The sequence below is a fragment of the Castanea sativa genome, chromosome 6 (genome assembly GCF_040712315.1).
Source record: "Castanea sativa cultivar Marrone di Chiusa Pesio chromosome 6, ASM4071231v1".
NCBI lineage: Eukaryota > Viridiplantae > Streptophyta > Magnoliopsida > Fagales > Fagaceae > Castanea > Castanea sativa.
Genome location: NC_134018.1, coordinates 3468011 through 3756368, shown reverse-complemented (window position 1 = coordinate 3756368; position 288358 = coordinate 3468011). Strand labels below are relative to the sequence as shown.

The 288358-nt window shown below is 34.0% G+C and overlaps 20 protein-coding genes, 3 non-coding genes and 2 pseudogenes across 34 annotated transcripts; 13 read left to right on the top strand and 12 right to left on the bottom strand.

The window, feature by feature from the left end:
• Positions 1-4358: 4358 nt before the first annotated feature.
• Positions 4359-23769, bottom strand: LOC142641214 (cellulose synthase-like protein E6). The gene is made up of 8 exons (XM_075815617.1): positions 23470-23769; positions 22398-22716; positions 7190-7330; positions 6860-6991; positions 6028-6240; positions 5706-5930; positions 5267-5614; positions 4359-4975 (listed from the first exon to the last, which is right to left on the bottom strand). Exons 1-8 carry the CDS (start codon positions 23754-23756, stop codon positions 4430-4432), a joined length of 2211 nt encoding a protein of 736 aa, XP_075671732.1. The 5' UTR covers positions 23757-23769; the 3' UTR covers positions 4359-4429.
• Positions 23770-29272: 5503 nt separating this feature from the next.
• LOC142639110 (cellulose synthase-like protein E6) lies at positions 29273-39025 on the bottom strand. The gene is made up of 8 exons (XM_075813208.1): positions 38642-39025; positions 34874-35192; positions 32332-32472; positions 31932-32063; positions 31044-31256; positions 30721-30945; positions 30277-30624; positions 29273-29970 (listed from the first exon to the last, which is right to left on the bottom strand). Exons 1-8 carry the CDS (start codon positions 38908-38910, stop codon positions 29860-29862), a joined length of 1758 nt encoding a protein of 585 aa, XP_075669323.1. The 5' UTR covers positions 38911-39025; the 3' UTR covers positions 29273-29859.
• Positions 39026-44976: 5951 nt separating this feature from the next.
• On the bottom strand, positions 44977-50407 carry LOC142638426 (cellulose synthase-like protein E6). Its single transcript, XM_075812466.1, has 8 exons — positions 50005-50407; positions 48866-49184; positions 47524-47664; positions 47069-47200; positions 46626-46838; positions 46304-46528; positions 45872-46219; positions 44977-45564 (listed from the first exon to the last, which is right to left on the bottom strand). The coding sequence occupies exons 1-8, from the start codon at positions 50286-50288 to the stop codon at positions 45019-45021; spliced, it is 2208 nt and encodes a 735-aa protein (XP_075668581.1). The 5' UTR covers positions 50289-50407; the 3' UTR covers positions 44977-45018.
• A 14176-nt stretch (positions 50408-64583) lies between these two features.
• On the top strand, positions 64584-70550 carry LOC142641059 (WEB family protein At5g55860). 4 transcript variants are annotated; one of them, XM_075815428.1, is made up of 4 exons: positions 64584-65078; positions 65290-65354; positions 67215-67440; positions 68471-70550. In XM_075815428.1, exons 3-4 carry the CDS (start codon positions 67264-67266, stop codon positions 70268-70270), a joined length of 1977 nt encoding a protein of 658 aa, XP_075671543.1. In that variant the 5' UTR covers positions 64584-65078; positions 65290-65354; positions 67215-67263; the 3' UTR covers positions 70271-70550. The 4 variants fall into 4 exon arrangements, with proteins under 4 accessions (XP_075671543.1, XP_075671542.1, XP_075671545.1 ...); XM_075815427.1 differs by having other exon boundaries at positions 64664-65078; positions 67212-67440; XM_075815430.1 differs by having other exon boundaries at positions 64685-65078; positions 65286-65354.
• Positions 70551-72160: 1610 nt separating this feature from the next.
• LOC142641061 (altered inheritance of mitochondria protein 32-like) lies at positions 72161-75254 on the top strand. Its single transcript, XM_075815432.1, has 5 exons — positions 72161-72622; positions 73568-73653; positions 73757-74062; positions 74223-74306; positions 74676-75254. Exons 1-5 carry the CDS (start codon positions 72338-72340, stop codon positions 74986-74988), a joined length of 1074 nt encoding a protein of 357 aa, XP_075671547.1. The 5' UTR covers positions 72161-72337; the 3' UTR covers positions 74989-75254.
• A 3156-nt stretch (positions 75255-78410) lies between these two features.
• LOC142641057 (receptor-like protein 46) lies at positions 78411-81115 on the bottom strand. Its single transcript, XM_075815426.1, has one exon. It carries the CDS (start codon positions 81066-81068, stop codon positions 78699-78701), a length of 2370 nt encoding a protein of 789 aa, XP_075671541.1. The 5' UTR covers positions 81069-81115; the 3' UTR covers positions 78411-78698.
• Positions 81116-91691: 10576 nt separating this feature from the next.
• LOC142638792 (uncharacterized) lies at positions 91692-93887 on the top strand (annotated as a pseudogene).
• A 3684-nt stretch (positions 93888-97571) lies between these two features.
• On the bottom strand, positions 97572-100239 carry LOC142641397 (uncharacterized). The gene has a single exon (XM_075815825.1). It carries the CDS (start codon positions 100237-100239, stop codon positions 97972-97974), a length of 2268 nt encoding a protein of 755 aa, XP_075671940.1. The 3' UTR covers positions 97572-97971.
• Positions 100240-121641: 21402 nt separating this feature from the next.
• On the top strand, positions 121642-124617 carry LOC142641060 (altered inheritance of mitochondria protein 32-like; annotated as a pseudogene).
• A 3034-nt stretch (positions 124618-127651) lies between these two features.
• Positions 127652-132425, top strand: LOC142638350 (uncharacterized). Of its 2 annotated transcripts, none has more exons than XM_075812375.1 (5): positions 127652-128132; positions 130504-130589; positions 130683-130988; positions 131146-131229; positions 131764-132425. In XM_075812375.1, the coding sequence occupies exons 1-5, from the start codon at positions 127746-127748 to the stop codon at positions 132212-132214; spliced, it is 1314 nt and encodes a 437-aa protein (XP_075668490.1). In that variant the 5' UTR covers positions 127652-127745; the 3' UTR covers positions 132215-132425. The 2 variants fall into 2 exon arrangements, with proteins under 2 accessions (XP_075668490.1, XP_075668489.1); XM_075812374.1 differs by lacking the exon at positions 127652-128132 and adding an exon at positions 128312-128324.
• An 865-nt stretch (positions 132426-133290) lies between these two features.
• On the bottom strand, positions 133291-140054 carry LOC142640762 (phosphatidylinositol/phosphatidylcholine transfer protein SFH9-like). Of its 2 annotated transcripts, none has more exons than XM_075815008.1 (11): positions 139737-140054; positions 139588-139616; positions 138449-138532; positions 138268-138321; positions 137082-137159; positions 136704-136757; positions 136020-136079; positions 135850-135945; positions 134953-135054; positions 134797-134877; positions 133291-133905 (listed from the first exon to the last, which is right to left on the bottom strand). In XM_075815008.1, exons 1-11 carry the CDS (start codon positions 139789-139791, stop codon positions 133585-133587), a joined length of 1014 nt encoding a protein of 337 aa, XP_075671123.1. In that variant the 5' UTR covers positions 139792-140054; the 3' UTR covers positions 133291-133584. The 2 variants fall into 2 exon arrangements, with proteins under 2 accessions (XP_075671123.1, XP_075671124.1); XM_075815009.1 differs by having other exon boundaries at positions 138449-138520; positions 139737-140043.
• A 10882-nt stretch (positions 140055-150936) lies between these two features.
• TRNAF-GAA (transfer RNA phenylalanine (anticodon GAA)) lies at positions 150937-151009 on the top strand. Its single transcript has one exon. It is a non-coding gene; the product is annotated as a tRNA-Phe (tRNA).
• Positions 151010-156296: 5287 nt separating this feature from the next.
• TRNAF-GAA (transfer RNA phenylalanine (anticodon GAA)) lies at positions 156297-156369 on the top strand. Its single transcript has one exon. It is a non-coding gene; the product is annotated as a tRNA-Phe (tRNA).
• A 3071-nt stretch (positions 156370-159440) lies between these two features.
• Positions 159441-159513, top strand: TRNAF-GAA (transfer RNA phenylalanine (anticodon GAA)). Its single transcript has one exon. It is a non-coding gene; the product is annotated as a tRNA-Phe (tRNA).
• Positions 159514-160677: 1164 nt separating this feature from the next.
• LOC142639268 (serine/threonine-protein kinase D6PK-like) lies at positions 160678-166224 on the bottom strand. 6 transcript variants are annotated; one of them, XM_075813435.1, is made up of 4 exons: positions 165874-166224; positions 164003-165094; positions 163653-163727; positions 160678-161715 (listed from the first exon to the last, which is right to left on the bottom strand). In XM_075813435.1, the coding sequence occupies exons 2-4, from the start codon at positions 164965-164967 to the stop codon at positions 160854-160856; spliced, it is 1902 nt and encodes a 633-aa protein (XP_075669550.1). In that variant the 5' UTR covers positions 164968-165094; positions 165874-166224; the 3' UTR covers positions 160678-160853. The 6 variants fall into 6 exon arrangements, with proteins under 6 accessions (XP_075669550.1, XP_075669551.1, XP_075669553.1 ...); XM_075813436.1 differs by having other exon boundaries at positions 164003-165108; positions 165874-166117; XM_075813438.1 differs by lacking the exon at positions 165874-166224 and adding an exon at positions 165714-165758.
• Positions 166225-172667: 6443 nt separating this feature from the next.
• On the bottom strand, positions 172668-181317 carry LOC142639267 (uncharacterized). The gene is made up of 9 exons (XM_075813434.1): positions 180913-181317; positions 179824-180015; positions 177245-177371; positions 176998-177129; positions 176671-176876; positions 174304-174399; positions 174126-174219; positions 173836-173955; positions 172668-172904 (listed from the first exon to the last, which is right to left on the bottom strand). Exons 1-9 carry the CDS (start codon positions 181135-181137, stop codon positions 172801-172803), a joined length of 1296 nt encoding a protein of 431 aa, XP_075669549.1. The 5' UTR covers positions 181138-181317; the 3' UTR covers positions 172668-172800.
• A 4057-nt stretch (positions 181318-185374) lies between these two features.
• Positions 185375-193154, bottom strand: LOC142639266 (26S rRNA (cytosine-C(5))-methyltransferase NOP2B). Of its 2 annotated transcripts, XM_075813433.1 has the most exons (18): positions 193039-193154; positions 191552-192121; positions 191266-191456; positions 191090-191153; positions 190859-190992; positions 190641-190724; positions 190473-190547; positions 190311-190382; positions 190143-190216; positions 189415-189467; positions 188503-188612; positions 188110-188175; positions 187935-188009; positions 187412-187504; positions 187233-187312; positions 187047-187146; positions 186152-186399; positions 185375-185806 (listed from the first exon to the last, which is right to left on the bottom strand). In XM_075813433.1, exons 2-18 carry the CDS (start codon positions 192114-192116, stop codon positions 185752-185754), a joined length of 2139 nt encoding a protein of 712 aa, XP_075669548.1. In that variant the 5' UTR covers positions 192117-192121; positions 193039-193154; the 3' UTR covers positions 185375-185751. The 2 variants fall into 2 exon arrangements, with proteins under 2 accessions (XP_075669548.1, XP_075669547.1); XM_075813432.1 differs by having other exon boundaries at positions 187233-187504.
• A 4459-nt stretch (positions 193155-197613) lies between these two features.
• On the bottom strand, positions 197614-198498 carry LOC142638788 (protein FAR1-RELATED SEQUENCE 3-like). The gene is made up of 3 exons (XM_075812854.1): positions 198061-198498; positions 197884-197943; positions 197614-197664 (listed from the first exon to the last, which is right to left on the bottom strand). The coding sequence occupies exons 1-3, from the start codon at positions 198496-198498 to the stop codon at positions 197614-197616; spliced, it is 549 nt and encodes a 182-aa protein (XP_075668969.1).
• Positions 198499-203722: 5224 nt separating this feature from the next.
• Positions 203723-207885, top strand: LOC142641288 (oligopeptide transporter 1-like). The gene is made up of 7 exons (XM_075815693.1): positions 203723-204138; positions 204889-205331; positions 205654-205751; positions 205839-206411; positions 206514-206781; positions 206939-207121; positions 207202-207885. The coding sequence occupies exons 1-7, from the start codon at positions 204099-204101 to the stop codon at positions 207820-207822; spliced, it is 2226 nt and encodes a 741-aa protein (XP_075671808.1). The 5' UTR covers positions 203723-204098; the 3' UTR covers positions 207823-207885.
• A 15675-nt stretch (positions 207886-223560) lies between these two features.
• LOC142641004 (oligopeptide transporter 1-like) lies at positions 223561-229199 on the top strand. Its single transcript, XM_075815354.1, has 7 exons — positions 223561-223988; positions 224682-225124; positions 226803-226900; positions 227020-227592; positions 227694-227961; positions 228110-228292; positions 228380-229199. The coding sequence occupies exons 1-7, from the start codon at positions 223913-223915 to the stop codon at positions 228998-229000; spliced, it is 2262 nt and encodes a 753-aa protein (XP_075671469.1). The 5' UTR covers positions 223561-223912; the 3' UTR covers positions 229001-229199.
• Positions 229200-230253: 1054 nt separating this feature from the next.
• LOC142637867 (oligopeptide transporter 1-like) lies at positions 230254-234012 on the top strand. The gene is made up of 7 exons (XM_075811817.1): positions 230254-230329; positions 231048-231493; positions 231821-231918; positions 232038-232610; positions 232711-232978; positions 233125-233307; positions 233395-234012. The coding sequence occupies exons 1-7, from the start codon at positions 230254-230256 to the stop codon at positions 234010-234012; spliced, it is 2262 nt and encodes a 753-aa protein (XP_075667932.1).
• Positions 234013-245221: 11209 nt separating this feature from the next.
• On the top strand, positions 245222-248686 carry LOC142638787 (oligopeptide transporter 1-like). Its single transcript, XM_075812853.1, has 7 exons — positions 245222-245297; positions 245732-246177; positions 246418-246515; positions 246691-247263; positions 247384-247651; positions 247794-247976; positions 248066-248686. The coding sequence occupies exons 1-7, from the start codon at positions 245222-245224 to the stop codon at positions 248684-248686; spliced, it is 2265 nt and encodes a 754-aa protein (XP_075668968.1).
• A 238-nt stretch (positions 248687-248924) lies between these two features.
• Positions 248925-250885, bottom strand: LOC142639025 (pentatricopeptide repeat-containing protein At5g66520-like). Its single transcript, XM_075813112.1, has one exon. The coding sequence runs from the start codon at positions 250863-250865 to the stop codon at positions 248988-248990; it is 1878 nt and encodes a 625-aa protein (XP_075669227.1). The 5' UTR covers positions 250866-250885; the 3' UTR covers positions 248925-248987.
• Positions 250886-261197: 10312 nt separating this feature from the next.
• LOC142638784 (oligopeptide transporter 1-like) lies at positions 261198-267600 on the top strand. Its single transcript, XM_075812846.1, has 7 exons — positions 261198-261270; positions 261769-262214; positions 265314-265411; positions 265593-266165; positions 266287-266554; positions 266701-266883; positions 266972-267600. Exons 1-7 carry the CDS (start codon positions 261198-261200, stop codon positions 267590-267592), a joined length of 2262 nt encoding a protein of 753 aa, XP_075668961.1. The 3' UTR covers positions 267593-267600.
• A 2695-nt stretch (positions 267601-270295) lies between these two features.
• Positions 270296-273353, bottom strand: LOC142641272 (ER membrane protein complex subunit 8/9 homolog). The gene is made up of 5 exons (XM_075815678.1): positions 273077-273353; positions 271832-271978; positions 271670-271729; positions 270777-270943; positions 270296-270673 (listed from the first exon to the last, which is right to left on the bottom strand). The coding sequence occupies exons 1-5, from the start codon at positions 273281-273283 to the stop codon at positions 270643-270645; spliced, it is 612 nt and encodes a 203-aa protein (XP_075671793.1). The 5' UTR covers positions 273284-273353; the 3' UTR covers positions 270296-270642.
• Between the last annotated feature and the right edge of the window lie 15005 nt (positions 273354-288358).

Sequence of the window (288358 nt, the reverse complement as noted above, 5' to 3'; positions counted from 1 at the left end):
GCTCATGTTTGTCACTATTGTGGTGTTTTTGGACACATTCGTCCTAATTGCTTTAAATTGTATCCTCAAAAGCAAATGTCCAAACGGTTATAGGTTTCCTCTCAAAGAACTACACCTTTGTTTGGAGAATTATTAAAAATCTTGAGCTTTTTAATTTAATTTCAGGAGAATTCTAATTCTTCTATGTCCTTTAGTAAACATACTAAGACATGTGTCTTTTCATCTTTACGACCAAAGATTTATGCTGTGTGGGTGAGAAAGGAGCCTAAGACTTAATTGTCTTTTCTGTTGTCCTCTACTTTAATTCTTTCTATCTAAAGTAGGACTCTCTTTGCTTATTTTGTATGTGCTTTTGGAATCATACTTTCATGCATCTGCATTTTTCTTTCATGCTTTCATGTTTTTGTTTGTTTTTGTTTGATTATTTAGTTTTTATTTTATTTTTTGTTTTTCAAAATAAAAAGAGAAAAATTCACACAAAAAAAATACAAAAATAGTGTGTGTTTTGTGTACATTGGTACTTGTGTACTTTTGATGGCTATTGAAACAAAGTTTTCTAAAATTTGTATCTCTTGTAGCTTAGATGAGCATCTCTATGCTCAACTAAGTAAGTGAGCTTTGTGGCTCGTGTTTGTGATGAATAAGATTAAGTAATCTCTTGTACTTCACACTCGTATCACTCTTTTTGACGAGTAGGACTAGAAAATTTTAAGAGAAAGGTATAAATAATCATCTCACCATTGTTGCCTGCCAATCATGAAATGACATCTCTATACTTCGGCATAGCAAAAGTGCAATGTTAAAAACTAAACATAATTGGATATTTCTTTTCTCTCTCTTATATGCCCATGCATGATGCTTAAAAGAAAATATACAAATAAAATTAAAAGAAAAAAGAATCAAAATGCTTTATATATAATTGCAAGCATGTCTTCTAGAAGATGTGGGAGTTATAGGATGTATCTCGAAGGTGATAGTTCCCATCAAGCTGTTATGATCGTGTGTGAGTTAAATTGAAATGCTCATATCTCAAATTGTCATGACATGTAAACACTTATGCAATCTTGGATATTTTTCACATACAACACATAATATTCTTTGCTATTTTTGATACATGTGCAGATACAATGTGATTTGGCCATCATAAGGAATACTTGTATTAATGTATGCTCACTAAACTGTCTTAACTTGTTTTGAAATATAAAATTGGTTAGACTTGTTTTGTATGTGTGTGTGTGTGTGTTTTGGATCTTTATGCTTGATATTTTTCTTGTTGGGAGATGTTTTTAAGAGATTAAAATGTTGTTTGGATCTTTAGTTGAGTAGCATGCTTGATTGCATTCATGTCTGTGTTTTTCTTTTCTTTAAATAACAGTTTAAGTAATTTCAATAGCTTCTCGACACCTCTCGACAGCTAGCTATCTATCAAGACCCTATTTCTCCTTGTCTCGATAGAAGTTAATGCAATCTCGATCTATCGAGCTTTCTAGACTTTGTCTTGATAGTTTCTCGACAGCTTCTCGACAGCTTCTCGATCCATTGAGATAGTTTTTGTCTGCTCAATAGCTGTTCGATCCATTGATGTCGGCTTCTGCTCAATAGCTTCTTGACAGAGTCTCGATTTGTCGAGATCCTCTTGCATGCATTTTTTTTTTCACATGTTTTGCATCCTTATACTATCTTGTCATCCATAGCATCTTGTTTCATTACATTCATGCATTTATATGGATTTCTTGTGTCCCCTTGATCATCTTTATGTTTCTCGGGTGAAGCATTCTAGCTTCTTGTACCCTTTGTCAATCATGACAAAAAGGGAGAGAAATTGTGGAGAAAATGTGGTTTCTTTTTAAGATTCTACATGTTAGGAGGAGAAATACACACCTTTGTAAGAGGGAGTTGTGTTTCATCTTGTTAGGGGGAGTGTTTACCTCTTTGTTGTTGTAGGAGCTTCTTTTAGCTTCTTCTAGCTTCTTTTTCTTGTACACCGGTCTTGTGACCATGTTTACATACATTGTGCTTATTTTTTATATATATACATGATTATGTATGTCTTCTTCACCTATCTCTACATATGTTGTTTCTTTTCTCTATTTATACACATATTTCTTTATGTATGCAATCTTTCATTTTTGTTTCACACTAAGATGCCTTAATGAGTTTTGTTTAAATTGTTTCAGAAATATAGGTTGTCAAAGTCTATCATGCCATGAACTCTCTTCTTGCAAAGTTTTTCAAGAGTTTGTGTTTGGATAAATTTTATTGTATTCAACAAGTGAGTATGAGTTGAGTGATTTATGACTTTTCTCTTATGTTCATTTGTTTGTTATGGTTTTGTCACGGATTGTCAAAGAGGGAGATTGTTAAAGACATATTTTATATAATTGGCTAATCCTTTGACAAAACACACTTTAGTTATAATTGGGTAGATCTAGGATATGTTTAATATTTTAAAGAACAAGAGTTCAAGTCTAGTATTGAAGCTATGCAAATCTGTCCAAGAAACAAGTGAAGAAGTGTTAATTCATTAAAGCTCAACAACTGCTCGACAGATACTATCTATTGAGGCTCAGTAAATAGCTCGACGATACTATCTATCGAAAATTACGAAATCAGAATTTTCAAATCTGATTTTCAGCCCATGTTGACATGTATGTGTAGGGTTTTTTTTCTCACAACCCTAGACATATATAAGGCTTATTTTAAAAGCTGTCACATAAGAGAATACAAGGAGAACATATACAAAAGGTGACATATGTTTTATTCTCTCTAAAAGAAGCTACTACTTCTTTGCGCCTTAGAGTTTTGTAACCAAGTGCTTTTTGATCTTCATTGTTGATGAAGTGAAGAACTTTGCAGCCAACATCTTCTTCAAGTTGGTGAGTTAGTCACGTACTGGGAGCCGTGCATCATTGGTTAGTCACGTACTGGAATTCGTGCAAAATGGTGGCGTTCATATATTAAAGAGTTCAGAGATTCTGAAGCGGTAGAAGATTTCTGCTGTGAGTTCATTTACGAGGATTGTAGAGTTTACGGACGAAGGTTTTGTATTAGATCCGAAACTTCTCTTTACTATAGTGAATTGCTTTTCGGAAAGGTTTTCCCCTAGGTTTTTTTTTACTGTGAAATTAGTTTTTTTCATTGGTTTTCCTGGGTCATCATATCTTGTCTTATTTAATTTTCCGTTTTGCATGATATTGACATGATAATGATATTTGTTTCTTTTAATAAGGTTTATTTCATAATAAATCTAATTAATAACTTGGATTTAAAATTTATTAATTCTATCAACTGGGGTCTAAATTTCCCAACACATATAGCATTTTCTATTCCAAATCATTCTTGCTATTATTTTTCTTCTTCTTCCTTTTTTTTGGTGTTGATAAATTAATTGCTTCTTTAATTGATATATATATTTTTTAAAATACTTTTACTAATATTATTTGGAAAAAGTTTGGCTACAAATTTGGTTTTAGTCAATGGTTACAGCTTCCACTAAACAAATTAACATGATTATATATTTTAAAAATCTTAACCATTGTATTGCATGCTCCTTATGTTCTTAACATGCATGTCCAATTTCGTGCTAATTGGATGATATTTACTATTTAATTCATAAAATTATTTAATATGCATAATTTTAGACTATAAAAACTTGAAATTTAAACACTTGATTGATAACTTAGTTATTGATCTTTGATTTTCTGAAATTTTGCAAGCATGGAGGATATAAGAAAAAAATATTATCCAATTGTGAATTTTTTGAAATCCACATCCAATATAAAGAAGTATGGTGTTCATCCACTTGTTTCAATAAAGCTTTCAAGATAGATTTCCTTTCAAGTAAGAATTTATTGTTTTATAACTATATTGTCATAACTATTACTATTTACTATATTGTTTTATATTGTCATATATTCCTCCTGACTTCTATTATACTTGTTTGACTATATCTATTGTTATATTGTCCTTTATATATTCTTATATTCTTTTTTATATTAAATTATATGGTTTTATCCTTACATGTAAGATCTACATTCACGTCCTCTGTACTCTGAGAACATATGATGTATTTTGAAAATTCCAACTAGACATTCCATAAATGATTAATTTGTGATTGAATGGAAAACAAGAAAGACCACCATGAGTTTATTAGTGATCCATGACCATATATCACTTAGAAAATTTATATATATATATATATATATATATATATATATATATATATCCAATTGGGTAATTGTCCTTAAAAACAAGGAAAGAATGACAGTGTACCTGAAGATCCAGACAAACGTGACACATGGTCTGCAACATCTATTAATTACAGTCGAGTCTCAAATGTAAACAACCCTAACAAAGTCTTATATTAAAGGAAAAGCTAACATACCACAAGGCTACTTAGATTGTATTATCTACATAATGGTAAACTGTGTCAAATTATAGGCATCAAACAAGCCAATGAAGCTAAAACAAGAGACTTGAACAAAATCGAGGATGGTATGCAGCCCTTATCATTGCGGATGAAGAGTGCTTGGTACACTGGTATGTTGATTATCACAAGTAGTAAGTCAAGAATAAGTTGTATGATCAACTGGTCTAAGGCATTGAACTCCAAATTTTGAACAATCTTTTTGATTCCCCCGATTAAGCTGAAGAGGTTTAGTAATGCCAATGTTGCTATAATGGTGAACATGATAGTTGAACTTCCAAACTCCATGACTTCTTGCTCGTATCTCTTCAATACATCCTCTGTAACCACCTTAGCTGTGATGGCAAATTTTGTTTTCGATAGGCCTAATTGCCTTCTAATATTCTCAATGAGCCCGAAAAAGTGTGAAGTAGTTCTTCGTATCACTGACATTCGTTGCCAATTCCACCAAGCTTTGAGTGTATCACCACAGCTCAGAGCCTCTACTATACCACAAGCTTTATCGGCTACAAAAACATAAGCAAAGGGAAGGAACCATAGGCTTTTAACCTGGAAAGATTAGGTTATGAAATTAGTATATATAAGGTCTTTGAAAAACACTATTCACTCTGCTTGACCTATTGCTATGTTCTTGCTCACTTGTTTTAGTCCTAGACTAAACATAAACTTGCATTTACACAAAATTTTGTGTGTTTAATAATCAGTGAGCCATTGAAGGTGCATAACACATATATGTTTCAAATTTTGAGTGTGATACTGTGATAAGCATGAATTCTTACTTTTATGAGGTCTACTATGCATTAATCTATTGTATAAGAAAAGAAAGGTAAAAAGATAAACCTGAGGGAATAAGGAAATGCCGTGGAGCAAGCAAAGAGGAGGAATAATCACATAATAGAGTGCTGGGAATGACATTGGAGCCCAAAAAAGTAAAATACAGTATCCCATTTGGGCACCCAACTTTATCTTGCCGTGTCCATATATGAAAGGGCAATACTTGGAGAAGAGTATCTGAAACAGGCCTTCAGACCACCTCTTGTGTTGAATAAGAGCTACATCTAAGGTAGTTGGAGCAACACCCAAAAATGCCTTTCTCTCTGGATTATAATAAAGTGATTTCCAATCCCTACATTGGATAGCCAAGCCAGTTAACAGGTCTTCAACTGGGCATCCATAAATTAGTCCCATCTGCAAATTCACAATCACCATTTTCAAGATTAAAAGTTCCACAAACATGAGAGAGAGAGAGAGAGAGAGAGAGAGAGAGAGAAAGAGAGACCTTCTTCCCCCATTGAGTGTCCCTTTCATAGCTACAATTAGCAGTAACTTTTGATGCTTCTTCCAATTCATTGACAGTTTTATTTGTATTATTTTTGGCTTCTATAATCCATTCTCCACTATGATCCTTGGGGTGCACCTTTCCAGTAAGACTCTCTCTTCTATGAAAACATCCAGTGCCACAATATGGAGCTGCACCATATCCACCTAGACCAGCAAGATCAATCTTCATATTTAACCAAGATTTATAGCATGTTAGTCCACCAAATGATCTATATACTTTTCTCTTCATGGAAACAAAGGAATGATCATAGATTACCCACGTTGTTTACAACTGAAAAAGAACATGCATAAATATCATTCTTGGTGATATTGTCATAATTTTGTGGAAACTGCAAAAAAGAGATCTCATGACCTCTCTTTTCATCCATGAAAAAACACAGTGCCTCTTGTATTGTGTCTGCATCATTTACATACATGTCACAATCCAAGTTGAGGATGAATGGAGCATTGCTTATATATGCCGATACTCTTATCTGCACATTAGAAATGACCTTCTTCAAAATACTAGGAAATAATACATCAATAACATTATCAAGTGGACATGGTCACAAATACTTACATTGATCATTGCATCACTTGCTTGCAAATTAAACAAACTTTTTCGTTCTATATGCTTATTTTTATTTCACATTAGCAGCATCTACGTTAAAAGAGAAATTAAGGAACATGTTTTAAAAGTAATTGGTGTAACTCTTCTTTAATGTTACAATACTTAATTTTTTATTAGATTAATATTTTGAAAATATAATTGATGAATTTCATGTTCTCTATGTTTTTAATACGTGTATCAAATTTTGTGTTACTTAGATATTATTTACTTTTTCATATATAAACTCATATTTTACATATACTTTTAATGTTCAAAAAACTTAGAATTTAAAAACTTTGTAAAAAAAAAAAAAAAGTTATTGATATTTGATCATCTTGATATTTTGCAAGAATGTAAGGTATATAAGGGAAAAAAAATTAATCTAACTATGAAATTGTAGGAAATAAATTCAATAAAAAGTTAGTGGGTGATGTATCATTAACAAAAGTTATTCCAAGCATAACTTCTACCCAAAAACCCATGTATAGAATTTGATAGATTACTAATGCATTCATAGCTCCAGCTTTGAAGTTGTGAGGCCACTGGGGTCTTTTTTCGCGTGCCATATACACCAATGTCGGCAATCGTTGTCCACCAATATCCACCTCCTTTTTGTCCCTTCCATCAATTATTATCTAAAAAATGGAAAATATTGTATGAATATAAAAAATATATATAATTTAATAAATAAAACTTTTGTAAAAAAGTGAATTTTGAAATTTTAGTGAAGAATGTTCATTTGATTGGAATAATTTTGACTTAGATTGAATTTAAGTGTCATGCATTACTAAACATAAATTGAATTTTATTATAAACAAGAATACCAAAATTACCTGCACAATCGACTGATGATCTTGTTTTGTCACGTTAGAATTCCATTCTGAAAATCCTTTGTGTTGGTCCTTTAATTCTTTTGGAATCTTGCCCATTTCAATAGCTGACTCAATCCGGTCTTCCATTTCTTTGTATAGTTTCTTTAAGAAACAAAAAAACAAAAAAAAACAAAACAAAACAAAACAAAACAAAACAAAACAAAACAAAAACAAAAACAAAAACAAAAAGTTATCATCAGTCAATTTTTTTCATCAAAGGAAGTCAATGACCATTCATCAAATAGCCGATTAAATGATCTAAGCAAATGCCAACTATTATATGGTCATTTAAATTTTCATGCAGTGTGTTTAAGCAAAATTTCCCAGAATTTATTTAATTACAGGAATTTTTTGTCAAACATGGACCAACAAAAATATGTAAAGGTTTAAGGGTATTATTGGATAAAAAATTAGGCTAAAATACATTTTAATCTGTCTAACATTGATGTTGCTTTTAAATTTGGTCCTAGAATTCCAAAACCAACTATGGGAAAAGTTAATGGGGCATTTGTTACTGTGGGAAAAGTTAACGGGGCATTTGTTAGTGAACCATTTTAGGAAATTTTTTATGGGAAATGAAAAAAAAAATTAAATTTTGGGAAATTATTGTGTACTCCCGGAATACTATAAATGCATACTCTCTCCTCTCACATGAATGGTGGATCCCACTAATTAAATTCATGGTGGGACTCACTATTCATGTGAGAGGAGGGAATATGCATTTATGATACTCTAGGAGTACCTAATAATTTTCCTTAAATTTTGGGTTTGACTTATTTCCAACTTTTTTTTTTTTTTGGCCAAAACTACACCATTGGTCCCTGAAGTTTTCCCTGTGTGTGCAATTGATCCCTCAAGTTTGAAGCGAGCACAATTAGTCCCTTAAGTTTTAAAACTGAGTTGTATTGATCCTTTTACTAACTGTTGTTAACAGTGTTACTTATATCGCTAACAGAACAATGACTTAGCATTTTTTTTAATGATGTGACATGTTTTTAATTAAAAAAATTACAAACTAAATTTACATGTGGGAAAAAATATTCACGGGTAAATTAAAAAAAATACTTTCTATCTATTGTAAGAACTAAGAACCCACAACGAGAGAGAAGGTGAGAGAGGGAAGAAGCTAAACCTAGCCGCCGCCTGAAATCCTATGCCCTTGCCACTACCGGCAATAGCCCAAGCCGTAGCTGCCGCTGGCGACAGCACAGCTGTACCCATGTTTTTTTTTAAAAGTACAGCAAAAATGAAGCCAAACTAAAAATTTAAAAAAAAAAACTGGTAATATTAGAAATACCCAGAAAGCTAAATCCAAAGAATTTGAAAGAATGATAAGGCAAACACAGATTAAGAACAAAGCCAAGATCAGAAAAAAGAAAAGAAAAAAAAAATAGTACCAACATCGTAGACCACGATATCTCTGAGAAACTTTTTGTCAACAAGTTCACCGAACACGACCACCTTCGATTTGCCGATGTTGACCGTGGTGTGACCACTGAGAATATCCTAAAAAAGTCAAAAACAGAGAGAGAGAGAGAGAGAGAGAGAGAGAGAGTTTGTGTGAGTGCCTGCGAGGTTGGGGAGGAGTGCCACCGAAATCAACAGAAGAAGCTCGAACCCAGTAATGCATTTTTTGTCTTCTCTCTCTCCCTCTGAGTGAGTGTGTGTTTCGATGGCTTTTTTGTGTGTCTTCACTGATTGGTCCAAAGGTTCATGGGTACGGCTGTGCTGTCACCAGCGGCGGCTACGACTTGAGCTATTGTCAGCGGCTGCAAGGGCATGGGATTTCAGGCGGCGGCTGGGTTTAGCTTCTTCCCTCTCTCACCTTCTCTCTCGTTGTGGGTTCTTAGTTCTTACAACAGATAGAAAGCAATATTTTTAAATTTATCCGTGAATATTTTTTCCCACATGTAAATTTAGTTTGTAATTTTTTTAATTAAAAACATACCACATCATTAAAAAATGTCAAGTCATTGTTCCGTTAACCACATAAGAAACACCGTTAACAGCAGTTAGTAAAAGGACCAATACAACTCAGTTTTAAAACTTAAGGGACTAATTATGCTCGCTTCAAACTTGAGAAACCAATTGCGCACACTGGGTAAATTTCAGGGACCAATAGTATAGTTTCGCCTTTTTTTTTAGAATTTTAACTTATGGTATCTGCTTTTGATAATAGTTTTTTATCATCAGATCAAGACTCCAATTGATTTTGGTGTAGGGGAATTGAACCCTAGATCTCTTATTCAACCATCAAAGACTTTACTAGTTGAGCTAATTTGGAATCCAGACCTCTAGTACTTTTTTGACTGGACATCTCTTTTTGTTTTTGTAAGGACACAATTTGAGCCCGAACCTACGGACGGAAGAGGATGGGCCTAAAAGGCTTTTTACAATAGAATTTGTAGAGAGTGGGCTTGAAATTTAGGTTCTAATGATATTAGATAACAAAAATGATTAGCTTTGATCACAATGATATACACAAGGAACTATTTACAAGAAAGAATCCTCTCCTCGGAAACCAGTCGAGGATGATTTTATTATTTCTACTCAAGATAGGATACAACTATGGATAGTGAGGTATACAGTGTTTTTTCTTTGTTTTTTTCCGATCCTCTCTGCTGAAGGTCACTTCTTCCTTTTATATCCCCTCCTTCTTTTCCTCTTCATCCTCCACGTTAGAGTTAGATTGCTGGTTTAGATACTAGTCCTATCCACCTTCCCTGAAGTATTTGGAGATAAGAGCTAGGCTAAAACTTTGATGCTTATGTCTCACTTCTCTACTAATGCGACCAAAATAGCAGTTGCAGAGCATTCAATGCGGAGCGGTGGTAACAGCTTTATAATAGATATTCCACCGCCCTTCTTCTTATCTTCCACGTATACTATGTTTACCCTTACCTATAGGATTTTCTAGAATATTGTTTGTGGATGTTAATCAGCCTTTTACCAACCTCGGTTTTAAATAGCCAAGGACATAATCCTCCTCGGACAATCTTTTTGGACATACTTGTTCAAGAATTACCTCTTTACTATTTAGTATTACTTTGTGAATTGATGTTTATACATCCTCGGATCATTCAGTGTCCTTGGATTGGGCCTTTAGCCCAAAGAATACTCTTGGGCCACCCCACACATATTCCTGAGTCCAATGACCCTACAATAGCCCCTTGGGATTCTCCTTTTGCTACCTCAGGAGGAAAGAAGGATCTCGACATCTGTTACTGTTAACTTGCATACACCACGCATTTTTGCTGAGAGAGATGATGACTTTTGAACTGCCCAATGCACATCCCTGATGTTTCAGTACGCGAAGCATTCCCAAATTAAATTCTGACGTCTTTCTGTCCCCCACACTCAGCGACATGACGCGCATCTAGCGGTTAAGGGTTGTTTTTGGGACACAGGCGGGAATTTTCCCGCTTCATAATTCCCATTGATATAAATACTAACAATTCAAAACCCTTTGCACATACTACAACACTCGTTCAATGTATCTGCTACCCTCTGCGATCTACACGCACTCTCATATTTACCAAGTATTGGGCCGAGGTGATTTTGTTATTTAAAGTAAGTTCTCCCAAACTCTCTTTTTCATCATCCCTTTTTTTTCTTCTTCCTTCTTTCTTTTGTGTTTCTTTATCCTCGGCTCATCTATTTTCTTAGTTCTTCTACCATACCCATACCCTGCTCTCACAAATGGGTAGATTTGCTTCCCTAGTAGACTCAAACGAAAAAATAGAACAATTTAAGGCTAAGTACAGAATTCCACCAGGGGTATCTGTTAAATACTGTTCGGAAGAGGAGTGGTATGAAAAAGGGAAATGGGAGAGGTAGTAATCTTGATGATAGTATTCATAGAAGGAGGGATGAAAATCCCAATGGGGACCGTTACTAGGGATTATCTTAGGGCGTTTAGATTAGCTCCTACCCAATGCGCCCCAAACATGTTTAGGATTCTAGGTTCCATAGATGCCCTAAATGAAAAGAGGAACCTAGGACTCACCCATCATGATGTGAACTGGGTTTATAACCTTCACTTCCTCAAGAAGCAAGGTGGATATTACCTAAAATCTAGGTATCCAGAAGTTAGATTAATCAAATGGCTCCCTAAATTCAACAAGGGTCTGAAAAATGACTTCCTAATTATATTAGGGGATTGGCACGACAGCATGCCCTGTCCGACTAGGGAGGGGAAACCAGATGAAGTTTTGGATCCGGTTGAACTATTGATAACCATCTTTTTTTTTTTTTAAACCTGGGCTTATATAAAACATTTACTTATTCTAATCTTGTTTTTCTTCTTAACGATTTTGCAGACCCACACGCAGCGGATCGCCATCCTCATCTTGTTGATTTCGCGAGATTAGACAGAATACTACAGGCCGAAGTGTTAGTTCACTCAGACGGCCAACTCCGAGCAGCTCATTTAATCTTCAGCTACGACCCCATATCCAAAGCATTCCAAGCGCCGAAGTGCGTGATCAGAGCCAAGGATCCACTCTTACACTGGATAAGCGTAGCTGTCAAGGGTTTCCTATTACCTGAGGGAGCTTCTATTCCTCAGGGCACTTTTATCACACAACCCATACAACCCGTACCAGATGGTATTCCCTTCGTCCCTCTTCCAACTCAACACGCATCTGGCGAAGCAACCTCTTCTCAAACCATTATAAAGGAAGAAGAAGAAGAGAATGTTGAAGTATCTGATTCCGAAGATGAGTTCGAAGTTTTCAATCAAACTCATTCCCCTGAAGACCAAGTTGCTATCCTCGGCACATCCTCCTCAATCCTACAAGACACCACCCAACAATTTGATATCATGGGCATCCAACGCAAGCCAAAGCAGAGTCTTAAGGACGTACTGGAAGCTCAAGTGGCGGCCCAAGAGCTTCCTAAGGTACTTCAAACCAAGGCCAAAGATAAAGGTACCGAGAAAGTCCCTGAATCTAAGCTCCCCCCTCCTCCTTCTCCTACACAATCTCAATGCACTAACCAAGTTGACCACAAAATAAAAAGAGGGATCAGTAGAAAGGGAAAGAAGTGATTGAGGGAGGGAAAGACTCCCTTTCCAAGGAGCTTGAGCTCGTAAAAGAAGGAAAACAGGCCCGCATAGTGCAGACAAAGTCAGATAGACGGACCGAGTCTCACACGGCTGTACATGCCCCAATCTAGGCTCCCGAGATGGCCATGGATGACCATGCGGTCACTATTGACACATCCATCAAGAATTCTAATGAGGGAACAGCCGCCTACGTAGCAGACGCACTGAAGCATGCCTTACTATTACCCGAGGACAAGGGTGAATTCAGAAGAATGAGAGATCAGAATGTCTTCATGAGTTTAAAGAAGGAACTTGTTATGGTAAGGATTTCATCCAAGCTGTGTTTGCCTCCATTTCTGTTACACTTGAAAATTTTAACTTTGCTTTATTACTTTGCTATCTTCTACGCACAGGCTATTCAGTCTGCTCACAGGGCAGAGGAGATCGTCATTAGTACGTACAAGTCCTTCAAGGCTGAAGAATCAAGGAGCAGCAACACCTAGAGGATCCTTGACCTACAGGAGAAGAAACTGCAAGAGGTCACGGCTAATCTGAGCAAAGCAAAGAGTGAGAAATCTGGCTTAGATGTTGCTCTGAAAACAGCCAAGAAGCAGGCCGAGACCCAAAGATTGCAGCTCAGACAAGCTGATGAGGATTATACTGTAGCAAAGAAGCTGATTGAGGACCTCAAGAAAGATTTAAAGGAATCTGAGAGGGCGAAGTAGGAGGCCATCAAGGCTAAAGAAGAGGCAATCAAAGCAAAAGAGGTGGCTGAAAAGGCAAAAGACCAAGCTGAGCAAGAAGGCTATGAGGTCGGCGTGGCAGAGACCATTGAAAACTTCAAAGCTGAAGTCTCTGAGGTATGTAGGCATTATTGCCTTCAAGTATGGAATGAGACACTTTCCTAAGCTGGGATTGATGCCTCTTCCACCCTTTGGAAGGCAGAAAATGTCTACTTTCCCCCAACCATCCGAGCTCCTGCCCCTCCCCAAACTAAGGATGGTTCTGCCATTCACGGAGCAGAGGATAAGTAAGGTGACGTGACTGAAGACCCCGTCTCCACTGAAAGTCAGCTTCCCAAACATATTGAATCAACAGTAGGGGTGGCACATGAGGATATACAACCTCCCAATGATCCCAAGGATTCTTCCAAGGACAAAAAGACCAACGAAACATTGGAGCTTGTCTTAGCGACAATTCCCATAACCATAGAGGAGGATCCGAAAGGCAAAGGGATAGTTGCTGACTCCTCGGCGCAACCTCAACTTCCAAAAGATCCTAAGGCCCCTCTAAAGATAAAGCTGAAGCCATGATTGCTCCTCTTCTCTCCAGCCTTTCTTTTTATCTTTATCTTAATATAATTTTGACAACTTGCAAGTAAATGTACTTCCAAAGAATTTCAAATCAATGAAAAATAGCAAGTTATTTCTATCTGTTATCTTTTTCGCCTTACTTGATGCTTGTTTGTCACAATAGAACAATAGTCTATTTCGTTTCATAAATTAATTAACAATTCTAAGGAAGCAATCTGGCCTGAATTAGTCAATAAATACGTTCATTATACTTGCAAATGCTTTAAGTGATGCTCATGGACTTCTATCCATTTATCACTATCTTGGGAGTCCTCAAGATTTTCAAGTAGAATGGCAAATTTAGGCTTAGATCTATGTCAAACATAAACTGATCAAGGATTAAACATAATTAAATTTTAACCAATGCTCAATAGAATATCAACATACATAAGATATATGTATGGCATGAAGTGTTAGTTTTCCAAAGTGAATGATCCGAGGACCAGACATAATTAAGATTTTGTTCAACACTTAATAAAAATATCGATTTATACAAGGCATGTGGTCCGAGGAGCCAGGCATAACCAAGCTTCAGTTTGATACTTAGGAAAGTGAACTGATGTGTTAATTTTTCCAAAGTAGATAATCCGAGGACCAAACATAACTAAGGTTCTGTTCAACACTTAATTAAATATCAATTTATAAAAAGCATGTGATCCGAGGAGCTAGGCATGACTAAGCTTCAGTTTGATACTTAGAAAAGTGAACTGAAGTGTTAATTTCCCCAAAGTAGATGATCCGAGAACCAGACATAACTAAAGTTTTGTTCAACACTTAATTAAATATCAATTTATACAAGGCATGTGGTCCGAGGAGCTAGGCATAACCAAGCTTCAGTTTGATACTTAGAAAAGTGAACTGAAGTGTTAATTTCTCCAAAGTAGATGATCCGAGGACCAGACATAACTAAGGTTCTGTTCAACACTTAATTAAATATCAATTTATACAAGGCATGTGGTCCGAGGAGCCAAGCATGACCAAGCTTCTTTTTGATACTTAGAAAAGTGAACTGAAGTGTTAATTTTCCCAAAGTAGATGATCCGAGGACCAAACATAACTAAGGTTCTGTTCAACACTTAATTAAATATCAATTTATACAAGGCATGTGGTCCGAGGAGCCAAGCATGACCAAGCTTCAGTTTGATACTTATAAAAGTGAATTGAAGTCTTAATTTTCCCAAAGTAGATGATTCGAGGACCAGACATAACTAAGGTTCTATTCAATACTTAATTAAATACAAGGCATGTGGTCCGAGGAACCAAACATGACCAAGCTTCAGTTTGATACTTAGAAACATGATAACCAGGTCAACACAATGTTAACGAAAATGATAGAAATGTCCTTCATTAATAATAATACCATCGTAGGTTGTTTACATTCCAGGGACGTTGTACAACATGTTCATTAAGATCTTTAAGATAATAAGCCCCTATGCCCGCAACCGAGGTAATATGATAAGGTCCTTCCTAGTTAGGTCCCAATTTTCCTCATGCTAGATTCTTTGCAGTACCCAAAACTTTCCTCAATACCAAATTTTCAGGTGCAAATGGTCGTAGCTTCACATGAGAATCATACCTTTGCTTGAGTTTGTGTTGATAGTAAGCTAGTTGAACCATGGCATTCTCCCGCCTTTCCTCAACTAAGTCTAGGCTCTTCTCCAGTGAATTGTCATTGCTGTTTGGGGTGAAAGAACTCGTTCTTAGTGTTAGAAACCCAATTTTTAGAGGTATTACAGCCTCGGCTCCATAAGTCATAGAGAAGGTTGTCTCTCCAGTGGACCTTCGAGGTGTAGTTCGACACGTCCACAAGACATGTGGCAATTCTTCCACCCGTCTTCCTTTAGCATCATCTGACATTTTCTTGAGCCCACTGACTATCACTTTATTGACCGCCCCGGCCTGCCCATTCCCTAAGGATAAGTTGGAGTGGAATATCTATTCGTGATGCCTAGATCACAACAATATCTTCTAAAGGCCTTACTATCAAATCGTAGGCCATTATCTGAAATGAGAGTATGAGGGATTCCAAACCTGGTGACAATGTTTTTCCAAACAATGTTTTTCCAAACAAACTTCTTCGCCTCCATATCTCTAATATTTGACAATGATTCAACTTCAACCCATTTAGTGAAATAATCCGTTCCAACAAGCAGCCACCTCCTATTTCCTGTTGCTTTTGGAAAAGGCCAAACAATGTCCAAGCCCCATTGAGCAAAAGGTCAAGAACTAGACAGAGGATTAAGGACACCCCCTGGTTGATGGATGTTGGGAGCAAATCTTTGACATTGGTCACATTTCTTTACATAATCTTGTGCCTCTTTCTGCATATTGGGCCACCAAGACCTTTGTGTAACAGCTCTATGAGATAAAGACCTTCTTGTGTGACTTCCGCAAATTCCTTCATGTAATTCTTCCAAAAGCAATTTCGTTGCTTCTGGGTGTATACACAGCAAATATGGTCCTGAAAAATAGCGTTTATACAATTTTTGATCCTCGGACAGCCAGAACCGAGGTGCTTTCCTGCTTACTTTTTCTGCTTTGGACTTTTCTTTAGGCAAGACATCATCCTTAAGGAAGGACACTATAGGATCCATCCAACTAGGCCCTACCCTAATTTGATGAATTCAGATGGCATTACCATTCGCCGCAGTGGGTTTAAACAGATCTTTAACAAGAATGACTCGAGGTAGACCTTGCGCTAAGGACGTTGCAAGTGTAGCCAAAGAATTAGCATGGATATGCCCACTTCTAGATACATGTAATAAGGAAAAAGACTCAAATTTGGATTGTATATACCTGACTCGGGCAAGGTAACTTTGCATTCTTGGATCTCTTGCTTCTAACTTCCCTTCCACTTGGCCTACCACCAATTGTGAATCCGAGAACATTTGTACCGTTTTTCCACCCATTTTTTGAACCGTGTCCATCCCCACCAATAAAGCTTCATATTTTGCTTCATTGTTGGTGGCCGAGAATCCCAACCTCAAGGATTTCTCAAAGGTAATTCCCTCAGGGGACACCAGAACTAGCCCCACGCCAGATCCTCTCTGATTTACTGCTCCGTCAACATACACTTTCCACAACAAAGGTTCTTTGCACGAGATCATGCCAACTGATTTTTCATCCATGTCCAATCCCTTTATATTTTCTTCTAATGAGGGCTTGGCAAATTCTGTTACCAGATCAGCAAGGACTTGCCCCTTCACAGAGGTGCGAGGCATATACTTGATATCAAAAGCCCTTGGGATGGATTTGGCAATCCTTCCCGTGTAGTCAGCGCTCCAAAGTATAGACTTAAGAGGGAGTTGAGTCAAAACAACAATTGTATGAGATTGGAAGTAATGGGGAAGCCTACGGATAGCGTGCACTACTGCTAGGATTACCTTTTCCAAAGGTAAATAATGCACCTCGGCCTCATGCAGAGACTTGCTCACGTAATAAACTGGCCTCTGTACATAATTATCATCTCGTATAAGAACCAAACTAACGGCATGATTAGCCACCGCAATATATGCGAACAGAACTTTATCAATTTCTGGCCGAGACATAATGGGTTGTTGTGAAAGATATTCCTTAAGTTGTTGAAAAGTCGAAGCACACTCCTCGGTCCACTCAAATCCCTTCCATTTATTCAACAACTGGAAGAAAGGTCTGCATCTATCCACGGACCGAGAAATAAACCGGTTGATGGCAGCAGTTATCCCTGTCAGCCTCTGAACCTCTTTGGGATTCCGAGGTGGGTGCAAGTTGTAATTTCCTTGACCTGAGCCGGATTAACTTCAATCCCCCAGTGAGTTACCATGAAACCTAGAAATTTACCTAATCCTACACCAAAAGAACATTTAAAGGCATTAAGTCGCAACTTGTACCTCCTCAGCGTTTGAAAAGTATCACTTATATCTTCCACATGCGTGGATACCGCTTTACTTTTCGCCACCATGTCGTCCACATATACTTCAATAGTCTTCCCCAACTATGGCTCAAACATCCTAGTCATCATTCTCTGATAGGTAGCCCCTGCGTTCTTCAAACCAAAAGGCATTACCTTATAATGGTAATTTCCCGTAGGTGTCACAAATGCAGTCTTCTCTTGGTCCTCCAAAGCTAATGATATTTGATGATAACCTTGGAAAGGATCCAAAAAACTCATCTGAGGATGCCCAACAGTAGCATCCACCAACTAATCTATCCGAGGCATTGGGAAAGAATCTTTAGGATAAGCCTTGTTCAAATCTATGAAGTCCACGCATACTCTCCACTTCCCATTTTTCTTTTTTACTACCACTGTATGAGCCAACCATTCAAGATAAAACACCTCTTTGATAGCTCTAGCCTTTCTGAGTTTGAGCACCTCTTCTTTGACAACCTCTGAATGCTCTTTAGAGGAGCGCCGAGGTGGTTGTCTCCTCAGTACCACAACTACATTGACATTCAAATGATGACAAATGAAACCCGAATCAAACCTGAAGGCCTCGTAATCATTCCAGGCGAATACATCCACATTCTTCTTCAAAAACATAATCAGCTCTGCTTTCTCTTCAAGTTGCAGCTGAACTCCCACCTGAAATAATTTCTCAGGATTGTCATCTATAAGAACCTTCTCCAATTCCTCACACAAAGGTTCTTCTACTGACGGTACCTTGAGCGTGGCCAGTTACATTGATTGTTATGGCCTCCCCCCAGCCGAGGCCGAGGACTCCGGCCTAGGCTGATGCAGAATTGCAGCCGCCATGCACTGCCTAGCCACAAATTGACTTCCAAGCAGTTCCTCAATCTGATCCCCAGATGGAAATTTGACTTTGACATGTAGAGTTAAGGACATGGCACCCAAAGTATGCAACCAAGGTCTTGCCACAATGGCCGTGTAGGGAGAATAGGCGTCTACCATAATGAAATCTACGTTTACCACTTATGGGTCTAATTGCATAGGCAACCTAATTTGTCCCTTTGGTATAACAGTCTTCTTCTCAAAGCTTATTAAGGGCAAATCATAAGTAGTAAGCTCTTCAAGCCTTAGTTTTAGCCCTTTGAACAAGTCAGGGTACATGATATCTACACCACTGCCCTGATCAACCATTACCCTCCTTACATCGTAGCCACCTATCCTCAGTGTAGCCACCAAAGCATCATCATTTGGTTGGATAGTCTCGATCTTGTCCTCTTCTGATAAACCTAAAAATGGTAGGATATTCCCTTTAATCCTCTTCGGCTCAGAACTAGAATCCTCGGCCAATGTCCGAGCCACGGACATCACCCTAGAAGGATAAAAGCCAGTTCTTCTAAGTGTGGCAAAAATAACATTGATCGTACCCAGAGGAGGCCTAGATGAAGTGCTACTCTGATTCACCGCCCTTAAGTGGTTTCCTTACCCATTAGGCTGATACAAGAATTGTTCTAACCTTCCCTCTTTAACTAACTACTCCAAATGGTTCTACAGAGTTCGACAATCCTCAGTGATATGACCTCTCTCCTGGTGATATTGGCACTGAAGGTTCTGATTGGGCCTCATGGGGTCCTCCGCCATCTTATTGGGTCACTTGAAGTATAGTTCATTCCTTATTTTCTCCAGCAGCTGATGCACTGGTTCCTTAAAGACGGTATTGACCACCTGAGGAGTGGTAGGACCAGTTTGCCCCGCAAAATCTCTTCGGGGCCTGTTATTGTTGTATTTGTCCGACCTGAAATCCCTCATCTCCTGAGGGATAACCTTCGCCTTTCCCTTCCTTTGTTGTTGATCTTCCTCAACCCTTTTATATTCATCAATGCGATCCATGAGTCGACATACACTCCTTACAGGTTTTTTGGTCAAGGATTTCCTCAAGTCGTACTCTACAGGGAGGCTGACCTTGAAGGTTCTTATCACCACGTCATCAAAGTCCCCATTAATCTCATTGAACTTCTCCTAGTATCTATCTGAGTACATTTTCAGGGTTTCTCCTTCTCTCATGGCCATGGATAATAAGGAATCCAAGGGCCGAGGAACTCTACTGCATGTGATGAAACGAGAACCAAATGCTCTAGTAAGTTCCCCGAAAGAATTGATAGAATGAAACCACCTCATCGCCACAGGTCCTAAGCTGAAGGGGAAGACTTTGCACACCAAAGTTTCATTCTTAGAATGCACTGCCATCCTCTGATTGAAATGACTCACATGCTCCACAAGATTTGTTCAACCATTGTAAATGGTGAAAGCTGGCTGTGTGAAGTGTCGAGGAAGCTTCCCTTCCTCCACCCTGCATGTGAAGGGTGACTTGGAGATTTGATGTAATGCCCTACCTATAGCATCATTTCCCAAGCCCCTATTTAAGGAATTTTTACCCTTACGTTCATGAATATTGTCTTCCTCGTAGGAGAAAGATTCATCCGAAGGAGTTCTTGACCTTGTCCTGTAACTACCATCCCTAGAGCCTTCAGAGGAAGGATCTGAAAAGGAGGGAGTTCGCCTTCGTCTCTCGCGGCGTAACTTCTTCTTCAAGTGTTCAATTTCTTTCTGCATGGCTTTAGCATTTTCCTCGTGGGGAAGTCTACTTTCACTTCGTGAACGACTCCTACTAGTGTGCGTTGTATGCACACTACCCTCTTGGTCCCTATCCTCCTCAGGATCTAAAGAGTGATCCTCCCACTGAGGCCTCACCGACTCTGCACGATGTGGACCTAACCCTACCATCATGTTAAACCTCTTTAGAACACAAGACTTCTCACAGACGGCCCCAATTGTAAGGACACAATTTGAGCCCGAACCCACGGACGGAAGGGGATGGGCCTGAAAGGCCTTTTACAATAAAATTTATAGAGAATGTGCTTGAAATTTAGGTTCTAGTGATGTTAGATAACAAAAATGATGCGCTTTGATCACAATGATATACACAAAGAACTGTTTACAAGAAAGAATCTTCTCCTTGGAAACCAGCCGAGGATGATTTTATTATTTCTACTCAAGATAGGATACAACTATGGACAGTGAGGTATACAGTGTTTTTTCTTTTTCTTTTTTTTCCGATCCTCTTTGCTGAAGGTCCCTTCTTCCTTTTATATCCCCTCCTTTTTCTCCTCTTCATCCTCCACGTCAGAGTTAGATTGCTGGTTTAAATACTTGTCCCATCCACATTCCTTGAAGTATTTGGAGATAAGAGCCAGGCTAATGCGGCCAGAATAGCAGTTTCAGAGCATTCAATGTGAGGCGGTGGTAACAGCCTTATAATAGATATTCCACCGCCATTCTTCTTATCTTCCACATGTGCTATGTTTACCCTTACCTATAGGATTTTCTAGAATATTGCCTGTGGATGTTAACTAGCCTTTTATCAACCTCGGTTTTAAATAGCCGAGAACATAATCCTCCTCAGACCATCTTCTTGGACATACTTGTTCAGGCATTACCTCTTTACTATTTAGTATTGCTTTGTGAGTTGACATTCATACATCCTCGGATCATTCAGTGTCCTCGGATTGGGCCTTTAGCCCAAAAAATACTCTTGGGCCACCCCACACATATTCCTGAGCTCAATGACCCTACAGTTTTGATTAACAATGGCAAGGGTAGTAAGTTTTAATCTCCACCTTTATTAAGTTAGTGGATGATGTGACAGTTTTTTATTAAAATTTTAAAAAAAAAATCTAGTTAAAAAAGTTATGGAGGTAAGTCAAACCATTTTTACAACTTTTTTTTATTTATTTCCAATTAAAGTTCTATTAAAACTTTTCTAAAATTGTTTATTAATAAATGCTCTAAGGGCATCCGTTAACTAGACCCATCAACAATTAATCCCCTATTTTATTTTATTTTTCATTTGAATCCCTCAAATTATTAATATATAAGTTTTATGAGAAAAGTTAGCTCTAAAGACATTGGTTTAGTAACTATTTTTAGAAACTTTTATGAGAAAAGAAAAAATAACTGACTCTTTTAACAATTTTTTATATTTTTCATGAAAGTGGTATTAAAATTTTCATAAAATGATCTATTAACAAATTTCCTAATGGTACCCATTAACAAGGAGTAATTCTTAGGAACTCCTAAAGCACGGTAAATAGTATTTCCTCTTTTCATATTCATGGTAAAGTCCATTCATTAAAGTCATAGTAAGGTCTACCATGAATGTGAGAAAATGAAATACCATTTTATTATATTTCGAAAATACCCAAGTATTTTCCATTAACAGAACCCAAGTCTTAAAACAATACTACGACATTAAGTGGACTTAGGGCCCGTTTGGTAGTGGTATTTAAGTATTGTTATTCAGTTTTCAGTGTTGTGAAAATACATATTTGAGTGTTATAGAAATACGTGTTAAAAGTGTTATTGTTGTTTAAACACTGAAAACTATTGTTTAAATATCAATGCCCAATAGCCCCTAAGCACTAATCAGTTGACAAAATGGTCAAATTAATAGCAATTTGAAAGTTCAAACTTTAATGTGGTTGATTGCAAATTTCGAAACTTGAGAACCTAAAATGACAAAAAAGGGAGTAAAATATATTTTGGCCATAAAATTTGGTACACTTTAACTTGATCAAACTAGCCTAACTATTCTCTCAAAAAGAAAAAAAAAAATTAGCCTAATTAAACGAAAAATTCTACGACCAAATAAAATGGTATAACTTGTGCCATAATTGTCCATCTGGTAGACTGTAAATGATAGAGAAAAAGTGGTGAGTTCACGTGGAAGTGACAAGAAGCCAATAATAGTCTGACACGTAAGATAATTGTGAAAAAAGTTGTAGTAATTTATGTGATGCTAGAATTACTCCTAAGTAAACATTATGAACTTACCTTCAAAGCCAACCATTCTTGGGCATATGTAATGTCTTGAACATCAATTTGTTGGGCAAAGAAGGCACCGGGGGACCTTGGCACAACATTAAATTTTTTGCAAAAAGGAATCCAATGCTTAGAGAAACTAGAGGCCTCAAGGAGAGCATAATACGTCAATTCCGATCCACAATCATCAGAAAGATAAATACTCAACATCTCAGGTGGATAATTGTAAGACATAGTTGATAAGATGGTGTTGATCACCAATGTTGGTGGCTCTATCTTGGGGTCTGCCGTGCACACAAAAATGTCAACACCCGGTAATTTGTCTTTGTATCTGTGACATGCCACAAAAGTGCATTTTGAGGAACAAAATGACCCAAAAAAAAAAAAAAAAACTTTTGAGTGTATCCGAGAAAATTAAAATTTGTTCTAAGAAACAGAGTAAGGACTTATTTGATCTATCAAAATAAGAATTGAGATTGTTAACCCCCAATAGGGCCAACACAACATCTGTTCCTTTCTTTCTTTTTTCTTGTCCTTATTCGACAATAAGAATAAAACTTTGGTTTTTCCTGGAAAAAAAAAAGAAAAGAAAAGAAAAAGAATACAGCTACGGTTATGCTCTTTTGAAATATTGTTCTCAGCTCTTATAATCCAAAAACGTAATTTCTTCAAGATTTAAATTCATGTTTCCAAGAAGTGTTGAGACCTCATTAATTTATATAATTATTTAAAAAAAAAATGATAAATTGATAGTTACAATAGAAAATAAGAGGTTTGAATCATAGATGTCTATTTTCGAAATACCAAAATACTAACTGATTGAGGTACAAAATTCTTACCTTACATGATCAATTGATCACCTTGATGAGTTGCCAACTTAATAAGGAATGGGTTTTTTTTGGGAAAAAAAAAAAAAAAAAAAACCAACTAAAAACAAGAAACAAAGCTAAACAAAACAGTGAAAGAAAGTAGCTACGAAATTGCAATAGTTTCTTGCACTAACTAGATAAACTAATACCATATACAGCCAAACTCTGCAACTATATATATTCACGTTAGTGTAAGAGAGTGAGAAAGCTCTAACCTGTTTGAGAGTCTTTCTTTGAAAGGGTAATTGTAAACAACCTTAAAACGACAAGACTGAGTGAATATCCAGTACAAACTGAACAATATCTCCGCCATGAACATACCAATCCAAGCCCATCTTCCTTGCTCTCCAGCTCTTGGGATGTGTGTCAATCTGTAAACCCATATCAAACATATACCAACAAACACTGTGGAAGCAAACACCTTATATGCACCTCTAAATCTTGCTTCCTTTGTCTCAAACAATGGAAGTAGTGCTTCTTCTCCACCACCTTCCTTTCCCATCTCTCTCGTGTATGAGACTATGACTGCGTGTGTGTTTAGCCTGTGTATATAAGAAAAACTCGAGTTTGCAAGATTATATTTATTGTTGATGCAAGTACAACAATATTACTATATGGACAAGACCAAAAAACCAAATATTTTTGTCTACTAGTATAATTATTGTGTGTGGATTCAAATTAACTCAATTTGTCTTCTTTTTTTTTGTAAATAAAAAATTAGCTTAATTCTCACAATAAAAATTATCTATATTCTAACTAAGTGTTTTATTTTATACTCCACAAATCTAATTTGTCATATACTCTTATATATATATATATATATGCACACATGACATATTGTAATTATTAGTCTGTAGAATATAAAATAGATCACACTAAGAGTGATTTTTTTTTTATCAAATCTCATCTATAACAAATAAAAAAATTATTGGGTAGAGAGTAATTTTCAGGTCATATTCAAATCCTGTTAATTTTTCTTTTAAAGTGAAATTTTATTAATGTTATTCTTGAAAACAGTCCCTTATATGAATAAAGTTTTGTTACAAACTTGATTGGATCCTTAATAGTTGATTGTATACAATCACTTAATTGTGATTTAGTAAGTCATATGTTGGACATGACCAAGACATATTGTTGAGTTTTGTGGAGCCTAGTTGTGTTTGATTCGGTTGACAACCAGACCCGACCCGAATAATGTTGCGTGGTTTTTAATGAGAGATTTTCTAAGGCTTAGTCCATGAGCGCTCTGGCGAAAAAAAATTTGGCTTGTTTTGTAGCCCATTGTGAATCTTATGCACAGGATGTAGAAAACACGTTTTGTGATTAGGATTTGTTGTTGTCGTTTTTAGAGAGTGGGAAAGACTGTATCCTCACTTTGTACTTTTCCCTGATAATAGTGAAATCCCTACAACTCCGTGAACGTAGGCAAATTGCCGAACCACGTAAATACTGTCTTATGCGTGTAATTATTTTTCTTTGGTGTGTGTTTTTTTTTTCTCTATATTTTGTTCTCACAGGTTAGGAATTTCGTGGTAATTTCCCTTCTCATATGTCATTTTTCTATTGTTGGTTCTAGAATAAGGTTCCAACTAAGTTTATTGTTAAACTTTGTTCTTTTTATATTAAATTGACTGCCAATTTTGCTCCTTACACCATAAATATAACAATCAACAAGAACATTAAGGGTGATTTGGAACTCTAGAAGAGGTATAATATAAAGGACCATTTTGATTGTAGAGTAGCTTTATTTATAACTGGTAAAAGTAAAATGATTTTTACAACAAAGAGCCTTTTAGCTCAAGACACTTGTTAGTATCTCCAACGGAAATGTTTAGAGTTTAAATCTCTCTTCGCCAAAGAGAATTATTGGGTGCTCCTTGAATATAATGGCATGACAATCTTTCTTCTCACATATATGATAGATTATATCATAAATTTAATTAGTGAAGGGTCATGCCAAAGGAAAAGACTCCACAAAAGGATGGAAAAAGTTTACCTCCAAATCAAGTTGGAGGAAAATTCCTCCAACCTATTATGTGATAATTGATAAAAGATATCAATGCATATTTTTAGTTATCTCACATATTTAATGAGTAATGAGTACAACATTTATGATGCATAAAATCATCCATTTGTATTTTTAGTTTGACATAAAATCTCATGTGATTAATGTCATAAAACCAATATGTCAAAGATAGTAATGGACTCTCTCTTTACATTTATACTAAATTCCATTAGTTAAATTTAAGGGCAAAACTTAGATACAGTTCCTTAGATTCTCCTCCTAAAAATCTGCCACTTGTCTAGATGAATAATTAAACAAACACTGTTAAGTACCGTAACTTTCTTCTGTTGTATTTTTCTTTCCCTTGTCTGTGAGAAAAGAAAACTCATTGGCTTCAGATCTGATTTCTCAAAGACAATCACTTGGGTCTAACTAGGGGAGAACGATGACACGAAGGAGATTATAGAGGTGGTTGCAGCATGTAGAGGATTGGGTTTGGGTAGAGTTGTAGTAGAGTAGGTTTTGATGGGAAGGGTAGTTCCCCCCCCCCCTTCTTTTTTTCTCTAATTTGTGTTTATTGGGAATGAATGGATGGATCTGCTTTTATCGTATAAATGGCTATTTGTTCCAAACTTATGAGAATTAGATTTATCCAAGCAGTACGTTGCTATGGCAGTCTTCATCTTCTTTTTTTTCTTTCTTTTCTTTTTCATTATTTAAAAAGCCATCTGTCTAGCATAAAAAGTATGAACAAATCAATAATCTTCTAATGAAAATAATGGGATTAATGGAGAATATCATTCCAGGCTTGTCCTTTTGAAGCTAGATTTTATTTTTCTGATATTGTTTGGGAGAAGTTTGAGAAATTTGCAGTCGGGTTCTCTCACACGCACAAGTGAAAAAAAAAAAAAAAGGAAAAGAAAAGAAAGAAAAGAGAGAGAGAGACCGGCATTAAAACTGTGTTAGTTTAGTTATTCAATTAGACAGGTGGCAGATTTTTAAAAGGTGAATCTAAGAAACAGTATATAAGAAACTGTATCTAAATTTTGCCCTAAATTTAATTCATGATGGAATCTCAACATAAATATAAAGATTTTGCTAATGTGTGCTCTTAGGAAACATAATAATTTATCATTTTTGAAAAAAATTTCTCGAGAATTGAAAAAAAGTTTCAGTTTTTGAAAAAAATTTTCAATTTTTGAAAAACTTTTTCTAAAAAAAGGATGTGGACCCTAAATATAAAAGGAATGATCACAGCATTACCTTTTCCCAGGACATCCAATAATTATATACCCCAAGAGCATTCAATTAGAGTAGTTAGCGGTAGACAATGTAAGTTTTTTCAATTTTTGAAAACTTTTTCTAAAAAATGGATGTGGACCCTAAATATAAAAGGAAAGATCACAGCATTACCTTTTCCTAGGACATCTAATAATTGTATACTCCAGAAGCATCCAATTAGAGTAGTTAGCGGTAGCAATGTAAGCTTTTTCAATTTTCAAAAAAAAAAATTCTAAAAAAAGGATATGGACCCTAAATATAAAAGGAAAGATCACAGCATGACCTTTCCCCAGGACATCCAATAATTGTATACTCCAAGAGCATCCAATTAGAGTAGTTAGCGGTAGCAATGTAGCATTAATGTAGCATTGAATAGGATTCATAATTTCAGAAGGTTATGAGTCAATGACCGTGTCAGGTTGTGCTCTCTTCATTAACCATCTCTTTGTCGTGCCAACCAACCAGAAAAGTACAACCCTTTTTCTTTTTTCTTTTTTTTCACATTTCCCTCCACAACCCTACGTCCCTACCTCTTCCATGAATATTTCGGGTAGAGTCGGTAGACCCTCGTATTTATTAATCCTAATGTGTCACTTGCTCCGGGAATTTTCTTTATATATATATATATATATATAGTCTTTATTTTCTATCTTTCTTTTATGAATGATTTACTTGGATGCTACTTATTTTACTAAAAATTAAAAATTAAAAACATTGTAGTAAAATAATTTTTATTTATGTAAATAGTACCATAAAATCCAGTCTAAACAGTGCATAATTTCACTTGTAGCGCTTTTCTAAAAAAAAAAAATTTGAAGAATTTCTAGTTTTCATCATTATCTAAATGGGTACGAAGTATTTTTATTCTCTTTACCGGACAAATTTGAGGAATTTCTAGCCAATAAAACTGATTCTTACAACCTTAATTGAAAAGAACATATAGACATTAAGATAGAGAGAGCAAAGGAAATAAGGACTATCAGTTTATACCAACTTATTAATGTATAAAAGTTTGCCTTCAACAAAAAAAAAAAAGTATAAAAGTTAAAGCCCAAGTTTAATTAAGCCCACACGCCTTTCTTTTTCTTTTTCTTTTTCTTTTTTAAAGGAAAAACACTTATTTATTTTAATACTTAAAAATTTTACAAAGTTTTTTTATTTTTTTATTTTGTCTTTAAAATTATAAAGTTACGATCAAGTTCCTGATTAATTCAAAAACTCATAGTTGTGAATATGATCAAATACACAAGGGAGTGGAAATAGGAAGAAATAATTATATATAAAGGAATAATAATTGTACAAAATATGAAGTTAAAGAAAAGAGAATTTCTAGAAACACAACAAAATCTCACAAAATTTTCACAACAATCTTGTTTTGAGTTGTAATGGATGTAGACGTGAAGCCCTGTAGGTGAAATATTTTTTTTTTTTATTTTGATTTATGTTGACCTAAGCTTGCAAAGAAAATACTGTTGAATTTTGTTGTAGTAATAAAAAAACTGTACAATAAAATCTGTAAAAATAATGCTTCCATCAAAAAATTAATCAAACACATTCCTTTCCTATCTTCATGACCAACCATGTGTAATAGCAAAGTGTGTAATTAAATCAAAGGACCACAACAATAAAACAAAACAAAACTCCAATTGGTATAGTCAAATCAAGCCAAATTTTATATTCGAGATGCGTTGGGGTCACCAACATGAATGGTCAGGAACGCGAGTGATACACATGACAATTATCAAGAGGTTGATAGAAACCTCCGATCTTTAGAGAATATCCATTAATGAGCTAGAAGATGACAGATCAGGGAAACAAATGGTGTTGCAAACCAAGGTAGAGGATGAACTTAATGGTATACTCGAGAAAAAGTTTCATTTTCTTCCACCTTCCCCAACTGTCGAACTATTATAAATAGATAAAAATGTGTAGAATTCTCATGCCACTAAAAGTAAAGAAGTGTTATCTAAATTTATAATAAACTTGGCTTGGGTCTAGTGTCTAGTTGCATTGGACCCTTCATCATAATGGGCTTAGTGCAACTAGACACTGAACCCATTAGTAGTACCAATTTCTATGGAAACACTAGCAATAATTTCACTAGCAGCCACCCCCACCCATAGCATGTGCCCATGTGGTACAAGATTCTAAGAACAGATGATTATATGCCTTCAAGGAAAGCGTGACATAAAGCAGCAAAGAATCCTATGGACAACTTAACACCATGTCTAAATGATAGAAGGCTGCATGATAGAACCAACATAATGCAAAGCATAAATTAGAACAAAGAAGGGAGTCTCAGGCCATGCTTGATCTTGCATAGGCATGGAGTATATGTCCTTTGCGGGACTTCATGTGATGTTAGCCTCATGAAATACATACCAAATCATTCTGAATAGTTCACCCTGGGCAGCTGGGCTCGTTCTTGCCACTAGCAAATCTTGTTTGTATGCATAGGCTATAATTGCTGCTGAAATGGAGGACTAGTATTGCTTATTAAGCATTTGGTATGCACCCTTTTTGCTTATCAGAGTTAGACTGAAGTCATTTATGCTACGAAAACAAATCATTAAAGTACTTTGAAAATGCCAATTAGTCATTACCTAAATTGTGAGGGAAAACACCTTTGCCTTGTTGAGGACAAGAAGAAAGGTAAATAATTAATTATTGATCCTCGATCGCATATAACTTGGAAAGAAAAATAGATATATCACAAAGATCATAGCTCCACATAGTCCATATGAACTTGGGTCTGATATATCACAAACAATGGAAATGACCATAACTCAACAGTACAAGTAATGTCCAGGGCCTTATTTTAAAGGAAAAGCTACATACCACATGGCTACTAAAATTGGTACAATCTACATTATGGTATACTATGTCAAATTATAGGTATCAAACAAGCCATTGAAGCTAAAACAATAGACTTGAACAGAACTGAGGATGGTATACAACCCTTATCATTGCGGATGAAGAGTCCTTGGTACACTGGTATGTTGATCAAGACAAGTAGCAATTCAAGAATAACCTGCATGATTAACTGGTCTAACACCTTGAACTCAAAATCCAGAACAATCTTTCTGATTTGCCCAATTAAGCTGAAGAGGTTTAGTAATGCCAATGTTGCTATAATGGTAAGCATGATAGTTGGGCTTCCAAAGTCTATGACTTCTTGCCTGTACCTCTTCAACACATCCTCTGTACATACCTTAGTTGTTAGCGCAAATGTTGTTTCAGAGAGGCCTAATTGTCTGCTAATGGTGTCAATGAACCCAAAAAAGAATGAGGTAGTTCTTTGGATCACCCACATTCGTTGCTAATTCCACCAAGCTTTGAGAGTAACCCCACAACTCAAGGCCTCTGCTATGCTGCCAACGTTCCTTGCTACAAAAACATAAGCAAAGGGCAAGAACCATATGCTTTTAACCTGGAAAATGAGGCCATGAAATCAGTATATATAAGCTCTACAATAGGAACGTCATAAGAAAGCACTTTTTACTTGACTTGTTGCTACGTAGTTGCTCACAAATTTCATTTCTCGACTAAACATAAAGTTGTGAATATGGAATTTTTTGTGTTTAATATATAATCCAAGGGCCATTGAAGTATTGAAGGACCACAAAACATATATGATTAAAATTATGTGCGTGATAAGCATGAATTCTTTCTTTAATGACATCTATTATATGCATTAAATTATATAAAATAAGAAAATAAAGATAAAAAGATAAACCTGAGAGAATAAGGAAATGCCATGGAGCAAGCAAAGAGATGGAACAATCACATAATAGAGTGTTGGGAAGGAAATTGGAGCCCATAAAAGATAAATACAATATCCCATCTGAGCACCAAATTTTATCTTTCCCTGCCCATATATGAAAGGGCAATACTTGGAGAAAAATATTTGAAACATGCCCTCAGACCACCTCTTGTGTTGAATAAGAACTGTATCTAAAGTAGTTGGACCAACACCCAAAAATGCCTTTTTATCTGGATTATAATAAAGTGATTTCCAACCCCTACATTGGATAGTCAAGCCAGTTACAATGTCTTCAACTGGGCACCCATAAATCAGCCCCATCTGCAAATATAATTACCATTTTCATTAAAATTTCTACACACAAATGTGATTGTGTGTGTGTGTGTGTGTGTGTGTGAGTGAGAGAGAGAGAGAGACGTTTTTCCCCCATTGAGTGTCCTTCTCAGCACTACAATTAGCAAGAACTTTTGATAATTCTTCCAACTCATTAACAGTTTTATCATTATTCTTCTTGGCTTCTAGATTCAATTCTCCTCTATAATCCTTGGAATACACCTTTCCGCATAGACTCTCTCTTCGATGGAAACATCCAGTGCCACAATACAAGGCTGCACCATATCCACCTATACCAGCAAGCTCAACCTTCATATTTAACCATGAATAATAGTATATCAGTTCACCAAAAGGATCAACATTGGTTTCTCTTCTTGAAAACAAAGGCATAGTCATTGATTACTCACATTGTTAGTAACTGAATAAGAACCTGCATAAATATCATTCTTGGTGATGTTGTTATATTGTTGTGGAAATTGCACGAAAGAGATCTCATGACCTCTCTTTTCGTCCATGAAAAAACACAATATCTCTCGTATTGTGTCTACATCATTTGCATACATGTCACAGTCTAAGTTCAGGATAATTGGGGCATTGCTTATCTTTGAAGACACTCTTATCTGCACATGTGAAATAACCTTAGTCAAAATACTTTGAAAAATAAAATTAGTAACATTATAAAGTGGCCATGGTCATAAAATATACATAATTATTGCATATACTTATAAACTAAACAAACTTTTTTTTTTGTTTGTATGCTTATTTACATTTCACTTTAGCAACATTTATGTAGAAGAGACATTAAAGAACATGTATTAAAAGTAATTGGTGTAATACTCACTTAATGTTATACCACTTAATCAATTTTCATTAGAATATTATTATGAAAGCCTCATGGGTGGATTATATATTCTCTCTAATCTGTATACACTGCACACACATCAAATTTCATGTACATGAAATATTATCATACAATTTAATTCATAAACTCATGTTTGGTATATAATTTTAGAGTTCAAAACCCTAAAATTTAATCACTTTAAAGATAAAATAGTTATTTTGTATAAAAAAAAAAAAAGATGGGAAAAAAGAAAGAAGAAAAAATAGATAAGATAGTTATTGATATTTAATAATCTTAACATCTTGCATGCTTGTAAGGTATAAGAATACAATTTAATCCAACCATGAAATTATAGAAAAACGCCCAATGGAGAGTCATGAAGTGGTGTAACATAAACAAAAGTTATACTATGTTTATCTTCAACTTTACCCATGTATGGAAGTCTAAAGCTTACTAGTGCATTCATAGCTCCAGCTTTGAAGTTGTGAGGGCACTGCGGTCTTTTTTCTCGTGCCATGTATACCAATGTTGGCAATTGTTGTCCATCAATATCCATTGCATTTTTGTCCATTCCATTAATTATAATCTAAAAAAAGGCAAACATTGAACCAATTTTTTTATTTAAAAATTACATGTAATAAATAAATAAATAAAATTGTAAAAGAGTATTCTAAAATATTGGTGGAGATGGTTCATTTGACGAAATAGGATTCGATTATTGCATTAAATAAGAGCATTTAATTGAAGGCATGATAATTGATAAAGCTTTTTTTTTTTTTTTTTTGAGAAGGTGTAATAATACTAACTCAACAAGAAATTAAGTTTTATTATTAAAAAAAAATTGTAAGAATTACCTGCACAATCGATTGGTGATCTTGCTTCGTTACTTTGGAGTTCCATTCTGAAAATCCTTTGTGTTGATCCCTTGTTTCTTTTGGAATTGTGCCCATTTTAACAGCTGAGTTAATTCGGTTTTCCATTTCTTCATATAGATTCTTTAAAAAACATAAAAATAAGATCAATCAAATTTGTCATCAAGAGAAGTTTTGTTATTCTAACTTTGGGGTCATGCAATATGTTAGTTCAATATGCCTCATGCCATGGTTTGATGCCTCATGCCTCATGCTCATGCCATTAAACATCAATGAATTAGGAATTTCCTGACTTTTTTTTTTTTAATGAGTTCTTAAAAATAAATATGAAAATGCACTTTTGGTCCTACATTTTAGGTGAATTCTCATTTTGGTCCCTAATTTTTAGGCACACCTACCTTAGTATAATAAATCAAAAGTTGTTGCTATTTTAATCCTTACTATCATTTGAGTAACGGAAAAAACATACGCGACAAATGAAATACACTATTAATATGTTAAATGGTAATGTGACTAATAAAATAAAATAAAAAATATCACGTCAGCATCAGATTTAAAAATAATAATTTAATAACTTAAAAAAAATTAAAAACACAAAAATACTGAATCTTAGCCAAAAAGGCTGAGAAAGGTATAAAAAATAAAATAAATAAAAACTCTTCATAAAAACAAAATACATAAATTCAGATCATTTCATTTCTCTTAATATTAACACAAACCGTATTCACTACAAAGCACATTAATTCTCATTCGCACCTTACAATTGTCACCCACAACCCCCAAAGATTCCAACTTTGAACACGCAAGTTCATGGTAAAAAACAAAAAAAAAAACTTCACCAAATTATGAACCTCAACATTGCAGCTCCAAGTCCCAACTCACAATTCATCAAAAAAAAAACAAAAAAGTCCCAACTCACAAAAAAGCTTTTGGCTTTCTGCTCTGCTTGCAGCTCCACAGTTGACTAGTTCCAAGACCTGAATTTTTAGCCTCCAAAAACACTTAAATATGCCACCAAGAGACCAGATTTCAGCTTCAATGCACCAAAGGCTTCACTACAAGTACAGATCCTAATTCAAAACCAACCCAGAAGAGAGCTAAACACAATGGGTTCTTTTTCTCTTAATCTCTAACTTCTTCTCACCCCAAACCCGATTCTCTCTCTCTCTTGATGGTTTGATCGGGTGGTGGTGGTGGTGGGTTTTATTGTTTGATTGGTAGTGGCGGTGGTGGCTGGGTATTTTTGGGTTTGGGTTTGAGTGTTTGAGATTGTTTGTTCGGGTTGGATGTATGTTTGGATTGATTTGGTGCTTTGTGGCTTTGGGATTTGATGATTTTGCTAGGGTTTGAAAAAATGGAGGCTTTGAGATTTTTGATTTTTGATTTTTAGCTAAATTTTCTTGGTTTTTTTATCTTGTGTTTGTTTCCCAAGAAAATTTCTGAGTTTATGGGTTGCTGGAATTTGGTTTGTATGCTGGGGAAGAACATGAAGTTCATGTTCTAGGGAAAGAAGAACGTGACGTTCTTACGAAAAAGAACGTGATGTTATTTAATTAATTTGATTAGATTTAAGGTTCAATTTTTAATTTTTGATCTAGGTTTTTTTAAAAATATTATGGATATACATTTTTCAATTTTTAATGTTCATATCAGTATAAAAAATAATAAAAAAATAAAAAACTAACAAAGTACATCGTCTATCATATAAGATATTTCCATTATTAAGATGATGGTAAAGATCAAAATGGAAATAGTTTTCAATTTCTAAAGACTAAGGTAGGTGCTCCTAAAAGTTAGGGATTAAAACAAGAATGGGCCAAAATGTAAAAATGAATATATATTTTTCGATAAAAATAAAACTACATCATTAAAGTAATTAATAGTCAATCATTAACAAAACTTGATAAGAGGGTCAAATTAACAACAATTTAAAGTTGAGCGATTAATTGCAAGTTTTGATAATTAAGGGACTGTTTGGTAGTGTATTTTAAACAACAGTTTTCAATGTTTAAATAATATTATACGTTTTTCACACACACTTTTTACTTACATGTATTTTTAAAAAATACAAATAACATTATTAGAACAATTATACAAAACTGGCCCTAAATAACTAAAATGTCAACAAGACAACAACATTAAAGTTAGAGGAAATAAAAGGTAGTTTAGTCATAAATTTTTAAGGGTTCTATTAATGTATGCCCTTAGGACAATTGTTAATAAACTATTTTAAGAAAGTTTTGACACAAGTATAAATGTTTATAGGGTATGGAGGGCAAGAGCCGGGATTCAAGTCTTCAAGAAGGAATTTCATACACATATACACTTAGATTAGGCTAGAGGAGAATTTCTATTTTGTATATAAAAAAAAAAAATTGATAACAATTTTATGGAAAATATAAAAAAAAAACTGTCAAAAAATTAAACCATAAACCAATATCCTTAAAACATCTATTAACTTTTCTCAAATTTTAAACCCTTTAATTTGATCAAGCTAACCTAACTAAACATACAATTAACTAACCTTCATAGCCAACCATTCTTGGGCATATGTGATATTTTGAACTTCAATTTGTTGGGCAAAGTAAGCACCCGGAGACCTTGGTTTAATATTAAATTTCTTGCAAAAGGGTATCCAGTGCTTAGAGAAATTAGAAGCCTCTATAAGAGAATAGAATGTCAACTCTGACCCACCATCATCAGAAAGATAAACACTCAGCTTCTTAGGTGGATAATTGTATGATATTACTGATAAAATGGTATTGATCACCAAAGTTGGTGGCTCCATCTTAGGGTCTGCCGTGCACACAAAAATGTCGACATTGGGTAACTTCTTTTCGTATCTGTAACATGCAAAGAAAGTGTATATTGACCAACAAAATAACAAAAATTAAAATAGGATTTTACGTAAGAAAATAATTTTTTGAAGATAAATCATTGATTATTTCAAAAGTTTAAACGGTTAAAAAATGAGAAACTTAACCACTAAACCATTATTCTTACATTTTTGGAATTAGAGTAATAATAAATTTCATCTAACAATAATTGAGAATAATGACATACGGACGCAAATTTTTATTTCTTTTTTCCTTTCTCCATTTAAGGATAGAAATTCAGTTACCTACTCTTTTCCATTTAATATTAAATGGAAAAGAGTAGGTAATAACCGAATTGGTATTACATGATTCTTGTTGTATTATGATGAAAAGATTATTTTAAAATTAATGTAAAGTTCATAATATTTTTATAACAAATTTTAGGTGACAAACTGTTATTTATGAATAAAAAAAGTGGTGATCCCATATTATAATAATCAACAACAGGTTACCAACTAAGAATTATTGTGAAAATATAATGGATGAATAATTACTTTTATTAAATATATATTTTTTAATTGAAATTAAATCCTATAGAGATTCTTTATAAACCTTATATTTATAGAGAAATGTTACATTTACAATATTTTCACAACTCTTTCAAAGTAAAGAAGTAGTTAATTGTTAGTGGTTCTAATTCACAATAATAGTTAGTAACAACATATCACTTAGGTCCCATTAAAAATAAAAATAAAAAGCATATCACTTAAGATTTATTGTGAAAATTTTATGTACATAACATTTATTATATTTATATCTTCCAATTTTTTTAAATATTTCCACATCATTTCTTGTAAGTGGTAGAATAAATGATTCAAATTAAGAACACAATTATGATATATTTCTATTAATAACTACTATAATTATCAAATTTGATATTTATAAAAAAAAATAAAATTGAGGGAAAAGATTATATTTTGTGGAACTTTCCCATGCATTATACAAAACCAAAGACATTTGACTTTTTAGTTTACCTCATAATATTTTGCCACAAAAATTTTTAAGACTACATAATTTTACATGTCATTATTCTATTACATTTTTTTTAATTGATCTTAATTTTTTTTTTTCTATATATCAACCATCCATTAAAATCTTACCAAATTATATTTTCTTTAAGAGATGTGTCATGCCATAACATTTTCACAACAAATTATAGATAATAAGTTTGTTATTATTTTTAATTTGAATTTCACAACTGAAATTATTTTTTTGTCCACCCATAACAACCTACCACTCAAGGCCGGCTCAACAACTTTGTAGGCCTTAGGCAAAAATTTTAAGTAGGGCCTATTTATATCTAAATATTAATCAAATAATATATATTGATTTTTTTTATTTAAAGTCTATTTTTCTTGCTTTTTGAGATGCAAAATTACAAATTAAGTTTTCGTATTTAAGTTCCTCTAATATTTTTTTTTAATGGATAATATAGCTAATTCACTTAATCTTTCTTGTGACATAATAGACCTTAAAAAAGATTATATTAATTTTAATTTTAAAAAACTAAGGGCCTGTTTGGTAGGCCAACTTAAACTCATATTTTCACATTTTAAACAATATTACACACTTTTTCACATACTTTTTCATCCACACGTATTTTAAAAAACTACAAAAAATCTCATCTCAAACTATTCTACCAAAAGGGTCCATGATAGCAGAAAAGGGTCCAAGGCAGAATTTTGTATCAATATTTTGTATTAATATTTTCCCAGCCTGTCCTATGACTTAATACCAAGGCCGGCTTGTGCAATGAAGTAAGAAAGGGGCAGAAAAAGGTCCTATCATAGTGAAAACGTGTCCCATCAATCAATTGTGTAGTGAAATAATTTAGGATATGATGAAGCCTTTTTAATGCATTTTATTGACCAATAAAAGTGTTTAAATTTTTTTTAATTAAAATATATAAATAAATATATTATATATAATTTTTTTTTTTTACAAGTCAAGGCCTTCTTTTATTTGGAGGCCTTAGGCGATTGCATCAATTGCATCACCTATTGAGCCGGCCCTACTACCACTTAAGATTTGTTGTAAAAATATTTCAAACATATCATTTCCCTTTTTTTAGATGGTGTGATAAATAACTGATGGTACACTACTTCCTTCAGCTCACGCTTATAAGGCAGAAAGTGGGGAAGTAAGTCTTCGATGTCGGATTCATGAAAAAAAAGCCAAAACCAAGTACAAGTGCAACACTTGCTTGGACAGAAGCTAAAAAGTGTCCCCACAATAAAAGGAAACTTCTTTTTGTGTGGCTTTGTACTCCTAGGGAAACTATTTTTTTGTACTCCCTGGGGAACTTGTCCCACATCGAGAAAATCCTCCCCTCCACTTTCTCACTTATAAGCTTGTGCCAAAGAGAGGAGTGTACCATCAATTATTAAGTGAGAAAGTGGAGGGAGATTTTCTCGATGTGGGACAAGTTCCCCAGGGAGTACAAAAAAATAGTTTCCTTGGGAGTACAAAGCCACACAAAAAGAAGTTTCCTTTTATTGTAGGTACTCAGGATTTTCATCTTGGGTCAAGGGCTTTTTTGCCTTGTAACCTTGTTTGGCTTGACACCTTTGTCCCACATCGAAGAGAACTCCTCCCACTTTCTCACTTGTAAGCTTGCGCCGAAGAGAGGAGGCAAAAAAGCCCTTGACCCGAGAGGTGAAAATCCTGAGTACCTACAAATATATATATATATATATATATATATATATATATATATATATATATATATATAAACACAATTACAATAAATGATTATTAAAAATTATTTGATACTTAGACAACAAAATAAAAATAAAAAAGATAGAAATCACATGTACTTTTTTTTTTTGTTGAGAAATACACACACATATAGAAATCACATATACTTCGTTAAACTTCCAATACACGGATTTCAATTTAAATTTAAATCTTTCTCATCAAATACTTCCACCGAACAGGCAACAGAACCTTTTATATTATATCCAAAAGAATTCTCGTTAAATACTTTCATATAATTTCATCATCTACCATGATGATCGAGAAGTGAACCCAAAAACTTTATATATCTCAACCTTTAGAAATATTGAGCGACTTTGAGAAGCCTAAAAGAGAAAGAGTAGTCCTTTGATTTGGGTTATATTTTAGCAAATAATGAACCAACCACATGAGTAAATCAGTAACACGTTTATCAAAGCGCACTCATATATTTAATGTAGTACCAGCAAATAATCAGAGAAACAATAGGCTGTGTTTCTTTTACTCTGTTTAAACTCACTTTTTCAATTATAAAAACACGGTGTGAGTTGTGTGACCGTGTGAATTGAAAGAGTTTTTCTCTGAGAATAGAAAGTTGTAAACCAGTCAATTTATATAGCTGTGTGCCCTTAACTAGATCAACTACTACGTGAGAGACAGAGACACAGAGAGAGAGCTGTAACCTGTATGAGAGTCTTTCCTTGAAAGGGTGATTGTAAACAACTTTGAAACGACAAGACTGAGTTAGCATCCAGTACAAACCGAAGCATAACTCAGCCATGAACATACCAATCCAAGCCCATCTTCCTTGCTCTCCAACTCTTGGAATGTGTGTCAATCTGTAAACCCATATCAAACATATACCAACAAACACTGTGGAAGCAAACACCTTATATGCACCTCTAAATCTTGCTTCTTTTGTCTCAAACAATGGAAGTGCATCCTTTCCCATATTATCTCTCTGTCAGTGTGTATGTGTGCCTATGTGTGCAAATGAAAAATTCGAGTTAAAATAAGCACGAATATTTTATAGTTGATGACTTGATGCAACAATATTTCTAAGGAAGTAGTAGTTTTAGAATAGAACGTAGAGAGAGTCAGAGACACCCACACAACTTTTATACCACAATTTTGTAATCTGTGGAAACGCTTTTGTACCACATTTTTGTTATCTGTGAAATTGGTGTAGAAGAAATCTTTTAGAATAGATCCAAATCTTTTACTCCGTTTGGCTGCCTAATACCAACGTGAACGTCAATAACGACGCTTCTTCTTTTTTTTTTCTTTTTCTTTTTTTCTTTTTCTTTTAGCAAAGCCGAATAATTCTCTCATCTTAATTTAATAAAAAAATCTGTAAATGCACTTTTAGTCCTTACATTTTAACTTTTACCCATTTTTGTTTTTACATTTTCATTTTACCACTTTTAGTCCTTAAACCAATTAACGCGTGACATTTAAGTTCTTACCGTCACCTACCTAACTAAAAAAGCTAACATGGCTGACAACATATTAAAATAATAATTAAAAAAATCTATTTTGGTATTAAAAAATGCCACATCAGCATCTAAATTTAAAAAAATTAATTTATTAATTTTAACTAAATAAAAAAAATTACAAATAGAATTAAAAACAAAAAAAAAAAACATATGAATGGAGATCTCAGATCCTTAAACAAGAACAATAAAATTAGAAACCCATGAACCCATAAACTCATAAATTTCACATTCAAATTATCAAATTCCTATTCCAAATTCATCTTGATCATGAACACACAAGAACAACAAATCCAGAATATTCAATTCCAAGAACAAAAGAATAAAAACTCAAAATATTCCAAAATTTGTACACAAATTCTTCCACAAAAATCAATTGTACACAAACACCAACCCAGATCTGAATGGTTTTTTTTTTTCTTTTCTTTTTTATGTTCTTATTAGAAGCATATCTGGGTTTGGAACAGATCCAATGGCACCGTTTCTAGATTTGAAGCAGATCGGGGTTTGGGTTAAAAAACTCCCAATACTTTTCTTTGCCGCTTCTTTCATTTAATTTGAGTCAAAACTAAAAATGGCTACTGTTGCTACTTCCATTTCTTCAACGAGCTTATTATCTCCCTACGCTCTCGCTCGCCCAAAAACTCACAACCCTCATCCTCACAAGCCCTCCAATTCCAATTCCAAGATAAAGCAATCGCTACAAAACTCTAACAAGTTTAAGACCCAATCCAATTGCTTCAAGTCCCCGTTGGAGCCGATTGCTTTCTCCCCCGATGGTGAGCCACCACCTACACTCGCCTCCCTCCCAAGGAAGATTTCTCAATCCCTTCTCTCAATCTCTCCTCGTTAGTCAAGCTCGCTGACTCTGCCTTGTCGAAAATCCAGATTGAAATTCCCAATTTGATTAGCAAAGATGAATAAGCAAATTTGGGTTTAATATATATTATTGTTCTTGTTCAAGCACTCTTAATCTCAATTCATGTGGTTTTTTTAAATTCTGTTGTAATTTTTTTATTTAATTAAAATTAATAAATTAATTTTTTTAATTTAAATGCTGGTATAGCATTTTTGAATGCTAAAATAGATTTTTTTTTTTTTTAATTATTATTTCAATGTGTCACCAGCCACGTCAGCTTTTTCAATTAGTTGAGTGATGGTAAGGACTTAAATGTCACGTGTTAATTGGTTTAAGAACTAAAAATAATAAAATAAAAATGTATGGACTAAAATGCAAAAAAAAAAAAAAATGTAAGTACTAAAAACCTTTAAAAAAAAAATTTGTGGGAATGATTTTTTTTAATACTTTTTTTCTTCTTTTGTGTAACAATTGATGGGAGACTTCGGGACCATTAATGATGAACACCACTTACCTCTAATGCTTGAATACACTGAAATCAATACGAGATAAGCACGTGTTCAATCTTTATCGCATATAGCTTACGTACCCATGAATTGACCATTCATAGTTGTGCAACAAATGGGTTCCACAACCTGGTTGTCCTGACTTATATGATCAACTATTTTAAAATTCCAGATAATCTTTGCGATGAAATGACTAGTTTGATAAGAAATTAATTAGAGGAAGATGGCCTAATTTAGTTGGGATAAGATATGTATTCTAAAAGCTTGTGAGGTGACGGGTTTTAAAACATTAAAGGATTTTAATTCAACTTTGTTAGCAAAATAAGGGTGGCGCTTAAAAACTAATCCAAATACTTTGGTTTATAAGATTTTTTAAGGGCCGTAAAGTAATCCTTCTTATGCTAGGCGTAATATTATAGCAGCTCAACACATAATGCAGCAAGGGTTGCGATGACAGGTTGGTAATGGCAAAAAAGAAAATAAAGTGTGGCATGATAAATGGTTTCCAACTCTTACCACCCACATGGCCACAACGTGGTTGTCAAAAGATGTCTTTGGCAAGAATGGTAGATATGTATGTCGGTATACGGCCATTTATTTTTTTTTATACCAAAGTGTATGGCTATTGTTAATGTAGGAATTGCATTCTATCTTTTTTTTCATCGTCTATTGTTTAGACTTTACGTATTTATGCAGAAACGAAACCTTTTATTTAAACTATGAAAGTACGAATTGTTACAATTTTTAATTAAGAATGATCCAATTTTATCTAATATATATATCATTACAGGTTCAGTCATGTTCTATTCATCTACCAACTATTAAGGCATGCCAACCTATATATAATTTTAAAATGGTGCTGTGGAAACTAGAAACTGAACTGTTCATTTAACTGTGAATTGTTACAATTTTTAGGGATGATCCAATTTTCTGATATGTCATAATGCAGGTTCAGTGGTGTTCTCGTTATCTATCATCTCTTTCGTCATTTGTGACATATGTATCAGTAGATCCTTTAATTTAATACTGATATAGTGATATGTCACAATCCAGAACCGAAAAAATCAGAAAGAAAAAATAATCCTGATGTGCCAACACTTCAAGTTTTTTTTTTTTTTTTTAACTCTTTTTTAATAGTCTTTTTTTATTTCTTTACCCAACAAATTTGTAGAATTTCTGGCCAAATAGAACTTATTCTTTTAGAACCATTATTGAATTAAGCAGACAAAACATTTGAGAGAGGGAGCAGAGAAAATGAGGCCTATCAATTGATTTCAATTAATTATTATTGTTCTACAAGAGAACCAAGAAACGAGAAAGATCAATTAAGGCCAGTCCCTTTTGTTTTTATATAAAGGTAGAAGACTTATTAAATCTGACACCTTTTTTTTTTTTTTTAAGAGTTTCAACTTATGGGGTCTATTTTTTATAATAATTCTTTATCATCAGACCAAAACACCAATCAGTTTTTGATGAAGCAGAGATTAAATCTTAAATCTCTTATTTAACCATCAGAAACTTTGTCCGTTGAGCTAACTAGAACCTATATTTAAAATAAAGAGTCTAAATTCAATTAGATTCTAAATTGAAATTCAATTTTGCACAATGTGTCTTGTCTAATTTTTTAATTTTTGTGGCAAATGAATTATTAGGTGCAAAAACTGAAGAGTCTAGATCTAGAGCCAATTAGATTCTAAATCATATACATATAGGATTGAGTTTAAGTTAAACCTTATGTAATTTCATACATAATAGTTACACATTTTTTTAATCCATTGAAAATCAAAGAGATCTAATGGTTAAAAAACGCATCATTAAATGTTTATTACTATTAACATCCACACCTAATTAATTGCATTCTCTCTCTCTCTCTCTCTCTCTCTCTCTCTCTCTCTCTCTCTCTCTCTCTCTCTCTCTCTCTCTCTCTCTCTCTCTCTCTCTCTCTCTCTCCTTATTTATTACTTTTCAAATTCCTCCTCATTAATATATTGCCAAAAAAAAAAAAAAACTAAGGAATTGTACAATTTTTTGTAAACAATCTTGAGGGACTTTGTTGTCGTTACCTTTATGTTTCTTTAATCCTCTCCATTGAAATTATACTTCAGCAGTTCAATTTCCTTTCCCATAAAATGATGTTGTATTTGTGTTGGAAAACAATGACCCCTCATTCATGAACGCAAGTGGATTCATTAAAAAAAAAATTCCAATTTGTATTCATAAATGCTAGTGGATTCATAAACTCTAGCAAAAGTAATTATTAATATTCAATTGCAAACGCCAGAGAGGCAGTAAGTTTTAAATACTAGCTTTCAAAAGAAAAAAGAAGTTGGAAAGAAAGTTTAATTCTTATAAACCTTGAAGTTTGAAACAGTAAGAGCTCGTTTGATAATGTTGTTCTAATAACATTGTTTCTATTTTTTGAAAATACATGTGAGTGAAAAAATGTGTAAAAATACGTGAATGTTGTTTAAACACTGAAAACTGTTGTTTAAAATACACTACCAAACAGCCCATAAGTTTTCATGTTTGTGTTGTTGCCTCAAACACAAGCTTTAGCCTCAACATGGGGCTTCAAACCTTAATTTCTTACACCACATATATTATGTATTTTATGTTCTCTTATTATGAATCACATCCTTAGTAAATTATTATGGACGGCAATTTCAACTCACTAATTTGCAACTTAAGAATATTAAGAATAAGACCATGAGAAAGCAAATTTGCAAATTAATACGGTAAGAATAGGTACTTGTGCAAGGTTAGGGAGAAATTATTTAGGAGAGAGAAATAAAGTAAAAAATGAAATAATATAATATTCTCTCAAATTAATTTAGTTGGCTGATGTGGTTTTTAACCATTAGATCTTTTTGAAATCTATGGTCTAAAAAATGTGTATTTTTTCTAGAGTTACACCTAGTGTAACTTAAACTCATCTCATCTATATATATATATATATAAAATTGTGATTGTTTTTAAATGTACCCATGCATGTGCACATGGTTACACACTAGTAATTGATAATGTATGAACTTTTCATTTAGGTGGCGTGAGCCAATTTAGCTCTCCTAAAGTGAGGCTTCATATTTTACTCTATACTGAAAGTAATTCGGGCAATAATATATGGAGAAGTTTAACAATATATATATATATATATATATATATATATATATATATATATATATATATATATATATTGATACCAAGAAATTATATGATTAAATCTCTTTCTTTTTTTTAGTCAAGGATACAAATTTGGTTTAAAGTTTAAACACAACTTTCTATGTTAGCATTTTTTTCTTTAAAAAAAGAAAAAGAAAAAGACCAGCCTTAAGCAAGTGACGGTCTCTTAAAAGTTATCTACAACTCTAATAGCATGTTTGGATTGAGGGGGAAGGGAGGAAGAGCAAGGGGAGTAGAGTAGAGTTGACCAAAAATTAGGCTAATTTCCATTCAACTCCCCTCTATTCCCCCTCCCTTCCCCTCAATCCATGCTAAATGGACCATAATGCAGCAAGGCTTCTCTTCCATCACCACTCTTATTCAACTTTCAAGCCTCTCTTCCTTCACTCTCTTTCCCACAATAGGATTGACCTAGATTCTCTCGCCGTTTGTACACCACTTCACTTTCCTTTAAAAGATTATCATGAATCATGATATATGATTTAAAACACCTGCCTCTATTTGGTCCACCTTGGTCCATTTGGTCCTATTTGGTCCACTATGTACAGTTTGGTTCTATTTGGTCTGCATTGGTCCTATTCGGTCCATTTTGTTCTATTTCTGTCCACTTCGGTCCTCTTTGGTCCACATTCGTCCTATTCAGTCCATCCTATCTACTTTGGTCCTATTCGATCCACTTCAGTTCTTTTCGGTCTACATTGATCCCATTCGGTCCATTAAATCAACTTTGGTCCACTTTGGTCCTATTCTAATTTTTTTTTTTTAAGAAAAAAGTAGCATAGTTGTTTATCTGCTTAGTCTCAAATATCTTTACTCCAAATTCTGCAATTAGCCATATTCTTTTCAAAATTTCTAAAATAGTGGAAAATAATATTACCTCGGCCCTAGCCTTCAATATTACAAGTCAAATCTAATGCCATATTTTAAAGTAAAAGATACATACCACTTTTTGTTTTTTAATGAAGGAGATACATACCACATGGATACTAAGATCGGTAGAATCTGCATTACAGAAAACAATGTTAAATTATAGGCATCAAACAAGCCAGTGAAGCTAATACAAAAGACTTAAACAAAATTGAGGCAGTTAAGCGACCATTATCGCGGCGGATGAAGAGTGCTTGGTACACTGGTATGTTGATCATGACAAGTAGCAAGTTAAGAATAACTTGCATGATCAATTGTTCTAACGACTTGAACTCCAATTCAAGAGCAATCTTTGTGATTCCCCCAATTAAGCTAAAGAGTTGTAGTAGTGCCAATGATGCTATAATGGTAAACGCGATAGTTGAGCTTCCAAACTCTATTACTTCTTGCTCGTACCTCCTCAGCACATCCTCTGTATGCACCTTAGTGGTGATGGTAAATGTTGTTTTAGATAGGCCTAATTGCCATCTAACGACATCAATGAACCCAAAAAGGTATGAAGTGGTTCTTCGGAACACCCACATTCGTTGTGAGTTCCACCAAGCTATGAGTGTATCTCCACAGCTCAAGGTCTCAGCTATGCCACAAGCATTTCGGGCTACAAAAACATAGGCAATGGGCAAGAACCAGAGGCTTTTAACCTGGAAAGATGAGTCCATGAAATTAGTATAAATAATCTCTATATTGTCAAATAGGAAATGTCAATAGAACTATTCTTTGTTCTGCATGATCTATTGCTATTTAGTTACTCACAAGTTTTAGTTTAGACGAACCAAAAATTTATCAATATGAAAATTTTTGTTTTTAATACACAATCTAAGGGCCATCGAAGGTGCATATCACATATGTATCATTAAATTATGCGCAAGATACGCAAGAATTTTTTTCGTTTATGTCGTCTACTCTGCATTAATCTATTAATAAGAAAAGAAAGATAAAAGTACAAACCTGAGGGAATAAGGAAATGCCATGGAGCAAGCAAAGAGGAGGAACAATCACATAATACAGTGTCGGGATGGAAGTTGGAGCAAACAAAAGGTAGATTGAATATGCCATCTGGGCACCCAATTTTATCTTGCCAAGGCCATATATAAAAGGGCAATACTTGGAGAAAAATATCTGAAACATGCCTTCGGACCACCTCTTGTGTTGAACAAGAGCAGCATCTAAGGTAGTTGGAGCAACACCCAAGAAGGCTTTTCTATTTGGATTATGATGAATTGATTTCCAACCCCTACATTGGATAGCCAAACCAGTTACAACATCTTCAGACGTGCACCCATAAATTAGACCCTTCTGCATTTTGTAATTATCATTTTTAAGGTTAAGAAGTCCACACACAAAAGAGAGAGAGAGAGAGAGAGAGAGAGAGAGAGAGACCTTGTTCCCCCATTGAGTTTCCTTCTCATAGATACAATTAGTAAGAACTTTTGATGCTTCTTCCAATTCATCAATAGTTTTATCTGCATTCTTTTTGGCTTTTATGTCCCATTCACCTTTGTAATCCTTTGAATGCGCTTTTCCACAAAGACTCTCTCTTCGATGGAAACATCCGGTGCCACAGTAGGGGGCTGCACCATATCCATCTAGACCAGCAAACTCAATCTTCATATATAACCAAGAATTATAGCATGTTAGTCCACTAAATAATTTATATATATTTCTCTTCTTGAAAACAAAGGCATAGTCATAGATTACCCACATTACTGGGAACCGAAAAAGAACACCCATAAATGTCATTCTTCATGATGTTGTCATAATTTTGTGGATATTGCACAAAAGAGATCTCATGGCCTCTCTTGTCATCCATGAAAAAGCATAGTGCCTCACGTACTGTGTCTGCATCATTTGCGTACATGTCACAGTCCAAGTTGAGGATGAAGGGGGCATTGCTTATCTCAGATGATACTCTTATCTACACATTTGAAATATTGTCTTCTAAATACTAGCAAACAAAAAATTAGTAGTATTATCAAGCGAAAATGGTCACAAAATACTTACATCACATACTTGCAAACTAATCAAACTTCTCTTCTATATGTTTTATTTTCATTTCACTTCAAAAAAATATATGTTGAAGAGAAAAAAAATAATATATATATATATATATATTTGCATATGCATGTACAAAAGTTGAAATCTTACCAGTGCATTCATAGCCCCAGCTTTAAAGTTATGGGGCCATTGGGGTCTTTTTTCTCGTGCCATGTATACCAGTGTTGGCAATCTTCCTCCATCAATATCCATCACACTTTTATCTCTTCCATCAATTATAATCTATAAATTAAAGGACAAATATTGAATAGAAATAAAAGAAGAATATAATAAGTAAAATCAATTTGTAAAAGAGTGTATTATAAGATTTTGGTGGAGAAGTTATTCAGTTAATGGAATGATTTTGACTCCAGGTAGCTTGTTTGATTTTTTTTTTTTTTTTTTTTTTGGTATAGTAACAAAATTCTATTAACCTTGCAGCTCGAACCTTTTCCCACCCCTAAACATGACTTCCTCAAGGTATTCTTCCCCCTTTTTTACCATGTTTCATGTATCAATTATAATAGAAATAAAAAATTTATTATAAACATAAATTCAAAAATTACCTGCACAATTGACTGGTGATCCTTCTTTGTTACTTTGGAATTCCATTCTAAAAATCCTTTGTGTCGATCCCTTCTTTCTTCTGGAATCTTGCCCATTTCAACAACTGAGTCAATGCGATTCTCCATTTCTTTGTATAGTTCCTTTAAAAGCACATAAAATTATCATCGGTCCATTTTGTCATCAGGAAAATTCAGTTGTTCAAGCTTCGGGATCATGAAATTTGTTAGTTCATGCCTTGTGCCATGGTTTGGGCCTTTGTAGAATGTACATATTGTAGCTCATGCCAGTAAATATTAATGCATTAGGAATTACCCCAATCTATTTTGTAGAAATTTAAATTACTATTTGTGTTTTACATGACCAAATTAAGTGACATACTGATTTAGATGGTTTTTTTTTTTTTTTTTATGCAGTGGGTTTGAGGAGTTTTTCTCAAAACTAATTTCAGGGAAAATTCTATCAAACATGGCATGGACCAACTGAAATAGGTAAATGGATTAAGGGTATTATTGAGTTAATATAATTTGATTAAAATACATTTTAGTTTCTCTAACTTTGGTGTTCTTTTAGTTTTGGTCCCAAAGTTTTAAAATTTGCAATTAATCTATTGAACTTTCAGATTTCTATCACTTTGGTTCCTTGTTTTTATTTTCTTTATATAAGTTTTTTTAGGGTAGTTAGTGGTCAATAGTTAACATAACTTGAAAAGGGGCAAATCAAGAGCAATTTGAAAGTTTAGAGAGGTTAATTGCAACTTTGAAGGACCAAAAAATAATGTCAACACTAAAGTTAGAGGGATTAAAATGTATTTTAGTCATACATGGACTGATGGGTTGGATTACGTTTTGAATTTTTCTTTTTTGAAGCTCCGATTGGGTCAGATTTGAGTTGACAAAATTTTCAACCCGAATAACTAGACCCAATCCACGTTATTTATGGTTTAAAGAATATATATATTACTTTTTTTTAGTTTGCTTTATTTTGAATTCTGAGACTAAGTTTAAAATTTCTTAGTATGATAACTTTGGTATTTTGAGACTTAATTTTGATGAAGCTGCAATTTTAGGCCTAATTGTGTCAATTGCAATCATTTACTGAATGATGAGTTTAAATAGTTGAATGAAGGCCAAAGTATTTTTATTAGGCCCAACAAATTGACCACAACTTAATCCGTACAATTTGTGTTGGGTTGTTTTATAGAGCTACCATAAATTAATGGACTGAATTGGAGATTTCTCAATTTAATGATTGGGTTCGGTTGAAAAATATTTTAAACCCAACCCATACACACCCTACTCTAATTTGATTAAACTAGCAAAACTAAACATATCATAAACTTGCCTTCATAGCCAACCATTCTTGGCCATATGTGATGTCTTGAACATCAATTTGCTGAGCAAAGTAGGCACTCGGGGACCTTGGTTGGATATTGAATTTTTTGCAAAAGGGTATCCAATGCTTAGAGAAACTAGAGGCCTCTAGGAGAGCATAAAATGTCAGCTCCGACGCACCATCATCAGAAAGATAAATGCTCAACTTCTCAGGTGGATAATTGTAGGACATGACTGAAAAAATGGTGTTGATCACCAAAGTTGGTGGCTCCATCTTAGGGTCTGCTGTACAGACGAAAATGTCAACACTCGGTAACTGGTCTTTGTATCTGTAGCATGCAAAGAAAATGTATTTTGAATGGAAAAAAAGAAGAGATTTTACCCAAGAAAATTAAAAATTTGTTCTAAGAAATATGTTAAGGATTTTGATTTTTTTTTTTTTTTTAAGAAAAGGATTTTGATCTAATAACAAGAATATCTCTTCCAATAACACAAGATTCCTGCTGTGTCATTTATTTGACAAAAACTAACATAGTGTAAATAATTGTCAACATTGATCGGACAGTGAAAGACATTTTATTTGACTAACCCACAATTTTATGAAAGACACTTACCACCGCATCAACTCTAATCTCTAATAGCTTAATTCTTACCGTCTAAGCATTTTCAATATACATATTAATAAGGTTTAAACTATTCATTCATGAATTTTTTTCAATAGAAAAAATGTATAATTTTTTCACACATTATGTAATAATCTATTGATCAAAACCAAAATTTGAAATCAAAATATTTCTCGGCAAATACTTCTATCCAGAAGAACCTTTATATTTAAGATGTATTTAGTGAAATATATGGTTGGACTATACAAATATTGTCACCATATCCTATCATCCTAATATCATAATATCATAAATTTCATATATTTTGAGTCTTTGACCTCTTTTTTTTTTTACCCATCATTTTTCTTTAGAAGATATCACATGATACCAACTAATAGAGTGCCTCTCTCATATTTGAAGAACTCTGTACAGTGTAGCATCCACATGATGCTTCATAAAATAATTTTTCGTCACTGCTATATCTAAAATTTTACAGCCAAACCCTCATACTATATTCGAGAGAGAGAGAGAGAGAGAGGGTTCTAACCTGTATGAGAGTCTTTCCTTGAAAGGGTAATGGTAAACAACCTTAAAACGACAAGACTGAGTGAGTATCCAGTACAAACCGAAGCATAGCTCAGCCATGAACATACCAATCCAAGCCCATCTCCCTTGCTCTCCAGCTCTTGGCATATGTGTCAATCTGTAAACAAATATCAAACATATTCCCACAAAGACTGTGAAAGCCAACACCTTATATGCACCTACAAATCTTGCTTCTTTTGTCTCAAACAATGGAAGTGCATCTTCTTCACCACCTTCCTTTCCCATATGATCTCCGTCTGTGTGCTAACACTAAAACAATATTGCAGAGTGGATGCAACAATTAATGTCAAATATTCGTGTGGTTACTGGTATTTACAGCAATTATTAAAGACATTATATTTGTGATATTTCCCATAGCAATTATTGCAGACAGTTACTTCTTCCATTGACTTGTGACTCGGGACAAGGCGTCAAGGCATAATAAGTAGATGTACTACCATTTGAGTTACACCAAGTGAACATACCATTTGGTTTTATTAGAAGAATGAAATATTTCAATACCACGTATCAATAGTAAGATACCCTTTTAAAAAATATCACTATATATAAACTTTTATATATTTGTATATTTATAAATTAATATATTTAATCAAGACCCAAAAAAAACTACCCTTTATAAAAAAAAAAAAAAAAACAAGCAAACAAACCCATATGCCGACCGTGTTTAAGCCATGTCCATCCTGCTTAGTCAATAATAAAAATAAAACATTCAAAGAGCTAGTGATAAAAAAAATAAATAAAAGTAGTTTGAGTGGTTGACAGGCCACTCTACCCTCAAACTTTTAAAATGTTTATAAAAAAAAGATAAAAAGGAGCAGCAAACAAAACCTTTGGTTTGCCCGACATTCAAAGAGTCAAAATAATAAATTGCTTGCTTGGATTCAGCGTTTTGCTGGCTGTGTTTTTCCTTTTTTTTATTTTTTTATTTTTTTCTTCGTTTTTGCTGCGGACAAATGGGTCCGTGCGTGTATTGTGTGCACTGTTTACATAATGTGTGTATTATTCACACATTATATACGTACTGTTTATGTATTTTTTTACCAATTTTTTATTAAAAATAGGTCCTGCAACACTATTTATATATTTAAAAATTATTTTGCTACAGTATTTTCACTTTTTAATTTTCAGCAATAAGTTCTATTCAAATGGACCCCAAAGTCAGAAAAAAAAAAAAAAAACAAAACAAAACAAAACTGAGAGAGAATTAGTTGAGAAAAACAAAAACTCAAATGAGAGAAAAATTCCAAAACAGAGAAACTGTGTGAGAATATAAGCCCAATGGGCATGAGGTCGAGTGTACTATTTGTAATACACTTATACACTATTATTACTGGTGTAACACATATTTTGCCTATATATATAAAAAGGCAATTCTTTGTACATTTAAACCACAATTGTTGTAATTTTTTTTTTGATGGGTACAATTGTTGTTTTAATTAAAACCCAATATGTACTTACCAACCAAAATACAAAATTTATCTCTATATATGGTCAAAACAATATGGTACGCCCTACATTTCATAGCACTACCTTTCAACCTTGTTTATGCACCGATGTTAATATGATAAGGAAAATGTTAACAAGTATCGTGAGAGGCCTGTTAAGGTTGGAGTAATGTAGGTTCTACTTAATAAAAAAAAATTGAATAAATAAAAGAAAAAAACATAAAACTAGCCCTATGGTTTATTTTAATATATTTTTTTCTCTCTATAAAACTGGCCCCACGGTTTATAAATGACATAAAACTGTAAAAAAAACAAAAAAAAAACTATAAAAAAAATTTAAAAAAGTCAAAAAAATTATTGTTAACGGACACTTTACGGTACCCGTTAACACAACTCATATGATAAATATCGACTATATTAGCAATTACAGTATAAAATTGACTCTTTTTGGTTCTAAGATGTAGTTGACGAGGATAATATAGCTCTCTTTGACGATAACACTCTATGACACTTAATTTTATGTATTATGCAAGTGTATGGCCATTGTTGATGGAGCATTCTATTTGTTTCTTCTCTCTCTCTCTCTTTGTCTCTTTCTCTTGTTAAATAACGTTGTTGAAGTAAATTAAAGGCCACACAAGGAAGAGAACACATCTTGTTTGCAAGATGTGATCTCTTCCTTGTGTGGGTGTACTTGAATCCTTTAATTCAGCCAAAAAAAAAAAGAAAAAAAGGAAGAGATCACATCTCCCTCACCCAAACGCACCAAGTTCCGAGGAGATGGCAATCCTTCCCTCGAAAGGGCCATAGGATGCCCACCTACCTATCCGAAGTATGTGTATGGCCATTATTGATGTAGCATCTCTATCTTTCTCTCTCAATAACATTATTAAAGTAAATTAAAGAAAATAGATACACCCAAACAATGAAGATGGGACCCGAACTCGTAAAATTATATGAAATGAGAGCACCAAGGAGATAGCGATCCTTCCCTCCAAAGGGCCATAGGAAGCCCACCTAGCCAAGTTATGGGCCGAAGTATTAAAATCCTTTAGAACATGATTGATTTCCCAAAAACTAAGAGCCACACAAATGTTAGCTAGGATATTTTCTTTGTATTGTTCCTAAGTTTCCCTGTTTTGAGAGTACCATGAAGGATAAGGCTCTTGTATCCTCTTTGTAATTCTGTTTTGTCTTGTGAATAAAATTCTTGTTCATCAAAAAAAAAAAAAAAAAAGCTAGGATAGAAACAATGGACCAACGAGAAATCGTCCAAGAGTATCAAAGTATATTTAGGGTCCATTTAGAAACAGCTTATTTAGTTGAAATTGAAAAAAATTTACTGAAAAGTTTTTTTTTTTTTTGGCAAGTATCCTTGGATCTAATGGATGAGACCCTCTAATAATTAAGCATCTTACGTGCCATCCAAATCAATTCTCAGCATATAGCAGAAAGTTTTGTGATTCCTCTTGCTTGATAAAAAGCTTCATACCTACATTCAACAAAGTCTATATTGTTAAAAGTAAAAGATTACATTGTTTTAAGCTTAGTTAGCACTTATCAGACAAGTCATTAACAATTATAGATAGAAGTGTCTTTTTCAAATCAATAGGTAATGTTAGGGGTGCAAATCAAATTTGAAACTTTAGAGAGTATAATCAAAATTACTCCAAACATTTTGCAATTTTTTCTATTAATAAAGATGTTGCAAACCAAATCTGTTTATGTTGCTGATTCTTTTCATTTTATGGCACTCTAGATTATGACATTTAAACTCTCAATTTTGTCTATTAATAAAGATGTTGCAAATTTGTTTATGTTGTTGATTCTTTTCATTTTATGGCATGGTAGATTAGGACATGCATTTAAAATTTTAAGTATTTGAAATATATGTCAAAGCATGGTTTGAGATCTTATAAGCATGATGATAATAACAAATATGAGCAGACCAGATGAGAGAACTTTGGATTTGAGCAGCATATAAGGCTTCCATGGCAATAACAAAGAGGCAGGGAGACAGTGGGTCCCCCTGTCTCAATCCTTCCCTCCACTAAAATAATCCACCAAAGTTGTTTGATTTCAATCCACCAAATCTCCCACATACTCTTTTAATCTGTTATGTTATTTATATCTTAGGCTGTACCTTGCACTTGTAGATGACAATGACATTACTGCATCAATAGGTCTAAAATCAATGATGAGGAGGGGTTGTGGGAATTGAGATCAGGGGCAATTCCTTCCTTTCTTCTCAAAAATTATTTTCACCTTTCATTTTTTAGACTTTCACTTTTTACTTAACTTTTTTTTTAATCTTTTTTATCAAAAATTAAAAGTTGTTTTTTTCAACTCTCAATCTCAATCTCAACCATCGAGAGAAATTGCATTATTTGCAATACCCTAGATCTCAATTTGGGGGTTGAAAATTTAGATATCAGTATCATAATTTTAGTCTATTTATTTAAGCATCATTACTTTTAGCAACTTGAGTTTCAATGTTGGGCAATGTTTATCACACACTATCCTATTACATGCAATTCAGCTTTTAAATTGAAATAGTGCTTTGAAGTCATGATTTCAATTCAAAACTTATTTAACTAAAATCATGACTTCAAGACTTCAAGACACAACTTCAACGTTTGTGGTGCCAATATTGTTCAACCAATTGCTTGAAACATTTGGGAATCACTACAAGGTTGTAATTAAGTAACATACTCGAACCAAGTTGAAATTTGTTGTACTACAGGATTTTATTTTATTTTATAGTAAAAGTTAGAACATGACTAGATCTGCAAGCAAATATTATCTTCAGGTTTAATTGACATGAAATTGCAGCTATTCTTAATTCTTTCTTTATTTATTTGTCTTCATGAAAATTGCAAAACTCAAATACAAACCCTACCACACCCTGATACCCTAGCCATCTATCACACAAGTAGCTCACTGCTATATATCTACAAGGCTGCAAAATTACACATTAGAGCATCAACATTGAATACGGGAAATCCCAAATGTATGCCAAATCCCAAATTTATTTACAATTCAGGCCCAAAAGATATTTTCATTGAAAGTTGTAAAATACAACTATTGCAAAAAATAAAAATACAATTAAGCTACAGTGTGATTTTAAATGTAAAATTGCATTGTAGCTCAATGGTAAAATAAAAAAAATAAAACTATTTTTTATACGGTTTGGTCTTCTCTCTCTTCTCTCTGCAGAAAATAATTTCCATTATCTTTCTCTCTTTCTTTCTACTCTCTCTTCTTCCAGTTCTTTCTTCTTCAACGGCATGGAGGCAACGATGTGGAGGCTCGATCAACTTTTGTGATGGAGGCATGGAGGTCGTGAGTTATTCATGGGTTTCTGGTGTGGGTTTGTTCATGGGTTTCCGGCGTTTGGGTCGGATTTGGTTGGCGTTTGGATCGACTTTGGTTTGGCGTTTGGCGTTTGGGGGATTTGTTCCAATGGGTTTGCTGGGTTTGATGATGCATTTTGATTTGGCTGGATTTTGCTCAGCGGAGGTGTGTGGTGCGACCGAGAACAGTGGAGATTGGCGTGGGTTTTGACAAGATTAACTTAGGTGTTGACAACGGTGGAGATCGGCGTGGTGGAGATTGGTGGGTGGCAAGATTGGTGTGGCGGAGATCAGTGGGTGGCAAGATCGGTGGAGCTGTGGTGGCTATGGCGTTGTGATCGGCGTGGGTGTTAATGTTTTTTTTTTTTTTGGGTTTGCTAGTATATGTGATCGGCGTTGTGGTGGCTGTGGTATTGGGATTGGCGTGATGGTTTTTTTTTTAGTTTCGCCGATTTGGGTTGATATGGATGAATGATGATGGAGGAGTTGGGTTGATTTAGATGATGGAGAAGGAGTCTGGAAAATGATGATGGAGGATTCTAGAAGGAGGATAAAATTGGGAAAAAACAAAAAAGGAAAAAATATATTTTATTGTGAAAATATATTATTTTAATGAATAGAATAAAATAGAAAAATAAAAGTTTGGATGTTGGGTATATTAAAAAATGATATCTTATAATTGATAAAGTGATTTTTTTAGATGATAAAATATGATATAATTGAGATAAATAAATGCAGATACTCTTATCAATAGAAAATGCTAAGTAGAGCTTATTTTTCTGTGCGCACATTTGAAATTTCTAAGTGGTCTGCTTGTTGGTCCACCCCAGGACATTTATCTGCCACACCACCCGACCCATCATCGACGACATCTTTCACAAAGTGATATCTTTGGCCATCTGGTGCCACCTGCCAAAGCACCATGAACATGTTGATGCTGTGATTGTAACATCCCAGTGATGATTTCACTAGTCTGTTGCTTCCCACCTATAAGAGCAACCACATCAGCTCTTTTAAAAATTTCCTCTATTTTACACAAAAAAACCTACCTTTTTGATTTTACACTATCACTTTTATAAAATCTTCACATCAGTTCCTCTATTTTACCCATCTTTTAATTAAATAATCAATACTTTTGTAATTTTTTATTACTTTTCCTAACCAACAAACGCACGCTCTCTCTCCTCTCATTTCTGATTTTTTTTCTCTCTCTCTTCTTTCTCATTTCTGATTCTTTCTCATTTCTGATTTTTTTTCTCTCTCTGTTCTTTCTCATTTCTCATTCTTCTCTCTCGCTCTCTCTTTCTCTCCTTTCTCATTTCAGACTTTTTTTTTCTCTCTCTCTCTACCAGCCCGTTTCAGATCATCTCTCTCTCTCTACCATCCCGTTTCAGATCAGCTCTCTCTCTACCATCCCGTTTCAGATCATCTCTCTCTCTCTACCCGTTTCAGAATCTTTCTCTCTCTCTCTCTCTCTCTCTCTCTCTCTCTCTCTCTCTCTCTCTCTCTCTCTCTCGATTAACACTTCGATCTGCTCGGATCCGAGCTCCGATCCATGATTCACCAGCTCCGAGCTCGGATTCGCTCCGATCCACAAGCTCCGATCCGTCCGATCCACAAGCTCCGATCCGTCCGATCCACCCGCTCCGATCTGCTCCGATTCGTCCGATCCACGAGCTCCGATCCGCTCCGATCCATCAGCTCCGATCCGCTCCGATCCACCCTCTCCGATCCGCGCCGATCCACCGGCTCCGATCCGAGCTCTGAGCTCCGATCCACGATCCACCAGCTTGGAGCTCCGATCCACAAGGTCCAATCCACAGCCACGAGCTCCGATCCGAGCTCCGATCTACTATCTGTGTGTATCTCTTTTTTTTTTTTTTTTTTTTTGAGAAGTGTATCGCTGTGATGATCTCTGTGTATTTGTTTGTGAGTGTGTTTGTGTGCATATGAGGAAAACGAAGATGAGCAGTTAACTGGGTTGTTGAGCACGGATAGGAGAGAGAAAAAAAGGAGCCAATGGAAATTAATAAAAAAATGGATGAACGAGCTACAGTAACCGTGTTAATATACACGGTTACTGTAGCTCGGGGATGAGTTTGCACAATTTTGCATGTTTTTACCCCCACTGATGTGTGCATTTTTTGGCTCAAAAGGTATAAAATTGGTAATTTTTTATGTTTTAAATAATTTTAACTGGACTGATGTGAATGCTCTAAGCCCTTCCTCTTCTTGGGTACTTTTATTCTTAGCTTCTTGTGGATGACTTGCCTCTTTGTTGCTTGCCATGTTTGTATGATTAGGATGTGAAAGTTGTGCTACAATGGTTGGGGAAACTAGTACCGTACTGGTGTGCTTTGGCTTGTATTTGTGACATTACATATATAGCTCTTCAAAGATCATTCTAAGTTGACATGGTGTGAAGTATCAGCTCTTAAATTTGAAAGCTGTCAATTCAGAACTGGAACAAAGGACACGAGGCACACAGTACTAGCTACCGTGTCAATATTATAGACTAGCACAGTCAGTCTATATTCAATAAGTCTAGAGTGACAACAATCTTCCCAATGAATGAAAACCAGCTCAACTGATGTAAAAATGTGAAAATTTATTGTCGGTGACATTACTCGGCTGTGTGTTTTGCCAATTGAGATTTGAGACACGATTAGGTCCAGTGCTATGCACCATGCTTTGCCCTAGTGGCTAGTGACACACCACCAAGATTTTCTTTCTGGGTAAAAGGGACACCACATGATTGCTATCACTTTTCTATGACAATAACAAGATACAAAGCTTTTCATTTTTGTCTTTTTGGTTGCGTTTAAAAGGAAACTTATTTTTTTATACAATGAGTGACGTAAAAAGCGCCAGGCATGGCTTAAAAAGGCCTATAAATATTCACGAAGATATGAACCTTACTGCCATCAGCTATGATATCACTTTATGGAAATTCTAGGCCTTAAGTATATCACTTCATGCCTACATCTTTAATTACTATTAAAGTTTGTGTAAAAATGAAATCATTGAGAAGTATTTATGGTGAAAAAACTTATACAAATTAAATGAGGGTTACAAACTAAAATTAAATACTTGAATTACTAAGTAAAATTCTAATTACTTTACTTACAACCCAAGTAATATTAAAATTACTTTACTTCACTCCAAGTAGAATTAGATGCAATCAATATGGACTACAAATTTTGACCTTGATTAGGTTTGGACTTGATATCTCTAAAGGCGTATCTTGAAAAACAGGAGAAGTAATAGGAACACTTAAATAGTAACAGAGAGACCATATATGCATCAAGTTTAAAGAACAATATTTCACATGCCCTAATCCAACGTTAGTGATGATAATAATTATCTTATATGATACTATTTTATAAATTATCTTACACATCTGGTACACATATGGTGTGACTCAGTCACTTGTTCATGAGATTAAAAAAAAATTTGTGGATATATAAATGGATACACAAATATTTTATCCAGTGAAAATTACTCTCTAAAAGTCCCTGGTGTAGCCATGAAACTATAAGCCCACCTTTCTTAAGGCCCATAGGCCCATAATCCGGAGGCTTCCTCTTACCAAGCTTAATTCTTCTCATAACACCTCACAGCTAAAGGGGAAATTAAAAGAATAAATGTCCAGCCAACTATGGTGTCCCATCTTCACTGCAACATTATGGCAGTATGGTACCGGATGCCAACTGCATGCAAATGCTAGAGTGAATTAAACTTGAATCATAATAGTTTCTCAGCAATTGATGATCATTGAAAGTAAATAAATAAACAAAAGTTATGTATAACTTTAATGGGTTAGTAACTTTTAGTCATGTTCAAGTGTTATGTATGTGGTAAATGAGATATTGGATTTAAGTCTCGTATCCTTACCCTTTACCTTCAAGAGATCTTTCGTTGTAATTATTTAGTGTTTGTGGGAAGAAAGAAAAACACTTGCCAAAGTGTTAATAAGGTGTTTCAACTTTCGAGAATTTATATATTAATTCCTTTGAAAACATGATGTATTATGTTATTTTTATTTCTTATTTTTCATGCGACCTACTAGCGTAAAACTTTTTTGAGTATATTTTTTATTCTCATTTTCATTTTCAATACCCAAAAAATGTGAGAATGAAAACAAATTACAAAAACAATTTTTTGGCATTTTCATTTTAACAAAATGAGTTCAATGGCATTTTCATAAACAAAACTTAAGATTGTGGAAAAAGATTGGGAGCATATTAATGAGAAAAGTAACTTCTTTTTTTTTTTTTTTAATGTAAGAATCAAGTGCCAAATGGGATACTCAATGTTTTTTTTTCAGATTCAGAATATATACAAAAAATGAAAATAAAAAACAAAATATGAGTTCTTGAAAGAACCAATCAAGATACACCCACCTTAGTATAATAAAAAATTTATATATATATATAAATAATCCACAAACACAATAAAGACATGAGTAACTTTTTGATACCATTGTTAGAACTTGTTTGTTATTATGTATAATTTAATTATAATGAACAACTTGACTTTTGTTTTATAAGTAAAAACACAAAATAAAATCTACTTGCAATATGCAAATAATCCACAAACACAATAAAGACACGAGTAACTTTATGATACCATTGTTAGAACTTGTTTGTTATTATGTACAATTTAATTATAATGAACAACTTGATTTTTGTCTTATAAGTAAAAACACGAAATAAAATCTGTAGATCCTAAGTGGATGACACCAAAGACACACTGTACTCACGAGACACCTAGTCCCTATTATTTAGCAGAAGATAAGACAATTAAAGAAAAATACAACAGTTTATCAAAAAGAAAACTAGTGTAAGGAGAAAAAAAAATTATAACTTGATAAAGAACAAAGAATCATTTCACTGCTACAAGATTATGAAAATCTTAATAAGTGTGTGTTTGGATTAATTTTTTTTCCGTGATTTATTAACTAATTTGTTTATGTACAGTATTTTAAAACTTCATTAATTTTTAAGGACAATTATACTTTTATCAACTTTTTAACAAATAAAATTTTCAATAATAAAAAATTCAAGTGCACACTTTATATATATATATATATATATATATATATATATATAGAATTTCAACCTGTGAAAATTTTTTGTAAGAGAACAAGAGACTTTATGCACACTAATTGAACAACATCTTTAAGTTACAAAAGCAAACATTGTTGTGATATTTTATTTCATTTTTTGAGAACATTGTTATGGTAGTTGAGTGCTTAGTGCTTGTACCTCTAGACAGGTTGTGCATTTATGTATTGCTAAATGTTTGCCACCACTCTCCTTATTGGCATCCATAGTAGTACTACTATATACTTTTTTTTTATGGGTCTATAGTAGTATATATGATTGATACATAGATTGTAAATTTGTAATATATCATGAAGAGTATGCTTTCCATTGCTGTGCATTTCATCCACATTTCATCATCATCAACATCAAAATACTCCTCTTCCCAAAAAACGTACATTTCGGCATTTGTTTCTAGAGAAAAGTTTTACAACGTACTTGTATACAACAATAAGTGCATACAAGATTATATGGCAGCAAAAAGAAAATGACTAATATAGAAGGGTTTACCTAATTATGTGCATTGCACATAACTATTAGACACATGTTACTTTCTTTAAGTTGCCACATAACTCATTATGCAACAATTGCTGCATACAAATATATTTGCAAGAATTAAACTTCCTTGTTATGAGTTCATTAGACTAGGTATATCTAGTATGTAATTTGGTATACTTTGTTATTCAACCAAAGATTAATGTCAATTAGTGTTTCTATTTGTGAGATTTATTATATAAGATATAGCACTAAATTTTTTTTTTTTAATAAGATTTACAAATTGTTATATTGATCAATTCCTTTTAGAAGATAGAAATAGAATTATCAATTATGTCGAAATTTGGTTTATTCAAGAGAATCTTTTTCTATTTTTAATTTAAAGATGTTCCTCATAGTTTTTTGTAATCTTAAGTTCAAATTTTTTATAGGGACGTTATACTGTTAGATAAACTAAATTGCTACAGTTAGTGAGATTTCCACGTGATAGCCTTTCACATGTTTGTGTAAAAAATATATTAAAAGGATCTCATTAGAATATCCTTGTTCTTTTGACATTAAAGGCACTTTTGAAAGTAGATTCCAAATATCTTTACGGGTCTTTACTCAGCCGTTGAGAATTTAAAATGTAAAATCTCAAGAATTATAAACTAGTAAAAGCATTCTCGTTAAGAATGCTAAATGTTATAAATACTAAATTTTAACATTAAGTTTGTAAAAAATATCAAAAAGTAAAGTACAAAAAACATGCTAAACTTAAAAAAAAAAAAAAAAAAAAAAAAAATTTGAGCTACAGTGAACTTTCATCTCTAATCTTAAAAAAATTATTATTTTAATGTTTGTGGTGGAAAACGGGATTTGTGTAGTTGTTTTTTATTATTTTAATGAGTAGTTTATGGAGTATTATTTAAAATGAAATGGTAAAAAAAAATAGAACTTTTGATGTTGGGTGTATTGTAAAATAAGTTGTTAAAATTGATAAAGTAACTTTTTGAGATGCTAAATACTAAAAAATTTAAATACTTTGATGGAAATATTCTAAGAGTTTACAACTAGCCTCCTCTCATGTACTTTGCACGTGAGATGAGGCTCATTTTAAGTATAGTGGTTTTATTTTATAGCCAAAAAACAATTTGTCTTTTTTTTTTTTATATATATAATTTTTATTTTGAGAATTTAACTTATAAGTGGATAAAAAAATTTTAAAAATCAATAGGAGAGTAATCATATTTGTTAGGCAATATTTTAGTGGAAGTTAGAATTGTATTTTTACCGAATTATCCTATAGTTTTGTCTTACTTAAACATAGAGGTGTGAAGGTTTTTTTTTTTTTTTTTTTTTTTTAATCTCAAACAGAAAAAGCCCTTATTTTTTTGGAAGCCAAAAAGCCCTTAAATAGTAGTATAAATAATCATAATTCCCGATAGCTGATATTTATGCGGCTCAAATGTGGTAAATTTTAAATTTATACCATATTTTGGATTAAATTATATTTAAAAAATGAATTATTAAAATATTCTTATGCTTATCCCTTTAGTGACTAAAGAAATCTATTTTAATAAATTAATAAATTTGACCACTACGGATGTAAGCCCCAAAAAAAATCATCATGGATACATTTTTAAATTGCATTGCAACAATAACCATCTTATTTGGATGAAATATATATATATATATATATATATATATTAACTTTTTTTTTTTGAGAATGAATTACAAAATTAACTTCGTGTAGAAATTATGAAGTATAATTAATGAAAATTTGAATTCAAGGACACATTACTCGTCAGTAATTATCTCAAATACTATATATATATATATATATATATATATATATATATATATATATATATATATATATATATATATATGAAAATTAATATTTTCTACCTAAAAGTTGGGAGTTGGCTAGAATTCTTGTATTTCCTAAAATTATGATGCATGTTCATAAATTGTAAAATTATCTCCCATAAAAAAACTAAAATCTAAAATTATCAAATAAATAATCAAAATTTCATAGTTTTTTAGGAATTATTCATTTTTAATCCAAATTCATATTTAAATAACTTACCCATAGAAATTTGGATTCAATATCCATGAGCCATAAGCAACCAAGCCTAATAATTTTAGAAAGAAGGGGATTTCAAAAATTCTTAAAATTTTCAACAAGCCGAACGCCAAGTAAATATTATACCAACTTATAGATCTTATAAATTTACTCAAATCTTGAAGTATTCGAAGCAAGGTAGTCAATATCGTACCATTATCTACCTTACTAGCAATACCAGTCATTAAACTGGTATCGTATTTCTCTAGAATGTACTTGATAAAATTCTAAGATGTACTTACAAATATTGATTATATCAAAGATTTTTAGTGTGACATTGATATTTTAACCAATATAATGGAGATGATTAATATTCAAATCCCCTTCTGTTAACTATCAAAGTATCAACAAAAGAAGAAGAAGTTATAATGCTTGTAAAGCTTACCAATAAGGTGGAGGACATCACAAGCCCTTTTTTTTAGAATAATCATTCTTGACCGTATCATTCATCTTGCAAAATAGATTACTTGAATTCTAATGTATCATTCATTTTTGCAAAATAGATTACTTGAATTCTAGGTCATGTTTTGAGGGTGTACTTCTTTGACATAACTCTTGAGCAAAGTTCACCTATAAGAAAATAATTTTAGATACCTAGTCATGTTGTTTTATATCTTGTTCATCCAAAAGGCATAAATGAATCGAAATGACAAATCTAATAACAAAATAATAATATAAAACTTATCACATGAATGATTTTCTAAATCATATGACCTCCCCCCAAATGGTAATAGGCATTTAGGTGAACTAGGGATATGTATAAATCTCTCATATGGGGGTAGGGTTCATACATTACATACATAATTTTCTCTCACATTTAACCCTTCCCCCAAGTTTTTAAATAAAAATGGTGAGAGGTGACGAGACGTGGCTATCCTATATGAGTATGACCACAATAACTCTTCTACTGTTGAGTAACCAATAACACCCAAAGAGCTTAGATAAGGATGCCCTCAAGTGATTTGATTCATAACAAAACCTCAACCACCCTCGTACCAATGGCTTTAGGTGGTGGAAGATAATGGTCAACACCAAGATTTCAGGTGCTAAGAGGCATTAATATTTAATTCACAAGTTGAACTAGCCTCATGCCATCATCTTTGAATGGAAGAATTCAAGACCTACCTCATACCAAGCCCTTAATCGTAGACGATGAGTATGAGTGATAAATCTTGTATCTCCATCTAATCCATAAGGAAAATGCTTCATATGATACTAATAAAGTGAACATATCTTCACCATTATTTTGGTGAAATCCTATTCTTACCATCATTCTCTTTGGTGAAAAATCCCATATATATCATTATATAAGGTAGCATATTTATTTACTTTCTTTTTTTATGAGTAAAAAAAGGATATGGATCAAGGTTGGTAGCACGTTCATTTGGATCATTAAACTTGGATATGCAATTGTGCATGCCCATTTGGACCACTTCCAAGTCAAAGGTTCAAGCCAGAGAAAGTGATGCTTGTTTGTGTTTGTTAACTTTGTTTGGTGTGTAGTGTGAACTGTGACTTGTGAGAGAGAGAGAAAGGCACACATGTGAGTCTTGACACATCAAAAAGATGAAACTTGAAAATAACTAAAAGGCAAAGCACTATTCCCTATCTCCAATGATCCCCTAAACTATAACTTTTTTTTTTTTTTTTTTTTTGCTGAGAGCCATAAACTATAACTTCTTTGTTTTTTCTTAAGAAACCCATAAACTATAAATAAAAAACCACCCAAAGGTCCAAAACCTAACCCTTATCTACTTTCTCAACTTCTTCTTTTTTTGGGTCATAGCCTCACCCATAAGTGTCATCTTGGACGGTGCCACCAGCTGACGTGTCACCCCCGACCTTTCAATAAGCCAAAATTCCACATTGTAAAGTCCCTTGCAATTCATACCCCTCCAGCTTTTCTTGGCTAACTTGCTTTGCTGCATTGTACATCTGAGAGACACGTCAGCATGAAGCCCAAAACTTGTCCAAAATGTACTACAACCCAAAGCACACAATAAAATGACTTCACAAAATAAACACTGCACTAGATTCCCACCCATCTCTCTCTCTCTCTCTCTCTCTCTCTCACTGAGTCTCTGATTGAAATTTTGTCTCAAACAGCTTTCTGAATATTTCAAACTCTCTCTCTCTCTCTCTCTCTCTGACCGTTTCCATTTCTCAGACACCATTTCAAATTCAAAACCCTAAAACTGATTTCTCAGTATCTTCTATAAGTCTGTTCCTTATTCTGTCAGAGAAAAGTTTCCATTTTTTTCTCTTCTGGGTACTAAATTTTTTTTCTCTGAATTTATTGCAAAAGCTGAGAAATTTTCACCATTTGGGTGTTGAGTTTCAAAAGGGTATGTTTTTTTTTTGATTTTTTATTAGAAGATTGAAGAAGATGATTCGGAGAAGATGATGATCAAAGAAGACTGTCTCTGATTTTCAGTTTGGTTGTGCTGAAACTGGGTGTTTTGGCTTTGACTTTGCAGTGATTTTTTTTAGGGCTTGATTAGGGTTTCTGGGTAAGCAAGTTTTTGTTAAACCCTTTTGTTCTAATTCTGCTTTTCAAGTTCAAATTTTTTATTTTCTGGGTTTAATTTTGTTTGGTGGTTAATCATTGTTTAGTTCTAGGTTTTTTTGTTTCTATTTTTGGTTTTTTATTCTTTTATTTTTTTTACTTCATTTTCAACTTTGGATGCTTAAAATTTCTAACTTGGTGGATTGTCAAGTTAGGTTTTGGACTTGAACAGCTTGAGAATTGGAGAGTTGTATCACTGAGAGAATAAGTGATTACTAAGGTATAGTTGTTACTTGTTATATAATTTAGTTCTTTTGCTTTGCTCTATGTGAATTTGTGGAATAGTCTTGGAAACTTGTGGGAAAAGTATTGAATAATTGAAATGCCTTATAAATTGTGTATACATTTTTTTTTTTGGTGTTGTATGAAGTTTTTAGAGGTTGGGGTTTGGGGCAAACTTTAGATAAAAAATGAAGTTTTACTTTTAACTTTTAGTTAAGGGGTAGCAGTAGAGTTTCTATGTGGGTGTGAACTGTGATCATTTCAAATGAGATTTTGGGCCATTTCTGGGATAATTAGATTGAGTGCCAAGTGATGGACAATTTACCTTGTTTGCCAAATGTGGTGCCCACCAGGTTCCTTTCAAGTTTTTTTTACTTATTATATAAGGGTATTACATATTTACATTCTATTTTTCATTATTATTCTGTTCCTTATGTTCTCAGTAGAATGCTTAGAAAGTATAGGTTAGTCTATTTTTAAAAGTTTCTTGGTTGGCAACCCAGTATCCTTTATTACTTATTCTTTGTAGTTGGCGTGGATTTCTCTAGAGCAAGATATGCTCTGCTACGTATTTTTAGAATTGTATTTTTTTTTTTTTTTACATGTGTTTCATGGCTGATACTTATGTAAAGTGCTCTGGGTGGGGGAGCCAAACTCAATGCACTCTGTGCTACTTTAGGTAGCAATATGCTATGTCCATTTACTTGTTCTTGTATTGGGCCATTGGCATCATTTTTTTGTGGCATCAAGAGTTTATCAAAGCCTCAAATTGATGAAGCATTCAACAAGTGAAGAGAAATTGATGAGATTGTAGAAGAATTACCCAACTTAGTTATGGTATCATATATTAATTATGAAAATTTTTAGTTGTTAATTCTATGGAAGGAATTGAGGTCATCCTTGAAGTCTATGGGCATTTCTGGTGCTGATCTTGGGGACTTTGTTTTGTATATTTTTTATTTTTATAATTGGTACCTTAAAGCTAGGGATCCTACAAAAATGATATTATGAAGGTTACATAAGAAGAGTTGACATGGTTGTTGGTTAACTTGGTTTATTGGAGGGGTGAGTACTGTCTAGGCCATTTAATGCCAAATTGTAAGGATCTTGTATCTCTTATGGCTTCAATATCCCTTGGATCATATTTTATTCCCTATCTGTTGAGAAACTCTTGCCCTGAGTTTCAGAAATCGATGGATGCCTCTGTCTATGTAGTTGTAGAGATGGCATCTGTGATCAGTTGGACCACAGGGTTAAAGGGGGGGGGGGGGGATTCAGAATGATTCATAATAGTAGTTCCAGCTGGATGTACTTATCCAGTATATTTGTTTTCATGTTAAAAGGATGTTAACAGGAAATGGGATGAAGTTAAGATAAAATTTAAGGTTGATATGCTGTGATTTTTTTTCTCCTCCTCCAGTTGAGGTTCATCATTTTCTCATAGCTCTTGTTGAGATTCAAGAGTGACTTCACATTTGTTTGAATAGGAGAAGGATGGTTCAAACCCACTCTCTTCATGAATTTGTGAAACTGTCTGGTCATCTCTGATCTACTTCTCCCTTCTTTAAAATCAAGTTGCTTTAATAATTTTAGATCCTATTTTATTAGGATTTTTTTTTATCTATGTGTATATATCATTCCTATCCCCCCCCCCCCTACTTAAATGTGGTATTAACTAGTAAGGTTTTATTTTTTATTTTTTATAAAGATATAGAGGATAATGAAATTTGGTTGAAGTCCTACTGTCCAATGAGATTGAGATTTGTTTGATGTATTGTCAACTTGTGGTGATCACCCTCTCTTCTTCCTTCTCAACATGTGTTCAATATTTAACCTTTTTTTTAATTGCTATCAGCAGGTGGGCCTCATTGAAATTGAAAAGAAAAAAAAATATATATTGAAGCAGTATGGGTACAAAAGACCATCAAAATGCAACTGACTCTCCTAATACTAAAGCAGAGGTGGGAGAGATAGACACCAGCGCACCTTTTCAATCTGTTAAAGATGCTGTCAACCTATTTGGTGAAGGTGCTTTCTCGGGGGAAAAACCTGCCATCAAGAAGGCAAAACCTCATTCTGCAGAGGTACTTGTGAATCTTCCATTTTCCTTGTGTTGTGAAGTACTTATAAATCTGTACCAGTTTTTGTTTGAATTAGTTAAATAAGTACTAGTTGTCACCTGCAAAATTTGGGAAAATATTGCATCTAGTGGTGCCATGCCTTGCGTTTACAGTTGAAAATGGAATGTGACTTCTCTCTCTCTCTCTCTCTCTCTCTCTCCCTCCAGATTATCATGACTAAAAGTACTCTTGCTGGCAAAAGTTGTTCTTCTTCATTGTCTCAGTATTCTAGAGATATTAATTATGCAGTCAAGGCATACTTGGACGCTAACAAATGTGTGGACCTTGCTATATATTCTGTGGATGTTGCCCAGTAATTTAAACTTTTATCCACTCTTCCCTAATTTCTTTTGGATGATGTTCTCATGTGGCTGAAGGCATAGTTTAGTTTTTTTTTTTTTGGGAAAAGAATATCTCTGGTTGTTATCTTGCAGAGGTTGTCACTTTTTGGGAAAAGAAGGAAAAACAAGTATCAATTACTAACATAACACAACTTGAGAATGAAGAATGAGAGGCTTCTATGGCCAATCCGAAACTGTTACTTGGAGTTTCTTATGTGTTTCTCCATATTTTTTATGCTTCAATTTTTGGTGCTTGTTTCAAAAATTGTGTTTTTAGCGTGGTAAACTGTAAAGGATGAAAACATACATGATTGCTTTACAAATTGTTGAGCCTAGGAGCTTCATTATTTCAGTTTCTATAGCAACAGATAGTGATTGTGTTCTCACTACTAAATTAAGAAAGAACCGTGTTTCTTAATTGACTTGGGGGAGAAGTTATGATAGGTTTTCATTTCATAAAGAACTTAGGGCAAGTTTTCTTTTTACCACTAGACACTTTTATCATCCAGGCATTTGTGAGATGGTTAATCGCCACAGATTTTTGTCCATTGAGACTCCTCTAACGTTTAATGAATCCTGTAATGCCAAGTTATACAATTGTTCTTTTTAAAGTTTAAAATATGTTGTTTATGATATTAGTTATTTCACTGCAGAGAGTACTGGCCAAGGAGACCCATCTTCTCTTGGCTCAGAAAGAGCTGAACAAGTTAAAGGAACAACTAAAGAATGCTGAAACCACTAAGGCCCAAGCCTTTGTAGAGCTTGAAAAGGCTAAAATAACAGTTGAGGGTTTGACTCAGAAGTTGACTTCACTTAGTGAATCCAGGGAATCAGCAGTCAAGGCAACAGAAGCTGCAAAGAATCAGGCAAAGGAGCTTGAAGAATCAAACTCTGGCCAACCTATTGGAACTAATGGTGCTTGGAAGCAAGACTTAGAAACTGCAAGAGAACAGTACATGATAGTGATTACTGAACTTGATGCTGCAAAGCAAGAATTAAGGAAAATCCGTCAGGGCTGTGATGAGTCCTTGGAAGCGAAAGTTGCTGCCTTAAAGCAAGCAGCAGAAGCCGAAGGTGCAGTGAAAGCAAACATGGAGAAAACTGGTGAGCTTTCCAAGGAAATTTCAACTATACAGGAATCAATTGTACATGTGAAGCTTGCAGCTTCACAAGCCCAAGAAGAACAAGCAAATATTTTTACTGAAAAGGATGTTCAAAGACAGTCATATAAAGCTAGTCTGGAGGAGTCATCAAAGAACTTGCTTGCTTTGAAGAAAGAGTTGGATCCTGAACTCACCAAAAATATGGAAGCACAACTGACCAATACAATGAATGAAATTGAGGCTCTGCAAAAGCAAATGGAAAATGCAAAGGCTTCGGATTTGGATTCTGTGAGAACTGTCACTTCAGAGTTGGATGATGCTAAGGGGTCACTACAGAAGGTCGCAGAAGAGGAAAGTACCCTTCGAAGCTTGGCAGAAGCTCTCAAGGTGGAGCTGGAGAATGTGAAAAAAGAGCATTCTGAACTGAAGGCAAAGGAAGCAGAAACAGAGTCTATTGCTGTAAATCTGCATGTCAAGCTTCAGAAAGTTAAATCTGAGCTTGAAGCATGCCTTGGGGAAGAATTGAAAGCAAGAGGTGCTTCTGAGGATATGATCTCAGCACTTAACCAGCTTTCTTCTGAAACTGAAAATGAACGCCGAGAAGCAGAAGAGATGAAAACTAAAGCAGAGGAGTTGAAGAAAGAAGCTGACACTACCAAAATTGCATTAGAAGAAGCAGAAAAGAAGCTGAGAGTTGCTTTGGAAGAAGCTGAAGAAGCAAAAGCAGCAGAGGCAAGTGCCCTTGATCGGATTAGGGCCTTGTCTGAGAGAACTACTGCTGCACGTGCCTCAACTTCTGAGTCAGGTGCCAATATCACAATATCGAGGGAAGAATATGAGTCCTTGAGCCGTAAAGTTGAGGAGTCTGACACATTAGCAGAAATGAAAGTGGCTGCTGCCATGGCTCAGGTAGAAGCTGTGAAGGCTAGTGAAAATGAGGCCCTCAAGAAGTTAGAAGCAACTGAGAAGGAGATTCAAGATATGAAAGCTGCAACTGAGGAGGCTCTTAAGAGGGCAGAGATGGCTGAAGCAGCCAAGAGGGCAGTGGAGGGAGAGATGCGGCGGTGGCGCGAGAAAGAACAAAAGAAGGCAGCTGAGGCTGCATCTCGGATTTTGGCAGAAACAGAGATGTCGTCAGAGTCATCCCCACTCCACTATAAGGTTCAAAAGCAAATCCAATCAGCAAAGCAAAACCAACCAACAAAAATTATTGAGGCTCGGAAGTTGGAGAAGAAGACTACTGTTTCAAAGAAAGTACTTTTACCTAATATCAGTGGCATCTTTCACAGGAAAAAGAATCAGATTGAGGGTGCATCTCCTTCGTATCTACCTGGTGAGAAGCCTGTGTGAATTTTTATTTTTTTTTTTTTTTTTTTTTTGTGTAGCCGAACTTTGTGCAATCATAAATGGTTAAGAGAGGAACTTGTTTGGTTGTGTGTATATTTGAGACCAATGGACCTAAATTCCCTGTTCTTCTGCTTGGAGAGGAAAAATGAACCATCAAAAGATGAGTTCCATAGCAACTTCAGGGAAGTGTGATTTTGTAAATGAGAGAAGTTAGATTATTGTTTTGAAAATTGGCATTGGAAATCTGAGTTTTCATTTTGTTACCATCATCATTCCTTAAAAATTATCAGGATAAATACACCAATCTAGTCTTTAAGCTAAGCTCAAGCGATAATGCATAAGCAGTTTGGTGTTTTTTTTTTTTGGAGAATGTAAAGCATACGGAATTTAATTGTTCAACTTCCACAACATGTAAATGTGGCATTGCTCAATTCTCCAATTAAAGACAATTTGGATATCATATTTTTCCTTTAATACAAAATGCAATCGTTTCCCCTTCAATTAAATCCTCAACCTTAGTACAAATGTATATATTTCTGGATTAATAAGCAAGATTTTATTCAACTTTAGTAATCTTACATAAACAAGCAAAAGTACAACGAGCAACAAGGGTGCAAACAAAAAAAAAATAAATAAATAAGCCTCGCTTGCTACTATACTACAAAAACAATAACCAAACAATCTAAAACGGTAACGAGATCTCCCACAAACATGGTACTTTTTTCTGAACAATGTTCTTCAAAGACTTCATGCATAACTTGTAGGAAACTTGAAAATTATAACCTTTGTCTTCTTTGTTGACTGCAACAATTGAAGGTTTTGCTGGGATTACTTAGATATGAGATTTCCACTGCTACAAAGAAGCCAACCGCATTTCTAATCCCTACTCCTTTCCATGAGAATCATGTTTCCTTACTCTTAAGCTTTGGTAGTTTTGTTGGTGATAGGTGTTTTGAGTATGACGCTTGAATTTGCACTCCACACAATCCATTGTTGTTGGCATAAAAATTTGGATCATTTATTTAATTTTAACATTTCATTTCCTATTTGAGACTCGTTAATGGGCATATAGATAACATTCATTATTTCATTTCCAGCCAATGCATGATCTAGAGCATTCGTTAAGGTCGAATTTTATAATGCAATTGATTAGTTTTTTATAGGGAGTCTAGCATTTTGAGTTTAAATGATATTTGTTCATTAGCTTTTGCTACTTCCAATGCAATTGTGATTTGTGTAAAATCTTAGAGCATTAGAATAAAATGTTCTAAAAAAATATTATTTTTATACATAAAAAATTTCCTTAATTTATTTTATTATAGTATTTAATATTGCACCATGTGTCTTATCACTTACTTTAACAAATCACCCATTAAAATAACCTAAAATAACACCCACCATTTATTGAAGAAAAAAAAAAAGAAAGTAAATCACCCACACTAAAGAGAGAGAAAGAGTAGAGAGGCAAGATAGAAGGGAGAGAGGTAGCAGAGAAGAGAGAGAAATTATTTTAAAAAATTAGCATATAGCAATTCTATAGTTCTATTAGTAGTCCCGGCAATTCTATAGTTCTACTAGCGTGCCCTAATGTTGTCATATGTGCTAAATGTTAAATTTAGCGTACCAAAAACACCCCCATCAAAACAGGCAAAGTCATTGTCCACTTTGTAATCTAATGCGCTATTCTTTTGAACTACACTGGGTCAATTTCTGTTTTTTAATTTGTGTCGTTGCCAACTCACGCTTTACATAGAAAGGGTCATAGATGATAGACCCTCTCTTAATTGTATGTCTTTCTATTTCTTCTTGCAAATAAAGTGTTTATTCAAACCAAAAAAAAAAAATCCTTTTCTACGATTTGACTATAATTGGTGAATCATCAATTCTCTATGCATCTATCATTTTTTTATGCACCACTTAACACACTTCAGACAAAGGGAAAGAGATAAACTAGAAAGAAAGAGACAAAAAAACAGAAAGGCTTTCTATCTTGAAAGTGAAAACGCTACACGCACAAACATAGTCCATCACTCACTCTCTCTCTCTGTGTGACAGTGATAATATCTATCTATGGCTCGCAGAGACAGAGAAGAAGCTCTGACATTCACAAACCCATCATCATCCTCTTCTCCACTCACAGTGTCAGACCCACTTGATGCTGAGTTCGGTTTCTCTCGCCCGGACTTCAGGACGAGTCAACTCGCTGGGTCAGTCGAGTTCTACCGGCGCCATGTCTTCCTTTGCTACAAAAACCCCCAGGTTTGGCCCTCCAAAATCGAGGCCTCCGAATTCGATCAGGTTCCCAGGTTGCTCTTTGCTGCTGTCATGGCTAGGAAGGCTGATATGAACAAAGAGGTGTGTGTCTGTCACTGTGATTTTTTTGTGGTTTTTAGTTTCATTCTGGTGAAAGTTGGGTTTGGTATTTTGTTAATTGAAATTGGTTTTTTGTGTGATTTTGTAGACTTTTGTGTTAAGTGTTGATATTGGTTCATTGTAAATTTAATGAATTGAAATGGGTATGATTTTGGTTCTTTTGTTCAAAGTGTTGATATGGGTTCATAATAAATTTAGTGAATTGAAATGGGGTTTTTTGTGTGATTTTGGAGGCTTTTGTTCAAAGTATCGATATGGGTTCATTGTAAATTTAGTGAATTGGATTTAGGTGGCTTTTGTTCTAGGAGTTGGTACGGGTTCATTGAAAATTTAGTGAATTTGAATTGGGTTGTTATGTGATTTTGGAGGCCTTTGTTCTAAATGTTGATATGGGTTCATTGCAACTTTAGTGAATTGGAATGTGTTTTACATAGCAATTGTGATTTTTTTATTACAGTTTCAGCTGGATTACTATTGCTGTTTCAAACTATTATGTAGGAGAACAGTTCTTGGCCTTCTGGTTGTCTGTCACAGCTTTCATGAGTGTGGGGATAATGTATTATAGATGTGCAATTTTTTTATTATCAGCTGCTAGTTGACCGTTTATTACCTAGATCCAATGTTAAATGTGGCCAGAAAATTATTAAATTTGATTATTATGGTAATTAGTATTTTATATTTGTTTCATAATGAGAGTATCCACCAGCATATGAGTTTAGGCAAGTGAATGAAGTATTGTGATGATAGTGAATAATGCTGTTTATTGATCCTTGATCTTACCGGTTACGTCAATTGTATAATTCTTTCCTTCCTAAATTTGTTTGTCGACATGTTGCTTGCTGTTCCATAATCTCCCTCCCTTCAGGCATATAGTATTAATTGATGTTAACCTTCATTCCTTGTTTCTTTCCTCTTTTTTCTCTTCAGACCCGCTTGACAATATGTGAGGGACATGATGGAGCTAAGACATCAAATGGGGATGTATTAATCTTTCCAGACATGATAAGATACAGGTCAATGACATGCTCATTTGGCATTTAGTTAGATCCTTTTTCATTCCCCCCCCCCAAAAAAAAAACAGAGGTTAATATTGATCGAGTTTGGTGAAAAATGCAGGAGATTGACCCACTTTAATGTTGATTCATTTGTCGAGGAAGTGCTTGTGAAGAATGGTGAATGGCTTCCTAGAACTCCTGAAAGATTAAAGGGTTCCTATGTTTTTGTATGTTGTCATGGGTCACGAGATCGACGTTGTGGAGTTTGTGGACCTGCCTTGATTAGTAGATTCAAAGAAGAGATAGAATTACATGGGGTTCAAAGTACAGTTTTTATTAGCCCATGCTCACACCTTGGGGGGCATAAGTATGCAGGAAATGTTATCGTATTTGGATCAAAAATCAATGGAGAAGTCACTGGGCATTGGTAAGCAGATGTCAGTTGATTGATTTACTTTTACCACTTAATGCGTTCAAGTTTTTCATACTATGTGATTTAGTAGGTAAAGTTTTTCATCCTTCTCAATAATACATTGATCCGTTTATTGATAATAGAGCCCTCTTTTTTTTTTATTTTAAATCTATAGGTATGGATATGTCTCTCCAGAGGATGTACCCGTATTGCTTGAGCAACATATTTTGAAAGGAGAAATTGTAGATTGGCTGTGGAGGTAATGTTCTTATTACTTCGTCCTTTTTTTGTCCACGTGTAAACTGTAAGATCTCTTTCTAGGTAGTTTGCATCTACATCAGAGCTGTATCTACTTTTGATATTAGTTTTAGCTGTATGATAGGAGCATACATGAATTTTTTTTGTTTTTTTAGTCATGAAGCTGGGAGGTAAGAAAGAAAATAGTGTAATGGTAAATTGTGCTTCAACTGACCCAAGATCTAGAGTAGATATAAATGAGTTTATCCATCCTCATTTTTTGTTGCTGCATTGTAGTGCTAAACACTTGCTGGTCCATGTTTTGTCTCCAAGCATGATTGAATTCAAATTGTTGATTAGGCTTTACTGAAACATTTGATGGTGTGTTTAGGGGTGAGATGGGATTCTTGGAAGAGGAACAGAAGAAATCCCAAGAAATAAGGATCAAGTTGAATGGTAAGACAGATGTTGGGAAAAACTCTGAAGAACTATCACAAACGCCTAAGAGTGAGGACACTGCTGCTAGTCGATCTCAACTTGAGGTAAAGGGATGTTGCCAGGGAAATGGAAACTCATACTGCTGCCAAAACCCTGTGTTTCCTAAAAAGCTAGAGAATCTAGATGCCAATGTGGGTGCAGCAAATGTGATTTCTGATAAAAATAGCAGCAAGGAACTAAACTCCGGGATCAAAAGCCTACTTTAGCACACCCCAACGTATGAACCATGATTTTAGTCCCCCTGAAGCAATGCTATTCTTGATTGAATACATTCTTTCCTTTGGTAATAGATTGACTTCGTAACTATTTGTTCTTAAGTTATTTGATTGATCACTTGTAAAGATGTAAGCAAAACCATAAGGTTTCACATCACATCTGGAAGACTAGAACTCATAAGGAGCCCTACTTCGATAATTTGAAGTATATATATAAGGAAGTAATGTCCCAGTCTTTGGCTGGATTATTTTACTCCGTATCCATGAAACACTCTAGAAACTCCATGGATTGATTGTGTGATGGATTAAACATGAAACCTTTGGGTTTATGTCATGCTTCAAATCAATGATTCTACCACTTGAATAACCTTGAGTGGTGTTGATAGCCCTTGACTTCATATAATTCTCGTAATATTGAAAATATGACCAACAACACAAAACATTGATTACTGGTGTTTTATTCATTTATTTATTTTGGATAAATGATTAAGTCATTAACGCATATCAAAATTTGCAATGCTCTTTCCTGAAAGAGTGCAATATCTTTAGAGGAAAAGTCCAAACACGAACTGTATTTACAAGGCTTTAATGCTCATCTAAAGCTTGCATCCCTTATATGTTAGGTTTTTGATCCCCCTATATCCTCCACCACTTCAAGACTACATTTGGGAACTCTCATAACTCCTCCTTAATCATGAAAAATGATTACAATGTGCAATCTCAACATGGGTTCTTTCTATTGTTATATCATTGTTCACCTTATAGAAGCCTTAAGGAGGAAAGTACCGATGAGCACGACATTTTTACTCACATTGTATGCTTTCTCTTGTGTCTATAATCTGATTCTGAGCATATTGTATTGACTCTCTCTCCATCTCATTTTGTTTATAAATTGTTCCATTTTGAGGTATTGTCCACTTTGGAATTTAATAAATGAAACACAATTCTCACAAATTTCTTAATTTACCCTTTAATATATTTGAAATGTCAATTTTTTTCCATTTAAAACAAAACTCTAAACTCATTATAGATGTGGCAAAAAGTACAAGACATGTCAATTAGAATTTAAAGCATGTAGTCTACTTTTCAGAATTGGAATAGACAACTTACAATAATACAACATGCCGAATTCTTAAGATTGAAGAACAAGTAGAGATCAATTAAGAGAAAGATTTATCCAATAGACAATCTTAACAATTACATCCAATCACAAATTGACAATGTTGACCATTACATCCAATCACATACTACAAGAAAGTTACAAATTTTTTCATAGGAACTTACCTATTACAAAGATACACATAGCAATATGATACCAAAAATTATTCATTGTCAGGTTTGTCTATAAGTTATTACAATAAACCCTAAACCCATTATACACAATGTGGCAAAAAAGACAAGACATGCCTTGCTTGCATTTAAAACTTATCATCTACTTTCACATAATAATTGGAATGGGAAAGTTACAATAATATGTTGCTACATTCTCTGAAGTTTGAGCAACAGGAAGAAATCTATTATGAGAGGGATTTATCTAAGAGATTACCTTAACTATTACATTTAATCACAAACTACACAAAAGTTATTCATTTCTTATAGGGACTTACCTGTCACAAAAATGCACATAACATTATGATACCAATCATATTCATTATCAAGTTGGTTCATAAATTATTGTAACAAATCTTAAAAGACAAGACATGACTAAACTTAATTGCATTAAGATTCAAAACTTGTTTTCTACTTTTAGGAAATGTTTGGAATGGGGAATTTACAATAATACATCACCACATTCTCTAGAAATTAAGGAACAAGAAGTGATCTGTTAAGAGAAATATTTATTCGAGAGACAATATTAACAGTTACATCCAATTACAAATTGACAATTTTTTGTTACATCCAATCACAAACTACATGAAACTTATTCCTTTTTCATGGGGACTTACCTATCACCGAGATGCACATAGCAAAATATCATACCAATCACATTCATTATTTAGTTAGTTTGTAAGTTGTAATAAATACTAATTGTGTTATACATGATGTGGTGAGATAATCAAGACATATCTTGCTTGCATTAGGATTTAAAACTTGTCATCTACGTTTCCAAAATGTTTGGAATAGAGAACTTACAATAATACAACACCGCGTTCTCTAAAGGTTAAGGAACCATAAGAGATCTGTTAAAAGAAAGACTTATCTAAAAAACAATCTTAACAGTTACATCCAATCACAAAATGAGAATCTTAACTATTATATCCAGTCATAAAATCACAAAAGTTACCCCTTTTTCATGGGGACATACCTATCAGAGATTTCACTTAACAATATGATACAAATCATATTTATTATCAGCTCAAATTTTAAGTTATTATGTTGTAAATATGATACTAATCTCATTCATTGATACCTTCATTTGTAAACCTTTTATATAATAATAAATAATTTAATACTACTAGCTTTAACATTTTCTATTTGAGATAGTTAAAGTAAATATTATGAATGTCACCACAAACACAATACAAGCACACAAAGTTTTAGCCTAGCTAGTATGAGCATTATACTACATCCAAGAACTATAGAGTAGACTAGAAAAAGAGATCCAAGAGTCTAAAGAGAGACAGGCACTCCGACTTTAAGGGTCAAGAAACTCCCCTTGACTCTATTTTTATTATGTACACATTTAGCAGTTGTTGAATTTTTTATCACTAAATCAATAACAGTTCACCAAAAAGAAACTAAAGAGTCACATCTTTAGCAGTCCCAGCTCCCATAAAGTTTGGTTAAATGGACCTCCAGCAACACTCTTAAATTCCCTGTTCTTTTGCTTGGAGAAGAAAAATGAACCATCAAAAGATGAGTTCCATAGCAACTTCAGGGAAGTGTGATTTTATAAATGACAGAAGTTAGATTATTGTTTTGAAAATTGGCTTTGGAAATCTGAGTTTTCATTTTGTTACCATCACCATTCCTTAAAAGTAATTAGGATAAATACACCAATCTTGTGGTGATCAAAAGAACTGCCCATCTCATGGTTCCTCTGAAAATGACGCTGGTGTTAACTAGTCTTTAAGCTAAGCTGAAGCAATAATGCATAAGCAATTTGGTGTTATCTATTTATTTATTTATTTTTCTGCCACTCAACCAATTATACCAATTATGGCAAAACATGAGTCCATACAAAGCATACGATATTTGATTGTTCAGCTTCCACAACATGTAATGTAATGTGGCATTGCTCAATTCTCCAATAAAAGACAATTTGGATATCATATTTTTCCTTTCCTCGCTTAAATTCACCCTCGTTTTGCTTCTGTTGGTGGGCTTTTTCTCCTTAATACAAAATGCAATTGTTTCCCCTTCAATTAAATCCTGAACCTTAGAACAAATATATATATATATATATATATATATTTCTAGATGAATAAGCAAGATTTTATTCAACCTTAGTAATCCTACATGAACAAGCAACAGTACAACGTGCAGAAAGGGTGCAAACAGACAAACAAAACTTAAACATAACAAAAAAAAGCAAAAACACCAAGACAATAAGAAATAAGTCTCACTGGCTACTATACTACAACAAAAACAATAACCACACAATCTAAAACAGTAATGGGATCTCCCACAAACAACATAACACCTTTTTCTGAATAATGTTCGTAGAAGACTTCATGCATAACTTGTAGGAAACTTGAAATTTATACCCTTTGCCTTCTTTGTTGACTGCAATAATTGAAGGTTTTGCAGGGATTACTTAGATATGAGATTCCCACTGCTACAAAGAAGCCAACTGCATATCCAATCTCCAGTCCTTCCCATGAGAACCATGTTTCCTTACTCTTAAGCTTTGGTGGTTTTGTTGGCGATAGATGTTCTGAGCATGGCACGTGAATTTGCATTCCACACAATCCACTGTTGTTGGCATAACTATCTGGATTATTCATTGTATCCATTTGGCTACCTTCTGGAATCTTACCTTTGAGTTTGTTGTTACTCACATAAAAAATAGTCAATTGTAACAGATTTGCTATGGATTGTGGAATAGAGCCCGATAGATTATTGTGTGACAAGTCCAAACTCTCTAGATTCTCTAAATCACCAAGATTAGCTGGTATTCTTCCAAAAAGGTTGTTATGTGAGATGTTGAAAATTTTTAGAGCCTTCAGACTTCCTAATGAAGCTGGAATTTCACCAGAAAGGTGGTTCATTGACAAGTCTAACAAGGAATAGCCCTTGAGGTTGTCAAATGACAAACCTTGTATTGACATCTTCCAATTCACAATCAGATCATGAGTTTTGAATGACAAAACACGTTTTGCCTTGTTCCAATTTTCAAGCATATCAAGAACTTGGTATTCACAAGAGACAAGATTAGAAAAAATTTCTCCAGGCGTTTCAATCATACCAGTAAGATTTCCATGATTTGTAGGGATTTTTCCAACAAGATGGTTGATCGACAGATCAAGAATTTGGAGGCTAGTAAGATTGAAAATACAATCAGGAATTGAACCTTGAAGGGAATTGTTCCGTAAAATTAGAATTTGAAGGTTGGATATTTGACAGATAGAATTTGACAATTCACCTGTGATTTTGTTGTCATGGATGCCTAGGTATTTAAGGTTGCTCATATTAGAAAGATTTCTAGGGAAGCTAGTAAACTTATTTTTTCCCAATGAGAGAAATGAAGTTTTTTGGGAAAAGTTTGTTGAAATGTCACCTGAGAATTCATTTGAAGATAAATCAATGATTCGGAGAAGTTTATTGGAGCTAAAATCTGGTAGGGTGTTGCTTGAAAATTTGTTGTTCGACAAGTCCAGTAAATAAAGATCAATGTTGGAGATGAATTTAGGAAGCTTCCCTGAAAAATTGTTGCCATCCAACATAAGAGCCACGAGTCCAGTGGCATTACTAATGTTGCCTGGCAGTTTTCCATAAAAGTTGTTCCGAGACAAGGAAAGAACTTCTAGATTAGAGCCAAAAAGTTGAGGTGGGAGAGTACCTGTTAGACTATTGTCTGACAGAAATATATGATCGACTTTCATTTCAACAAGCCATTCTGGGAACATTCCTTCTAGCTGATTCTCACTCAAGTCCAAATATGCAAGAGTCTTCTGTGTAGAAATCCAATCAGGAATTTTTCCTTCAAGACCACAGGATTTCAGAGACAACTCGGATACCGTAAACTTTGGCACTATCTTTGCACTGTTACTCCAAGTGAGATTATTGCCACCGATAAGAAGACTCGTCAAGTTCTTCATATCGAACAAGCAGGATGGGAATTCTCCACTGAGCAAGTTGTTTATAAAGTTGAGTATATCCATTTTTTTCAAATTCTGTATGGATGATGGGATTGTACCTGTGAGACTGTTGTAGCTCAAGTCCAAATCGTCTATGTTAGATAGATTGCCAAAATCAATAGGAATTTCCAATGACAATGAATTGGAGCTTAGGGCCAATCCTCTCAATTTCTTCAAACTCACGATCGAGGTTGGAATTTCACCAAAGAAAATGTTTTCTCCAAAAGACAAGCCGCTCAACTTTGTCATATTCCCTATCTCCGGGGGGATATTTCCATGGAAAGAATTGTCAGACAAATCAAGAAATTGAAGAAACCTCAATTGAAAAAGTTGAGAAGGAAGGGAGCCATTGAAGTAATTGCCCCAGAAATAAAGCTCCTCTAATTTGCTTAGATTGGCAAAGCCGTCGCGTGGCAATTCTCCTTGTATTCCGTTGACGGACAAGTCAAGCTTTGTCAAGGTTCGAATGTGAAATAGCGGTGTCAAGACGGTGGAAGTCGACACTCGCCATGGTCTCTGCCAATAGCTCATATCCCCCAGATCTATTTCAACCACATTGCTCGAACTACACTTGACAAAGGGGAACAAACAACCATCAGAGCTGGAATTCCATGATTTTAATTCATCATCAGTAAGATTGGAGAGAGGGACTGTAAACTGAAGAAGGGCTTGTTTTTGACATTCAGGAGGACAAGAGAGAGTAGGGGTGAAGAAGAAGAAGAAGAAGATGAAAAGTACAAACATTATTAGTAGGCTGAGGAGTTTTGCCATTCTTCTTTGTTTACGGACTCAGAATGGGAGGAGTGGCGTTGGAATAAAACTAGTACTGTAAAAAATGATTAAAATAAGCTATAGCTCAAGTTGGATTTAAACACGAAGTCAGTCAATTTTGAATAGAATTAGTACAGTGTAGTCAAGTTTTTTCTTTTCTCTTTTCTGTTTTTTTTTTAAATAAAAAATCAAAGATGCAGTCTAGTCAAGCCAAGTCAAGTCAATTAGTTAAAAAATAATAAATAAATAAAACTTAAAGTTATGTGAAACCGTAGGTGGGTGTGCCCAAGGAAAGGGGCAGGAAGGAAGAGTGACAAATAACAATTTTAAAGCAATCCGCGTAGCCGCAAAAAGAAGGCACTGCTTTTTATTGTGAACTTGATGAGAAATATCATAAAAAGTAGGACTATCACGTTAGATGCGTGACCTGACGAAGATTAATAATTTAAATTTAAATTATTAAATAAATAGTAATAACAAGCGTTTGAGTACGTGATTAGATTTTTTTTTTTTATGGTAAATAATTTTCATTAATTATAATTTAGGGTTATTGCATTTTTTAATCATAAAAATATTTAGAGATGTGATGAGATTTATGTGTCTATGGGTGAAAAAAAATTTAAATTTATAATCTCATCACACACCTACGTATTTTTGTAATTGAAAATTGCAACAACCTCGAATTATGATGAACGAAAATTATTAAATTTTAGAAAAAATAAAAAAATAATAAAAGTCTCTAAGCAATTATAACTACAAATATCACATAAATAATTTCTAATGCAATTATAACTACACAGATGGTTTTCATTCCACTATGTAAAACTAAGGGTGTGTTTGGATATCACTTATTTTGCTAAAACTGAAAAATTATTGCTAAAAGTGCTGTAGATAAAGGTAAAAATTAGTTGAAATAGTACAATGGAGCCCATGAATAGTGCCAAAAAGTGCAGTGAGTCCATAAATAGTAGTAAAAATAAACTAAATAGTAAAATAATTTTAATTTTTAATTCTAACTCAGACGCACACTAAAATTCCAAAATTTTTGAAAATATCTTTACACTATATACAAATATTTAATATTTTAATAATTAGCCCCCCAAAATGGAACTTGGCCCCCAAGTATTTGAGTTAGTCCAATTATGTTCTTATAAAAATTGGTCAATTGGTTTTGTAGTTATAGAGAACGTATTGTTTCACAAAGTAATTTTTTATTGTGAAACGTGTTTTCATCTCTCATAAAGTTTTAGATCATTCATGTTTTTGAACACTTCATTAGTTTAATTGAAAATTTTTTACTTGCAATGATAGAAAATTTGGTAACCTATATTAAGAATGAACATTTTAAGGATTTCACAATGAAAGATGGTGAAGGATGATTTTTTTTTTTTTATGGAAATTATGGTGAAAGATAATTTATTTCTATGAAACATTTAATTTTAAAGATTTCACTATAAAAGATTCTAACTTCTATATATGTGTAAATGTATGTGTTTGTGTATATGTGCAAAAGTTTGTATAGACTAGTAAATTAGTAACACAAATCGACCAACAAACAAAAATTTCTGGTTCCGTCCCTAATTGCATATGCCAGTGCATGAGAAGAGTAGTATTTAATAGCACATGAAAAAAGGCTAATGGAGCAGCTGTAGAATTGTAAAATAATAGATTACTTAAAGTGTTATGTGGGTTGAAGAATCACCGTTATATATTGCTAGTGGTATACGTTGAACGTAAATTTTGGTCTAAACTCTAAAGCTATAAAATCTATCGTTCCTCATAATAATAAAAAAATTCTTTACTAACTCAATGTGATTCGTGCTATATATGGCTTATGAACTTCAAAAGGAGGGTTTCTATCTTTTAATAAAATAAAAAAAATAAAAAACTTCAAATAGGGATATTACCCAGCAATGTGAAAGGGTGGTGATGAAGTCAGAGATTCAAAACCTACATGAGTTTGATTTTCCATAGTTCACTGCTCCCTTGGCCAACTTTTGTGATTAGTTGGGAAAAAAAATCCACAGAAGTAAAAGAAATCAATAACAGTTTTTCTTGAAGAAGAAGTTAAAAAGGTTTTTTAGGAGTTAAACGTGAGGAGTGGAATCCAAACGTGTTAGGTATTTGCAGTTGAGTTTAAATTAAATATCTCTTAAATACACCCAGTTATTTTTTGTTTGGAGTAATGCATAATAAATTTTAGGAGTACTTTAAATATTGTAGAGAGAGGGTAACTAGTTTTGTAAATCCTCTTAATATATAAAAAAAAGATAAATTATAAAATAAATAAATAATTTTAATAAAAATTTACTTTAAGTTTTAATTGTTTAGAGTTTAGACTTTATCGATGTTTATCTATTTTTATATTTTAAAATTATTTTTGTGCTTTTTGTTAATTTCTTAATATTAGATGTGGTATGAGTTTAATAATTTTTATTTAAGTTATATTTAATCTATGCCCTAGCTAGCACAAAAAAATAAGAAAAAAAATAGTTCATTTATATCGATTTTTTCCTAGCGATAGTCTATTAAAAAAACCTAACGAGAAGAAGCTACTATGATTATTTGTTCACTTTTATAATCTCAAAAAAATTCACAACCAACGGTCACCCAAAAAATAATTCCAAATCCACAACCAACAATCACTCAAAAACACCATAATTAATCCACAACTCAGTTGAGAAAATCATATAAAAGCATATAAAAAAAACCACCCTTCTAGATTCATAACCATATCATTTTTTCTCCCTAAACTAAGTCGTTTAACATCTTTTTCAAATTAGCTCTTTTAAGTTTTACCATCAAAACTTCTATGTTCGAATTTTGTCGTGACTAACTAAGAGCAGTAGATAGTTATTTGTGTATGAATTTATATTTTTTTTTCATCACTCACAACCAATTATATCAATTATCATGACAAAAATTGTGTCCATGTCAAGTATACGAAATATAATTTTTCAACTTCCATGGCATGTAATGTATTGTAATGTGGCATTGCTCAATTCTTCGATAAAAGACCATGTGGTTCATATTTAATTTTCTTTCCTCTCACTTCACTTCATGTAATTTTCATTTTGATTATCATATTTAATTTTCTTTAAAAAATATTTTGACACATCAAAAAATTACTTTATTTATTTTAGCATAGTATTTAACATTAAACCCTATACCTCATTTCTTACTTTAACACATCCACTATTACAATAACATAAAATAACACCCACCATTTATAAACAAACAAATAAAACAAAAAAAGTAAAACCCACAATAAAAAGAGAGGAGAGATATATGAGAGAGAAAATGGAGAGTATTTTTTTTTTTTAAAAACATAAAAGGGCGAGAGTTAGTTGAGATGAGAGAGAAATTATTAAAAAAAAATTAGCATATAGCTACAAGGCACTTCTACTACTAGCATGTTCTAAAAATAATTTAGCATTTAAAACATCTAATGAAACATTTTTAGGATGCTAAATTTAATATTGAGCACATATAATGCTAATGCTCTTAATGAGTTTGGTGCTCAGCATAGTCAAGTTTTCTCTTTTCTTTTCTTTTTATTTTTTTTAAAAACAAAATTAAAAGATTTTACTTGGCCAAGTCAAGTCAACTTAATTAAAAGATAATAAATAAATAAATTTAAAAGTTAAAGTGAAACGGTAGGTGGGTGTGCCCAAGGAAAGGGGCAGGAAGGAAGAGTGGCAAATAAAAAATTTAAAGTAATCCGTGTGACCGTAAAAAGAGGGTCTTCAACTTTGATACGTTTGAAACACGGTACCTTTTTAACGCATTGCTTTTTAATGTGGAGTTGGTGAGAAAATTAGAGACTTAGATATTTTAGATTTTTTAGGGTACTTTATTAATAAATTTTTTAAAATTTTAACTATTTTTAATGATTTAATTAGAGATTTTTAAAATTTTCTCTTTTCTTTTCTTTTTATTTTTTTTAAAAAGAAAATTAAAAGATTCTACCTAGTCAACTCAAGTCAACTTAGTTAAAAGATAATAAATAAATAAATCTTAAAGTTAAAGTGGAACGGTAGGTGGGTGTGCCCAAGGAAAGGGGCAGGAAGGAAGAGTGGCAAATAAAAAATTTAAAGTAATCCGTGTGACCATAAAAAGAGGGTCTTCAACCTTGATACGTTTGAAACACGGTACCTTCTTAACGCATTGCTTTTTAACGTGGAGTTGGTAAGAAAATTAGAGACCTGGATCTTATAGATATTTTAGGGTATTTTACTAATAATTTTTTTTAAATTTCAACTATTTTTAATGATTTAGATTCTACCGTGTCAACATTTTATTAACAATATTCTTAAAATAATAAAATAATGTTGCAAACAAAACAATTAAGAATATTGTTAATAAAATATTTATAGGGCATAATCTAGACCATTAATGGTCCTTTTGAATTGAGGGAGAGGGAGGGGGAATAAAGTAGAGTAAATTTAGCACAAATTAGCTTATTTTTAGCCAACTCTATTCTAGTCTCCTCCTTCTTCCCTCTATCCAAACAGGCTATAAATCATTAAAAAATAGTTAAAATTTATGGAAATCTATTTGGTAGAATACTCTAAGAAATCTAAAATATCTGAATAAAAAAACTAGTAATATTATCACGTGAGATGCAGCAATGCAGGACTTGATGATGTATGAGCTAATTTTTTTTTATAAAATAATTAAAATTAAATTATTAAATAAATAGTAATAACTAGCGTCTAAGTATGTGCTCACATGCGTGCTTAAATATTTTTTCTTTGTAAAGGTAAATAATTTTCATTTATTATAATTTGGAATTGTTTGCTTTTTTTAATCACAAAAATATCTAGAGATGTGATGAAATTTATACGTTTGTGGGTGAAATAATTTTTAAGTATATAATCTCATCACACGCTTAGGTATTTTTGTAATTGAAAAATGCAACAACCCCGAATTATGATGAATGAAAATTATTAACTTTTAGAAAGAAAAAAAAAAAAGAAAAGCCCCTAAGCACGCGCTCCATGCTTAGAGACTAGTGTAGGGACACGATTTTCAGACCAAGCCCTAAATGTAAGGGATCTTGGCCCAGTGAACCTAGTACAATAAATTTGTAGAGAGTGGGTCACAGAGCTAGGCTTTAGTGCGTGGATAGCAATTAGTATGGTTTTGGATGATGAGCCAACATGAATTGTACCCGGTTTGTGTAAGAAAGTTTGTCCTCGGCACAATCCGAGAAGCTCTGTTCTAGCATATATTGGATGACCACGGTTACAGGAGTTGTTGAGGTTGCTACAGTGCTTTCTCTTCTCCTTTTTTCGTCCTCCTCTCTCTAGGATCTCTACCCTTATTTATATTACATCTCTCCCTTCATCCTTACCCTACATGTGGACTACATGTGGACAGTTGATGGTTTATGCTGATATTTGTCCCATCATCCCCCTCTAAAAGTCTTCTGGGGTGGCTGTAAGGCTGCCATAATACTGTTCAGAGGTCACTTCCTCATTAATGTGGTGATAGCAGCTCCCCCTTAGATATTTTTGAGCCCTTATCCCTCTTGTACATTCATGGTGCTCGTTGCTATCATTAGAACTTCCTGAAATGTCATCTTTGATCATTAGGATCTATACTAGATTTGCATTTAACCTTAGTCCGAGGAGATGGCGCTCCTTGGACTCGGACGACCCATGCTTCTCGGCCAAACCACATGCTCTCGGCCAAATCTCAAAATACATGACCCCACAACTAGTATATAGTAATAGATGTCTAAATATCACAGAAATAATTTCTAACACAAATATAACCACACAAATGGTTTCCATTCCATTATGTAAAACTAAAATTCCAAAAATTTTGAAAATATCTTTATACTATATAGAAATATTTAATATTTTAATAATTAGCCCCCAAAAATGGAACTTGGCCCCCCCAAATATTTGAGTTAGTCCAATAATTTTTTTTTTTTAAATTGTCCAATTGGTCTTATAATTATAGAGAATGCATTGTTTCTCATAGTAATTTTTTATTGTAAAACGTGTAATCGTATCTCATAAAGTTTTAGATCATTCATGTCTTTGAACATTTCATTAGTTTAATTGAAAATTTTTTACTTGCAATGATAGACAATTTGGTAACTCATATTGAAAATGAAAATTGTAAGAATTTCACTATGGAAGGTGAGAGATGATTTTTTTTATTGGTTGAAATTATGGTGAAAGTTTTTTTTTAGAAGGAAATTATGGAGAAAGATAATTTAATTCTAAGAAACATTAAATTTTAAGGATTTCACTACACAAGATTCTAACTTCTGTGTATGTATAAATGTATGTGTTTGTGTATATGTGCAAAAGTTTGTATAAACTAGTAAATTAGTAACACAAATCGACTCCCTAAACAAAAATTTCTAGTTCCGGCCCTAATTGCATATGCCAGCGCATGAGAAGAGTAGTATTTAATAGCACATGAAGAAAGGCTAACGGAGCAGCTGTAGAATTGTAAAATTATAGATTACTTGTGGCAAAGTGTTATGTGAGTTGAAGAATCACCATTATATATTGCTTGTGGTATACGTTGAACGTAAATTTTGGTCTAAACTCTAAAGAAATAAAATTTATCGTTTCTCATAATAATAAAAAATCTTTACTGACTCAATGTGATTCTCGCTATGGCTTATGAACTTCAAAAAGAGAGTTTCTTTCTGTTAATAAAATAAATAAATAACTTCAGATATGGATATTACCCAGCGATGTGAAACGGGTGGTGATGAAGTTAGAGATTCAAAACCTACATGAGTTTGATTTTCCATGCTTCACTGCTCCCTTGGCCAACTTTTGTGATTAGTTGGGAAAAAATCAGGATAAGTAAAAGAAATAAATAACAATTTTTCTTAGGAAGAAGTTAAAAAGGTTTTTCAGGAATAAAACGTGAGGAATGGAATTCAAACGTGAGGAACAGTTTGATTTTTATAGCAATATCGATCCACTCAAGTAAAATGTGGAATGAAAGACACAAAAAAAAAAAAAGTCATTAATCCTTCAAGAGAAATTGGTGTTACACACAGGTAGCCTTTGATGTACGTATTCTTGAACAACTTTTTATTGCTACACTTAGTATTGGACTTTCATTCCAATCAAAGATATTTGCTCCATTTCTTGAGTTTTGTTTTGATTTGGTTTGATCAAAACAATCACAAAATATGTGGTAATACTAATAGAGGCCAGGTGATAACTTAAAATTTAAGCATATCTTCAAATTTCCTCAGCCAATAGCACACATAGTTAAGACTTTTAGTGGCCATCGAATGAGGAGAAGAAGGAATAAAGATTTTAGAATAGGGGATTGATGAACGAAGAAAAAGGAAAAGTTTTTGTGAAAAGACTCAAATTGAATATGTTTCTGATAAGGGGAAAAAACTGAAAGGCAAGTGGCAAGTAATTTGAGAATGTGTATTAGGCAGTTGTGAATATAGGAATAGATAGGTTCCAAAAAACAACAAACAAAGGAAAAAAAAAACTGTGCGTAATTTTTTTATTATTGTTATTTTTTTTTACAGTTGTGATTATAAAAGTAGATTGGTTCCAAAAAAAAGCAAAAAATTGTAAGTAATTTTTTTTAAAGAAAAACTGTTTGTCGGTAAACTGTTTTTTATTTATTCTAAATCTAGCTAAATTTTAGAATTTTTTAAATTAGAAAGTTTACATGTCTAACCCTATTATTTAAACTTCCTAAGCAGATAAAATTTGAGGGTACTAGGAGTGTGGTCCTATTTTGTATATAGTGTTTTATGTGAGAGTTAAATAAACATTTTTATCAAGTTTTGCCTCTACTTAAAGCAGGTTGTAGAGACACTTCAAAAAAAAAAAGTTGTAGAGGTATTTTGGAACCCAAAAAAAAAAAGGGTCTAAACAGGAAAAGTCCTTTAAATAATAATATAGATACAAAAGAGGAGATAATTAAATTATAAAATAAGTAAATAATTTTAATAAAAATTTACTTTTAAGTTCTAATCCTTTAGAGTTTAGACTTTATCTGTGTTTATCTATTTTTATATTTTAAAAGTATTTTTGTGCTTTGTGTCAATTTCTTAATATGAGATGTGGTATGAGTTTAATCATTTCTTTTTGGATTATGTTTAATTTATACCCTAGTAAGCACAAAATAATAAACAAAATAGTTTCATTATATCGATTTTTTCCTAGTGATAGTCAAATTTAAAAAACCTAATGAGAAGAAGCTACTACGATTATTTATTCACTTTTATAATCTCAAAAATATTTACAACCAACGGTCACCCAAATTATAATTCCAAATCCACAACCAGCAATCACCCCAAAACACCACAACCAAATCCACGACTCACGGTTGAGAAAATCATATAAAAGCATATAAAAAACCACCTTTCCAGATTCATAACCATATCAATTTTTCTCCCTTAACTAAGTTTTTTGACATCTTTTTAAAATCAGCTCTCCTAAGTTTTACCATCTAAACTTTTATGTTTGAATTTTGTCGTGACTAATTGAGAGCAATAGATAGTTATTTGTATATGAATCTATATTTTTTTTTTCCATCACTCACAACCAAGTATATCTATTATGACCAAAATTGTGTCCATGTCAAGTATACAAAATATTATTGTTCAACTTCCATGATATGTAATGTAATGTGGCATTGCTCAATTCTCCGAAAAAAGACCATTTGGATTCATATTTAATTTTCTTTCCTCACTTCATTTCATGTAATTTTCATTTTGACTATTATATTTAATTTTCTGAGAAAAATATTATTTTAATACATCAAAAAGTTACTTTATTTATTTTAGCCTAGTATCTAACATTAAACCCTATACCTCATTTCTTACTTTAACACATCCATTATTAAATAACATAAAATAACACCCACCATTTATTAAAAAAAAAAAAAAAGTTGAGAGGAGAGAGGAGAGAGGCGAGAGATATATAAGAGAGAAAATGGAGAATGTTTTTTTTTTTTTAAGAAACATAAAAGGGCGAGAGAGAGTTAGTAGAGATGAGAGAGAAATTATTTAAAAATTTTAGCATATAGCTACAAGGCACTTCTACTACTAGCATCATATGACGCTAATGCTCTTGATGAGTATTGGTGCATTTGTATAAGATATGAGTAATAATACCGCCACAAATTATTTTACAATATTTTTACAAAACGTTAATGTGACCAACCTCTTGTTAGTTTTCATCTAGGCTCACCATTAATATCATTTTTTCATTTACCAACAATCACTCGTTACAAAGCAGTTTGTACTTTTTTTTGTAAAATAATTTGTCTAGCATTATTCATAAGATATTGCAAAATAGTGTTCTAAACTTAAAATGAGTGTTTGTAAAAAAATAATTATGAGGAGTTGCTCTTAGTGTCTGTTTGGCAAGATTATTTTTGTCAACTTATTTTATTATTCAGCTTATTTTTGTTATTATTCATAGTTCATACTACACTTTTTCGTACTATTCATAGATTTTACCTGCATTATTTCAGCTAACTATTACCTTTATCTACAGTACTTTCAATAAAAAATTTTTAATTTTAACAAAATAAACAAATATCAATCCTTAGTCTGTTCTACACCGATTTAAAAACAGGTTTTTTTTCTTCCAAAATGCCCAACCAAGTGGACCCTTTTTTTATTTATAGTCAAAGATAAACGAAATTTCATTAATTGGGGCAGAAGCCCATTGATGATACATCCATACAAACTTGGTTCTCAATTATGGGGGAAGTATCCTCCACCCAAATAATACAATCCAACACCACTTTAGCATGTCTGGCCAGCTGATGAGCTGCCTCATTACAGCACCACCTAACATACAAAGATTTCCATCCTTTGAAACTCTGGAGCAAGCGCCAGGAACCTTCCAGAACTTTTTGGATTGAGCTCGGGGGTTGGTTTAAGCCAGAGAGTGCCTACATAACAGTCAAAGCATCACCTTCCACGATGACTTTCCCAAGGCCCAGGTCCCATGCCAAAGTGATTCCCTCCTCCGCTGCCTTAGCTTCCACTTCCAACGCCCCCAAAGGGAGGGGTAGCTTCTTGCTCATTGCTCCCATAACTTGACCCCTTTCATTTCTGATGATCACTCCTACACCACAGCAGCTGATGGCTGGGAAGATTGCCCCGTCTGCATTTATTTTGTACCAATCCATATCTGGAGGGCGCCATTGAGGTCTGGTTAGGCGAGGCTGCTTTGGAGGCTTCGGGTTAGCATTGGTCATATTGCACTGCTTGAACTCTTCCACAAATCTGCCAGCTTCCCTTGCAATACACCTTGCTGGTCTGCACTTCCCTTCGTGCTTAAAAGCATTTCTATTTCTCCACAATCCCAAAGCTGTTGTTGCAAACAGCTCCCATTCAAAGTCAGGTGGCTGGTCCATGAGATTCCATACCAGGTCAATGAATTCTCCCTGGTTTGGCATTCTACTTGGTAGCTTAATGCCCGATTCCTTCCATGTCTCTGGTGCAATCCTGCATTCCCGGAAAATATGGCCAGACGTCTCTCTTTCACCACATAAGTCACAACCATCCGAGGCCATAATTCTTCTTTGTTTCAACCTATAGTTGGTTGACAAAACAGTTCTTTTAAGACCATATATTATTTTTTACAATTTGATGACATGTATGATTGTAACCGGTGAATCATCTTTATGGATCTACAATTTTTTTTTTTTTTCACGGTTTAAAACCACGTGTTCGCATCTTATAGCATAGTGAAAGAGATAGAGAAAATTTAGCGAATGGAAATAATGGGTTTTGTGTGATTTGGGTGTCTTTTGTTCTAGGAGCTGGTACGTGTTCATTGAAAATTTAGTGAATTTGAATTGGGTAATTATGTGATTTTGGAGGCCTTTGTTCTAAATGTTGATATAGGTTCATTGCAACTTTAGTGAATTGAAATGTTTTTTACATAGTAATTGTGATATCTTGTTTACAGTTTCAGTTGGACTACTATTGCTATTTAAAGCTATTACGTAGGAGAGCAGTTCTTGGCTTTTTGGGTGTCTGTCACAGCTTTCATGAGTGTGGGGATAATGTATTATAGATGTGCCATTTTTTTGTTATCAGCTGCTAGTTGACCGCTTATTACATAGATCCAATGTTAAATGTGGCAAGCAAATTATTAAATTTGATTATCATGGTAATTAGTATTTTATATTTGTTTCATAATGAGAGTATCCACCAACATATGAGTTTAAGCAAGCGAATGAAGTAATGTGATGATAGTGAATAATGTTGTTTATTAATCCTTGATTTTATTGGTTACATCAATTGTATAATTCTTTCCTAATTAAATTTGTGTGTCGACATGTTGCTTGCCGTTCCATAATCTCCCTCCCTTCAGGCCTTTAGTATTAATTGATGTTAACCTTCATTCCTTGTTTCTTTCCTCTTGTTTCTCTTTAGACCCGCTTGACAATATGCGAGGGACATGATAAAACTGAGACATCAAATGGTGATGTATTAATTTTTCTAGACATGATAAGATACAGGTCAATGACATGCTCATTTGGAGTTTAGTTAGATGCTTTTTCATTCCCCTCCCCCCCCCCCTCCCCCAAGAAAAAAAAAAAACATTAATACTGATCAAGTTTGGTGAAAAATGCAGAAGATTGACCCCCTTTGATGTCAATTCATTTGTCGAGGAAGTGCTTGTGAAGAATGGTGAATGGCTTCCTGGAACTCTTGAAAGATTAAAGGGTTCCTATGTTTTTGTATGTTGTCATGGGTCACGGGATCGACGTTGTGGAGTTTGTGAACCTGCCTTGATTGGTATATTCAAAGAAGAGATAGAATTACATGGTGTTCAAAGTACAGTTTCTGTTAGCCCATGCTCACACCTTGGGGGCATAAGTATGCAGGAAATGTTATAATATTTGGATAAAAAATCAATGGAGAAGTCACTGGGCACTGGTAAGCGGATGTCAGTTGATTTATTTACTTTTACCACTTAATGCGTTCAAGTTTTCATACTCTGTGATTTAGCAGGTAAAGTTTTTCATCCTTCCCAATTATACATTGATCAATTTATTGATAATGGAGCCCTCTTTTTTTATTTTTTAAATCTATAGGTATGGATATGTCTCTCTAGAGGATGTACCCGTATTGCTTGAGCAAGATATTTTGAAAGGAGAAATTGTAGATTGGCTGTGGAGATAATATTCTCATTGCTTCATCCTTTTTATGTGCATGTGTAAACTGTGAGATCTTACAGTTTACAATAAACTGTAAGATCTCTTTCTAGGTAGTTTGCATCTATATCAGAGCTGTATCCACTTTTGATATCAGTTTTAGCTGTATGACAGGAGCATACATGATTTTTATTTTATTTTTTATTTTTTTAGTCATGAAGTTGGGAGGTAAAAAAGAAAATAGTGTAATGGAAAATTGTGCTTCAACTGACCCAGGATCTAGAGTAGATATAAATGAATTTATCCACCCTCATTTATTGTTGCTGCATTGTAGTGTCAAACACTTGCTGGTCCATATTTTGTCTCCAAGCATGATTGAATTCAAATTGTTTACTTGGCTTTACTGAAACATTTGATGGTGCGTTCAGGGGTGAGATGGGATTCTCAAAAGAGGAACAAAAGAAATCCCAAGAAATAAGGATCAAGTTAAATGGTGAGACAAATGTTGGGAAAAATGCTGAAGAACTGTCACAAACGCATAAGAGTGAGAAGGACACTGCTGCTTGTCGATCTCGACTTAAGGTAAAGGGATGTTGTTAGGGAAATGGAAACTCATACTGTTGCCAAAACCTTGTGTTTCCTGAAAAGATAGAAAATCTAGATGCCAATGTGGGTGGAACAAAGGTGATTTCTAATAAAAATAGCAGCAAGGAACTATACTTCGGGATCAAAAGCCTACTTTAGCATGCCCTAGCCTATGAACCATGATTTTAGTCCCCTGAAGCTATGCTATTCTTGACTGAATACAGTCATTCCTTTGGTAATAGATTGACTATGTAACTATTTGTTCTTAAGTTAATTGATTGATCACTTGCAAATATGTAAGCAAAACCATAAAGTTTCTCGTCACATCTGGAAGACTGGAACTCATAAGGAGCCCTACTTTGATAATTTGAAGTATATATATAAGGAAGTGATGTCCCAGTCTTTGGCTGGACTATTTTACTTCTTATCCATTAGACACTCTAGAAACTCCATGGATTGATTGTGTGATGGATTAAACATGATACCTTTGGGTTTTTGTCATGCTCCAAATCAATGATTCCACCACCTGAATAACCCTGAGTGGTGTTGATAGCCCTTGTCTTTATATAATTCTAGTAATACTGAAAATATGACCAACAACACAAAACATTGATCACTTGTGTTTAATTCATTTATTTATTTTGGATAAATTATAAAGTCATTAACATATATCAAAATGTGCAATGCTCTTTCCTCAAAGAGTGCCCTATCCTTGGAGGAAAAGTTCAAACACGAACAGTATTTACAAGACTTTAGTGCTCATCTAAAGCATGCATCCCTAAAATATCAGGTTTTGCATCCCCATATATCCTTTGCCACCTCAAGACTACATTTGGGAACTCTCATAACTCCTTCCTAATTGGGAAAAATGATTACAATGTGCAATCTTAACATGGGTTCTTTCTATTGTTATATCATAGTTCACCTTATAGAAGCCTCAAGGAGGAAAGTAACGATGAGCACGGCATTTTTCTTACATTGTATGCTCTCTCTTGTGTCAATAATTTGATTTTGAGCACATTGCATTGACTCACTCTCTCCATCTCATTTTGTTTATAAATTATTATATTTTGAGGTATTGTCCACATTGAAATTTAATAAATGACATACAATTCTCACAAATTTCTTAATTTACCCTTTAATATATTTGAAATGTCATTTTTTTCCCATTTAAAACAAAACTCTAAATTCATTATAAATGTGGCAAAAAGTACAAGACATGTCAATTAGAATTTAAAGCATGTAGTCTACTTTTCAAGATTGGAATAGACAACTTACAATAATACAACATGCCGAATTCTTAGGATTGATGAACAAGTAGAGATCAATTAAGAGAAAGATTTATCCAATAGACAATCTTAACAATTACATCCAATCACAAATTGACAATGTTAACCATTACATCCAATCACATACTACACGAAAGTTACCCATTTTTTCAAAGGAACTTACCTATTACAAAGATACACATAGCAATATGATACCAAATATTATTCATTATCCATTTTGTCTATAAGTTTTTACATTAAACCCTAAACCCGTTATACACAATGTGGCAAAGAAGACAAGACATGCCTTGCTTGCATTTAAAACTTATCATCTACTTTGACATAATATTTGGAACAGGAAAGTTACAATAATATGTTGCTACATTCTCTGAAGTCTGAGCAACAAGAAGAAATCTATTATGAGAAGGATTTATCTAAGAGATTATCTTAACTATTACATTTAATCACAAATTGCACAAAAGTTATTCCTTTCTTATAGGGACTTGCCTATCACAAAGATGCACATAACAATATGATACCAATCATATCCATTATCAAGTTAGTTCATAAATTATTGTAACAAATCTTAAAAGACAAGAGATGACTTAACTTAACTGCATTAAGATTTGAAACTTGTTGTCTACTTTTAGGAAATGTTTGGAATAGGGAATTCACAATAATACATCACCACATTCTCTAAAAATTAACGAACAAGAAGTGAGCTATTAAGAGAAATATTTATTTAAGAAACAACATTAACAGTTACATCCAATCACAAATTGACAATTGTTTGTTACATTTAATCACAAACTATGTGAAAGTTATTCCTTTTTCATGGGGACTTACCTATCACAGAGATGCAAATTAGAAAAATATCATACCAATCACATTCAATATCTGGTTAGTTTGTAAATTGTAATAATTACTAGTTGTTTAATACATGATGTGGTGAAAAAAACACAACATATCTTGCTTGCATTAGGATTTAAAACTTGTCATCTACTTTTCCGAAATGTTTGGTATAGAGAACATATAATAATACAACACTGCGTTCTCCAAAAATTGAGGAACAAAGAGAGATCTACTAGGAGAAAGATTTATCTAAGATACGAACTTAACAATTTCATCCAATCACAAATGGAGAAAATAAAGGGTTACATCCAATTATAAGCTACATGAAAGTTGTCCCCTTTTTTTTTGGGAACTTATCTATCACAGAGAACTTACAATACTACAACACCACATTCTCCAAAGGATAAGGAACCATAAGAGATCTATTAAAAGAAAGACTTATCTAAAAAACAATCTTAAATACAATTACATTCAATCACAAAATGAGAATCTAAATTGTTACATCCAATCATAACCTACACAAAAGTTACCCCCTTTTCCTGGGGACATACCTATCAGAGATCTCACATAACAATATGATACCAATCATATTCATTATTAGCTCAAATTTTAAGTTTTTATGTTATAAATACGATACTAATCTCATTCATTGATACCTTCTTTTGTAAACCTTTTATATAATAATTGATAATTCAATACTACTAGCTTTAAAATTTGGTATTTGAGACAGTTAAAGTGAATATTATGAATGTCACCACAAACACAATACAAGCACACAAAGTTTAAGCCTAGCTAGTATGAACATTATACTACATCCAAGAACTATAGAGTAGAGTAGAAAAAGAGATCCAAGAGTCAAAAGAGAGAGGCACTCCGACTCCAAGGGTCGAGAAACTCCCCTTGACTCTATTTTTATTATGTACTAATTACAATAGGTCACATTTAGCGGTTGTTGAATTTTTTATCACTAAATCAGTAACAGTTCATCAAAAAGAAACTAAAGGGTCACATCTCTAACAGTCCTAGCTTCCATAGAGATTGGCTAAATGGACCTCCATCAGCACTCTTAAATTCCCTGTTCTTTTGCTTGGAGAGGAAAAATGAACCATCAGAAGATGAGTTCCATAGTAACTTCAGGGAAGTGTGATTTTGTAGATGACAGAAGTTAGATTATTGTTTTGAAAATTGGCATTGGAAATCTGAGTTTTCATTTTGTTATCATCAGCATTCCTTAAAAGCTATTAGGATAAATAAACCAATCTTGTGGTGATCAAAAGAACTGCCCATCACATGGTTCTTCTGAAAATAACGCTGGTGTTAACTAGTGTTTAAGCTGAGCTGAAGCAATAATGCATAAGCAGTTTGGTGCTATTTATTTATTTATTTTTCTGCTAGTCAACCAATTATATCAATTATGGAAAAATTGGTGTCCATATCAAGCATACGAAATTTGATTGTTCAACTTCCACAACATGTAATGTAATGTGGCATTGCTCAATTCTCCAATAAAAGACAATTTGGATATCATATTCACCATCGTTTTGCTTCTGCTGGTGGGCCATTTCTCCTTAATACAAAATGCAATTGTTACTCCTTTAATTAAATCCTCAACCTTAGAACAAATATATATATATATATGTATGTATGTATGTATGTCTAAGCAAGATTTTATTCAACCTTAGTAATCCTACATGAACAAGCAACAGTACAACGTGCGGAAAGGGAGCAAACAGACAAACAAAACTTAAACATAACAAAAAAGAAGAAGCAGAAACACTAAGACAATAAGAAATAAGCCTCACTGGCTACCATACTACAACAAAAACAATAACCACACAATCTAAAACAGTAATGGGATCTCCCACAAACAACATAACACCTTTTCTTGAATAATGTTCGTAGAAGACTTCATGCATAACTTGTAGGGAACTTGAAATTTATACCCTTTGCCTTCTTTGTTGACTGTAATAATTGAAGGTTTTGCAGGGATTACTTAGATATGAGATTCCCACTGCTACAAAGAAGCCAACCACATATCCAATCCCCACTCCTTCCCATGAGAATTATGTTTCCTTACTCTTAAGCTCTGGTGGTTTTGTTGGCAATGGTGGTTTTGAGCATGGCACTTGAATTTGCATTCCACACAACCCACTATTGTTGGCATAACTTCTTGGATCGTTCATTGTATCCATTTGGCTACCTTCTAGAATCTTACCTTTGAGTTTGTTGTTACTCACATCAATAATGTTCAATTGTCGCAGATTTGCTATGGATTGTGGAATAGAGCCTGATAGATTATTGTGTGACAGGTCTAAACTCTCTAAATTCTCTAAATCACCAAATTTTGCTAGTATCCTCCCAAAAAGGTTGTTATGTGAGATGTTGAAAATTTTTAGAGCCTTTAGACTTCCTAATGAAGCTGGAATTTCATCAGAAAGTTGGTTTATTGACAAGTCTAACAAGGAATAGCCCTTGAGGTTGTCAAATGACAAACCTTGCATTGACTTCTTCCAATTCACAATCAGATCATTAGTCTTGAATGACATAACACGTTTTTCCTTGTTCCAATTTCCAAGTATACGAAGAAGTCGGTTTTCCGGAGTTGCAAAATTGGCGGTTACCATATTTCCAAACCTAGAAAAGAGTTCTCCGGGCATTTCAATCATACCAGTAAGATTTCCAAGATTTGTAGGGATTTTTCCAACAAGATGGTTGATCGATAGATCAAGAATTTGGAGGCTAGTAAGATTGAAAATACAATCAGGAATTGAACCTTGAAGGGAATTGTTTCGTAAAAGTAGAATTTGAAGGGTGGATATTTGACAGAGAGAATTTGACAATTCACCTGTGATTTTGTTGTCATGGATGTCTAGGTATTCAAGGTTGCTCATATGAGTAAGATTTCTAGGGAAGCTACAAAATTTATTTTTTCCTAATGAGAGAAATGAAGTTCTTGGGGAAAAGTTTGTTGAAATTTCATCTGAGAATTCATTTGAAGATAAATCAATGATTCGGAGATTTACATTGGAGCTAAAATCTGGTAGAGTGTTGCTAGAAAAGTTGTTGTTCGACAAGTCCAATAAACAAAGGTTAAAATTGGAGATGAATTTAGGAAGCTTCCCTGAAAAATTGTTGCCATCCAACATAAGGGCCACGAGTTCAGTGGCATTAAAAATGTTGCCTGGCAGTTTTCCATAAAAGTTGTTCCGAGACAAGGAAAGAACATGTAGATTAAAGCCAAAAAGTTGAGGTGGGAGAGAACCTGTAAGTCGATTGTCTGACAGAAATATATATTCGACTTTCATTTCAGCAAGCCCTTGTGGGAACATTCCTTCTAGCTGGTTCTCACTCAAGTCCAAATGTACAAGAGTCTTTTGTGTAGAAATCCAATCAGGAATTTTTCCTGCAAGACCACTGGACTTCAGAGACAACTCCAATAGCGCAAACTTTGGCACTATCTTAGCACTGTTTTTCCAAATGAGATTATTGCCACCGATAAGAAGACTCGTCAAGTTCTTCATATCGAACAACCAGGATGGGAATTCTCCAGTGAGCAAGTTGTTTACAAGATTGAGTTTATCCAATTTCGGCAATTTCTGTATGGATGATGGGATTATTCCTGTGAGGTTGTTGGAGCTCAAGTCCAAATCGTCTATGTTAGATAGATTGCCAAACTCAATAGGAATTTCCAATGACAATGAATTGAAGCTTAAGTCCAATGTTTTCAATTCCTTCAAACTCACGATCGAGGTTGGAATTTCACCAAAGAAATTGTTTCCGCTAAAAGACAAGTAGCTCAACTTTGTCATATTCCCTATCTCCGGGGGGATATTTCCATGGAATGAATTGTCAGCCATATCAAGAGTTTGAAGAAACCTCAATTGAAAAAGTTGAGAAGGAAGGGAGCCATTGAAGTTATTGCCACTGAAATCAAGATGCTCTAATTTGCTTAGATTGGCAAAGCCGTCGCGTGGCAATTCTCCTTGTATTTCATTGAAGAACAAGTCAAGGTATGTCAAGGTTCGAATGTGAAATAGCGGTGTCAAGATGGTGGAAGTCCACACTCGCCATGGTGCCCGATAAGGGTTGAGGTCCCCCAGAACTATTTCAACCACATTGCTTGAACTACACTTGACAAAGGGGAACAAACAACCATCTGAGCTGGAATTCCATGATTTTAAGTCATCATCAGTAAGATTGGCGAGAGAGGCTGTAAACTGAAGAAGGGCTTGTTTTTGACATTCAGGAGGACAAGAGAGAGTAGGGGTGAAGAAGAAGAAGAAGAAGATGAAAAGTATAAACATTATTAGTAGGCTGAGGAGCTTTGCCATTCTTGTGTTCCTTTCTTCTTTGTTTACGGACTCAGTGGTTATTTATATAAATTAAGTTGGGAGGAATGGCGTTGGAATACTGCTATGCCGTAGTCAAGTCTTCTTTATTATCTTCTCCACACAACAAAAAAAAAAAAAAAATTCATCTTTATTGTGTCCTTTTTTTTTAATTTTTTTTTCAGAATCCGCAAAATCAAGTCAAGTAGATGGCACGAACTGCTCTTCACTGAGAAAATTTAAAATAATTTTTTATTCTATTAAATTATTTGCTTAAATTTAGAATAATTATATCTTATAACTTATTTACTAAAAACCGTATCTACTCAAAAAAATTTTTCTACTAAAAATAATAACAAATGCTATCATCTTTCAATAATAAACAACTAAATTTTGATAAAATATTATCACAATATTAAAAATTTTGCAATAAATAATAACATATGCTACAATTGAAACTTTTCATCAAATTAAATATCAATAACCATTTGGAATGAATATCTTGTTATTCATATTTCTTTCTTTATCATTTTATTTAATGAGTTTAACTATGATGTTTAGCTTACTTAATTTTATATGAACACATTTCTAAGAAAGAAAACAAATAAAAAAATAACAAAAGACATATGCCATTAAAGTTTCTATTAGATATAAAATTATAAATCTAAAATATTTAAACCTTTAATAAATTAGTGTTTTCTAAGTTACAAATAGAATACCATAAATCATCATTTTTATTTTCTAAGTATGACTAACACATAAAACTAAAAATCTATGAAGAAAGTTTTTGGCACATTAAAATTTAGTAAGTCATTTTAGATAGTGCACAATGAAATATTCTAAGGATCATAAGATTTTGTTAGGGTTTAACTACGAGAGTAATAACATAGACTAGATGCTTGTCTACAAAATATAAATGACGAAATTATTCGACTTTAAAATTGAGGGATGAAACTACTCCAAACGTAAAGGGGAAAAGTACTTTTTCCATTATTATATTTTGTTTGTTGGTAAACTACGTGTTTTTTTACTTAAAACAATGTGTTAAAAAAAAGTTAGCCTAAGAAAACTGTCCATAAAATTATAAATTTTGGCTCAACATATTGGCTAAAAAAAAAAGCCAGGAACACAATAAATGTCATGATATTTTTTCAATACCTTTTTTTAGCTATGGTGGGCCATGATATAATATTTTATTATTTTATTTTTGAGCAATGCTACATTCACAACATTTTCATAACAAATCCTGGGTGATATATTGTTATTGGTTTTTTATTGGGACAACCACTTTAAACTATGCATTAAAAAAAACAACAAACAAAAAACCAATATAAGAAAATTTTGCATAAAACAGTAAATGTTTGCTCACCAAATTTGACTAAACCAAAAATAAAATTTACGAACACAACAAAATGTCACAATATTTTTACAATACCTTTTTTTTCAGCCGTGGTAAGTTTCGGTCTAATATTTTATTATTTATTTTATAGAAATTCTATCTGTGGGGAGTAAAAATATCTTAATAGGGATATGGGCCATTGGGCCTTGCTAAGGAAGGCCGACCTACTCTTGAGTTTAGGGCTTGTTGATAGTTTAGGTCGGCCCATACGCCGAGGATCCGAGGACCTAGCCGAGGATGTTTTTCCCCTCGGACTGACATCAGAGAATCTGAGACTTCATGGTAAAGGTTAGGGAATGACACGGTCAAGACCAATAGTTAAGGGTGAACCCTGAATGTCCTTAAGCACCGGTGTTGAAGAAATGTCAAAAATAAAGGCTGCTACCTCCACATTAAAGACCCTGCACCTACCACCCTGGCCGCATTAATGGGGAGGTGACACTTGAACAGTGGAAGGGAAACTTCTAGTTACTGTTCAAAGGCACTAAGAAAAGAAATATCTAGGTTAAGGGAGGGATTGGGGCAACACGTGTATAAAGTACTAAAAAGAAGGGTATTTAAAGGGGGATTTGGAACAGAAATAGGGACGGAACGTTTTGTAACCTAAAAGGACAAGAGACTAAGGGTGAGATATAATATAAGAATGCCTCTCGGCTTACGTCCGAGGAGGCCCAGTCACAATATTCCTTGTTGTTTTCAATTACTTGCAATCCTTAGTTTGTCATTTAATCCTCATATACTTCCAACCTGGGTTTCAAGCCCACACTCTACAAATTCTTATTGTTTAAGGCTCATTGGGCCTGAGCCCATAACTGTTCTTGGGTCCAGGTGCTATTGTGCACTTACAATTGGCGCCGTCTGTGGGGACCTAGTCTAGGAGTAGTAGGGATATTATGGCAGGCTTAGGCTCTCACCATCCAGAGTCACAAGGATCACAACCAGAAGATCATTTCGGACGTCTTGAACATCGTAGGGATCGCGAAGGAAGCGTCCATACAGAATATCCAGGGGCTAGCCATACTCATGAGGGGGGTAGCACTACCCACGATGAGGGCTCTAAATCCATGCAGAAGGAAATTAATCGTTTGAAGAGGAAGTTACGCCGTGCTAAACGTAAGGTTTCCCCGTCCTCATCTAGTTCTTCCTCAGAGAAGGATAAGGGACATGGCTACAGTTCAAGGTCATATTCCCCCACCAGTGCAACATCCTCTGGTGAGGAGAACGACCAGCCAACCCGCAGACATAAGAAGCTTCGTCCTAGGGGCTTGGGCAACGATACCATGAGTAGGGCGTTGCATCAACTCTCTAAATCTCCGTTCTCACGGAGGATTGAGAGGGGGAGGCTTCCCAGAGGTTCACCCAGCCCACGTTTACCATCTATAATGGCCGGACTGATCCGGTGGAGCACGTGAGTCATTTCAACCAAAGGATGGCAAAGGCACTCTCACAACGAGACTCGATGTGTAAAGTCTTCCCCTCCAGCTTGGGACCCGTGGCTATGAGATGGTTTAACGGTCTCAAATCGGGGTCTGTGGGCTCGTTTGGGGAGCTAACTAGGGCGTTTGCTTCTCGGTTCATTACTTGTAGCAGAGTCCCTCGGCCACTGGACTCATTGCTATCCATGGTCATGAAGGAAGGGGAGACACTGAAAGCGTACTCCGACAGATATTGGGAGATGTTTAATGAAATAGACGGCGACTTTGATGAGGTGGCGCTTAATACCTTTAAGGTAGGCCTCCCTACTGATCACGACCTAAGAAAGTCTTTGACGAAAAAGCCCGTCCGCAGCGTACGTCGTCTTATGGATCGTATTGATGAATATAAAAGGGTAGAGGAAGACCAGCAACAGGGAAAAGGAAAGGAGAAGGTTATCCCGCAAGAGAGAAGGGATTTCAGGTCGGATAGATATCACAACAACAAGCCGAGGAGGGATTATTTCGGACAATCCGGCTCAAGAAGACCCCAGTCAGAATATCGTGTTCCGAGAACCAAGGCATCGCTATTAGAAAAAGTTCGTAAAGAGCCCTTCTTCGTATGGCCCGGCAAGATGGCAGGAGACCCCGCGAGAAGAAATCGAACCTTTTCCGTCAATACCATCGTGATGTGGGCCACACTACCGAGAACCGTCGGACCCGTGGAACCACCTAGAGCACTCGTCGGTGAGGGAAAGTTGAAGCAAAGATTTGTGTCAGCCCACCGGGCAAAGTCACCAAGTTGGTTCAAACAACCAAAGGAACAAGCTCATCTCGGCCAGCATTGGGAACAATTAATGTTATCTTCGCCGCACCTGGTAGGACCGGCTCAGGTCCCTCTAGGGTCATGGCGGTTTCCCATCCGCAGGCCGAGGATGTGGGTGGTAGGCCGAAGCGATTGAGGAGCATTTTACCTGTCTTGGGTTTCTCCGAGGAGGATAAAATAGGGACTATCCAGCCCCATGACGATGCTCTTGTGGTTACCCTCAGAATAGGGAATTATGACGTAAAGAGGGTGATGATCGATCAGGGCAGCGGTGCAGATATCATGTACCCTGATCTATTTAAGGGGTTAAGGTTGGAGTTGGAAGATTTAACTCCTTATGACTCACCTCTTATTAGCTTTGAAGGGAGAGCCGTTGTGCCAAAAGGACAGATCCGTTTACCCGTTCAATCCGGCACAGAAACGGTTGACGTAGATTTCATTGTGGTTGACGCGTACTCTCCATATACAGCCATCCTCGCTAGGCCATGGCTGCATGCCCCGGGAGCCGTCTCCTCTACCTTGCACGTTAAGGTTAAATTCCCTCGGGGGAACATGTTGAGGAAATCCTCGGCAGCCGTGTAGTGGCCGTACAATGCATCTCGGCAGAAGATTTCGTCGCCTCCGAAGTCGAGTTATCAACCTTGCCCATCCAGAGTCATAGCAATTAACAGCTCCGGAGGCACCCGGAGCAATGACAAGATGGGGCCGTTTGCGAGGGGTTAGAGAAGTTTGTGATAGCAGATGATCCGCAGAGGTTCTTCCAAGTTGGCATACTTTTGCCATACCAAGAGAAGATGGAGTTGTTGGAATTCCCGAAGGACAATGTAGATGTCTTTGCGTGGGACCCTTATGAGGCTCCGTGCGTAGATCCAAGCTTTATTTGTCATCATTTAAACGTCAATCCGGCCATCGTTCCGAGGAGGCAGCCACCTCGGCGATCTTCCCGAGAGCATTCGAGGCCGTGAAGGAAGAGGTTCTTAAACTCAAAAGGGCGGGGGCTATCAAAGAAGTTTTCTACCCCGAATGGTTGGCTCATACCGTTGTCGTTAAGAAGAAAAACGGCAAGTGGAGAGTATGTGTGGACTTTACCGACCCGAACAAGGCCTGTCCTAAAGATTCTTTCCCAATGCCACGGATTGATCAACCGGTAGATGCTATCGTCGGACATCCTCGGATGAGTTTCTTGGACGCCTTTCGTGGTTACCACCAAATTCCCTTGGCGTTGGAGGATCAGAGAAGACCGCTTTCATTACTCCAACGGGAACTATCATTATAAGGTCATGCCATTTGGGTTGAAAAATGCCGGGGCTACTTATCAAAGAATGATGACCCGAATGTTTGAACAAGAATCGGGGGAAACCATAGAAGTATACGTGGATGATATGGTGGTAAAGAGTAAGACGGTACCTTCGCACATGACAGATTTGGTCGACACCTTCCGTATGCCGAGGAAGTATAAGTTGCGCCTTAACGCCTCCAAGTGTTCTTTCGGCGTGGATCCGGAAAGTTCTTAGGATATATGATCACTCATAGGGGCATAGAGGTGAACCCGCGGTGTTAAGGCTATTCAAAATTTGCAGCCGCCTCGGAACCCCAAGGAGATTCGAAATTGACCGAATGATTGCTGCGTTGAACAGATTTATTTCTCGGTCAGCCGACCGGTGCCGTCCTTTCTTTCAGTTGTTGAACAAGTGGAAAGGGTTCCAATGGACCGAGGATTGTGAGTCAGCTTTCCAACAGCTTAAGCAATATCTATCTCGGCCACCCATTCTATCTCGCCCTGATGTGGACGAGGTGTTATTCGCTTATCTAGCTGTGGCTATTCATGCGGTGAGTCTAGTCCTTATAAGGAATGAAAATGGAGTGCAAAGGCCGATCTACTATGTTAGTAAGTCCTTGAATGAAGCCGAGGTGCGCTATTTGCCCTTGGAGAAAGCACTTCTGGCTGTAGTCCACGCTACGCGCAAACTTCCTCATTATTTCCAATCTCATACTGTGGTTGTTTTGACCCAGTTGCCGCTCAAGGCTGTGTTGCGTAGTGCTGATTATTCTGGCAGAGTGGCAAAATGGGGAACCATTTTGGGAGCTTTTGATGTTAAGTACAAGCCTCGCACCTCGGTGAAAGGTCAGGTCCTCGCTGATTTGGTGGCAGAGTTTGCTGAACCATTGTTAGAAGAAACTTCAGAGGGAGCGCACATGGGTGAAAAATCAGTTGGTGTGATCACGGCCGTATCGCCCTCGGCTTGGAAAGTTTATGTGGATGGGGCTGCTAATCATAAAGGGTCCGGCGTCGGACTTGTTCTAATGTCCCCCGAAGGAATTGTCTTTGAAAAATCTTTGAGATTGGCTTTCTCGGCTACTAATAATGAGGCTGAGTATGAAGCAGTCTTGGTAGGCATGCGAATGGTACATAAGATGGGTGGCAAAGAAATCCATGTGTTCTCGGACTCTCAATTAGTGGTCGGCCAAGTCATGGGGACCATGGAGGCTAGAGACCCGTAATGCAAGAATATTTGGCCCGTGTTAAACGTCGCCGAGCCGAATTCGACTCATTTGCCTTTGCGCATGTCACTATGAGGGGAAACACGCATGCATTCTTTGGCTACATTGGCCACCTCCTTGGCTCAAGGTCTACCAAGGATGATTCTCGTTGAGGATCTGGTAGAACCTTCTTTTATAGCTGCTAACGCACCTCGCATCCATCTAATAAGGCCTGGTCCTAGTTGGATGGATTCGATCATATCTTTTCTCAAAAATGACATCCTTCCCGAAGACAAAGTTGAAGCAGAAAAGGTACGTCGAAAGGTGCCACGTTTCTGGTTGTCCGAGGACCAGAAACTATACAAACGATCCTTTTCGGGACCGTATTTGTTGTGTGTACACCCTGAATCAACAGAATCATTACTGGAGGAGTTGCATGAGGGAATTTGTGGAAGCCACACTGGAGGAAGGTCCTTAGCCCATAGAGCCCTGACTCAGGGTTATTGGTGGCCCAATATGCAGAGAGAGGCTCGGGACTATGCCGTAAAGTGTGATCGGTGTCGAGGTTCGCCCCTAATATCCACCAACCCGAGGGGTTCTTAATCCTCTCTCCGGCCCTTGGCCTTTCGCGCAACGAGGCTTGGACATTGTAGGGCCCTTTCCGAGAGCCGCCGGAAACAAAAGATGGTTGCTCGTGGGAACGTACTACTTTACTAAGTGGATCGAGGCTGAGCCTTTAGCCAATATCCGAGATGTTGATTCCAAGAAATTTATCTGGAAAAATATTGTTACTAGATTCGGTATACCACATACACTCGTCTCGGACAATGGCGTTCAATTTGACAGCAAGGCCTTTAGGCAATACTGCGGTGAGATGGGTATTATAAATAGATATTCTACTCCAGCTTATCCTCAAGGAAATGGACAGGCCGAGGCCGTTAACAAGGTCATAGTCAACGGGCTTAAGAAGAGGTTAGACGATGCGAAAGGCAGGTGGGTAGAAGAGCTCCCTCATGTCCTGTGGACGTATCGGACCACACCGCGTAGGTCCACTGGAGAAACTCCATTCTCTATGACTTATGGAGCCGAGGCGGTGATACCACTGGAATCCGGTTTTCCTACTCTAAAGACAAGTTCTTTTAGTCCAGAGAAAAACGAGGAACTTCTAGAGAAAGATCTCGATTTACTTGAGGAACGGCGTGAGGTAGCTATGGTCCAATTGGCGTATTATCAGCAGAAGCTAAAACGAGGGTATGATGCCCACGTGAAGCTAAGGCCACTTGCACTCGGTGATCTTGTATTAAGGAAAGTTGTAGGCACTTCTAGGAACCCCGCATGGGGTAAGCTAGGACCTAATCGGGAAGGCCCCTATCGCATTGTTTCAATAGCAGGCATAGGGTCGTATAGGCTAGCTGACCTGGATGAACGAGTTGTACCACGCCCTTGGAATGTAAATAATCTTAGAAGGTATTATTATTAATCAAATAAGCTTTTGTCAATTAATATTACAAAGTTATGGCTAGCTCTCGTATTTGAAGTTACAATTTTTAAGAATCAAACAGAAACTTGGTTAAGTGCAGTCCTCGGACCACAAACCTTGTGGAAATTGATGTCTTGTCATTTGTTAAACATAACCTTAGTTATGCCGGGTCTTCGGACCTCCTACTTTGGGAAAATTAACATTTGAAGTTACAATTTTTAAGAATCAAACAGAAACTTGGTTAAGTGCAGTCCTCGGACCACAAACCTTGTGGAAATTGATGTCTTGTCATTTGTTAAACAGAACCTTAGTTATGCCGGTCTTCGGACCTCCTGCTTTGGAAAATTTAACATTTGAAGTTACAATTTTTAAGAATCAAACAGAAACTTGGTTAAGTGCAGTCCTCGGACCACAAACCTTGTGGAAATTGATGTCTTGTCATTTGTTAAACAGAACCTTAGTTATGCCGGGTCTTCGGACCTCCTACTTTGGGAAAATTAACATTTGAAGTTACAATTTTTAAGAATCAAACAGAAACTTGGTTAAGTGCAGTCCTCGGACCACAAACCTTGTGGAAATTGATGTCTTGTCATTTGTTAAACAGAACCTTAGTTATGCCGGGTCTTCGGACCTCCTACTTTGGGCAAATTAACATTTGAAGTTACAATTTTTAAGAATCAAATAGAAACTTGGTAAAGTGCAGTCCTCGGACCATAAACCTTGTGGAGATTGATGTCTTATCATTTACAGTTACAATTTTGAAGAATTAAACGAAAGATTGCTTAAGATTTGTCTTCAGATTATGACTTTGATTAAACTTAACTTCTGATTGTGTCTGGATGTTAATACCTTATTGTTTGTTAACTCGGATCTTAAGTTTTATATCTCTAAGTATTGTGTAAATTTGTGTAAGGAATGGTCCTCGGATCTTACAACCTACTAAAAACAGTGTTATGCATTATAAGGGTTTAATTGTTATATGAAGTCCTCTTCCCTTTTTTAATCGAGGTATTATTCAAGTGAATTAACCATGTCGCCTTGTATTAAATCTTTAATAATATACGCGCGATTATGTGAAAGTTATGATTATGCAATCCTTGGAGTTAGATTTTGATGCTCTGAGAAACTTCTGATATGACTTAATGGGAAAACTTTTGTAATAAGTACATAAAGAATAAAGAAAAAGCAGACACAATCCAAGTGAAAAGCAAACGAAATTGTTCTTCATTAATCAAGGTGAATATACATTACAATATATAATTCAAAAACAAAAAAAGAATGGAAAAAGAGAAGCCCTAAGCTAAGTCCTAAGCTGTTGGAGGAGGATCTTGCTGAGAGGTACTGGTGCCCTCGGTCTTTCTCAACTCCAGCCCAAAAGGAGTCATAACCTGCTTTCCTTTATCCGCTGTCTTTGTTGGAAGGACGTTGGGTTCCACTATTTGGTTCAAGTCCTTCTCTGCATCCGCTCCTCCTTCCTTTTCTTTATTGGAACCGAAGGTTCTCGTAGGATCGTGAATTTGCCGTGGAACCATCGGAGGTAGGACAGAAGAGTTGTCTCGGGGGTAGGAGCGAGCAAGAGCCTCTTCTATCTCCTGTATTTCTAGGGGAAGCCAAACGTTCTCGGACTTCCTCAAATCCGAAGACTGGGGAACTCCTGCTACGTTTAAAGCTTCCCCCCATACTTTTTGACAGTATTCGCGGCATAAAGCCGCGAATTCCTCTGTCAGCTGTTCCTCGGTGGTCGCTACCCCTTCGTCAAAACTTGCCTGTTTGGCAGCTTGAAGAGAGAGTTGGAAGGAGCTGGCTTCTTCCTTCATCGAGCGCTTGTTTCTTCGCATCCGAGCACTCCCTTTGGGCTTGGGAGAGCTCTTCATTTCTTTCCTTAAGGAGTTTGCGTTGTCCTTCTATCCGGGTCTTCATGGTCTTCAAGTTTGACTCGACCCCATTCTTCTCTCTCCTCGGCCCGCTACCTCCGAGGTCGGCTTTTCGTTCTCGGCAAGGGCCGTACCTAAAGTCTTCTCGCCTCCACCCTAGTTTCGAGCTCAGCCCCGGCCACTTTCCGAGCGTCTTCAATAAACTTTTCAGCTACAAAGACCTCCCCGAATAGCCCGTAAAAAAGCATGATGGAGTTAGGAATAACAAAAACTAATTTACTTATAAATAGTGTTAAAAGGAGAAACATTTACCGTTGCTAAGTCTCTTTTTAAAGAGAGGAATAGTTGTGGTTGGCCCATCTTTTCCAAGGTCTCCATGTCCTTGGGCGGCGAAGAGGGCGTTCTAGGACCTCGGCCAGGTGGTGGGCGTGGCCTTGTTGAACCGCCCTTATACCGGACCGGCAGAGATAGGAGCGCCGTCCAGCCTTAGATCGGGGACCGGGTGGCCGGTGCTCGGTGCACTACGCCCTCATCCCCGATTTCCCCAAGCTCGCCCGAACGTGCTCTACCCTTGCACTTGTCCAGCCTTCCGCCGGGCCGGTGGGAGTTGTTGGCGTGGTTTCTTGGGGTCTTTAGTGATCGCCCCGTCATTATCCCCCTTCCTCTTCTTCTTGGGATCCTCGGCCGGCGCTTTGGCTCGGCTAGAGGAGGAGGAGGAGGTAAAGCCGGGGGAACTTGGGACGTCCCCGTCTTCTTCTTCTCGCAACTTTGGCAGCCCCGTTGGTAAGGAGACCTTCCATTCGTCCCATGTCTTCTTCTACTTCGTCTTCGGGAAGGGTAACTACAAACCCCGCGATTCCGCAGGCCTCGGTGGCTTCTTCCTCCTCGTCGGAAAGTACCACGAACCGGTTTCCGCGAGGTCTCTCGCTGTCTTCGAGATGGAATTGGTCTATCTCGTCGTCAAGAGTGTGTGAAGAAGACACCTCCTCTTCCGGAACGACGCTTGTTTGTGAGTGTATGGCGAGGGGGACCGCCGCTATCGGCCGGTTGTACAAAATAGTGTCGGAGCGTCCGGAGGTCACGGTCGTCCAAAAAATGGGGCCGAGCTACGTTTATCCTCTTTAGTCTTCGGTCGCCGGCAATAATGGCGTCCTCTATCTCCTGAAAGTCTTTGGAAAGGGGGGTGTATCCTAGAATAAGATGAGCAGCCCGGAGTTGTAGGTCTGCACTAACGAATACCTCGGAGCGAAGTACTCGGTTTAGATCGGCAACGTTACAGTGACTCAGGCGAGGACGCAAGTGCTGTTTATCTGCAAAAAAGACATCAAAACAAACAAACCTGGTCAGATTCACACAAATATTTAACGAATTTAAGTAAGTACAAATACGCATTTCTGTGTGTGTGTTGGGAGAAGTTGTGTTGTGGGAAGATTAATCCTATGGTGTCGCACCTGGATCCCCCCACTGAACTGGGCAGTGGAGGCCGTCGTGCCAGTTCCCAGACACGATCAAGTAGTCGTCCTTCATGCCTTTGTTTGATTTGGGCAGACAGGAGATTAGCCTAACGGTGCTAGACCGAGATTTCATATAATAACCTACTTTAGAAAGTTTGTGGGACTCATATAGGAACACGACATCGTGCCATGTGAGGTTTAAACCCATCTGCTCGTTTAGAGCATCTACACTACCTAGAACTCTAAAAACGTTTGGAAGGCATTGATCGGGGCACAACCGGTGGTTGCGAAGATACTCCCTCATTACGGGTTTCATTGGAAGGGTCATCCCACCCTCTATGAAGGCTATCATAGGGATGATAACCTCTTCCTCTTTCCTAGAACCGGCCACGGCTGTTGCCGGGCAATATTCTAGCCCTACGTCGCTGGGAATATGGTATTTAGCTCTAAAGCCTTCCATCCCAGCGGCGGTATCAACTAGACACTTAAACTTACCCATTAGAAAAGAACGAAAGGTTAAACTCTAGAGGGGAGGGTGTTTACGAAGACAGCCGAGGACCGTATCCGAGGAGAAAAGGTCAAGAATAGAGAGAGTAAGAACTTACAAAGTTGAAGGTACGGGTTTCCACGGTTTTCTCGTTGATGAAGAATGATTGTTGTTGTTTTGATGGGATTGATCCCCGATGACTTAAATGAAGGCGCAGTTCCCGAAGCGTCACGACGTGCGAAAGGGCGGCCTCGAAATTATGTCTGTCCCGCCTAAAATTTCGTGGAGTAATGAGAACCGTTGGATGCCCATCTCACCGTTGCACGTGGCAGACAAAGAGTAACTTACAGTAATAAATGCGCGCGCTTTTGAAAATAAAACCGCCAAGTGTCATCTTCTGGGACGCGAAACGATTTCCACACGTGCCGTCACTTATAAAGTGTGCGGAAAGCGAGGTTCTCGTCGGATCAAAACCCTATTTTTCTCCTCGGACGTTGAAAATTAGAGTTTTGAGGGGCTATTGTGGGGAGTAAAAATATCTTAATAGGGATATGGGCCATTGGGCCTTGCTAAGGAAGGCCGACCTACTCTTGAGTTTAGGGCTTGTTGATAGTTTAGGTCGGCCCATACGCCGAGGATCCGAGGACCTAGCCGAGGATGTTTTTCCCCTCGGACTGACATCAGAGAATCTGAGACTTCATGGTAAAGGTTAGGGAATGACACGGTCAAGACCAATAGTTAAGGGGGGTGAACCCCAGAATGTCCCAGAAGCACCGGTGTTGAAGAAATGTCAAAAATAAAGGCTGCTACCTCCACATTAAAGACCCTGCACCTACCACCCTGGCCGCATTAATGGGGAGGTGACACTTGAACAGTGGAAGGGAAACTTCTAGTTACTGTTCAAAGGCACTAAGAAAAGAAATATCTAGGCTAAGGGAGGGATTGGGGCAACACGTGTATAAAGTACTAAAAAGAAGGGTATTTAAAGGGGGATCTGGAACAGAAATAGGGACGGAACGTTTTGTAACCTAAAAAGACAAGAGACTAAGGGTGAGATATAATATAAGAACAGCTCTCAGCTTACGTCCGAGGAGGCCCAGTTACAATATTCCTTGTTGTTTTCAATTACTTGTAATCCTTAGTTTGTCATTTAATCCTCATATACTTCCAACCTGGGTTTCAAGCCCACACTCTACAAATTCTTATTGTTTAAGGCTCATTGGGCCTGAGCCCATAACTGTTCTTGGGTCCAGGTGCAATTGTGCACATACACTATCTCCATAATATTTTCATAACAAATTCTAAATGGCAAATTGTTACTAATTTTAAAATAGACCCATGAATAATATCGCTTTTTTATCCATCAATAATAGCTTACCACCTATAATTTGTTGTGAAATTGACCTGAAAATGTTGTGGACTTAGCTAATTTTTTATTTGTTCTATAAGAAACTGAGATTTTAACAATTGTGAAAATATTGTGATAAAAACAAGTGTTACAACATTTTTACAAAACATTTATTTTTAGTTGTGGTTGGTCACAATCTCATATTTTATTATTTTATTTCGATCTATAAAAAATTGATACCTCAATAATTGTGAAAATATTATGAAATTTATTTTTTCAATATAATAATATATATACCAACTCATATAAATACTTAAAAGAAATAAAAAAAATAGCAAAAACCTAGGATTGAAAAAAAAAAAAAAAAAGGCAAAATACACAATACTTAACTGAACCAAAGTACTGTTTGCTATTGTTGATTTACTCCTTCACTCTTCTTATATATAGAAAATAAAATAAAATAAAGAAAAGTTAATTATAGTTAACATTATTGAAATTTAGGAGAATGCCAACGAAATTCTAACATATTTCTAAATTGATCAATTTAATTTTTAATTACCGTGAAAGATGATAAAAATAAGCAACAGTCAATTTTCTTTTTCTTTTTTTTTTTAAAATTAAAAGATTCAGCCTAATCAAGTCAAGTCAAATAGATTGGTTAAAAAATAATAAATAAATAAAAATAAAAATAAAAGTCAAGTTGGCTCAAGTAAAACCGTAGGTTGTTTGCCCAAGGAAAGGAGTTGGAAGGAAGGGTGTTTGACAAGTCAAAAAATTAAAGCAATCCGCGTGACCGTAAAAGGACGGTCTTGAACCTTCATATGTTTGAAAAATGGTACCTTCTCATCGTGGTGGACATGGCACTGCTATGAGAAGTACCATAAAAACTAGTAGTATTACCTGATTACGTGAGATGCACAACTTGACGAAGATTTATGTGTAAACTAATTTTTTAAAAAAAATAATGATAATTAAAATTTAAATAAATAGTAATAACTAGAGTATGTTCACACCTCATGCCTAGATACTTTTCTTTTTTTTTTTTTCTTTCTAATGGTAAATAATTTTTATTCATTATAATTTAAGGTTGTTGCATTTTTTGATCACAAAAACATTTAGCGGTATAACGAGTTTTATGCGTCTGTGGGTAAAATTTTTTTTAAGTATATAATCTCATTACACGCCTAAGTATTTTTGTAATTGAAAAATACGACAACCCCGAACTATGATGAATTAAAATTATTAATTTTTAGAAATTTTTTTTAATTTACAAAAGCCTCTAATCACACTCTCCATGCTTAGAGACTAGTATATAGTAATAGATGTCTAAATATCACAGAAATAATTTCTAACACAAATATAACCACACAAATGGTTTCCATTCCATTATGTAAAACTAAAATTCCAAAATTTTTTAAAATATCTTTATACTATATAGAAATATTTAGGGCTTGTTTGGTAAGAAATTTCTAGTAATGTTGTTTATATTTTTTGGATATATGTGTGGGTGAAAAAGTGTAAAAATACGTGTAATATTGTTTAAATACTAAAAACTATTGTTTAAACAATGATAATAAACAAGCCCTTAATATTTTAATAATTAGCCCCCAAAAATGGAACTTAGCCCTCCCAAATATTTGAGTTAATCCAATAATGTTCTAAAAAAAAATTGTCCAATTGGTTTTGTAGTTATAAAGAATGTATTGTTTCTCAAAGTAATTCTTTATTGTAAAACGTGTTATCGTATCTCATAAATTTTTAGATTATTCATGTCTTTAAACACTTCATTAGTTTAATTGAAAAAATTTTACTTGCAATGATAGACAATTATTAGTAGCTTATATTGAAAATGAAAAGTGTAAGCTATGGAAGATGTTGAGAAATGATTTCTTTTTTCTTTTTTTTGGTTGAAATTATGGTGAACGATTTTTTTTTGAGAAGGAAATTATGGTGAAAAATAATTTAATTCTATAAAACATTTAATTTTATGAACTTCACTAGGAAAGATTCTAACTTCTGTATATGTATAATTGTATGTGTTTGTGTATATGTGCAAAAGTTTGTAGAAACTAGTACATTAGCAACACAAATTACCCTCCAAACAAAAATTTCTAACTCCACCCTTAATCATTGCATATGCCAGCGCATGAAAAAAGTGGTACTTAATAGCACATGAAAAAAGGCCAACAGAGCAGCTGTAGAATTGTAAAATTATAGATTACTTGTGGCGAAGTGTTTCTTTTCTATTTTTGCTAACCACTTGTGGCAAAGTGTTATGTGGGTTGAAGAATCACCATTATATATTGCTATATATGTTGAACGTAAATTTTGGTCTAAACTCTAAAGCAATAAAATCTATCGTTGCTCATAATAATAAAAAAAATCTTTACTGACTCAATGTGATTCGCACTATGGCTTATGAACTTCAAAGAGAGAGAATCTATCTTTTTATAAAATAAATAAATAAATAACTTCAAATAGGGATATTACCCAGCGATGTGAAAAGGGTGGTGATGAAGTCAGAGATTCAAAACCTACATGAGTTTGATTTTCCATGCTTCACTGCTCCCTTGGCCAACTTTTGTGATTTGTTGGGAAAAAAAAATCCGAATAAGTAAAAGAAATCAATAACAGTTTATCTTAGGAAGAAGTTAAAAAAGGTTTTTTATTAGGAGTAAAACGTGAGGAACAGTTTGATTTTTATAGCAATATCTATCCACTCAAGTAAAATGTGGAATGAAAGACAAAAGAAATATAAATAAATAAATAAAAAGTCATCAATCCTTCAAGAGAAATTAGCATTACACACAGGTATTTCAGCCTTTGATGTATCCATTCTTGAAGAATTTTTTATTGCTACACTTAGTACCGGGCTTTCATTCCAATCAACGATATTTGCTCCATTTCTTGAGTTTTAATTTGTTTTGATTTGGTTCGATCAAAACAATCACAAAATATGCGGTAATACTAATAGAGGCCAGGTAATAACTTAAAATTTAAGCATATCTTCAAATTTCCTCAACCAATAGCAAACATAGTTAGGACTTTTAGTGGCCATCGAATGAGGAGAAGAAGGAATAAAGATTGCAGAATAAAGGAGTGATGAACGAAGAAAAATGAAAAGTTTTTGTGAAAAGGCTTAAACTGAATATGTTTCTGATAAGGGGGAAAAACTGAAAGGCAAGTGGCAAGTAATTTGTGAACGTGTATTAAGCAGTTGTGAATATAGGTATAGATAGGTTTCACAAAAAAAAACTGTGCGTTTTTTTTATTTATTTATTTTTCTTTTTTTACAATTGTGAATATTAGAGTAGATAGGTTCAAAAAAAAAAAACAAAGGGAAAAAAACTGTAAGTAATTTTTTTTTTAAAGAAAGACGGTTTGTTGGTAAACTATTTTTTATTTATTTTTAATCTAGCTAAATTTTAGAATTTTTTAAATTAGAAATTTTACATGTCTAATCCTATTATTTAAACTTCCTAAGCAGATAAAATTTGAGGGTACTAAGAGTGTGGTCATATTTTGTAGATAGTGTTTTACGTGGAAATTAAATAAACATTTTAACTAAGTTTTTCCCCTACTTAAAGTAGGCTATAGAGGTGTGTCAAAAAAAAAAAAAAAAAAAGGCTATAGAGGTATTTTGGAATTAAAAAAAAATACGCTCCAAACAGGAAAAGTCCTTTAAATAATAATATAAATAGTTAAATGCAAAAGAAGAGATAAATTATAATATAAGTAAATAATTTTAATAAAAATTTAATTTAAGTTCTAATTCTTTAGAGTTTAGACTTTATCGGTGTTTATCTATTTTTATATTTTAAAAGTATTTTTGTGCTTTGTGTCAATTTCTTAATATGAGATGTGGTATGAGTTTAATCATTTCTTTTTGGATTATGTTTAATTTATGCCCTAGTTAGCACAAAATAATAAACAAAATAGTTCCTTTATATCGATTTTTTCCTAGTAATAGTCTAATTAAAAAACCTAACGAGAAGAAGCTACTATATATGATTATTTATTCACTATTATAATCTCAAAAAAATTCACAACCAATGGTCACCCAAAAAATAATTCCAAATCCACAACCAACAATCACCCCAAAACATAACAACCAAATCCACAACTCACGGTTGAGAAAATCATATAAAAGTATATAAAAAAAAAAACCACCCTTCTAGATTCATAACCATATCATTTTTTCTCCCTAAACTAAGTCGTTTGACATCTTTTTCAATTCAACTCTTCTAAGTTTTGCCATCAAAACTTCTATGTTCGAATTTTGTTGTGACTAACTGAGAGCAATGGATAGTTACTTGTATATGAGTCTATGGATAGTTACTTGATTTTTGGGTAAATCTCTTTAAAGCCCAAAATAAGATCATATCTCATTCAACTACATGGATTTGGCTCACATGGCCCATAAGATCATTACTTCAAGAGGCGGATTCATAGTCCGCATTTCCTCTTCATCAATTGGGATCACAATCCCCTGACATCATTAACATCAACATATGGATCGGGCACAAGTAATGAATCAAAGCTCACGGCCCATATTGCCTCCCTCATACTCATGGAAAGCGGCTTCTCCAACAAGAGCCCATATTTACACAAAATGACAACAAAACCCAAGGTATGTCAGCTCATCTTCGGCTTATGATCCAAGCTCATGAGTCTCTTTGGGGAAACTTTGGGAATCGTGGTTTGGAAGACCAAGAGGTATGTTTAGTAAAGCTGCAGTGGTTTAAAGTTGATAAAAGAAACATGTTGCTTGTCGTGTCTTCTCCAACTCCCTGAACTCTAACGAGTCTGTGTGTAATGGGTAACATATGGTAAGCATCTTTTATCACATAACACTTAAGACGATAAAACTCTCTATTACTCTTTTCCTAAAACTTAATATTCATCATATGGCAAATACTCAATATCTCCAGCTGTTCCTATACAAATTTAGAGACTTCATTATATTATTTTACATAAACTACATTACTAATTTCAGCTAAAATCCAACTCAAACACATGGTCTAATCTAATTGGCTACCTTTAATCTCCAAATATATAGAATATTCATAATATCTCTAATACCCAACTACTGTCTACCACAAGCAGACCAAATATTCATCTGCCAGCTGTTAGAGCAGAGCATTAAATGCTCTTCTTGCTCACAAAGATTAAGTCGCAGCACAATGAGACTTTAACTAAATCTCTAAAGTTTCATTAACTTTCAACCAATCATTCTATTATTTACTAAAAATGTGTTGTAATAGAATCTTGGACCAAAAATACAAACACCCAAAAAAGGAAACATTTCTAGCAGAACACCAGCAGTGTGTTCAGTACTTGACACCTGGCTGAAACTGATATCATCAGTCATTTAATGTTGAAATCCCAACAGCATGACATTTGACTTCATTTGCTTCTGCCCCAAGCAACAGTTGTCTTATGACAGTTGTGACAGCTTTTCCTGACAGCTGGGACAGCTTTTTCAAAACAGCTGTGACAACTGACCTAGCAGCCTTAACATTACTAATTTTCCTTATTTGGATAAAAACCAAAACCAACTAAAGAAACTATCTTTTTCTTGCTATAATACTTTCCTTTTCTACTACTCTTTCTTCCTGCAGCTATTACCCAAAATAGCACGAACACCTTAAAGTTAAACATACCATTTTTAGCCAAATCTTAGGATGAATTTTTTGAAAATTCATTTCTGATTAAGACAGATTTTGGCTGAGATTATTTGCTACAATACCCCCTTAAGCTCGGCTATAAATAAAGTCCCCCATCTACACACCAAGAAACACCAATAGAGAAGAACAACTCTCTCATAAACTTCTCTATTCTCTCTCCCTCTAATTATCTTCTCAAGCTCTTATTGAAGTTCTAAGCTTCTAAGTTTTTAGTTTCCAAATTATGAACTAAACTCTTCAGCCTTTAGCTCATAATTACCCTTCGTAAGCCCTCATCCATTCTCCAGCAAAAAATCTCAGCAACATTGCTAAACACACTACAACACCATTACTCTCTTGTGCTCATTCCCTCACTCTCCATATTCAAAAAATACATCTATCTTAATACTCCTATCTCCAAATACCTAAACACATCTCCATACTCTTCTCTTACAAATCTTTCCTCTTGAAAAACAATCTCTACAACTTCTCCAGCAATTATAATCTTATATTTTTACTATCTTTAACCTCCATATCTCTCATATTTCGATATATCATACATATTACAAATACTACATCCCACAAAAAATCTATATCTTTTACCATCTCCACACTTCTCAAGAGATATCAAACACTCATATTAAAAGTCCTTCTCATGGAAGGCATGAACTTCTATTACTAAAACTCTTCTCCTAGAAGACACCAAGATCTCATATCAAAACACTTCTCCTAGAAGGCACAAATCTATCTTACATAAAGTCCTTCTCTTAGAAAGCACAAATACTCCATACAAAAACCCTTCTTATAAAAGGCAACACTATTCATAACTTCATAACAACTAAAAGAGCATTGTCAAGAGAGAAACTCATATAAGTGCATGATAAGAGGGACAAGCTTAACTAGCCTCTACACATAGTTGGATATACTCTCTCTCTCCCTCTATTTGCACCCATTTTTTCCCTTCAATCTTGAAGTTATCATGGCAAACTATCTCTCTACCGCTGGAGTCATTCTGCTAGAATGCTCTCAACTTACTGATGCTATATAGTTGGAGCTCCAAACCATCAAAGATAAGTGACTCTGCTTCCATATCTTTAAATTTACATCATTGAGTACATGACTACTTCACCTTTAAATACATATTACTTTATTTCAACTACTATTACAACATTAATCTAAGCAATTATATCAAACACATATTACATATTTATTTAACCATTATTGTGATTCTTAAACTTTGGCTTTAATGGTTTTGTAGGCTTAAAAGTACGCTGGTAGCCATTGGATTACGTGGCCCAATGTTGAGCTCCAAACGCAACTCCCTAAACACAACTCAAGCCTAGCAAGGTCACCCCTCCAACAAATCACACATGGCCGAGCAACCGAAAAAAGGCCCCCGAACAATATTATTTTAGCATAGTATTTAACATTAAACCCCATACCTCATTTCTTACTTTAACACATCCACTATTAAAATAACATAAAATAACACCCACCATTTATCAACAAAAAAAAAAAGTAGAGAGGAGAGAGGCGAGAGATATATGAGAGAGAAAATGGAGAGAGTGTTTTTTTTTTTTTTAGAAACATAAAAAGGCGAAAGTTAGTAGAGATGAGAGAGAAATTATTTAAAAATTTTAGCATATAGCTACAAGGTACTTCTACTACTAGCATCATATGACACTAATGCTCTTAATGGGTATTGGTGCATTTGCATAATATATGAGTAATGTTGCAGCCTAACACTATTTTGCAACATTTTTACAAAATGTTAATGTGGTCAACCTCTTATTGATTTTTATTTAGGCTTACCATTAATATCATTTTTTCATTTACTAATAATCACTCACCGAAAAACACACTGTAAATTTTTTTGTAAAATAATTTGTGTCTCTAACATTATTCATAAGATACTGAAAAACAGTGTTCTGAACTTAAAATGAGTGTTTGTAAAAAAAAAATTATGAGGAGTTGCTCTTAGGGTGTGTTTGGATACCATTTATTTTGCTGAAAACTGAAAACTTAAAACTTAAAACACTATAGCAAAATAATTTTTAAATGTGAGAATAGTGTCGTGGGACTCATTTTTAATGAAAGTTTTATTGAAAAAATAGGTTTGTAGGCCCCTGAACAGTGCACGAGACCCACTATAAAACTGAAACGTACTTCTCAAAAAAAAAAAAAAATCTAAAACGCACATGCCCAACTTTCATCAGTATCCAAACGAATACTTAGTGTATATTTGGCAAGATTATTTTTGTTAACTTATTTTATTATTCAGCTTATTTTTGCTACTATTTATAGGTCGTACTACATTTTTTGGTACTATTCATGGGTTTTACTGTACTATTTCAGTTAACTTTTACTCTTATCTACAGTACTTTCAACAAAAAAATTTCAATTTTAAGAAAATAAGCAAATCTTAAACCCTTAGAGGGCGTTTGGATAGGCGTTTTCTGCGTCTGAGTTTTGCTTCCTTTTTTTTTTTTTTTTTTTTAAACCCAGCCGCAAGATTTGACTATTCAGCCATGAACAGTGCACAAATGCACTGTTCATGGGTCCCACAAATTTCACTTTTTCGCAACTTTTTCATTAAAAATGGGTCCCACAGTACTATTCACACATTTAAAAATTATTTTGCTACAGTGTTTTCAGTTTTCAGTTTTCAGTTTTAGCAAAATAAGTTCTATCCAAACGGACTCTTAGTATGTTATCAAATAGAGTTTTAGGTTTTTAACTTCCAATATGCGCAACCAAGTGGACCTATATACAGTTGGTTTACAAAACAGTTCTTTTCAGACCATATATTATTTTTTACAGTTTGATGACAATGTATGACTGTAACTGGTGAATCATCTTTAAAGATCTACAATTGTTTTTTTCACAATTTAAAACGACATGTTCGCATCTTAGCATAGTGAAAGAGATAGAGAAAAGGCTTTCTATCTCAGTAGTTAATGAAACACAAACACACACACTCTCTCTCACTGACAGTGACAATATCTATGGCTCGCAAAGACAGTGAAGGAGCTCTGACACTCACAAACCCAACATCATCCTCTTCTCCAATCACAGCCTTAGACCCACTTGACGCTGAGTTCGGTTTCTCTCGCCTGGACTTCAGGACTAGTCAACTCGCCGGGTCAGTCGAGTTCTACCAGCGCCATGTCTTCCTTTGCTACAAGAACCCCAGGTTTGGCCCTCCAAAATTGAGGCCTCCGAATTCGATCAGGTTCCCAGGTTGCTCTCCGCTGCTATCATGGCTAGGAAGGCTGATATGAACAAAGAGGTGTGTGTGTGTCACCGTGATTTTTTTTTTTTTTTTGTGGTTTTTAGTTTCATTCTGGTGAAAGTGGGGTTTGGTATTTTGTTAATTGAAATTGGTTTTTTGTGTGATTTTGTAGAATTTTACGTGAAGTGTTGATATGTGTTCATTGTAAATTTAGTGAATTGAAATTGATTTTTTGTGTGATATGTGCTTTTGTTCAAAGTATTGATATGGGTTCATTGTAAATTTAGTGAATGGAAATAATGGGTTTTGTGTGATTTGGGTGTCTTTTGTTCTAGGAGTTGGTACGGGTTCATTGAAAATTTAGTGAATATGATTTGGGTGGTTATGTGATTTTGGAGGCCTTTGTTCTAAATGTTGATATGGGTTCATTGCAGCTTTAGTGAATTGAAATGTGTTTTTCATAGCAATTGTGATATCTTGTTTACAGTTTCAGCTGGACTACTATTGCTGTTTCAAACTATTATGTAGGAGAACAGTTCTTGGCCTTCTGGGTGTCTGTCACAGCTTTCATGAGTGTGGGGATAATGTATTATAGACTTGCAATTTTTTTGTTATCAGCTGCTAGTTGACTGTTTATTACCTAGATCCAATGTTAAATGTGGCCAGCAAATCATTAAATTTGATTATTATGGTAATTATAATTTTATATTTGTTTCATAATGAGAGTATCCACCAGCATATGAGTTTAGGCAAGTGAATGAAGTATTGTGATGATAGTGAATAATGTTGTTTATTGATCCTTGATCTTACTAATTATATCAATTGTATAATTCTTTCCTAATTAAATTTGTGTGTCGAAATGTTGCTTGCTATTCCATAATCTCCCTCCTTTCAGGCATTTAGTATTAATTGATGTTAACCTTCATTCCTTGTTTCTTTCCTCTTGTTTCTCTTTAGACCCGCTTGACAATATGTGATGGACATGATGGAACTGAGACATCAAATGGGGATGTATTAATCTTTCCAAACATGATAAGATACAGGTCAATGACATGCTCATTTGGCATTTAGTTAGATGCTTTTTCATTCCCCCCCCCCCCCCCAAAAAGGTTAATACTGATCGAGTTTGGTGAAAAATGCAGGAGATTGACCCACTTTGATGTTGATTCATTTGTCGAGGAAGTGCTTGTGAAGAATCTTGAATGGCTTCCTGTAAGATCTGAAAGATGAAAGGGTTCTTATGTTTTTGTATGTTGTCATGGGTCACGAGATCAACGATGTGGAGTTTGTGGACCTGCCTTGATTAGTAGATTCAAAGAAGAGATAGAATTACATGGTGTTCAAAGTACAGTTTCTGTTAGCCCATGCTTACACCTTGGGGGGCATAAGTATGCAGGAAATGTTATCATATTTGGCAGGAAATGTTATCATATTTGGATCGAAAATCAATGGAGAAGTCACTGGGCACTGGTAAGCGGATGTCAATTGATTGATTTACTTTTACCACCTAATGCGTTCAAGTTTTTCATACTATGTGATTTAGTAGGTAGAGTTTTTCATCCTTCCCAATAATACATTGATCAGTTTATTGATAATGGAGCCCTCTTTTTTTCTTTTTAAATCTATAGGTATGGATATGTCACTCCAGAGGATGTACCTGTATTGCTTGAACAACATATTTTGAAAGGAGAAATTGTAGATTGGTTGTGGAGGTAATATTCTCATATCTTCATCCTTTGTGTGTGCACGTGTAAACTATAAGATCTCTTTCTAGGTGGTTTGCATCTACATCAAAGCTGTATCCACTTTTAACATCAGTTGTAGCTGTATGACAGGAGCATTCATGAATTTTTTTTTTAGTCATGAAAGTGGGAGGTAAGAAAGAAAATTGTGTAATGGAAAATTGTGCTTCAATTGACCCAGGATCTAGGGTTTGATATAAATGAGTTTATCCACCCTCATTTTTTGTTGCTGCATTGTAGTGTCCGTTTGGCACGATTAATTTTGCCAATTTATTTTACTATTCAGTTTATTTTTGCTGCTATTCATGGGTCCCACAGTACTTTTTGGTACATTTATGAGTCACACTATACTATTTCAGCTAACTTTTACTTTTATCTATATTACTTTCAACAAAAAGTTTTCAGTTTCAATAAAATAACCGAATCCCAAACAGACCCGTAGTGTCAAACATTTGCTAGTTCATATTTTGTCTCCAATTATGATTAAATTCAAATTGTTGACTAGGCTTTACTGAAACGTTTGATGGTGCATTCAGGGGTGAGATGGGATTCTTAGAAGAGGAACAGAAGAAATCCCAAGAAATAAGGATCAAGTTAAATGGCGAGATAGATGTTGGGAAAAACGCTGAAGAACTATCGCAAATGCATAAGATTGAGAAGAACACTGCTACTTGTCAATCTCGACTTGAGGTAAAGGGATGTTGCCAAGGAAATGGAAGCTCATACTGCTGCCAAAACCCTATATTTCCTAAAAAGCTAGAGAATCTAGATGCTAATGTGAGTGCTACAAAGGTGATTTTTTATAAAAATGGCAGCAAGGAACTAAACTCCAGGATTAAAAGCCTACTTTAGCACGCCCCAGCCTATGAATTATGATTTTAGTCCCCTGAAGCTATGCTATTCTTGATTGAATACATTCTTTCCTTTGGTAATTGATTGACTTTGGAACTATTTTTTCTTAAGTTAATTGATTGATCACTTGCCAAGATGTAGGCAAAACCATAAGGTTTCACATCACATCGGGAAGACTGGAACTCATAAGGAGCCCTACTTTGATAATTTGAAGTATATATATAAGGAAGTATTGTTCCCGTCTTTGGCTGGACTATTTTACTCCATATCTATGAGACACTCTTGAAACTCCTTAGATTGATTGTTTGGTGGATTAAACACGAGACCTTTGAATTTATGTCACCCTCCAAAACGATGATTCCACCACCTGAATTCCCCTGTGTGGTGTCGATAGCCCTTGACTTCATATAATTCTAGTAATATTGAAAATATGACTAACAACACAAAACATTGATTGCTGGTGTTTTATTCATTTATTTATTTTGGATAAATGATAAGGTCATTAATGTAAATAAAAATGCACAATTCTCTTTCCTCAAGGAGTGCAGAAAAGTCCAAACACGAACAGTACTCACAAGACTTTAATGTTCATCTAAAGCTTGCATCCTTCAACTATCTTTCTCATCCCCATATATCCTTTGCCACTTTAGGACTACATTTAAGAATTCTCATAACTCCTTCCTAATTGCGAAAATGATTGCAAGGTGCAATCTCATCATGAGTTCTTTCTATTGTTATATCATAGTTCACCTTATAGAAGCCTTAAGGAGGAAAGTACCAATGAGCACGACATTTTTACTTAACATTGTATGCTCTCTCCTGTGTCGATAATCTGATTCTATGCACATTACATTGACTCTCTCTCTCTCTCTCTCTCTCTCTCTCTCTCTCTCTCTCTCATTTTGTTTATAAATTGTTCTATTTTGAGGTATTGTCCGCTTTTAAAATTTAATAAATGAGATACAAATTTTCACAACTTTCTTAATTTATCCTTTAATTTATTTGAAAAGTCTTTCCTTTTTTCTATTTAAAACAAAACTCTAAACTCATTATACGTGATGTGGTAAAAAGGACAAGACATGTCAATTAGAATTTAAAGAATGTAGTCTACTTTTAGGAAATGTTTGGAATAGAGAACTTACAACAATACAACATGCCAAATTCTTAAGATTGAAGAACAAGAAGAGCTCAATTAAGAGAAAGATTTATCCAATAGACAATCTTAACAATTACATCCAATCACAAATTGACAATGTTAATCATTACATCCAATCACATACGACAAGAAAGTTACCCCTTTTCTCATAGGAACTTACCTATTACAAAGATACACATAGCAATATGATACCAAATGTTATTCATTATCAGGTTTGTCTATAAGTTATTACAATAAACCCTAAACCCGTTATACACAATGTAGCAAAAAAGACAAGACATGCCTTGCTTGCATTTAAAACTTATCATCTACTTTCTCATAATATTTGGAATTACAATAATATGCTGCCACATTCTCTGAAGTTTGAGGAACAAGAAGAAATCTATTAAGAGAGGGATTTATCCAAGAGATAATCTTAAATATTACATACAATCACAAACTGCACAAAAGTTATTCCTTTCTTATGGGGACTTACCTATCGCAAAGATGTACATAACAATATGATATCAATCATATTCATTATCAAGTTAGTTTGTAAATTATTGTAACAAATCTTAAACTTGTTATATGCGATGTGTTGTAAAAGACAAGACAAGACGTGACTTAACTGCATAAGATTTAAAACTTGTTGTCTACTTTCAAGAAATGTTTGGAATAGAGAATTTAAAATAATACAACGCCACATTCTCTAAAAATTGAGGGATAAGAAGTGATCTGTTAAGAAAAATATTTATTTGAGAGACAATCTTAATAGTTACATCGAATCACAAACTGACAATCTTTTGTTACATCGAATCACAAACTACGTGGAAGTTATCCCTTTTTCATGGGAACTTACCTATCGTAGAGATGCACATAGCAAAATATCATACCAATTGCATTTATTATCTAGTTAGTTTGTAAGTTGTAATAAATACTAAACCCGTTATACATGATGTGGTGAAAAAACAAGACATATCTTGCTTGCATTAGGATTTAAAACTTGTCATCTACTTTTCCGAAATGTTTGTAATCGAGAACATAATAATAATACAATGCCGCGGTTCTCCAAAAAATGAGGAACAAAAAGAGATCTATTAGGAGAAATATCTATCTAAAATACAATCTTAACAATTACATCCAATTACCAACTGAGAATCTTAACTGTTACATCCAATTACAAGCAACATGAAAGTTGTCCCCCTTTTTTTTATCTGAACTTATCTGTCATAGAGAACTTACAATAATATAACACCGCGTTCTCAAAAGGTTAAGGAACCATAAGAGATTTGTTAAAAGAAAGACTTATCTGAAAAACAATCTTAACAATTACATCTAATCACAAAATGAGAATCTTAACTATTATATCCAATCATAAACTACATAAAAGTTACTCCATTTTCATGGGGATATCTATTAGAGATCTCACATAAAAATATGATACTAATCATATTCATTGTCAGCTCAAATTTGAAATTATTATGTTTTAAATATGACACTAATCTCATTCATTGTTACTTTCATTTTTAAACATGTTATATAATAATTGAAACTAGCTTTAACATTTTCTATTTGTGACAATATAAAGTAATATTATGAGCGTCACCGAAAAAATATTGTGTGAGACGAGTGCATGAGCCCATTGTCTCACTGACATGTGAATCTCACACATATAAAATCCACATGTCAGTGAGATAATAGGCACATGCACTCGTCTAACAAGGTATCCACTCAAGTGTCATCCCCACACACAATACAAGCACACAAACAAAGTCCTAGCCTAACTATTATGAACATTTTACTATATCCAAGAACTATAGAATAGACTAGGAAATTCATTAAAAAAAAAAAAGAGTAGAGTTGAAAAAGAGATCCAAGAATCAAAAGAGAGAAGACGCTCTAACTCCAAGGGTCAAGAAGCTCCCCCTGAATGACACGTGTCATGCTGTCCTTAAGCAATGACGAAAGTCTATTTCCACACCCCTCCTTCCAATACCACTGGAACCCAACCCCTCTCTCTCTCTCTCTCTCCAAACACAAACACACTCACTGTCTCTCTGTCTCTCTCTCTCTCTCTCTCTATCAAAACAGACACTCACTCACTCACTCTCTCTGACAGTGATGATATCTATGGCTAGCAACAGAGACAGAGAAGAAGCTCTGACATTCACGAACCCATCTTCACCAATCACAGTCTCGGAATCACTTGACAGCTACCTCACCGACCCAAATTCTCTAATCGGCAGCGCCTCCGGGAGCTTCCAGAACGAAGGGTTATTATCTGGCGGAGCCGATACTGCCCTCAGTGACGCTGAGTTCGGTTTCTCTCGCCTGGACTTCAAGACGAGTCGACTCGCTGGCTCCGTCGAGTTCTACCAGCGCCACGTCTTCCTTTGCTACAAGAACCCAAAGGTTTGGCCCCCAAGAATCGAAGCCTCTGAATTCGATCGTGTTCCCAGGCTGCTCTCTGCGGCTGTAATGGCTAAGAAAGCTGATATGAACAAAGAGGTAGGTCACTGTTGAGTTTTTTTTTTTTTTTGTGTGGTTTTTAGTTTGGATTTCGTGAATTGAAAAATGGGATTTTTTGTGTGAGTTTCGAGGCTTTTGTTTCAAGTGTTGATGTGGGTTCATTATAAATTTAGTGAATTGAAATGGGTTTGTGTGATTTCTTGTTTGTGAAGAGCTGATATGAACAAAGAGGTGTGTCACTTGTGAATTGAAATGGGGGTATTGTGTGATTTTGGGGCCCTTTTGTTCTAAGCGTGGATATGGGTTCATTGTAAATTTAGCAAATTGAAATGGGATTTTGTGTGATTTGGGAGGCTTTTCTTCTTAGTGTTAATATGGGGGTTTATTGTGAATTTAGTGAATTGAAATGGGTTTTTGTGTGATTTTAAAGGATTTTTTCTCAAAGTGTTGATATGAGCCAACTGTAAATTTAGTGAATTGAAATGGGTTTTTGTGTGATTTTGGAGGCCTTTGTTCTAAGTGTTGATATGGGTTCATTGTAAATTTAGTGGAAATAGGTTTGTGTGATTTCTTGGTTCTAGTGATGGTTGGTTTTAGATTTATTAAATTGAAACGGTTGTGTGTGCCTGGTGGAGTGGGTTTGTTTTAAGGTGTGATTTTGGAGGCTTTTGCTTTCAGGGTTAATGTGGGTTTATTCTGAATTTAGTGATTTCAAAATGGGTTTGTGTTTTTTGTTGGTTTTTGATTTCACTCCTGATAATGGTTGATTTTGAATTTAGTTATTTGAAACGGGTTGAATGGGGGGAAAAGAAAGAATGTGGCAGGCCCCGATTAATTTGTTGAGGATCATAGCCGACCCTGAAATTTGGGACTAAGGCTTTGTTGTTGCTGCTGCTGTTGTTGAAACAGGTTTGTCTGCTTTGTGGATTAGTTTGGTTGAGGTGTGTTTTGGAGGGTTTTTTGTATTTTGATGTGTGATTTGGAGGCTTTTTCTTTCACTGCTGAAGTGGGATCATTGTGAAATTAGTGAATTGAAAGGGGTTGTGTGTGTTGATGGTTGGTTTTATTTGAGGGTGTGTTTTGGAGGCTTTCGCTTTCAACGTTGACATGGGTGATAGGGTTTGTGTGTTTTGAGAATTGATTGTATTTAAAGGGTTATTTGGACGCTTTTAGGTTCACTTTTGATATGTGTTGATTTTTAAGTTTGTTAATTGAATTTTTTTTTTTCGTGCATTTCTTGTATATTAGGAGTAATTTGGAAGTATGAGTTGATCTCTTTTTGATAAATGTTTTATGGGGGATTGGTTGGGAATTTGTTGATTTCTGGTGGGTTTAGGGTATGTTATGGATTTGTTTCTGTTCTGGGATTCATTTGAAATTTGTGATTTGGTGTCCATTGGTTTGGACGTGGTGTGAATTTATTTTGTTTTCAGGATATTGAGGTGAGTGTTTTGGGGTCTTGTGGATTGTTTGTATTTTTGGAGTGATGTGAGGATGTGAATTGTGGGGGACCTAGAAGATTGGTAAGTTTGTTGCAGTAGAGGTTGGGGTTTGGGTAATTTTGGGGATGATTGATGTTGTTTTGAAAAAATATATTTTGGTTCTGAATAAGGCATAGATTTGATTCTCTTAATATTAGTAATACTGGTTAAAAAAATATGGTTCTAGTTGTCAGTATTGGTTGTAGGATTTGTTGCTTAGTTTGTGGAGAGGCTATTATGAGAAGGGAATGGTATTTAGTTCTAGAAATAAAGAAAAACAATTATGCCCCCGAATTTGCATTCAAGTATTAAAAAGACATCTCTTACCACCATAATCTGGCTTACTCAGTCTAAATTTTTTCTATTTTCTCTCTTCTTTATTTTTTTGATGTCTTTATTGTTTGGTTGTCAAGTTGAGATGGTGCCTCCTATTTCATCAATACACCAAAAAGTAGTAACCATGTTGAGAGCTTGATTTTCAGTGTTCCAAGCAGTTTCAGCTGGACTGCTAGTGCTGTTTCAAATATATGTAGGAGATCAGTTTTGTCTTCACAACATTCATGACTATCAGGGTACTGTATTGTAGGTGTGGACTTCTTTTTTTGGATACATCATCTTCTAATTGACTGTTAAATACCTAGATCCAAGAACTGATGTTAACTGTGGCCTGCAAATTATTGCATTTGATTATTATGGTAATTAGTATATATATTTGTTTCATAATGAGTATCCAGCAGCCTATGAGTTTGGGCAAATGAATGAAATAATGTGATGATGGTGGATAGTGCTGTTTTTTGATCGTTGATGTTACCTGCTTAAAATAGCCTGTCATACATGTTGCTTGCTATTCCATTACCTCCCCTTCCCCCAGTATAATATCAGTTGATGTTAATCTTCTCCCCTTGTCTCTTTCCTCTCATTCTCTTTAGACCCGCTTGACAATATGCGAGGGACATGATGGAACCGAGACATCAAATGGGGATGTACTAATCTTTCCAGACATGATAAGATACAGGTCAATGGCATGCCCGTTTGAGATTTGGTTAAACGATTTTTTTTTTTTTTCCCCACTAAATTTTTTACCGATCGACTATGGTGAAAAATGCAGGAGATTGACACATTTTGATGTTGACACATTTGTTGAGGAAGTGCTTGTGAAGGATGGTGAATGGCTACCTGGAACTCCTGAAAGATTAAAGGGTTCATACGTTTTTGTATGTTCTCATGGGTCCCGGGATCGCCGTTGTGGAGTTTGTGGACCTGCCCTAGTCAGTAGATTCAAAGAAGAGATAGAATTACGCTGTCTTCAAAGTAAAATTTCTGTTAGTCCATGCTCACACATTGGGGGACATCATTATGCAGGAAATGTTATCATATTTGGATCAAAAATCAATGGAGAAGTCACTGGACACTGGTAAGGGGATGTCATTTGATTGATTTATTTTTACAAGCTAATGCATTCAAGTTTGTCATACATTGTGATTTACCAGGTATAGTTTTTCATCCTTCCCAAGGCATATATACATTTTCTTAATTTATTGATGATGGAGCTTTCTTTTTTTAATGTATAGGTATGGTTATGTCACTCCAGAGGATGTACCTGTGTTGCTTGAGCAGCATATTTTGAAAGGAGAAATTGTAAATGGGCTGTGGAGGTAATCTTCTTGTATTTGTCCTTTGTGTGTTGTGTTTGTGTGTAAACTGTATGATTTCTCCCAAGGTGGTATGCAGTTTTTTTTTCCCTCTACTAGAAGTAGACTAGCGTGCGTTTGGCATTAGCTTATTTCACTTTTTGCTGAAAATGTGCTAAAGTATATTTGTACTTTGAAAAAAAGAGAAAAAGTGAGGATTTAAAAAGATTTACATAAAAGCTAAACAAAAAGGCTAAAGACAGACCGGACACATATCTCAGAGCTGTATTGCTTTTGATATCAATTTTAGCTCTATGATAGGAGCTGAATGGAAGATTTCTTTGTTCCTTTATATAGGAAGCTGGGAGGTAAGAAAGAAAATAGAGTAACAAAGAATTGTGATTCAACTCACATAGAACCTGGAGTAAATATAAATGAGTTCATCAACTGTTGCTTTTTGTTACTACACTGTAGTGTCATGTGTTGGTCCATATTTTGTCTCCAAGTATTTTTAAATTGAAATGGTTGACTAGGCTTAACATTTGATGGTGATTTCAGGGGTCAGATGGGATTATCAGAAGAGGAACAGAATAAATCCTATGAACTTAGGCAAAATTTAAATGGCGAGACAAATGTTGGGAATAAAACTGAAGAACTGACACAAACACATAAAAGTGAGATGCACACTGCTGCTTGTCAATCTCAACCTGAGGAAATGGGGTGTTGCCAGGAAAATGGAAACTCGCACTGCTGTGGAAACCCTGCATTTCCAGAAAAGCTAGAGACTCAAGATGCCAATGTGGGTACAGCAAAGGTGATATCCGATAAAAAGAGTAGCAAGAAACTAAATTCCAGGATCAATAGTGTTAAAGGAGGTAGTGCACGCAAAGTTCGTGCAATGCCAACATGGTTTGATAGCTGGGAGCAAGAAGATATGTATGCAGCTCTCGCTGTTGTTTGTGCTGCAGCATCTGTTGCCATTGCCTATAGTTGCTACAAACAGTTGTAGATAAACTTCAAAGCCAATCTCTATATTGTGTTCATGATATAACGGGTTAGAGTACTCTTCCCTTTATTGTCTCCAATCTTTATAAGATACCAATGTCACTTCATGTTGTAATGCCTCTGCAAAAAGAGCCTTTGACTTAGAAGCACAAGTGTTTGGATAAAATCATCAAAATGATGTATAAAAATGTCGGTTTTGCCTCGGGGCACTTAAATTATCTCTTTCTTTTTTTTTCTTTTTTCTTTTTTCTTCTTTGGGTATGCTAGATTTGTGAAATTTGCACAAAAGCAAATATGTAAATCTCAAATCTCATAATTTTCAAAATTTTGGCACGTCTTCTTTCAAGAGATTATTCAGTTTGTAATATTGATCAAATTTTATATAGAGCACGATTTGTATTTTACTAATTTGAACCAATGGATGGCATTTGATAGCAAGCTCCCTCTCTCTCTTCGAAGGAAACATATATGAGGCAAGATCAATTTGGGAGGTGGATAGGTATGTCCACAGTTCTAACTTCTGATAAGCTGATTAGCATTGTATCCCCTATTGATTAGCATTGTATCCCCTATGGAGCTGGAAGGCACGGCCTTTTAAGAGGTTTTTTGGCTTATCAAATATAATTCGTGCATTTATTTGGAAGTAAACTTTCAACTTTACCCGTGTTTATGGAGATTCAAACTAAAAGGTTATATTTATTCCCTTGTTAATGGAATATTTGGAACAGAAGGATATGGGGGGAGAGGGGAGGAGAGTGGTGGATAGAGAAAGGTGGTTTGAATATGCTAATCTATCTCCCTCCATCCAAAGTCCAAACAAAAAATTAAATATCAAGTTATTTGAACACATTGGACCTAGAAGGCTTCAATCAAGCCCAGATGGGGAATCTCTTAGTTGTTAAAGATTAATGGACTGCTAATTTGAAATTTTATAATCTTGAGGTTTTGGCTTCTGGATATAGTCGGATCTGTGAAAATGAACAAACACTAATAATACTGATCATAATATGGTGTGTGTTTGGAAAAGGGTCACCAGGATTTGCAGGTTACAGCTGTACAGCTTTGAAATAAAGCCAGATAGGTCAAAAAGAAAGCTGAGTTGGATTACTCAAGCAGTTAACATTAATTATAAAAGATTACACTTGTTCTCAAGCTTTCTACACTAATGATCTAACATTATGATCATATTATGATCATCCACCCCAAGGTGGTAATGTCAACTACACCAGGTTAGCTTTGTACTATAAAAAACCTGCATCAAGCTGATGCAAGTGGAATTTGTTATCTGATAATTGAAGTACAGCCTCTCACTGTAGCCATCTGATAATTGGATCTCAGTGTCATGTAGACTTGGAATTGTCACATTTGTGTTCTTCAATCACCATTAATTTTAACGCCCTTCAATGAATTGGCAAGCCCATTCCGATTTCCTAACTTTTGGAATTCAGTTTGTATGGTCTTCATGATCTCGGCGTCTTCTGGGTTTGGCTCAGGAAAATCTACATGCATTGACCCCTGTTTGATTGGTGAAGTAGACTCCTTAGTCAAAGCTTTCTGATTGATATAATTATAGAGTTGTTGATGTAATGCATGGTCTAATGAGAAACAGTTGTCAGTGCCCTCATTTCTATAATGCTTGGACGATCCAGAGCCCTCTCTTCTACAAAAATGAGGGAGCGATCCGTAATCCATTATCTGAATACAAGTGAACAATGTTCTTGTCAAATAAATAGAACATACAGATGACAATAGTGCGGGCAGAAAAAAAACAGTAAAGAATTCCATCTAAGCTGGTGAGGCAACATGAGAAAGAGAGATTAAATGTTGAGACCATTACATTGCTCATTAAAAGAAAATCTTGATGGGTGGATAGTTTTTTTTTTTGGGTGGGGGGTTACTGATACGCTTTCACTTAACCCCCACATTGCTCATTAACATTACAAGAGTACCAACCAACAATTAATAAGTTGAATGCACAAACTGGAAAAATTCCAAATTCACCATACAGGAGGACCTAAAAATACCTGCCTTGACCTATAAAATTTGACACAACTTGATTTGAAGACAGGACGCAATATAGAGATTAAATTTGCTATTGAAACTTAGACCTACCTAAGAAGCTAAGCCATAGCATGTGTTAATTAAGGGTGAAGCAAATCCTACACATATCACGTATTGCATAAACTATCAAACAAGCCAAATCCTACTGTCTTTGGGAGGGCAGTTTCTGCCTAGTTTAATCAGAAGTGCAGCATGTTATCCTTCTTGGGAGAGTTTTTGTAATTTTCTTTAGCTAGATCAGGCTTTGTCCTTGTTTGTATTCAAACTGGGTTAGTTCTATTTAGCTTTCTGTTTGTTGTAGTTTTTCACAGAAACATAGAATAAATTAAACTGGGTTAGTACCATTTGTATTTAGAAATTTTCTTTTAAGAACTGCTGATGCTGACAGAAACATAGTATCATTATTTTAATTGCCATTAAGTTATTTCTTAAGCAAGCAGTTCTATACATGGATTTGGCCTTTCTTTTTTGATAATCAAGATGGTGAATTTTATTGAAATAAATACAAATGGAAACCATGCTTACCTTCAGTAACTCATCTCTTCCACAACCTTGCAGAACCTGGATTTTCTGCCTTGTTCTTTCTTGCAAAAGAGGCTTTACAACCTGGCAACGATTGAGCGTTAAGCATTTTGATGCAAAAGAAGTAAACGTTTTCAAAAGTGAAGTATTGACACAAACCTTCCAACATGCTGAAAATATATAGGGTGCATTTACAATATAATACGTATCTGTCTTCTCAGGATAGTTCAAGTCATCAATTGTAGATATAGCAGTCAAAAGCTGCATTAAGATTGAACAGATAGTGATGAAAAGTGTCAAATATACAGTCCACAGAGTGCGGGTAGGCAAAATATTAGATTAATTGATATTGAAATAGAAATCACCTTTTTTTCACAACTAAATAAGTCATTGAAAAAGCACAAAAGGCAACCCAAGCACAAGGAAAGCATACAAGAGAAACATCACAATTATGAATGCAGATATTGAAATTGAATACACTTGTCTACTTATGATGTATAAAGAAACTAATACATGCCCTTATGACAGAAACATAGAATAAATTAAACTTGTAGCAACAAAACTGTACACAGGTAACACATGGAATGACAGTAATCCAAAACTTATTGTTCATTATATAAAAGATATGTAAGCCAATATGACCTCACGCTTTTTGTTACCAGTGCAACAGCATAGAGAAAATGGCTTTTTGGGGTTCTACACCAAATCAATTTTCCAAAAAGGAAACCTTGAATCCACTCCACTAATAGGTGACGTACTGCTCTTTTATTTATAAACCATAGTATATCAGATATAGTAATGATACCTAATAGCTGATAACTATCTATCAAAAAAGGGATATCAAGTCTAAAATGAATGTGAGATGCAAAACCCTGATGTCCACAATAAACTCTTCTTAAACAAAAGGAAGATTACAACATGAAGCTGACCATTACCCTCCAAATCAAAACAAATTATGCCCATTGATAGATTTTATAGATTAAGGGCCCTATTTGGGAAAGGAGTGACAGTTAAAAGAAAAGACAAGTTAGAGGTTTAAGGAATACAGATGGATACCTTAATGTTATTCAGCGCTGAAAGCTTTAAACCAGTCATGTCTAAGATTTTCAGACAGGTACCAATATGTCGTCCATGCTTCTGTGTTGCAGAAGGCTACAACACAAGTAAAATCAGGCCATAAGACAAGTTACAAGTCATAAAGATTATTGAATAATTCAAGTACACACCAGAACTACACGATCTCTGTATTCATTCATCTGGATGTGTGACTGCACATAGTAATTTGCCTAAAAACAAAGAAACATGTCAGGTAAACTGTAAATATCAAGAAAACCCCAACATATGATGCACATAGCAGTATATAATACTGCCTTGTGCTCACAAGTGAAGCATATTTAATGAACATAAGTACATTCATCTAGAAGCAAGTAATTATTAATATTTATTCAGAACCATTATCATGTTCCATGTCTCAAAGAAGCATGAAACAGAAGAACCTAGCATGAAGAATACGACCGCAAAGTAACCATAATTTATTGGAAAGGAATATTGCAACACTATAAAATTTCAGGGAATTATACCCGTACTCCATATCTATACCACTTGCAGTCCTACCAGTCCTACTGATCCCTTAAAAGAGGTTGTAGAGAAATTAAGTAATGCTTTATGTATATACATTCTTAGAACAGGAAGTTTGGTACCAACAAAACAGATATAAGCTGATGCCCTTAAACATTGTCCTTTTCTATGATTCAAGCATATGAAAATTTCAATCTTCAAATTAGCTTAATGTATAGCTCAAGCAAATCTTGTATACGTAGTCCATTATATACCAAATCCAGGCCTAATAGCCCAATACAATTTTATAACTGTGAAATTTAAGAAGATTGAATATCATGCAAGATCCTTACAGATGCTTTGTCAAATGTGCTGAGCCCAAGACCAATAGCAATGACTGGAAGGCCCTGGCAAAAGTTAGCAGAAATAATGAGATAGAAAACATAAATAGGAATGCAGGAGTGAAATAATCATCATTAAAGCCTTCATTTCTCATGAATGCAACCATAAATTTCCAAAAGCGACTCCCCACCACCCCAACCCCCCAAAAAAGGGGAAATTTAATTTATTTTTTCTTTTTAAATGTGGGCACAATGGTATATCCATTTGTGGCAAAAAAAAATAATTTTTGAGATGCCAGACCTGCTTAAACAAGTTGGCTGGGAAGCACAACAATGATCAAGATTGAAATCCATGATAATTTTATGTAAATCTGTGAAAGACAGGCATACCTGTTTTGTGTAACCAGAAAATCCTTGAAGGTGAGAATCTCGCACTGCTCTGTACAAGTCAATAGGGATGATAGGTTTCTGTATACAGAAACAAAAGAAAATTTTGTAATGTAATGAATTCTGATCACCATATTTAGGTACAGGGTTGCCACCAACATGGTTCCAAAATATAATCAATCACAATAATCAAATATTACAATCCATGAATGCTAAGCAGAAGATAACATAACAGAAAAAAGCAACCATAAATTTTATTTTTAGTCTAGAACCAAATTTTACCATACATAAAAATACCATATTTTTCTTTTCTGGCCTGGGTTAATAATCAACCATGAGATTTCTGTATGCATATGATTCAAGATTGATCATGAACATATGCTCTTGGCCTAGAACTGAGACACCAGGATTATCTTCAATGTATAAATAATCCTACAAAAAAATCTTAAATATCTACTTTGGGCGGCAGTACATATATCAGATTTCTATACCCTTGCAATTTATACCTTGGATGCAAAAAATTTATTACAATTCATTATTCCAATTTGTTTCTGTTTTTCCTAAAACTCAATGCATTTAATTACCACATGGACCAGAAGTGCCAAAACAGGTTACACAAGCTTACCCTAGAAGTTATATATGATTTATGATTCACCATAAATTTATGTACTTTTTGATAGTTGTAGGTTGGCCATCTTATGGTTGCTTCCAGTTCCAACCTCCTTGAAAGTAACATCTTCAGCATTCAGTAATGTGGAAGAGAAGAAATTGTGGCTTTTGATTCTGAACATAACTTGCTGGTATATTGAGAATAAAATAAAATTTTCATCATATAGCTTCTTCATCCTCACTTCTTAGAGATTATAGTGTCCCATACATGCATATTAAAAGGGATTTTCTCTTTTTCATTTTTTTTGGGGGGGGGTATTGCAATGTACTCTATGTTTGGGACATAGCCCAGGACAAGTCTGACAAGTAGTTTCCTATTTCTTTTTGTCAGTTGCTCATTTTTAAATCTCTAATTTCACAGTTTATATGATACTCTCTAGCAGAAAAGAAACAACATTTCACTAAATGCAAGAATTCACAAAATAAATGAGAAGTCAAGCACCAAACAGAGAAATTTCAGGAGTGACTTTAGCTACAATATTTCATGTTTAGCAACTAATCCCATAACGATAAAACTCACCGACAGTATATTGTCAATCCCATTCTGTACTCTCCACTGTAAACAATCAACCAACTGGAACAGATTTGTTTGGTTAGTAATAGCAGAAGTAGCCAAAGACAAATAACGCTTAAAGAAGAAAATAAAATTTTGCATAGCAATAAGTTCATAGAGAAGCTTAAGTGAAACAAATGGATCTAACCATTTTATGTGCTTTGGCAACATTCCATTCCCTGGCTTTGAGAAACCGAACCAATGTTTCTTTTGGATAACCCTGGTGCATATTCTGGAGATCAAGGTACACACTTTGAATTTAAAAAATTAAGTAATTCTTTTTTTTGATAAGTAAAAATATTAAGTAATTCTTAAAAGTAAAATTGCCAACTTCAATTCAATAAAGCATCACAAAACAGGCACAATCAAATAGATGAGACAACAAAAAAGCACAGGATTTATTTATAAGTAAATGATTCATTGAAGAAGGCAAAATGAGCACGACCCAATCACCTGCGAAGGATAATTATTAGAGAAAATTAGAAAGATCAAGCAACTCAAGTGGATACTCCAAACCCAAAACTCCACTACAAATTTACTTTCTTCCTCTAACACACTTGAAGTGCGAATCATTGTGTCAGACTAAATCCCCTCCACACTAGCCCTAAGTCGATAGCCTCAAGATGAGTCATTCTTTTCAATATAGCAATAAAACTTTGTCTACTTTATTTATGTAAACATATTCCATTAGTGAATGGGTAAGAGAAAAGGGGAAAATTTTAAGAAGCAAATTGATGAAAAAACCAGCCTCCTATCTTAGCCAAACTCCCTTCCGCTCTATAAAAAATGTAAATCAAACCGTGTATGATCAGAAAGGGTTCTGCCAATTCAGATGGAACCCAACAGAATAAAAAAGCAGAATAATATCTACAAATACAGTCAAAAACCTTATCTACCCCAAAGTGAATCAGCTAAACTTCCCTGCAACCAATCCATCAGTTATAAAATAAGTATTATAAAGAAATGAAATAAAAAATTATTATAATTAAAAAAAAAAAAAAGCAAGATCGACCCAGATCACATATAACAAAACTAAAAATGTAAAACAATAAATAAAATCAGTACCTGATCCAAAATAAGCTACATGGTTGATTCAATTAGGCTAAGTAGAGTAAAGGGTTTTGAGTTCTCAGGTATCAAACACTTAAAAGCTAGACAACAGAAAACAAGTGCGTAGCAAAAATTTGTTCCAAAATTTGTACTTTTTTTTTTTTTGCCAACCTTTTTTTCTCAGCATTCAAACAGAAAACAGATCACAGAAACTAACAAAAAAGAGAAGAGACCAACCTTGTAGGAGTTCTTCAGTGGCTCATCTACTGCAACATTTCACAAACAAACAAACCAAAAATAAAAAAAGGCAGTAAATATTAGCAATTTAGGATCAAAGAAGAAGAATTTGAAGAAATTGCCAAGTGGGTTTTTGACAAAAAGCTTACTTTCTTCCATTAAAGACTGGAACTCCTTCACCGCCTCCTCATTTGCAATACCCATCTCCTGCTTTTGCTTTCTAAATCTGAATTAGTAGAAAATATACAAACTTTCAGATGAATTTTTTGAAAACCCAACTGGGTTTGGAGCTCCTCAGCCTCACAGCCTGTGTCTCAGTCTCTCTCAGCCTTTTTAGAGCTCCAAGTTTAGAGAGAGAGAGAGAGAGAGAGAGAGACACAGAGAGAGCTGTGATTTTTTTTTTTTTTTTTTAAATCTGTATATGTTTTTTTTTTTTTGGAGAAATAATCTGTATATGTTTTTTATACATCTACTTCCTCTTTTATGTTTGGTTTTAAAAGTAACTCATATGTTTTTGGTCTCCAAAAAAATAATAAATAAATTATTTGTTTGGTTTAAAGGCTTAAAGTTAAAGATGGAAATAATTTTTTTAATAAAAAGATAGAGAATATAAATGGAAAAACATGTGAATTATGGTTGTAAATTTGTATTACTAGTTATTAGCTGAGTTTAACTTTTCAAAATGTTCCTTCTCAAAAAAAAAAAAACTTTCAAAATGTTTTTTTTTTCTTTTTAATTTTTAATTTCCTTATATGACATTGATTTTTGACTTTAATCTGATCAAACGGTCTAAAATCATTAGATTGAAAAATGGAATGTAAGACCCTCAACATGAGAATATTCTTGTAAGATAATTACAAGAGGTTATTTGATGTAAAATGAGATATTTAAGGGTCATATAAACCTTAATCATGGATTTTAAATGAGGAAGGCTAAAGATACAAACAAAATTTTACACAACTACTGGTGTGGCAGATTGTTTATGGTAAGTAAAAATAAGATGTTAGCTGTGAGTCCAAATTAAAATTAGTAAAAACTTGCCAACTCAACTATTTAAAAAATATTGTGAATTTTTTGTGTATATACCATTTCTCATTTTAAATTCTAGAAATGTAAAAGAGATAAAATGTCATGGAGATAAGGGAGATGACAAATGTGTAAAGCTAATTTTAGTGAATTTTTTTTAGAAAGTTGAACCAAATACCTGGATATGAACATCATTAAGAACTTGATTTGCTCCAATTTTTCTTTAAAAAATAGTTACAACAAATGGGGAGAAGATTTAGAGATTTAATTAATTAAATATAATTTTTAAGAGCCTTGTAGTTTTATAGACAAGTCCAATCTCTCTCATTTGAAGAATCTGGTTTCGTATCATCTTCTTTCATTTGTTGTAAATGAAAAATAATAACAAACATGATTAAAATTAACGAGGGGATAAAACAAGATTTCAAAATAAAGGAAAAACATTATGAAATTAATACAAGATGCAGGCTCAACCTAATTAAACATATTTGATTATGTGCATGACTTTTTTTTTTTTGTCTTGGATTAAGAGAACTTAAAACACTCAACACACCCAAAAGCAGGGATGGAACCAGGATTCGAACCTGGGGGGCCAAAGCTTAAAACATTTTTTTTTTATGAAAATAAAAACTAACATATAAGCTCGTCGAATTTCATCTCATTCATTAGCATCATATTCCCATATTTGCTTACGCATTCCAAAATCACGCACAAAACCTACACTTTCGTCATTGATTAATGTTGAAAAATAAACCATTTAATCTTTTTGGGCATGTTAAAATGCTAGTTAGAAGATAACAGACCTTGAAATTTTTTTCCTTACCAAATGTTGCAGAATTGAAGGTTGTCCACCCATCAACAACACTTCGATTGCCTGTGATAATTGTTTGATTGATACCATCTCCAATCATCAACAAGTACCTCTTGTTCTTTGCAATGGACACATACTCTTCATAAACACCTGCCGTGACATAGATCAAGAAGTATCCATCAGTAGAGGCAGTTTTGTTTGGAGCTGCATTGATGGCATCATTAATGGTGGTGAAGTTTCCACTTCCATTTTTGCTCACGATCACCAAGTCTTTAATGGTGATCTCATTGGATGACTGAAGAAGTTTTCTCCTGCTCATGATCACCATGTCTTTAATGTGGATACTAGCTTCTTCTTTTTTTGGTTTGGGGGGATTCAGATCCTTTAGAGTTCTTAGGGTACTCTACCAGTAGAATTTATTAAATCCTAACCACTCTTTAATGATTTAATAGTTTAAATTCTGCCATGTCAGTATTTCATTAATAATATTCTTAAAATAATAAAATAATGTTGTAAACAAAACAATTAAGATGATTGTTAATGAAATGCTGACATGGCAGAATCTAGACCATTAAATTATTAAAGAGTGGTTAGGATTTAATGAACTCTACTTGGTAGAGTACTCTAGGAACTCTAGAGGATCTGAATCTGTTTGGGGGGGGCAATGTACATGCTATTTAATGATAAGATAACATCGTGACTACTAATTTAATGTCCCAATCACATTTTACTGAAAGCTAAATTAAATATATATCTAATAAAAAATTAAAACCAAATAATTAAAAAAAAAGTATTCTTCTAAAAAATAAAGAAAAAGAAAGTATAGAAGTACTTAAATGATTCCTAATCGAGAAATATATTTTTCGTCATTTAAGATGGGTGTTAGAATGTTAGCAATTATTTTGTCAACAAACATAGCATGGTTATATTGATTATTGTATTTATTTCGACATTAACATTTTCTATTTAATAAATCATTTCTCATAAAAATTTATAAAAATATATAATTTTCCTATATTTAGGGTCCGTTTGGATAGAGCTTATTGCTGAAAACTGAAAACACTGTAGCAAAATAATTTTTAAATGTGTGAATAGTATTGTGGGGCCTATTTTTAATACTTTTTTCTGAATAAAGTGCTTGTGGGTCCCATGAACAGTGCGTGAACAGTAAAATTGGTCTCCCGTACAGTAAAATACCGTGCATGAACAGTACCGGTTACTGTTCATGCGCGTTGAAAAAAAAAATGCAGAAAATTCTCAGCAAAACACAAACGCAGCGTATCCAAACACAGCTTTAGTAGTAACCTTAAAATGAGTTGAAAAATTATCTTTTACCTTTTTTATTTAGTTTGGTGTAAGATAAAATTGTTTTCTCAAAGATTTTTGTGAAAAACAAGTCTATTTCTTGACAAACTAAATAAGAGAAATCAAAAGATCATTTTTCTGTTACTATTTTTTTTTTTCATGATACTACCAAATACATATAACACGTGAAAAACTATCTTCACATAAGATTTTCCATTGAAACAAACACATTAATTCGAAGTTAATTTTGGGCTTCAAGTAATAGCACATTATTAATGGCATTTTTTGTAGTGTCTCTCATCTTTGTGGTTTAAATCTCACATCCCTTTTATCCTACTAAGTTCCAGTTAGCTCAATTGGTAAATCTCTGATGGTTGTATAAGAGATCTGGGTTCAATCCTTGCCTATACCCAAAATTGATTAGTGTCTTGGTCTGATGATAAAGAGCTATCATCAGGAGCGGACGTCATAGGTTGAAACTCTCTAAAAAAAACAGCCCTTTTATCCTATTTTTTGTATTTTACTTTATGTCTCATTAATCACAAATTGCTACATATTCTATTTTTCTTTCCTTATAAAATAACCAAAATTTAAAAGGAGGAAAAAATATATTCGAACAAATGGTGAAATTGTGATTGATAAAACATAAAATTGAACACAAAAAATGAAATAAATGATTTTTATTCAATTTACGGTTAACATATGGTCCTCTATTATATAAATATTATATTTGGTTTATTGTGATACTAACATTTCAATAATAAAGACAAAGACATCCTATAAAATAAATAAGACAAAGACAAAGAAAAAAGCAAAAGACGTAATTGTCAATAATTTTCTATAATTGACGTAAGCCATAAGATCGAACTACGTTAAATTCACGTTTCTCTCTTTGTTACTTGAAATCTTAAAAAGAAATGTGTACTTCATTTATTTTAAAATATGACTTTATTTTGGGTTTAATTAGAACCAAAACTTATAATTAAATCTCGTTAGTCAAAATTTTTCTTTTTATATAAAAAAAAATCTCATTCCCTCACTTAATTTATTATCTTGCTTAAAAACAATAAATAAATTGAAACTTACTTGTGAGAGAGATGTGATGATTGACGGTGCCGTACTGTAGTATATTTTGAACTTTGCTTTGTTTTTTTCTTTTTAGGGACCCAGAATCACATGCATGTATAAATAGTGAAAACTAAACAAAATTAGAAACTCGGGTGTGAAAAAGGTTCATAAACTTTCTAATTAGTAAACATGGGATCCATCATGGGGTCCATGTGAGGGGCTTGATGTCATCATGATGATATTGATATATATGGTACCAGACAACAATGTAGACACGGAAAATGCTGGGATTATTGAAAATGACACAATTTTTGTGGCATAACTTGGTGGGAGTTATGATTAATGAAGGTATATTTTTATATGGCTTACAAACACATCTTTATCTATTATAATTTATTTTGTGACAAATTATGACATAAAATTGTGTCATTTTCAATGATACTGGCACAACTCATGTAGCCACGGGTGATTGTAAAGAGAGGCAAATCTTATTGGCTGGTAAAATCAAAGTCAAAATTTTCCCAAATACTAGGTCTGTCTAGGTTGATTTGGTTTTATTTATTATATTTATTTATTATGAATAAATAATAATCAGTACCATCCAATTAGACAATAGATTTTCAAAGTGGCAACCCCTATTGGCTGGTAAAAACAAAGTTAAATTTTTCCCATGAACAAAACAAGGTTGAATTAATAAAAAAAACAGAGCAAATTTGGTTGGTGTATGTTATCAATCTTTGACTGCAATCTCTGACCATTCCAGTTTTGTAGGCATGACCACTTAAACTGACAAAGTTTCAAAAATCATATCCAATTTATGGATTGATGCATGATATATTTAACCCACTTTTCTATACATTTTTTTTGTTGTTGCATTTTTAACTTTTTTTATTTTATTTTATTTTAATGCTTGAGATTGAAAGTTATTTTTTTCAACTTTTAATTTTAGTCATTAATTACAGTTACATTAAATGAAATACCTTAGATATTACACTTAATCTCAATCTCCAATTTACTATAAATTGTATGAGCACGAAATGTCAATGACGTATGCTTAGAAGGATTTCATTACTTTCATGTTCTACAAAAAAAAAATCTTGAATATTAAAGCCAATCTATCATATCTAACAGTCCTTAATTTTCTCATGCTAGAAATTGGGGTTGGCATGTGAAAGTAATTATGTCGCTTAATTACAAATTTATAATACACAATGATAAGGACCAATTTACTTGGTCTTAATGTACTGGAATAATTGTTATGAAAACTTTATGTCCCTAGACAAACTTCACGAGATCTATGCTTTTTTTTTGTTGAAATTTGGATAAAGTTAAATTGTTGTTTGAGACCATGATACTTTGTCAAATATCTCAAAGAAAGAAAAATAGTTGATTGAGACAATGAATAAATAATTAAATACTCAAAAATTAAGACAATCTTTAAACTTTTGCGTGCAAAAGACTTATAGGTGATCACGTCTACTAGTAGTAACTAGAAACTACTCTCAACTCAAATTAGTTAGGAAATAGGGTTAAATACTTGTTAACAGCATATTGTCTTCTTTTTAAAGAGTTTCGTAACTCATTAACATAGCCTAGTGTTTCTAATTAAACATCCCAAGTTTGAATTCCTCCTCCCCACTTAATAAATCAGGGGTGTCCAAGGGTCGAGTTTTTTCCCAACCTGCAACTGACCCATACAAGATCAGGTGGATTGTTTTTTAACCCGCAACCAACCCGTTACAGTAACAGGTTTGTTGTTTCGAGTTGCCGGATGAAAGACGTCGGTTTCAGGTGAACCCAATCTTCACCAGAATCCAGCGAATCGCCGCGAGATCTCGCTAGATCCGGTGAGATCTTGCCAGATCCATCCAAGATCCGATGAGATCTCATCGGATCCGGCGAGATTTTTGCCAAATCTTGATGAGAAATCACTGATTCAACCAAATCTGGTGTTTATTATGCCAAAAATCGACGGATTTAAGTGAAAAAGTGGTTGAAATTTGGAAAAAATGATCAGATTTTATGGTCTTCAGGCGGGTTGGGTTTCACGGCTTTTAGAGGAAGAGATCTGAAACCCAACCCGCTAGCATCAGGTTTTTGGAGCTAGGACCCGAGTCTGACCGCCAAAGCAGTCGAATCGGGTGGGGTGGGTTAGGCTGGTTGATTTGGACAGCCCTAAATAAATGTATTAAAATTTTGTATTTTTTAACTTAAATTTTTTAAAATTTATATAATATATATATATAATTAAAGATGTTTGACTTTTGGTTGACCTCATGATATTTTGCATTTTTGAGGTCTTGCAATTTGCACATCAATATTCTAATATATAAATATTTTTAATCAAGTTTAAATCATATTTTATATTTAAACCCTTACTTAGAATCTTGTCCCATCATAATTTCTTAAATTTTCTTTAGAGAGTTTCAACTTATGACATTTACTTCCAATGATAGTTCTTTATTATCATACAAAAGCACCAATTGGTTTTTTTGAATCCCAGATCTCTTATTCAACCATAAAAAAACTTATCAGTTGAACTAATTAGAACTCACATATTTTCTTTAAATAGAATATTTAGTTTTATATGAAGTAAAATACAATTTTGATTCTTAAGCTTTACTAAAAATTTGTTTATCATCCCTAAATTTTAAAATTTTATTTTTCGTCCCTAAACTATTGAAAAGATCGTTTTTTCATTCCTAAATAATTGAAAATGTTTCATTTTATGTTCTTAAACTTTAAAAATATACTTTGCATCCCTAAGCTATTGAAAAAAAAAAGAAATTTAGCCCTTATTTTGTCTACAAATTTGGTTGTAACCGATGACTACAACTCCCATTAACAAAATTAATATGACTACATATTTTGAAAATTTAATCATTGAATTGCGTATTCTTTATGTTATTAACACACATATTAAATTTTATATCAATTGGATTTTATTTACTATTTGATTTATAAACTTATTTTTCATACATAATTTTAGGTGAAATATAAAATTTCAATTGATGATATAGTTATTGATCTTCAACTTTCTGAAAATTTTGCAAGCATTGAAAAAAATAATCAATAGTTAATTTATCAAAATTAACATCCAATAAAAATATATTGAGTGGATTTGTAGTCATCAACTATAACTAGGTTAATGTGTAATCAAACTTTGTCCTAAAAAAAACACTCTTTATAAAGTTACAGATGAAAAAATGACATTTTTAAAGTTGAGATTAAATTCTATAAGGATGTGGTGTAAAACCAAAGTTTTACTCCTCTAATCTCAACATGCTACATCATCATATTACATATTAAAAAATAGGCACAACCACACTCAATAAATTTTAATACCCATTTGAAAATCCAACTTAACTATAAGTTTATTGAGATGTTATTATATGTGGTAAGATGTATTGAGTTTTAAGTAAAAAATTGATATGGTAATCTCTTATTGGATGATGTATAATATGGGTTTTACGCCTCATTCTTACCAAATTCGAATTCTTTAAAGTTTAGAAATTTTTTATTTTTTAAAAAACCTTTAAAGTTTTAGAGATGAATAACAAACTTTTGGTAAGATTTAGAAACCAAAATAATATTTTAATATTATAATAAATATCTATTAATAACTACCATTATTATATATTTAATAATTACTACCATAATTATCAAATTCATATTTAATATTCTATATATACACAAAAACAATCAAAATGAATGTCAATTAATAACTATTATAATTTTTTAATTTCAAATTAAATACAAAATAAAAGAGAAAACATTATTTCTTACACAAAAATATAAAATCATATTTTATTAAAAAAAATTATTCATTGCACGGATACTAACTACTAGTATTCATAAAATTATGTGAAAGATGGGAAAGGATGGTGGGAACAATAAATACGCATTGGGAAATACAATTCAAATTATTAAAGAATCCTAAGCGAAATTGTAATAAATAGGGCCATTTGAACATATTTATGGGTTTCTTCAATTTTCAACCTCACCCATTTAAGTTTCGACACCAATATCCCACCACTCGTTTTCTCAAATGCATTTTATATTGAACAAAGTTTCTCTTCAAACTAGTTTAGAGAGAAACTTTACAAACTCCTCGTATATTTTTATATTGAGTATGAATTTTGAAAATATAACCATTAGATTGCATGTTCTTATTATATTCTTCATGCATGTAAAATTTCAAGAAGATCAAAGATCAATTACTATCTCATCAAACAAATGTTAAGATAACAAATTTTTATGATCTAAAATTGTGTATAAAAAATAAGCATATTGATCAAATAGTAAATAATACCTAATTTGAACGAAATTTGATATGCATGTTAAGAACATAAGGAACATAATATTTAACGATTAGATTTTTAAAATTCACAAAAAAAAAGAGATATACAAAAAGTTTGTAGAGTTTCTTTTTAAACTAGTTTGAAAAGAAACTTTGTCCTTTTCAATTTCCTTTGAATATAAAATGTGAATTGAAATTGGATGTGACAACTGACAAGAATGTTCCCATGTGTTCCAGACTTCTAGTGGCTCAAAATTAAATGCATCACCTCCTCTTACTATTATTTTCTTTTCTTTGGTTAGTGTCCTCATGTGAATCATTCACATGCTTGAGATGTGGTTTCATGTTCCCCATCCAACGCACCTATATTTTTAGGTCTGTGCCAATTTTCCCTGGGTCCCATTGAAAGATTAGAATTTTCTGTCTCCCCCATGTGTATGATTCACATTCTATATTTCCTTTTTTTATATAATTTTAAAATCAAGTGGTAGAAGAACCTACAAAGTCTATATATCAAGCCCATAATTTATACGTATACTTTGTGTCAGATCTTGCAAACAATAATGTTAGGATCTCTCAATGCACCTCTAAATAAAATCATGTACAGTAATCCTATATTGCAATTCTTACTGACAAATTAATGTTTTGATCTAATGATAAAAAAACATAATCATAAAAAACGGATATCATAAATTGAAATTATATATTTTTTTTTAAATACTAATACACCATTGCAATTTTTTTTGTTGTTGAATATATATAGCTGCAATTTGGTTTGACACTCGATAATTAAGTCATTTAACAGTTGACCTAGTTTATTTAAAATCTAATTAAATTACCTATACAATAGCATTCCATTAGACATCTAATTGGTTATGATCTATGAAGTCAAATTCATGGATTCCAAATTGATGAGGACCCCGTAGCTTTTGCTCCCCTTTGTGATGAAAGTCTTCCCTTTATGAAAATCAGAAATTTTCCTTTTGCCTCTTACAAGCCCCCTATATATAATTAAAAATAAAAATAAAAAAATGAAAACGAATGAGAACGACCGAATGAGAATACAAATGTCATGTTTTTCCAAGTTTCTTTGTAGTAGATAGGGCCTAGTTGGCGACTTAAGAATTCAATGAGAACCTAAGTTAGCACCTGCACTATCCTGAAATTTTCAGTAACCATCTTTTTTTCTTTTGTACTCTTTTTATATAAATACCTTGAGCTCACTAATCGCACAATACTTAGTATAGGTTCTTTTTTTGTAATTTATTTTTGACTTGTAGGCACAGCTACTAAGATTTATCACATTTAAAAAGTGATGAAAGAGATATAATGCAAAAAAAAGCACACTATGCTGCATGTCATTTCAAGATCATAGATGCTAAAATAATTCAATATAATATTTACCCGATTCTAGTGAGTGAATCAATGCATTCTTGTAAGAAAATGGTAGATATTCAGCAAGAAGTAAAAATAAAAAAAATAAAAAGAGAAAGAAGGAAGGAAAATGGTAGCCCTACAGGTTTTGTTCAAATCCTCTTTTAGTCTATTATCAGGGCATATTACAAAGAAAAAGTAGGCAATACCTTCCCTTTTTCCATTGACATATGTGGTGTGTACAATCACTTGTTCTTTTTTTTTTCCCACTCTACAAGTTGGTACGATAGAGGCTAATTAATTTAGTTAATTAGGCAAATGATGCAAGATATGAAGAGATTTAACTAAGTTAGTTAAGTTCTAACTAATACTCATCTCGTCTATTGGCTTTTCGTCTTTTGGATGGATGTAATATGTAAAATGTTATTTACTTGTAAAATTAAGTAATTAAAAAAGTTTAACCTTGTCAAGAGCCTTATAGCTCAATTTTTGGCATCTTCCAATGATTTTAATCGAGACATCCAATATTCAAATCCTCATTTTCCTAACTATCAAATTATTCCCCAAAAATTGATATTTTTTTATTATTTTTGTATTTATTAAGTTTGTTTAGAAATGATAACAACAAATTGTATCAATGATTTAGAAACTCAAATAAAATTCATAATAGTTATAGAGTTATATGCAACAAAAAATTGCAGCCTGTTCAATAAATTTACAAAAATAGAACAAGAAAAGAAGAAAAAAGATATTCCTAGAGAAATTAAGGGATTTAAAAAAAAAAATGCAAGAACCACAAGCACCAAGAATATAACCTTTCATCAACTTTTTTTTCTATTAATAGTGATGTGTAGGAATAACATGTGTTAACCATTGTTTTAGAGAAGATTATTAGGAATAATGTCAATTGGAAGCAAAGATTGGTGGCAGCAGTATCATCAATGTTATCAAAGAATTTTATAATTGATGGTTAGAAAAAGGCCTTGATAATTTATTCCCTATCACAAACTAAAAGAAATATATATATATTTTGAGAAAGAAATGGTCATTCAATTAATCATAATAATAAAGCATCCTGACACAAGGCTTCCAATGATGGTGCAGGAAAATCCTTCATCCAATACAAATCATCGTCTAAATTTCTAGCATGTTGAGCAAGAACATATGCTACCTTATTACCTCTCCTCCTAATCCTACTAGTCGTAGCCCACTATAAACCGTAGATCAAATGACGAATATCATTTACCACATTGCCTAGGAAAGAAAAGTTAGCCACAGATGAAAAGATGGCTTGGATGACATTGACATTATCTCTCTCTATCAATGGTCTAGAAATATTTAAAAAGAAATAAAGAAAAGTAAAATGCATAAAATATTGTTTGATTTTCACCGAATATACCAATCACTTTGTGAATATTCGACAAAACACTAGATATTAAGTAACTGTTCGGTGCATAACACGTAGGCGGGGATAGCTCAGTTGGGAGAGCGTCAGACTGAAGATCTGAAGGTCGCGTGTTCGATCCACGCTCACCGCATTTTTGTATTTAACAAGTTAATAACAACCAAAACAGGAAAAAGTAATTGCTAGCTGGCCCACTTGTGAGCTTCTTTTTTTTTTTTTTTACACAGAGTGAACTTTTATTTTGAAACTAAATATTTTAGTGCTATTTGATTGTGTCAATGACATGAAAACTTTTTTTTTTTGAATAATTGATAGTTATAATAATTGAGATGGGGATTTGAACTATTGTTCTCCTAATGAACGAGCGAGAGTAAATTATTATTTTCTTAATGCTTGTTTACGAGAGATTATTTCTATCGGTTTATTGAGCTTAAAATAGGCTCAACAAAAGTACAAGTATACCTAGAAAAATTAGAACTTTAAAAAGTTATACATAAGCCAAAACCGAAACAACTAGTTATAGTAGGCATGAAGGATTTCAGTTATGCACCTAATACATGAATTTTGCTGTTGGACTTGGATAAGGACAGGTCCTAATAATCATCAGAGTGAAAACTAGGCATGATTTTTGCTTAATGGAAGAGCAAAAATAGGGCTACTATTATCAATATTTCAAGAACTTTAGAATTTATGGGGTCGATCAGCATGGTATTTATCCTCAAAATTGTCCTGTTGATGATGTGAATAGACTCCCCATTCTAGATATATATAAAAATTAGTTTACTTATGTGTATCAATTATCATGTCTTTCTCAATTATCTAAGTATGAACCAACTAATTCTTTAATCCATTGTAAGAGCCACATGCCAATGATTGATTTCTTCGTATTGGAAACAAGTTATATATTAGGACCTAAACTTATGCTTAATTTAGATTAATAGTTGGTTACGTGAATGATTTTAGCTGATCTCTATGTAATTTTATAAATGTTCCGTCTGTTAAATGACTTTTGGTTTTGAATTCAAACAAACGGATAAAGAAAGTTTTGAAACTAGTATATGCTTGTGAATGTTCATGGAAAGTCAAATTTTTCTTTGCTTTGGCCCATTGTATAACTTCGTGTTTTTTGTCATTTTCATTACGACAGAATTAGTTAGTGTAAGTTATTCCCTCATTGATTTCTTTTTGACTTTGTAACTTATGAACAAGTGATTATAAGATATTTTATTAAGAGAAACCTCGAAATAAAAAGTTTGTCTTGGAGCAAATAGATATTGGGTTCAAAACTCACCTACATAATAGACTAACTGGTGTTTTGGCCTAACAATAAAAATTAAAGTGAACGATATAAGTTGAAATTCTCTCATATTTATCCGTTTATCAAAACAAAAATAATTAACTTTGTTAAAGAATTATAAAAGACCATTAAGGGTCCGTTTGGATAGAACTTATTGCTGAAAACTGAAAACTGAAAACTGAAAACACTGTAGCAAAATAATTTTAAAATGTGTGAATAGTACCGCGGGACCCATTTTTAATGAAAAAGTTGCTGAAAAGTGAAATTTGTGGGTCCGTGAACAGTGCACAAATGCACTGTTCACAGAAAATTGGGTCAACACTTGCGGCTGGAGGAAAAAAAAAAAAAAAAAACCAAAACGCGGACGCAGAAACGCCTATCCAAACTCCACCTAAGTGTTTGTGTGGGGAGTAAGAGTCGGGATTCAAGTCTCTTAGAGGGAGTTTCATAGACATAAACACTTAGATTATGCTAGAGTAGAATTTTTATCTTCTATAAAAAAAAATTCATAATTTAATTTTCAAACAATAATCTAAAAAAAAAAAAAAAAAGCATTCTTAATATTCAACATTGACATCTTCAAAAAGTCCTATGGATTTTCCTTGGTTCACATAATACAACGAGAATTGGATTGCCAAGCAATCTGATTCGGATGACGTACAAACACTCCTCTCCATGAAAACAATAAGATTTGTATACATCCACGTTAAGATGTCACAATTGTCAAGAGTAGTTAAGAAAACTTTTCCATTTTCACCAATGCATCATTAATAGGTCTGCCAAATTTTCTTAGGACTCATACTAGTAAAAGATTAGAATTTTCTATCTCCCCCTTATGATTCACATTTCATATTTTCTTTAAAAAAAAATTAAGTAGTAGAAAATCCTAAAGTCTATAACACACAAACTCTCACCCCACAAAATTGGATCAAGTCCATAATTAATTTGTATATTTTGGCTTGGTTTGGATAGCTGAATGCGTCTAGCGTTCAGCGTTTCCAACCTTTTTTTTTTTTTTTTTTCTCTTCCATGGAGAGGTTTCAAGCAGCGACAATCAGCACTATTCATCACTGTGCTGGTACTGTTCACGAACAGTACACTCACTTTTCAGTTTTTTTTTAAAATGGAACCGCGGTACTATTCACACATTTAAAAATTATTTTGCTACAGTGTTTTCAGTTTTCAATTTTCAACTGCATCGAAACGGACCATTTGTGTCAGATGTTGCAAACAATGCTAGAATAAATATAGGTTTGGATCTCAATGCACCTCTCTAAATAAATCATGTGGAGTAACTCCACATTGCAACCTTTACCGACTAACAATACTAATACGCCACTGCAATTTAGTTTTAACACTCAACAACTAAGATGTTTAAAGGTTAACCTTTGAAATTCATGGATTCCAAATTGATGAGGACCCCATTGCTTTAGTTCCACTTTGTGATGAAATTCTTCCCCTTATGTAAATTAGCAATTTTTCTTTTGCCTTAAAGTCAAAAAGAAAATTCCATAAATGTAAAATAACGACTGGGAATACAAATGTCATGCTTGTCCAATGAATACAATGAGAAACTAAGTTAGCACCTGCACTATCCTGAATTTTTCAGTAACCATCTATTTTCTTTTGTCCTCTTTTATTATAGTTTTTTTTTTTTTTTTGTAATTTCTTTTTGACTTTAAGGCAAAGCTGCTAAAATTTATCACTTTGAGAAAGTGATGAACTCATGAAAGAGACACTATGCGAAAACAAAAAACACATGCTGCATGTCTTTTCAACATCGTAGATGCTCATCAAATAATTCAATATAATGTTTCAGTACTTGATTCTAGGGAGGGAATCAATGCGATCTTGAAAAAAATGGTAGCTACTTTGCTTCTTCGTTCTAATAGGGTCTAAAATAGGATAGTTAGTATCTGTTAAAATAGAATAAAGTTTAAAAGAAAAATCACAAAGAAAAAGCAGGCATTACCTTTTCTATTTCCATTGACATATGTAGTACATTTTCTCTTTTCCCTCTTACAAATTGGTCCCAAAGAGTCCAATTAATTTAGTTAATTAGGCAAATCATGCAAGATGTGATTAAAAAAGTTTGAAGCTTTGTAGCTTAATTGTTGGCACTACCTCAACGGAGATATTCAGGATTCAAGTTCTTCTTCCTTCAACTATTGACTTATCAAAAAAAAAATTTTTTGACTTTTTTTATTTAAAAAAATTATTTATAGTGTTATATGCAACAAGAAATTGCAGCATGTTCACTGAATTTACAAAAATAGAAAAATAAAAAAATAAAAAATAAATTCCTAGAAAAATTGAAGGATTTAAAATTTATCACTTTGAGAAAGTGATGAACTCATGAAAGAGACATTATGCGAAAAAAAAAACACATGCTGCATGTCTTTTCAAGATCGTAGATGCTCATCAAATAATTCAATATAATGTTTCAGTACTTGATTCTAGGGAGGGAATCAATGCATTCTTGAAAAAAATGGTAGCTACTTTGCTTATTCGTTCTAATAGGGTCTAAAATAGGATAGTTAGTATCTGTTAAAACAGAATAAAGTTTAAAAGAAAAATCACAAAGAAAAAGCAGGCATTATTTTCTATTTCCATTGACATATGTGGACAAGTACATTTTCTCTTTTCCCTCTTACAGCTTGGTCCCAAAGAGTCCAATTAATTTAGTTAATTAGGCAAATCATGCAAGATGTGATTAAAAAAGTTTGAAGCTTTGTAGCTTAATTGTTGGCACTACCTCAACGGAGATATCTAGAATTTAAATTCTCCTTTCTTCAACTATTGAATTATAAAAAATAAAAAAAAGACTTTTTTAGAGAAATGGAAGGATTTAAAAAATGCAAGGAACACAAACACCAAGATTATAACCTTTCATAAAAAAATTTCTATTGATAGCAGGGGCGGAGCCAAGGGGGGGCGAGAGGGGGCAGCTGCCCCCCCTGACCTGCCCCAGAATTTGTATATAATAAAATTTTTTTTTTTTTTTTGAGAAGCTTATATAATAGTATAATAATAGAGTTTGATGTTAGAAAGCCTAAAGAGAAAAAAACAATCACCATACTAGTTGTTGTCTTTTCCTAGTGGGCCATTTAAATAGTTAAATTCACTGTTATAGAATTTCTTTGCTTCTCACAGGGTCACAATATATAATACAAACTACAAATTACAAACTGGTATTTTTTAGACATAAAAAAGGTCAATGATGAAAAAATTGAAATCACCTTCTTTTTGTGTATAGAGCATTAAAAAAATCTACTTTGTGTTCTTTCCATTCAGGATGTAAATCACAATATATGATTTAATTTTTTTTATAATGACCCACATGTATGAGATGATGTGCTAAGTTGAGGAATGTTGTGAAATTGCTGTGAATTTTTATTATATCCTTGACATGACTTATATTTTCTTCTAATTTTTTCACAGTTTCATACTCTTTCTATAAATCTTAATTTTAATTACTTAAACAAATAAAGAAACATATGCTTAATTCTACAATTTTTTTTAAAAGAATGCAAGGCACTGAAACATTAATACAACGTTATAGGTATATTATTATATTCCTAACACTCCTACATTAATTTATTTTCTCAATTTATTTTAATTTCAACATTATGTATTTAGATTTTTTTTATTTACTATAATTTGATTATTTTTGTTTTCTTTATTTTAATGATATGAAATACATACACACACATGTAGTTAATTGAGCTTATGAAAAAACATGATCATAATAATGAGTATCGAAGTGTCATTTAATCTTGCCCCCCTGAGTTGAAATCCTGGCTCCGCCACTGATTGATAGTGATGTGTTGACCAATGTTTTAGAACAATTGTTAGGAACAATTTCAATTGGAAGCAAAGATTAGTGGCAGCAATATCATCAAATGTTGTCGAAGAATTTTTATAAATTGATGGTTAGAAAAGGGCTTGACATTTTTATTCCTTATCACAAATTAAAAAAAAGATATTTAAAACGAAAAAAAAAAAGGCAAATGCATAATATATTGTTTGATTTTCACCGAATGTACGGAACCATTCACTTATTGGTGAATATTTGATGATACAGTTTTAGAGATAATTAATTGTTCATTACAAGACGTGTACGGCGGGGATAGCTCAGTTGGGAGAGCGTCAGACTGAAGATCTGAAGGTCGCGTGTTCGATCCACGCTCACCGCATTTTGTTCTTCTCCAAGCTAGCTTTTTAATAACAACTTTAGTGTTTTTTGAACACTTTTTTTCTCTTTGCTTTTGTTGTTCTCCAAGCGATTTTTAATAACAACTTTTAGTGTTATTTGAACACTTAAAAAAAAAAAAAAATTCCATAGTAATAACAAAAAAATTCCATAGTAATAATAATAATAATAATAGGGAATGAGATTTGAATTATTATTATTATAAAAACCGACAGTAGTATAAATCAAAAATGACTTAACTCTTGGATAAATAGTACAAGCTTTAAATCTCTTGATTATTATTTATTAGTGATAACAATAAGAATGGGGATTTGAACCACAATTATCCCAATAAAAAAAATGTAAACTATACCAAAATTATTTGAACATTTTTTACTCAAAAGAAAAAAAGACTACAATTAAATTTGTAGCCAAATTTTGTCATAATGATTTTGCCAAATAGTTAGTGGTCACTTTTAGATACATGTGTGATTAATGATTATTCAATTTCTACATAAATCATCAAACAAATATGTATTTTTATATATATGCACATTGTTCAAATCAAATACAGATAATGAGTAAATGTAACTGCAAATTTGTATTTATTTAGAGTGTGAGCCATATCATTGGTATTTCTCTTCATCCATGTAAAATTACAGCTATCAAAAACACAACGTAAGTTTTTATTTTTAATAAGAAAACGCGACATAGGGTTTTTTTTTTTTTTTGAGAGAGAGAGAAAACATGACATAGGTTACTATCTTCCAGTCATACAAGTATCATTTAATTCTAGGTATTAGAAATATAATAATGTATTGCAATCCAATATATAATGTAAATGATACAAAAATAAATCAAGATGCTAGATAGAATAAATTTTAAAACTAACATAAAACCAATTTCCAAAATAACATCTTTAATGACATTAAATAAATTAGAGGAAACTTTGTAGTTATATTGAAGTATAAAAGTGTATAACTATGCTAGTGTATTCAACCCAAAATAATAATAAAAATTATATATAATGGGGTAAATTTGTGAGTCAATAGATCTATATGTCTACATATGCACACTCTTCGTGCGATAGTCACTCCACAAGTATAAGTGTTTATGGAGTGTAGGAGATAAGGACCGAGGTTCAAGTCTTTAGGAGAGAGCTTCACACATATACACTTAGATTAAACTAGAGTAGAAATTCTATTTTGTATCAAAAAAATGTCTACATGAAAAATTTTCCATCTATTAATACCAGCTAGATTGAAACTATCTTCTCAAAAAAAAAAAAAAAAAAAAAAGCAATAACCAGAATTTTTTTATTTTCAAATTTCCTTGTTACAATATTGGTTGTAATTATTGATCACCGCACATCAAGCCCACAGCTTGTATGGCAAACTTTTTGAACCTCTCATTCTAATTTACATATTTGTTAACATAACAAAAATATAAATAAGTGGCAAATGGAAAAAAAACCTTGCCACCCAAATTTCCCTGTATCATAGTGACATTGTTAATCTTCCAATTAAAGAGCAATCCTCTGAACGGTCTTTGGAGCCGGACCAAAAGCCAGTCTATATATTAGCCAAACTTTATTTACAATGTGATGGTTCCTTCCTCTACTATCTTTCTTGACTGTATTGCATTCTTTAGCATCAGTACGGTGTTGAAACAACCCCCCCCCAAAAAAGCTATTTTATACCATCAACCAGCAAAAATTGAGCATTATATGGAGTGGTACTTCTAAAAACTTTTACAACTTTGCAAGATATTATTTTTAAAAAGCAATATTTTATTGGGTACATATTGGGTTATATTATTTTAATGTGTTGAAAAAACGCAGGTATAGACTTGTCAAACCTATAGTGACAGCTTTTAGGCTACGTCTAAAAACATAGCTATAGAAAACGCGATTATAGGCCAAATTGACCTATAACCACGTTTTTAGGAGCTATGACCGCGTTTTTTGTAGTATTTGGTAAAATAAAAGTTGAGATGTTAAGTATATTGTAAAATAGCATAGTATAATAAATAAAGTAGCTTTTATGATAATAAAATGAGATAATTTTTAGAAATTGAATGCTAATGCTCAAGCCTATAGGTTTAATAAGTTTTCCCCTCCAATCACAAAAAATCTCAGTCAAAGACGGACCCCCCCCCCCCAAAAAAAAGATTTATAAATATATATACACATAACATTCTATATACATATAACATTCAAAAGTTTTTTAGATTTGATTGAGTTTTTCAAATTTTGGTCCTAATAGCCCTCAATTAAAAAAAAAAAAAAACTGGTATACATATGTAATTTGAAAAAAAAAAAGATTTGCCCTGAAATATATATATATATATATTTTTGGATCTCCTCTGAAATAGCATCGAGTTCTATTTTGATAAATATATTAAAATGTTTGAGAACATTTATTTTATATATAGTATTTTGTTAAATATGAAATATATGTTAGTTTTTATTTTCATAAAAAAAAAAAAAAATTGTTTTAAGCTTTGCCCCGCAGGTTCAAATATTGGTTCCGTCTGTGATCTCAGTCACACCTGACACCAGCTTTCTTATCTTTCACACCAGCAACCCGTGGAGTGTCATTTCAATTGCTCACCAATCTCTTTAAATCTGCCAACTTCTGTTTTCTCTTCCATGGTGGAGGTGTACTCTTCCAAACCTTTGCTTTACTTTATATATGTTATTTGTAACACTTGAATGAACATTTTATCATTTGGTCCACTAAGATCCAAAAACACATGCAAAATAATAGACCATGTTCATCAGCTATGCACTTATGCTTTGATTCACCACTTCTTTCTTGGTCACCATTTCTATGCGTTAATTAAACAAGGCACAAAATTAATGAAGGTAAGGGGGAAAAAATGTTTTACAAATAAGATTCAGGAGCTGAAAGAAAAAATAATAACAAAGAGAATAATCTTAGATCTAGATGACAGAGATGTAAAACAATCCAAGCAGTCATTCTACAAGGTACAGTCTATAGTCTGAAATAAATATGGCGTTGCATCATGATTTATTTGTGTTATGTAAAGTACATTGTCAAATACATCACCCAGGCGGGGATAGCTCAGTTGGGAGAGCGTCAGACTGAAGATCTGAAGGTCGCGTGTTCGATCCACGCTCACCGCATTTTTGTTTTTGTTTTTTGTTTTTTAAATTTTGGGCTAACTAAGCCACTTTGGTTAATAGTTAAACCAATAAAAGGCCCATTTATATTTACATCATTAAACAAACGAGTCATACGTGGTCCAAACTAAAATCTATGTATTGAAACAAATGCTTAATATTGTTTGAGCTCAAACAAGAACTTAGTCCAAAATGTTTAATTTTCACACAAGTAAGCCGAAAGATTATATTACACTTTAGGGTGAAAAGACCGAAGACTTATTATTTTAGACTTAATCCAATGTTTTTGAATTCTAACAAATAGAGTCATAAGATTGAAAAGCAAATAAAATTAGTTGTTATTGAACATTCAACAAGTACAAAGACAGTTCCTCAACTTGAATATTGAGTTAACTTACTTATATAGTTCTCCTATCATTCTCCCATAACCAACACAACTACCATATCAATTGCTCATTCATTGTGTTTCAAAATCTCTGGTGGTCAAGGATTATTTTCCAAGTTAATGCTATGGGCCATGGCTATGAATATCGAGTCAATTTACTACTATAGTACAATATTCATTGTATTTCAAAATCTCTGGCTGTCAAGTACTAGTTTTTAAGTTGATGCCTGGCTATGAAATAAGGACTACAAGAACATTTATTTCTACAACAGAAAAAATTTGAAAATGTTCCAAAAACCCAAGACATTTTTAAGACTTGGTCTGTTTCTGTCTTCTAACAAACATAAGCATGAGATTGAAAGGTAAATTGGATTAGTACACCTTTAGATTAGTTTTGTATTGATTTGTTGATTAACTGAAAGTGGGTAAAAGTACAATTATATCCAGAAAAAGCAAAGCTTTACAAAATTGTACATATAATCACACTTATTGCTTAATGTACAATACTAGTAACTTAACAAGTGCAAAGACAGCAAACCATTACCTTCTTAACCAGAATATTGAGTCAGCTTACTAGTATAGTACAATATTTATTGTTTATTATACTGCCCCATAATAAACATACTACCTCTTAGCCAAAAATAATAATGATAAATAACTACCATATCAATTGGTCATTCATTGTGTTCAACTTTCAAAATCTGGTGGCAAAAAAGGGCTAATTTTTCAAAGTTAGAATACCCTATGCCTGGCTATGAAATTTGGACAAAAAGGAACGATAGTTTCTGCAACACAAATTTGAAAATGATTCATAACAGCATCAAACATATTGTCGTTATCGATATAAAAAACCCTAATTTTCACATAATCAGCAATTAAGAAACTCTACATCTTTCTCAAGCAAAAAGGGGAAGAAAAAAATAAGGGAAAAAAGAAGCAAGATTGGTTCTGAAAATAATTAAAAGAAATCAAATTCTAAATAATTTTGATCAGGGTAACCAGCAGGAGCAGCTTTGTCACTAGTTGAAGCCATAGGGCCTGGAATTTGCTCAATCTCGACTGGCTTTGGAATCTCCGGTGGGCTAGCACAACGAATCAAAGCCCAGTTTACACCTTCAAAGAAGGGATGCTGTTTAATCTCTGTTGCTCCACGTTTGTATGCCAACCTATGCTGTGGTTCTTTCACTAGTAACCCTCTTATTAAGTCTCTTGCTGAAAAGCTCACCACTGGTGACTCTGGGAATCGTAGTGGTTGACCTACAACATTGAACAAGGTGGCCCGATTCCCCGATCCCTTGAAAGGAGTCTTGCCAAACAAGAGCTCATAGAGAAAGATCCCAAAAGTCCACCAATCAACAGCACTACCATGCCCTTCACCTTTGATAATTTCCGGTGCCAAGTACTCGTGGGTTCCAACGAATGACATTGAGCGAGCATTGGTTGGCTCAGCAATAAGCTCCGGCAATGGGCTGACTTGGTTTCCCATTTCATTCTTGGGTTTCCGTTCTTTCTTGGATTTGCTTGAAAATAAACGAGGCCCAAAACATGTTGTAGGCACCACACAAGATGGTTGGATACAGGAGGGCTCAATGCAAGCTGGTTGAACACAATAAACTGTGTTCTTGCGCAAGGGTTCAGAATCAAGTGCAGAAGACTTGACTAATGTTGGGCTTACAGCACAGCGGAGGGAAAGGTCAAAATCAGAAAGCATAATGTGTCCATCTTCTCTCACAAGGACGTTTTCTGGCTTGAGGTCACGATAAACTATTCCAAGCATGTGTAGATACTCCAAAGCAAGGAGAACCTCAGCTACATAGAACCTGCATATACAGGGCCAAGAGATAACAACAATGTATCACAGTCAATTGTCAATGCAAGGAAAGAAGATTTATTGGTTTGCAACTACTGTGTGATGCAGGATAGAAGAATCCAACTCATGAAGATTTTCCTCTTGCTATGAAATTATTCTATTAAAAAGTTATAAACAACCATAGCATATCATTGATGTTGCAACAGATAAAGACAGTTGGAAACTTTTTGTTTTTGTTCTTGAACAATTAACATTATCATTAGCTTTCGATGGGAGAAATATCCCCAAGAGACTATAGAAGACAGGCACAGGTCCAGGCAACCCCAGTATAATTTGTTTTTTTGACAAATGCTTTTGCCTTTGGTGGGGAATCTGAGAGGGGAAAAAAGGAAACTAACGGGTGCTTATGAGTTATGACTCTCATTGGCAAGCCATCATGTCTTCCTTCCTCCATAGCTAGGATAAATTTTGTGACTGGTCATAAGCATGTGACAATTTGTAAATCACTTCCCAGAATGACTATATTGAAGCTCTCATATAAAGGTGATTCTCATTGTGTACAGTAGCCAGTAAGATTAAGCCACGAGCAGTAGAAAAGCTCTTCTTTGAATAAGAATTTTATGATAAGAGAATATTTCCCTTGCTTGGTGGTGATTCAAAGCACCCTTAGGTGGTGCTGCCTAAGTTTTTCAGGCAGATTCTAGGTGATGAGAGATAGGCCCCATTTTATCTTCTTTTTCCTTGTATCTATTTTTCAACCCGTCCTACATCAGTAGAGTATAAATGCTTGGCTTCTTTGTACCAAGAATCACTATCCAAAAGTTTTCCCCTCAGTTTACCTAGCCCATCACTTCACCAAATTCCTCATCTTCATGCTTGTTCATATACCTTATATTTTTCATCACACTAGGCATCTTGAGAAATACTAACTGCCAAAATGCATTTCTATAAATATCCTATCAACAATCTAGACAAACCAACCGGACAAAGTCTAGCTACAAAATTGGTTGTAGTCTAAGGCTACAACCTCACTCAATATGTTTTTATTGGGAGTGAATTTTGATAAATCCACCATTTTATTACATTTTTTTCTTATATCCTCCAAGCTTGCAAAATTACTAAAAAATAAAATATCAATAGCTACGTCATCAATAAATTGTTTAAATTGCAAGTTTTCGTAGTTTAAAATTATGCATAATATATAAGTTTATAAATCATATAGTAAATAATATCCGATTGACACAAAATTTGACAGGTATATTAAGAGCATGTAGAACATGCAATTCAACAGTTAGATTTTCAAAATATATAGTAACATTTATTTTATTGAGCAAAGTTGTAACCTTAGGCTACAACCAGTTTTGTAACTAAACTTTGTTCAAACCAACCAATCCTCTTTTTTTTTTCTTTTTTTTTGATGAGTAAAGAAAATTTTATTCAAAGTCATGAAAAGAAGTCACCTAAGTATACAGGACGTATACAGCAGGTGACCAAAACAATCAAATACACAAAAACCAACCAACCAATCCTCTTGATATGGCCGTTTGGAACAACACAATCATTATATTCCTCAAAATTAGCCTAAGTATTTTTAAAGAAGAGTGGCATCTCGTCAGTCCCTCTAATGACATTTTAAACACGTCTCCTATTGATATGACCTTTTAGCAAGAAGGCTCACCATATAATCTTATCCACCACACCCCACCCCCCTCCCCCCCAAAAAAAAGAAGACTCTTTGTATAAACTATCATGTAGAAAATCAATGATGTTTAAAAAGAATATAACCAAAAGTTTTCCTAGATGTTTAAGGCTCTATCATTGATTTTTATTTCATTTGAAAGGCATATAACTCTAAAGCTTGTCATATCAAGTATATCAACATTTCTCCTCAATGCCAATTATGCACAGCACCTAATAAAGAAAGGAGAAGTTCTTGAGAATTGATACCTAATCACTGCATATAACTTTTTATATGCAATTATCATTTCATAGAGTTCTTGCAGGAGATCCATACACGTCCACCTGATAATGTATTGTTTGCAAGAACAGTGTTTCATCATATTATAGATCAGCAAGATATCAAAATTTTATTCCACAGCATGAGACTAATACTTGCTCTCATAAATACAGAGGATCCACCTTATAACAATGAGTTTACAATAAACCAATGAAGTGAGATGACAAAGAAAATTCAATCCAACTAAATATGATATTAAAGCATGAACCAGAACTATCATTAACAAAATTCTATGCAACAATTGAACCATATAGATACTAAGTTAAGACAGGTTTCTTACTTTACTGCTTGTTCAGAAAAATGCTTCCCTGGTTGCCTCTGCCGAAGTGTGTGCAAGTCACCTCCAGGGCAGAACTCCATCACCAAACATGAAAACTTTTCTGTCTCAAAGTGGGTATACAAGGTCGGGAGGAAGGGATGGTCCAAAGACTGTAGTATCTCTCTTTCTGTCTGAGCCCGAAGCAGTTTTTTACGGCTTGCTAAAGATGCTTTGTCCATAACCTTCATTGCAAAATAACATTTTGTTCCACTCAACTCAGAAAGATGGACACTTCCAATATCTCCACAACCTAACTTCTTTAGAAGTCTAAAATGGTTCAAACCCAACACACCATCTTTTGCTCGGACAGCCTGTATGGCTTCCCATCGTATGTCATTTGCCTTGTGAGGTTTGTTAATAGTGCTACTTAAGCTGCTGCAAGTGCTTTCATCACTCACATCACTGCTTGTGCTACCTCTACAGATGCTGCTTTTCCCACTCTCAACATAATCTACACGGTCACTAATTTTGGCACTCCCACTAGTCTTCCCAAGACTGCTAGTTCCATCACTGACTTTAGCTGAAGCCGGGCTAAGTCCGTGCTCCAACGCCTTCTTTTCTTGATCAGCCCCACCTTCTAGTGAACCCTTAGTCTCCTTCACCACAGGTCTTACGCTAGCTGGCACTTGTTTTGGATCACTCAATGATAGACTTGAATCTAATTTTTTAGCTAAAGAGTTATTGGACTCCTTTTGATGAGAACTCAGTGATCCTTTTTCCTCAATGGTTTCTACAGGAACCTGCTTCAATATGATTTCTTGGACACCCTTTGGTAATTTTCTTGGAGTAACCGGCTCCGATTTGCTTGTCTTTGTAATCTGCAAGGGTGCAGGCCTACGAAAGTTTCCTTCTACTGTTTGACTACCAATTAATTTTCTCTGCTTCTCTGGAGAAGTTCTGGCACCGGATTTTGAGGCCATTGACATAATGGGAACTTCTTACACAGATCCGATTGAATATATCCATCACTCAGCACCTAATCTCACCACATAACTCCCACCATTTACTGTAACAACTATTTTCATCTCCAAGTCCATCATAGCAGGGTAATATCTACAAGAAAGCAACTAAAAAAAATCAACACTTTGCAACATACTTATAATATGCTCAAATGGAAGTTGTCAAGTTAGACTATAACCGAGCCCAAAACAAAGTAAAGGAACGCTGTTTGAGCAAGAAGAGGAACATATCAGAGATTCAGAATTGTTAGTCACCACTATAACTACGTGATCCATGTACTGGATGAAAAACCTTTACTTGACCAAACAAGCAGTTAAAAGAAAGTAAAACCATTATCTTTATTAAAAAAATCAAGGACAAAATGTGACATAAACTAAACAAAACAAAAATAAACTGCATACATACCCAGATCATAGCTCAAACAATACCAAAAAACCCACCAAGAGAGTTTGAAAATATCACCAAAATACAGGAACACAGTCATCTACCTCAAAATGGCAATCCTTTTTTTTCCATGAAAAAAACCGAACTTTCCAGAGCAAAAATGTGTAAGATCAAAGAAGCATGGAAAAAGTAAGAGAAACTCTAATGGATTTCCACATAAAAATATAGATTCTTCACTGCTCTGTCTACACAAATGAAGGCCCAAAGAGCAAAAGATAAGAACAAAGTAAAGAAGATTGATACAGATCTCCAAAAACCACAGACCCACCTCTTTGGATCCAGAAACCCCACAAAGACCCAGATGCTAAAAAACAAAATAGAGTGCAAAGAGAAGCAAAAACCCATTAAAGGGAAAAAATCAGAATACCCAGTTGAGAAAAAGTAAAGAGAAAGAAAGAAAAATAAAGGAAGCCCAAAAGGAGTAGTACCTCACAGAAAGAGTCTCAAAGATCAGAACTTTGGAGGGGTCCTTTGCTTTAGCAGAGTGGGAAAAAAGAGCACTGGCTCACTCTCTAAACTCACTTACTAAACTCATTCAGTCCCTACTGTTCAGAGAGATAAAGAAGAGCAATGTGTGAGAGAGAGAGAGAGAGAGAGAGAGAGCTCCTTCTCCTCAAATGTGTGGAGAGAGAGAAAGTGAAAGAAAAAATAAAAAATAAAAGCTTGTGTTAGAAAGGGTTGTGTCTCTGTGGGCTACCATCCATGTAATGTAAGAGAAAGAGAGAGAGAAAGAAGGGTCAAAGTTAAAAGTGGAGGCTTTTGTTTTTGTTTTTCTTTCTTTCTCTTTCTCTCTGTCTCTTTGTTTTGTTTTGTTTTTTTTTTTTTTTTGATTAATTTCTCTCTCTCTTTCTCTCTGTCTCTTTGTTTTGTTTTGTTTTTTTTTTTTTTTTGATTAATTTCTCTCTCTCTCTCTCTCTCTCTCTCTCTCTTTTTAATTTGTGTGTTTGGAGGGTTCAATTATTTCAATGTATTTTGTTCCTAAACTGAAGGTCTGAATCAACATATGGGCCTCCAAAGGCTCCAACCTGTCCCCTCATGTTTTCTGCCTTTTCGAGCTTCCCATTTTAGGCTTCAATTTTTTTCGGATTGACCATTGTCTCCCCCATCACTTTTTATTAATCTTTTCTAGATTTTTAGTACTTTAATCAAATATATTTTCATATCAATACAATTTCAAATACTACTTTGGATATATATATATATATATATATATACATAATTTGGCATTTTTTAAAATAAAATAATAACTTCTCATAACAGAGATAAATATATTCATAATAGAAAATCTTATCATTTTCACTAAAAAAATATATCAATAACTGATTAATTAGTATTTTAATAGATACAAAACATAAAATTTTATATATATATATATATTATTTTATTATACTGATCTCAGTATTAGTATGAAAAAACCAATGGTTCTGGTCCGTACGGAACGGTAGTTAAAAATTTTTAAGAAATGAAAGCAACATTACATTCATGTATTACATGAGTAAGATGACCTATTACATGAAAATGCCACCCAAACATTAATTTGACTAGAAAGAGGCCCCTTTCTGCTTTTTTTTTTTTTTTTTTTGGTCTATTGATAATCAAGCAATTGGGAAAACTCTTCATAACAATGTAACTTAATTATAGGGGATTGATTATGATGGACGGCTAGGATGGGTTTATTGAAAAGTCAAATAGATGGCCCCATTGATCAAAAGTCATGTGTGGAGAGGTGGGAATGGATCATTATTGGGTTGGGGTTTTGGTGCAATGATTGATAGAAATTATATGGTTACTGTCTGGCCACTTTTATTTTCTTTTATATTAAGAACTAATCACACAGTTCAGTTCAACAAAAAAAGAATTAATCACAAATATTTTATCCTAAAGAAGGAACCAAATCATATATATCACCTATAATGTCAATATCACCCCATCTCTAAAGCACATTCAAGTGTTTATATTATTATTTATATATAAAAAAAGTGTTTGTATTATCAAAAAACCACCTCAATGTTGTAAATTTTGTTATAAAGTTAATTGGATATACTAATTAATTATTTTCTAAGCAGATTAATATTAGCAAAAAAAGGTTAAATGAAAATGAAACTAAGAAAAGGCCAAGAAAAGAGAGAGAGATCATTGGCTCATAGCCTCCTTGGGATTCCTGAATTGGCTGGTCATGAATAACTCTAGGCTAGATTTTTTACAACCATTTTTGGCACCGGTTTCCTCATAAAATATAAAAGTCACTTAGCAGAAAGGGAACCAATGAAAGTTGTGTGCAATATCTCCTTTCAGAAGGTACTCTGTACAAGCCTGAAGTCACACTCCAATATCTAAGAGGAAGTGCACAACTCAACGTTGAATATAGTCACCACAAAATCCACATTCAAAATCCCACAGTATCTAAAAAATGTGGTGGAATGAAATTATCACCACAACCCGTGCCCTTCAACAGAGTTTCTGTCTGTCTAGGAATGTTTTGCCAAAGAAACCCAACATCACAATCTTTCCAATTTGATTTGATTCCTCACCTCTTTGGCAAGCATGGACAGCTCACTTGCTATAATAAATACTCCAAATGGAAGATGAGTAAAATTTTCTTAATGGCAATTGAAATTATGTCTGTACTCTATGGTTGGTAGCAAAATTGCTTGCTCACCTAGAACATAAAAGGGACTGCTTTTTTTTTGGATATTTCATTCTGTATATCTGCTGGTGATTCTAAATTAAATGTGGCTTGGATTAGTTTTTTTGTGAAGACTTTATTTGCTAATTTATTGAAAGTTTTCAAAAACATAATTGTACTTTAAAATGATGAGTTTTAAAAAGATGTGCATAACTAAAAAATTTACCAACTGACATAATAATAAATGTAATTTATACCACTTCAACAAATAAATAAAATATAAATTACTCTTTTTTTGTGTTTTATTAATAGGTGGATAATGAAGGAATGGAAGAGAAGGTGAGATTCTAAATACAAATGTAGAGCACTACAAAAGATGTCACTAGCACTATACTATTACTTGAACCTTACATTTTTGTGTATTGATGATAGGGGTGGCTCCAAAAAAAATTTCAGGGTGGTAATTGTAAAACTTAAATTATACAAAATCTAATAAAAAGATAACTTCATATATTGACAAAAAAAAAAAAATACAGACACTCAAATATACAAAAGTTTTATAATTTCCTTTTATGAGTTTCTTATTTTGAAATCATTGCAAGATAATTTTATTATCAATGCTGTAAGCTACATTTATTTTAAAGTTGAAAGACAAATATATTGTTATCAACTAGGCTTTTTCTTTTTGTTTGTAAGGACCTACTATATTATTAAGTAGACCAAAGTTTTAGAATAAAACTTGGCTACAAACTTAGTTAGGCTACAACTCTCATTAAACAAATTAATATGGGTATATATTTTGAAAATATAACAATTGAATTACATATTCTTTTTGTTTTTAAAACACAAGTCAAATTTCAAGTCAATACGATGTTATTTACTATTCGATTCATAAACTTAATTTTTATATATAATTTTATACTACAAAAACTCAAAATTTAAATATTTGATTGATGACATAATTATTGATCCTTTGATCTTATTGAAATTTTGTGAGCATGGATGATATAATAAAAAAATGTAATCCAATAGTGGATTTATCAAAATTTACATGTAATAAAAAAAAATATTAAGTAGAGTTGTATATTTTTAGTGTGTGTTTAGCTTTAAATTAAAAGAACCAGCTTATTTTTGTTATTATTTATGGACCTCATTGCACTTTTTAGTACTATTTATAGGTTCCACTGTTCTATTTCAGTTAACTTTTACCTTTATCTACAATACTTTCAGCAAAAAATTTTCAATTTCAGTAAAATAAGCAAATCTCAAATAGACTTTTAGTTTACAACTAAATTTGTTGCCAAATTTTACCAAAAATTTAATTAGGTTGGGACTAAAAAATTTTAGGGTGGCCACAATTTTTTTTAGGGTAAAAAAAATCATAAAGTTTCTAAATTTTATATTATAATAATTTTTTTCCTAGGTTAAGGTGGTTTTCTAATCACCTTGGCTTCAACGAGGAGCCGCCTCTTATTGATGGCACATTGTTTTGTATTTCTTATATAGTAATTCTAGTATTACTCAAATTAAATAAGCTAACTCACACCAAATGTGTTCTTTTTCTTTCTTTCTTTCTTTCTTTTTATTGGGAGGGGGGGAATTTTTAATGTCAAAAATCAATCGAGTATATTCAAGAGGCATGGCGACAAACTCTTGACATATTAATGATAATAGATGATAGCATGCAAAATATTAGGCCCCCAATTTGTCCTACGATCTGATAATGCAATGTCTAATCTCCATCAGTACTTTCTCATTTCATTTCTTGTTTTAGTCTTTTAGATATTAGACATGACATGATTGGTAGATGGGGTTAAGAGTAATTTTCCCACAGACATTACATAAGCATGTTAAGTTCATTTAACTGTAACCGACCCTTTGGTCTAACTAACACTATAATTTTAGTTTCAGCCAAAAAAAAAAAAAAAAAACTAATATTATAATTTTAGAGTTAACACCGCGCACCTTTGATGTGATGGTCACTCCACAAGTATAAATGCTTGTGGAGTGTGAGGGCAAAAGTCGAGGTTCAAGTTTCCAGAAGAGAGTTTCACACACATATAGTAAAATTCTATCTTATATTTAAAAAAAAAATTTAAGTTAAAAAAAAAAAAAAAAACCTTGACCAAGTCCTAAAATATTTAGTTCCTTAATTTGAACACATTTGACCACCCTGATGACTTGGCCAAACGTAGTTTTAAGAGTGTAAGTAAAAAATGGCATCTTTGGCCAACTTTTTTATTTGTCTTTTTTCTGAAGATATCTAAGTAAAGCTTCTATTTGCTGAGGGTTTGTAGTTGTATTGGTATGTCGTGGTATAGAAGCGAAAAGGTTCGAACTGCATGAGTAAAGTATACTGTAATTATCTTTATTAAAAAAAAGTAAAGCTTCTATTTTTATAATTGTATAAAATCATTATTTAATATATCAAATGCACTTGTGTTCACACGAGGCTCGATAACATAAACCTTGTAATATATTGTAGTTATTTTTTTTTTTAAAAATGTAAAGCTTCAATTTTTATATAAATGTATAAAATTATTTTTTAATATATTAAAAGCACTTGTGTTCGCACAATTCTTGATAACAAAAGCCTTGTAACATATTAAAATGGTTAAAAGGTAATTTTTTTTTCCTATTATATATTGATTTGGCATCAAATTTAGGCCTGACTACAAAGTTGTCATGTGTAGCACTTCTATCACCATGAAAATTGCTACCTAAATTTGACGTATGGTGCTTTGATGACTAAAATTTATAACGTTCATTTCAATGTATATACTACAAAACCTACTTGAAGACTGGTTTTCAGATTTTTTGGACACACACAGGCTGCTTAATAGTCAATACACCATTTTATGCTCTATAATACCAGATCTAACATTCATTAGTTTAAGTAATATGATACAATATACGAAACAAACTAAGCCTATATCTATGATTTGTTGGCATAATAGGCTAGACTAGTGAACTGCCAGAGAAACAAGATTCCTTTTTCCCCTAATGGCCAAGTTTAGCCACATGGTCTTATGGGTGACCATGTAAGACAATGAAGCACAAATGAGCCCAAATGACTCATACTTTACAATTTGATAAATGGAACCGTTCAATGGGTCAATGATCAATACATTAAAAAAGAAAAAAAAAAAAACAATTATTTTATTAATTAAGAAGCATATGTGCACATTATGGAATCTTTCATCAAACACTATAAGCCTGTGGCTTTTATTTTAAGATTGATCATTACAGTGTCCTGCAAACACTACCATATTTTTTTCCTTGGACAGTTGATAGTATCAAGGTGGGGCTCGAGTGCAACAGTGGTCCCAGGTGCATAAATATTGTACAGTGATGCATATTTGCTCTTCTTTCATTTCTTTAATAAGTAAGTAAAAAGATGCTATAGGATCCAAATGAAGCATCAAGCATCACTACATCAATATTCAACAGCTTTGCCAGTGGATCACAGGCTTAGGACATGGCTTTGTAACTTGTACAGGTTTGGAGACATTCTCCAAATGTGTTATTGCTATCTGCAAGGGGTGGCCATACTTGGAATAAGCCAAGCTGAGTAACAGTCTCAATATAAACAAGGAATGCTTTATCAGTGGGAATTCAGTGAAGATTACATCACAAACTGATTGCTTTGGAAATTTGGAGGGACTCAAAAAAAGAAAAAAGAAAAACTATTCTTTTTATTAAATTTCTCTGAGCTCTAGATGGCCCCCACCCATTGAGCCTAAAGTTTGAAGTTTGAGCTCAATCCCACCCAAAATAGGGTGGCTTTTGCAGGCCTAGGGTGTCGGCGGCCCATGAACTAGTCTAAATTAGGCGGACTAAAATGGACTTTCTTTTTCTTTATAATTTATAGATCCCAACCTAGCCAATAGACAAGTTTACCTTAAATTCCCTTCCATTACAGACACAATATATCAGCATGTGATTTGGACCTTGTTCACCTTCATGAAGAGCTATTGGCAACTCCAATTGGATTTTAAGGAACTCAAAATAAGTGCTACTACTAATAGCCCGACTTACTTATACCTCCACCTTTTCTGCTTCTTAAAAGGTGAACCCTATTATGACCATGCAAATTGTGAATTAGGTGTTACTCTGTCAAAAAAGATGGTAGTATGTGTCTTCCACATGAAGCAGTAGTGTTGTGCTACTCACCATTATGACAAGAAATAAGGGCTGATGGAGTCCACACTTATTAGATATATTCGGATCCTTTTTTTTTTTTTTTCCTTTTCACTGGTTATGATGAATAACCTGGGAAACAGCTAATATTACATTCAAAGTCTCATTGAAGCCTGTTATGCCAAAAGTTGAGCTAGACTGCTGCTGCTAACATGGTTATAACTGTCAAGCATATATTCAGGAAGGGTATTTAGCTCTTTTAAATAATAATAATAATAATCACTGCCATTATCTTAAGGATTTATTTTGAGTTTATGACAATAGAGTGCCTGAGAAATTAACTCAGATCATGTATTCGTTAAGATGGTTGTATATTTTCTGCCAAAAAGAGAAGTAAAGACCCACAAAAAGAAAGAGGGGGTAGGGGGGAAACAAAAATTATAAAGGTTCTATAAATTATAAGAAACTAGCTTCTTATATTATGATATGGATATGTAAACAACAGTAATCAACCATGCATAATATAATAAACCAGATCCTCTGCAGTCCTTTCAACTTCATTCCTATTAATTAGCATAAGAACAAAGAATCAAGAGAGCTCGGAAATCACACGTTCACACTTGCTTTCCAAAATCTTCACAGCTTCAGTAAATAGTACCTCAGGAGGTAATGCTCCCGTTGATTCAATGGTAACTGTAAAGGCAAGAGAGAACAAATAGAAAGAGAGTTGGAATTCAAACAGCTGGGATCGACATCAGTTTGTGTCTTAACATGATACTGTGTCAATGTGTGAGTGAGTATATGTACTGAAATTGAAGAAAATCTAGGTGAGCCTTCTTTGAAATTGACCTAAATCACTTAAATGTAAGCAGTTGCAAGCCAATGTTAATTTTTGATTAAAAGGTAACAAATAGGCTTCACAAGTACCTATACATGTATAGTTCAGATCCTTGCAATTCTCAGCAATGCATTGCAGAATTGTTCCATTTAAGAATGTTGTGTACAGGTTCCTTTGACTGAATCATGTATGAATCTTATACACCATTACGCATTAATGAAGGGTTTCACCCCCCCCCCCCCCCTTTTTCTTCCCATAAAGAATTCCCTTAGTGCTGTATCTTTTAGACAACTAAAACAAGGAGTAAAACAACATGGCTAGAACATTGTCAAATTAAGCTCTAAGAAGGAATCGGGAAGATTTCATTCTCAAGCCCCATGGCCTGCCAAGCATTTTTAGTTGTAGTAACCTTTTATTGAGGCAAAGTTCCAGACTTGGCCATAATTTCAATTGTTCCATCCTCACAACAAGATACGGGCAGTGCCTCATGATTTTGAGGGTTGATCAAACCCAGTGGGCTGTAAACGATAACTTCATTTGAGGTTGGATATTACTTTTCTTTTGCATTCTTTAAACAATCATGGAGTGAATAGGTGTTACTATACTAATATCCTCTGAATGTCCTGTCTTTACTAACACACCCACCCAACAGAATATGAATATGAACCGCCCATGACTTCACTCATCAGTCCATATTTATGCAGATGGAGATGCCAATTGACCCAAAGGTCATACGCAAAATGTGTTGCCTAGCTCTAATTATTTCACACACACCATATTACTTACATATGAAATGATCCTTAACACGACGTAGTGACACGCGTTTCTCCCATTCTTCCCCTCCTCTGATGCATTCTCTACACAATGTGCAAGCTCGTGGCCGGGCCACAGTTGACCTTTTTCTACCTGCTCAATAGACAAAATATCAATTGGGAAAGTGAGTTCTCCCAAAGAAAAAGGAAAATGTGATCACATATATAGCTTATTGATGAGCTGCCTACTATTGGGAAAAAAACCCTTTAAATTTTAGACACAAAATCCATTGTGTGGACAATCTAAAGAAAAGAACACTTCACCGTTGGCAATATCTTCAATGTCAAATACTCCAACTGGGCATTTTTTTTTAAGGGTTTCAGCATCCTCATCTTCGATCTCTTCCAATAGTACAACCTGCGCAAAGTAAACTTATAAAACATTTTTCTTCAAAAACATTTGCAGTGTTTAGATCCAGCTCTAAATAATATATCATCTCACCTCAGGAAGCATCCTATACCAAGCAGTGGCCACTGGCGACCACTTCGCATGTGTTTTACCAACACCTTTCACAGCTTGTGCTTCAAGTTCAATTTCCTACAAAAGATAAATGTGTCTACTCCAATAAAAAACAATTCATAGAACCATTTTTCAGAAAGACATCAACGCTAATTTGAATTGAGGGGGTATAAATGGAGCATGTTATCACATTGATGATAAGGAAAGCATTAATTGATTTAGAATAGTTTAGAAGCCTATTATAGTTGTAAGTAATCATTTAAAACAAGGAGTATTTTTTACAAAAGGTATGATCGTGAAAAATAAATTTATGACGCTCACTCCAAACAATGTAAAAAAAAAATAGTTTAACTCAAATATGGTTTTGTGAAGTTTTTCATGCCAGCAGTTAGATAGAAGAAAGTCATCCAGGAGTCAACAGTGCATCCAAGAAAGAAGCTTAGTGCAGTTGCTAGGAAAGTGATGACTTCAAAGAATAAAATTATAAATATCATCCAGATTGACATCTATGTGCCTATCACTCTAGGAAGAGACTCAACTTCTAGAAGCCATAGGCATATTTTGATTAAGTTCTCAAGAATGTCTAAGCCAGAATTGCTCCCTTATATTAGTCCAATTTGCCCAATGCACAGTGTCCTCTACAGTTACTTGGGTCCCATAACCCCCTTTTTTTAATAACTGGGAGGTTACAACCACACCCATAGATCCTAGTGCCACGACCTAAGCCTTCATCCTATTTGAGCTAGAGTTCATTGGCCCAAAGACCTTCTAGTTCTCCCAAAGGTAGGGTTGTAAATGAACCAAGCTAATTTTGGACAACTTGGACTCAACTCAGGAAAAAAGCTTGTTTATGCTAGTTTATTCAACAAATAAGACAAGCGGAAGCCCAACTTTAGACTCAACTACTGAACAAACCGAGCTCAAACATAATAATGTGCATGTGAACAAGTTTGTGAGTATGAGGCTCAATTTAAGTACATATAATATTATATGTTCATGTGTATACATGTATAAATATATACTGATATAGACTTGAAATTAAATTGTGGAAGTTAGTAAATTAGTTTATAGTATATCAACTTATTTTATGTAATGTAATGTAATGATTATATAAATTGTTTATTCTGTAGTAAAATTATTTAATTTTTAACAATACAAGATTAGTGAATCTAAAGTTTAGAAGTTCATTAATTATCGGCATAGATTTGTGAAGGGATAAAAAAAACTTTAGTTGCAGGATTTATTATATATGGGAAAAAAAATAAGTTAATCAATGTGAACAAATTTGAGCTTGTTCAATAAGAAAATGAACAAAATTTGAACACGCAATCTAGTTTGGCGATGAGCTACTTATCAAAAAGTTTGGCGATGAGCTCAAACTTAGCTCTTGTTCAAAATATAATTAAATGAAAAATTCTAAATTTTTAATGTTAAGCTCAGCTCAGCTCATTAAAGCCCTTCCAAAAGTAAGCATATGAATGTATTTTGATAGTGAAAGCAGGGATGCTTTCCTTTTTCTAAAAACTACCATGATCTCAATATTCAGAGGCTGAACTCATTTTTATGTGATATGACCCTCCATTGCCCCTCTTAGTTATCCACTCTTTTTTTTTTGATAGGTAAGAAAGTAATATTACTAATAGAAAAGAATAAAAGGTACACAGAGCACACGGTAGTGAACAAAGAACAACATAGCAACAAAAAAGAAATAAAGGAATCAAAATCCTATTCTAAGAGACAAAAGAAAATCAATAATAGTAGAACAATCTAAAAGACCCCAACATTGAGACTAATCGAATAGAGTCCGCTGGCACAAATCTAACAATTGGGCCATTGATTTCTCGATATCCTCAAAAGAATGCCTATTATGTTCAATCCAAATAGTCCACATCAAACAGCCTGGTACCAAATTCCAAATATCAGAATTATATTTCCCAAGCCAATGGTGCCAACAACAAAGTAAGTTTGCAACCAAACCTGGCATGACCCACTCTCCTTTATGCTAATAGGCCACTGCCATCTCATAACTAGTCAAGGCGCACCTTCACCAAATAAGCTACCATCCACAACTATGTTAAGGATAAATTTTTCTTTGGTAATTACTGTATTCAAAAGCATATTATAATCCAATCTAAACCATCAATCACGTGATTTTGATTGACTTCCAGTAAGGCTTTTGTCAATGAATATTATGAGATAACAGTAAATATAATATATAAACTAATGTATATATCACTAAGAATCAAGACATACCCAAGCTCTACCAGTAATGGCCAAAAACAACCAAAAGGAGAAGGAAAAGAAAAGAAAGAGCGGGAAAAAGAAGAGAGGGGGGGGGGGGGGGATTACCTGACCAGGGCCAAGTCTAGCGATATTAATATCATCAAGTGGCTCCTTGAATCCAATTTTAATGTTGGAAAATTCCGGGAGAGAATCTTGGCTGCAAGTAAATGAAGTATATGTTTTTGATTTTGAGGTTGAATTGGAATTTGAATCCTCTGATTCTAAATAAAACTCGCTTCCTTTAGGCAGCCATTTCAAATCCTTGGCTTTTACTGCAACGATCATTGCCATCATCATCATCAAAAACAACCACCAATGGTCAAATAGAAAGAGAATTAATTAAGATTTGAGAATAAAGCTATAAATATCAACCATAAAGCACAAGAACTATACCTGTGATACGAGGGGGAACTTTCTTTTCGTCTTTTATTTTTTTAGATTGGCCTTTTTCTTCTTTTGAGTCCTTTGCACATTGAACATGGAGCTTGAAAACAATGGTATTCCTTTCATTTGGTGCATTGCTTTCTAGGGTTAAAAAAGAATAAGAAACATTCACTCAGTTCCCTAAAAATGCAGGGGAAAACGTGTGATATTGTCTCTTACCTCAAAAATTGAACCAAATCACATTTCTGAATCTAACCTGCATATTCAAAAAGCCTTGGGTCAACGCTGATTGGAATGAGACCCAACCTGTGGGCAAGCACCTCGTCTTGGATTAGTGATGTGTTGTTTGCAATAAAAACTTTTTCAATAGCCATAGTTGGAACCTGCATGCATAACATCCAAAATGAATTCACCATTACCATTAACACTACATTGCCAGCTATAATATGTGTTGTTTAAATAGTAAGATATACAGACACATGCAGTGGGTTTTGAACCCATGTAACAGATACAAAGAAGCAGGAAGCCAAGAATTACCATATATATATATATATATATATATATATATATACACATACAATAGAATTGCGTCTGCTCCATAATAATTACTCTTTATTATCAAGCCAAGGCACCGATTGATTTTTGGTGTAGAAAGGGTTTTGAACTCCAGATTTCTTGTTCAAGAACAAAAGACTTTATCAATTGAATTAATTGGACCATATTTAAAATTTTAGCGCTAAAGTTAAAAATAATTTTAGAAGTGCCCAAAAATAACCCAACTCATGATCAAGCAAGGAAATTACTCAACATTGAGTTATACCATAATAAATTTGTAAAGCACCTTAAATTACATTTCTTTTGCATTAACTAGTTTTTGGAGTCCAGAAAAATAATCCTGATAATTCTCCCATAAAAGCACCAATATCCACAATATCCTCCAACTTTTCCAAGCGTGTATGAGATTGCATCCAATAAAGAGGCATCGGTGGCCTCTTCTCTTGAACGGTTGGGGATAGAGGAGCGGAGAAGCTGAGATGTTCACTTTACTCGAAGACCAAATGATTGGGAAATGGGTGGCGTGGATGATTTTCTTCGTACCTTGGGCTCTAATCTTCCTCCTACTGAGAACGGAAATCATATGCGATGGAAGTTGTCAAAGAATGGGGACTTTGATATTCGTTCGTTTTACAATAAGTTGAGAAGCCCCTTGCCCATTATGTTTCCTTGGAAAAGGTGTTTGGAAGGTTAAGGCTCCTTGGCATGTTTCCTTCTTTGTGTGGACTGCTGTATGGGATAGGATTTTTACAGGTGATAATTTGGATTTTGTCAACTGATGTATCATGTGCCGCAGTAATGGGGAGACGGTGGATCATTTGTTACTACATTGTGGAAAGGCTTATCGGCTGTGGAGTTTGGTGTTTCGATCTTTTAGGTTTTCTTGGGTCTTGCCTGGTTCGGTTGCGGATACTCTATTCGATTGGTGGAATTGGCCTGGAAAGCATTTGTCTAGCATTTGGAATTTAGCTCCATTATGCTTGATGTGATGTCTTTGGAGGGAGCAAAATAGGAGGACATTCGAGGACATAGAAAGTTTGGATGACCAGCTATTGGCCTCTTTCAGTGGCACTCTATTTGACTGGTATAGGGTTTGAAGACTCACCTCTAGTGATTCTCTCCCTATGTTCGTTAGCTCTCTCCTGTGTACTTAGTTTCTTTTTCTTTTTTAACTTTTTACTCTTTCTTTTCCCTTTGAATTTTTCTCTCTGCCTTATGTTTTTCTGTATAAGGTAGTGTTCTTGAATATATATCTTGATAACCTATCAAAAAAAATAAAAGCTATGTAATAGAGGTCATCAAGATACTCTATCTTAAAGATGCCCAGAAATCATGTTGCAACTGGAAGGATATTTAAGACATGGATCCACAAGGCATGGGAATGGGAATGAGTACATGATTGCCACATATGAGGAAGGTGGCACAATGGGGTAGGTTTCAATTTAAAAACAATGACAACCTTGTCTCAGTTCAAACTTCAAGTTCTCTATTACTAATAGAAGACAAACACTATCTTCTTCTCTTCTTCTTTTTTGGTAGAATTGATTTATTAAAAAAAAGCACACTTTATGCTCACGATGATGAACACAAAGAGCCAAAAAATTACAAAGCAAAACTAAGAGAATTGTGACACTCTAAAACAGAGGTACAATGAGTAAAATCCCAAACCCAAGACCACTCAAACAAGGTGCAAATTAAAGAGAATTTCAACTGATCAATGGATCTCTCCATATTCTGAAAAGTGCGAGGGTTTTGCTCCTTCCACACTAGCCACATCTAACAAGATGGCACTAAATTCCAAACTGCCGCGGAGTTTCCAAATCAATAACAAGATGCTAAAATGTTAGGTCTCCTTATATAAATATGAGAGAGAGAGAGAGAGAGAGAGGAGGCAAATACTACAATGTTGCAAATCTTTCTGTCATAGATCCCTTCAAGTGGCATTAAAAGTGCTTATAAGATATTTAAGAAGCAAGCTTTTTTAAAGCCTTTTCCCTTTCTCTCTCATTCTTCTCGAGATCAACTCGGCAGAATACGTAAACAGATAAATTGTAAAAGGAGTTCTGCTAGACACAGGTAAATGTTTAGTGATACCAATCTGACTAAAACAGACAGAACAATAAATATTGCAACCAATCTTCTTTAAAAACATAGAACTACAACTATAGTACTAATCAATGCAAAGAAGTATTAACAAATCATTGAGTATGATGCATAGAACCATGCATATTTGAGTATTTTAGAATGCCAATATGATAGAATCATGGATTAACATCACACCTCAGCAATCAGGATTCTCCGAAATGCATTTGCAAGTGCTGGATCAATACCAATCATATCAAACTCCATGTCCATGCCATCATCTGAGAATCGAATCACTTCAACTCTAAAGTTGTTGCGGAATTGGTCCAACCGGAAGCTATTATCGAGTCCTACAGACGCAAAAGCACCAGAGTATTGTATAGAGTCTGTCTGCACACACCAAGATTACAGGGTGTAAGAAACTAAGCAAAAAGACAGACAGAGGGAGAGAGAGCAACAATAAAATCCACCAAATCCAAAACCTTGGTTATAGTTACAAATAAAAACTAGAAAAATGGAAAGGGATAAAATTTCCAGTTTGCTGTTTACACCACTCGTTTCAAAGAAGAAACACAAGTAAGCTTACAGTTGAATTAGGCTGGCAGAGGAAAATTTTTTGTTTTTTAAATTCAAACTTTGGGAGAAAAAAAAAAGAATTTCAATCCAAAGTTCCATTTTACATAAATAACCAAGCCTATAGTTGAATTACAATGGGCCGATGAATAAAGTCACATTCTTTCACTGCCAAGCAATCTCAAAAACATGAATGTTTTATACAAATTATTACAAAAAATTAGTATGCGGTCTTATCATGCTTAGCTAGCTTCAGCTACACAAATGCATATACAGTTGAACTATGGTGGGGAAAGGGATTAATTAATGTTCCTTCACTCTCATATCATCTTAAAAAAAATGAAACTTCAATCCAAATTATTACAAAAAAAAAATTAGTACACACTGTCTTAGCTGCGACTACACATAAAAGTACATGTACCAACACATTCCTTTACTAAGCACACATACACATATACATAAGCATGTACTGTTACAGGAAATTAAACAAGAGCTCCAATCTCACAAAAAATATATATATTCACAAAACAAACAAAGCCCTTGTAGTAGACTTTATGGGCATGCCAAATTTAACACTAAAAAATGGAAACCCAATAACACAAACAAAAAAAATAGGCAAAAACAAATAATGGGTATTGATGAAAATTGAAAATTTAAGAATGAAGTAAATAGAATGATAAAAAAAAAGGGGGGGTTTTGAAGTGTGGGAAATACATGGGTGGGAGCATCAATGTTGGCGAAGACACGGGTTCTTTGTAGCTCAACGTGAGGTGGGACATTCCTAGGCACATCAGGAAGACTCATAATGAAGTCTATTCCACCACCTTTTGATTCTTGCTTTTGTTCTTCAGACCCAGACTCTGACTCTGACATGGATTCTGCTTCAGTTTCTTCTTCTTCTGTTTCTGTTTCTGACATTCTTTGGTCTTTCTTGGCCATGTTTTGATGGAGGAGTTCTCTTTCTCTGTGTGTGTGTATGTGTGTGTGTGTATGTGTGTGTGTGTCTTTGTGTTTCTGTGGGTGCTTTGTTTTTGTTGTTATTACAGTTATCTTATGAGGTTGAGAGAGAGGAGTTTAGGGTTTTAGGGTTTAACAAAGGGAGAGAGGTGACGTGTGGTCACTGATTGGGAAGCACTGGTTTTGTATTAGGACAAATCCCAAATCCTTTGTTTTGTTGTTGTTGCCTTTTTTTTTAAAAAAAAATTCACTCAAATTCTCCATTTTTTTAAAAAGTAAAATACTATTTTGATCCTTAAAAATATATTATTAATTAATTATTTTAAGTCTTAACCTAAAATTTTGATAGAATTCTTCTTTAAATAAATTATTTATTTTAATAAAGAATTAAGAATACAGGTAGTGTTTAAGTTGTGTTAAAATATAAAATTATGAGTTTTGATTTATAACCAAAATTACTATAAAAAATTAACATTTATTTTAAATTACTTTTTAAAATTTTGGTAATTATAATTTTAGTTGAAATATGTGAATTTGATTTCATGGGATTAGAAAAATACATAGAAACTGCAGCTTTTAATCCAATTGTTCAAAAAGACAAAAATACTGCATAATAAAAAATTAAAAAAAACACACACACACACACTAATTTGACTTGATGTTTCTAGATCTTCACTCTTCAGGTTATGTTACATTTTTTATTTTGTAGTTCAAAATTAACGTAATTCACTTTTATTTTATATTAGACTAAAGGCTGGATTAACATTTAAATGTTCAAATTTGATTATTTTATTTTATTTCATATTTGACAAAAAAAAAAAAATCAATTTCCTTCATATCAACCAAAAAAAAATAGTAGTTAATATCTGCCGCTATTCCCATCCAATAATAATAATAATAATAAGTTGTGTATTAAAGACAAAATAAAAAATGAGTAATTACTTTTTTTTTATTTTTAGAATACTAAATATTTTTAACACACACACAGGAAGAGGGGAGAGGTCTTAAAGAAACTTACAGTGATGTATATCTAAAAAGACCCAATTCTTGAATATACAACATAGGTTTTAAACCTCTTTAACTCACACTCATTTTTTAATGTGTGATTAACCCACTATTTTTTTTTTTAGAATACTAAATATTTTTAACACACACACGGGGAGAGGAGAGAAAATCTTAAAGAAACTTACAGTTGTGTATATCTAAAAGAGTCTAATTCTTGAATATATAGCACAGGCTTTAAACCTTAGTAATTACCCATAATTCATAAGAACTAGTATTCAAAACATTTAATAGGATTTATAAATCAACTTAAAATTAGAAATTAAATAGGTTATCCACTTCGCATAATCATGATTTCTAAAACTCAACTTTGATTATGTAATATATAATGTGATCGATTGTGATTAGTCATATAAATATGATAAAAATAGTATATGTTATAGTGATTGACTTAGGTGAAAATAATGTTAATCAGAATACTCCAGTTATAACATACCATATCAACATTTGTAAAATTGTTTTACCCCTAACAATTCACTTATTATTATAGGATTTTTACAAATATCATTTTCAAACTTTGACCTAAATTGATTTGGACAATTAATTACCTAGTTGTTAACAATTTAAAACATTTTTTAATCATTTTTTATTAAAAGAAGAATGGCGACTTCAACACCTATCCCTCTTAAGATGCCTTAAGAGGGTCTGCTTCTATAAGTTTTCCCTAGAATATTATTTGGGGTGTGAACGTCACTCAAAGGATTTCCTTTTTTTGTTTGGTCATTGACGTAGGAGAAGATACTCACTAGTAATAATTTGTGGAGGAGCAGATTTCTATAGTGGAATGGTGTTGCATGTGCCGATGTAACGAGGAGAAAATGGATCATCTTTTGATTTCATTATGGGAAGACCCATCAGTTGTGTATCTTTGTTTTCGGGTTGTTTGGGGTTTATTAGGTTTTACTAGAGCAAGTGATTGAGCTTTTATTTGGATGGAGGAACCGGTTGGGGAAGCATTTGTCAAATATTTGGAATATGACTCTATTATGTTTGATGTGTATTATTTGGTGGAAGTGTAACAGTCGGACATTTTTGGATTTAAAGAGTTTGAAGGACCGACTTCTAGCCTCTTTTGTAGGCACTTTCAGGGGTGTAGTTATGTGTAAGGGTGGGGGCCCAAAATTTTGAAATTTTTAAAAATATATATAATTTTTTGAATGTTTTCAAAATTTAGTCTACAAAAATAAAAGTTGGCCCGCCCAAATATTTGATTTAGTCCAATGATGCTCTTAAAAAAAAATTGTCTAATAATTATAGAGACATAACATTATTTTTCACAATTCTATTTTTTATTGAAAAATATGCTCTTATATTTGTTAGATATATGATAAAGTTTAGCATCAAACATATTTGAATCTATATCTTTTTCAACCAGTTATGTGACAATTAACAAATCATTGACTCATTAAAAAAATAATATCACTAAAACTACACATGAAATGTCCATTTAGTTACTACTTACTACATAATGGGTAAGAGCAAGATAACTTCAAATATGTTTGAAGCCTAACTTATTCTTCCAAGTTTTGGATCATTCATGTTTTTTAAAATTTCATTAGTTCAATTTAAAGATTTTTTACTTAGTATAAAATTTGATATTTTGTATCGAAAATAAAATTTTTTAAGAATTTCACTATAGAAACGGTAAAAATGAATTTTATTTCATGAAAGAATGCCACCAAACATAATTTTGACTGAAATTACTAAGTTCTTTTTGTTGTTGTTTGGTGCGTGTAGATATATAACTAATCAAATAAAAAAGTATGTGTATATAATAAAAAAGTGTGTGTATGTGCATGTGGGGATTGTCGTGATAAATATATTAGAGTTGCAACTTGGCCCCCCCAAACCAAAATTCCTGGCTACGCCCCTGGGCACTTTGTTTGATTGGGTTCGAGCTTAGGAATTCACATAAGGTGATTCTATCCCGATGTTCATAGACTTTTGTTCTTCATGTATATATTTTTTTTTTTGTTCTATACCTTTTTGCATGTTGTAATCTGTTTTGAATAAAATATTATTACTTTTAAACCAATAAAAAAAAAACCTTAAATCAGATTAAACTACGTAATGTGCATATGATAATATTGACATTTGAAAATTGTTGAAGATACCGTAGAAATCATGTGCACCTTATGTGTTAATCGGTTAATTTTTAACGAAAAATATAAATAAATAGTTTCATTTTTCACAAACATAATGTCAAGGGGTTAAGTGCTGAAATCGAAAGTTCAAGTTCCAATTTGATTGAGTCATTTTTAGGTTCAAGAGAAATATATATATATATACACTTTTCTTAAAAAAAAATACTAATATTGAAATGAACAAATATTCTTTATGTTCCCTTGTGGTTCAAAAGGGAAGTGTATTATACATTTATACTTAACAATTCATTTAAAGAAAGTTTTTATAAAAACCATTTCCTTAAGAGCACTCGTCAATATGACCCATTTATTTATTGGTTAATTGGTTGAAGTTCAATGTGGGTAAACTTAAACATGACATCTCATGAGAAAGTGAAGTTTAGGAATATACATGGATAATGTATAGTAAAGAATTTTAGGAAAATGTACCCATTGGCCACTGTTTAGAATAACAATGAGTACATTTTCTTATAAATTTTAGGAGAATTATAAATTTTTTTTTATTTTTTTAAAGTTTAGAATCTATATGATATCTACTCTATGATTATTGAATCTTAATTCAGCTAGTGTGCGGGGTCGTGATTAGTTGATTGGATTGACAAATTCAATGCATTATATTTTCATTTTTCTTGTTTTTGGCTAAGAAGTTCTTGGCAAATAGTTGCTTGTCATATTAGATCATTTCAGGTCTTTTCCGGTTCTTTCTACCCCTATACAACACAGGAATAGGTTACTTTTTCGGGGATCAGTTTATGATTGGAGTAAGTTTGTGAATTTTTGTGAGGAGTGAAATTCTTTGTGCTGGTCCAAGACAGGTTTTAGGCAAACATTGGATCAATAGGTGAATCCTGGCTCACTTCACTTGGTATCTGAGTCCAGGTTGGATTAGCAGAAACAAAAAATATAGGATTCTGATCAACAATTAACCAATGGCAGACTATAGATGTCATGTTTGATGTTACCACAAAGTTCTAGTGGAAAACATTTAATGCAAGTAAAACACAGAAAGAAAATGCCTCCACAACAACATACTAATAATATTAGTAAATACCAGAATTGATGCTTTGACAAACAAAAGATAAACAAAACTTCCCGGACTTGTACCGCCCAAGAAATGTGAGCAATTTCAAGTCCCCCCCTCCACTGATGTTTACATAGTCAAAATTTTGATATTATATATAAAGCTGGAGATACCAGCACAAAAAGGCTGAAGTACTTGGGCCAGAACCATTCCTTCATTCTGCTGTGATCACATTGCAAACCCCAGCCTGCTTCATTGGTGAAGAATCCCACTATGAATAGAGTATTGCAGATTGATTGTTCCAGAACTTAGCCATTAGTAATTTACTGACCACGATTCATGTGTTGCCACTGGTCACACTCTCCACTCTCAACTCCTCTTCCTGACAACCTTTTGTTCCCTCAATGCTCTTCTCTTCTCTTCCCTGCAGGTGTTTGAAATGAATTAAGCTTCTGTTATATCAAAAATAGGAGAAGGTATCTTATGCGTCGAATATATGCATCCTCCCTTCCACTTCCAAGGGAGGATGCATTTATCCGTTCCATGAGATAATTATTACAAAAATTGACCCACGTCTCACTGGAAGTGCCGAATGGAACCTTACTGGGTTTATGACTAAACTCATCGGATTTTTCATTATTTCTCACTCTCACAAGTCACAACACCTTATGATGTAAAACCTTATATTATGTTACATTAAATTGGATGTATAGATGCAATTGTTTTTATAGATGAAAAGATGAAGTTTAAACACAGGCACAGCTTTTACCTTTCTTTTGAGATCACCTCTCTAGATGGGAATTTCCTTTTCTTCCTGTTTTTGGAAAAGGCTAGGGTTTCTTTTTTGCCATTTTCAATAGAACCGTTATTCAAAACCTTATTTTCTGTTGTAGTGCCATCCATCAATTCCTCAGTATTCTCTCCGCTGCCACTCTCATTTGTCATCGAACCTTGCTCCACTGTTTCTGATGGTTCAGACGTTTCTGGAGCTGGCTTTGAATTGTTCATCTTTTTCAGCTGCAATTTTTTTTGGGGGGTAAAAAAGTAATAAGAATGAGAAATCAAAACTACCCACGTAAGTTACAGAGCATGACATTGTATAAACTATCCAAAAGACAAGGTCTAGACTAATAACTTTGGACAGAGCGACTTTTCAAGGAAAATCATTTTGCCCAAAGTTTTTTGTGGCAATGAAACTTACTGACCACGTCTTTAACTACAATGAAGTTGTCCATCATATCCATTCCAATCCTGGAACTGCAGGCGGCAGGCCATTCATGTGCAGACTGTCTAGGTTCCACAATTCTGTTTCCCTTTTTCTTTTGGGTGGGGAGGCATTGATATAACTGATAGACTACAACTTCCATAGGGAAAATATAAACTACATCTAACTACTTAGAACAAATGGGTAGAAATAAAATTGAGTGGTCAAGGACACTGACAGTCAGTGTTTGTACCATGTTGAGAAGCCCTTGTGCATGATAACTTTGTTTTTCTTTTTTTTTTTACTTTCAATATGGATACAGAGGAGCTCTGTCAAAGGACGCCATTTGCTACTTGTCTATACAGTCTAGCAAGCTAAGTTGGGAGAAATGGAGTCCCCTTCACAAGGGGAAAATGTTTTCTATTTAAGAAAAATATCATTATCAAAAATCAATACCTACCTTTGCCACAAAAAAACCATCCATATTGTGAACATGAGGATAGAAGCGCCTTGTCTTTTCCAATGATGGGTGAAAGCGTTGTTCCCTAAACCGGATAAACCTGGTGGATGGGAAGGCATAATTAATTGACAGACTACCAAGGTATGACAACAGGTGTGGTGCACAAGAGTGAGAAAATATCATTACCCTGGACGCCCAAAGTCAAGCCCACAAGATACCAGTTTAACATTCCTCTTCTTGAGTGCATAGTCTATAACTGCTTCATTCTGCAAGAGATGTAACTTTAGAATGGGAAAGAGGGGAGAGGGGGAGGGGGCAAGGATAAGTTGAATAGGAAATAACAATGGTGTTCTTAAAAGACAAACCTCAGCAACCATTATGGAGCAGGTAGAGTAAACAAGGTAACCCCCAGATTTCGAATTGGCATCGACCATGTCAATCGCGGCAAGTATCAGTTGCTGCAGAAAAAAAGGAACACAGCTCAAAAGAGCTCCACTTGCTAAAACATCTGAAATGATCAACTTAACAAAGAAAGGAAGGATAGAATGATCTGCCAATCTCTGGCTTATTCAAAAAAAAAAAAAAAGATCTGCCATTCTCTAGGCAAGTAAAATAGGTTACATAGCAATGATTTTCTAGTGCATTTCAGTTCCAAAAATTTAGGGATAGAGGAGCACTGACTAGTGTTATATTTTGATATTTTGGCTTTAAATTAACACTAGTAATAAGAGCAATACCATAACCAGACTGTGCTTCTACTCCTTTTTTCCTTTCTTTTTTTGATAAGTGTGCTTCTACCCCTTTCTAACTTATTAGTTAAAGAAGTAATAAACAAGCACTCCTAAGATAAATTTTAGAGGCTTAAGAACACAGAAAGTCCAAACCTACCTTCTGCAAATAGGCACATTTCTGTATTTCATCAAGGCTTTTCGTGTTTTTAACAGACTCATCTTTAGATATAACCTGTAAGATAAGAAGAGATCATTTAGTTTTACCAAATATTATATGAAAAAAGAAGCTCACCAAAGAGAATAAATAGTTGAAGATCACCCCAATTGCTTACCCCAGTCCCACTGCAAGGGGCATCCAACAATACTCTATCAGCAGAGTTACGAAAAACCTTGGGGAGCTGAAGCAGAAGAATGAAAAACAATACATGAGATGAATGAGCACCCTTAGGACTTACCACAACACTCCAAATGGCTGTTCTAAGCAATAAACCAACTCTCTCTGAAATATGCTTAACATCATACATAATTAGCATGTTTTATCATCATATATAACAGATTATGTGGCTCAATTAGATTGAAAACTATTTTGCAACAAACATAAAAAATATTTTCCTAATCAACAAAGAGCCATTTTGCAAACTAAACAAGAATGCAGGCTCAATAAAATCACAGTCACCAAACATAAAACTTTCTATAGTTTATAAGAGAGCTTCAAAGAAGCTAACCTCCCTCCCATCATAGTTGCAAACTACAGTGTTTGTCACTCCCATACGATGCAGATTTGCAGTGAGTGACTTAAGCCTTGGTGCCTTCATCTCATTTGCAAAAATGATTCCTGGTGAATAGGGCATCAGAACACCAGAAAATAAAGGAATAGAAATATGGAACTTCTAAACAGTACTCCACAAATAAGAAAAGTATTGATCACAGCAGCACATGTTTTTTTTTAGTAACAAGTACACAGAAGCACATGTATATCCTAACGATAATGCATCATACATCTTTTCCTTTCAAGCAATATAAAACATTCAACTCTTTGATGATTAAGGTACTACGATTTGATAATCTAAATTAACCAATAATTTCTCAAGGAGTCAATTTGTCACATGTTGATAATAAATGTATCTATTGCTTTATAATTAACCAAAAAAATATTATGCATATTAATTATTATAAGTAATAATAATTGACTTTTGGTCTCTTTTTCTTTCTCCACCTCAAGTTTGCTTATTTTTTGGATTATATGAATTTTAGATAATTCATTGTATGCTTTCTTAGTTTGAGGCATGAATAAGAACAAAGATCAGTCTCTTTTAGTATAGAAGGATATAAGAAATATTTTATGACTTACATCATATACATTGTATTAAATTTCTCTTTCATAACAGGTAAGTGACACTTGAAAAGTGTCTTAACAGAAATCTGTTTAATGAGATAAGTTGCTTCAAGTATAAAATAAATAGAATCAGGATGATAATTCAGTTACAACTTTTTGAGAGGCTTTACCATGCTGGGATTACTTCTAAATCTGGTGTACACATGATTATAATAGGTAAGGAGAAATAGCTGAAATTGAAACATGAATGTATACAAGACCACATCTGAATCAATTAAATCACGTAGATATCACCACATACCACTATTTTTCATAAGAGCAGCAATGTAAGTTGTTTTGCCACCAGGTGCAGCCCTGCAACAGGAACAAACTGTTATACTAAGAGACAATATACTGTCAGTAATTGCAAGAATTGTATAACGTAATGGGTATTATCTCTTTTTTTTTTAATAAGTCAGCCAGCTTTATTGATTTGAACAGAAATTTTTTTTTTGATAAATGATTTGAACAGAAATTATAGGCATTATCTTTTCATTTCATAATAAAATTAATCCCTCCTTGATATACAACCAATCTGGCAATGCAGCAAATCACATTTCTACCAAAAGGATAACATTGTATAGTGCATGTTCAATACATTTATATTCTTAGATACAAACTCAGAGAGAGAGAGAGAGAGCAAGTTGTAAATGTGCTGAGAATATATCTCCCACATTTCCATCCATCAGAATTCCTACTTCACTGTTATTTTAATTCAGGCTTGAGCAAAGTAAATAGTTCCAACATAAGCAAAAGATGTTACAATAACCCGTATGCATATGTTCCACTCTGTTTTTCTGACATAATGTCAAAAGTGCAGCTACACTATTACAGAGTCGCAATAAAAGAACTTTTCAGTGGAGCTACAAGTTGCCCAAGGCATTTGCAAAAATATGAGAATACAGTTTCACATGGTATAGTCAAGATACCACGTACTTTTTGGGAAGATCAATGCAAAATAACAACTAACAATCTGCAAGTGACACTTACGCTACATCTACGATCCGTTCTTTCTCTTGAGGAGCAAGAGCCATGACAGGTAAAAAGGAGCTTGCACTTTGGAGCTGTGAACAACCAAAATGTGAGCCCTCAGTACACCACATAAAATATGCAAAATGCAATAAGGTAGACAGACTGTGAACTAAATAAGCCACCTACCATGTAGAAACCAGCCATATATTCAGGAGTTGCACCAATGGGCACTTGCGAATCATATACAACCAGTCCAACCTGCAATGGTAATATGAGTATGTTTTGTATTGTTGAGTATAAAACAAAATTAAGTAAGAATGGAAGAACTTTTCCAAAGGTACTCCTTACTTTTGACCACTTGCTTAAGGGATCCAGGTTTACTCCTCTGTTTATCAGAATATCGGCCAAATCCCGCCTCCGTGTCTAAGTACAGACAAAACAATATTTTAATAGGATGTAAGATATTGAGTAGAAAAACATAAAACAAGATCTAGCAGTGTTCAACTGTTATGTCACCTTCAAAGTGTTAGTTCGCAGACATATGGGCCGCGGCTTCTCAAATGCTTCAATAAGTTCCAGAAGTTCAACAACCGGGAACATCTATAAAGGAATACAAAAAATGTTATAGAGAAGTCCCCAGAGACAACCCAAAGGTCTTTTCCCCCTTTTATAGGGGGTGATTGGAAACATAAAACAGTGAATATATGAGAGAGAGAGAGAGAGAGATCGTCCACCTCCACTAAGGCCCCAATTAGAAATTCATTGTAGCCATAGTATGAACTTAAATCTTTCTTAAGTTGCTCCACGTAATCCTTCCTCGCTGTCCCCTCTTGTCTCAAAGCCTTAAAATTTGAAAGTACTCGAATGACTAAAGATAAAAAAGTAATGTTAAATTTGAAGATCAAAAGAGCAGATGAACTTTGAAGTTAGTAAAGGAATTATTAAAAAAAGGGAATATTACTCACTCTCTCTTATCCTTCTTTGGAGATTTGAAAGATCAGGGGGCCGATGTGCCTCCTCTTCAAGTTCCTAAGTTATTTTGAAAAAAATGAGAAATCAGCATCATAATAGAATAATTCAACTGAGCAAGACACAGATTTTATTGAAATTCAGAAATCAAATAACTTAACGACAAACAAACCTCTTTGGTAGGCAGTCTGAATTCATCAGATTCCTCTTTAATATTGAGCTGCATTTCCTCCCCAGCTTCTTCTTCTTCCCTCGCTTTTTCTGCATCAATAGCTCTTGACTTCTTTTCAATATCAGATCCTTCTGAATCTGAATCTGAATCTGAATTTGAATCTGAATCCAAATCTGAGCCCAACCCTTTCTCTGCGCCAATATAATAAAATAAAAATCCAATAATCAAAAAACTAGAATGTAAAAATAAATAGAACACAAACCATAAACATCAAGAAACATGATACCTTCGTCATCACTTCCTTGGAGGAAATCATTAGCTAATGGATCATCCCCATCAGAAAAAATGTCTGAATCAGAACCAAAATCTTGCTCATCTCCATCAAACTCCTCATCTTCCGATAATTCTTCTTCATTCATACTATCAGAATGGTCTGAAAGGTCATCTTCCTTTGCAATTGCATCTTTAACAACAAAAATCTCTTTCTTCTGATTCTTTTTAGGTGCAGATTTTTGTGACTTAGCACCACCCTTTTTCTTACTTGCATTTTCCAATACTTCTTCATTCAGACTATCAGAATGGCCTGAAAGGTCATCTTCCTTTGCAATTGCGTCTTTAACAACAAAAAGCTCATTCTTCTGTTTCTTTTTAGGTGCAGATTTTTGTGAATTAGCACCACCCTTTTTCTTATTTGCATGTTCCAATACTTCTTCATTCAGACTATCAGAATGGTCTGAAAGGTCATCTTCCTTTGCAACTGCGTCTTTAACAACAAAAAGCTCATTCTTCTGTTTCTTTTTAGGTGCAGATTTTTGTGACTTAGCACCGTCCTTTTTCTTACTTGCACCCATTACAGCTGTAAAAACAAAGAAACATAAGTTGAAAATAGAGTTGAAAACGTAAAGATCAATGAAAAATATTAAAACAATGACTTTCCAACAACCTATCAACCAGTTTTATACAAACCATTATACAGCCAACTGATTTAATATAAACAGGTTCAGAATAAGTCAAGGCAAGACAGATAATCCAGTTATTCATGTTCAGCCTCCACTCATGCTTGGCTTGAGCAAATATATATATTTCTTCAAAAGATACAGTATTGGACGCACCAATGGGTTTCTTTTATGTGTAGGCAGAATTCAATCCTACTTAAGCTACCTAGAACCCACTTAGCTTGAGCAAAAAATTTTATGCTCAAGCTAAGCGGATTTCTCTTTCTATGGCTAACAAATTCGAAAAACATCATAACTAGTATCATCTCAAGAGCACATGCAGACACACACACACATGCACACACAATCTCGAGCAAAATTTGCTAAGCACAAACTAAATGAATTTTCCACTCTATGACTAACAAATTCACAAAAACCCCACAACTCACAACCATATCACCCCCCCCCAACTCACACACACGCAAAAGCTTGAGCAACAATTGAAAAGCTCAGGCTAATGGGTTTCTCTTTCTATCATCAACAAAAAAGACCCTCATAACTAAACATAACACTACTATGTAAAGCACATGGGTTGCACATACGCAAACTCAGTGCAACATTTGTAAAGGTAAATGCTGAATGCCAAATGGGTTTCTCTTTTTATAACTAAAAAATTCAAAAGAACTTAAAAAACCAATTCTATTTCATGATTATAATGCTTATTTCATGATTATCATCATGAACAAAAATCAACAAAAACACACACATAGAATAGAAGTAGAACCCCGCATAAGCAGAAACTGTGAATACAAGATGATATGAGAGAAAAAGGCGTTACCTTGATGGATTTTCAGAACAAAGGAATTCCGGCGGCAAAGAGAGAATTTTAGGGTTTAGGGTTTTTGTAGGTTTTGTTTTTCTCTTTCTCTTTTTCTTTGTCTCTATGACTGATTTGGGGAAGTGATATTGAAGGTTTTATTTGACCCGAACCCGCATGGGTGGGTTTGAGTTTTTAGCATTGGCCCATTAAAACTGCAGGTTGGGCTGGCCCATTTAAAAATGAATGTATTTTGTGATTAGGCTTTTGTTTGTTTCAAAAAAAAAAAATTTTGGGCTCTCGTTTCAAACTTTATCAGTTTCTTCTCATTACTATTTTAACTTTTACCAACAAAATGAATGAAAATTTAATGAAAAAAAAAAAATTTATAGCGAAGAAACTTCAATTATATATTTATTTTCAATTTTTATATCTAACTTTTCTTAAAGTTGTTTATATTATGCAAAAGGAAAATGTTAGAGTTATAATTTTTTTTTTTTACAAATGGCTGATGTGAAAGTGAAATTATTAAGAATTCGTCATCTTAACAGTTTATAAAAAAGTTTATAGTCATAGCATTACTCTATGAAAAAAAATCAAAAAATTGTTGTGGGGGCAGAAGAATCCGGATGTATTCTTGGGCCTTGGGCTTGATCCAAGCACGTTGGCCTGTCCAATGAGAGTTTATTATGACAAATACACTGTACTGCACTTAGAGGCCTGCAAGCAAACTAGTGTGACGGAAGCTAGGTGAAAATGGTCCGAGGAGGGGAGTCTCCTCGGCTCTATGAAGTGAAGAATACAATGTGCCTCATAATGTTCGTACGGAACTTCTACGAAGTCTAGTGGATGAGAATGTATTCCACCAAGACACGGAGAGAAGGAATGAAGGATAAATATCTTAAGGAAAGCTGCTACCACTGCATTAAAGATTCCGCACCTACCTCTCTGGCCGCATTAATGGAGAAATGATCTCTGAACAGTAGTGACCAGCCTTATAGCAATTGTTTGATGACTTCAAGAAGGCGGTAGATGTGACAAGTATCTGAATTGGTGATTTGAACAATACGTGAAAAATGGTGAGAGAGGGAATGATGATATAAAAGAAAAGGGGAGGCATTCAAGAGGGGGATCGAGAAAAAGAAGAAGAAACACTGTATACACCACCCCTAACTATAATCTACTTGTAGAGCAAAGAAAAGAAATACAAATCATTCTTGGATTACGTCCGAAGAGACTTTCTACTACATAAATGTTTTGCTGCATGTGTGTTGCCACCTTGAGTTTATCATTCATATTATTCTAAGTCCATAAAACTTAGATTCCAAGCCCACTCTCTAGAAATTTCATTGTTTTGGACCTTTTGACCCGGATCCCTTCGCACTGTTGGATCTAGGTCCAATTTGTGTCCTTACAATTGTTATATAAATTCACGATTTATATAAAACAATCAATCAAATTTCAATTTTTTTTAATAAAAATATTTGTTTAGTTTATTTTCAAACTTAATTATTTTCTATAAGATATAATTGTCTTATTAAAACAAATTGCAAATTTCACTAATTTCACTTGGGATTTACTAAGATGACACTTGTCCAAATATTTGTATAAATGAGAAGAAATTATATTATATCATCACTTTTTTTTTTTTTTTGTATGTGTTTTAGTTTTGTACCTTTAATAGTTATCTTGGTATAACAGGTCATCATTTCTTTGTTTGTTTAAATTTTACATAAGACACTAATAACAGGTTTCATATATTTTTTTTTGGGTGTGAATTTTGAAAATATAACCGTTGAATTTCATGTTCCTTATGTTCTTAACATGCATATCAAATTTCGTTCAAATAAGATATTATTTACTATTTGATGAATTAACTTATTTTTTATATACCACTTTAGATTACAAAAACTTGAAATTATAATATTTATTTGATGATATAGCAATTGATCTTTGATTTTGTTGAAATTTTGTAAGCATTAAGGATGTAATAAGAATATGCAATTCGCATCCCCTTGGTGCAATGGTCACTCCACAAGTATAAGTGCTTGTGGGGTGTGGGGGTAAAGGGCTGGGTTCAAGTTTTCAGGAGGGAGTTTCACACACATATACAATTAGATTATGTTAGAGTAGAATTCTATCTTGTATAAAAAAAATAGTTAGAATTTCAAAATTCACACTCAATATAAATATATATGATGAGTTTGTAGGGTTTCTCTCCAAACTAGCTTGGAGAGAAACTTTTGTTCCTAATAACATCACATTAGATTGTAACGACATCACATATGATAGTAATTACATCAAATTTATTGGTATCCTTAGTGTCCGTTTGGCATGATTAATTTTGCCAACTTATTTTACTATTCAGCTTATTTTTGCTATTATTCATGGGTTTCACTGCATATTTTGATACTATTAATGAGCCTTATTATATTATTTAAGCTAACTTTTACCTTTATTTAAAGTACTTTCAGCAAAAAATTTCAATTTCAGCAAAATAAATGAATCTCAAATAGACCCTTATCTCACGTCCTTTTTTTCACTTTTTATTTGGTTTGTTTCCTTTTTTTTTTTTGGTTTAATTAAATTACTCATATAATCACTTTGGGTGGTAACGCCACATTAAATGGAGTCCAAATCTTCTGTCCCATCAATTGTGTTCCACTTCATGCTCCACCAATAAAATTTGAATACCTAGCCTCCCTCATTAAATGCGATAACCTTGACTTTAACACCGTTAACGTTAAAATACCTTTTTTTTCTTTTTTCTTCCGCAGCTTTATTTCTTCTCTGTTTGACAGTTTCCGGCTTTTGGTTCTTTTTTTTTCTCTTCTCCATGTGGTTTGAGTCAACAAGAACGGCTTTTGGTTTCCTTTTGTTCTGTGCAGATTTGTTTCAATTGAGAGACTTGTGCTGCAACAAGCAACTTTCAAGGCTTTTACAGATTTGTTCATCTTCATTCTCACTTCGCCCCGATTACAGACACATCCTCACTTCATCTTCAAGTGTTCATCTGCTTCTATTGGTTTCTACAAAGTGACTTGTCTATGGTGATAATGGTGTTTGCTTTTTGTTCCATTATGAAACATGTGGAAAGAAAAACGTTTTTGGACGTTGTAAAGGTTGTAGTCTGTAAATAATTGGGGTTGCTGGATTTTGTATTTTACATGTTTGTTGAAATTCTTAAATGAGTGACTGGGATGGGAAGCTCCTCCATAAAAGCTCTCTTGTATATATCTTATTGTAGAGATTACAATTTGATTTGAATATAAGGGTAACATTTTATTTAAATTCCAGATTTCATTATTTTATCAAACTCTATTTGATAAGGATTGACTGGATTAATGGATATCTGCTGAGAATGCTTGGACTGATATGTCTTGGTTTTGTGTTTCAATTGAGATAAGGTCAGATATGTCTCAATAGATGGTTTTTTTTTTTTTTTTTGAGATAAAACCGGACCTATTCTGCAGGAACAAAACATTATATGCAGGAAAAACAGTTTCTACCGAAACAAAAACAGGGGAACCATACCAATTCTGCAGAAATAGAAACATTGTTATCTGCTTGAAGTTGTACACATCCCTTGATGATGGTGAATGTTGGGTGCACTGCACCATAGTCCAGCCCACACTTTGTCGTAGCTCATTAAATGAGCTTGTTGAAGAATTGGCAAGAAGTCAGCAAAGCAAATTGAACTTGCTGGAGAAGCTTGTCCGAAAGAGAGGAATTGAGTTCATATTTTCCTCCATAATTATGTACAAAAGTATTGAACCATTTATGAAGGGATGTACAAAAGTCAAGCCAAATAAATGAATATGTGATGTTAAACTTGTGGGACACGTTGGAAGGAAGAAAGAAAAGAAAGAAGCAAAAGGCAAGGGTCATTCGGCTAAGGGAGAGCTGAAGAAAAGAAATTAGTTGAAGCAAAGTCAAGATAAGTTGGCTTGCATTTATTGTGACTTGATGTGAAGAGTGTGAAAGGGAGAAAAGAAGAATGAAGAAATAAAAGGAGAGGCCATTCAATTTGAAGGGGTGAAGAGTGAAAGAGTGAAGTCCCAAAGTTTGCTTCTCAAGGCTAACCGTGCTGTCAGTTGTATTGCTTGGCTAGCCACTGTGCTTTGGCCATTGCTTGGAGCTATCAAGAAGAGGCTAATCTAGTTACAATTGTACGGTCATGCTAAGCTAGTAGGATCTCATATATGAAATTTTAAATCCACCAGTATTTTCTCTATATGGATTATGACTTTCAATTGACTCTAGAGTCAAGAATTTTGTCACTACAATTAAAATAGGACTCCATTAACAAAATTAGACAAGTGCCACAAATACAGAAGTTCAAGGAAGATAATTTTTAAAGGAAGCAGAAGTTTTAGGCCTACAAACAAACAAAAAACAATGCTCCTCCCCCAAATACAGAAGTTCAATGAGCCTTTTTGCTAACCAAATCTAACTAAAAGACACATGAAAAACCATAGTAAAAGATAAAAAATTTGCAAAATTAAGTCAATATCTCAATGCATGATCTCTATGGACTTGGAGCGTGGCTGATAAATTCCTATAAACAATCATGCTTCTATCTTCAATTCTATCTTGTTATTCAACATCTTCATAATTTCTTTGATTTCGCACTTTGGGTAATTGTGCCTACATATCAATGTATAACAAATCAGAAATCAATAAAATCAAAGCAAAAAAAATTAATAATTAAATCAACTTTCATCTAATTACCTGTATCAAGTTCAACATATTAGTAAAGTTAGGTGTATTTAAATTTGTCTTGCTATCTTCTTGATACATTTAACAATGAAACAAATAAAAATAAAAGCAAAAAATAAATCAATAAATAAACTTTCATTTAATTACTTGTGTCAAGTTCATCATATTAGTAAAGCCAGATGTATTTAAATTTGTCATGCTATCTTCCTGATACATTTCATAACGAAACAAATAAAAATAAAAGCAAAAAATAAATCAATGAATAAACAATGCAAACGGCCTACCTTCTTTATTATTTTTGTAAGTTGTATCAAAGCACACTACATCCCCAAAATATTCATAATCCAACTTCATTCTACCATCTACCCAAAAAATATTTGTAATTAGATCATCAAGGTCAACCTGAATTGCATAAGAAAAATTAAGGTCTTTAGATTGCATTCTTTGAAGATATTCAAGTAAGCCTCCTGTATCCCCGCTTTTCATCTCTTCTGTTCTTTTTGTACGCAAATAATTATTATAGTCCTCAGGAATGAAGCCAAGATTGTCAAGTCCACCTACCCTTCTTGCCATTAGTCCTACACTTGCTCTTGGTGCAATTCCAGAACTATCTGCTAATTCAGCCTCAACAGCTTGGGCTGGATTAATGGACCTCTGAGATCTAAGGAATATACGCTTACGAGGAGAAGCTAAGACATGTGTGTGCTCTGACACAAATTTTACCACACAATATTTTTCACTATATCTACAACTAATTTTCATCTCTGCTTTGCAACCACATCTTGTTTCTGGATGATGGCATTTCTGATTTGGACACTTCCCTATTTTGTCTCATTGTATTCCTTTCTCCCAAAGTGTTTCCGGCTTTTACTTTTGTTTTTGTGTGCCATTCCTTTTGTCCTGTGCTGATTTGTTTCAACGGAGAGACTCCTGCTGCAACAAGCAACTTCAATGCTTTTACGTATTGTTCAGTCACACAGTAAGTTCTCTCCTTTTGGCTTAGTGTAAATAAATTTCTTTTTTAAATTTATTTTAAGATTTATAACAACTTTCTTATATACACTTGTGTGAGTTTGTGTCTAAAGTGTGTGTGTATAGGATAAAAAAATTATTAAATATGCTTTGAGTACAACTAGATGAATAGGATAATCACTCTTATATGATAATGGGTTTTACCATTTAAATTAACAGTGAATTTACCACTGCTAACCCCTGGCGTGATGATCACTTCATAAATATTAGTGGTTGTGGGATGTGGAAGGCAAATGCATAGAATTTTATCTTAGATTAAAAAAAAAATTGTGAATTTACTATTCACATGAGTATGAAATATTTAGAGTTTGTTTGGGATCTGTTTATTTTGCTGAAACTAAATTTTTTTTGCTGAAAGTACTGTAGATAAATGTAAAAACTAGCTGAAATAGTACAATGAGATCCATAAATAATACTAAAAAGTGCAGTGAAGCCTATAATTAGTAGCAAAAATAAGCTAAATAATAAAATAAGTTAGCAAAAATAATTTTTGCCAAACACACAATAACTTTACGATGTTGGTAGGAACTCTCCATAAGTTCATGCATTGGTCTAAGTTGGCAAAAGAAACAAGCATTAGTGCACAGTCAAAGGCTGAATCTTCCCCTTTGATTTGTGGTTTAAATTCTTCCCTTGTAACTGTTGAATATTTTTCCTTGGTTTGTGGTTTTGAATCCTCTTACTAATTTGTTGTTTAATTTTACTAGTAATTAATGTATAACTCTGTGTATATAGTTTTCAAAAAAAAAAACTCTATGTATATATATGTACGGATACATTTAAATACAATCACAATTATGCACATATATAAGTTCAAATTATACTTGATATTAGAGTTACGATTTACACATTTTTTAAGCAATGAATTTTTAAAATATGTAATAGTTTATTGAGTTCCAAAAAAAAAAAAAATGTAATAGTTTCTCATTATATTTCTAAGATTCAAATTATTATTATTTTTTTTAAAAACCTACCACCTTAGACTTTCTTATTATCATGATTAGAAATATCCTAATCTTTTCCCCCCCCCCCCCCCCACTAGGCACCGGAGGTGCCATTAGACTAAAGATGTCTTGGCTACCACCTACATTTAGACATAAATTATTAAAAAACATTATATATAAATTGTGGTGAACCCATATGTGAGGTGGTAGACTATTTTGAAATTATTTTAAAATTATTATGAAATATTGTTGTAAACTTGATATTGATGACATGGTGATCACATCCGATGAGGTTATTCAAAAGGATAATGGGATCCCTTCAATTTGATCACATTATTTTTATTCTAAGATGGAAAAGAAAAGAATCTATTTATTCCTAATGCATTTAGAATGCAACTTAACAGTGGGTTATGGTTAATTGATAAAGATTCTTATTGTCAAATCTATTATCAAATCTTTTTTTTTTTTTTTTTTTTTTTAAATATTAGTATACTGGGTGGATGTAAACAGTAATTATCATAGAAAATATTTTCGATTTCAAATTCTATAGTATTTGGACATTCATCTATGATCTATCTATATGTAACTTAGCAAATAGTTCATGACTTAAAATATCCACCTTAGTAATGGTGATTATAATTGCCAAAACCATCATGATAATCATCAAATCAGATCATCAATTTTGCAAAAGCTTCTCCTTGTCATCATCATCATAGCTTATATGTGACCTTTGCTGAAATTCAAGAAGTGCCATCGATCTTTGAGATCTAACATACACAACCAAAAGTGAGAAAAGGAAACAAAGAAAAAAAAGAAGAAGACGTACAATCTCTAACAAATTATGAAGTTTTGGCTGCTTAAACCCCCCCCCCCCCCCCCTAAACACACAAGTAAATAATGAAGATCACATTATTATCACGGATTTTGCTAATGTGTGCCCTAAGGGCACACAATAATTAATAATTTTTGGAAATATTTTTTCAAGAATTGAAAATGGTTGCTTGAGAATTTCTTAAAATGAATTATAATTACCACACACTACGTACTCTTGGCGTGATGGTTACTTCACAGTAAGTGTTTATGAGATATGGAGGATAAGAGAGGGGTTCAAGTCTCTAAAAGAGAATTTTACACATATACACTTAGATTAAGTTAGAATATAATTCTATCTCAGATAAAAAAAAAGAAAATTATTAGCAGTAATCTTTTGGTGGATTGATCAATATATTGGAAAAGCCCTCCTTTATGGTTTGGTTTTATTTTAAGTAAATCAATTTTTGAGATTCAAGTGATAGTCTAGTAATAAATAAATCTATTAGATAAGACTAGAGTATAATTCAATCTCAGATCGAAAAAAGAAAAGAAAAGAATTATTAGCAGTCTTGCTTTTGAGTTTGGTTTTATTTTAAGTAAACCAACTTTCGAGATTCAAATGATAGCCTAATAATAAATAATAATGGTATATTTTATGGTATTTCATGTTTGTAGTTCAATTCCTACCTTTCATTCCTCCATTACCTGCCTTTCAAAAAAAAGTAAATTGATTTCCAAATCATTTGGTTTATAAGGGGTCTTCGCAGTACAGTGTGGTGCAGTTTTATGCCATTTTTAGCACTGTATTTTGCGGTGCAATTTAGCCAAAATCATAATCGCACCGCACCTTATTTTTACGATCATATGCGCGGTGCGGCGTGATATTGTTTAGAGTTTAGCCAAAACCATAACCGCACCATACCTCATTTTTGCGATCATATGTGCAATATGGTGTACAAGATGCAATTTGATGATAGTATATTTTTCAAATTTTGGGCTTTTCCTACCTAGCTCAAAATTGATTTCTTTTATTTTGAGCCAAGTTTTAAATTATTGAGCTAGTTTTTCATTATTTTGGCTGGCTTTCCTAATTAACACTTGCTAGGGTTATTAAACTTTTTTTTTTGTTGAAAAAATAGGGTTATTAAACTATTAATAACATATTTAATATTAAAAAAATAAATATATTAATATATAGAGAGGATGTGGTGCGGTTTGTGTAGTTTTCTTATTATAAAACTGTAAATTGCACTGCACCATGCAATGCTGTGCATTTATGCCATTTTGTAGGCAATTTTGATGTTGTTTGGTAAAAACCCCTAGTTTATAATATAGAATTACAATTTACAAGTACCTTAAAAATAATAAAATATAATACTGTATTTTGAAAAGCTGCACATCCTCTTTTAAGGATGAAAAAAACTTTATTTATTTTTTTTGAGGAAGAAGGATGAAAAAAAAAAAACTTGAGAAGACCCTGGTTGAAAGTTGAAACTTGAGACACAGCAAATGGTTATTGAGAAACTTGAATTATATATTTACTGTTTTGGTTTTATCTTACTTTCAGTACTTTTTAAAGTGGAATCTCTTTTTATTTTAATGAGAAATTTTCATATTACCCACTAATTAAATAAAATGTAGAGATTAAAACTCATTATCACTTGCTATTGTATTGGAGGTAAGCCAAATCCGTTTTTCTTGTATGTGCAAGAGTTTATCATATTTTTACATCACAACATTATCTTAGAACAATATCAGATACCATAAGATAAAATTGAATTTTTTTTTTGAGATGAAAACAATAAGATAGAATTGAATTGGCGGGTGAGGTGTTGTTTAGTTTGGCAGTCCTATTAAATGCTACGTGCGAGAGCAGAAGTTAGGGGAGAGTCACACGTTAAGCTCGTATTAAACGTGTTTAGGGTAATTTTTTAGATTTGGATTAATTTCTTTAGTTTTTGTTGCGGAATTTACTGCTTAGAATATGAGCCAACCAATCCTTATCAATCTCTAATAATCAACAATATAAGGAAACCAATTGACAAGATGGAGGGCATTAAGGAATGCAGCCAAGCAAAAAATCGAAAAGCATTTAAGAGAAAAATTAATGAATGCTCTAAGGGAATTTATTTAAGAAATATTTTTAGAAACGTTTTATAGGGGAAAAAATAATTGACTTATTTGACTTTTTTTATATGAAAGTAGTATTAAAACTTTTTAAAAATAGTTAATTAATAAATGCCTTAAAGATATCTATTAACAAGACCCAATATGTAAAGTATTAAAAACATTTAACTACCTGTCAGTATAAGAAACTGATATTTTAATCATATTTTTACACCATTGCATTAAAAAACATTAAAAGCATTTGGCTTTCAGTATCATATAAACCCACTATTTTTTTTTATTATTCACAGCCTGTCATGTAGGACAGTTATAACAAAATGTGTGTGAAAGTACGTAGTAAGCATTATTGTGTCACTAAATTATTTTTCATGTGCATATGGAATTGACATTTCAAGATGGTCTGGTTACATTTTTGCCCTGCCTAATCTCATGCCAAGAAAGCTTCTAATTTGAATGAGCAAGGCAAGAGACACATTTTTTCACGCCTCGTTGAGGCAGTAAGTTGTGAATCGTGATTGGATAAACATCACCTTTATAGGATAATATCCACTTCTTCAATTTCCTCTGATTTTTATTTAAATGAGTATAAGATATGCAGCAATAAAAAATATTTGACGATTCAATAGGAGGGAATCTTATCTTAACTTTCATATAGGCCGATCGTTGACACTACTTTTACTGTACACTAATTACATTAGATCACATCACATCAATTTTGTGAAATAAACTAAAGGGTCACATCTTTACCATTGCCAGCTTCTAATTCCAAAAAGATTGACTAAATGGACCACAGCAACACTTTACTTGGATGTCATAACTCATAAGTCATAATCACTTCATTAGTCCTCCAAATTCAATCTCCAACAATCTCCATTTAAGCTTAGTTAGCTGTCAAGTAGCTATCTCAGAATCTAGTTCTCAACTCAAGAGGTCAAATATCAACCACCCTTTGAAAATGCAATTATTGCCTCCATATATAAATGGCACAGATAATATTTCTTAGTTTTCCTTACTTTCTTTTTTCCTTATTGGTATGCTGAGTATATTCTGGATTCTGTTGAGCATGAATATATATTGAAATGCAAGCAAGATTCATGAATACTCAGAAAGTATATCCAGATGCAAAAATGATTCTGAATGAGATAAATGCTCCTTCTTTTTCGAGCCAGCTTAGTCATATACCTATGTAGTTTCCTTGTTTCTCTAAAAGACCGCCTTTCCAAATAATTTTTTTTTTTTTTACAACACAAATACAAATTTGAGGCTTTAAAATCGCATTATTCACTTAAAAATTTGAAGAAGAATTTTTATTTTGTTTTAATATCTCATTTATACTCTGTAACAACATTACAAGATTGTGTGAGACTTAAAGATCACAAGGGTGGTATATATATAAAGTGCTTTGTGAGTTTGAAAGTGCGTCCAAGGAGAATCTGAGTGAGAGCAATGTCACTTGAGAAGCTTGAATCCATTACTGACGTGACTGGTAACTCTCTCTCTCTCTCTCTCTCTCTCTCATACACACACAATAAGAAAATAGAGTTTCATAGTTCGTGATTCATCATCATTTTATGTCATGAATCATGATTCATGAATGCTACATGTATGCTGGGTATGCAGGCATGAAACCAACCATATTACAGAGAAAATGTTTTTCTGCAATTCATGTAAAATTCATTTCTTTTGGATTTGCCATGTAATTCTATTACATGAGAATCATAGTTTACTCTGGTTTCATGATTCATCACCCTTTTTCTTGTTTGCTATGATTGATGAAAGTTGCATGTATGTTTGGTATGTATGACATTAACTTCAGTACAAAGCATTTTTTTTTAATTGATGAGGATTATTATTATTGATTTATTTTAGTTTTGTTGAGTAATCGTATCTACTATATGTTCTGTTTTTTTTTTCTTCTTATAATGTATTTACTCATTCCTGTACTATCGATAATATTATTGAAAAAAGTTACTTTCTTCATCACAATAGCTCATTATTTAATCTGGTACTGGTATATTCAACATTCAATGAGAAACATAGCGCTGAAATATTATTAAAGTTGACACAAAATATTGTTTTAAACCATAATAACAGAGCAGCTTATTCATTGTTTATATTATCATTCAGTTCTATCCATCTCAATAATTTCATAATGATCTTTTTCATGAAACATTTTATTTCATTGGTTAGATCTTTGTCTTTTACTTTTAATAATTTGGTCATTCTATATAAGCAGGAGATGAAGACCATGATAGCCCAATTGAACAAGTTAGGCTTACAGTTCCTCCAACTGATGACCCAACACTGCCAGCGTTGACATTTCGAACATGGGTTCTTGGATTGATATCATGTGTTTTTCTTGCTTTTGTAAACCAATTTTTCGCGTACCGCCAAAATCAGCTGTCAATTTCGTCCGTCTCAGCACAAATCCTTGTGCTCCCACTAGGGAAGCTAATGGCTGCATATCTTCCATCAAAGCCAATTCGAGTCCCACTCACAAACTGGTCATTCTCCTTGAATCCAGGGCCCTTTAATTTAAAGGAACATGTTTTGATCACCATTTTTGCTAGTTCTGGAGCTGGAGGAGTGTATGCAGTTTATATTGTTGATATTGTCAAGGCTTTCTACCACAGGAAACTCTCTCCAGTTGCAGCCTTTTTCTTATCACAAAGTACTCAGGTATATTTTGGGCTCTGGTTTTCATTTTAATGGCATTATGGTTATAGCCAACTGATCCAGCTTCTCACATGAAGACTGCATGATACTTCTTTGTTCACATTAAGAATATAGGCCACTCTAGTAAAAGGTTGTACCTGTGCACAAAGTTTCAATTTTTTGCGGCCTAGAATAGATAATTGATAGACAGCCTTACCCCCATTTGTTTTGGAGAATATAAGCTACTCTAGTGTGAATAAAAAAATGCCATGACATCAATGTATTGCATAATTGCTTCTTAGAATTTTATTCCTACGACGTCACAGTTTGTAAATGAACTCTTCAGATGCTTGGTTATGGATGGGCTGGACTATTCAGAAAATACCTTGTTGACTCACCTTATATGTGGTGGCCTGCAAACTTGGTCCAAGTCTCTCTATTTAGGTACACAATCCTCTTTTATACGGAGATTGCTTGTGTTAGAAAAATAATTAGTAACTTGTTATGAACCAAGTAGTATGTGAAATGCAGGGCATTGCATGAAAAAGAAAAGAGGCCTAAAGGAGGACATACAAGGCTACAATTCTTCTTCATGGTTTTTGTAGCAAGCTTTGCTTATTACATTGTTCCAAGCTATCTTTTCCCTTCAATATCAGCTCTCTCCTTTGTTTGTTGGATTTGGAAGGACTCAGTCACAGCCCAACAGATTGGTGGAGGGATCAAGGGCCTTGGCGTAGGCTCAATTGGCCTTGACTGGTCCACTGTAGCTGGCTTTTTGGGCACTCCCTTAGCCACACCTTTGTTTGCCATCATCAATATTTTAGTGGGGTTTACTGTGTTTGTCTATGTTATTGTCCCGATTGCTTATTGGAGTAATGCATATGATGCCAAGAAGTTTCCTATATTTTCTTCCCACACTTTTGATCACACTGGACAACCCTACAATATATCCAGAATTCTGAATGAGAAAGCATTTGATATTAATCGTGCAGATTATGACAGTTACAGCAAACTTTATCTAAGTGTGTTCTTCGCTTTTACTTATGGTTTGAGCTTTGCCACTCTAACAGCTACGATTACTCATGTTGCCCTCTTTAATGGAAAGTAAGCTGCTTCTTAACATCTTCCATTCTATCCTGTTGCAAAAGTTCTTTTTAGTAAAAAGCCTTTTCACGATTTTCTTTATCTGGGTAAAACATTGAGCAGAACAATCTGGACACTCTGGAAACAGACAGCAAGTGCAGCAAAAGATAATTATACTGATGTGCACACGAGGTTGATGAAGAAGAACTATAAACAAGTCCCTCAGTGGTGGTTTTATATCATCTTATTTTTAATGTTGGCTCTTGCCATGGTTGCTTGTGAAGGTTTCGGCAAACAGCTGCAACTCCCATGGTGGGGACTATTACTGGCTTGTGGCATTGCGCTGTTTTTTACCTTACCCATTGGCATAATTCAAGCCACAACAAATTCGGTATATAAGCCCAACCATCTTTGTTTTTAATTGATGAAAAAGAACACCAAACATGCATTTGAAATTGATAGAGTTGATTACACACTACATTATTATGCATCTATTTTATGCAGACTACTATTCTCAACAGAATATGTTACTGTTAATGTCATTGCAGCAACCAGGGCTAAACGTGATCACAGAATTGGTGATTGGGTATATTTATCCAGGGAAGCCCCTAGCTAATGTGGCTTTCAAGACCTACGGCTACATTAGCATGTCTCAAGCACTCTCCTTTATTAATGACTTCAAATTAGGCCACTATATGAAAATCCCTCCAAGGGATATGTTCGTTGCGCAGGCAAGTGAATTAGTACCAGTAAAATTTAGATGAATTTTTGCTTACTATCTTCATATAATGACACATTGTGTTGTTCTCAGTTATTTGGAACAGTAGTTGCTTCAAGTACCTACTTTGCCACAGCATGGTGGCTTCTCACAAGTATAAAGAACATATGTGATACATCGTTGTTGCCGGATGGGAGTCCTTGGACATGCCCTGGAGATGATGTTTTCTACAATGCTTCCATTATATGGGGAGTCATAGGTCCACTCAGAATGTTCACAAAATATGGTGTCTACAAAGAGATGAACTATTTCTTTCTCATTGGCTTCTTAGCCCCTATTCCTGGCTGGTATCTCTCACGCAAATACCCCAACATCAAGTGGCTTAAACTTATACACATGCCTATTATCATTGGAGCTACAAGTGGCATGCCACCAACTAGAGCAGTGAACTATTGGGCTTGGGGAGCTGTTGGAATTTTCTTCAATTTCTATGTTTACAGAAATTTTAAGGCATGGTGGGCTAGACATACCTATGTCTTATCTGCTGCTTTAGATGCTGGGGTTGCTTTTTTGGGTGTTGTAATTTTCTTCACTCTTCAATCCAGGGATATAATTGGTCCAGAGTGGTGGGGTCTGGCCAGTGATGATCATTGTCCATTGGCTTCATGCCCTACAGCTCCTGGGGTTAAGATTGAAGGGTGCCCTGTTTTTTGAGATGCTTAAGGTTTATGACTTGGGCACACATCACATTTCAATGTACTCCAATGCCTTATGATCTTGTAGAATTAATTTCCAAATTATTTTTATATATTTATTGTATAAAATTACATCTGTACGTTAAAAATGAAATATTTTAAAATTCTGTAAATCATAATTTCATGAAATAAATCTTGAGGTCATAATGAAAAAAAGTTGATTTTTTAAATATTCCTATTAAATGCTATGTGAAGAGTCATACGTTAAGCTCTTAATTGGGGTAATACTCATTGAATCAATGAAAAATTTTAGATTTGGCTTAATTTCTTTACTTTTTGTAGTGGGATTTACTGTTTAGAATACAAACCAACCAATGCTTCATCAATTTCTAATAAAGAATCATCAATATAAAAGCCAATTGACAAGATGGAGGGCATCAAGGAATTTAGTCAAGCAGAAAATGGTAAAACATTTAAAGCCAATATACTATGAATAAATAGAGAGCTGACTCGTTTCTGATTTCATTCCTCACATGGTATTATTAAATTATTTTTCATGTGCGATATGGAATTGACATTTCCTTTCAGAGTAATACTTAGGTACTCCCGGAGCATAAAGAATTGTGCTTCCTCCTCTCACATTCATGGTGGGGTCCGCTCATTAAATTCATGGTGGGGTCCACCATGAATGTGAGAGGAGGGAGCGCCATTTCACTATACTCCGGGAGTACCTAAGAATTTTCCTTTCAAGAGGCCCTTGATTACATTATTGCCTTTCCTATATTTCATGCCAAGAGTATTGGGCTTTGTAGAGTCTAGTTTATGTTTGATCCGGTTGATGACCCGACCCGACCCGACCCAAATAATATTTTGTGATTTTGGCCCATTGTGAATCTGGTTTTTAGGAGAAAACGTGACTTTGTGATTTGGGTTTGTGTTGAAGTTGGTTTTAGAGAGAGAAAATTGTCTGTAGCCGCACTTTATATTTTTTTCTGATAATAGTGAACTCCTTGCAACTTCGTGGATGTAGGCAAATTGCCGAACCACGTAAATATTGTCTTGTGTGTATGATTATTTTTCTTTGGCGTGTGTTTTTCTCTATATTTTGTTTCTCACAGGTTTAAGAATTCGTAAAAATTACCTACAAAGAGAGCTCCCGTTTTCAACAGGCAATGCAAGAGACACCAATTTTTTCACAACTTGCTAAGGTAGCAAGTTGTGAATGGGAAAGTATATGCTGCATAGATTAGATGCAACATATGTTTTTTTTTGTTGTGAATTGTGATCGGAGAAACATCACTTTTACTTGATAAAATCCCCTCCTTCAATTTCCTCTTATTTTAATTTAGATTTTTATTTATTAGGACATGTTTTTTTTTTTTTGGGGATAGTTGGAGTAGGGTGGGGGGTTTGAACTTTGAACAGTGAATTTCTCCCTTTGAAACATTAGGAGGCAATATTCAATTGAATTACAAGGATATTAACAATAAGACATGATGTGTTTAAATAAAATAAATACCACTTTTCTCACATCTACCTAAAAATGAGAGGATATTGGTCAATTCAAAAGGAGGGGATCCTTTCCAGCTTTGCTCACTTTCACATGGGCTATAATTGACACTATTTTATTATCTCCTAATTACAATAGGTCATGTTTAGCTGTTGTGAATTTTTTTTACCAACAAATTTATTATAATTAAATACGGTCACATCATACCAAGAATCCACGTATTTATTGTAATTTATTGCTTCACTTCACAGTTTGGGCTCTTGGCCAACAATTTCTCTAACATCATAGAATGCCCTCAAAGCCCACATTATTTCCTGACTTCACGGATTGAGCATGAAGTTTGTATTTTCTTTACATCACAAATTAGACTCACGACCTACTATTTTTTCTTCACTTCATGGAATGGGCTCAGAACCCAAATCATATTATTTCATTAATGCTCAAGGACTATCTGGTGAATAATTTGATAATATCACATAATTTCTTATCCTAATTATAGTATCTTCTATTTCATGCATGTTTCCATTACAATGCTTTTGCATCATTTTGTAGAATGTGTAAAGAACCGATGATTAAAAACCATATGGACATTATAAGAATAAGAACATGCTTTAGTTCTGATAGCTAATGAAATCTTGTTAGAAAAAAATTGTTTTCAAATAAAATATTGCATTCATTCAAAAGTGGAAAATACTTGTAAAAGCAATAATTTTCTTTTAACAATTAATATCATGGTGTTTCATTGAAACACCATGATATTTATATATTGATAAACCATAACCACCTATTAAGTCTTTGTTTTTTTTTATTGGTGTAATTCAATAGCAAGGTTTTGTGTATTCCTTCTCTCACTTTAATGTATTTTTTCTGGGCTAAAATGTATTTGGGTACAAATTACTTAAGCCTGATCAAATCGTGGTCAAAGTTGTTCATGAAACTTGTAAATATTCCATTCATTTAAAAGTGGGTTATACTTTTCTCAAAAAGAAGAAGAAGTGGGTTATACTTGTAAATGCAATAATTTACTTTTAATTTAATTAATTCCTGCATGAAACAACATGGTATTTATATATTGATAAACCACAGCCACACCCATAAAACGAGGGATCTCTCCCTTGTAGACCAAGGTACCTACCGCCGTCAATAAAATAATTGCATAGGTGTTATATGTTAACACTTTTTTTTTGTGGAGAAATTGTTATATGTTAACACTTACAGTATTAATTCAGTGTTTTTATTTATTTATTTTTAGATGGATGTTCAAAGAAGACACTATTAAAATTAAAAAGTTCGATTATAAATTTTTTTTAATGGGATTCAATTATAAATTATAATACACACTTTAAGAAATATATAGTTGCTAAAAATATATTAGTTACAGGGATGTCTGTACACAATACTTTCTTTATACTTGTGTGTGTGTGTATATATATATATATATGCAACTTAACTTTACTTTGTTAATTAAATTTAAAATAAAATAAAATAAAATAAATTTTTTTGAAAAACAAAAATAATATAATATTAGATGTGTTTAAACTGTGTCCTTGCTCCTTAGGAGGAGTAAGATGTTGACACCATGAGAAATGAGAAACGAAGGAACGAAAAACAATAAATAGGGGTTTGTGGCTGTGGGTTTCTTTGGCTGCATGGCTGGGCTTTGGTTTGCCACCAATAAATAGGGGTTTTCAGAAAATTTCTAATTGTGTCTATGAGGCTTTGTTTCTGTTGCTTTTTAGTATTGCTTTGTTTCTGTTAATAAGCATATTTACACTCAAAAGCTGTTGGGTTAGTAAGTGAAGGTTCCAATATTAATTAGCTCCTTATTTTTGTTCTTTGTAGGTACTTAACAGGATTATTTAGAATTTTTGTTTTTTTGGCTGCTTTTAGTTCAAGTGAATTCCATGAGGTGATTTTCATGTAAAAAATAGTTGATATGTTCAATAGAAATTGGATGTGCAGTTGACCTCAAGCACTCGCATACCTTTAAATCAGACAATAATGAACTATCATAGCCACTGAGGAAGATGTAATGGATTGTTTGACCACTAGCATTATTGTTAAGTTTTTCTTCTTTCTTTGTGAAAATTCATAGCTGCAAATATTTGAATAATAAATGTTATTAGCTATCATAGTTTACTTACTAAAAAAGGAAAAGAAGCTTCATGGTGAGATGAAGGAGTTTAGTGGTTCAATTGATACTTTAGTAGAATATATTTTGTTCTGCCACAAACAACCAGTTTTTTAATCCTTTTTTTTTGTTATTGTGAAAGCATAGTTATTTGGAAGAAATTAGATCTTTCATGTTGATTCAAGCAGTGTCATATGGATACTTTGATTCGCCTAGAATCAAGAAGCATGAAAAGGATGGAAATGCAAAGAAATTGCCATTATATTATCTTATTTGTTTGGTGCTAAATTAGAATTTGCTTCATGTTGGAAAATTTACAACCTAAAGAAGTTTTTAATTATATTAATTGTACAAGAAAGGATTTGACCTTTGATCTGATGGAGTTCAAGAAAGATTGGATTTTTTTGGATACAACACTTGGGGAGGAAAATGTTAGTAAATCAATGTTAAAATTTTATATTCATCCCTTCTTTTTATTTTGCCATTATTGCTTGCTCAATCTCCCTCATTGATTGGTTCTTATATTCCTTTGTCTTGCTCTAGGAAAAGAAAATAGTGAAGCTTTTGGGTTTTATGTGGATTCCTTTAAAAATGACTCTATGGCTTACTTTTTCTTGATGATTTCGATGTAACTAATGTTGAATATTGTAGTCTTTAAATTTTTTATGCACAAGTCATTAATCAAATTAAGTTGAAAAGACATTTTGAAATTTCCTAATTAGTCAAAATCGATTCTTTAGACAAATTTTTTTTTGAAATTTTTTTGAATATACCTTATCTGTGCTGAATAAAAATTCAGATTATCGTGACTTCTTTGGCGTTCGGATCTTTCTAATAATGACAACAATATTAACAATGCAGCTGATACTTAGCACAAAAGTCAACGGAATTATAGTTTTATGTACTGTCAAGGTCTTCTCCGTAGATGAAAAGGTAGTTTTATTTATATCGTTGATGGTTATGTGGTTTATTTCTGGTGCTAAAAGTTCTTAATTCAATTCCAGGATTTTGGGCATGGTTAGTTTTACTTTATGATTTTTAGTACTTGGGTTGAATGCCATATAATGTGTTTATTTGCGCATCACATAGATAATAAAGGAAAAGTAAATATTGGGGCTTCATTACGTGCTTGTAGCATTTGCATGCATATTTCAAAGATGAATTTTTGTGTCTTAGACCCATATTTGATGTCAGTAAGATCTTAGAAGCACAAAATTAATTTGCATTCATATTTTGGAGATGGATTTTTGTGTCTTAGATCCTAACTTAATATCGCTAAGATTTTAAAAGCATATCATTTAGTTTGAATTTCTATATATGTATTTATGTGTTTGTGTGTGTGAGTCACATTGCTATAGACAAAGAAAGTGTGGGTAGGAATTTCCATTTTGGGTGGAGGATCAATTGGAGCATTTAATTTGGATGATGAGCAATCAAAGGGGAAAGTGAATGGTTCAAATGGAAGCACCAAAACATTACCTCAATGAGTTGCAATGTACTTCACACAAGGACTAAGATGTGAGAAAGTTTCAAGTTATCTACTCAGTAAATGTTTTAAATAGGTGATTACCTCTGGAAGATAATTTTATGTTTTCTAATTGTTTGATTTGTGTTAATTTACAAGATAAAAATGTACTACTATCATCCTATGTTCAAAATGTAATACTAGCTTTCTAATTATTTGTTCATGAGTAATCTATAAACACAGATGTTTTAACATGATATTAATTAGCTCGAACCACATTACATGCCCATGTGTTTCAGATATGTAATGTTTCTTAGTGGCAATTTTATGGATGCTAAAAACATGTTCTATAAGCTTGAATTTACATGTTTCTCAGCAAAAACTACTCAAAGAAGAGATAAATCCTAAACCCGTGTATTGTATGGGTTAGCGACTAATATTATATTATATATAATAAAAGTTGGGCTTAAACGCCGTGGTTGCGCCACGTGGCTTCACCAAATTACAGAAATTTTAATAAATTTTTAGATTTTATGAATAGATATATACATATTTTTTGGATAAACATGACAAATCAAGTAATGAAAGAAAGTATTCTCAGAAAAAAGAAAAAGTAATGAAAGAAAGTAGTATTTGATTTACAACTATAACAGTTGTGCCTATCTAAAATGTTATCAACAAACCCTAAAATCAAAAAATAGATATATATATTTTTTGTCCATATCTTTTTCTCCTATAATTTTTAAGTTGATAAAACTTTTAATTTGATTACAATCTAAATTCTTTGTATAATCCTTTTATTATTAATTTATCTATAATTTCAAAAAAAAAAAAAACAATATTAGAGTATACGTAGAGTAGTTAAACTAAAGTAGTTAAAGTAAAAGAATAGTTAAATAAAGACTCTAAAGTCTAGAGAGAGATCAATTTTAAATCTTTGTTTTTGATAAGGATATAACTTCATAATTTGTTGAAATTTTAATGAGTACGAAATAGCTCCGTGTTGACCGACACTCCACCAGCCAAGATGATGAAAACCCCATACACCAATACGCCACAGCAAATAATGAGTAAATAAAATGTATTTTTTATTATTATTATAAATAATCGCAGCTCCCACGTGCAAAATCCAAATCCCATCATAATGAGAAAGAGATTGTTTATAATATATATAAAGAGAGAAAGAGATTACCGTTGACATATTTTTTAGATAAATATGACAAATCAAGCAATGAAAGAAAGTAGTATTTGATTTACAACTATAACAGTTGTGTCTATCTAAAATGTTATCAACAAACCCTAAAATCAAAAAATAGATATATATTTTTTGTCCATATCTTTTTCTCCTATAATTTTTAAGTTGATAAAAAATTTTAATTTGATTACAATCCAAATTCTTCATATAATCCTTTTATTATTAATTTATCTATAATTTCAAAAAAAAATTTAGAGTATACGTAGAGTACTTAAACTAAAGTAGTTAAAGTAAAAGAATAGTTAAATAAGGACTCTAAAGTCTAGAGAGAGATCAATTTTAAATCTTTGTTTTTGATAAGGATATAACTTCTTAATTTGTTGAAATTTTAATGAGTACGAAACAACTCCATGTTGACACCGACACTCCACGAATAGATATATACATATTTTTTTGGATAAATATGACAAATCAAGCAATGAAAGAAAGTAGTATTTGATTTACAACTAAAACAATTGTGTCTATCTAAAATGTTATCAACAAACTCTAAAATCAAAAAATAGATATATATTTTTGTCCTTATCTTTTTGTCCTATAATTTCTAAGTTGATAAAATTTTTAATTTGATTACAATCCGAATTCTTCATATAATCATTTTATTATTAATTTATCTATAATTCAGGAAAAAAAAATTTAGAGTATACGTAGAGTAGTTAAACTAAAGTAGTTAAAGTAAAAGAACAGTTAAATAAAGACTCTAAAGTCTAGAGAGAGATCAATTTTAAATCTTTATTTTTGATAAGGATATAACTTCTTAATTTGTTGAAATTTTAATGAGTACGAAGCAGCCCCGTATTGACACTGACACTCCACTAGCCAAGATGATGAAAACCTCATATGCTAGTATGCCACAACAGATAATGAGTAAATAAAATGTATTTTTTTTATTATAAATAATCGCAGCTCTCACGTGCAAAATCCAAATCCCATCATAATGAGAAAAAGATTGTTTAATATATATAAAGAGAGAAAGAGATTACCGTTGCCATTTATGGTTTTAATTGACACCATCTTGATCTTGATGAATTTTTTTTTCCTACGTTTATTTTTTTTGGGTGGATAAATTTGCATTTTATGTCATCTTTTTCCTAATAATAAAGTTTTTTAAAAAAAATATTTGAGTTTCACCTAAACTACTTCTTTTTTGTTCATATCTTCTTCATAGCCTAAAATTCCCACTATATATACACAGTTTTTTTGGTGTTTCATTATTTCTACTTATCTACAATTATTTGCTATATTCTTCCTTTCTCCCGTCTGCCCTACCTACAACCTTGCAGGTAGTTTTTTTTTTTTTTTTTTTTCATCAAATTGAATAGATTTTGTGTATTTGTTGCCTTTTTATTATATATACTATGATTTTTATCAATAAGTTTTATAGATAGGCTGAAATTTTATGTTTGCTCACACCTTTTAGTGTTTTTTTTAGAAGTCAATATAGCAAGCAATATTTTTGTATTTTTTAATTTCTTATTACATGATTATTTGTTGTTGACATCAATTTTTTATTATGGATTTAATTTGTTATGGCTTTTGTTTGGTGCTTTGTTCTGTGTAATCTATATTCTTTAATTAAAAGCTAAATTTGTTCTCAAACATGAAATTGAATACGAGAGAATGAGAATGTATATGCTGCATAAATCAAATGCAAGTTGCTAAGGTAGCAAGTTGTGAATGAGAATGTATATGTTGCATAAATCATATGCAACATATGCTTTTTTGTTGTGAATTGTGATCGGAGAAACATCACCTTCACCTGATAAAATCCCCTCCTCCAATTTCCTCTTATTTTGATTTAGATTTTTATTTATTAGGACATGTGGTTTTTTTTTTTTGAGATAGTTGGGGGAGGGGGATTTGAACTTTGAACTTTGAACAGTGAATTTCTCCCTTTGAAACATCAAGAGGCAACATTCAATTGAGCGACAAGGCTCTTAACAATAAGACATGCTATGTTTAAATAAAATAAATACCATTTTTCTTGCATCTACCTAAAAATGGGAGGATATTGGTCAATTCAACAGGAGGGGATCCTTTCCAGCTTTGCTCACTTTCACATGAGCGATAATTGACACTATTTTTATTATGCCGTAATTACAATAGGTCATGTTTAGTTTTTTTTTTTTTAAGATTCAGGTCATGTTTAGTTGTGAAATTTTTTTACCAACGAATTTATTATAATTAAATAGGGTCACATCTTTCCAAGAATCCACATATTTATTGTAATTTATTGCATCACTTCACAGTTTGGGCTCACGGCCAACAATTTCTCTATCATATAATGCCCTCAAAGTCCACATTATTTAATTTATTTCTCAACTTCACGGATTGAGCATGAAGTTTGTATTTTCTTTACAATATAATTTAGACTCTCGACCTACTACTTTTTCTTTCACTTCATGGAATGGGCTCAAAACCCAAATCATATTATTTCATTAATGCTCAAGGACTATATCCGGTGAATAATTTGATAATATCACATAATTTCTTATCCTAATTATAGTATCTTATATTTCATGTTTCCATTACAATGCTTTTGCATCATTTTGTAGAATGTGTAAAGAACCAATTATGAAAAACCATATGGACATTATGAGAATAAGAACATGCTGTAGTTCTGATAGCTAATGGAATGCATCGACGCCTGAATAAAAAATGAGTGTGATCACCTAAGTATAGAGGCTCATTCTGGCTTGAGAACATGTATGGCTTGGTCAATCGGACATGATTAGAAGGCTGAAGCATGGATGGTGAGATCTTGTTAGAAAAGTTGGTTTTCAAATAAAATATTTGCATTCATTCAAAAGTGGGTTATACTTGTAAAAGCAATAATTTTCTTTTAATAATTAATTCATGCATGAAACACCATGATATTTATATATTGATAAACCATAACCACCTATTAAGTCTTTGTTTTTTTTATTGGTTTAATTCAATAGCAAGGTTTTGTGCATTTCTTCTCTCACTTTAATGTATTTTTTCTGGGCTAAAATGTATTTGGGTACAAATTACTTAAGCCTGATCAAATCGTGGTCAAAGCTGTTCATGAAACTTGTAAATATTCCAATCATTCAAAAGTGGGTTATACTTGTAAATGCAATAATTTACTTTTAATAATTAATTCCTGCATGAAACAACATGGTATTTTATATATTGATAAACCATAGCCACCCATATAACGAGGGATCTCTCCTTTGAAGACCAAGGTACCTAGCACCGCTAATATAATTGCATAGGTGTTATATTTCAACACTTACAGTATTAATTAAGAGTTTTTTATTTATTTATTTTTAAATAGATGTTCAAAGAAGACATTATTAAACTTAAAAAGTTCAATTATAAACTATAATACACACTTTAAGAAAAAAATATAGTTGCTAAAAATATATTAGTCTCAGGGATGTCTGTGCACAATGGTTTCTTTATACTTGTGTGTGTGAGTATATATAACTTAGCTTTATTTTGTTAATTAAATTAAAAACCAAATAATATAATTTTGTTTTGAAAACACAAATAATATAATATTAGATGTGTTGAAATTGTGTCTTTACTCCTTACGATCGAGGAGTAAGATGTTGACACCATGAAAAACGAGAAACGAAGGAATGAAAAACGAGAAACGAAGGAATGAAAAACAGACAATCACTATAAAGGAGGTGTTTTTATTTTATTTTATTTAATATTTTATGTAATTTTGATGGTGGTGTTGGCTCTAATACCATATGAAATAACACTGATTATGTTTTTTATGCTTCTCTCTTGAATTCATAGAGAGGATGAACGTGTACAGAATCTACAGATGTTTGTACAAGATTAAGTTTACTTGGAAAGTTTTTCAAATACAAGAAACTGAAGAAAGGTATTGCTTTAAAAAAAAAAAATTATTAGCAATATTAAAAATATCGCTAAGGGAAAAATATTTTATAGAATAGTCTCTCCATAAAATTGTGCTTTGAAAACAATATTTTGGCTAAAATTCCGCTGATGTGGCAGGTGCTAATGGGATAAGTGTCCACCCAAAAGCTGTGTTTCCAAAAAACGACTTTAGTTAACGCTGACACGATTTTAGTGCAAAAAAAAAAAATTGCACTCACAATTTCGGAAACATGAGTTCCACATTGAGATTTGCCTTATCAGCTCTTGTCAACATCAACAAAATTTTAAGAGGATAAAATGAGATTTTTTTTTTTCCTAAAATCCCTAGAGGTATTAGTATAAAATCCTTTGCATATGTTTTTATGCAGGGGCTTGACTCAAAATGATTGTGATCCTAACGATAGAGGCTTATTCTACTTTGTGAATTTGTGCACCACACGGAAAAGTTCAATAAAATATGATTTTATCCACAAAAAATGATTTTCTCTCTCATTTATTTTGTCTATTCATACCAAATTTATATTTTGGTAAGATGTTATTGGAACATTAATATATATAATATAAAAAATTTAAAATCAATTAATAATATATAATAGAATAATGATGCGTAAAGTTATGGAGTCTTAAAAGTTTACGTGAGAAAATAATATGAGGTCAATCAAAAGTCAAACATAGTCTTTTCTCTATTTTTTTATTTTATTTTTATCATTAAACAAAAGTTTTCATTATATATATATATTTATAATAAGTGGTTTATTATTGGTAGGAAATTTGTCATGATTTGTTTTTTGAATAACAGATCATATAATAATATTGGGTCTTACAATTTAAATTTACAATGGGTTCGTTATTATTATTTTTTTTAATACAAGATAGAAATTTTGCTAACAATCAATTTGTGAAAATATTTTCATGGATGTTTTGGGCTCTTTTTAAGACATTTATTAGTAATGAAATACAATATATATGAAAATCATCCTTATTTGGAAAGGGACATAACAAAAATTCACAACAATATATGGCATTCTCAAATTAGCCTATCACTTGCTAGGAACCTAGCAGCTTATCAGGTTGGCACCTCTTGTTGTTTCTAACAGAGATATTTAGGGTTCGTATTGTCTACTCCCAACTATCAATGTATCAAAAAAGGAAAGAAAAAGAGTCTACAAAATTAGACAGCTGAGAAGTGTTACGTTTACAACATTTTCATAACAAATCATAGTTGGTAAGTTGTTATTGATTCTAATTTGAACCTGTCGGACCATGAGTTATGCCATTCCACCTCAAAACCAATTCGTGATGAGGAAGACACACTCAAATCTTTCATGGCATTCGACATCATGCCATGCAGGTCTGTTTTTAGAGTAGTTGTAAGAAGTCAAATTGTGGTCCCCTAACAATCCCTCCTTCACAATGATGCTCTCGTGACTCAAACCCATGACCTTGGCTTTGATACTATTTGTTGGACCATGAGTTGTACCATTCCACCTCAATTGGTGATGAGGAAGACACATTCAAATCTTTTATGGCATTCGATATCACGCCACGCGGGCCTGTTTTTAGAGTAGCTGTAGGGAGTCAAATTGTGGTCCCCCAATAGAACCCATAACTCAAATTACTTTTTTTGCCCACCTAAAATAGTCAATTACAACTTGACACTTAGATTTGTTATGAAAGTGTTTCAAAAATGTTATGAACATAGCATTTTTTTGACAAGTAGACGTAAGCCATTAAAAAAAATTATATATAGATTTTGTTGAACCCATGTGTGAGGTGATAGACCATTTTGAAAATATTGTAAAATTGTTATAAATTTTGTTGTAAACTTGATATTGATGACATGGTGATCACATCAAAGTAAAACTTCTTCTGTTAGAGACGAGTTTATTCAAAAAAGGATAATGAGATCCCCTCAATTTGATCACATTATTATTATTTTTATTATAGAAAATCATATTATTTTATTCTAAAAAGAAAAAAAAAAAGAAAGAAAAGAAGAAGAATTTGTATGATCCTAATGCATTTAAAATATAACTAGCAATGGGTTCTTTTTTTATTTTATTTTTTAAGAACAAGTAAATTTTTTTTTTGAGTAAACAGTAATACTTATTAGAACACACACGAAAATAGTAATAGTAGTGTTTTAAACCAAGTTTATAATACATTACATAACCAGAGTACAACTACAAAATGACCTAACCTTTGTAGTAATAGGTTATAGTTAACTTAATTGATAAAGATCCTTGTTGTCAAAACTATGATCATATCTTATTTTTAATTAAAAAAAATATTGAATGTATTGGCTTGATGTATAGAGAAATTAATATAAAAAAGTCTTCCATTCAAATTCTACTCTATCTATTTATACATCTATCTATATATATGTAACTTAGCAAATAGGTCGTGGACCTAAAATCTCCATCTTAGTAATCATAACATCAATTTTGCAGAAACTTCTCTTGGACACCATCATCGTAGTTTATATGTGCCCTTTGCTTAAATTCAAAAAGTACCAACTATCTTTTTCATCTAACCCACACAACCAAAAGAGAGAAAAGGAAAAGAGAAAAAAAAAGATGTACAATGACTACAATCTCTAACAAATGATGAAGTTTTGGCTGCTTAACACCCTCTCTAAATACACATACAGTAAATAATGAAGATCACATTATTATCACACGTATTTCCTTTACTCTCACACCATATTATGAGATATGATAGTGTAAAAGAAAGGAAAAACAGAGTGAAAAAATCATTCTTTGTAAACATTTGAAGGAACATGAGTACTTCATCATGAGTCCTCACCAAAATGGTACCATCACCACCAACAAAAGAGACAAAAATCATTGTCAGGAGTGACATCATATCTTATCACAATTATGATCTTCACCAAATATTCTATGCACAAAGATTGACAGTGATGAAAACCATCATATCTTGCCCATCTCTCAGCACATTTCTTTTGTCATTGAGGATAAATTTTGACATATCAAATAGCTAGTCATTTTAGAAACCAAATTCCAAGATTTGAGCCACTTCCATTTCCCATGGAACAGGAAAGTGAAAACCTTCAGAAAGTGGGCGTGAAATTGGTGCCATGGGGCAGGTCCACTCTACTATGGGTCTGTTTAGATAGAACTTATTGCTGAAAACTGAAAATACTGTACAAAAATAATTTTTTAATGTGTAAAAATTACTGTTCATTCCAAAAAGTACTGTTTATTGGCCTAAAATCACTGTTCATGGCCAATGAACAGTGACAGATGCGCGTGGAAAAAAAAAAAAAAGTTGAACATGGACGCACGTTTTGCTATCCAAACGCCCTCTATGGAGTATAGAAAAGCTTCGAAGGCCGCAAGACATTTTAATTTGAAATCTTCCTTTTTTTTTTTTTTTTTTTTTATATTTGAAATCTTACAAAAGTTGAGGGATATGGGGGTGATTTGAACGCATGCTTAAGGATAAATCGTAATTTTATTTGTGAAAAACTTGCGTATGGTAGATAAAAAAGTGAAATCCAAAAAAAGTGAAAAAAAGGGGTTAAAGAGTTATATTTCCAAACAGTTTCTTTTCCGCCTTACACACCATAACAATTCTCATACTTTATTGCAATTTTTTTTCCCTCTATAAATGGATTTCGGATTTTTTTTTTAAAGGGCTTTTAGTGCTAAAAGGATACAAAGAAGAAGTGTTTTTTTTTTTTTTTGAGAAACATACACACACGAAAGAGAAAAAATGGTTCTAAAATAAAGGTATACCACAAATTTCATTAAAAAATTATGGTAACTTTTAATAAAAACAGTGTATTAAAAAAAAATAGCCATATTTCACCATAACGTTCAATGATTTACTGGATTTTTTTTATTATTTATTTTTGGATCACGGCAAGAAAAGAAAAGAAAATAAGAAAAGTTTTTTTTGTGGGAAAAAGAAAATAAGAAAAGTTGATAACAACAATTAGCATTTATTTCTATTTAAAAAACTAATAAAGCCGTAGGGGAAAAGTTTTGTTTTTTGGAGATAATTACAATAAATTACTAACTTTGTAATTTGAATTGTTGTGCCAATTCACCTTCAAGCACCTTGGCCCTTGGCACCTTAAGAACAACTAAAATGTTGTTTTTTTATTTAACAAATCGTTGCAACTTTTATTATATAGTTTATGACATGAAATGATATGATGTGTTATTGTAAAAGTTAAAGGAGAGTAATACATTAAGCTCTTATTAAATGTGTTAATTGGGGGTAATACTCACTATGTCAAATTAAAATTTTCAAATTTAGATTAATTTCTTTAGTTTTTGTTGTGGAATTTACTATTTACAATATAAACCAACGAACCCTCCATCAATTTCTAATAAAGAATCAACAATACAAGAACACCAATTGACAAGATGGAGGGCCTTAAGGAATGCAATCATGCAAAAAATGGCAAAACATTTAAGGGAAAAGTGAATTGATGTCCTAAGGACATTAGTTTCATAAGTATTTTTAGAAATTTTTTATGAGAAAATAAAAAATAACTGATTTTTTTGCAACTTTTTATTTTTTTATTTTTATGTTTTCCATAAAATTAGTATCAAAACTTTCATAAAATAGTTCATTAACAAATGTCTTGATAGCACCCGTTAACCAACCCCTTTGAGGCAATTAATATTATGAAGAAAAGAAATCTGACTTGTTCTTGATTTCATTCCTCATATGATATCATTAAATTATTATTCATGTGCCACATGTAATTGACATTTCAAGAGGCAATTCATTACATTATTGCTCTTACTATATCTCATGCCAAGAAAGCTCCCAGTTTCAATGAGCAATGCAAGAGACACCAATTTTTTCATAACTCGCTAAGGAAGCAAGTTATTAATTATAATTAAAGAAACATTATCTTCACATGATAAGATTCTCTCCCTCAATTTCCTCTAATTATTATTATTTTATAAGTTACATCATACTTAAAAATCAAATAAATATCACTTTTCTCGTATCTACCTAGAAATGAGAGGGAATTGGTCTATCCAATAGAAGGGATCCTTTCCCCACTTTCACACGGGAGTATCATTGAAACTATTTTTATTATATATTAATTACAATATGTCACATTAAGCAGTTGTTGAATTTTCACTAAATCCATAACAGTTCACCAAAAAGAAACTTAAGGATCACATCTTCCATAAAGATTGACTAAATGGACCTCCAGCAACACTTTACTTGGATGTCATAAGTCATAAGAATAACCACTTCGTTAGTCCTCCAAATTCAATCTCCAACTATCTCCATTTTAAGGCTTTAAGATTAATTAGCTGTCAAGTAGCTAGCTCAGAATCCAATTCTCAACTCAAGAGGTCAAACTTCAACCACCCTTTGAAAATGCAAATCTTCCTCCACGTATAATGTCTTCTTAGTTTTCCTCTCTTTTTCTTTTTTCCTTCTTGGTATGGTAACGGTATCAGGACTCTGTCAAGCATGGACATATATTGAAATGCATGCAATGTTCACGACGACTCAGAAAGTATATCCAGATTCATGAATGATTCTCAATGAAATAAATGCTACTGTGTATCAATGTAGTTTCCTTGTTTCTACAACAGACTGCCTTTCCAAATATATATATATATATATATATATATATATATATATATATCTATCTATCTATCTATATCTTTTTATTTTTATTTTTTTCCACCACAAATGCAAATTTCAGGCTTTAAAATTGCATTATTCTCTTAATAATTTAAAGAAGAATTTTATTTTGTTTTAATATCTTGTTTACACTGTAATAACATTTCAAGATTGTGTGAGACTTAAAGAACACAAGGGTAGTGTATATATAAATCGTTGTGTCCAAGGAGAAGCTGAGTGAGAGCCAATGACAGGTTACGATGAACATGGAGACCCTCAAGCATTGTCGCTTGAGAAGCTTGAATCCAATACTGACAAGACTGGTAACTCTCTCTCTCTCTCTCTCTCTCTCTCACACACACACACACACACACAGAAAATAGAGTTTCACAGTTCATGATTCAACAAATTTTATGTTGTGATTCATGAATGCTACAGATCATGTTTTGTTGCAATAGATGTAAAATTCTTTTCTTTTGGATTTGTTGTGTAATTATACTCATGGGAATCATAGTTTACCCTGGTTTCATGATTCATCACCTATATTTATCTATTTTTGTGATGATTGATGAAGTTGCATGTATGTTGGGTATGTATGACATAAACTTTGGTACAGAACATGTTTTTCTTCTAATTGGTGAGTATTTTTATAATTTATTTATTTTTCTGGTTTTGTTTTGTAATCTTATCTACTACATATTTTGTTTGTTTTTTATGATGTATTTACTCATTCGTGTGCTATACATAATATATTCAGAAGAATTACTTTGTTTATCATGATAGCTCATTGTCTAATCTGGTTCTCGTATATTCAGTATTCAATGAGAATCATAGCACTAAAATATTACTATTAAGTTTACACAAAATATCGTTTAAATCCATGATGATAGAGGCACTTATTCAATCCATCTTAATAATTTCAGAAGGAAATTTCTAGTGAAAGATTTTTTTTTTTTCCTTCTAAATCTTTTTTCTTTTACTTTTTTTTTAATAATGTAGTCATTTTATATAAGCAGGGGATGAAGACAATGATAGCCCAATTGAACAAGTTAGGCTTACAGTTCCTCCAACTGATGACCCAACACAGCCAGCATTGACATTTAGAACATGGGTTCTTGGGTTGATATCATGTGTTTTTCTTGCTTTTGTGAACCAATTTTTCGCGTTCCGCCAAAATCAGCTGTCAATTTCATCAGTCTCAGCACAAATCCTTGTACTCCCACTAGGGAAGCTAATGGCTGCATATCTTCCATCAAAGCCAATTCGAGTGCCTCTCACAAACTGGTCCTTCTCCTTGAATCCAGGGCCATTCAATATAAAGGAACATGTTTTGATCACCATTTTTGCTAGTTCTGGGGCTGGGGGAGTGTATGCACTTCATATTGTTACTGGTGTCAAGGCTTTCTACCACAGGAATATCTCCGGTGTAGCAGCCTTTATATTATCACTAACTACTCAGGTATATTTGGATTCTTGTTTTCATTTTAATGGAATTATGATCCTGCTTTTCACATGAACACTGTATCATACAAGAACTTCTTTGTTCACATTAAGAATATAGGCCACTCTAGTCAAAGGTTGTAGTACCTAATCAAACTCACCAACTGCTCCCCCGGACTACTCTAAAAAAATGCCTATAGATACTATAGATACTCTACTCTCTGAACCTAATAACTAGTTTTTATCCCCTGACTTAGCAAAAAAAAACAGAAAAAGCACTCCCAACTTATAGAAACAGACCCTAACATGGAAGAAAAAGGAAAAGAAATTTCCTCACACCAAACCATATCACTTTTTTGCCCAATTCACTATTCTTAAATCTTAATTAGCACTTATACTGGAAGAAGATCTTTGTTGTGCTGTAACTCAAATAGTAAATATGCTAGAAGATAAGTGCAGGCCTAGTACTCTGTACCTGCCATATTTATGTTGGAATGAAATTAATGAATTTCCTATCCAAAAAAAGAAGTAAGTTCTTGTATTCTTTTTTTAATTTAATTAGGGAAATTCAATCAGTGGGTTACATATTTAACACAAAATAATTAAAAATACACACTGGGACGGACCCAGGAATTCAGGCTAGGGGGAGACAGAGATAAGTGGAAAAAAAAAATCTCTCTGTCTTTCAGTCTTTCTCTTTCTTCTCGGTTTTTCTTTTTCTTTTTCTATTACGTTCTCTGTTTGGAGTTTGGACTGAATTTTTGTACTTACTTTTTTTTTTAATGATTTACATTGGGCTGGCCGGCTGGGTATTGTCAATTGTGGCTCAAAATTTTGGAGGTTTTTTTTTTTTTGGGTTGATTTACATTGGGTTGGCCGGCTGGTAATGGGGCTGAAAATTTTGGAGGGGGGCCAAGATCCTAAGTGAGGGGGGTCCCAAGTTATTATTATTATTAATTTTTTTGAAAATATACCTACTAAAAAAATATTGGGCCAGGGGTCCCAAGCCCCACCTGTGTCCATCCCTGCACACACGCATATATCCTCGTACATTACAAAAATTGTAAACCCCAAATCTACATTTATTTTTGATTGAATCAAATCTACATTTTTAGAAGAATAGAAAATGGAATGTTGATTTTTACATATTTTTTAAATGCTATCATGGTGGTTAGACATGTATACTACTTTGTGGTATTTTTATTTTTTATATTTTTGATAATTAGATGGTTAGGGGTAAGGAGATTCAAAATTTTGAACCTTAAATTTCTCTGTTAGAAATATTAAGAGGTGTTAGTTGAGTTACAAGATTCCTGACAACTTTGTAGGTTTACTCTTAATACTTTTAGATTGATTTATTTTCTCAATTTATTTAAAGGAATCAAATTAAAAATGTAAATTTTATGTATTTAGATTAATTTCTTCCTTTGATTATTAGTGATATGAATTGATCATTTTATAGATTAATTGTGCTTTTAATGTGACTTTTAATCTTGGCCCCTAAACTAAAATCCTGGTTTTGCCATTGGTACCCGACGCACAAAGTTCTGATAGATGGCCTGACCCCCGTTTTGTTTTTGGAGAATATAAGCTACTCAAGTGTGAATAAAAAAACGCCATGCCGTCAGTGTATTACATAAATTGCTTCTCAGGATTTTATCCCCACTACATCACTGTTTTGTATATGAACTTTTCAGATGCTTGGATATGGATGGGCTGGACTGTTCAGAAAATATCTTGTTGACTCACCTTATATGTGGTGGCCTGCAAACCTGGTCCAAGTCTCTCTATTCAGGTACACCCATCTTTTTATTTTTTATACAGAGATTGCTTCTGTTTGAAGAAGAATTAGTGCAATGTTTAATTGATAAGTCGGTCTTCCTTGTAATAAACTAAGTAATATGTGAAATGTAGGGCATTGCATGAAAAAGAAAAGAGACCTAAAGGAGGACATACAAGGCTACAATTCTTCTTCATGGTTTTTGTAGCAAGCTTTGCTTATTACATTGTCCCAAGCTATCTTTTCCCTTCAATATCAGCTCTCTCCTTTGTTTGTTGGATTTGGAAGGACTCAGTCACTGCCCAACAGATTGGTGGAGGGATCAAGGGCCTTGGCCTAGGCTCATTTGGCCTTGACTGGTCCACTGTTGCCGGCTTTTTGGGCACCCCCTTAGCCACACCTGGGTTTGCCATCATCAATATTTTAGTGGGGTTTATGCTGTTTGTCTATGTCATTATCCCGATTGCTTATTGGAGTAATGCATATGATGCCAAGAAATTTCCTATCTTTTCTTCCCACACTTTTGATCACACTGGACAGCGCTATAACATATCCAGAATTCTGAATGAGAAAGCATTTGATATTAATCTTGCAGCTTATGACAGTTATAGCAAACTTTATCTAAGTGTGTTCTTTGCCTTAACTTATGGTTTGAGCTTTGCTACTCTAACAGCTACCATTACTCATGTTGCCCTCTTTAATGGAAAGTAAGCTGCTTCTTAACATCTTCTATTCTATTGTTTTGCAAAAGTTCTTTTTAGTTAAAAGCCATTTCATGATTTTCTTTTTTGGTAAAAACATTGAGCAGAACAATCTGGACACTCTGGAAACAGACAGCAAGAGCAACAAAAGATCATTATTCGGATGTGCATACAAGATTGATGAAGAAGAACTATAAACAAGTCCCTCAGTGGTGGTTTTATACTGTCTTAGTTTTAATGGTTGCTCTTGCCATGGTTGCTTGTGAAGGTTTTGACAAACAGCTGCAACTCCCATGGTGGGGACTATTACTGGCTTGTGGCATTGCGCTGTTTTTTACTTTACCCATTGGAATAATTCAAGCCACAACGAATGCGGTATGAATAAGCCTGTAACCATCCTTGTATTTAATTATTGGAAGGACACCACACATTCATTTGAAAGAGTTAATTACACTACACATTAGTTTGCATCAATTTTATGAAGACTACAATTCTCAATAATATGTGTTAATGTTAATTGCAGCAACCCGGTCTAAACGTGATCACAGAATTGGTTATTGGTTATATTTATCCAGGAAAGCCCCTCGCTAATGTGGCTTTCAAGACCTATGGCTACATTAGCATGGTACAAGCACTCTCCTTTGTTAATGACTTTAAATTAGGCCACTATATGAAAATCCCACCAAGATCCATGTTCATTGTGCAGGCAAGTGAATTAGTACCAGTAAAATTTATATGAATTTTTGTTGACTATTTTCATATAATGATACACGTTGTTAATTTATATTCTCAGTTATTTGGAACAATAGTTGCTTCAAGTACCTACTTTGCCACAGCATGGTGGCTTCTCACAAGTATAAAGGACATATGTGATACTTCATTGTTGCCCGAGGGGAGTCCTTGGACATGCCCTGGGGATGATGTCTTCTACAATGCTTCCATTATTTGGGGAGTCATAGGTCCACTCAGAATGTTCACAAAATACGGTGTCTACAAAGAGATGAACTGGTTCTTCCTTCTTGGCTTCTTAGCACCTATCCCTGGCTGGTTTCTCTCACGCAAGTACCCCAACATCAAGTGGCTTAGACTTATACACATGCCTATTATCATTGGAGCTACAAGTAACATGCCACCAACCAGAGCTGTGAACTATTGGGCTTGGGGAGCTGTTGGAATTTTCTTCAACTTCTATGTTTACAGAAAGTTTAAGGCATGGTGGGCTAGACATACCTATGTCCTATCTGCTGCTCTAGACGCTGGGGTTGCCTTTTTGGGTGTTCTACTTTTCTTCACACTTCAATCCAAGAATATAATTGGTCCAGAGTGGTGGGGTCTGGCCAGTGATGACCATTGTCCATTGGCTTCATGCCCCACAGCTCCTGGGGTTAAAATTGAGGGGTGCCCTGCCTTTTGAGATGCTTAAGGTTTACGTCTTGGGCACATGTGACATTCAAGGTCCTCCAATGCCTGATGAAATTGGGAGATGAGGTTGTAGAATTCATTAATTTGATATATGTTTCTTCATGTTGGGCCAATAAGGCATTGTAAAAAGATGCAATTCTTTTTTGTAATTAAATAAGGTTTTTATTTTTTATTTTTTTATAATAGGTTTGCAATTTTGCATAATCTGAGGGGACTTTTATACGAAATAATAACTATTTTTAAAAGAGTTGTAAACTTGTAATAGTTATTCCTTAATGGATTTAATAATTTCTAAAATTGATAATTTTTTTAATATTTGAACTTAACAATTATAAAAGTAAAAAATCTTTAAAAAAACTTCCCTCTCTCAATTTTTCTATAGACTATTTTTTTAGGAATTTTGATTGTATAAGTGTGCGTTTGGCTCCATCTTAAAAAGCCAGCTTATTTACTATTTAACTTATTTTTACTATTATTCATGGGTCTCGCTGCACTTTTTGGTACTATTAATGATTTCACTGTACTATTTCAACTTATTTTTACCTTTATTTACAGTATTTTCAACAAAAAGTTTTCAATTTCAACAAAATAAGCGGATTTCAAACAAATCCTAAGTAACATACTTCCTAAATATAGACATTAAGTTTTATTCTAATATTACAAATTACAACCAAACCTATGAATAGGTTTAGTTATTTTATAACTATCAAAGAAAAAATAAAGTTTAGTTATTCCATTATAACATCTTTTATTTTCAGTAATAAAGATTACTATTCTTGTTATAATCTCTACTCAATGTAGCAATAAAGATTACTTCCTTTTTTCCTTCTTGGTATGATAAGCATGAACTTATATTGAAATGCATGCAAGATTAATGAAAGATTCTTAATGAAATAAGTGGTCCTTCTTTAGCGAGCCAACTTAGTTATGAACTGTGTGGTAATGTAGTTTCCTTGTTTCTCCAAAAGACCGCCTTTCAAACCTAAAAGTTTGTTTCACTGTTTGTTTGTTTGTTTGTTTGTTTTTACACCATAAACGCAAACTTTTGGCTTTAAAATCTCATTATTCACTTAAAAATTTTAAGAACAACTTTTATTTTGTTTTAATATCCTGTTTATAGTGTGTAATAACATTACAAGATTGTGTGAGACTTTAAGATCACAAGGGTGGTGCATATATATATATATATATATAAATTGCTGTGTGAGTTTGAAAGTGCGTCCAAGGAGAAGCTTTGTGAGAGCCATGACAGGTTACGATGAAAATGGAGACCCTAAAGCAATGTCACTTGAGAAGACTCAGTCCAGTACTAACATGACTGGTAACTCCCTCCCTCTCTCTCTCTCTATCTAACACAAACACACAGAAAATAGAGTTTCATAATTCATGATTCGTCGCATTTTATGTCATGATTCATTAATGCTACATATATGGCTGGGAATGCATGCATGAAATCAACCTCATTACAGAACATGTTTTGTTTCAATTGATGTAAATGACATTTCTCTTGGATTTGTTGTGTAGTTCTACTTCATGGGAATCATAGTTTACCCTGGTTTCATAATTCACCACCCTTTGCTTTTTTGCTATGATCGATGAAAATTGCATGTATGTTGGGTACGCATGACAGTAGCTTTAGCACAAAACATGTTTTTCTTTAAATTATTGAGTATTATTATTATTATTATTATTATTATTTGTTGTGTAACCTTGTCTACTACATGTTTTGTTTGTCATTCGTGTACCATACAGAATATATTGTGAGAAGAATTACTTTCTTCATCACAATAGCTCATTATTTAATCTGGTATTGTTTCTCAACATTCAATGAGAAGCATAGCTCTGAAATATTATTAAAGTCGACACAAAATTTTGTTTAAATCCATGACAACAGAGGCACTTAATTGATTTTTTTTTTTTACTATCATTCAATTCTATTCATCTTAATAAATTCAGAAATAAATTTTTAAAGAAATAATTTATTTTTTCTTTCAAATTTTTTGCATTTGACTTTTAATAATGTGGTCATTCTATATAAGCAGGGGATGAAGACAATGATAGCCCAATCGAACAAGTTAGACTTACAGTTCCTCCAACAGATGACCCAACACAGCCAACATTGACATTTCGAACATGGGTTCTTGGATTGATATCATGTGTTGTTCTTTCTTTTGTAAACCAATTTTTTGCGTACCGCCAAAATCAGCTGTCAATTACGCCAGTCATAATACAAATCCTTGTGCTCCCAGTAGGGAAACTAATGGCTGCATATCTTCCATCAAAGCCAATTCGAGTCCCACTCACAAACTGGTCCTTCTCCTTGAACCCAGGGCCATTCAATTTGAAGGAACATGTTTTGATCACCATTTTTGCTAATTCTGGGGCTGGTGGGGTGTATGCACTTCATATTGTTACTGGAGTCAAGGCTTTCTACCACAGGAGTATCTCTGGTGTAGCAGCCTATATACTATCACTAACTACTCAGGTATATTTGGATTCTGGTTTCATTTTAATGGCATTATGGCTATAGCCAACCGATCCTGTTTCTCACATAAAGAATGTATGATACAAGAACTTGTTTGTTCACATTAAGAATTAAGTCACTAGTAAAAGGTTGTACCTGGTGCACAAAGCTCTGATTTTTCGGGATCTAGGATAGATAATTGATAGACAATCTTACCCCCATTTGTTTTGGAGAATATAAGCTGCTCTAATGTGAATAAAAAAAGTGTCCTGCCATCGATGTATTACACAAAATGCTTCTTAGAGTGTTATTCCGACTACATAACCCTTTTTCACATGAACTTTTCAGATGCTTGGATATGGATGGGCTGGACTGTTCAGAAAATATCTTGTTGACTCACCTTATATGTGGTGGCCTGCAAACCTGGTCCAAGTCTCTCTATTCAGGTCCACCATCCTTTTTTTTTACTATAATGAGCTTACTTATTTTAGAAGAAGAATTAGTTCAATGTTTAATTGAAAGGTCGGTCTTCCTTGTAATGAACCAAGTAATATTTGAAATGCAGGGCATTGCATGAAAAAGAAAGCAGACCTAAAGGAGGACTTACAAGGATACAATTCTTCTTCATGATTTTCGCAGCAAGCTTTGCTTATTACATTGTTCCAAGCTATTTTTTCCCTTCAATATCAGCTATCTCCCTTGCTTGTTTGATTTGGAAGGACTCAGTTACAGCCCAACAAATTGGTGGAGGGATCAGTGGCCTTGGACTAGGCTCATTTGGCCTTGACTGGGCCACTATAGCTAGCTTTTTGGGCAGCCCCTTAGCCACACCTGGGTTTGCCATCATCAATATTTTAGTGGGGTTTATTTTGTTTGTCTATGTCGTTATCCCGATTGCTTATTGGAGTAATGCATATGATGCCAAGAAGTTTCCTATCTATTCTTCCCACACTTTTGATCACACTGGACAACCCTACAACATATCCAGAATTCTGAATGAGAAAGCATTTGATATTAACCATGCAGCTTATGACAGTTACAGCAAACTTTATCTAAGTGTGTTCTTTGCTTTTACTTATGGTTTGAGCTTTGCTACTCTAACAGCTACTCTTACTCATGTTGCCCTCTTTAATGGAAAGTAAGCTTCTTAAAATCTTCTATTCTATTCTCTTGCAAAATTTTTTGTTAGTCAAAAGCCTTTTCATGATTTTCTTTAATTGGGTAAAAACATTGAGCAGAACAATCTGGACACTCTGGAAACAGACAGCAAGTGCAGCAAAGGATAATTATACCGATGTGCACGCGAGGTTGATGAAGAAGAACTATAAACAAGTCCCTCAGTGGTGGTTTTGTACCATTTTAGTTTTAATGGTGGCTCTTGCCATGTTTGCTTGTGAAGGTTTTGACAAACAGTTGCAACTCCCATGGTGGGGACTATTAATGGCTTGTGGCATTGCGTTGTTTTTTACATTACCCATTGGAATAATTCAAGCCACAACGAATTCGGTATGAATAAGCCTAACCATCCTTGTATTTCATTGATAAAAAGACAACAAACATTCATTCGAATGAGTTAGTTACATTCTACATTATATTGCATCCATTTTTTATAGACTACAGTTCTCAATACGATGTTTTATTGTTAATTGCAGCAACCAGGGCTAAACGTGATCACAGAATTGGTGATTGGGTATATTTATCCAGGGAAGCCCCTCGCTAATGTGGCTTTCAAGACCTATGGCTACATTAGCATGTCACAAGCACTCTACTTTGTTAATGACTTCAAACTAGGCCACTATATGAAAATCCCCCCAAGGTCCATGTTCATTGTGCAGGCAAGTGAATTAATACCAGTAAAAATTATATGAAATTTTGTTTACTATTTCGATGTAATGACACGTGTTGTTAATTTACAATCTCAGTTAGTTGGAACACTTGTTGCTTCAAGTACCTACTTTGCCACGGCATGGTGGCTTCTCTCAAGCATAAAGGACATATGTGATCCGTTATTATTGCCTGCGGGGAGTCCTTGGACATGCCCTGGGGATGATGTCTTCTACCATGCTTCCATTATTTGGGGAGTCATAGGTCCACTCAGAATGTTCACAAAATATGGTATCTACAAAGAGATGAACTGGTTCTTCCTCGTTGGCTTCTTAGCTCCTATTCCTGGCTGGTTTCTCTCACGCAAGTACCCCAACATCAAGTGGCTTAGACTTATAAACATGCCTATCATCATTGGAGCTACAAGTAGCATGCCACCAACTAGAGCAGTGAACTATTGGGCTTGGGGAGCTGTCGGAATTTTCTTCAATTTCTATATTTACAGAAAATTTAAGGCATGGTGGGCTAGACATACCTATGTCTTATCTGCTGCTTTAGATGCTGGGGTTGCCTTTTTGGGTATCATGCTTTTCTTCACTCTTCAATCCAAGAATGTAATCGGTCCAGAGTGGTGGGGGCTGGACATGGATCATTGTCCATTGGCTTCATGCCCCACAGCTCCCGGGATTGTGAAAAAGGGGTGCCCTGTTTTTTGAGATGATTAAGGTTTATGTCTTGGGCTCATGTGACATTCAATGTCCTCCAATGCCTGTTGGTAATTATATATTTATTTTTTCAATTTCCAAGATTGGTTTGCAAGTTTGCATTAATCTGAAGGGGCTTGTTATATGAAAGAATATATATTTTTTAATATATAAATTATTGAATTTGTTTTCTACAAGTGGAAGGCTGGAACCACTATCAGTAATCTCTCTATGTAAAAAAACCATTGTTAAAAAAGAAGCCAATAAGATAATGTCTAGAAATGCAAAATAAATTTAGACATGATTGTATTGCATCACAACACTACCAAATTTCTTGCGAACTGACAATTTCATGCATTCAACCCATATTACCAGATAGGAAGAGCACCATATGCAATAAGCTCCTTCAGATCATGCATTGCAGCCATTCTAGAACCACTTACTGCACATCTGAAGTAAACTCATCGAAAAACATTTTGAAAGTAGCAAATTAGCATGACAACCTTGTCTGAAAATAATGCACATAGATTTGTCAATACCTTGTCCTGAAAATGATGTGGCGTACTAATTTGGAAATGTTGTGAAATTATTATGGCTTTTTGTTGTCTCCATAGCATTATTTCAAAAATAATCTTACTCCCTCCTCCCAATGTAATCTTTAACCCCTAAACCTAAAAAAAAAGAAAAAAAAGAAACCCAAATAACAATAATAAAAATCAACCCAAACAACAAGATTAGGCCAAATAACAATAAATGAACAAAATATTCAATTAAAAAAAAACCCATTAAAAAAAAACCCCTAAGAATAATCCTACTTCATAAAAATAATTCATAATGCACTTGTATGTGTGTGTTTTTGTTTTCGTGATGTCAATATATTAAAGTTATTTATTAGATTTTGTATAATTTAATTTTCTTAATGGCCACTCTAGAAAAAGTTTCTAAAGACAGCACTTATTATGATCAACTTAATTTAATAGGCAATGCACAGTTTATATTCGGACTTGATGAAAACAAAAGGTTGTTTTGAGTTATGTATAAAATAGATTAATATATAAATTTAATATTTCTTGAATGTTTGTTGCTCCAATACAAGTCCTTTGACTCTACCATATGTATTGAAGATTCAAAAACTGAAAGACTCTCTTCTCACCCAAAAAAAAAAAAAAAAAAAAAATGAAAACTCTATCAACCAATAGCTATGAAGCACAGGTGCGTTTTGGGATTTGGGTGTGGGTGCGGGACTCGGCAATTTTTAAAAAAGTAGGGTACGGGTGCGGCAAGGTGCGACGATTAAAAAATTATTAAAAATATTTTTATTTATATTTTTAAGATGTTGCTAAACATACTTTTTTCACATTATATAAATATATACCAAATTTAAGAGCAATAGTAAATAATAACTAGAATACAGAGAATGGGAGAGAGCCTAGCTGAAGAGCAATACTTTTTTTTTTTTTTGAATTTCGGCCGGAATCTGCCGATTTCGGCCGGTATCGGCAGATTTCGGCCGGTATCGGTTTGCGCTCGATACGTACCGATTCGGGCTGAATCGGCACGAATTGCGCCGAAAAAATTAGTTTTTTAATGCCCAACGCGGCACAGATGCGTAGGCAGTGGCGTCGCCTGCACGTCCCCACGTCGGACGCGGGTGCAACGGCCCAAACGCCGCACCCGTGCTTCCTAGACCAATAGACATCTATTTGGCACTTTTCCTTGGAATTGATCTAAGGAAGAAAGGAAGAGTAAAGTGTACAGATTGTGAATATTGAGATTGTAAATCCTGCAACAATGTGATTCAGCTATATTTTTTGAGCGCTCAAATTCAAACCTGCCTGGGCCAGCCACAAAACAGAAATACTGTTTAAAGAGCACACCAGGGTAGACATTGATCATAAATTTGAGTCTGATTTACACTGAGGTTCTACATGAAAATCAAGACATAACAGGAGAGAATACATGTTAAGTTGATACGTAAATCAAGGAACTTTTCTCGAAAGTAAAAGAAATACATACAAGGTAAAAATATCCTCTCCATTTCAAATGTTTACAAATCTAAAAGTGAATTTAGTAACACGTTATTTAAATGATGTGTGTTATGTTATGGACGCTTATTTTGTTGAAACACGGTTTTGATCACCATTGAATCCGAGACCATTCAGTTTTGAATGGCCCTGGATTCAAAATGTTATAGACTTCTTCGAAGAAGTCTCCAAACCTCTAAATTAGACTGGCTAATAATTTGTAACTTAGAATGTCATGAATGATATTTATTATTGTTCACATGTGAATTTATAGACGGCATACTTCCAATTAGATAAAATATTAATACTAACTTTCTATAATCTATCAACGACTAATCATAATTCATATATTCGAGAAAATAGTTGGATGCTTTTGTTTATCCAAAAAAAACCTAATCATAATACATCCTAATCTAAACAAATCTATATATATCTAAAAGTTGAAGTATAACATTTATGGTTACTATGAAACTGTTGAGTCACATCAACAACTACATCATCTACCCATTTTTAACAATCTCTCTCTTATTTTTAATTCTTTTTTTTTCTCTATTAATTTCTCAACTTATTGTTATGCTTTTTCTAACTTTTTTTCCTCATTTTTACGTTTTCATCTCTTCACTACTATCTACCTTAATATCACTTTTCCACTATCTATTTATCTTCCTTTGTTTTTTGCTTTTCTTATACCTCTCCTCTTATTATAAATTTACAAATCTCTTTTTGATTCTATTCATAGTTTTTTCACACACAAAAGGTTATTTCTCTCTCTCTTTCTCTCACTCATTTTCTTTCTTCATTTTTGGTGGATTTTTTTATTATATATTTTTCTTTCATATCTACTTTAGGTTGATGAATTTTTGTATTATTTGAAACTTTTCTTTGAGTTGATATGATTAAGTTTTGTGTTTTTAAGTTGTTATCTTTTTTATTCTCTTCGATTTCATAGATTTTATCGTATTGCATTATAAAGATAGTATATAAGAATATAATGTTATTCTATTACATAACATGACTTAGATAATTTGGTGTTTATTACTATATATATTTTAACTTTTCTATCATATTTTATATTTTAAAAAGTGGTTATTCTCTTTCTCTTGATTTTTTATTTTTTCTTGCAACTCTACTTTATAGTGATGAATCATTGTGATTTTTAAAACCCTATTTTAGGTTCATATATTTTGGTATTGTATTTTTTAGTTCCCCATCACAAATACTCTCTCTCTCTCTCTCTCTACAATAATATTTAAAGAATAAATTATACAAATTCATTATAAGTTTGATATGAGTTTTGATTATCATGATTATCTCTTTTAAAAGAATGAATATTTATTTAAATAAAAATTATACATGCATACATAAGTAAGTATTTATTTATTTTGCTTAAATATATAATCAACCTCATGGAATTCATTTAAAAGTAATGACGTTAAAACAAATGATAGCTGCCTTAAAGATTACATTTGTATATTCATAACCTTTATATTTAGAAAGACTTTCACTGTAATTTAGCATTATTAAAGTGGACTGAAATGCTACAATAATGTGGCTCAACAAAAGCGTAGCTACAATAAATACTATGCACAAGATTTTAGATATTATGAGTTTGAGATTTTTTAAAATTTTTTTTTAATAAATTTCAATTTAGATAGGTGCTTTCAACCCAAACATGTCTTTTCCCATTATGTAAGTGCACAAAAATAAATCGAAGTAGACCAAAATGAACTGAGGTGATCTGAATGAACCAAATGGAACAAAGTGGACCAAATGGAGAGAATATAACCGAATAGGAATCAGGTGGACTGAATAGGACAGAATAAAAAAAATAGACCGAATAGGACCAAAGTAGATAGAATGGACCAAACAAGACCCAATTTAATTGAATAGGACCGAAGTGGACCGAATAGAAGCAATGTGAACTGAATAAGACTGAAGTCAACAAAATGGACTAAATAGAACCAAAGTCGACAAAATTGACTGAATAGGACCAAAGTGGACCGACTGGCTCAAATATAAATGACGTGGATCAAAAGGGACAGAATGAAACTAATAGGACCAAGTAGAACCAAAGTAGACATAATGGACTGAATAGGACCAAAGTGGACAGAATGAGACTAATGTGGACCGAATAGAGATAATGTGAACTGAATGGACCGAATTAGACCGAAGTGGATAGAATAGGGAAGATGTGGACTGAATAGACCGAAGCCGATTGAATAAGACCGAATGGGATAAATTGGACCAAATAGAACTTTAGTGGACAGAACGGACTAAATAGGACCGAATGGACTAAATAAGACCAAATTGGACTGAATAGGACAGGATGGGCCAAATAGAATCAATGTAGACCGAATAAGACTTTTGAATATGTTAGATCGAAGAGAACTAATGTCTATTTTAGTATTTTTCTTTGTATTTTTTAACTCAAAACTAAAGATTTTTGCCCAAATGAAAAAAAAAATATAACCCAAAAATGAAAAAAAGAAAAAGAAATTTTGAGCTAAATTTGAAAAGAAAACCTACAAAAAGAATTAATTTAAGGTCTAATTAGTCTAAAATTGACTAAAGAGGGACCGAAGTTGACCAAGTGGACCTTATTGGACCAAATAGAAATTGTTAAATTTTAAGGAGAGCAAATTATCATAAAAAATGTTTAGAGGAAAAATTATACGTTATATTACAATACAAAGTAATTATTTATTCCCAAACATTGTGTGGCTCTGTGACTAGTATATCTAAAAATTAAAACGTGGCATTTTTTGTTGCTATTCTCTCATTGTACCACATCATCCACCTATTTCGTACCCTCTCTCTTATTTTAACTCTTCTTATTATTATTACTTTCCCAAATTTTTGTTACACTTTCTTTAACCTTTCCCCCTCCATTTTATCTTTTCATTTCCCCCATTACTTTCTACCTTAATGTCATTATTTTATTTTAGCTATTCTTATTCTCATATTCTTACTATTAATTTGCCATTATCTCTCCCATTCTATTTATACTTTGTCCTGACAAAAAAAAAAAATGTTATCTCTCTCTCTCTCTCTCTCTCCCTCTCAATTTGTTTTTTTCAATTTTCATGGTTTTTTTTTTCTTGAATCTCTACTTTAGGATGATGAATTTTTGTGTTCTTTAAAACTCTAATTTGGGTTGATGCGATTTAGTTGTGTTTTTAAGTTGTTATATATATATATTTTTTCTTTTAGATGTTATCCTATTGCATTATAAAAATAATCTATAAGAATACAATGTTATTCTATTACATAACATGACTTGGATAATTTGGTGTTTATTTTCATATATTTTATTTTTACTATTTTTCTTCTCATCTTATTTTCTATAAATATTCTTTTCTTTCCCATTCTCTCCTGAAAAAGTGATTATATTCTCTCTCTCTCTCTCTCTCTCTCTCTCTCTCTCTCTCGATTTTTTTTATTCTTTCTTGCAACTCTACTTAATTTAGGTTTATGAATAATTGTGTTTTTAATAACTCTATTTTGGGTTAATATGTTCTGGTGTTGTGTTTATGAGTTTCTAATCACAAGTAGTCTCTTTCTCTCTCTTATAGATTTGGTTTGATTTTTGTTTGAGTTAATAGTTAGTTATTTTGAAAGTGAGAATTTGAATTTTTATCAAAACATAATGCATTTGAATGTGCCAATCAATTATTTGAGTAATATCAAGTGAACTTTTGTTATGGGTTTTGATTATCATGATAATTCCTTTATGAGAATGAGGAATTTGAAAATTTTATTTAAACAAAAAAAATTAGTTGTACAAAAAAAGGAAAACATAGCGCAATATAACATAAATTTGAAGAAATATAGACTACCTCCAAATTAAAAGGAAATAATATTAATTGAACACACCAAAAATGATAGAATAATATATTGGTAGAGATAAAAAAAATGGAAAATAATTTTAGATATTGTTTAGATTTTAGGGAGAAAAAATTATTTTTTAAAAAATTATACATTATACCATAATTACAAAATAATTATCTACTCTCATATATTGTGTGGGTCTGCAACTAGTGTTTTTAATCAACAAAACATATCTCTATCATTATGTATCCTTAATGTTAAGTTCTTGTTTTTCCAACTTTAACATATAAGCCGAGAACACACATTCTGCATGCCAAGGATGTGGGAAAACACTCAGAAGTCATCCTTAAGAGTTGAAAGAGTTTTGTTCATCATATTCATCCCATCTCTTCCTCTTGTTGAGATAGAGAGAACCTTAATCTTAAACCAAAATTCCTGCACATTTTCTCTTCTCTATTTCTCTCCCAAATGACATACACTTGGAGAAATTTGTAGCCTTCTTCTCCTTCACCAAATATTCAGTGTTTTGAAGTATACAGGGGTATGGAAACTATTGGAGGTTGAAATCCAAATCTTACAAGTTTCGTGGCCTTCAATTGGCGATTCAACGATGGTGTCTCTAGTAAATTAGTTGGAGAAAGGGCTTGGTGAAGTCGGTTGTTAAGTAGAGCTTGGAGAGCTCATGTACTTAGGGGATTGATATAGGTTTGAATGGTTTATAGTCATCCTTGTACTGCAACTATTTAACTAGTGGAGATTTCGACAGTGGTGTTGCCGAAGATGTTTTTCATTGGGTGGTTTGGTTTCCTCTTCAAAAATACTTGGTGTTTATGAGTGGTTTGTCATTTGTTATCCTGCATCTTTCATATTAGTTTAGTTTACTTGTCTTAGCTTTGTTATATGCATGCAATATGAAATTTTGCTAATCACGTAAAAATTTGATCTTAATCTGAATCTTAGTTTAGGATTAATTGGGTGTTAAGCGTTAAAAATGGATTATGGGGTATAAATACTACCGGCTAATTACATCTAGTAACTTTCACCTTATTAATTAAAGAAAATTCATGTTCCGCGCGATGCGCAAACTACTTTTTTTATTTTTTTTATAGGATGCACAAACTACTTTATAATTTCATTTGAAATCATTTATATATATATATATATATTAAGACCTGCATATAATACTTATTTGTTATATAATATTTATGTTTACTCACAATATTGTTGAATACTTTGAAACTTGATTTTCTTAATTCATATTTTATTAAAAAAAATTGTATTACACTACAAGACTATAACATATTATAATATTTACGACTAAAAGTAGATTTTATTTTTTAAATTGATTATATGATTTTAAAATCTAAAGATAAGAATTTAAAGCATATAAATACTTTTGTGGGGAGTAAAAAGACCTTGATAGGAATATGGGCCGTTGGGTCATGCTGAGGAAGGCCGACCTGCTCTTGGGTTTAGGACTTGTTAGTACTACGGGTCGGCCCATGCGCCGAGGGTCCGAGGGTCCAGCCGAGGATGATTTTTCCCTTCGGACTGACACCGAAGAACCCAAGACTTCATGGTAAAGGTTAGTAAAGGACACGGACAAGACCAATGGTTAAAGGGGGTGAACCCTTGAATGTCCTAGAAGCACCGATGTTGGAAAAATGTCAAAGATAAAGGCTGCTACCTCCATATTAAAGACCCTGCACCTACCACCCTGGCCGCATTAATGGGGAAGTGACACTTAAACAGTGGAAGGGAAACTTCTAGTTACTGTTCAAAGGCACTAAGAAAAGAAATATCTAGGCTAAGGGAGGAGTTGGGGCAACACGTGTACAAAGTATTAAAAAGAGGAGTATTTAAGGAGAAACCTGGAATAGAAACACGGACGGATTTTTCGTAACCTAAAAAATAAAAAAGACAAGGAGAAAGATATAATATAAGAACAGCTCTCGGCTTACGTCCGAGGAGGCCGATTTACAATATCCCTTGTTGTTTCCAAGTATTTGCAATCTTTAGTTTGTCATTGAATCCCCACACACTTCTAACCTGGGTTTCAAGCCCACACTCTACAAATTCATATTGTTTAAGGCTCATTGGGCCTGGGCCCATAACTGTTCTTGGGGCCAGGTGCACTTGTGCACTTACAATTGGCGCCGTCTGTGGGAATCTAGTCTAGAAGAGGTAGGGATTATGGCAAGCTTAGGCTCTCACCATGCAGAGTCACAAGGATCACAACCGGAAGATCATTTCGAACGTCTTGAACATCGTAGGGATCGTGAGGGAAGCGTCCATACAGAATACCCAGGGGCTAGCCATACTCATGGAGGGGGTAGCACTACCCATGATGAGGGTTCTAAATCCATGCAGAAGGAAATCAATCGTTTGAAGAGGAAGTTACGCCGTGCTAAACGTAAGGTTTCCCCGTCCTCGTCTAGTTCTTCCTCTAGAAGGATAGGGACTTGGCTAGGCGTCTGCTCAAGGTCATGTTCCCCCACCAGCCGCAACATCCTCCGGTGAGGAGGAACGACCACCAACCCGCGACATAAGAAGCTTCGTTCCAGGGGCTTAGGCAACGATACCATGAGTAGGGCGTTGCACCAGCTCTCTAAATCTCCGTTTTCACGGAGGATTGAGAGGGGGAGGCTTCCCAGGAGGTTCACCCAGCCCACCTTTACCATATATAATGGCCGGACTGATCCGGTGGAGCACGTGAGTCACTTCAACCAAAGGATGGCAGTGCACTCTCACAACGAGACTTTGATGTGTAAAGTTTTCCCCTCCGGCCTTGGGACCCGTGGCTATGAGATGGTTTAACGGTGCCTCAAATCGGGATCCGTAGGCTCATTTGGGGAGCTAACTAGGGCATTTGCTTCGCGGTTCATTACGTGTAGCAGTAGTCCCCGCCATTGGACTCGTTGCTATCCATGGCCATGAAGGAAGGGGAGACACTGAAAGCATACTCCGACCGATACTGGGAGATGTTTAATGAAATAGACGGCGACTTTGATGAGGTGGCGCTTAATACCTTTAAGGTGGGTCTCCCTACTGATCACGACCTAAGAAAGTCTTTGAGGAAAAAGCCCGTCCGCAGCGTACGCCGTCTTATGGATCGTATTGATGAATACAAAAGGGTAGAGGAAGACTAGCAGCAGAAAAAAAACAAGGAGAAAGATATAATATAAGAACAGCTCTCGGCTTACGTCCGAGGAGGCCGATTTATAATATCCCTTGTTGTTTCCAAGTATTTGCAATCTTTAGTTTGTCATTGAATCCCCACACACTTCTAACCTGGGTTTCAAGCCCACACTCTACAAATTCATATTGTTTAAGGCTCATTGGGCCTGGGCCCATAACTGTTCTTGGGGCCAGGTGCACTTGTGCACTTACAACTTTTATATCCTAAAATTACATAAATTTAAGCAAGCTCTCAAACACTTCTTCAACCACTCTATTCTTGCAAGAAAATATGGAGATCTCAATCAAACATCAAGTTCATTATCTCAATGAAATTAGGGAAATTATTCATAAGTATCAACATAAAGAGAATGTGACTAAACAAAGAGAAATTGGCTAAAACCACATTCATTTATCAAAGTTTAATTATCTTTAATTAGGCTTCCGTATCCTTTAAAAAAAATGAAAAATACTTTGAAATCATTATCAATTTTCATTTTTATCATTGTGACTCATACCGCACAAAACAACAGTAAAACAACTACAAATTAAGAGTTCTAACACAAAATTTAAGAAAAAGAAGAAGAAGCTAACTTCATAAATAATCAATTAGAATGTTTCTTTTTCTTTATCTTTAGTTATAAAAGAAAATACATTTATGACTCTCCCAAACCAAAATACCAAATACCCAAAAACTCAAAGCAAATAATAAGTTCATAACCTTCAAAAAATCCACAACGTCCGACTTTAGCATCAAAACCATAAACTACCGTCATTGAATAAAAAACGCAAGCCTCCTTCCTTGGTCATAACATATTCATACGGGTTAGGATCAAATAGTACTGCAATGTTGAAGATATGTAGGTATTGTTAAAAGCTTAAAGGTAAATGCTATTGTTTTTGGTTTGAGTGTATTTGAGATGAGATGGCACGAAGGGCTATGAGCATGTGTATATAAAGGAGTAGAAATGAAAAGAGTGAATGGAAATGCAAAGAGTTTTTTGTGTGTGAAAAAAAAGGAAAAGTCTTGAAATATTTAACCAAATTAAAATAATAAAAATAATAGTCTTAAAACACTGAATAAAAATTGTAACAAAAAGTAGTCTTGAAACATTGAACCAAAGGAAATAAGGAGTCCCTATTTTTAAATTTGTTTTTATCTCTAATGTGGTTTAAGTGCATTTCAATTATCTTTATAGAGTGTGTCACATAAAAGAACCCCATGCTCTCCGCATGAGATTTCTGCTTTTATATTTATTGATTATATTTAGAATATTATTATAGATTTTACTCAAATAAAAAACACTATTTTAGATTCTTGTATAATGTATATAATATGGAAGTTGTACATATAAAAAAAATTAATTAATTAATTTTTTTTACTTGTCCCCATGACAAATTCCTTTCTTTACAACTGCTAATCCCCTAAAAAAAATCCTAAAGCTGCCATTGATTTTAGTTTAGGTTAATTTGGTGTTGAGCATTAAAAATGGATTATGGGATATAAATACTACTAGCTAATTACATCCAGTGTCTTTCACCTTACTAATTAAAGAAAATTAGGCTAATAACAACCTAGCACTCTGTGCAATTTTAGATCCAATCTTAACTATGACATGGACTCTTTCCACAGGATAACGTAGTTCTCTAATCAACTTACTCTTCTCTCCCAAACAGCTAGTTAGTTGTTTGATTTGTCATACATCAACCAACTGCAACACAAACAGTATAACAAAGTGAGTCAAAGAACAAACATCAACCAACTGCAGCACAAACTGTTTAAGCGTGAACATATATTGAGATGCAAGCAAGGTTCGAAGAGCATGTAAGTATATGTAGATTCAAAAAAGATTCATAACTAAATAAACTAACTGCCCTCCTTTCTGGGTTAATGGAATTATAATGTGTAAAAATAGATTTTCCTTGTTTCTTTCCCTCACAACGTAGCCTAATATATAGGGTCTTTTTGACCACACATGCAAATTTGAGGTTTAAAAGTAGCATTCATCACTTAAATTTTAAAGAAAATTTTTTATTTTTGGGCAAATATCTTGTAGTTAACAGTCTGTGATTGTGTTCACCATACAAATAAGTTCCTTAAAAAAGAACAGGAGGGTGCTATATAACTAGTGCGGTGAGGTTGAAGCCATTGAAGCCTTTGTCATTCTGTATTCAAGAACAAGGTGAGAGCCATGACAGGTAACGTTGAAAATGAGAGCCATCAAGCTAAGTTGCCTGGGAAGCCTGATTCCTATATTGAATTAAACGGTAACTCTCGCTCTGAAAAAATTAGAGTTTCATCCTTAACCTGAGTTGCATGCTCCATCACATTTTCTTTGTTAACATTTGGTATGCCTGAAATCCAACTTCATCACAAAACATGTTTTCTAATAATTGGTGAACTTGACTTCTTTTAAGAAATGCTGTATTATCGATAACATTTTTTTTCTGTGAGTATTTACTTATACATATTGAATACATAATATATATTGAGAATATTTACTTTCATAATCATAATAACACATTATTTAAGCCTGAATTCAATGAGAATAGAGGCAACCATGTATTGTTTATATAGTAAAAAGAATGAAAAATTATCACTCAATTGTAGTATTCTTAATCATGACAAAAAAATGTTTCCCTTAATTTTTTGAACAGTGTACATCTTTACTTTTAGTAACATTGTTAATATGTACAAGCAGGGGATGAAGAAGTCAATGACAACCCAATCGAACAAGTTAGGCTCACAGTTCCAATCACTGACAACCCAACAGAGCCGGCCTTGACATTTCGAACATGGATTCTTGGATTCATATCATGTGTTCTTCTAGCTTTTGTGAACCAATTTTTTGCATACCGCCAAAATCAGCTGTCTATTTCCTCAGTGTCAGCGCAAATTGTAGTGCTCCCAATCGGGAAGCTGATGGCAGCATACCTTCCATCCAAGCCAATAAAAATCCCACTCACGAACTGGTCCTTCTCATTGAATCCAGGGCCATTCAGTTTGAAGGAACATGTTTTGATCACCATCTTTGCCAGTGCTGGGGCTGGTGGAGTGTATGCAGTTTATATTGTCGATATTGTCAAGGCTTTCTACCACAGAAAACTCTCTCCAGTTGCAGCCTTTTTCTTATCACAAACTACTCAGGTATTTTTGACTTGTTTCCATATTAAAGTCATATGGTTACAGGCAACAGATGTCTGATCCTGATTTTCACATAGAAAATGTATGAAGCAAGAACATGTTTATTCATATTGAGAATATCAGCCACTCTATTGTGTATATAAAAGAAAAAAAAAAGTGCCACCTATGTATATAATACATAAAATGGTTTTGAGAATTATTTTTTCACTGTACCTCACCGTTTTGTACATATGAATTCTTCAGATGCTTGGATATGGATGGGCTGGAATATTCAGAAGATATCTTGTGGAGTCACCTTATATGTGGTGGCCTGCAAACCTGGTCCAAGTCTCTCTATTCAGGTAAATCAACTTCTAGTTCTGTCTCTCATATTGAATAACTGTTTGATACAAAGATTTCTCAAAGCAGAAAAATTCATGTTGCTTTTGGCTAAAGAAAAGGAATTATTTCCGAAGATTAGAGCCATTGATAAGTGAGTAATCCCTTGCATTGAACCAAGTTATATGTGTAATGCAGGGCATTGCATGATAAAGAAAAGAGACCCAAGGAAGGAACAACAAGGCTACAATACTTCTTCATGATTTTTGTAGCAAGCTTTGCTTACTACATTGTCCCAAGCTATTTTTTTCCCTCAATAGCGGGTCTCTCCTTTGTTTGTTGGATATGGAAGGACTCTGTCACTGCTCAACAGATTGGTGGAGGAATCCAGGGTCTTGGACTAGGCTCATTTGCCTTTGACTGGTCTACTGTAGCTGGCTTTTTGGGCAGCCCCTTAGCCTCACCTGGGTTTGCTATTGTCAATATCTTAGTAGGGTTTATCTTGACTGTCTATGTCCTTACCCCAATTTGTTATTGGAATAATGCATATGATGCTAAGAAGTTTCCAATCTTTTCCTCTCACACTTTCGATCACGATGGTCAAATCTACAACATATCCAGAGTTCTGAATGATAAGGCATTTGATATTAATCTTGATAGTTACAAAAGCTACAGCAAACTTTATCTAAGTGTCTTCTTTGCCTTCACTTATGGGTTGAGCTTTGCAACTCTAGCAGCCAGTATTACACATGTGGCACTATTTAATGGAGGGTAAGCTTCTGAACATTGAAGTTCAAATTCTGCTCTATTCTTGTGCAACAGTTCTTTTGAGCTAACAAGCTTTTCATGATTTTATTCATCTTCTCTATTTGGGTAAAACAAATTGAGCAGAATGATCTGGAAAATGTGGAAAAAAACAAAAGATGCAACAAAAGATCAGCTCTTAGACGTGCATTTAAGATTGATGAAGAAGAGCTATGAAGAAGTTCCTCAATGGTGGTTTATTGCTATCTTAGCTTCAATGGTGGCTCTTGCTTTGTTTGCTTGTGAAGGGTTTGGCAAACAGCTCCAACTTCCTTGGTGGGGACTTTTAATGGCTTGTGGCATTGCATTGTTTTTCACCTTACCCATTGGAATAATTCAAGCCACAACGAATTCGGTATGAAATCTCCAACCGTCATTGTATTCAATGCATGAAAGAACACAAACATGCATTGTAAGAGTTAACTATGATTTTCATTAATTTGCATCAGTTTTATCCAAACTACATTTCTCATAGAATGTGTTAATGTTGATTGCAGCAACCAGGGCTAAACGTGATCACAGAATTGATTATTGGGTATATTTATCCGGGGAAGCCCCTTGCTAATGTGGCTTTCAAGACCTATGGCTATATTAGCATGTCACAAGCACTCTATTTCCTTAATGACTTCAAACTAGGTCACTATATGAAGATCCCTCCAAGATCTATGTTCATTGTGCAGGTAATTATGTAAAGAACGATAAAAATTATTTGGAATTTCGTTTACCACTTCTATATAACTGCTAATATTTTCTTAATTTGTATTCTCAGTTTGCTGGAACAATAGTTTCTTCATCTGCCTACTTCGGCACAGCTTGGTGGCTTCTCACATCAGTGGAGAACATATGTAATCCAGACTTGTTGCCCGATGGAAGTCCATGGACATGCCCAGGAGATGATGTTTTCTACAATGCTTCAATTATATGGGGGATCATAGGTCCACTTAGAATGTTCGGAAAGCTTGGTGTCTACCCAGGATTGAATTGGTTCTTCCTCTTTGGCTTCCTAGCCCCATTTCCCGGCTGGTATCTTTCACGCAAATTCCCCAATAAAAAGTGGTTAGGGCTTATTCACACGCCTATCATCATTGGAGCTACATCAAACATGCCACCAGCTAGAGCAGTGAACTTTTGGGCTTGGGGAGCAGTTGGACTTTTCTTCAATTTCTATGTTTTCAGAAAGTATAAGGGATGGTGGGCTAGACACAACTATGTCTTATCTGCTGCTTTAGATGCTGGTGTTGCCTTTACGGGAGTTATCCTTTTCTTTGCCCTACAATACCAGGACATTTCAGGTCCAAGCTGGTGGGGTATGGATGCTGACGACCACTGTCCATTGGCTTCATGCCCCACAGCTCCTGGAATTGAGGTTGAGGGGTGCCCTGTTTTTTGAGATGCTCAAGGAAATCACCACAACCAAGGGCTAGGTCTTACACACATATGACTTTCCAGGTCCTCCAATGTTGATGAAGATCGAAGATGAAGCTTAAGAGTTCACTAATTTGAAATATGTTGTTTCAAATTGGGTTAAGCCACTGTAGCAATGCAAATTCTGTAATTAAATGTTTTTTTTTTAAAAAATTTCCAAGTTAAGAATTTAAATTTGCGTTAAGTTGAAGGGGCTTGGTATATGACAGAATAATCTGTTTGGTATCAAATTATTGAAATTGCATGAAGTTCACCAAGTGAAACCACTACCAGTAATCATTACAAGTACAAGAACCATCTTTAAAACAATGGAAACGGTTCCTGTCACGCACAATTATCTCTTTATTAACAATCCCTGAGATAAGTTTCATAGCAGCATGACAGTCTTCACAAACACGAAGATTCTTCATGATCCTAATTGGCATTCCGGGTGGTGTTTTCATCAACCCAAAAGCCAGTGCTAATTTCTCACTATGGCGATATAAAAATTTCTCCTTCTCATTCTCTTCTACATCCAGAAGAACAATTGAAGTCTTTGGGACATATCCTTTTATCTTTAATTTTTGAAGTAGTTTTCCCCACATCTGAAATATTTCCTCTGCTTGAGGGTGGGACTCATCCCCTGCAGCAAACTCATGAAGCATTCCATCTACTGTGATTGAACTCCACCCAGGTGTTTTCTTCACACCTCGATCTCTCATCAACCTTCTCACCTTTGCCGTGTCCTCCCAGCGTTCAGCTTCTGCATAAATGTTTGATAAAACCACGTAGTATCCATCATTTAATGGATCCAGTTCCAAAAGGTGTTGGATTGCTTCTTCAGCCAGTTCAATGTTTTTGTGAACTCTGCATCCACCAAGCAAAGCTCCCCACACAACCCCATTGGGTTTGATAGGCATGTTCATAATAAACACATATGCCTCTTGGAGAAGGCCTGCCCGACTGAATAGATCAACCATACAACCATAATGCTCAATTCTGGGAATAATCCCATAATCTCTAGTCATGCTGTTGAAAAATTCACGCCCCTTGTCTATCATTCCCATGTGACTGCAAGCATGCAATAGTCCAATGAAGGTTACATCATTCGGCTTCATGCCTATCTGAACCATCTTAGAAAATAGGCTCAAAGCTTCCTCGGCTTGCCCATATATTGCATGCCCTGCAATCATGGCTGACCATGATACAATTGTCCGTTCTTCCATCTCATCAAAAACTGTACAGGCATCCTTCAAGCATCCACATTTGACATACATATCAATCAAAGTGTTTGAAACACGAACATTTCCCCTAAACCCACTACAGTTTGAATACTCATGAACCCTCCTGCCCAAATCCAAGGTACCCAAATCAGCACAAGCAGAAAGAACAGCCACCACTGTCACCTCATTAGGCCTCAAACCTGCCTCCTCCATCTCCATAAACAAATGAATAGCCTCCTTAGGCTTCCCACATTGTACATAACCTGCAATCATCGCAGTCCACGACCTCACATTTTTTTCAGGCATCAACGAAAACAACTCAAAAGCCCCCTCAACATCCCCACTCTTCACCAACTGACTTATCATTATATTCCACGTCACGACATCTCTCTGAGACATTTTATCAAACAACAAACGCGCATCACCCATCGCGCCACACGATGCATACAAATGAACAATCATGTTCTGTAAAAACAAATTCGATCGAAACCCAAGTTTCTCCACGTACCCATGAACAATCCTGCCATTCAAAACATCCGATAAAGCCGCACACGCTTTAAGAACGAAAGAACAAGTGAAATCATCAGGAACAATGTCGAATTCCCTTAACTGATAGAAAAGCAAGATTGCATCAAATGGGGACTGCCCTTCTGCCCACGCCTTCAAACAGGAATTCCAGAACACAATCTCAGGCTTATCGAGGTGTTTGAAGACGCATTGGGCATAAGGAAAATCGGGAGTGAGAGCAGTAACGAGGGCGAGTTTAGTGAGAGGGAGAGGAAGAGTGGAGAGAGGAGTGTTGGTTTTGATGAGGTGGGCATGCAGCTGTTTGAGCTCAAATGGGGTGTTGAAGCTGTGGAGAAGATTGTGAAGGTTTTGTGAAGTGGGTGAGTTTGAGTTTGGGTGAGAGAAAAGGTGGAGTGTGGAAACAGAGCAGAGCATTTTTTTTTTTTTCTTTGTTGATTTAACGGTTTTTTGAATTCACTAACGGTTATATATATATATTTCTACCGTAAGCATCCTCACATTAACCATCCTCACCATGAAGTTCTTTTTTTTTTTTTTTTTTTAATTCAAAATGAAGTTACCAAAACATCACATTCAATAGTACCATCCTCACATTATGTAATATTAACATCACTTGTGATTATACTTTTGTTACATTTGGTGGTTCTCTTATTTTTTCTCACATTTGATAGTACATCTTCATAGTGTGCAATACTAACATCACATGTAACTGTACTTTTGTCATATTCAGTGGTTCTCTTAATTTTTTTATCTTATATATATATATATATATATATGACCCTCTTTCAACTGGACTTTATGTGGTTTGAAAATATCATAATAAATTCATTTAAAAATGTGGTTATAAATGTCCAATAAAAATTTTTATTTTGAATTTAAAAAAAAAAACTCCTAAAATTTAGGATTTTTTTCCTTTACGTTCAAAAAAGAAATTTTATCGCTAAAGTTTATCATTTTTATTTGTTTGAAAAATAAAAATATATATTTCTAAATTATAATAAATATAAATTATTAACCTTTATCCAAAAAAATAGAATAGCTTTCGAGCACACACAACGTGCGTGCTTAAAGGTTAGCATATATTTCTAAATTATAATAGATACAAATTATTAATTTTTACCTAAAAAAATAGAATAACTTTTGAGCACGCAAAACGTGCATGCTTTGAAGCGTGTGCATGTGCGTCTCTCTCTCTATATATATAATGCTTATTTTTGTGGCAGAAAGTGAACAAAATAATTTTTGCCGCTCTAAGAATGTCTATGTCATTTTCTTGATGTTTTATTTATTTATTTTTTTTCTTGTCCTTTAGGACAAGTTGTGAATGCTTAAATGAATACAGGTGGACTATTCGGTTTCATAATCATTCCCATTATTCACTTTTGGTGGATCCCACGCCTAAAAATTCTGTTTGGCCAAGTTTTCAATTTCGGTTTTCATTACTCATAACTCAACAAAATGAGTGATGAGTTGCTGAAAATGAAATATGAGATATGAGAATGAGTTTTGAGTCATGAAAATTGAGATATGAGAAGTGAGATAAGTAATGTGAAACAAAACAGACCCTTTAACTTTATCGAAAATCTTATTATTACACTCTGTAAAAAGTAAGAACTCTCTTTTGAAATAGTGTTAACAAGATTTTACAATTTTAACTGAAATTATATTTTAAAATAAAAAAAAAATTTAGTCCATGTGGCGATATTTGTGCAGCGATTATGGTGTATGTGTAATAAGGAATATGTGATGATTATTACTCTTATTTTTATTTTTATATTTAAAAAGAAAAATTTTTTGTGTGTAGGATCATGCTCATGCCATATTTTGTTTTGTAGTTCTAAAAAGAGAAAGTCTGTAGATACAAAAAATTTGACACCTGATTAATGTGGCAAATTATTAGTGATAAGAAAAAAAAAATAATGCCAATGGTGAATCTAAATAAAAATTTCCCAACTCAACTATCTTGAAATTTGTTGTATATGTAGTGTTTGCTTTTTTGAAAATCTAATATTAAGGGAAGTCATTAAGGATGAGTATAAGATGGTACTCTACACCATTTTGAGATATCCTAAATAATTAATGCAAAAATTAAAGATACTAATATATTCATTTACTCTATTAGTTAATTTAATGAACTAATATTTTGATATCATATACTACATAATAAAAGTTGGACTTAGATGCTGTAGTTGAGCCAAGTAGCTTCACCAAATTGTAGAAATTTTGTTAGAAGTTGTGGTTGCGCTAAGTAGCTACACCAAATTTTGTTTTTTATCAATTTTTTTTTTGGGATAAAGTAGCAATTTCTGTTTTCCTATTTGATTTTTACATAAACTTCTTTTACCACATATTAGCTACTTCATCTTTTATAATTCATGTAATTTTTTTAATGTTAAGCATGGAGTTGTGAGAGATTTTAGAATTGGAAAAGATATAAATTTGAGTTAAGATTTTTAAGATAAAAGTAACTTCATTTAGATTATCCAAAAAAAAAAAAGTATCTTCATTTAAATCAAAATTAATATAGTTCTAGATATATGCATGTAGTGCTCGGTTTGTGATGAATGAGTTATAGTCAAATTGCAATTCTTATTTAGCTTAGATAATTTATATTTATATATTAATTAATAAAAAGTACAATGGATAATGAACATATCCTTAAAGTAATTGAATGAAACATTTCCTCAATATAAATCTACGGTTTAATTGGATTATTTTAGCTAAGTTCCGTTTTAGCTGCTAACATCTAATGCTAAAAATAATATAAACCAGAGAAAGAACAACATATAGAGTGCCACTAATTTTCCTCAACCATTCATAAAATCCATCTCCTTGGCGTTTTGAGTCTTTTAATAAAATGCTTATTTCTTGATTTATTAGTCTCACTTTGGAATAAAATTTGTTGTTCTTTGTGATTCATGGTTCTTTTTTGTAAATAATATTTTCAGCCTCTGTTAGATCATTAATCTTCACTCATACAAAAACAATGCATGATTCTTATCCATATATCTATATATTTATGAATTGATGCTCATGGGCCATATTTCTCACTGCATTCCATATTCCTCAACCATTCATAAAATCCATCTCCTTGGCGTTTTGAGTCTTTTAATAAAATGCTTATTTCTTGATTTATTAGTCTCACTTTGAAATAAAATTTGTTGTTCTTTGTGATTCATGGTTCTTTTTTGTAAATAATATTTTCAGCCTCGGTTAGAACATTAATCTTCACTCATACAAAAACAACGCATGATTCTTATCCATATATCTATATATTTATGAATTGATGCTCATGGGCCATATTTCTCACTGCATTCTATGTGGTAGGTAAAATACATAATTTGATTTTAAGTCTTTGCTAGGTATTTGCAGGTTTCCTATGCAACAAGATTGATCAGATATGTGAAGAGAACAAAAAACTCTTTATTAGGTAAATAATTATATGAATGTTTTTTCAATATAGTATTGTTTATCAATTTGACATGGAAAACCCCAGTTTACAACTATAAATGTTAGACCTTTTTGTAGTCGTACTCTGGTTATGTAATGTATTATAAACCTAGTTTAAAACACTAATATTACTATTTTCGTATGTGTTCAAATAAGTATTACTGTTTACTAAAAAAAAAAAAATTGACATGGAAAACAAAGGAGGATACTTATCTAGACATTTTTTAAAAAATTAATTAAGTTGATTAAAATTACTCATTACTCTCAGGGACAAAAATTCAATTTTCATCTTTATCAACTCTACTTTTGTTATTTTTTTTAAATTTTTTTTTTTTTTTGGGGCCAGAATTGTTGTATATTAGTTAGTAGTTACCCATATATGATTAGTCACTCTATTCTAACTGTTTGTATTTCTTAAAATACTAATTGTTATTCTCATATTATCACCAACTCGATTTGCTAAATTTGATTTTAGGGTTCGATTGAAATCCGCTTATTTTGCTGAAACTTAAAATTTTTTATTGAAAGTACTGTAAATAAAGGTAAAAATTAGATGGTAAAAGTTAGATGAAATAATACAGTGAAACCCATGAATAGTATCAAAAAGTGTAGTGGTACCCATAAATAGTAGCAAAAATAAGCTGAATAGTAAAATAAGTTGACAAAATTAATTTTTGCCAAACGGACACTTAGTACATTTGATTTATATCTAATTCTTGGTTTCATTTATTTGCTTTTACTTAAAAATTTTTCTTTTAAAATCAAATATGAAATTTATAAATTATAAATTATGACTGTGGTCATTAAATTGTTATATATATATATATATATGAATATTTTGTACCACTTATTTTGCTTTGTTAATAATATAGAGATAGAGATTGAGATCAAACAATACAGATTATTGTTCACAAGGGATGTTACTCGGTATTACTTCTCAATTCTCATCATATCTCAAGGTTTTTCCATTTAAATATGCGTTGGTGATTACTTGAGCCTTAAAGCTCTATGTATTATTCAAAATCCTTTTATTTTAGTTATATGGTTATCTACCATCTTCCATTCAATTATTTTATATATATGTATATGTGTGTGTGTGTGTGTGTGTGTGTGAGAGAGAGAGAGAGAGAGAGAGAGAGAGAGAGATACCTTAGTCTCACATACAATATGCATTCATTATTAACAAGGACGGAGCCAGGACTTGGAGTTAGAGGGGGCGACTTTGCTGCTAGCTGTGTGCGGTGGCTCCGACCCTTGAGTCTATTTTTTTACTACTAAGGATTTTTGTTCAAATTTTTTTAAATGGCCAAGTAGTTTGTTCTGGGTAAAATATATTGATTGAACTTAATTTTTTTAGTTTTATTATATTGGTAATTTTTATTGTTGAGCTAATTTTTTTGAGTTTTTATATTTTGTTTTAGATTTAATCTATTAATTTTTTATGTCCTTTAAAAGGTGAAAAATGCTAAAACTACAAAATTTTTACAAATTGCTAATGTGATAAGTGGTTATTGATATATAAAAAGTTATGCAAGTGTACGAACTAATAAGAATTTGCTACCTTAATAGTTTGTATAAACATTGTAAAAACGTTTTTGGCTATAAGATTACTCTCAAAAGAATTAATGGCATTATTAAGGGGGGCAAAGTATAATTTTATTGAACAAAATTGTTAAACTTAGTACCTATTAATATAATAATATTTTTATAAAAAAAAATTAGGGGGGGCAATGGCTTGCCCCCCTAGTCCAATAACAGCTCCGCCCATGATTATTAACTTAAAAGTAAAATATTTATCTATTTTATTATTTAATTTTAATTAAATTAATGATAATAAAAATGGTTTACATATGAATTTTGATAAAATCGTTCATCGCACGAGCATTATGCTAGTAAATACAAACTTTTATAAATGCTGGGCAAACTTTTGTAAATGCCCTTAGTTGCAACCCCCTCGTGATGTGTGGAAATATATAACTGTTTTGAAATATGTTGAACCCAAAACCCAACCCCTATAACATGCTACTGAACTGTAGTCATGATGAAGAAGTCCTAGATGCACCATCCTAATCAACTTTCAATATTGAACCCCTTAAAAAAAAGGTAAAATTTAGCTACAATATTGGTTGTAACATAAGGTTACAATAGAATATTGCTTACCAAATGAAAGTGAATAATATTTAAATACATCTTTGATTACAAATACTTTTTTTTTCTTACTTAGTTTACGAACAAGACCAGTTGTATGGAAATGATTGTGGAAGCTTTTGCAACCCAGATTTTTATATAAAAAACCTTTTAAATTCGAACTTTCATATTTTAAGGTCCTGATGCTATTCACAAGGCTAGAAATGTATGCTTTTCAGTCACAAATAGAGCAATGTGTGTACGTGCACATGAACACGTGTCACGAATGGTTACCTCGCAAATATTTTCTAGCATCCTTAGATTTTTGACGTTGCCTTTGATTGGTTGAGTGCAAATGGTTCATAGGTATGATGAAAATAGGCTAATTTTTCTATACATTGATGCTTTATAATTTTCATGGTTAAAAGACTTATTTTTTACCGATCTATTTGGTATTCAGCATTCTTTAAACTTATTATTTCACATTTTATAATCAATCAATATATATTATATATATAAAAGCAAAGACCTCGTACGGTAGTGTATGAGATCTTGCTAAGTGGCGCTCTAATTTTGTATTTAGTTTTTTTTTTTTTTTTACCTCTTTTATTAAGGTTTTCTATATTAATATGTGCTATGATGGTCCCAAACATTTTCACTTTTTAGTTTTCTATTAAAAAGTGAGAATACACAATTTGATCGATTCGCCAATATTTCATACTTTTTTTTTTTCTTTTTTGATGAAGTTTCATACTTTTCTCACAACCCATAATTTTGAGAAAAGTTTGTGTTATAGAAATTCTTAGCACAATCCTTCAAACGGTTCCATTATTTTTTCAAAGAAGACCTTTCTTTTGAAGAAATTGTTTAATGCAATCCCTCTATGTACAACTCTCTCTTCTTTCCTTTCCCTTCCCATACTTTTTCCTCCCTTCTTTCCTTTTCATCTCCCTTACAACCAAACAGGATATTAGTTTCCAAATTCAGCTAATAAAAAAAAGTGTTTTGAGGATATTAATAAAAAGAGTTTGAATTTGGTAAGAATAAGGTGTAAAATTCATGTTTTACACAATCCAATAAGATATGTTACATCAACTTTTTACTTAAAACTCAGTATATCATACCACACTTAATAACATTTTAATAAACTCCCAATTTTGTTGAATTTTCAGATGATCATTATAATTGATTGAGTGTGGTTGTTCTTATTCTTTAAAACATGATAAGATGATGTAGCATGTTGGAATTGGAGGGTGTAAAACTTGGGTTTTAAGCCACATCCTTATAGAATTTAATCCTATAGTCAATGCTTGACGTATAAAAGTTGAACTTCTTATCTAAAGTCCATCCTCTGAAAGCCTGAGAAAAAATTCATTTAAACCAACACAATATATAAATTATAAAGGAATCAAAGAAAAATTGTCAAATATAATGAAAATTTTTCTATGCTTAAATTCTTATAGGGATGAACACAATAGCAATATCCTTTTAAAAAAAATAAAGATAAGCAAATCTATGCTTATTTTGTACGTATGATAAGGTTCTATCACAAATTTTTTTGAGACTCGTGTTGATTAGTGATTAGGAATTATAAAGAAATAATCATCAATATATATAAAAGCAGAGATCTAATGCGGGAATACATGAGGTCTTGCCAAGTGATTAGGAATTGTAAAGGAAAAATCATCAATGTATATAGCTATTGTTTTAGTTTTTTTTTTTTTTTTTAAAGTAAGGGCTAATAGTAATAACTAACAAGATAAGACTCTTGAGAGAGATAGAGAGACACAAAAATGTTTTGAATTGTTAAATAAAAGGCACTATTTCACTATATATTACCAAAATAAAGGACCTAAGACTAACAAAACATTTGAAAGAGAGAGAAAGAGGAATCTGAGGGTCACCACCTCCGTTATACTGGCCTCTCACCACCATCAAGACACCAAAACCATTTCTTTTTAAATTGGGGGCTTAAATATGATTTAGGTTAGGTAATTTGATTAGTTAGTTTTTGTTTTGGGTATATAAGTAGAGGGAATATTTGGTGCACAATGTAAAGTCATATTTTACCATGATTTAATTTTAAATCATCTATAAGACACATGCATACACACTTGCCCACACTATGTCTTAATTTCTCACTATCGATGATTGGAAGATAGTCAGAGAGTTGGGTATACTTTTATTTCATAGTATGAAATATGTTAATACAACACAAATTAGTTTATTTCATGGTCCCGTTACTCTTTTGCATTTATTTTTTGGTTCATGATTTAAAAAAATAATAGTCTTACCTTAAGAAGGTTACAAATATGCAGTGAAGCTACTAAACCAATTTTTTAATATCTCAAGTATATGTTTCTTTACTCTAATTTAGTTTACTTTTTCTTTATAATTTATGTACAACATTATTCAAAACTATATTACATATAATATCACAAAATTATCCGTGCATTGCACTGGCAACTTACTAGTTTCATTAATTGAATTTTCCTTTCATGATGTTGGCTAGTAGGAATTTTAATTTCATGGTAGAATTTGCCGGATGCTTTCCATTAACTTTTTCAATTCCTATACATAAATTTGTTACATTTAGTGTGATGATATTTTGTTAAAAGACAAAATTTAGCTACAAAATTACTCAATAAAATAAACATTACTACATATTTTCATTAATTGCATGTTCTTTATGCTTTTAATGCACATGTGAAATTTTGTGTTAGTCGGATATTATTTACTATATGATCTATAAGTTTATATTTTATGTATAATATTAAACTACAAAAACTTGCAATTTAAACAATTTATTGATAACATAGTTATTAATCTTTCATTTTCTATAAATTTTGCAACTATGGAAGATAAAAATTAAAAAAAAATTAAAAAATTAAAAAAAAAGATGTAATCTAATAGTGGATTTGTCAAAATTTACCTCCTGTAAAAAGATGTTAAGTTAGGTTATAGATTTATAGTCTTAAGTTACAACCAAATTTACAACTAAACTCTGTCCTATGTCAAAAGTGGATTACATTTTGGATAATCAGCTCCATGATACATAACTGATGTTTTGAGACAATGCTTTGATTTCCATGAATTCTCTAACGTTTTCTCTTTCTTTTATGTCCCAAGTGCTAGGAGGTCTGCCACATCCCTGAATGATAGAACAGCATAAAAACTATATTCCCGGAATTCATTTGTCCGCTCAATTGATTTACACCAATGCATTCATCTTTGTTTACATCACCAGTTCACGAGGAATCTGAAATTAGAGAGAGAATAAAGAAGGGCAAGCTAGGGAAGTTTAGAAAATTGCACAAATATATGGTTACAGGATTACTGCTTCTGTAGAAATATATCACCCTCTCTCTTTAATGTGGCTACCTACTCTTAATTTAAGTTCATATAACATATCAAATGCGTTATGGTGGCTACATTATCAGAGTAATGAGCACAAGGAAGTAGCAAGAGCAGAGCAAATAAGAGCAGTGTAGCTTGATCAGAACAACAACACTGCATAAATGGCACAAGATAGTTATATACTGTAGATACGGCTTGTAGTTTAGTAGCTGAATTAATTCTTTTAAGTGATGGCACGTGAGTGTGTTAGTTATTACTGTATACACACGTGTAAAGTTAGTTTTTCTGTTCTGTTAGTAGCAGTTAGTTAGTTAGCTTGCTTTACTCATTGTATATAAGGTTTTGTACTCTTTCTTTGCTAATTAATGAAAATATAGATTTCTTCCATTCATTTCGTGATATACATCTGTTTTTTAGTGTCAACCAAGGTTCTTCTTTTGATTGTTTTCTAAATTTTTCCTGTAAACTCGGGAAGATAAATATTGTGTAAAACAATTTCCTTTAAAAAAAAAATCTAATGGAGAGTCCATTTGGAAATTTGTGGTTTTTTTTAATTTTTAATTTTTTTAAAAGATACTTAATGATTTCTATTTTGGTTGGAGCTAGCCTTATGACACTTTTGACTGTATCAATAGTTCACATATGCATAATATTATTGGACAAACGTGTAATCCTTAAATTAAAATACATAATTATGACACTAAATCAAAAAATAAAATAAATAAATAAAAAAGAGCCTCAAAGTGAGGCTGGTTTAAATGGTGTGCATTATGTTATGGGCACTTATTTTGTTGAAACACATAATCATGGCCGCCAAATTTAATAAATAGACTATTTCAAGGGAATCTAAAGCCACAAATTAGTCTGGCTAATAATTTGTAATTTAGAATATCATGATTGATATGTTTATAGAAGGCATACAAAGACTAATACTAACTTCCTATAATCTGTTAACATGACTAAACATAATTTATCCTAATCCAAACAATTACTTTTTTATTTTTTCTGTACTAAATAAAGTAAATTATTAGGCTAAGAACAACCTGGCACTTAACTGTGAAATGGACTCTTTCCACGTGGTGACCGAGCTCTCTAATGAACTTAGTCTTCTCTCCCAAATAGCTAATTACTTACTTGCTTTGTTATAAATAAGCAAAAGAGAAATGTTACATAACATTTTCACAACATATATACCTTAGATGGCAGACTATTATTGATGGGTAAAAAAGTGATATTAATGGTGAGCCTAAATTATAACCCGTAACAATATGTCACCTAAGATTTGTTACGATAATGTTGTGAAAGTATTGTGAACGTAACATTATCCCAAACAACTAAAAATACAGCATGACAAATTGAGTCAAAGAACACACGTCAACCAACTGCAACAAATTATAACTGTTTAAACATGAAAATATGTTGAAATGCATGCTAGGCTTGAAGAGCTTGTAAGTAGATGTAGATTCATAAAAGATTCAGAACTTAATAAAAAAGCGGCCCTCCTTTCTGGGTCAATGGAATCAAAATGTGTAAAAATAGATTTTCCTCGTTCCTTTCTCACTACATAGCCTATAATAGCAGGGTTTTTTTTAGCACAAATGCAAAGTTGAGGCTTTAAAGTCGCATTCTTCACTCAAAATTTGAAGAATTTATTTTTTATTTTTGGGTAAGTATCTTGTTGTTTACAGTCTGTGATTCTGTGCACCATTCAAATAACTGCCTTAAGAAACAACAGGAGGGTGCTATATAACTAGTGTTGAGATTGAAGCCACTGAGTGCTATTTCATTCTGAGTCCAAGAATAAGAGGAGCCATGACAGATTACATTGAAAATGAAAGCCGAAACAAGGTTCCTCAGAAGCTTGATTCCAATATTGACTTAACCGGTAACTCTCTCTCTCTCTCTCTCTGAGAATTAGGGTTCCATAGTTTACTAGAGTTGCATGCTTCATCATATTTTGTTTTTTAACATTTGGTATGCCTGAAATCAAACCTCATTACAAAACATGTTTTCTTATAATTGATGAACTTGACTTTTTATAAGAAATGTTGTATGATCTGTAACATATTTTTTCTGTGATTATTTACTTACATGTATAGAATACATAACAATTTCAGAATATTTACTTTCATAATCATAATAACCCACTATTTACATCCAAATTCAATGAGAAACATAGGTATGAAATAGTAATAAAGTTGACACAAAATATCGTTAAGATTCATGATAATAGAGGCCACCATGTGATTTTAATATAGTAGAAAGAAAGCAAAATTATCATCCAATTCTATTAATCTCAATCATGTTAAAAAGAATGTTTTCCTCAATTTGTTTTGAACCATTTACATCTTTAATTGGTAACATTGTCAATATGTACAAGCAGGGGATGAAGAAATCAATGATAACCCAATTGAAGAAGTTAGGCTCACGGTTCCAATCACTGACAACCCATCAGAGCCAGCCTTGACATTTCGAACATGGATTCTTGGCTTCATAGGATGTGTCGTTCTAGCTTTTGTGAACCAATTTTTTGCATATCGCCAAAACCAGCTGTATATTTCATCGGTGTCGGTACAAATTATAGCGCTCCCAGTCGGGAAGTTAATGGCTGCATACCTACCATCCAAAGCAATAAGACTCCCATTCACAAACTGGTCCTTCTCATTGAATCCGGGGCCATTCAGTTTGAAGGAACATGTTTTGATCACCATCTTCGCCAGTGCTGGGGCTGGTGGAGTGTATGCAGTTCATATTTTTACTAGTACCAATGCTTTCTACCACAGGAAAATCTCTCCAGTTGCAGCCTTTCTCTTATCACAAACTACCCAGGTATTCTTTACTTCTTGTTTCCATTTCAATGTAATCATGGTTATAGGAAATTGATGTCTGATCCTGCCTTCACAAAAAAAAAAAAATGTTTGAAACAAGAACACCTTATTCACATTGAGAATATTAGTCACTCAAGTGTGTATACTAAAAAAAATAAGTACAAAATTGGTTGTATGCTACAACCTTACTTAATAAAATAAACATTATTACATATTTTGAAAATCTAACTATTGAATTGCATGTTCCTTACGCTTTTAATACACATGTCAACTTTTGTGTTAATCGGATATTATTTACTATTTAATTTATAAGCTTATATATTATGCATAACTAGTCGTATACCTGCGTGTTGCGCATGATAATTATTTTAAGATGGTCTCATTAAATATATTTTTATTAATACTATTATTTTAGTTATTAACCATTGGTTTTTCATTATTTTTTAAGTTAATAAAAACCTTAAAATATACTTTTTTTTAACCTTTACACACACACACACACACCCCCATAGACTACTACTCCTCCATAATAATAGTGGCTTATTAATTTTATCATTTTTTTAATGCTCATTTGTGATGCTTCTTATCATTATAATATATTTACTAGCTGATGATTTACATATCAAAGACATTAAATGAGACGTAGTATCATTCATTAGATTTTCAAAAGTAATAGTGTATGAAAATTTTATATATATATATATATATATATATATATATATATATTATAAATAAGGTTAAATGAAATATCAAAAAAGGGATTTTAAAGTTTTCTAACTTTATTTTTTATGTGATTTTCACTGGAAAACATCTTTTTTTTAGTTGTGATTAGAAATACGATTTCCATGGTTAGAGTTTGATTAATTTTAAGTTTGAATTTAGTACTATGATTGTATTTAATTATTGATTATTGATTCAATTTTTGAAATGAATGTAACGGTTTATTTTACTACACTGTAAAGTTTTAATATTTCTCCTTACGGTCTCATTGTTTTCCAATAAACGGTTACTAATTGACATTTAATTTTTGTTTTCTTTATATACTATTTATTATTTTGTATTGAATTTTTTTTCTTTACCATCTCTCTCTCTCTCTCTCTCTCTCTCTCTCTCTCTCTCTCTCTCCCCATTGGCAACCTATCATATGATGATGATTATATGACATTAAATATGCATTATTAGTGTCTTTATGTTATATTTGGTTTGATATCCTCATTAATTTTTTTTTATTTTTTTTATGTTTCTAAATTGGCATTCGTTTTGTATTCTATTTTTCCTTTGATGCAATGGGTGTGAGAATGAGTGTTTCTCTAGTATTACTTTGCTTTATGAGGATAATTTTATTTATTGAATTTAGGTAAAATATTATATGTTTAATTTTTTCAAATAAAAAATGAGAGGAAATATAAAAAATTTAATGATATATATGGGGAATGTAGTTGAATTTAAATGTTAAATAAAATAATATGAGAAGAAAAAAAAGTAAAATTTTAATAAATAACAATAAACACTAACTTACCAAATAATTCTATGTAATATACTAATATTATATTTTAATATACTATTTTCAATTTTTTATAATGCAATACGATAACATTTAACAATCAAAGTGAACAAAAAAAGAAACCTAAAACACAAAACTAAATTGTATCAACCCAAAATAGAGCTCTAAAGAACACAAAACTTTATCAAGCTAAAGTAGAGATGCAAGAAAAAAAAATCCACCAAAAAAATCAAGGGAGAAAGAGAGGAAAATAAACCTTTCGTGAGGGAAAATTATGAAAAGAATGGAAGAGTGGATGAAAATTTGATACTAAGAGGATAGTAATAAAAAGAAACAAAATAAAAGAAGATAAAAGGAAAGAGGAAGAGTGATATTAAGGTAAAAAGTTCGGGGAGATTAAAAGGTAAAGGGAAGGAGAAAGGTTGGAGAAAGTGTAAATGTTAAAAAAAATGAGTACAATTTGATGAGAAATTTTTTATTGTTATTTGAATTTAAGTAAAATATTATATTTTTAATTTTATAAAACAAAAAGGGAGAGAAGATATAAATAGTTTAAATAAAATAATATCATATTCTTTTCTACTAACTTTAATTCTTTATAATTCAATAGGATAAAATTTAACGGTCAAAGAGAACAAATACTAATAATAATAACTTAAAACTCAAAACTAAATCGTATCAACCTAAATTAGAATTCTAAAAAACACAAATATTTATCAATCTAAAGTTGAGATGCAAGAAAAATAAAAATCCACCAAAAAATTGAGCGAGAGAGAGAGAGAGAGAGATAATTTTTTGTGAGGAAAAACTATACAAAGAATGAAAGAGAAAATAACAAATTTATAGTAAAAATGATTGAATAAGAGGAGACAAAATAAAGAAAAATGAAGAGAAAAATGAATAGTGATATTGAGATAAAGGATATTGGGAAGATGAAATGGTAAGGGAAGGAGAAAGGTTGGAGAATGTGTAAATATTTTTAAAAAATAAGTGAATGTAAAAAAAAATTAAAGAAAAATTGGAAAAAAAAGAAGAAAAATAATAATGACGTAGATGTTGGTGTGGTTTAACTAGAGCGTAACAATAATAAATGTTACGTTTCAACTTTTAAATATATATATATATAGATATTAAATTACAAAAATTTGAAATTTGAATAATTTATTTGATGACATAGCTATTGATCTTTAATTTTATAGAAATTTTACAAGTATGGAGGACATAAGCAAAAAATATAATCCAATGGTAGATTTGTCGAAATTCACCTCTAATAAAAAGATATTGAGTAAAGTTGTTGTATAAGACTGCAACTAATTTTGTAGCTAATTTTTGTCCAAAAAATAAAGTTCCATTAATGTATATAATAAATAAAATGATTATTAGAATTTTTTTTTCTGTACCTCACTTTTTTGTACGGAAAATTATTGAATGTTCCTGGAGTACCATAAATGCGTACTTCTCCCTCTCACATGAATTGTAGATCCCACAATAAATTTAATTAATGAGACCCACAGTTATATGAGAAGAATGAGTACGCATTTATAGCACTCCGAGAATACTCAATAATTACCCGTTTTGTGTATATGAATTCTTCAGATGCTTGGTTATGGATGGGCTGGAATTTTCAGGAGATACCTTGTGGATTCACCTTATATGTGGTGGCCTGCAAACCTGGTTCAAGTCTCTCTCTTCAGGTACATCATTTTCTAGTCCTGTCTCTCATATTGAATAACTGTTTGATTAAAAGATTTCTCATAGCAGAAAAATTGACCTTGCTTTTTGCTAAAGAAAGGGAATTATTTCCAAAGGTTAGAACCATTGTTAAGTTCTGGGTATTTATCCCTTGCATTGAACCAAGTTATATGTGAAATGCAGGGCATTGCATGACAAAGAAAAGCGACCTAAGGGAGGAACATCAAGGCTACAATACTTCTTCATGATTTTTGTAGCAAGCTTTGCTTACTACATTGTCCCAAGCTATTTGTTCCCCTCAATAACGGCTCTCTCCTTTGTTTGTTGGATTTGGAGGGACTCCATCACTGCTCAACAGATTGGTGGAGGAATCCAGGGTCTTGGACTAGGCTCATTTGCCCTTGACTGGTCCGCTGCGGCTAGCTTTTTGGGTAGCCCCTTAGCCACACCCGCGTTTGCTATTGTCAATATCTTTGTGGGCTTTATCTTGACTGTCTATATCCTTACCCCAATTTTTTATTGGAATAATGTATATGATGCTAAGAAGTTTCCAATCTTTTCGTCTCACACTTTCGACCGCGATGGACAAACCTACAACATAACCAGAATTCTGAATCAAAAGGAATTCGATATTGATCTCAACAGTTACAACAGCTACAGCAAACTTTATCTGAGTACCATATTTACTTTCACTTATGGGTTGAGCTTTGCAACTCTATCAGCTAGTCTCACACATGTGGTAATATTTCATGGAGGGTAAGCTTCTGAACATTGAAGTTCTAATTCTGCTCTATTCTTGTGCAACAGTTCTTTTGAGCTAACAAGCTTTTCATGATTAAAATTCATCTTCTCTATTCGGATAAAAAAATTTGAGCAGAACAATCATAAACCTCTGGAAAAAGACAGCAACTTCAGCAAAAGAACAGGTCTCAGACGTGCATTCAAGAATAATGAAGAAGAACTATAAAGAAGTCCCTCAGTGGTGGTTTATTGCTATCTTACTTACAATGGTGGCTCTTGCTTTGTTTACTTGTGAAGGGTTTGACAAACAGCTCCAACTTCCTTGGTGGGGACTCCTCATGGCCTGTGCCATTGCACTGGTTTTCACCTTACCCATTGGAATAATTCAAGCCACAACAAATTTGGTATGAAAATCCCCAACCATCATTGTATTCAATGCATGAAAGAACACCAAAAATGTATTGTAAGAATTAACTATGATTTTCATCATTTTGCATATCAGTTTTGTACAAACTACATTTCTCATAGAATGTATTAATGTTAATTGCAGCAACCAGGGCTAAACGTGATCACAGAAATGATTATTGGGTATATTTATCCAGGGAAGCCCCTTGCTAATGTGGCTTTCAAGACCTATGGCTATATTAGCATGGCACAAGCACTCTATTTCCTTAATGACTTAAAACTAGGTCACTATATGAAGATCCCTCCAAGAGCCATGTTCATTATACAGGTAATTATGTTAATAACAATAAAAATTATTTGGAATTTTGTTTACAATTTTGATATAACTGCTAACATTTTGTTAATGTGTTTCTCAGTTTGCTGGAACATTAGTTTCTTCAACTGCCTACTTCTGCACAGCATGGTGGCTTCTTGAATCTGTTGAAAACATATGTAATCCGGATTTGTTGCCCGAGGGAAGTCCATGGACATGCCCAGGAGATGATGTTTTCTACAATGCTTCAATTATATGGGGAGTCATAGGCCCGCTCAGAATGTTCGCAAGGCTTGGTGTCTACCCAGAATTGAACTGGTTCTTCCTCGTTGGCTTCCTCGCCCCTTTTCCCGGCTGGTTTCTTTCTCGCAAATACCCCAATAAAAAGTGGCTATCGCTTATTCACACGCCTATCCTCCTTGGAGCTACAGGAAACATGCCACCAGCTAGAGCAGTGAACTATTGGGTTTGGACAGTGGTTGGACTTTTCTTCAACGCCTATATTTTCAAAAGGTACAAGTCATGGTGGGCTAGACACAACTATGTCTTATCTGCTGCTTTAGATGCTGGAGTTGCCTTTATGGCAGTTATCCTTTTCTTCTCCCTGCAATCCAAGGACATTATTGGTCCAGCCTGGTGGGGTTTGGATAGTAGCGACCACTGTGAATTGGCTGCATGCCCCACAGCTCCTGGAGTCGTGTCCGAGGGGTGCCCTGTTCTTTGAGATGCTTAAGCAAATTACCAAGACCAATGCTGATAAAGATCAAAGATAAGGCTTAGGAGTTCCTTGATTTTAATTCTTTTGCTTCATATTAGGATAACGATTCAAATCTTATCTGTAATTAAATTTTAATTTCCAAGTTAAGAGTGTAATGTAAGCTTGCCTGAAGTTGAAGGTGCTTGGTATATGACAGAATAATTTGTTGGCAATCACATGAAGTTCACCAAAACCTCTACCAGTAATCTTATTTACCGCTAATTTCTCTACCATGGCGATATAAAAATTTCTCCTTTTTGTTCTCTTCTATAACCAGAAGAACAATTGAAGTCTTTGGCACATACCCCAGGGACGGAACCATGTACAAGTTGAGGCCCAATTTTAAAAAAAAATATTAAATAGTAGGTATATATTTAAGATTTTAGAAAATAAGCCCAAGAAAAATTATATTTGCTCCTCTCAAGAAAATTATATTTGCCCCCCTCAACTTAGAATCCTAGTTCCGTCCCTGACATACCCTTTTATCTTTACTTTTTGAAGTAGTTTTCTCCACATCTGAAATATTTCCTCTGCTTGGGGGTAGGACTCATCCCCAGCCAAAATCATGAAGCACTCCATGATCTGCTGTGATTGAACTCCGGCCAGGTATTTTCTTAACGCCTTGATCTCTCATCAACTTTCTCACCTTTGCTGTGTCTTCCCACTATTCCGCTTCTTCATATTTGTTTGATAAACCCACGTGGTTTCCATCATTTAATGGATCCAGTTCCAAAAGGTATTGGATTGCTTCTTCATTCAATGTTTTTGTGTTTGGGTTAATAGAAATTTGACCCAGTTAATTAACCAATTACCTAGGGTGATTGATTATTTAAATTACATGCAAATCCATTTAAGACGCAATCAAATCACTAAACTAAAATAAAAGCATTGGAAAAAAAGTTTGACATGGCTATTTGATTACAAGGGGAACCTTTGTAGAGAAAACACACCAGGTGAATTTTGGGTCACTATTCTCAAAAAATCCACTAATAAGAATAGAGGTTACAAGTACAAGAAATCTTACTCCATTTCAAAGTATCTACTTACAGTAGAACCTACTAATCTATAAGAAAGCACAGCTCTAATTACCAATTGGACTACTTCTTGCCGCAGACTTCTTACTTGGACAAATCTCCTATCCATGACCTACATCGACCGCTTGATTATTTTAGCTTTTGCAATATTCTTCAAATCACACTTTGATTAACAACTAGTAGCTTGGTACAAAACCCTAGTCGCACCGAATGTTGCAGGAACTCCAAGTATGTGTGTATCTTTCTGTGTAAGTGATAACGGCAATAAAATATCCCTTTAATATGTTCTAGAACCCTAGTACACGAATTCTAAGACAAACTAAATCATCGTGGGCTAAAACAAAAATAACTGTTTAGTTTTCTCGTAGTTTGATATTTCGCGATGTGTTGAACTAGGTATCGAAATTCATTTATTTTCAATAAATTGACATGTATTAAGAGGTATCAAAGTCCTTTTCTCACAATTTTCTTGAGCAATCTTTGTGTCTTCAATTCATACCACTTGTTATTTTTTTTACATACGTAAAATTAAAACTAAAATCATTTAAAATGCATTTTGACTTAGATATGCTACTACATAAAAATATGACCCTTACATTGTGAACTCTACTTCCACCAAGCAAAGCTCCCCACACAACCCCATTATGAACTCTACTTCCAATACATTATAGGGTGGCTCATTTAAAAAAAAAAATTTAATTAATTTTAAAAACGGCAAAGCTAGTTTCGTTTGAAAGGCGAATGCTTGAGTGGCTTAGATAAGGATGAAAATAAGATAATTAATTGATAAGTTATTTTCCTCCTGTCACTTTTTTTTTTTTTTCTTTTTTCTTGAAGGAGTCACATTTGGTTCCGTAGTTTTGAAAATCTAAATTTGAAGAAATGTCCAACTCATAAAACTTTTCTATTCTATTTGTGATGTTCCAAAATTTACCCTCTTTAAAACGTTAAGAAATTTATAAACTTACCCCTTACTTTTTTTTAAATGTCAATATAGTTGAAGATAGTTTTAGAAACTGATAATGCATTAAATGATTTTCCCATAGTATCTAACAACATGGGTAGAGGAAATAGAATTATAGTACATTGAGAAAGTAAGAGTTGCAATGAATTTTGTTGTCTTAGTGTGCGCTTGACATTGGCTTAAAAAATCAGTTTTTTTTTTTATTATTCAGCTTATTTTTGCTACTATTCATGAATCTCACTGCACTTTTTGGTACTATTCATAAGTTAATGTTAAATTCAAATTTGAACCAATAACAACTAACCACCTATGATTTGTAACGAAAATATAATAAAAATGCTGTGGACATAGCACTTCTCTATTGACAATACTTTTAACAAAAAGTTTTCAGTTTCAATTAAACATGCTGTTCCAAACAAACACTCTATTAGATAGTTGTTAGTTTGTTTCACAGAATTGATGTGATGTACTACTTTTCATGAGAAACGAATTTATTTCTTTGTGAAGTTTGGTAGAGTACCATTCAAGGATTGTGAATATAAAATTGTAAATCCAGCAAATGAGCTCTCTCAAACCTGCCTTGGCCAGTGATATAAAGACAAAGATGCCTATTAACCCAAAAAAAAAAAGACAAAGATGCCATGTGAAGAGCTGATAGACAGAGAGAGCAACTTATTCGAGGAACTCTGTAATCATAAATTTGAGCTGAAATTTTCTAATTAAGAAACCACATAGGTTCTCCAAGCAACTCAAAATCCAACAGGAGAGAATACATTTTCAATTGATACATAAACCAAGAAACTTTCTCAAAAATCAAAACAGGCATAGGCACATGATCAACCAAATTCTCTGATCAATTTAGTCTTAACCAAATTCTCTGATCTCTTTAGTTTTGTCACCTAAATAGCTAATCAATTTACCGTTTTCGTCCAAAATCCAGCATAAGAGACTGAGTTAGGCATAAACATCAGCCACTGCAACACAAACTGGTTGCTGAAAAGCTTGAACAAAGGACAAGATTACTTGAAGAGCTCAGGATTCAGCCAGTCCCTGCAAATAAAAGTATATTGTAGATTTTGGTTTCAATCAATAGTGGCTAACCACAACAACAGAAGTTGGAGGGAAAAGAGAGAATAAAGAGTATGGCACTTACTTGCTAATGTCATCAAGGTGGTCATCAAAATCTACAACATCCTGCCATTTTTCAGTTGAAATATAATCCAATAGGACTGCATTTGCTGCTGGCTCCTTAATGGTCAATTGGCTGCTTCCCTCCCCTCCAGCCAGCTTCCAGTTCTTAGATGAATCCCTTGTGTAAAGCTGATTTACAAGGAAAATAATATAAAAGAGGATCTAGGACAAGATAAACTTACAACCATATAAGAGGAAGCAAGTTATATAACCACATCAAGGACTAATACGAAATATGGATATGCAGAAGAGTGGTAAATTGTGAACAGCTATAAGAAATTACAATGACACAAGAATTATCATCATGTTCTTCAAGATTGTTTATCCTTCAAACTTTAGCTTCTCTCTTCTAAAAGTTCATACACCACTGTTCCATGTACAAGCAATATTAAAAAATGGACATCAAAATGATTAATTTGCCACCATGCCTTTTTCATTTTGTTGAAAATCAATTTTACAGTATAGACATTTATCTCCTTTCCACAATACAAGAACGTCACTCCTTTATAGCCTACTCCAGCTGCAATGCTGCAACATCACAGGCTAGATTCCCACCGTGGTTTCAGATTCAGCATAAATATCACAACCTTTCCCACTTGCTTCCTAACCAAAAGTTAAAACAGACTACATCTAAATAGGTATAAAAATTAGAGTTAGTTTAATAAATTTGACTGTTAAGTTTTTCTAAAATTAGATGTAGACAAATAACTCAAAGAACCTTGTGACCCTGGGACCATATATAATCCAACCAAGCATGATATACTAAAAACTTACTTGCCTTTCATTAAAAACCATTACATAATCAAAAGAAAGCAAATGGACAACTTTACAAAAGCCAAGAACAAGAACACTGACCTGCATTACAGGGCTCCGGTCCTTACCCTTAGGTAAAGCTTCAAGCTTTTTGTTATCCAACTGCGAAGAAATAAAACAATAGGCAGTACAAACCTCAAAACCCTGCACTAAAACCCAAGCACAATTTTCTTTCTAACACCTGCCTATAATTCAAACACATACCAATAGAATGGCAGCTTGGGGAAAGTATCGATAGATATGATCACCGACATTCTTGGCCACCCCACTAAGCTCGTAATCGTCAAACCTCTCATTCGCATGAAAATAGCCCACAATATTCACGCCTTTCGCAGCATAATGCTCCTCTATCTGAAACCCAACCAAAAAGCAAGCACTCAAAAAACCAAGCCCTCTATTCCATTCACATTTAACAGTTCCCATATCATTCTTACTATTATGAAACAAATTATAAATTAATCTTTCCTCCCCTTAAGTATGGTTCAGTGGCAATGTCCTCTCTCAATCATATGTAATAAGCACTTTGCCCCTTGTCATTAAGATTCCCATCAAATTTAACAAAACAAAGTCAAATCTCTATGACATGTTTTCGATAAATTTTGACTATTTTCCTGTTAAACTTGATGAATATTCTAAAGGTAGGGGCTAACAATAAGAGTGACGATTTCACATAACAAACTGAGCCTACACAAATTTACAAACATAGATATCTAAATACATACATTCACACACACACACACACTAGAAAGCACAAACACTTCATTTGGAGTGTCATACACGTGTTGTATCTGTGTCGTAACAGTGTTATATCTACCGTATCATGTTATAAGTTTTCAAAAATTACTCATGTCACTGTATCATACCCATACCCGTGTTCGTGTCCGTGCATACTAGACACAAACAGGCGTAATTACAAGAAACGAAATTATCACTAAACTTAAATAAATTAATTAAAAAAAAAAACACGAAATGCCAAACTGAAACTACACTTTTAGTCCTCAAACACAATCGGGATAGTTTCAAATTCCATCTCTCAACCCTTTTTTTTTGTTCCACAAACACCTAAATTTCGTCTCTCAACTATTGATTGTATTGAATCCATCCTCAACTTTCAAAATCAATTCAACTTCTAATCACAAATCTAACTCAAAACAGCGAAATTAACACAATTAATAGTTGAGGAACCTCAATTCTGAAAGAAAGAAAGAAAGAAAAAATTGACAAAATTGAATCTTTGATAAATGTGCAATAACCAAAATTGTAGTTATCCAACAACAACAACAACAAAAAATTGAAAAATTAGGATTTGAATTTCGGATTTTAGGTTTAAACAGCTAAAAATTACCAAAACGAATTACAAAATTTATTCAAATCGAGCAATTGAGATTGAATTACAAAACCACAAAAACCCTAGAGAGAGAGAGAGAGAGAGAGAGAGAGAGGAGTTACGAGAATGAGAGAGATCTCGAGCTGAGGGAGGAGGCCGAGGTGGGAGTGGAAGAGAGGGACGGAGTCGGTGATCTCGACGACGTCGTTCGTCGGCGAAACGCGGCCGAGGAGGACGGCGTTGACGGCGGAGGATTTGTGCTTTAGGGCGTGGAGGACGATCTTCATGTACGCGTTCTGCGCGATCTCGTATCTCGACTCGCCGCCCATGACTCAGTGCTGTTTTTGAGTTTCTTTTTTTCTCACTCGCTCTGATAACTCAGAAAAAAATTGCACTAATAAGAAGCCAAAGAGAAAAACAGTTATATTGGTTATGAAGACTCCAACCCAACGACGTCGTTCTTATTAGCTATCTTTTTTTTTTTTTTATTGAATCTCAAATTCTTTTATTACTACTTCCGTATTTTCACTTGGAAAAATTTCATAAAATAATATTTCTTTTAAGAGAAATGTTAGGTTCACAATATTTTCACAATAAATCATAAGTGACAAGTTATTATTGGTTCTAATTTGAATTTATAATTCAAATTACTTTTTTGCCCACTCAAAATAACCCATATCAATCTATCACTTAAGATTTTTTGTGAAAATATTGTAAATATAGCATTTCTCTTATTTGTGTTTTGAAAACATGATTTCAACATTTCAAATTGTGTTTTCAAAGCACTATTTAAGGTCATTTTTGGTCCATTTGGTTAGGTGCTTTGGAAGCTTTAAAAAGTGTTTTTAAAACACAAATCTTTGTTTTGCAACCACAACTTCTTATAACTTTTTTACAAACGTTCATTTAACTCAAAATAATGTTTTTCAAAGTGAAATTTTGTTTTGAAAACGCAGTTTTAACACTTAATATAGTGTTTCCAATTTGCAATTAAAAAAATATTAAATTCCTAAAAACCTTCAAAAAATTTTCAATTTAAATATATTATTAAGAATATATTGTTTTGCAAAGTTTTTCCCCTTTTCACTATTTCTCATTTATGTTTAAAATAAAATCTTCCTACCAATTATATTCTCATCTTTTTTACTTCAAGCATATCACTTATCACTTTTCGAATTAAGAATATCCATTGATATTTCTTATTTCAAATTGTGTTTTCAAAGCATTATTTAAGGTCATTTTGGGTCCATTTGGTTAGCTGCTTTGAAAACTTAAAAAAACATTTTTAAAATCCAAAACTTTATTTTGCAACCACAATTTCTTATAACTTTTTTATAAATACTCATTTTAAACTCAAAACATTGTTTTTCAAAGTGAAATCGTGTTTTGAAAACACAATATTAACATTTAATGAGTGTTTGGATAGCGTTTTGTGTCCACGTTTTGCGCGTTTGGCTGCAAATTACCTGGTCCCACATTACTGTTCACGAACCCCACAAAAAGATGAAAAACGCAGATGAATTATTTTGTACTATTTACATTACTATTCGACTGAAGTTATAGTACTTTTAGCCCAAAAAATCAGCTAGCTTATAAATTATTTTGCTACAGTACTTTTAGTAATAAGTTTTCAGTTTTCAGCAAAATAAGCAGTATCCAAACAGACCCTTAATATAATGTTTCCAATTTGCAATTAAAGAAAATATTAAATTCCTAAAAAGCTTCAAAAAATTCCAATTTAAATGTATTATTAAGATTTTTTTTTTTTTTTTGCAAAGTTTTTTCCCTTTTCACTATTTCTTATTTATGTTTAAAAAAAAAAAAATCTTCCTACCAATTATATTCTCAATCTTTTTTACTTCAAGCATAACACTTGTCACTTTTCCAATTAAGAATACCCATTAATATTTCTTATTTATGTTTAAAGGCTTTTTTCTTCCTAACAATTGTATTCTCAATTTTATTTACATCAAGCGTATCACTAATCACTCTTCCAATTAAGAATACTCATCAATCTAAAAGGTATGATTGTTGATATGCCACCTTTTGTCTCCTCAGACATGGAATATCACTTGAAAACTCATAAATTTAAAAAAAAAAAAATGATATTTAGCAAATATTACTCCTCTCACGGGAGGGTGAACCTCACCAGGAACTTCAATTATACTATTATGCGAGAGGAAGAGGTATATTATATTCCACATAAGGTCTAAAACACCCATAAATCACAACAAAGACATGAGTATTATGTAACTAGGAAAAATGTTAGATTTACAACAACAACAAAATACTAACAAATTGATATGACAATAAACGTAATTGATGTCATTTGTAAGAACGCGTATCATTCTAACATCCCTTTGTATAACTAACATTAGAAGGATTACTCTTAGAACTTATATGGTTGGATCCAATATCTGTTCCATGTTCAGATGACAAACCAAATGAACTGAATTCAACATCCTTTAATCAGGAGCTTAAAACTGTCAAATACATTATTTAATTCTCACAACAGATCTAATTATGTTATGGACATTCATCCGAGTCCCATGGATTAAGATCCTCGGCTACTCTACACTTTTTCTAATTCGATAATTAAAGAGAAAAGATTAAAATCACATCTCATTGAAAACAATAAAAGTTGTCAATTAAACTACAAAATTCTCGTGGTGTTGGTTTGACAAAGACTATTTTTACCAATTTATTTTACTATTCAGCTTATTTTTTGTGCTATTCATAAGTCCCACTGTACTTTGTGGTACTATTCATATTTCAGTTAACTTTTTACCTTTATCTATATCACTTTTAGCAAAAAGTTTTCAGTTTCAGTAAATAAGTGGATCCCAAACATACCCTTTGTTATACACATTTATATAAATCTCATAATTCATAAATATGAAGAGCTATCATGTATTAATGGAGTATGTTAATACCATATGCTTTTTCGGATGTCAATTACAAAATGAGGAACTGTACCCAGACTTATCATCAGGATGGAAGCACAAAAATTAAGGGACGAATGGTTCAGAGCATTGTTATTAATACCGTTTCGGACCCCGTTTCGGTTTGTCCAGTGGAATGGAATATTTCGGTACCGGCCGATTTCGGCGTACCGTTTTAAGGTGTTTCGGGTTCCTAAAAATTAAATTATATATATTTTTGTAAAACATAAAATTGTCAATTCTAATAAATAAATAACTAAATTTCAAATAATACAAATCATTTAGTCTTAACTCTTAAGTCTTAAACATCAATATAACATCTATTTAACATCACACAATAAGAAGATTTACAAGACAATAACTAAACATCAAATAATACAAAATATTTAGTCTTAACTTTTATGTCTTAAACCTCAATACAATATCAAACAATAAGAAGATTTATAACAAATCATTACTCATTACATAAGCACATAATAATTAATAACTAATAAGCCAACAAAATTTATAACATAATATTAGCCATCAAATTTTTTTTTTTTTTTTTTTTTTTTTTCCATAGGCCAAATCATGTACCGGCCGGAATTCACATCTCGGCCGGAATTGGCCGGAATGGACCGGAATGGCCGGAATGGACCGGAATGGCCCGAAATCTGGCCCGAGGTGGAACGTTGGGTATCCCAGTACCGGTTTGCATACCGGAACGAAAAATTCCGGCCGTTCCGGCCGGAACGGAACGGAATCAATAACAATGGTTCAGAGAAAGTAGGCAACCAAAAAAGTGTGAAGCAATGAATAATCCCATTCCACCCTGCAACTATTATAAACTTTTCCAATAAGGAATCACTCAATCAATTTGAAATGGAGATATTAAATTTTACAGTATAGATTAATTTTTATAGATCTCGCCCCATTAAAATTGAAACTAGTGTACAATCTCGTACATTTGCACGGATACAATTAAAAATAATCACAATTATACAGTTCAAATTAATGAAATTTTATATGGTATTAGTTTTACACTTTTTTAAAACTATACATTTTAAAAATATGTAATGACTTCTCATTTTATATATATATTTAATTAGTTTTAAACTCTTCACTCTATGCACCCAATAATTAATTTGCCACAAAAATTAAAAACTTAGATGAACAAGTAGCGAAAAATTGGACTCCAATTTAGAATCTAATTAGATTTGAACTCATCGATTTTTATACTCAATAATTCACTTGACACAAAATTAAAAATTAAATAATACACATGGTGCAAAATTGAGAATCCGATTAAAATCTAATTGGATTTTTTTCTAAACTTTGGTTGTTAATATATATATGTGGAGAGTATCATGTTCTATTTTTCATAGAGTTCTTAAATATAAACCCAATGCCATTCATTTTTTACAACAAATTCTAAATAGTGGGTTGTTATTGATTATTATAGGTGGACAAAAAAATAATTTAAGTTGTAAATTTAAATTAAAACCAATAAAAACTTACCACCTATAATTTGTTGTAAAAATATTATAGATGTAACACTCCTCTTTTTCGAATCACAGGGGGTTCTAATAATATAAGATGGCAAAGATTACAATAGCCCTATGTCATTAGCAAGAACTCCAATCCTTGCATCATCGGCTTGGGGACTAATGGCATGGTGGCTTATCGCTAAGCAGCTTTGTGACAAGGAAGACACAGAAGAGATCATAGGAATTAGTGAAGAACCCCATATGGGCTATTGACACCTCAAAAAAGTGGTTGATGATGCCGAAAATATCACCAGTGAGTTGCAAGCGCTCCTCAAACGAAAGCAATACCTGCAAAAAGAAAACAAAGGACCTAGAAGAGAGCACCGGTGTGGTGTCGGCCAAATACCCTCCGAAGGTCAAGTTAGAATCTTGTCCCTTTAACCCTAGAGTGCTAGAGTTAAGAATATTATGCGTACCTTCATACCTAGGGTTTCTGGGGTATTTATAGTGAGTAGAATTACCTTTCTTTAAGGATACAACTTCCTTCTCAAGTTCCTTTCCATATAGGAGTCTTCTCAAACGTGTGTCGCAAGAAGTCTAAATATACACGTTTGCGTGGGGATAAAGCAAAAGCTTATCTGAAATATATCAAACGACATGCCACGTGGCATCCATAATTAATTTATACAAGACGGATATTCAGCAGCACCTAACCGTCATAGCTGGGTCAATCATGGTGTCAATCCGTCCTCACTATTTCCGTCCATTTACTATTTTTATCCCCTTCAGTTGCCCCCTTCATTCCTTGGATCCGTCCTTATAATCTGACGGATCCATGGAATGACTAAAAGCAATGTATTAAATGGGGACGGTTTTGGCATACCATGACGGATGACACGTGGCCTGTTTTTCTGACGAAGAGCACGTAGCCCTCATGGATTGGCTATTTACCCAAACCGAGGCGTCGCTTCGTATTCCGCGCCCTCTGCTCTATAAAAAGCCAAATTTTTCTCCCCTCATTTTACCTTCATATCAAAAACTTGTGAGCAGAGCACAACCGTCACAACTATCGTGCCTTCCCGTCATTTCAGCAGATCCGTCCGTCGATTCTCGTCAGAAAACATTTCGATCCGGTACGTATTCCAAACTTTTCTCCGTCTTTCTTTGAATTTCACTGTTTTAAGTATATGCATTTTCTTTAGAACCGTCGGTGTCTTAGGTTGTACCGTCATAAATGTAGGTAATGTCTAGTGCGTCAAGTAACCAGTCGTTTGTCCGCGAGGGGGCGGGCTATGATGAAAAGTTTCCGTCAGGTCCAAGAGATCCTGACACTTCAAGTGAAGAGAGGGATCCGTCAAGTACCTCTTCTTCCCTTGATGGTGGTCTAGAGACGGAGAGTTCAGAATCGTCCAGTAGTAGCTTGGACGGTGTGGATCCTCCCGTCCAATCAGTAATTGGCCCAGATGGCCTTAGGGAGTTCGTCATGCTGCCTCTCTGGACGATAAACGATTTTAGGTCGTCCATGACTGAATCCCAACTCAACACACTTAGGACAAAGTACCAAATACCGGACAACATCCGTCTACGTCTTCCCAACAAATCCGAGAAATGCTACTACAAGGGGGTAGACGGTGTTGGGATCTACGAGCAAGCTTTAAAGGCGGGGCTCAGATTTCCCTTGAGTTCTCTTCACCGTCGACTTCTTCAATACCTTGGTCTGTCCGTCACCCAAATCTCCCCAAATGCCTGGAGAGTGTTCATTGGGGTTGAGGTTTTGTATGGGGCGATGTCTGAAGGTGCCCGAAGGTTGACGGTGGAAGAATTTTTCCATTGTTACCGTCCAACAGAGATCGTCAAGTCCAAGGGGATGTATAGCTTTGTAGCTAGAAGTCCCTTATTGAGGCTCGTCAGTGACACTCCAGACTCAAATAGAGACTGGAAGAGTCGTTACTTCTTTTTAGAAGGGGACGAATGGATGTGCCGTCCAGGAGATGTAACTAACATGCCCGTCGACACAACATGGGGCATAATGCCTCCGTCGGGTATGTGTACCCCTTTTATTTCCGTCCAATCTTTGAAGTCAATTTAATTTATTTTCTAGGTCTAACCGTCCTTTATTGCAGCTCGGGACCGTCATCAGGTTGACTTGGAGCAGTGGAGTTTTTTGGAGAGAATTTTTAACAAGACAAAACTGCAGGAAAGAACTTGGGCTCAACTCGTCACGCTTGATACTCTGAATTGGTATTGTGACGGACCCGAACCTTCATCCGCTGCCCGTCAATACGATAACAGAGTTCGAAAACGTAAGTTCGTCAAAACTATACCCGTCTTTCATTTTTTTCTTTTGCTTTGCTTTACCTTTCCTCTCTCATCCGTCTTTGATTTGCAGAAATGGACGCCGCCAGGAGGAGAGCCCTTATTAAACAGCAAGCAGCAAAGAAAAAGCAGGACGGGGGTCAAGCAAAGGGGATGACCCATACGGTACCGTCAAAACGAATCCAACATGAGAAGACGGACCGTCCTCAGAAGAAACAAAGGACTACCGTCGAACCCGTCGTGGCCTTACAAGCTGAGAAAACGCCCGTCAAACACGGGAAAGGCAAAGGTTTAATGAAGGGTCCAACACCTTCAGGGGAGAAACCACCCGTCCTCTTCCGGGAAGACTCGAGCTATGCTCTCGAGAAGATGTCGTCCATGCTGACTGCTGACGACTACGCAGACCTTGGAAACCACTCGACGGAAGCGATGGGTGAAACGGGACTCTTCACCCTTGCTCAGGTAATTTTGGATCCGTCTAGTATTGTTGCTAATTTTGGATCCGTCTAGTATTTTGGATCCGTCTAGTATTATGACATCGTTTTTCTTTTGTTTCCAGGCCATGGTGATGATGAAGGGGCTTTTTGGCCGTTGCCTTAATCACGAGACATCCATGGACCATCTGAGACAGAAAAACAAGACGATGGAGGAGGAGTTACATGAGCTGAAGACCTATAAGATTAATATGGACAGAAAGCTCAAGTGCTCGGAGCAAGTTAGAGGCGAAGTGGAGAAAGAGAATGGGCATCTTCGTGAACTTTTGAATAATAAAGAGAAGCAGCTGACGGAGACGGTGTCGAAGCTTGACAATGCCAAGGAGATAGCCGTCCAAGAATACCGTGATTCTGAGAATCTTCTGACGGAGCTTGGAAACTCCTTTGCAGACGGGTTCGACGACGCTATCCGTTAGGTTAAGTCGTCGTATCCTGACTTGGACGTATCTCACATCAACATTGATGCTCAAGGGCAAACACTCGCGCAATTCGTCCAGTCAGAGAGTACAGATGAAGTGTTCGCCGTCACTGCTCCAGCCGATGAAGGTGAAGTTCAACCTCCTACTCAGCCAGACGACGGTCCATTGGATGGGAACTCATCTCCGAAGAACGAATAGAACACTTTCCCCTTTGTAAAAAATTTATCACTGTTTAGAGAACTTTGTTTGAACCGTCATTTGTAATTTCTAAACTTGACTTATCAAATCTTAAATTGCATGTTGCTTGCTTATTATCCGTCATATATTCAGATAACCCGTCCATTTGTGAACGGACTTTCAGATGAGTTTTTTGATAACCGTCCACTTTATGAACTAGATTTTCTAATCTTTTTGTGTAGTCTGCCTTACTTTATGGAGTTATAAAACTTTTCATCCATCAGGTTATCCGTCCATAATGTAGACATTTATCTATGGGATAATCCGTCCACTTTTTAGACTTAAGGTTTTTTACCCTTTGGGTTATCCGTCCACTTTGTGGACTTGTAGGTTTTTTTACCCTTTGGGCGATCCGTCCACTTTGTGGACTTGTAGGTTTTTCACCCTTTGGGTGATCCGTCCACTATGTGGACTTGTAGGTTCTTCACCCTTTAGGTGATCCGTCCACTATGTGGACTTGTAGGTTTTTCACCCTTTGGGTGATCCGTCCACTATGTGGACTTGTAGGTTCTTCACCCTTTAGGTGATCTGTCCACTTTGTGGACTTGTAGGTTCTTCACCCTTTAGGTGATCCGTCCCCTATGTGGACTTGTAGGTTCTTCACCCTTTAGGTGATCCGTCCACTTTGTGGACTTGTAGGTTCTTCACCCTTTAGGTGATCCGTCCGCTATGTGGACTTGTAGGTTTTTCACCCTTTGGGTGATCCGTCCACTATGTGGACTTGTAGGTTCTTCACCCTTTAGGTGATCCGTCCACAACGTAGACTTGTAGACCGTTCACTCCTGGACTAGTAGATTTTCATCAGCATGCATTTTTTTTAAAAAAAAATTCCTCTCATAAGTTCAATAAACCAAATTGTTTATGAAAAAGAAAAACTGAGCTCTAAAAAGTAAAAGCTATAACTGTCTAAAATTAAACTGAAAAGTAAGGCAGTAGGTATTGTGACTGCTGCACTTATTGGTAGTATTTCTTCAGGTGCTCCGTGTTCCAGGGATGGCTCAACTTCCTTCCGTCTAATGTCTCCAAGTAGTACGTTCCCTTCCTGCGCCATGAAATGATTCGGTACGGGCCTTCCCAGTTGGGACCCAGCTTTCCCAGGGATGCATCTTTCGTAGTGCCAAGCACTTTTCGTAACACTAGATCTCCAACTTTGAAGTCCCGGTGCCGAACCTTAGAGTTGTAATGTTTTGCCATCATGTCCTGGTACCGAGCCAGTCTTTGAGCCGCTGTTGCCCTGACTTCATCAACAAGATCAAGCTGTAGACGTAACGCTTCAGCATTCTTACTCTCGTCATAGCTTTCCACACGGTAGCTCGTCAACCCAACTTCTGCCGGTATGAGGGCTTCGGCACCAAACGCCAATCGAAACGGTGTCTCTCCCGTTGGCGTTCTTGCCGTTGTTCTGTACGCCCATAGGACACTTGGTAGTTCGTCTGGCCATATGCCCTTTGCCCCCTCGAGCCGGGTCTTGATGATCTTTAACAAGGACCGGTTCGTGACTTCAACTTGTCCGTTAGCCTGTGGATGAGCGGGCGACGAGTAGTGATTCTTGATTCCTAGCTGAGAACAAAAGTCTCGGAACGCATCGTTGTCGAATTGCTTCCCGTTGTCCGACACGAGCACTCTCGGGATCCCATATCGGCAGATAATATTTCTCCATACAAAGTTGCGAATATTTTTCTCCGTGATAGTAGCAAGAGCTTCCGCTTCCACCCACTTGGTGAAGTAGTCGATTCCTACTACCAAGAACTTCAGTTGTCTTGCCGCCATTGGAAATGGACCCATGATGTCCAATCCCCATTGTGCGAACGGCCATGGGGCCGTCATAGGTGTGAGTTCCTCCGTTGGTTGCCTAATAAGATTGCCGAACCGTTGACACTTATCGCAGGCTCTCACGTATACATGGGCATCCTTCTGCATTGTCGGCCAATAATACCCAGCTCTGAGTAGCTTGTGTACCAGAGACCTTGATCCTGAGTGGTTTCCACAAATCCCTTCATGAACCTCCCTCATTACATAGTCTGCTTCGTCATGGCCCAGGCATCTTAAATATGGTCGGGAGAATCCTCTTTTATAGAGGACGCCTTTGATCAGTATGAATCGGGCAGCTCTAACCTTCAATTTCCTAGCTTCTTCCTTTCCGTCTGGCAGCTTGCCGTCCTTGAGGTATGCCACAATTGGAATCATCCAATCGTCTTCAGTGGTTAACTCCTGCACCTGAACGTTATCTAGTAACGACGAATATTGGACAAAGGACAATACCTGTTCTGGGACGACCATAGGTTCGGCCGAAGCAGCCTTTGCGAGTCGATCCGCTTCTTGATTCTCTTCTCTCGGGATTTGAGTTATTGTGAATTGGAGGTCACTAGTTCGACCCTTCACTTCCTCGAGGTACTTCCTCATTCGTTCACTCCTACAATCATAACTCCCATTAAATTGGCTAGCTACGATTTGGGAATCGGAGTAGACCACTGCCTTCCTGGCTCCAGCCGCTATTGCAAGCTCCAATCCCGCCATCAAGGCCTCATACTCTGCTTCATTATTCGTAGTAGGGAAGTCCAGACGGATCATACATTCAATCTTATCCCCTTCCGGGGTGTGGAGTACAACTCTGACTCCTCCTGCATGCTTATTGGAGGATCCGTCTGTGTGAATTCTCCATGTGGGCTTCTCTGCTGCCCCCTTCTCCTCATGTATGGTGAATTCCGCAATAAAGTCTGCCAATATTTGTCCTTTCACAGCTGTTCGTGGCTGATATTGGATATCGTACTCACTTAGCTCGATAGCCCACAAAGCCATTCGTCCGGCGGCTTCAGGATTGTTCATTGCTCTCCGCAATGGCTGATCCGTTAAGACTATTATTGCGTGTGCTTGAAAATACGGCTTCAGTTTTCGGGCTGCAATTACAAGCGGGAAGGCGAGTTTCTCCATCCGTGGGTACCTTTCCTCTGCGCCTCGTAGCGCCCGGCTTACAAAGTAGACGGGTTTTTGTACCTTCCCTTCCTCTCTAATGAGAGCCGCACTTACCGCTGCCGATGAGACAGCAAGGTACAGGAATAACTCCTCCCCCGGTGTAGATGGGCTAAGCAGTGGCGGGGCAGAGAGGTATGCCTTCAACTCTTCAAAAGCCTTTTGACATTCGTCCGTCCACTCAAAAGATCTCCTCAGCGTCCTGAAGAAAGGGAGACACTTGTCTGTTGCTCTTGATACAAACCTATTCAAGGCTGCTATCTTCCCTGTCAGGCTTTGCACTTCCTTCACCGTCCTTGGAGGGGATAGATCCATAATTGCTTTCACTTTCTCGGGGTTGACCTCAATGCCCCGCTGGGACACCATGAACCCTAAGAACTTTCCAGCAGTTACTCCGAATGCGCATTTGCTTGGGTTCAACTTCATTTTGTACGTTCGAAGAGTGTTGAAAGTCTCCTGGAGGTCCCTCAGATGATCCGACGCCTTTACGCTTTTTACCAACATGTCATCTACGTAGACTTGGACGTTCCGGCCAATCTGGTGCTCGAACATCTTGTTCATTAATCGTTGGTATGTGGCTCCTGCATTCTTGAGCCCGAATGGCATCACCTTGTAGCAAAAAAGCCCTTGACTCGTCACAAATGATGTCTTCTCTTGATCTGTCTTCTCCAACTTAATCTGGTTGTACCCCGAGAAGGCATCCATGAAGCTTAACAACTCATGTTTTGCGGTAGAGTCGACTAAGGCGTCAATACGTGGGAGCGGGTAGCTGTCTTTGGGGCACGCTTTATTTAGATCCGTGAAATCAACGCACATTCTCCACTTCCCATTTGACTTTTTGACCATTACCACATTTGCCAGCCAGTCTGGGTAGTAGACCTCTCGTATGAAGTCCGCTTCTCGTAGCTTCTGCACTTCCTCTGCTGCGGCTCGATCCCGCTCGGGAGCAAACACACGTTTCTTTTGTCGGACTGGGGGGAAGGAAGGTGATACATTCAATTTGTGAACTATGACTGCTGGATCTATTCCTGGCATGTCGTCATGGCTCCATGCGAACACATCTTGGTTTTCTTTAAGGAACAATAGGAGCGTATGTCGAATCATTTGGTCGACCGAGGTTCCTATCCTGGTGGTTCGATCGGGCCTTGAATCATCTAATTGGACTTCTTCCAATGTCTCCACGGGTTCTGCCACTGTTCTCTGTTCTTCGATGCTCATTGTCTGTACATGGTCATCCATCTCCATCATGGCCACATAGCATTCCCGTGCAGTTATCTGATTTCCGCGTAGTTCTCCAACCCCATGTTCAGTGGGAAACTTGATCATCAGATGGTAGGTTGAAGTGATGGCTTTCCATGCATTGAGAGTAGGTCGTCCGAGTATGGCGTTGTATGCTGAAGAACAATCAACCACTAGGAAAGAGACATTTTTAGTTATCTGTCGTGGGTAGTCTCCTACCGTTACCGCCAATGTGACGGATCCTAAAGGATGGACCCGGGTTCCCCCAAAGCCGACGAGGGGCGCGCATGCCGAGATCAGGCGCTCCTTTGCAATCCCCATCTGCTGGAACGCAGGATAGTAAAGGATGTCTGCTGAGCTCCCGTTGTCTACTAGAACTCGGTGGACGTTGAAGTCCCCTACCTGTATGCTAACCACAAGCGCGTCGTCATGGGGGTGGTGAAGGCGCCGGGCCTCGTCTTCAAAAAACTCGATACTTGAGTCGTTTCGCCGTATTCTTTCTAATGAAGGCCCCGTCGACTGGACACTTTGTACCGTCCGTAAATAAGTCTTTCTGGCCTTCTTGGACGATCCTACTGAAGCGTTGCCCCCCATTATCATCCGTATGTCTGCCACCGGTGGTCTGGGACGCTCGTTTTCCCGTCTAGGATTCTGCTCCTGAGGCTGATCAGTTCTTTCCTTCCTCACAAACCTTTGCAACCTTCCTTGCCTTATAAGGGCTTCAATCTGTTGTTTCAAATCATAACAATCCGTCGTATCATGGCCGTGGTCACGGTGAAAGCGGCAATATCTATCTCTTGGCCTCTTGTTCGGATCTCCCTTCAATTTGCCCGGGAATGTCAAGCTTCCTTCATCTTTGATTTGCATAAGCACTTGGTCAATTGGGGCCGTGAGGGGGGTGAAACTTGTGAACCTCCCTGAAGGCGGTTTGGGTCTCCGGTCTTCCCGTCGATCTCTGGTTCTAGCCACTTTTCGTCCGTTATCTGGTTTCATATGTTCCTCTCTTTCCCTTTTCTTTGGTTTGTAGTCTTCTCTGGCCAGCAATGCATCCTCCGCGTTCATATATTTCGTCGCTCTGTAATAGACATCGGACATAGTCTTTGGGTCATTCTTACATAGGGAAAATAGGAACTTACCCTCTTGTAACCCGTTTGTGAATGCTGCCACAAGTGTCTTGTCGTCTGCCTCGTCTATCGAGAGTGATTCCTTATTAAAGCGGGCTATATAAGACCTTAATGTCTCACCTTCTCGTTGTTTAATTCCCAGTATACATGCAATGGACCTCTTGTGCCTATGACTTCCAATGAAGTGTGATACAAACTGCGCACCTAATTCCTTAAAAGTGCCGATGGAATTAGGCGTCAACTTGCTGTACCAATCCCTCGCAGGCCCTTTCAAAGTGGTGAGGAAAGCCCTGCACATGATTTCGTCCGGTACACCCTGAAGATGCATTAGTGTTCTGAAAGACTCCAGGTGATCCAATGGGTCCTTGGATCCGTCGTAGTTTTCCACATGGGGCATTTTAAACTTTGAAGGGATGGGGCATGAATTCACCAACGCCGTGAATGGTGAATCCGTTCTATGGACTAGGTCGTCCAGATTGCTTGATACTCGTCCTTTAAGGGCGTTCATCATGGCATCCATACGTTCCCTCATCTCCTGCATCTCGGTGGCTATGTGAGTCGGCACAGTATCTAAAGCAAGTGGTGGATTGGTTTCTTGTCGCTCGGGTCTAGTCGGAGCGTTGCTGCCCTCAGGTCTTTCCGGATTCCTTCCTTCGGGGCTCGCGCCCTCCTGATCTTCCTGTGGTGCACTCTGATTTGCGGTTATTTGCCGCAACTGCTCTTCCAAATCATGATTCTGCTTAGTGAGGCGCTCAACCGCCGCCGCAAGCGTTTGGACCTGCCTTTCCAAAGCGGTGGCACGTGGTTCGTCGCCTTGATTGTTGTTCGTCGCCATCGATCGGGTGAGTGCCATGCAACTCTTTGTCTCAGGGATAGAGCGAGGCTAGAAATAATCAGCAGATTTTCTTCCTAGTTTCCCACAGACGGCGCCAACTGATGATGCCGAAAATATCACCAGTGAGTTGCAAGCGCTCCTCAAACGAAAGCAATACCTGCAAAAAGAAAACAAAGGACCTAGAAGAGAGCACCGGTGTGGTGTCGGCCAAATACCCTCCGAAGGTCAAGTTAGAATCTTGTTCCTTTAACCCTAGAGTGCTAGAGTTAAGAATATTATGCGTACCTTCATACCTAGGGTTTCTGGGGTATTTATAGTGAGTAGAATTACCTTTCTTTAAGGATACAACTTCCTTCTCAAGTTCCTTTCCATATAGGAGTCTTCTCAAACGTGTGTCGCAAGAAGTCTAAATATACACGTTTGCGTGGGGATAAAGCAAAAGCTTATCTGAAATATATCAAACGACATGCCACGTGGCATCCATAATTAATTTATACAAGACGGATATTCAGCAACACCTAACCGTCATAGCTGGGTCAATCATGGTGTCAATCCATCCTCACTATTTCCGTCCATTTACTATTTTTATCCCCTTCAGTGGTACAGCTGAGTTTTGACTTTGGGCTTGGTTCACAATGTGTAGGACGTCAAGTTGATCCTTGTCCACGGATTTTAATTTCTTGGATCCAGTTTTTGCTGCCACAACCATAACAATCACCCCCACTAGTCCACAACCACAGTCACCGTCAATATCACCCACAATTGCAACCCCCCAATCACCACAATCCCTATAAATTGCAACCCACCACATGCAAAACATATTGACCACCCAAAACCACCAACACCGCCACCCACAACCCCCCATAAATTGGAATCCTCACCACCATAACTACCACACAAAAGCAAATCAAAAACTCACATCACAAACACCAATCCAATCCAGCCACAGCTCCACCAAACCTAGTCACTAACCACCACACAACCCAACAAAACCTACAACTCCACCAAACCCAACCCAGCCACCAACAAGCAACGACCCACAACGACGAGAAGAGAGATTGAGATGAGAATGAGAGAGGAGAGAAACAAGAGTGATTGGCAAGAGGGGAGAGAGGAGAGACAAAATTGGAAAAATAAGCCAATATAAAATTAGTAGCAATTAGCTACAATGATCTACTAATAGTAACTAATCACTATAGATAGTTGCCAATTTTTTTTTAGATATAGCATATCGAATGGAGCAAGTTTTTTGGTATTTGAAGCGCTAAAATAACATTTTAGATATTTTAGAAGCTCTAATGTGAATGCACTTAACACTTTGTTTGGAAGTTCATAAAACAATAGAATAGAATCCATTTAAGT

Bases quoted from the DNA above. Each gene is read 5' to 3' on its own strand.
- LOC142637867 (XM_075811817.1), top strand. From the start codon at position 230,254: ATGACAGGTTACGATGAAAATGGAGACCCTAAAGCAATGTCACTTGAG. The intron at 231,494-231,820 runs GTATATTTGGAT...TGAACTTTTCAG, and splicing joins TACTATCACTAACTACTCAG to ATGCTTGGATATGGATGGGC. The intron at 233,308-233,394 runs GCAAGTGAATTA...TTACAATCTCAG, and splicing joins GGTCCATGTTCATTGTGCAG to TTAGTTGGAACACTTGTTGC.
- LOC142639110 (XM_075813208.1), bottom strand. From the start codon at position 38,910: ATGGGAAAGGATGCACTTCCATTGTTTGAGACAAAAGAAGCAAGATTT. The intron at 32,473-34,873 runs GTTAGTTAATTG...TGTTTTTTAAAG, and splicing joins AAGAATGGTTGGCTATGAAG to AATCTATATGAAGAAATGGA. The intron at 30,946-31,043 runs GTGAGTAATCAA...TTAAATATGAAG, and splicing joins CTTATTCAGTTACTAACAAT to GTTGAGCTTGCTGGTATAGG.
- LOC142638787 (XM_075812853.1), top strand. From the start codon at position 245,222: ATGACAGGTAACGTTGAAAATGAGAGCCATCAAGCTAAGTTGCCTGGG. The intron at 247,264-247,383 runs GTAAGCTTCTGA...CAAATTGAGCAG, and splicing joins GTGGCACTATTTAATGGAGG to AATGATCTGGAAAATGTGGA. The intron at 247,652-247,793 runs GTATGAAATCTC...TGTTGATTGCAG, and splicing joins TTCAAGCCACAACGAATTCG to CAACCAGGGCTAAACGTGAT.
- LOC142639268 (XM_075813435.1), bottom strand. From the start codon at position 164,967: ATGTCAATGGCCTCAAAATCCGGTGCCAGAACTTCTCCAGAGAAGCAG. The intron at 163,728-164,002 runs GTAAGAAACCTG...ATACATTATCAG, and splicing joins TTTTCTGAACAAGCAGTAAA to GTGGACGTGTATGGATCTCC. The intron at 161,716-163,652 runs GTATCAATTCTC...CTGTATATGCAG, and splicing joins AAGTTATATGCAGTGATTAG to GTTCTATGTAGCTGAGGTTC.
- LOC142641214 (XM_075815617.1), bottom strand. From the start codon at position 23,756: ATGGGAAAGGAAGGTGGTGGAGAAGAAGCACTACTTCCATTGTTTGAG. The intron at 7,331-22,397 runs GTAAGTTCATAA...TGTTTCTTAAAG, and splicing joins AAGAATGGTTGGCTTTGAAG to AAACTATACAAAGAAATGGA. The intron at 6,241-6,859 runs GTAATCTATCAA...TCTAATGTGCAG, and splicing joins CTGGAGCTATGAATGCATTA to ATAAGAGTATCGGCATATAT.
- LOC142639266 (XM_075813432.1), bottom strand. From the start codon at position 192,116: ATGGGTGCAAGTAAGAAAAAGGACGGTGCTAAGTCACAAAAATCTGCA. The intron at 190,725-190,858 runs GTGGACGATCTC...ATTCCTTTATAG, and splicing joins TAATTGGGGCCTTAGTGGAG to ATGTTCCCGGTTGTTGAACT. The intron at 190,548-190,640 runs GTGACATAACAG...GTCTGTACTTAG, and splicing joins TGCGAACTAACACTTTGAAG to ACACGGAGGCGGGATTTGGC.
- LOC142639025 (XM_075813112.1), bottom strand. From the start codon at position 250,865: ATGCTCTGCTCTGTTTCCACACTCCACCTTTTCTCTCACCCAAACTCA.
- LOC142638350 (XM_075812375.1), top strand. From the start codon at position 127,746: ATGATATCTATGGCTAGCAACAGAGACAGAGAAGAAGCTCTGACATTC. The intron at 130,590-130,682 runs GTCAATGGCATG...TGAAAAATGCAG, and splicing joins CCAGACATGATAAGATACAG to GAGATTGACACATTTTGATG. The intron at 131,230-131,763 runs GTAATCTTCTTG...TGGTGATTTCAG, and splicing joins ATTGTAAATGGGCTGTGGAG to GGGTCAGATGGGATTATCAG.
- LOC142641061 (XM_075815432.1), top strand. From the start codon at position 72,338: ATGGCTCGCAGAGACAGAGAAGAAGCTCTGACATTCACAAACCCATCA. The intron at 74,063-74,222 runs GTAAGCAGATGT...TTAAATCTATAG, and splicing joins GGAGAAGTCACTGGGCATTG to GTATGGATATGTCTCTCCAG. The intron at 74,307-74,675 runs GTAATGTTCTTA...TGGTGTGTTTAG, and splicing joins ATTGTAGATTGGCTGTGGAG to GGGTGAGATGGGATTCTTGG.
- LOC142641057 (XM_075815426.1), bottom strand. From the start codon at position 81,068: ATGGCAAAACTCCTCAGCCTACTAATAATGTTTGTACTTTTCATCTTC.
- LOC142640762 (XM_075815008.1), bottom strand. From the start codon at position 139,791: ATGGGTATTGCAAATGAGGAGGCGGTGAAGGAGTTCCAGTCTTTAATG. The intron at 138,533-139,587 runs GTTGGTCTCTTC...CTTGATCTCCAG, and splicing joins CACTGAAGAACTCCTACAAG to AATATGCACCAGGGTTATCC. The intron at 135,055-135,849 runs GTATCCATCTGT...ATCTTAATGCAG, and splicing joins CAGCGCTGAATAACATTAAG to CTTTTGACTGCTATATCTAC.
- LOC142639267 (XM_075813434.1), bottom strand. From the start codon at position 181,137: ATGGCCAAGAAAGACCAAAGAATGTCAGAAACAGAAACAGAAGAAGAA. The intron at 180,016-180,912 runs GTATTTCCCACA...TGGTGTGTGCAG, and splicing joins ACATTGATGCTCCCACCCAT to ACAGACTCTATACAATACTC. The intron at 174,220-174,303 runs GTGAGATGATAT...TACTTTGCGCAG, and splicing joins GGTATAGGATGCTTCCTGAG to GTTGTACTATTGGAAGAGAT.
- LOC142641288 (XM_075815693.1), top strand. From the start codon at position 204,099: ATGTCACTTGAGAAGCTTGAATCCATTACTGACGTGACTG. The intron at 205,752-205,838 runs GTACACAATCCT...TGTGAAATGCAG, and splicing joins GTCCAAGTCTCTCTATTTAG to GGCATTGCATGAAAAAGAAA. The intron at 206,412-206,513 runs GTAAGCTGCTTC...AACATTGAGCAG, and splicing joins GTTGCCCTCTTTAATGGAAA to AACAATCTGGACACTCTGGA.
- LOC142641397 (XM_075815825.1), bottom strand. From the start codon at position 100,239: ATGGCAAAGCTCCTCAGCCTACTAATAATGTTTATACTTTTCATCTTC.
- LOC142641059 (XM_075815428.1), top strand. From the start codon at position 67,264: ATGGGTACAAAAGACCATCAAAATGCAACTGACTCTCCTAATACTAAA. The intron at 67,441-68,470 runs GTACTTGTGAAT...ATTTCACTGCAG, and splicing joins CAAAACCTCATTCTGCAGAG to AGAGTACTGGCCAAGGAGAC.
- LOC142638788 (XM_075812854.1), bottom strand. From the start codon at position 198,498: ATGAAAATTAGTTGTAGATATAGTGAAAAATATTGTGTGGTAAAATTT. The intron at 197,944-198,060 runs GTAGTGTGCTTT...GAAATGTATCAG, and splicing joins ATTATGAATATTTTGGGGAT to GAAGATAGCATGACAAATTT. The intron at 197,665-197,883 runs GTAATTAAATGA...ATTGATATGTAG, and splicing joins ATATGATGAACTTGACACAA to GCACAATTACCCAAAGTGCG.
- LOC142641004 (XM_075815354.1), top strand. From the start codon at position 223,913: ATGACAGGTTACGATGAACATGGAGACCCTCAAGCATTGTCGCTTGAG. The intron at 226,901-227,019 runs GTACACCCATCT...TGTGAAATGTAG, and splicing joins GTCCAAGTCTCTCTATTCAG to GGCATTGCATGAAAAAGAAA. The intron at 227,593-227,693 runs GTAAGCTGCTTC...AACATTGAGCAG, and splicing joins GTTGCCCTCTTTAATGGAAA to AACAATCTGGACACTCTGGA.
- LOC142638426 (XM_075812466.1), bottom strand. From the start codon at position 50,288: ATGGGAAAGGAAGGTGGTGAAGAAGATGCACTTCCATTGTTTGAGACA. The intron at 49,185-50,004 runs GTTAGAACCCTC...TGCATGCTACAG, and splicing joins AAGGAAAGACTCTCATACAG to ATACAAAGACCAGTTACCGA. The intron at 46,220-46,303 runs GTCTCTCTCTCT...TACAAAATGCAG, and splicing joins AAACTCAATGGGGGAACAAG to AAGGGTCTAATTTATGGGTG.
- LOC142638784 (XM_075812846.1), top strand. From the start codon at position 261,198: ATGACAGATTACATTGAAAATGAAAGCCGAAACAAGGTTCCTCAGAAG. The intron at 261,271-261,768 runs GTAACTCTCTCT...ATGTACAAGCAG, and splicing joins TTCCAATATTGACTTAACCG to GGGATGAAGAAATCAATGAT. The intron at 266,166-266,286 runs GTAAGCTTCTGA...AAATTTGAGCAG, and splicing joins GTGGTAATATTTCATGGAGG to AACAATCATAAACCTCTGGA.
- LOC142641272 (XM_075815678.1), bottom strand. From the start codon at position 273,283: ATGGGCGGCGAGTCGAGATACGAGATCGCGCAGAACGCGTACATGAAG. The intron at 271,979-273,076 runs GTAACTCCTCTC...GTTGGGTTTCAG, and splicing joins TCGAGATCTCTCTCATTCTC to ATAGAGGAGCATTATGCTGC. The intron at 271,730-271,831 runs GTATGTGTTTGA...ATTTCTTCGCAG, and splicing joins CCCAAGCTGCCATTCTATTG to TTGGATAACAAAAAGCTTGA.